Here is a 287430-nt window from a genome sequence, read left to right as displayed (position 1 = left end):
AGTCTGTAATGTGATGCAGTTGCTGAAAAGGCTAATATTAATCTGGGGTGTATTAAGAGATATATCATATGTAAGACACAGGAAGTACTTGTCCCACTCTGCTTGGCACTGGTGAGGCCTTAGCTGGAGCATTGTGTCCAATTCTGGATGCCATGTTTTAGGAAAGAAGTGTATAAATTGGAGAGGGTCTAGAGGGAGCAACAAAAATGATAAGAAGATTAGAAAACCTGACCTATGAGGAAAAGTTAAAAAAACTCGGCATGTTTCCTTTTGAGAAAAGAAGACAGATGGGGGACCTCACAACAATCTTCAAATAAGATAAGGGCTGTTATAAAGAGGACTATTGTTAATTGGTCTCCCTGTCCAATGAAGGTAGTACAAGTAATGGGGTTAATCTAAAGTAAGGAGGATTTAGATTAATATTAGGAAAAACTTACTAACTGTAAAGATAATTAAGCACTGAAACAGGCTTTCAAGGGAGGCTGTGTGGAATCTCCATCACTGGAGGTTTGAAACACCTTTCAAGAATAGTCTGGGCTTACTTAGTCCTACCTCAGTGCACTGGGTTGGACTTGATGACCTTTCAAAGTCCCACCAGCCCTACATTTCTGTGATTCTCATAGACTCATAGACTCTAGGACTCATAGACTCTAGGACTGGAAGGGACCTTGAGAGGTCATCGAGTCCAGTCCCCTGCCCTCATGGCAGGACCAAATACTGTCTAGACCATCCCTAATAGACATTTATCTAACCTACTCTTAAATATCTCCAGAGATGGAGATTCCGCAACCTCCCTAGGCAATTTATTCCAGTGTTTCACTACTCTGACAGTTAGGAACTTTTTCCTAATGTCCAACCTAAATCTCCCTTGCTGCAGTTTAAGCCCATTGCTTCTTGTTCTATCATTGGAGGCTAAGGTGAACAAGTTTTCTCCCTCCTCCTGATGTCACCCTTTTAGATACCTGAAAACTGCTATCATGTCCCCTCTCAGTCTTCTCCTTTCCAAACTAAACAAACCCAATTCCTTCAGCCTTCCTTCATAGGTCATGTTCTCAAGACCTTTAATCATTCTTGTTGCTCTTCTCTGGACCCTCTCCAATTTCTCCACATCTTTCTTGAAATGCAGTGCCCAGAACTGGACACAATACTCCAGTTGAGGCCTAACTAGCACAGAGTAAAGCGGAAGAATGACTTCTCGTGTCTTGTTTACAACACACCTGTTAATGCATCCCAGAATCAAGTTTGCTTTTTTTGCAACAGTATCACACTGGTGACTCATATTAAGCTTGTGGTCTACTATGACCCCTAGATCTCTTTCTGCCATACTCCTTCCTAGACAGTCTCTTCCCATTCTATATGTGTGAAACTGATTGTTCCTTCCTAAGTGGAGCACTTTGCATTTATCTTTATTGAACTTCATCCTGTTTACCTCAGACCATTTCTCCAATTTGTCCAGATCATTTTGAATTTTGACCCTGTCCTCCAAAGCAGTTGCAATCCCTCTCAGTTTGGTATCGTCCGCAAATTTAATAAGCGTACTTTCTATGCCAACATCTAAGTCGTTGATGAAGATATTGAACAGAGCCGGTCCCAAAACAGACCCCTGCGGAACCCCACTTGCTATACCTGTCCAGCAGGATTGGGAGCCATTAATAACTACTCTCTGAGTACGGTTATCCAGCCACTTATGCACCCACCTTATAGTAGCCCCATCTAAATTGTACTTTCCTAGTTTATCTATAAGAATATCATGCGAGACCGTATCAAATGCCTTACTAAAGTCTAGGTATATCACATCCACTGATTCTCCCTTATCCACAAAGCTCGTTATCCTATCAAAGAATCCTATCAGATTAGTTTGACACGATTTGTTCTTTACAAATCCATGCTGGCTATTCCCTATCACCTTACCACCTTCCAATCGTTTGCAGATGATTTCTTTAATTATCCGCTCCATCATCTTCCCTGGCACAGAAGTTAAACTAACTGGTCTGTAGTCTATGAATGTCTGGAAAGTACGGAGCACATCATGGTTGCTACCATAGACAAATACAATAATAATAAATAATAATTAGGAAGCCATCATGTTTATGCCATTCTGATGTAACAGTATAATAATGTTGATCTAACATCACAGAGTCAGTGACTTTCGCAACTTCATCCTAAGCCTTGCAATAAGTGTTTTTTTTTCATAAAGCCCCAGCTCTTGGAGTCCTGTGAGTGCATTTCTGAAAAAACAATAATTATGTAGCCCTCACGGATGCAGAGAAAAACTTGAAATGGGAGCTACTAAAGCTTACATACAGGCTTTGGACAAAAAAACAAAAAAAGACCAATCAATAAAACCATACTAGAGTTGCCAGGTGTCCGGTTTTCAACTGGAACATCCAGTAGAAAAGGGACCCTGGCGGCTCCGGTCAGTACTGCTGACTGGGCTGTTAAAAGTCTGCTTGGCGGGGCTGGCAGGCTTCCTATGTGGCTCCATGCAGCTCCTGGGAAGCGACGACATGTTCCTCTGGCTACAAAGTGTAGGGGTGGCTTCACGTGCTGCCCCCGCCATGGGAGCTGCATGGGTGGTACCTGTGGGCTGAGGCAGCAGGTACCACACAGAGCTGCCTGGCTGTACCTCTCTGTAGGAGCCAAGGGACACATCGCTTCTTTCAGGGAGCCCCCTGAGGTAAGCACGGCCTGGAGCCTGCTCCCCACACCCCAGCCCTGAGTCCCCTCTCTCAGCCAAATACCCTCCAAGAGCCCACACCCTGCACCCCTTCCCACACCTCAATCCCCTGCCCCAGCCCTGAACCCCCTCCCACAGCCAAACTCCCTCCTGGAACCTACACCTCACACCCTGTCCTGCACCCCTGCCCCAGCCTGGAGCCCCCTCCTGCATCCTGAACCCATCATTTCTCGCCCCACCCTGGAGCCCACATCCCCAGCAGGAGCCCGCACCCCAACCCTTTGCCTCAGAAGGGTGAAAATAGGTGAGTGAGGGTGGGGAAGAAAGAGAGACAGAGGGAGGGGGATGGAATGAGCGGGGATGGGCGCCCCAGAGAAATGGTGTAGCAGTGGCAGGCCTGGGGGGGAGGACAAGGGTGTTCAGTTTTGTGCAATTAGAAAGTTGGCAGCCCTAAGCCATACATGTATTTATTATTTTAAATCTCATCTCAGCCTCATGATTTTTGACAGCCAACAGGTCCCCTCCCCCACCGTTCCCCTGCAAAACTTCCAAGTTGCCCCTTCCTGTAAGAAAACTAATATGCCTAGGCCCTCATCTTTAAGATGGCGGCTAAACAAGTGGAGACTACAAGTCCCAGCAAGCCATTGGCCACTTTGGGAGATTGCCTAGCCCGCAGAAGGCGCATGGAATTCTGGGACTTATAGCCCCCCCCTGGGGCCAATAGGTACAAGGGAATAGTCTGCGAAGCGCCTCTTGCCGTAGTGCATGCTGGGTGTTGTGGTAGCTGGTGGACGCACTGCATGATGGGAAGGATGGAGCCTATGGGCAGGGTGGGACTGGGCGGCGATGGTTGCCGGGAAATTGTAGTACTTGGGGGTGCCGAAAGTCTGCGGCGCCTGCGCAGAGGAGCTCGGCCGGCGACCCCGTGCGTGGCAGGAAGCGGAAGGGGGCCCGAGGGCTCGAGCACTGACGTGTCTCTCGGAGTGAGCAGGCGTCTCCGCCCGGCCTCGGCTCCCTCTTCGGACAGCACAAGCGGCCGAGATGGGGAGTGAGTGTCGGGGCGCTCCGGGGCCTGGGAGCTGGGGGCGGTGGAGGGGTTCGTGAGGCGGGCTCAGGCCGGGGAACCTGCTGCGTGGTCAGTGCAGCGTCCGGGATCCTCTGAATGATCCCGAGCTGTGCCCTGGGATGGCAGCGCCCTGCCGCCTTTCCTGCCCCCCCCCAGCTGTGCCCTGGGATGGCAGCGCCCTGCCGCCTTTCCTGCCCCCCCCAGCTGTGCCCTGGGATGGCAGCGCCCTGCCGCCTTTCCTGCCCCCCCAGCTGTGCCCTGGGATGGCAGCGCCCTGCCGCCTTTCCTGCCCCCCCAGCTGTGCCCTGGGTTGGCAGCGCCCTGCCGCCCTTTCTCCCCGCCCCCCCCCAGCTGTGCCCTGGGATGGCAGCGCCCTGCCGCCTTTCCTGCCCCCCCCAGCTGTGCCCTGGGATGGCAGCGCCCTGCCGCCTTTCCTGCCCCCCCCAGCTGTGCCCTGGGATGGCAGCGCCCTGCCGCCTTTCCTGCCCCCCCCCAGCTGTGCCCTGGGTTGGCAGCGCCCTGCCGCCCTTCCTCCCCCCCAGCTGTGCCCTGGGATGGCAGCGCCCTGCCGCCTTTCCTGCCCCCCCCAGCTGTGCCCTGGGATGGCAGCGCCCTGCCGCCTTTCCTGCCCCCCCCTAGCTGTGCCCTGGGATGGCAGCGCCCTGCCGCCTTTCCTGCCCCCCCCAGCTGTGCCCTGGGATGGCAGCGCCCTGCCGCCTTTCCTGCCCCCCCCCAGCTGTGCCCTGGGTTGGCAGCGCCCTGCCGCCTTTCCTGCCCCCCCAGCTGTGCCCTGGGTTGGCAGCGCCCTGCCGCCCTTTCTCCCCGCCCCCCCCCCAGCTGTGCCCTGGGTTGGCAGCGCCCTGCCGCCCTTCCTCCCCACCCCCCCCAGCTGTGCCCTGGGTTGGCAGCGCCCTGCCGCCCTTCCTCCCCGCCCCCCCAGCTGTGCCCTGGGATGGCAGCGCCCTGCCGCCCGTCCTCCCTCCCAGCTGTGCCCTGGGATGGCAGCGCCCTGCCGCCTTTCCTGCCCCCTCCCAGCTGTGCCCTGGGATGGCAGCGCCCTGCCGCCCTTCCTGCCCTCCCCCCCCCAGCTGTGCCCTGGGATCGCAGTGCCCTGCCGCCCTTCCTGCCCTCCCCCCCCCAGCTGTGCCCTGGGATGGCAGCGCCCTGCCGCCTTTCCTGCCCCCCCCAGCTGTGCCCTGGGTTGGCAGCGCCCTGCCGCCTTTCCTGCCCCCCCCAGCTGTTCCCTGGGTTGGCAGTGTCCTGCTGCCCTTCTTCCCCTTCCTCCCCACCCCTCAAGCTGTGCCCTGGGTTGGCAGTGTACTCTTTGTGCAGGGGCCTTGAGGTACGATTGCTTCCGGAAATGTGCTGCCATCCCAGAGTCTGTCCAGGAGCCTTTTCTTCCCCACTAGCTTGTGTTTGGGGGTAGGCAACCTATGGCACACCTGCTGAAGGTGGCATGCAAACTGATTTTCAGTGGCACTCACGGTGCCTGGGTCCTGGCCACCAGTCTGGGGGGCTCTGCATTTTAATTTAATTTTAAATGAAGCTTCTTAAACATTTTAAAAACCTTATTTACTTTTCATACAACACTAGTTTAGTTATATATTATAGACTTATAGAAAGAGACCTTCTAAAAATGTTAAAATGTATCACTGGCACGCGAATCCTTAAATTATAGTGAATAAATGAAGACTCGGCACACCACTTTTGAAAGATTGCTGACCTCTGCTCTAGGCCCTATGGGGGGTATTGGAACGGTTACATTTCTGAGAGCCATGTTGGGCTCATAATGCTGTTTTTGACACATTATAGGTCTTATTCTTTTATCAAACTGTTAAAACAAGATTAGCTTCTTGTAATATGAATGTGCACACTGAGTGGTTGAACAGTTTTCCTCTTTTCCTTTCCTGTCTCTGCTGCCTTGTACGTTTGCTTGTATTAGAATCAGGGTTAGCTTTCTCATGTTGGCATCCATTCTACTCTTTCTTAGGCTTCTCTTATTAGCTGAGCATTCTAATTTTGGTCACATCAGGAAAGAAATTTTCAGCAGCATGCAAAGTAGCAAATATGAATTTTCTTATGGTAGAAAGGCTCTGTATGATGCCAGGAGGTTAGGCTAGATGACTTGACAGGAACTCTTGACTTCACTTGCCTGTGGATCACATAAAGGTCAGTAGGAGTGCCAGGGCGTCTGTTGCAGTGCTATAGTAAAATGAAACTGCAAGCTGATTGGGTCATGGTCAGTAGCCCTCAGCTAAAAATCAGTCATTCTTTCTGAATAACAGAAACCCAAAGCAATGAAAGATATTCATGTCTCTAGTTAATAGAATCTTCAGGTTAGTCTGTTTGAGGAGGAGGAACTGGTTAGGTTCTGGAAAAAAAATTTGGTTTCATTGTTGTAAAAGTAAAAGGTAGATGTGGTATTTGCAGAAAGTGAAAAACCACAGTCCAAGAAATTTCTGTTGGAAATTAATAGCTTAATATTTAGTAAACTGTTTTTGGTCTAGACTTAAACAAGGTACATTAATATGAATTTCATATTTCCACAGAGCTACTGAAAGTGATCGAGTTTCAGTGCTCTTGTGCTGTCTTTCATTAAATGGATATAAAGGAAGTAAATCCTACCACATAATTTCTGCAATCTGAGATTCGACTGTTGTCCTGAGAGAGTCAGCCTACCTCCCTCTGAATTTCCTTGGACCTAATGTTCCTGTCTTGGAAAAACAGTTTATTTCATAACTGTTAAAATCTGAAAGAAGAGTTCATAGTTCAGGCCTGTATTCTAGATATCTCCCCTTTCCTTAAATCTTAAGGCTCAGGTAACTTTCAGACCTCACTTGCTTTCTAATGGTAAACCTCCTCAGGCTTCTGAGCAGTTTCACACTAATCTTTTGGGATTGTTTGAGTAACTGTTTAACCAGTGCCTGTATGGGGTTCAATCATTCATCCCCAAAGTAGTTTCAACCTTCAACATAAATTCAGTTATTCACATTATGCCTCAAATAGCCACCATCAAATAGAAGTTGGAAGGATGCAGAAGAGTATATCTCTAGAAAACAAAATAAGTTGTGAAACTAACATTCTCTTCCTCATGATTCTCAAGAAAGTTACAAACTACCCAAATCAGCCATGTATAATAAGTTTGCCATTTGTTATCACATCCGTTCAAAGATGCAACTTGCCTTGTTAGCGCAGTTAGCCTGATGTGCCTAAGATAGATAAGGGTGAGGTGACCACCTAGTCCCTAGCCCTTGCAAATTTAGAAATTTCCTTTTTTTAAGATGTCAGTAACTAATAATCAGGATTGCTATAAGTTCTGTATCTGTATGTTCACTTTACGATCTAACGTTTTATTTTGTTTTACAGTTAAATTTCTTGAAGTAATCAAGCCCTTCTGTGTTATCTTGCCTGAAATTCAAAAGCCAGAAAGGAAGGTATGTTATTGAGATGTCCTTCAAGACTCTATTTGTAAGAGAGAAGATTTCTAAGCTTAAGGTGTGGTCTACACTCAGTTTTTGGACCAGTGTAACTGTCAGTAGTGCAGTTACTTTTAACTGAAATAGTTACACCATTGCAGTCCTTGTGTGAACAGTTATACCCAATATAAGTCATCTTTATACTGGCATGAGTGCATTCACGGTAGGTGTTGTACTGCTGTAATTATACCAGGACAGTTGAAGCAGTACAACTTGTGCCTGAGGTATACGATGGTATATATCTAAGGGCTTGTCTACATCAGAAAGTTGCAGCGCTGGTGAGGGAGTTACAGCGCTGCAACTTAGGAGGTGTACACATCTGCAGGGCACCACCAGCGCTGCAACTCTCTGTTTGCAGCGCTGGCCGTACTCCCGTTTTGTCTCGGGTGTAGAGGATCCAGCGCTGGTGATCCAGCGCTGGTAATCAAGTATAGACACTTACCAGCGCTTTTCTTGACCTCCGTGGAATAAGCAGGTATCCCAGCATACCTGAGGAAGCCTCTGGTAATCAAGCTGGTCTCCTTCCCCGGCTTGCTCTCGCATTCCCCGAACCCCGAGCAAGCAGGTCTCCTTCCCTGAGGTTTGCAGGGTGGTTCGGGGAACGCGAGAGCAAACCGCGGCGAAGCTGGTCTCCTTTCCCGGCTTGCTCTCTCGTTCCCCGAACCCCCGAGCAAGCAGGTCTCCTTCCCTGCGGTTTGCAGGGTGGTTCGGGGAACGCGAGAGCAAACCGCGGCGAAGCTGGTCTCCTTTCCCGGTTTGCTCTCTCGTTCCCCGAACCCCCGAGCAAGCAGGTCTCCTTCCCTGCGGTTTGCAGGGTGGTTCGGGGAACGCGAGAGCAAACCGCGGCGAAGCTGGTCTCCTTTCCCGGTTTGCTCTCGCGTTCCCCGAACCCCCCTTGAAGCCGCCCAACAGCGCTGCAGTGTGGCCACATCTAACACCACTTGCAGCGCTGGTTGCTGTAAGTGTGGCCACTCTGCAGCGCTGGCCCTATACAGCTGTACTAATACAGCTGTAACAACCAGCGCTGCAAAATTTTAGATGTAGACATGGCCTGAGAGAATTAATTTCAGAGTAGCTAAAAATGGTATCTTAAAATTAAAAATACTCTTTCTTTTTTCCCCCATCTCCCTTAAAAACAACTGATTTGAACAATAATAGATTGGCATTTTTGCTGAGAGCTTTTTTTTTTTTTTTTTGGGTAGGCCATTAAACTAAGAATCCATTTCAGTGGATCAGTACTGGGATTACCTTATACTGCTTGCATAAGATTGTTTGCTTGGATGAAAGTTTCTGTAAAGATTTACCATCTTTCCTTCTAGACTTCATATAGTGTAGATGGGATGAAAAGGGATTTAGTAATTTGCTTCTGTCTAGTGTTTTTCCATAAGTATGCAGTTACATTATAGAGTTTAGCTGACTTGCTTAATAGACCAGCTGTTGTGACCAGTGACAACCCATTCAGTTTAACTCTTGTCTTTCTCTTTTTCTTCAGATTCAATTTAAGGAAAAAGTGCTATGGACAGCTATCACACTTTTCATCTTCTTAGTATGCTGCCAGGTATGTTTGTAATAGTCTTTCATTTTCCTTTCAAATAAAAAGGAGAACAAAGTCAGTGCTTTAATTTAACCCCACTTCACTTTCATTGCTTGGAAATTCAGATTCCCCTGTTTGGTATCATGTCATCGGACTCAGCAGATCCTTTCTACTGGATGAGAGTGATTCTGGCTTCAAATAGGGGTAAGATCCTGCTTTAGGAAGCTCAGTTGCAAGCTCAGGGTTTTATACTTCCAGTGGCTGTGTAACTTGATTTGTTCAAACATTTGGGATTTTAGTCTTAGTTTATAGATTTTTTTTCTAATGAAGTAAACATCTGGATTGGAGCAATAAACACTGCATAATGAAAAATAAATGATAAATATGGGGATGGAATTGGCACAAATACATTCAAATTTTATATGGATAGACACATTATTAGTTGCATATATCCAAGTGGAGGGCAAATAGCCTTTGCAGAGAAAGTGGAAACAAGACAGCTCATAAATACCCATATATAATAGACGTTACAAAACTCCTGCAATACATTCCATGTATTCTGATGCACATTCCCAGCTATAAGATCTTTGTACTTTTTTTCTTACTGACACCTTTGGTCAGTCACACAGAGTAAAACCTATGCTGCTTGCTCAGTTGTCCAGTTGCTCATTGAAGCTTTTTTGTGCTAATATAAATCAGTTACAGTATCAATCACTTCAATCACACCATTTGATACTAGTTCAGGTGTGTATGTATATGTATCAGGTGATATCGATTTGATTATAGCATAATGGGAAGTGCAGAGATTTGCATGTCACTGAGAAACGTTGTTGCACAGCGACTGATTATACCAAAAAATACTTGAACGTTATCCTTCAAAGGAAGAGAGTGAACTTTACCATTTCTTCACCATCTTATATCTGATGTAGGTATGCCAGAAAGCAGTAACTTCATGTGATACTAAGGAGTGATTCATTGTCTAGCAAATTAATTTTCATCAAACTTCAGTTACCTTCTAAAGCTTTTCTTTTTAAACTGACTCAGAGAAGGAAGTGCCATGTGTCTCTTATTTTTCTATCTGCACCATGAGGAGGTGGGAGGAATGAAAAGTCAAACTTTGCACTTTTTATTTTGTGGGGGTCTAAAAATGGTAAACTGCAACAACTGTCATTCTGCATCTGACAGGAACATTGATGGAGCTGGGTATTTCACCCATTGTCACTTCTGGGCTCATCATGCAGCTCTTGGCTGGCGCCAAGATAATTGAGGTTGGGGACACTCCAAAAGACAGAGCTCTCTTCAATGGGGCGCAGAAATGTAAGTAGCAGCTGATATCCTAGAATATCAGGGTTGGAAGGGACCTCAAGAGGTCATCTAGTCCAATTCCCTGCTCAAAGCGGGACCAATCCCCAGACAGGTTTTTTGCCCCAGATCCCTAAATGGCCCCCTCGAGGATTGAACTCACAATCCTGGGCTTTAGCAGGCCAATGCTTAAACCACTGAGCTATCCCTCACCCATATCAAAGAGGTTCATCTAGAATGAGGCCTGACATTAACAATAGAAGTTGTGAACTTGATCCTCTGAAAAATCTTGGACTCTCAGGTGTAGGCCTCCCCAGATGTTAGTTTTCTTGAGTCTGAATTTGTCAGTATTTCAGTGCTCTTATTTATTGTCTGCTATTTCTTAGCCTATGTGAAATTATCTGGTGAGTTTCAGTTGAGTTCTTACTGGTTGTCACATGATGGTGTCCCTGCTGCAGTCTCAGCAGAGAGGCTAAATATTAAATGGACCATGGCGACCCAAATACTGCCCAGACCTCTAAATGTGATCAAGGCAATTTTGATGTGGAGGAAGGTGAGGCAATTCTGTGCTGCAGATGTCCCTCTTGCGTGAACCAACTTGAGACTCAAGTCCTTTTAAAGTTGGCTCTTTTCAGTAGTAAATGTTGCTATGCTCTCTCTGCAAGATACAGATTTCAATTAATTTTAGTCAGATCTTCTCTACAACTTGTTTCTATACAGGGAACAATTAAGTTTCAAAATCTGTTTACTGAAGAAAAATTCACCTAAACTGCTTACATATGAGCTTAATGCTTTACTTTGTATTTAAAAAAAATATTTCCTGCGAACAAAAGTGTTTAACACTGAGAATGTTGCTTCATCTGTTTTAGATAAGTTTTCTCTCTCATTGCTGCTGTGCAGTGTTTCTGTTGATCTTAGAGTTTCCAGTGACTGATTTCAGGGATCAAACTTCATTTTGACATTGCATTTAGTTGTCTATTTCATTAGTTATTGTGTACTCCTCTTCCCTGCTACCCTTTTTCACTGATCTGCAAATGTCATATAAACAGACAGTATTTTTTGTCTTCTTTTACAGTGTTTGGCATGATTATTACAATTGGTCAGTCTATCGTCTATGTAATGACGGGGATGTATGGAGACCCATCTGAGATGGGTGCTGGTATCTGTTTGCTTATCACAATTCAGGTAACTTTTATACCACACCCTCTACATCACTCCTCAGAACCATTCTTCCCTTTTATCGTAAAGGAGTCTAGAGGGTCCAGTTATACAGCCTCATGGAATGATGGGAAAGGAGTGAGGAGGACTGAAAGCACACGTGTCTGCCAACCAAACAGGATATCTGATATTCTCCTTGTCATCCTTAATGGAACAAAACATTTGTATCAAGTTAGCATTATTACAAAAAATAAAAGGGGATGATGCCTCCAGTAAATAATGCTATTTCTTTTCTTGCAGCTTTTTGTAGCTGGACTGATAGTTCTACTATTGGATGAGCTTCTACAGAAAGGGTATGGTCTTGGTTCTGGCATCTCTCTCTTCATTGCTACCAACATCTGTGAGACTATTGTATGGAAGGCATTCAGCCCCACCACTGTGAACACAGGCCGAGGTAACTCATACTCTGTGTTGTTTGGTTGCGTTAGGATTTAAGTATTCTGTAATACGAAAGATGACTAGATTATCGGAGTAGCTTCATGTGCGCTCCTCCACATTCTAAAGCTCCACTCATACATACCATTTTCTACAGTAACCTTCCAGAGCACAGAGAATTTCAGCAACAGAAAAGTTGTATTTCTATGCGCAAAAGAAAAAATTCAGAAAATTAAGTTAAATAGTAAATAAGTAGTGCTCCTGACCTTTCCACCCATGTAATTTTTATCAAGTGGAATCCTAATTAATTATAATAGAGATGTTTGTATGCAAGGTGCAAATGCATGTTTAATGCAAATACTGTGAGAGAAGACTTCCAGAGGTTTAAGATGAGTTGTATTTAGGCAGCATATTACCTTGCTTGAGTGAGGGAGTGCCTCCTACCACTCAGCAGCCACCCCTATTTTTGATTTGAGTGACACTTTTTCCAAAGACTAATCAAATCATCCTCAGTTGCAGGGATAGGGAATGAGATTCTGTAGGGGACACGAAGAACTGCAGGGAGAGAGGAGATGGAAGTATTGGGTGCTTACAGGAAGGCAACTAATTCCAGTTGTGCAAATAAGTTTTAACTATAATATAGGATGATCAAGTGTTCAGTCCACAGTGTTCTCCATTTACTTTGCATTGTCCATTGTAAGTCTGCAGAATACATCCACCAGACCTTTAGTGTTTCCTTAAAGGTATGCTTTAATCAGAATCTGGAATGAAGAATGGCAGTCTTAACAACATAAGAATAGTCATGCTGGCTCAGACCAATGGTCTGACTAGCTCAGTATCCTGTCTTCTGACATTGCCCAGTGCTGCATGCGTCAGAGGGAATGAACAGAACAGGATAGTTATTGATGATCCATCCCCTGTTGTCCAGTCTCAGCTTCTAGCAGTCAGAGGCTGAAGGACACCTAGAGCATGGGGTTGTGTCCCTGACCATCTTGGCTAATAGTCATTGATGGACCTATTGTCCATGAATTTGTCTAATTCTTTTATGAACCCAGTTACGCTTTTGGCCTTCACATCATCTTTGGCAACAAGTTCCACAGGTTGACTGCATTGTTTGAGGAAGTACTTCCTTATGTTTGTTTTTTAACCTGCTGCCTTTTAATTTCATTGGGTGACCTCTAGTGGTTGTGTTATTTACCCCTTCACATAACACTTCTTTATTTACTTTCTCTATACCGTTCATGATTTTTTAGATCTCTATCATATCCCTCCTCAGTCATCTCTTTTCCAAGCTAAACAGTCCCAATCTTTTTAATATCTCCTCATACGGAAGCTGTTCCATACTCCAATCATTTTTATTGCCATTCTTTGTACTTTTTTCCAATTCTAATATATCTTTTTTGAGATGAGGAAACCAAAACTGTATGCAGTATTCAAGGTGTGGGCATACCATGAATTTATGTGGTGGCATTATCTATCCCTTTCTTAATGGTTCCTAATCTTCAGAATTGGTTGCTGGGAGGCTTATGAGTTTGTCATTTCAAATGCCACTTTTATTCAAAGGGCAGTGGCTTTTTCCCACAGAATTCATAGTTATGGCAGAATCCAAGCTGCTGCTTGTTAAGAATCTTGGGTCCATAAATTTTGAACGCTCTTTTTTCTCTGTGATTTTTCAGCCGGACAGGAGAGTAAAAATTGCTTGCTTTGTGATAGTGAGTTCTCAAAGCACAGAACTTCAAAGTAGGAAAACAAAACAATGAATTTCTTTGAAATGTAACTCTGTCATAAAAAGTGATTACAACTATGTTTCCCTTTTAATCCCTTGCAGCTGTGTTTTGCGCTGTGTCTATTGCTGATAAGTACTCTGGAAAACCTAGCTTTCTAACAATAAATTTGTTCTCTTGTGCAGATTGCTAGAACTTTTTGAATAATTCGGTGTTTCATGATGCTTTGAATTCTGCAGATATAAAGTGCGCTGTTTACATCTCTCTTGTTCTGTGTTTCATAGAATCCTTGTTTTGTCTTCCAGTATGTTCTTTGGCACTGTCTAAAATAGTCAGTCATATGGTGTGGAATCCATACCTGTATGGCATTGGCAGATGTACCTTACGCTATGAAGACAGTTGCATTCTTCTTTATATTAACATGTTTCTTATAGAAGGAATTGCCTTTAGGGTGGGATTTTTCAAAAGTGCTCAGCATTGGCCTAACTGATCCAATAGAAATCAATGACTTTAGTGGGATCAGAGGCCAACAGCAAGAGCTTCTGATAATCCCACCCTAAATACGGTATTTCAGAAGCCTAGTTAATGCCTCAGTTCAGATATTAAGATACCTGAACTCATTGTCCTTCCTCTCTCCCTTTCTCATTTAAGGAATGGAGTTTGAAGGAGCCATTATTGCTCTGTTCCATCTGCTGGCTACTCGTACAGACAAAGTCAGAGCTCTCCGAGAGGCCTTCTACCGCCAGAACCTTCCTAACCTCATGAACCTGATTGCCACCATTTTTGTCTTTGCTGTTGTCATATACTTCCAGGTCAGTCAGAATCTAGAATAATGTTTAAAACTACTGCCGGTGGATATAGTAAAGTCATCTATTTCCTGGTACAAATGCAGTCTGATAAATTCTGAGTACAGATCCTGATAATACTTCCATAGAAAAGTTGACAATTGTGAAGATAAATATGAATTCAAGAAGCTGAAAATCTTAGGCTCGTTTGTGGCTTTTTAAATGAGAACTGACGTGGCTGGGGGTATTAAGAATGGATTTTTTTTTTCTGCAGCTTGAAGAGTTAAACTTCACCTTTTCAGTGCATACAGAATACTCCTAATGACTAGTAGGTTCAGCCAGGGCTTCGGTTACTTGATCTGAAAAGGCTGGAACTCCACCCTTGGCTTTCTGTGGCCCCCAAAAGGCTTGAGAACTATGGTAGGCTGAGAGAGATGATGGATGTGTACTAACAGACCTTGCCAAAAATGTCTCAACATTTTGCTGAAAATACCATGGGCCCATAAAAACCGGAGTCCATTTTGGAATGTATTGCAGCAAAATGGCCAATCAGTAGCAAATAAGGGGTCTTTTTATGTGTAGCTTTGAAATTTCCGCTTCTGGGCAGTATGCTGAGTTCTTCCTGCAACTTCAGACCCACCTTTGAATATTTTGGCTTTTCATAAATTCACATATGTAAGCTATCCTGTCCAACAGTCTGAGTTGGTCTGAGGTCTTGGCAGAAGGTTTTAAATAGAGAGCTGAGCTAGTAGAATATTTGACACTCACATGGTTCACAGCAAGATTTTTGTTGAGACGTTGTGTGGTGCCTCTGCTGTCTGCATGTTTTACTTCAGTTACAGTGGGGTTTTTACTTGACATTTTTCAGGGCTTCAGAGTGGACCTCCCCATCAAATCTGCCCGCTACCGTGGCCAGTACAACACTTACCCGATCAAGCTATTCTATACTTCCAATATACCCATCATTCTTCAGTCTGCCTTGGTATCTAATCTGTATGTGATCTCCCAGATGTTGTCTGCTCGCTTCAGTGGCAACTTGTTGGTCAGCCTGCTGGGCACCTGGTCTGTAAGTATCCACCTGTTTTCTGTAACCTGTTGTACACCATGCAGGAGCCCCACTAGAATGTCCAGCTTCGCACATGATCTCTGTAAACATATTGACACTTTCCCTGGCAAAATTATGTACGTTGAGACTAACAGCCCAACATATGATGTTTTCCCCTCATTAAAAAGCAACAAAGAGTCCCGTGGCACCTTAAAGACTAACAAATGTATTGGAGCATAATCTTTCATGGGTGAATACCCACTTCATCAGACACATGTGAAGGTGCCACGGGACTCTTTGTTGCTTTTAAAAGTTCCAGACTAACACGGCTACCCCTCTGATACTTTCCCTTCATTATTGACTGTGGAATACATGGTCTTCTGAATTTACCATGTATATTTAATCTGTGGCTTGCTATTATTTTTTCCTCCCTTGCAAACCCAGTATATTTTATTTTTTTATTTGTCCCTTGTGTTCCTATCTTTAATTTAGAAACTGCTCATAATCTGAAACTTGAATTCCCCTATGCAGCCCATGTGTATGCACAAGTTCGACCTATTAACGAACAGATTATGCATTTAACCAGGGTTAGTCTAACTGCTAACAAATAGGGACACAAACCTAAACAGTACAAACCTGTTTGTTTCTTTTCAGGATACTTCATCCGGAGGCCCTGCTCGCTCTTATCCAGTCGGTGGACTTTGCTATTATCTGTCACCCCCTGAGTCCTTTGGTTCGGTGTTAGAAGACCCTGTCCATGCAGTTGTTTATATTGTGTTTATGTTGGGCTCCTGTGCTTTCTTCTCCAAGACATGGATTGAAGTTTCTGGCTCCTCTGCCAAAGATGTAAGTTAAAGAAATAGGTTTACAGGATAAAACCAGGAGAATTATTCTACAGTAATTACTTCCTCAGCAGTAATATTGTGAAATGGTCAGTATAGCCAGACTTACCTCTTAGTAATATCACCACTTACATGGAGTGCCTTTTTGGCTGTGGATTGCAAAGCACTTAGAGCTGGGTAAGCATGTCTGTCCCCATTTTATAGAGGGGAAAACAGGGACACAGGTAGAACCCTGATCTCCTGATTCCCATTTGGTGCCCTATTCACTGGATCACATGGCCTCACCCAACCCCTCCCAAAAACCCCTAGGTGGGTGATAGAGATGTCTGAGATGCTTGATTATCACTTGAGTGGAAACAGAACAATATGAAAGAGAAATGTCTTCATAAGGAGCATAGTGGTCAGATGACAGCTGCACTGGGTGAGGGTGACTATCTCATTAAAACGTACACACAATATTTTAATACATCTATGCCTGGAAAAAACAAGCTCTCCAAGAAGGCCAACGGCATATCGGGCTGTATTAGTAGGAGCATTGCCAGCAGATCGATTATACCCCTCTGTTTGGCACTGGTGAGGCCACACCTGGAGTATTGTGTCCAGTTTTGGTCCCCTGCCCACTGCAGAAGGCATGTGGACAAATTGGAGAGAGTCCAGCGGAGGGCAAAAAAAATGATTGTGGGGCTGGGGCACATGACTTATGAGGAGACACTGGGAACTGGGGTTATTTAGTCTGCGGAAGAGAAGAGTGAGGCGGGATTTGATAACAGCCTTCAACTACCTGAAGAGGGGTTCCAAAGAGGATGGCTCTAGGCTGTTCTCAATGATGGCAGATGACAGAACAAGGAGTAATGGTCTCAATTTGCAGTGGGGGAGGTCCAGGTTGGATATTAGGAAACGCTGTTTCACTAGGAGGGTGATTAAGCACTGGAATGGGTTACCTAGGGAGGTGGTGGAATCTCCTTCCTTAGAGGTTTTTAAGGCCCGGCTTGACAAAGCCCTGGCTGGAATGATTTTGTTGGTGTTGGCCCTCATTTGAGCAGGGGGTTGAACTAGATGACCTCCTGAGGTCTCTTCTAACCCTAACTTTCTATGATCTTTATGGGGACTGATAACTGGAAGTAGTTGTTTCAGACTCGCTTAATTAGAGGTATGTTAAAAATAATTCAGCACATCTATATACCAGTAGCTGGCCTATGTAAGCTTCAGTCATTCAGATATGTAACACTCAAGAACAAAATAGTTCATTCTTAAATTGCATTGCTTGTAGCTATTGGAGATGGTAAAATGGCTGACACTATGGCAGGTTTTATTAAGAAGAAATAGCTTTTTGCATCATGAGGAGTAATTAAATAAATGGAATACACACAGTGAACGTTTTCATTTGGGATGGATCTGGCTGCTTGCTGCCAAATGAGGCTGATGTCCTTCCTGGAGCTCTGTACAGATCTTGGTTGGGTTTTGCTTGTGTGTCACACTATTAATCATGGCTTAGAATAGTGGAACAAGGCATGTTACACTTTAAACACAATAACTGGGAAAAGCTCCACTTTGTTTTTATTCTGTTTCTTGGAAGATGCCTGACCTGTAATCACAGAAGTGTCATGCTTTTGATTCTCGATAGCTAGGTGGTTCTGTGAAATTAACCTAAAAAAATGAAATTAAATTTCTTGGCTCAATACAGGTTGCCAAACAACTAAAAGAGCAACAGATGGTAATGAGGGGTCACAGAGAAACTTCCATGGTCCACGAACTAAACAGGTGAGCTACAAATATGTCAGTGGCTAAATGTACCAAGTGTGGAATATACTGCTGTTCATGTAATATCAGTGCTACAATAAGCATGGTCTTCAGAAGATTAGAACTTGGATGTTCTTTCAAGCTCAGTCTTAGGGTGATATGCTAGCCTACTGCATAAGGCCATGTCTCCTGTTGGAGGCTGGGCCTACAAATACTGCAGTCTACTGCTACCTCACAGCTGAAGGATTTAGCTCTGGTAGTAGATCTGTGTCTCTGGTGCTAAAGGTCCTGGGTTCAGTCCTTGCTGACAGCCGTGGTGTGAGCATGCAAATGTATGGTTCCTCGCACTGATGTAAAAGCTCTCACGCAAACAGGCTAGCAATCAGCTGGCCCAGTTACCTCCAAAAGTCCTCCATTGCAGGGTGATGGGTATGGAATTACCTAACTTTGTAAGCAATTATTCTAATTGGTCTTGAGCAGTGGCTCTCAAACTTTTGTACTGGTGACTGCTTTCACATGGCACACCTCTGAGTGCGACCCCCTCCTTAAAAATTAAGAACACTCCTATGTATTTAACACCATTATAAATGCTGGAGCAAAATGGGTTTTGGGGTGGAGGTTGACAGCTCGCGGCCCCTCTGCCCCCCCCCACCCCCCCCCGCTTGAGAACCCCAGGTCTTGAGTCTGCTGGTGGTTGTGAGGACTGCAAAAGCCTGAAAGATAAAACTTAAGAGATGTGGCTGCATACATGCAACAATTTTCATTCATTTTTACTACATCGTTAGTAGTATATTCAGCACTTTACATTTTCAAAGTGTTGCATAAACATTACTTTTTTTACAGTAAATTTTATTAATCATAGTTGCAGATGTCTCGGTTACATACCTCCTATGAGTAAGAGCTACGATGTTCTAAATGATTTTGTTTTGAATCCCAAACAAATATTGAATAAACTCCTTGGTGCAGAGGTGGGGCACAAAGTGACCCTTTTGAGTTCTGCGGTGCTTCCCGCTGCAGTTCTTCTCTCTAATATGGAGTGTAATATGTAGCAAGACTACAGGTCCCAGTCTGCTTTTTCCCCATCCCAATCCTAGCTATAAGCCACTTGAAATGAGATGGAGTATTTGCTGGGACCCAATTGCCATTGTGTTGAAAGATGTGACTGGTTGCAGTGCAGTCTATTCCATTCCATTCCCAGGCAGTTTGGCGATGTTTGTCCTCAGTTGGGCCATGCTTGGGCCCCCTTGCCTAGTATGTCGAGCCTACTGCATGTTCCTCCTCTTGGATTGCTGGACCAGGAAGGAAGAGGGCCTTTTGTTTTGTTACTGAGGGCCTTTGTTTTTATTTGTAATAGTTACCTTAAACTTCAGGGGAGCTGCTGAAAAAATATTTAAGGTGCCTAGTTGCATGACGTCTAGCTCCCTGTTCTTACTTTTAAAAGGATTGATTCTTCCCTCCATAGAAAACACTCACCTCTTTGATTCAGACTGTTCTGCCAACTAGGTGTATCCTACAGCAGAGGTCCCCAAAATGTGGGGCATGGCATCCTAGGGGGATGTGGAGGAACCCTTGGGGGGGGGCACAGTGGGGCCTATCTCACAGCACTGGAAGGGACCCTGAAAGGTTGAATCCAGCCCCCTGCCTTCTAGCAGGACCAAGTACTGATTTTGCCCCAGATCCCTAAGTGGCCCCCTCAAGGACTGAACTCACAACCCTGGGTTTAGCAGGCCAGTGCTCAAACCACTGAGCTATCCCTCCCCCTAAACTGGTGCTCTAGGTGAAGTTTGAACTCTCAATCTCAGCATCACTCCTCTATAAGTACTGTGTGCCAACCTATTAAACCACTGGAGCCCACTGGCTAGCCCCCATGGGGGTAGGGCGGGACACCAGCCAGCCCCTCACTGCCCCCAGCTCTGCTCTGGTCCCACCCCCAGCCACATCCACGGCTCCCAGCCCTGCACCTGGCCCTATCCCCAGCCTTGGCTTGCCTCCACTCCTGGCCCCGCGCCAGCCGCCAGCCTCAACCGCTGGTCATGGCTCCATTCCCAGCCCAGAGCTGAGGCTGGGGGCAAGGCCAGGAGCGGAGCCGCACCTGGCTGTGGGCCCATCACAACCTGGCTGCAACTTCGTTCCCTCCCCCAGCTTTGGCCCATGGCCCCAGCCTCGACCCCCCCACCCCGTTCCCTGTGGCCACATCTCAGGCTGCAGTGGGGGCATGGACAGGGCTACGGTATGGTGAGGCATGACCCTCAAGTTTGGGAACCACTGTCCTACAGGAATACCAGTTCCTGGTGCGAAAGGTAGCTTAATGTCTGACTGACTGTACTTTTCCTTTTACCATTGTATTTTACAGGTACATTCCCACAGCTGCTGCATTTGGTGGTCTCTGCATTGGTGCTCTCTCTGTCCTGGCAGACTTCCTTGGGGCAATTGGGTCTGGAACTGGAATCTTGCTAGCTGTTACTATCATTTACCAGTACTTTGAAATTTTTGTAAAGGAACAGAGTGAAGTTGGGAGCATGGGAGCTCTTCTTTTCTAAACCCAGCTTCTCATGGACCTGGGAAAGGGGAAGGCGTATTCTTGAATCATCCAGTCAGGTGAAAAGAAATAAAACAAACTCGGGCACATCATGCTATAGGAACATGTATTTTAATAATGTTTCCAAAGTGCATTTCCTTGTGTTCACTTTTAGCATATTGTTTGTGTTTTATAAATGTTGGAAAATGTGCAAAAACATTTTAAAGAAAATGGATTATTTTTAATTATTAGGAAAACCAGCTTCCTGAATTGATTTAGTCTGACAGTTCTTTAATTTTTCATCCCCTTGCAGGAATGATAGATCTGAAGCCTTTATAGGTTTCAATAACTAGACATAGGGGGAGGGCTATATATTGGAAGGGATGTTTTTTCCATATATTTTGTGTTTGCAACTCCTCTGCAGTGGATTAGGTGAGAAATCTCTCCGTCTGATGCTGGAGTTCATTAATTATGGTTGTAAGCACAAACAATGTTTAATGTGTTCAGTTTTGTATGTTTTTTGGAATATGGCATATTTGGTGAGGCATTTTCAGTGTATTTTTACAAAGGTGTCCTCTACTTACAGATGTCTTGTAACTAAGCTAGGTCTTGTCAAATGCTGACTGTTGGATTGAGACTGTTGCCTAGTTTCTGTAGAGGTTAGAAATGCTTTCCCTTCGATAAGCTGAAAACTCAGGTCAGTCTGTTTCTCCAGGGGGAAGCAATTACTGTGCCGAAGAGTTGTAACCTTAAAACTTGATAATGTGGAGAAGCCTTGTAAATGTTCTAACTACCATTGACCACAGTCATTTTTAGCTCTGGCACTGAAACTAGTTGGGAATTGCATGTCACAACCTTTTAGAGGCAAATCTTCTTTTGATAAACCCAGACTTCTCTCATTTAAAAATAAGTAATAGTCTAGCAGCAATGAGGTAATCATCATCTGACTGCTTGTTTCTAGTGAATTGTGTAGGGTTCATTGCTACAGAATGCCACAACTGTAATTTACATATGTCCCAAAGTACCTAATTTATGGTCCTGGACAGGAGATTAGTTTGATAACTTTGTCACTGCCCATGTAGAAAGTATCCTTTTGCCATCTCTGAAATACGCTTAAAAATATACCCTTGCTGACTTGAGTAGCATGTAGTGGAAACCCTTGCCTGGACACCTACTCCTATCAAAATGGAGAAGTCACCTTAAAAGGCTTAAAGGAAACTGGAAAAAAAAAAATCCTCAACTTCTAATTTTAATGTAGGTTGGTCCTAGGCACATTAAATATTGACAGATGCAAACATTTTGTGTACAAAAGAAACTGGCAAGTAAAGTTTGTTCCTCAAACAGTATTGGTCAACCTGGGAATCAGAATGGGAAGTGGTAATGTTGGAGTGTTTCTCTGTACTGCACAAATATAACTGTATTTTCTGCTGTTACTCTGAAAATGTAAAAGATGGTTTGTGCTTCAATGAATGACAGAATCATTTCTATCACATATTCCTGAGAAAAGTAGCGACAGGGCCAGAACTCATGTTGTATTTGCCACCAAGCTCTACCAAATGTGAGAATTTTGCAGGCTCTATATGCTGTGTACCTATCAATAGAAACTTAAACACTTAAAATGGGACAAGGACCTGAAGTGGGAAAAGGGCAAAAGTAATGGAATAAAGTAGCCATGAATAAATAAAATGTATAAAAGTCCACTTGTTAACTTCACACAACATTTGTTCTGTTTTTTTTATCCAGGGTCTGTTTTGAAATAGCAGCATGTGACAACAGAGTTTTTATACAAAATCTGAGATAGTTCAGAGGTGACTTTTGTTGGGAGTGTCTTTCAGAAAGACCAGTCAAGGACCTCACTTCTGGGCACACAGTTCTGGCTGGCCTGGAACTGTATTTGCGTTTTCAGTTAGAACTTTTTTCTTTGAACTGGCTGCAGTTTAGACCAACAGTTCTTGAGTTCCTGATGAATAGCACTTGTTCTGTGCATCTGTATATTGTTGCCTAGTGGTGGATCTTTATACATCTTCAAGTCGATATGTCCTGAAGGCAGGATCTGATGATCATACAGTGGACATTTAGAATAAAAACAAAGAGCTAATGCCTAACCAGTCTGCTTTATAATTAAATAAAGTACATCTTTGGAACTAACAGTTGACTTTTAGTGCTTTAAATACTGCTGCAAGTGCATGCCTAAAAGACTGAAAATGAATGTTAAGACTGATGGGTACTAAAGAGTGTACAAAGACAGTTCCTGCCCCAGAGAATTTAGCTATAAAACAGGATTCAGCAGGTGTCTAAGACATGCAAATGAGCATCACAACAGAGATTATGAGGTGAAAAAAACAGCAGTTTGATAACCGCTAAGTGTTGCCCAATATCTAAATGTTACTAAATGTGTCTCTATGAAAGTTCTTTGTAGCATGACCCTATTTAATTAAAAGAATCAAGGGGTGAGTGGTTTCAGACGATTTTCTGCCCTGTTCTCTAAGGTTGCAGGTTTCTGATGTGGTGGGGAAGGAAGACATTAATTTGCCTTTTAGGAGGCATTCTTTCCTTCCTCTGAAAATGCTTCTCACTCTGCTCTTGTGAAGTTCAACCTGGGCTGTCATTTGTAGTGCCACTGTAGAGCAGAGATTCTCAGCGGTGTGTGTAGCAGAATGGGGCTATGGTACTGTTCAATGCACTTTAGCAGCTTGGAAAAAAGGACATCTGAAATCATGTAAATACTTTCTATGTAAGCAATAGTTGTAGTTGCCATAGGGATATTTTGTGATCACAGATGGAAAGAAGTGGTCCACACAACTGTAGATATGAGGTGAGGCGTCCATAAGGTAATGGTTGTCTGCACCAAGGAAAATCTTAACCCCTGTTGTAGGCAATATTCTAAATGGATTGTGTAAAGAGGGGGCCAGTCCCTGGTGCAACTGTAGCTAGCACTATAGAGAATTTATTTGCAGTGGCAAAGCACTGTGCAACTAAACTATTGGTCATCTCTGTCACTGAGGCGTAAAACAAGATTGACTTGTACAATATGCTAGTTAGGACAAGTCTTCAATAAATGTGGAATCTTGACTCTACCCTCTGCTTTTCCCACTTGATCTCCCTTTCAATCAGTGTCGGGAAGCAGTGACATGTTTCAGGTGGCCTTCAGCTCCCTCCAGCCTCACAAAGTCCCCTGCAGCTTTTGTGCACTGCTGTTGCTTATTGACAGGGTATGACATAATTGACAGGTGCTCAGTCAGCTTTGTGGGTGCCTGGAATGCTAAGGCCATTTCCTGATGTCTCTCAGCACTCTGACTGAAGTTTATGCCCTTGGGAAGGGCACTATGGCCCAGTGGTTGTACTCACTGAAGGAGGAGGGGGCCTTCACAAAGATGTGTACACGGATATGGAGGAAGCTAACGAAATTTGAAGCTCTCTTATTTTGTATGCTGCTTGTACTGTCTATGTTTGGAGTTTTTCTGCCTTTCCTTTTGCCAGATTTCTGACATGAAATTCTAGCCTTTGCCTGCTTCCTGCCTAAAAAGGTTGCAGTTTGAACTTTGGCCAGCAAGGATCAACATCGCTGGCATCCTCCCAGCTGTCCAGGGACATCTGCAGGTGTTCAAACAATGACTGCTTGTTGAAACTTCTTTTGTTCCGCGAAAGAGGATCTTCCAGTTTATCCAAACATCCCTGAAGGACTCTCTTGAAATTGTAACAGCAGCTTTCCCACTGGGGGGTGCTGTTCTACTGCAGTTCAAGGCACTAGTTCCCTGATGTTGAAAAAGCAGTTAGACAACTACACCTGTGATGCATGTTTTTTGCTTTATTTTTTTTTTGTTCGATGTGTTGCACTAATATGTGGTACAGGGTAAAATTGTAGGGAACAGTGTTATCAAATATATTGGTATAGCCCTAGAATCCAAATTGAAGCCCCACTGCGGGGAGCTGTACAAATGCATAAAATTGTAGTCCTATTTTAGTGCTTATAATCTATGAAAGCATTTGGGCCACACAACCTGCGTCCCAGGGAGGCCGCAGCTGTCAGTGTCGCTTAATCTGCTGAACTTTACCACACAATCTGTGCAAAATTGACACTGTGGTTGGGACAATTTTTACAGGATCGAGAAGACACCATTACATGGAATTGCAGGGGGAAGAACAAACTTAAAACCAAAACAAATATATTCTATGTTGGGATCCTAATTAGTCAGAAAGACTTTAAGCTTCCATTTCACAATATGAGAACAGACTGGTCTACTAAAACAGGGCTGTGTTCTAGAGTCTAGTTTCTTGTTGAATCCCTGGCTATTACAAATATCATACTAGCCACGTTGGCCACACTTGGTAGAAAGGAAATACCAAAACAATTGGCATGTCTCTTGGCAGTTACCGGTGAGATGCTAGGGTAGGGGTAGGCAACCTATGGCACATGTGTTGAAGGCGGCACTCACGCTGCCCAGGTCCTGGCCACCAGTCCAGGGGGCTCTGCATTTTAATTTAATATTAAATGTAGCTTCTTTAAAAACCTTGTTTACTTTACATACAACAATAGTTTAGTTATATATTATAGACTTATAGAAAGAGACCTTCTAAAATGTTAAAATGTATCACTGGAATGCGAAAGCTTAAATTATAGTGAATAAATGAAGACTCTGCACACCACTTCTGAAAGGTTGCTGACCCTGGGCTAGGGACTGCAAAGGAACAGAGACTGCCATGCCTTGTCACTATGGAGTGGATGCTCACGGTCAGAAATCGGGGGATGCGGGGGATAAGGAAGCCTCTTCCAGGCATCAGGCCTGTTGATCTGAATGTACTAGAATTTTAAAAACAGAATACCATTGGACAAGCTATGATAGCTCAGTGGTTTGAGCGTTGGCCTGCTAAACCCAGGGTTGTGAGTTCAATCCTTGAGGGGGCCACTTAGGGACCTGGGGCAAAATCAGTACTTGGTCCTGCTAGTGAAGGCAGGGGGCTGGACTCAATGACCTTTCAAGATCCCTTCCAGTTCTAGGAGATAGCCTATCTCTATTAATTAACTAATTCAAATGCTTCAGCATTGCTTTAGTGAAATCAGAAGGATGATCTGTATGGATGCTATCCCAGACCCCCTGTCCTGTATGCTCTGGACAAGCTGCAGCTGGTAATTCCCACATATGAAGTGAGCACTGGTTCTCACTGAGGAAGACACTAGCCATCTGAAACCTGAAACATCCATTTTAAAATGTTGTTGTGCCTGTAGCCACTCATTGGTTTACAGATCTGGTAGCTGTGCTTTCTGGGGTATAGAGAAGACACCATGCAGGTTTTCCTAACAGAGTCTCGCTCCAGCTGGGTAAAGAAGAGTGAGACTCCAGTTTTTTTCTGATTTGTTCAGTGCTGTCCATTTCTGGAGCAGTCCAGGCTAGTGAAAGCAGGTCAGAATTTGTGATAAACTCTCTCTTAAATGATGAGGCCAATAAAGGTTTAATTATGGAGCATGGCCTGAGGCAACTGCCAGCAGTTGAGAAATATAAAAGTTTCTATTTTCATTCTGCTTCAAGCTCTTATGCTTGTTTTTATAATGGCTGCCTGGCTGTTTTGATGATCTCTTTTTGGACTAAGTTGACGAGGAGGTGGGGACAAACTCTTTATTTCTTGTGATGCATATTGCAGACAGCATTTTTAAGTCTGCGGGCAGAGGAGAGGTTAATTTGTCACTGGGAGGGACTGTGCCAATAAGTGATCAGAGTAAGAAGGGTTCCTTTTTCTAAAAAACAAACAAACCCACTTACCAGGCCTTATTAAAATCGATGCAGTCTTGCCACTGACTTCAGTGGGGCCAAGATTTCACCCTTTGTGGGTGAAGCTCTGAGATGCTCAGTTGCAAGATACTAGAAAAAGACAAAGGTGGGGAAGAGGATGGTTTTTAATAATTTACATATTTACACATTTTACAACTCAACATGGCTCCATATAAACTCTAATTTTAAAAATAATTTTCCTTTCTAATGAGCGCCTTGTGTTATATTACCTGGAAGCTCAGTTCAAGAGCATTTTATGGAAAAGAAGTTGTAGAATTAACCCTTTGGAGACCAGCAGGTGCATGTGTAAATAGGGCTTTTCTAGATGGTCCTGGCGTTGATTCTGTTTGTATGAGGGGAGAAGAGGGAGGGGTAAATATAAGGTGAAGAATTAGGATAAATATTCAGTTCCTTGATGTAGCTCGGGGGCATCTCAATTTTCCCCCTTGTTTTATGCATCTCCAAGCCAGGCTCCATGTTGTCTCTGTCATCCTCCCTGCTGAGGAGATTTCATCTGACTCTACTGTGAGCGCTGTAACTGGATGGAGTGGGATCCCTGCCTCCTGCAGAGAGTAAACCTGCTGCCTCCGTTGCTGGGCCCTGGAATAGGAAATTCTGTCCTGAGCCAGGTCTCCCTCATGACAGCGTAGAAAGCATGAGGCCATTGGTCATTTAGTCATTTTTTAATAAGCAAAAGGTGACTTTGAGCATTTCTTCATCTGGGTCCCTCTGTAGGTGCATGAGCCATATGCATACAAGGCTGGAATTGTTTAGCTAGCAGTGTCATTAGGTCTACATTTGCCTTGTAACACTCCTTACAACTGGGGTATATAAAGCAGAGCAGCCCTAGCTACTATTCAGTTCCTTCTCACCCTCCTTGGTAGCTAGTCAGAGCCGCAGTGTCCTGCTTACCCCATAGCTTAGATAGTGAGGCTCAGCAGTGGTTAGCCACCTTGAGGTGCAGCAATACATTTCTTATGATTTGAACTTAATAGACAGGAGACCATTGTATCAGGAGAGTGATCAGCTATATCTCTCCACCTCAACCCTAAGCTTGTTGCCTCTGCAGTGAACCCCAGACTGTTGGAAGCAAAGGGGGGTGTCAGAGAGTCCAAGGAGGGTAAGGGAAGAGTGCCGTCAGTGCCTCAGTGTAGTCATGTCTTTGTTCTCATGGCTGATTGTCTAATCACAGCCCTGTCTTGTTTTTTTTACCCATGCTGAACCTTCCCAGCAGCAGGGAGAGTGCCTCCTTTAATGAGTCCAGTAGGTGAGGAGCAGAGCCAGGAGAGTCGTCACACTTTCTATTTACTAAAGGAGAAGAGAAAAAATTAGCTTCTTGTGTCTTAAAATATATATTTTAGAAAGCCTCATCTTATGCTTGGAGTGAGGTGACAGAGGTGTGAACTGGCTACAAGGTTCTGCAAACAGAAACTGAAGGAATGAGGAGACCCCTCATTCGTGACCTCATAGGCTGCTAGCACTGGAGCATGCAGTGTTGTTAACACCCTCAGAGGGAGGAAAGGAAGGAAGGGGAGAAGCAGCTGCGGGGGGGGGGGGAGAGTTGTTTCAGGTTATAGATCCAGTGTCTCTATCAGTACGTGATTTTAGTGTCTAGCAGAGTTATGAATTTAAGCTTCCGGATGTCCTTCGAAAGTGTGCAGGTTTCCTTTGAGGATGAGGACTGATAGGTCAGATATAGATGAGCACTTTGTGAAAAGTGTTCGCCCAGAGGTGATGTGGTGTTTTTGTCTTTTATCATTTTCCTGTGTAACCTCATTCAAGAGCATAATGATTGTCTGGTTTCACCGATCTATTGTTATGCGGGGCATTCGGTGCACCAGATGAAGTAGACCATATTTTGTGATAGGCATGTGGAATTTCCAAGGTGTGTTGTGGGGCAGAGGCAGTGTTGATCATTGCTGTGTTATGTGTATGTATGGTGTACGTCTTCAGGTTTTGCATCTGTTTTTCCTGCGGGTCTGGTGCTGCTTTGAGTTGGTGTGTCTGGTCTGTGGGGGAGTTTGCTTCTGAGGATGAGCTTGAAGGAGGTTGGGGGGTTTGAAGGCCAGAAGAGGGGGGTCGAAGAAAGATTTCTTTCAGGATGGGGGTCCCCATGAGTGGGGTTTGTAGTTGTTTTGATGATATCCCTGTAATGGGTTCCAGTTATGGAGTGGTAGGTGACAACTGGGGTGAGAGCATCATATGATGAGTAGAATGAAGTAGAAGGGCTCTCTAGCAATAAGGAGAAATAGTTGTGTGGCAAGAGGTGAGCTTAGAACTTGGGGGACACCATCTCAGTGCTCTACTCTGCCACTTCCTCTGTGACATCAGGTGAGTTACTGAAACTCTCTCTACCCTTCGTTTTTTGATGATAACATGGGGATACTACCTCACAGGGATGTTGTGAAGATAAATACATCAAAGATGTGCTCAGATACTGTGGTTACAGGGGCCTTATAGTATGATAGATCTGGTTGGAGGTTCATTCTTTTGTGGCTTTGACACGTGTGTGTGTATGTGTGAGAGAGAGAGAGAGATTCTGCTAACACTCCCAGGTTTTTAGACACAGAAGTAGAGTGCGGGGTTTCATTCTCTTATGCCTCTTATGTGATGCCTTGTAATGGGGAAATCACTTGATAGCTCAGGAAACTGGACACATTTCACTCTCCATATAAAAATGAGGGGGAGATTTTCTAAGGCACTCATGATAGTTAGGGCCTCAGTGAGGCACTGAAAGTCAGTGGGAGTTTTGGTGCCTACCCTCTCACTTGTACCTTGGAAAATCTTCCCAAGTATGTCTAATGCTGGAGATACTGAGCTGAAATGGAATCTGTTTTGCATTCCCCAAGTTAACAGAAGGCAGTGTTCTCTGAGACTAAGACAGGGATCTGAGAGTCAGGGCACCAGGTTCTGTTTCTACCTTTGCTACAGATTCACTGTGATTGCTTGCAGGCAAGTCACTTAATCACTGCCTGCTTGTGAAATGGGGCTACTGCTGACCTCCCTCAAACCAGGATGTGAGGCTTCGTTCATGAGTGGTTATAAAGTGCTCTGAAACTTGCAGAGTGGAAAAACACGGATAAAAACAATGTGTTGTTATAATGAATGACTCAAATGGAGTCATTCCTCCTCCTACTGAGAATTTTCTTAAGTGGCCACTTTTCTTAAGTTGATCTTTTACTAAAGGCTGAACAACATTGTACTGGAAATTATACAGTTCTATAGTATTTGTATTACAGCAGTGTCAAGAGCCCTCCAGCCAGTCAAATCCCCACTGCACTAAGCATGAACTCTTACCATGAAGCATTTACAGTCTTAGAATAAAATTCTGAAAAGCTCCTAAGTCACATAGGAGCCTACGTCCCATTTTCAAAGTGACATAGGTGCCCAATTACCATTGACTTTCAGTGAGACTTAGGTGCCTATCTAAGTTGCTTTAGAAAATGGGATGTGTGCTCCTAAATCACTTAAGACAAGCTGCAATAAGTGACACAAACAAATGGGAGTGGGCAAGGGATAGCAGTGACATTGTGTGTGTAAGCCAATAGTATGCATATCTTTGCTATGTTAATGTAGACCAGTGGCTTTTCAACCATTTTTTCATTTGCAGACCTTCCAAAAAAATTTCCAATGGAGGTGCAGACCCCTTCGGAAATTTAGACATAGTCTGCAGATTTCCAGAGGTCTGTGGACCCCAGGTTGAAAACCATAGATGTAAACCAATAAGCAGATCAGGAATAGGGGTATTGAAGGAAGACGTGCAATCTAGGTAATCCTACATGATATAACCTCTGATCTCTCCAGTTTCTAATACACCCATCCCTGTATCTAGATGCTGGAGACAACAGTTAAAATGGTAGAGTGTATCCATAAAAGACATCAGGTTTTCCACCTTCCTTTTGATTTTAGCTGCTTGTGTTCCTGGGGGAGGTGATTTCTGTGTTTTTCTGCATTAGACACATCACAGGCCAATCTGCTGCCATCGTTGTTGGGCAGGTTTGTAGTAAAAGTTAGTGTAACACTGGAGACTCCAGTTGTCAGCGGGCAGGATCAAATCTGGGACCTAGTCTGGAGCTAAATGCATGAGCCTCTACTGCATGAGTTAAAAGCCACATGGCCCTTAGCTAAAGCTGTTGTAGACTTATTAATCTCTAAATGGACTCGGTGCCACTAGAGGAGGACACAGCACCACACCCAGGAGGAGGTGTGGGTTATATTGGGTCTTGCACTGTACCCTGAAGACAGAGGTTCCATTGATGAGGTCCTTCCTTGAGACTATCCTGCAAGTGATTCCCAAATCCCCCTCCTCCCTGGGGCTGTGTTGGCTCCAGGGAGGAGGGGGATTGGGAATAGAGCTGTTGCCAAGAACAGAGCAGGCCTGTGAAGGTTTAAATATGAGGACCTGGACAAGCCTCACTCCTATCGATCAGTGATCACCTGTGTGGCCAGAACTCTTCTGCAGGCCCCTCAAGGTGAGCGCTGCACATGCTGGCCCCCTCCTGCGATGTCCTTCAGTCTCAGCCCTGAGGGAGGGAGGACGTACGTGCAGTGTTGTTATTGCCGCCACAAAGTGGAGTTCTGACAGTTCAGCTTCTCTGCCTCTTGTAAATGGTTTGGCAAGCACGTAAGCCTCCTGCCAAACATCTCCTGAAAGTCTCAGGGGATTTAAGGGAGTGGAGATGAAGGACCCTGACAGGTGATCAATGGAGGGCAGAGTCAACATTTCTTCATCACGCAAGCAGACCTTTGCAACCCCGTACAAAATGGAGAGTACAATGTGCACTGGAAAGCACCAGGAGCTTCATCCTCTTAGCCAATGAGTCCTGGGAGAGACAGACACCCTAGTCCTGCAACTTAGCCTGACATGGCCTTCCCACTACCCCCACAACACAGCAATTGACTGAGTTAATTCTTTGTTTCTGTTCTGTCACATGCAGGTCTGAAACTCTCTGGGAGGTGCCTGGAGTTGTCCCCTCTATTTCTCCCCTTCCACCCTGCCCAGTGCTGACTCAAGGCACCAGCAAACCAAGCATCATGTGCTTGGGGCGGCACGTTTTCAAGGGCGGCATTCTGGCCATCTTTTTTTTTTTTTTTTTTTGCTTCCGGCAGCAAAAGCCTAGAGCCAGCCCTGGCGGCAGCAACGCGTCGTGTGCAGGGGGTGCCCTGGGGCTGCTGTGGTTTGCACTGCAGGAGAGCAGTGCTGCACCTTGTGGCTGGGCCAGGCGGGCTCTGAGCAAGGGACACTCGGGCTGGGGGCTCCCCCCACGGGGCGCATGGGGCCACCTGCAGGTGCCGCAGAGTGACAGCCCCCCAGCACCGCAGCCGGGGCTGGGCAAAGCGGCCTGAGCTGCCCAGGGACTGTGACAAGGCGGCAAGAAGCAGCAGCAGCAGCAGGGCCATAGAGGGCGGGGTGCTGCCATGGGGGGCCCACGTCCCCCTCTCCGGGGCTCCGCTCCCTCTGGGGCGACCCTGCCCCGTTTCCTCAGCCCCCTGCCAGGGTCGTCCCCCAGCTCTGCTCTCCTGGGTCCCGGACGGTCCTGGAGGCGGAATCCCTGGCTGGAGGGACCCTGACTGAGGTGCGGCCCGGGAGCCCTGCTGCTTACCCCGACCCTGCCAGCGCCAGACTGGCTGGAGGTATGGGGAGAGCGGGCGGAGTCATCACTGGTGGGGGGGGAGCCGAGGGCTGGGGCAGCAGGGGGTGCATTGAGGGGGGAGAGAGAGCCCAGGGCTGGAGCGGCAGGGGGTGCAGGTGGGGGGTAGGAGCCCAGAACTGGGGTTGGGGAACAGCCAACATTTGTTTTGCTTGGGGTGGCAAAAAACCTAGAGTTGTCCCTTCCTGTCATCCCCCCAAATCCTGTGTCTCTTATAAAATTGCCTCCTCTTCTGCCCCTCGGGGTAGCGGGGGCATTGTTCATGCTTTGATCCTGAGGCAGACTAGGGGGAGTGGGAGTTTCTAAAACTACAAGATTTAAAGCAACAACAGGGGCAGTGGGAGGAGGTGAGAAGATTCTGAATGTTCCTGGAAAGAGCCCTGCTGCATTCTGGACTGAGCAAAATAAATACAGCCCCTGAAAAATCTACCCAGCGGGCTAGGACTCGGCTGGAGTATTTAGTTCTCTCTCTCTCTCTCTCTAATCTCAGGTGCCTAACACCTTGAAATCCAAGTTAGTACGAGATAGAGGGCCAGACAGGGTGAATGCATTCAGTAAAGCTGCTCCTATAGTTCTTTATATTAATTCTGAGCCTTAGCATGTCCCTCCCAGTTCTAGAAGATAACCTACAGCTCTAAGAATCGTGCACAGTTGGGGATAGAGAAGGAAAGGACCCCAGGCACTGGCAATGGTGTAATCAGAGTCGCAATGAGCTGCCCATGACCCAGAATTTAGACATTCCTCTGTTCCTAGAGAACTGTCCTGTGGGCAGCATTTAGTGCTGCAGCTTCCAATAATGTCAACTAAACGTGTTGTGGATGGTTGCTGCTGGTGTTGCTTTTCATAAGGGATTGGACAAAAGAGCCATTGGTCAGGTGTTTATTATTGTTTCTATTCTAATGCTCCAGACCATGAGTGTGTGGCTTCAGTAGGGTGACCAGACAGCAAATGTGAAAAATAGGGACGGGGTGGGGGGAAATAGGAGCCTATATAAGAAAAAGACCACAAATCGGGACATCTGGTCACCCTAGATTTCAGTGACACTGCAAAGCAGCTTCCTCCAGGAATGAACTGCACTTAGCAGAAACTTTACTATAGTAGCATGTGTAGATGTACAGGAAACACCAGCATCACCTTTTTCTGTCCTTTGTGTGAATGTGGTGCAGGCCTGCTCCTGCTCTCATTGAAACTACTGGGAGAAAGACGGGGGGCTGTATACTGCAAGCTGTCAGCATCAAGTTTATAGATTACCTGTGGGATGAATTTGCCCCCAAGTTTTAGTTTTGCAGAGGATACTCTGATGACCCTGACTGCATGCTAAATTCCAGAGCTGCAAGGGTGATTGTGTCACAGACCCACCCTGGAGGTGGCCAAGTGCGAGGCTCAGCAGGTTCTGAGCTCCGCACTGACACCACAAATTTACCATGAAGTGCTTCCCTTCTCCACCTGGATGTAGGAGCTCAGGCTGCACACACCCAAGAAAGTTAAAAACCTTTAAGTGAGTATTTCAGGCTGAATCTGGGAAAATGCGAATTGTGGTTACATTAGCTGGGACCAAACCACTGTTCTGGATCCAAGCAACCCTGAGCTTCAGAGAGGATGTGAAATTTGGATGCAGGCTCTGTGACTTCGGTCCATGTCTAGCTTCTAGTGCATGGGACGGGAGAAAGGAAGAAGGGATTGAGGACCTTGTCCCTCTGTGATCTCTGCAGGCTGGTGTTCCCAACTAGCTCTCCTCGACCCCCTTATGTGTGGAATTCATTAATTCAAAATTGTCTTGTGCTCCCACTCCAGAAGGTGCTTAGTCTGATTATTTCCTCCGCATAGAGAACACATGCAGTGGTGGCTTTGCTCTGCTTCCTTTTGTTGGCCTGCTGGCTCCTTCCTCTTGTCTCTGTTCTCCTTTGCTCCACTGGACTCCTCTGTCATTTCTCATTTAAGCTCCTTTACATCTGTGCAGGCTTCAGGGTAGAGCACGGTCCCAGCTTGACGGCTGTTGCTGAGACTCTCTCATCGTTGGTATGTGAATCAGGAAGATCAAGGTGTTTTCTGACAATGGGGACATTATGCCAAGGTTTCTGTCTGTACTGCATGGTCTACAGAGTGAAGAGACCACCCCTCCCCCACATTGCCAGCTAGTGAGAGAGTCTTGTATCCCAGCAGCCTGGATTATGTGACTGATGTCACAGCCATGAATATAAAATGTAAAAGGAATTCAGAGTAACTGTCAGTGTTTTCACCAGGTAGGGTTATTACAGGATACAAAGCAGCTGAAGCCAACTGTAAAATGAGAGCGGAGAGTGCAGGGAATGGGGCCCTATGTGCACATTTGCAGAATGGTTTGGTAAGCATGTGTGTGTGAAGATCTGTAAAATGAATGTAGATCTAATCCATAGCTCCACGAACAGCCTCCGTCTGCCCTCTCTCTTGATTGTCTCCTATTCAAACACTTCACTGTGTTTTACAGGCCTCGAAGTTTCTAGGAAAGAATGTTGTCAGTGAAACCTGCCATGTCTTTCTTAGCAGTGTTGTTCCTTCTCTTGCCCTCTTCTCCATCCATCTTTCCTCTCCTTTACCTCCTGTCTCTCTTCCCCTCTTGGATTTCCTGTAATTTTCAATCACGTTTGAAATATTCCTGTTCCATTTTCTCTCCATGCTAGTTGCTTGCTCCTTTGTGCTATCATATTCAATACTCTGTCATTACTTCCCTTTGGTTTTCCTCCCTCTTCCCTTTTATTAACCTAGTTCCCTCCTCTCCCTCTTTCTTCTGTGTTCTCTAGATTTTATTTTCCCTTTCTTGTATTCTCTCCTTCCATCTGAATGTTCCTTCAACCCCTTCTTCCCCACCCATCTCTCCCTTTCTCATTAGCTACCTTCATTCTCTTACTCTACCCCTACAACTTAAATTCACTATTCTCTCTCTCCTTTCAGTTGTCTTCTTCCCAAGCCCTTCAGTCTCTCCTATATCTTCAGCACTATAGTAATGAAGTGAGGATAACTGAGGAAAGACAATAGGTGAGCAAACCCAGAATAACTTCCTTGTGTTTCTTCATTGTAGGTCTTTCTGCTTTAACTCCTTTGCAGCCATATTGAAGAGCAAGACTTGCTGCTCATGAACATGCTACTCACACAGTGCACAACACCCTGAGAGATGTGATGACTATCAGGATCTCAACAAGGACAGTCGGGACAAAGGATCAGCGCAAGGGCAAACCTGAGGCTGGGAGTAGCAGAGGAGTCTGTAGTCAGGGTCCAGGTCAGAGGGTCAGAATCAGAAGGTGAAGTCCAAATCAAGATAGGAATGGTCTTGGCAGCTATGAGAGATCCATATTGTTGCCTGGACAGCTCCTGGAATGCCCCTTAGTTTTATATAGGGTGGGGAGCCAATCAGGAGCCATGAGGCTGCTGCCTGTCAGACCCCTTAAGGTGGGACTTCCCATGGTCTGGTGGCCACAGCGAGGCAGGGCAGTGGAGTGCAGGCTGCTTACAGCTGCTGCTGGGTGGCAGCTCGGCAGGTCTGGGTTCTAGATACATGGGGCCTTACAATGAACCTTCCATTTTGAGAACCTCAGCACTTCTACCGGAATGCCGAGTCCACTGTCTCAGATGGTGCTCCTTTGTGGCAGCATGTAATCTCCAGTAACTGAGACATTGAGCAGAATGTATTTAGGCTTTGATTATTCTACAGGGCAAATCTTGTTGTGGGCTATCTCCTGAGCAACTCCCTGAAGTCGATGAGGCTGCATGGATGAAGAGACTGCGGAATCTAGGCCTGTGAGATCTGCAAAGAGCAATGTCCAGCTCATCTGATGGGAGGATTTCCTTGGGCTCACCTAGCAGAGCTGTTGCCTATGGATGAGTAGAGATCCACTGGGGTCTGTCTTGGCTGTGGTAACTTGTGGGATACACATGAGTTGAGTCTAGCCAGAGATTGAGAGAGTCTGCTAATTTTTGGCCAAGTTCACTCTGGCATTTTGCTACCAGCTAGTAGATACAGCATAAAGCACTGTGACAGTGGCATTCTGTCTCCAGGACTATGTCAATACAGGAGCTAGATTAGCGTGGACCCTGACCTGGGTACCACTGAACTGACAACTTGCTAGGTTCCTGAGAGCCACCCTAATTTTTTGGTTCTTGTGTCATCCTTGACAGCTGCACAGAAATAGCCTTTGACCATGCTAGGTCACCAGCAATACAATCTAATTGATCAGCTTTCTCCTCACTCTGGTTACTGGAAGAGGGTAGTTACTGGTCACATTTGGTAGCTCCTCAGTTCACATTTGACTATTCCTGGCCTAGAAGAAGCCGCTTTTAATGTTCTGAATGCCGGGCGTTGGAGTGGATAGAAGAGGTGTAGGTGGTTGCAGTCATTCCACCTTTGAGTGTGATGCCGTCAGATCTCATAAGCTAAACAGGTTTGGGTTTGGTCAACACTTGGAAAGGACACTTCCACCAAAGCTCTAGGTAAGTTATTTAATAAGGTGCACTCGTCCCTCTGCATCAGAACTGAACCAATGCCCAGCATGTTGGCAAGGGTACTATATTGCTGGAGGTGCCATCTTTCACCTAAGATACAAAACCAGGGCTCTGATCACTTGTCTGTTAAGTGCCCATGTCACTTGTTCTAAGAGGGTGGATGTTCTGCTGAAATTCCACTCTAGATCATTTCATTCTTCCTCCCTAAATCCCCCTGTGGTTTCAGATGGAGATAGGATAGTTTCTAAACTGTTGTGCAGCATTGCTGTGCCCTGTTAAACAGTTGCTGCATTCTGCTCCAGACGTAGCTACGTTTCCGTGGCAGTTGATGTGATCCCTGTGTCTAATGGAACAGTGCTGAGATGGAAGACGCTGTATGACTATAAAATATTATTAATTAAAAATAAATATTTTCAAATGATGCTGAGATTCTTTTCATCGGCCTCTTTTTCTGTTTCAGACCACTTTCACTATTTAATCAAATAATTTTGAATGCCTCTCTTTCCAGACCTTTTCATTCTAGTCCCACTCCCTGTGATTCTTACAGGGTGGTGGTGGTGTGAATGACAGAGTATAACGTGCTCAGCTCTTGCTCCGAGCCCAGTGGCAGGTGTCCCAGTGTCCCTATTGAATGCCACCATAGAAAAAAAATTATCAACAATCTTCCTTCAACAATGATTTATTATTGCCATAATTTGCCTTGGTACAATGAGCCGTAGCACATATTTCTGCACCCGGGGGTGACAGCAATTTGATGGCTCCAGGTTCATATTTTATTTAGTCTTGAGCCTAATATGATTTGGTTACACTTGCCCCCCCTCCTCCCCACCCAACCTTTCTCATTTTGTTTTGTTTTGTACGAGTGTGTGTTCGCATAACCCTGGGTGGCTGACAGCGCTTGTAAAAACCGAGAAGTCGATCTTGCAGTGGCTTTTCACCATTAACTCAAGCTGCCTGGAATTGGAAAGTACCACTGACAGCTTTATCTTGGAGAGAAGGAGGATGGCAGATGTATTTTATGGGTGGATGAGCCTTCACGACTTCTATTAGGCTGGGACTTCAGTGGTACAAGGTGGGTGGTTGCAAAAGCGGGGAGTGGGGGTGGGAAGGAGGAGGCGGAGGTGGGGGGAGCGGAGAAGCTGAGGAGCAGCCTATAGATAAATAGATCCGTCAGTCAGGCAATGTGGAGGTCTCTAGGCGGCCAGCCATTGTAGGTGACAGAAAGGCAATCAAAGACCAAAACAAATCAAAAGGTACATCTTATCAGCAGCAGGCCAGCTGGACTTCCACAGCACTCGGAGGCCCGCAGAGGGCAGGAGAAATTAATCGTGCTGTCGAGGCCAGAGAAATTGTCGCCGCTGAAGGTCCAAGTTCAGGCAAGCAGAGGTGGCCAACATTAAGGAGAGAGAGAGAAGGCAGAGAGGCGGGGGGTGAGGAGAAAAAGAGAGAGGAAAGCGACTGCTGCTGTCCCGCACCTCCCTCCCTCTCTCCCCCGGCTGCCTCGGTCTCCTGACAAGTGCATTCATCGTGTGATGATTAGCTCTGCACCTATGATTGGTACCTTAATAATATAGCCCTTGCTCAGCGTCACCCTGAAAGAACAATTTTTCCTCCCGCTTTCCTTGATGCAAAGATACATCCATAATGAGAAGTGTGACAGAAAGTGGGAGCACGGGGAGCCAAGGAAAGTTGGGAAGAACATTAATCAAAAAGTGAAGCTGGAGGTGAAGCTGGCTGCTCGGAAGTGACCGTGCCATCAATACATAGCCAGGAGAGGGTGTTGCTTTGGACTTAAATATCCTGTCATGTTTCTGACTCTTCAACATTTCCATGCACCATGGTGGGGCAGCTGGCGCCTCCTCCTGCCCCCCAAGGAGTATCAACTTTGGAAACCTGCTTCCTTCTGCACACTGAGAGAGGGTCATGTCCGGAGTGACTGGGAAACTCCCAACAGGAAACGGGCCAAATTTTGCTCTTACAGTGGGTGAAACCAGAGCAGCTCCACTGCACTCAATGGATTCACTACAGTGTAACTGCCTGGCAGAACCTGTACCTTTTTACCACTGTCCCAAGGAACTCTGGGGCTGTGAGCCCACAGATGATTTTCCCTTGTAGTGGAGATGACCATAACTGTCTGGATAGTAATTCTATCCTGCAGAGTAGCCAGAGTTAGTCTTCACCACTCTCCCTTTCTGAAAACGGTGTGTGTGGTGGCGCCATGTTTCACCAAGGAAGTGACTGCGTTCCAGCAGGACGGTGAGTGATCCAGGCCATCTCTGGTGGTTGGATGTATCTGCGGCCTGGTCTTTACTGCTACATTGGATCCTTGCGGGGAAAGGTATGTGGATTAGGCTACCATCTTGAAGCCTTACTCCACCATGCTTCCATTGAAGTAAGAACTGAATTAAGTCTTCAAGATTTGTCCTTATATGATTAACATCCATTTATCTTCTTGTGCTTAGACACCACACAGCATTGCTTAATCCTGGCCTGAGAGCTTTATGAAGTTCCTATAGCATGTGTTGTTTAGACTCTCCAGCACATCTACCTTATATCCTAAAGCAGCTAGGCATCCTTATAAAACTGGTTCACAATTATCCAGCCTGCCGCAGTGTCACTAGGTATATGACTGTCCCTCTGAATGGGGTGCAGGGAAGGTAAAGCAGGAAAGTTCAGATTCAGCATGTTCAAACTGAAGTCTAAAAGAAAAGGCAGAGTTCAGGTCTGCATGGGGACAGAGAAGGGACCAGGGAGAAACATCTCTGCCTTATTTTAGAAAGTGAATAAGTGACAGTACCCTGGCAGAGGATTCTTTCCTGTGGTTTTAGTAGCAGTCCACTGTACCCAGATCTGCTCATGTGTTAATAGTGCCCTCAAAAGAACCCCCTGGACTGGATTTCTTTAGCCTTATTGTATGGCAGCCTAATCCCTTATTCTATTCATTCTCGGTCTTGCACCTACTGCTGATTGTTCAACTGCATCTTTTGTTTTAAGCCCAACGAAAGAGGGGATTGCAAGTGGATCTGGATTAAGTAGGTTTGTCTGTAAAGGCTGAAGAAGCCAGACCTTCAGCTCATTGTCTTAAATACAGTAGGCTCATGAGGACAGAAGGGGTGTGTGATGGAGTATACAAATGCAACACAGGGTTAACAAGCTAAGGTGAGCTCAGGTGGCCCTGTTCCATCACACCTGTGAGTGATGTCAGATTTGGAGGGACGAGCTTAAGAGGGAGAAACCCAGCTTTGTTCATGGCAAACCAGGAAGGAGAGTTGGCCTTCAGCACCTGAAGAAAGGGCTGCTCCTTGGTTTGTTACTGCTTGATAGTTCCCTCCTGGGAGGGACGGAGGGTCTGATCCTGATTCACTTTGAGAGGGGACTGTTCCTCTCTACTACATGTGGATTCAATTTACAACCATAGACTGATGAGTGCTCTTCTGAGGGAGGAGAGTCTAACTCAACTTTGGGATGATTAATTTATGTTGATTCCCCTTTGTCTGTTTGCTGACCTTCAGGGAAGGGGTGGAGTACCTAGGGCCTAGCCAGAGGGCTGAGCCTCTTATGACTGGAAGTGGAACGGGAGAACCAAAAGCAGCCTGGGTGAGTGCTGGGCCCCTGCCTAGAGCTTACGGGGTGCCCTAGGAAAGAAGCTCTAATGACAGGAGGGTTACATAGAATATGCCTAGAAACTGTTCTGCTGTGTGCTATTTCCAAACATCAGAGAGGGGTTACTTTCATCCATCTCCTATGAACATACATAACTTCTGCAGACAGTAATGGGAGTTACATACACCATATATCAGGAGTAAGGGTTGGTGGAGAAGACACTCCTTAAAGAGCCACAGATACATATAGGAAAAAGGAGAAATAGGGGGGAATGACAAAGGCAGAGAAACGAAGATCCTGTTTCCATGCAAATATCCTTGGTAATTAAGCATAGAGAGAAGGAGTTGATAATCCTGGGAAATTCTCCAGTGCCTTCCATCTAGGCATTTCTGAGCATTTAATGAACATTAACGAATGAATCTTTACACACCAGTGTGAAGGCAATATATACCCATTTTGCTGATTAGATAGACTGTCTCTAACCTAATTTTAAGAGTAAAATGTTCAAGTGTCTAAGAGGTCAAACTCTCATTTTCAAAGTGACTTAAGCCTAGATCCTCAAAGGTATTTAGGTACCTAAGTCTCATTGAAACCAATGGGAGTTACTATGATGGGTGCATAAACCCCACATTGGTTAACAGAAGCTTCAGAGCTCAATTAGCCTACTTGGTTGCCCCTGGAGGATGTGTTAGGGCCAAGTAGTTATCAAAACCAGCTGGGGAGGAGCTGGGTCATCTTCATAAAGGAGTGAGGTCAGAAAGATAGGAAGAGACTCAGGAGAGAAGAAATTTAGGTTCCTCTCCTCTGTTGCTGGAAAAGGAACCATAAAGAAGCTCCAGAAGTAGAGTGAGTCCTGTGGTGGGCCCTGACATTAGGGGTGAGGCTCTGGGGAGATTCCTAAGGGCTAGTGTTGTGGAAGAGGAAAAGGAAGCTGGGGAGAACCCAGAAGGACTAAAAACTCAAGCCCAGAGTGGCTTCAGTTGTTTGGGCTGATTTGAGGGTTTTTTTTGAGTTCTGCTAGGGAGAAGCCTGGGCACCAGTTACCCTGAAAGAAGAGTGAGGTTGAAGAAGAACCCAGGAGAGGTGGAAGATGCTGTACTGGTGACTAGTATTGTGGTGGACATTGGGACACTAATCCCACTGACTACACGTGACTGGACTGAAGGGCTGAATCACTAAAAGAACCAGACCACTACAGGGGCTGAATGGCCATCAGAAGGCAGTGATTGAAGGGATGGTCCTGCAAGACTGTGCCCAGGCGTGATGGGTCTTGTCGGCTGGTGAGTCATTCTTTACAAGCACTTATATACCTGTTGAGGATCTCTGGCCCTTAAGCTCCTAATTTGCATTTAGTTTTTCAGGTTTCCATGACTTTCACGTGCCTCAGTTTAGGACAGCTTAAGGGCTTGACTTTTTTTTTTGGAGGTGCTGAGCTCAGTGGTTTGAGCATTGGCCTGCTAAACCCAGGGTTTTGGGTTCAATGCTTGAGGGGGCCACTTAGGGATCTGGGGCAAATCAGTACTTGGTCCTGCTAGTGAAGGCAGGGGGCTGGACTCGATGACCTTTTGGGGTCTCTTCCAGTTCTATGAGATAGGTATCTGTGTGTGTGTGTTATATACACAACTCTCAAGTCAAAGAGAACCCAGTATTTCTGAAAATCAGCCTTTGAGTGCTCCAGTGTAGTGCACGCTCATGAAAACTTTGGCCTGAGTGATGTACTTGTTCAAGACCACACTGCAAGTCCGTGGAAGAGCCAGGAATTTAATCTAGCAGTTCTGTCCTGATTCCTGGCCACTGGTTGTTACCCCTAGACCACACTCTTTGTAGCAGTACAGAGTATGTACAGGACAGGAACTCAAGTGCTTCCAGGCTAAACGTTTTATGGAAGCTTTTTTCATGAGGAATCATCAGATCTTTAGCATTAATATGTCCCAGGATGCCCCCCTGGTATATAGAAACGCCCAGGTGTTATGGCAGCTCCTAGGTGAGGTGGAAATGACTAGCAACAGAGCTCCATCAAGGGACTGTATCCCAGTTTGACTTTCCATTCAAACCAGGAGTAGCCCAGAAAGCAAGCACCTGACCCTCTCCAGCCCCCAAGCTTTTGTAACAAATTTCCATCATGTACGTCTGATTATCCACTGGGGGAGCTCGCTTGTCCCTGTCCCTGAGCTGGCAATGCCGGCTATGAATGCTTCATTACAGATGTAAAACTGGTCTGTTCCACTCTCCAGTTTTAATGCCTGTGCTTCAACTTCTTGAGCTAAAACCCCCCCTAGAATAATGTGAAATTAACATAGCACTCATTAAATGGATTAAAAGCTGGCTAACTGACGGGTGTCAAAATGTAATTGTAACTGACCAGTCGTCGTCAAGTGGGTGTGTTTCTAGTGGGTTCACACAGGGAGTGGTTCTTGGCTCTGATATTTAACAATTTTCTCAATGACCTGGAAGAAAACATAAAATCATCACTGATAAAGTTTGCAGATGACAAACAATTGGAGGAAAGGTAAATAATGAAGAGGGCAGGTACCTCAGAGAGAGAGAGATCTGGATTGCTTGGTAAGATGAGTGCAAGCAAACAATATCTGTTCTTATATATATATATATATATATATAATTATATATATATATATATATATATATATATATATATATATATATATATATATCTGAGGACAAAAGAATGTAGCCATAATTACAGGATGGGAGACTTGATCATAGGAAGCAGTGAGTCCAAAGAAGATTAGGGGATCATGGTGGATAATCAGTTGAAGATGAGCTCCAAGTGCAAGGCTGTGGCTGAAAGGACTAATGGGATCTTTGGATGCATAAATGGGAATCTTGAGTAGGAATAAAGAGGTTATTTTACCTCTGTTTGTGTCACGGGTGTGACTGCTGTGGCAATACCACATCCAGTGCTGGTGTCCACAATTCAAAAAGGATGTTGATAAATTGGAGATGGTTTAGAGAACAGCCATGAAAATATCAAAGGATTAGAAAACATGACTTACAGGATACACTGAGCTCCTTAAGTCTATTTAGTTTACCAAAGGGGGCTAAGGGGTGACTTGATTATAATCTATAATTACCTACATGGGGAAAAATATCTGATAATAGGCTTGTCAATCTAGCAGAGAGTGGTATAACATGAAGATGTAACTAGACCAATTCATACTGGAGATAAGCTATACATTTTTAACAGTGAGGGTAATTAACCATTGGAACAATTTACCCAGGGTTGTGGTGGATTCTTCATCACTGGCCATTTATAAAGCAAGATTGGATGTCTTTCTAACAGATCTGCTCTAGACATTTTGGTGGGGGGGGGGGAAGGTCTATGGCCTGTGCTATACAGGAGATTAGACTATCTTATCACAGTGGACTCTTCTGGTCTTGGCATCTACTAATAATCTCCATGCCATTAGACAGAGGGACCGGCCTCTAGATGGTCTCATCGAGCCTTTGAAACAGTTCAGAGCATCCTCTTGGATGACCTGCATTGAAAGAAGAGTGCCTGGCAGCTGAGGGGAATGTACAGGAAGGAAAGGAAGTTGCCGCCTTTTATATTTGAGTTGTGTCCCTCGTGGAAATTTGCACATCCCAGAAACCACTATTATGTTTGTCTTCTCAATGGCCTCAGAGGAATGATAGTGAAACCACACACCTCATGGGTGTAGTGTTCTGTCCCATCTAGCATGCATGATTTTGGTGTAATGTGCATGCATTTTGTTCCAAGTATGTTAAATCTTCATTCAGAAGCCTCCCTAACTTAGCAAACACACCTTTACCGTGCAATCTGAAGGGGAAAGGAGTGATAGCAATTTGCACTCCGTGAGCAACATGAAGCAATTCTGTTCAGGAGAAGCTAGGGCTGTTAAATGAAGATATATGGTCAGCAGGTCTATGTTTAGCCTGAAGCACCATTGGCGGACTCCTTGTGCTGTGATTACTGGGTACAACACTGTCTGTTACTACAGGAACTCCATGGTCATTACCATGGCCCTTTAACATGGGGCTGGGGCTTACATGCACAGTGTCTGGCTGGCACTGGTTTCCTTGGAAGAGGGAAACTCCTATCCTCAGTGAACATTGTTTCAAAAGCATGAGGATTTGAGTTGTGTGGGTTCGAACCTTTTAATAAAGGCAACGCTCTGGGCCTCCTACAGTGCAAGACTCAGTCCCCATATCACAAAAGTCTAACCTTAGACACAGAAGTTATGTCTACCCTGCAGCTGGAAGCACGCTTCCCAGCCTAGATAGTCATGCTGGCTTCCCTTGAGCTAGCACACTAAAAATAGCAGTGTAGCCACTCAAGCTTGAGCCTGGGGGGCAGACTTAGAGTGGGGCAGATAACCTGAGCACCAGTGGACATACTGCTATTTTTAGTGTGCTAGCCTGAGCAAAGTTAGTATGAGTTTGTCTACCTGGGCTAGGAGGCACAATTCCAGCTGCAGTGTAGACATACACATCCCACTTTCCCTGGGTATGTCTTGCCCATGATCACTTCTCATCTATCCTACAACTACAACTGTCTTAGGGCACAAAGGTGCTATAGTGCAGCTGGATTGATTGATTGATTGATTTTGCCAGCATAGATGGGACCAAATCACATTGTACTTATGTTAAAAGACATGTAATAGGGGGCAGAGCACCCTATTAGGAGTAGTGGGGACTGGGAACAGCCACTCCCTGTTCCCTGACGTGGCCCTTTTAAGGACACAGGCATTCAACAGAACAGCAGAAAGGCCAAGGGCTAGGGGGCCAGATGTTAATCAGATAGCTGCTGCCTGAACATGACAAAAACCAGCTGTTAGGTGACTGCCCAGAGGGGAGAGGGCAGATAGCTGGGAGAGGAGAATTTCAGGGGAGCACTGAGTATGAAGGAGGAGTACGTGGGAGGGGAACCCAGAACCAGAAAAGAGATTCGTGGGCTACAGAAGCCTTCCTGAATTACAGCCTGTCCCTAAGGAGGAGGGTTGTGGGACCCTGGAACCAAGTGGAAGAAATGTGTGAGTCTAAGGAGCAAGGGATGCTCCATGGAGCAGGGCTGGAACCCAGATACTAGTGAGCAGGGGCAGTCTGCCTGAATCACGGCACAACCCCATGAGGGAAGGCTGTGGAATCTCTTAACCAAGGTTGTGAGTCCAAGGATCAAGGCAGGAGGTGACCTGTGGGACAGATTCTCCAGAGAGGCCAAGGGCTGCAGTGGGACTGGCAAAGCTCCTTAGCTCAGGGAAAACTGGAGGGGAAGTGGAAAACTGAAGCCCTGGAAGAAGGGTGAATTGGAACTCACAAGAGGGAAGGGGAATGTTACTGTAAGTATTCTGGGCTGTGACTAAGTTACTAGAAGAACCAGAAAAGAAATTAAGACAGGTTGCCTGCAGGACCATCCCAGGCCAGGAAGGAGTTTGCTCTGGGATGGTGCCCTGCCACAGGAATTGTGTTGTAAGCCTGAAGGCTGGAACATCATTCCATTAACATGGTACTGTATAACTGACTTGGGCTGATTTCTCGGAGATTAAAACCTGTTATAAAACTGTGGGGGGGACTATGCAGCGTGACAGAATTTGCAGTGTAAACAAAACCTTAGGGGCATAGCTGGATATAGGACCTAGGAATCCTGACTCCAGTCCCCTGCTCTAGCCACCAGACTATATTCTTAATATATAAGCTGCTATGACATCTTAAAGAAAGCAACAAAGAGGCAAAATAACACCCCATGTGAAAACATCCTGTTACATGATTTCTCCCCCACAACCTGGACTGTTTTTGATTGCTGGAGCTGTCCACAAACACCGCAACTGCTGCACTGGCTGGCAGGCAGGCAGGCAGGGAGGGTGGATGGAGGATATAGATTGCATATCATCTATAAGCTTTGAAAACAGAACGCAGGAACTGTCCAAGGCTGCAGTTTAGAGACCTCAGTATATGTGGGATAACAGGTGGTTTCAAATCCTGGAAAAGGTAACTCCTAAGTCTTGTACCACACTTGGCACCAGGAACTAACTAACTAACTAACAGGAACCACACTCTGAAATTGCCATTAACCACTGAATTGTGCTGTGATACCTGCCCTCCATAGTTTTCATGAGACTGAAAAGGAAGCAGCTATATTCGATGCTTTCCTCCTGTGCTGTAGATGTCTGAGCTACCTCTACTAACAAGAAATTTGTGCCCAACTTTTAGTGCCACTGTAGCAGTTTACCAGATTAAAAACCTCACTGTACCTGTCCCCTGCCTGCCATTCCATGGGAGGTCAACTAACTTAGCATAGAGCTTAAACTGCTCCAACCCCCAAGGGTTCGTGTCAGAAGAGCCGCCCAAATGCCATCCTGGGTTAGAGCACATCTATATAAATATAAAGAGAGTGACTGACTGACTGACTGAGCAACCTTTAAAAAAAGCCTGAAGTATCAGTTCTGGGACATGCAGCTGGAGGCAGGGACGCTGGAACAATTTGTACAGTGGGGGTCCTGAGTTCCATTGAACCAGACTGTAAACCCTGTACCTGATGGAAACCACACCAAGCCAGAGGGTGCGGTAGCACCCCTACTTCCAGCACCTAGTCTCGGCGTTGGGGAAACATTGCTCTGTCTGAAAACTTGGGACCTAGATGCTTCAGACAACATAGCCTAAGTCAAAGATGGCTTTTAATTTTGCATCCCTTGGATTTTGAGTGCCCAACTTGGAACTGGAAGGTCAGGCCCAAGAAGTGCTAAGCACCCAGAACTCCAGCTGAAATCAGTAGGAACTGTCTTGGCTATTTAAACTGGAAATGCTTCAGGGCAAGAATTGTCTTCTGTTACATATGTGTCTAGTGCCTACCATAATGGGGCCCTAATCTTGATCAGGGCTCGGGGCTGATCGAGCTAGATAGAAACTATATTTTAATGATGAGTGCTTGGTACTGCTGAAAATCAGGCCCAAGATGGTTACCCAAAAATTGAGGCATACAAAACTAGTGGATAGTTTTGAAAATGCTGGCTTAAACACATTCAATTATCTTTATGTTCTTAAAGCTTTATGTTCTTAAAGCTTCTGGTTTTTTGACCCAGGGGAACTACAATGTCCTTACTTTCCCAAGTGAGTCTAGAATATTTTGTCATCTAATAACGTTAGACACCGTCTCAACCACTGTGTTGGATCCAGTCATGCTCCTGTGGAAGTCATTGATTTCTGTGGAAGCAGAATCACTTTTATTACATGTATTCAATAGAATCGAAAGAGAACATGTTAATTGATAACTGATGTTTGCCACCCCTTTTTAAAATATGGAACAATGAACACTGCAGAAAATGGGTCTGTCAGTCACGGCTGAGGTGCATCAGCAGAGATGTGTGGGGGTGAAACCTGCATTGTTCCAAGAGCTGCTAGCTGATGCTATTTGGGGAGGGGTGTGTCTTGCTTAATAACCTCATCCATCCTGGAAAGTTAGTGCTCCCTCTTTGCACTGGGCTAGTCATTTGCTTGGACATGCACAATTAAAACACGTAAAATAATACATAGACTCCCAAGCTATCAGTCAGCTAAGGCAATATGGATGATGCAGTGAGCCCAAAGTGTCTATTCATAGCCGACTCCCAGAACCACCATGGAGCCAACCTCATCCATTTGTTGCGCTTAAATGTATAGAAATATTACACACAGCCAGGAGAACATTTTGTTTGCTTGAAGCTCCCTCAGGCTAGATATGTGTGGTGCACAAGAGGATGTTTTGAATTGCCAGAAGTTACCAGGGCAAGGCAGATGCCTGTGGTCTTCATCAGCCTTCCTCTAGGCGGGCTAAGGATAACTATCAAGTTTATCACAGCAGGAAATGGGAGAGGCCTGGTTCTATATTTCTAAATGTTTCTCCTCCTATTAACTTCTCCAATAACAAAATATAAACTGTACCCACTGCCAACAGACTGTGAAGTTAATTAGTTTAGCCTCTGCTTTAATTAGCTAGAGTTGGCTTGAAGACATTGTTTCCAGTCTGTTCTTTCTGTAAACCTGGATTAATTTTTTCATTTTTGTGTTTGGGATTTCTTGACAAAGGGATGTAAATGCGCCTGGATATGTGGAAGGAGGGGAACATTTGAGAAATTCAACATAGAATGTGTGATTGTCAAACTGCCCACAGAGGCAAAGTCCTGCTTAAGTTTAAAATGAAATTAGCCATGGCTACTAATGGCTTTGAACTTAAGGAAAAATTTGTCGGAAGGTGGAAGAAATAACATCACCATCTTAACTCTTTTATAGAGTGGCTTTCATCCTGAAGGATCCCAATGAGCTTTGCACACTATGTACTGGGGTAACTGTAGATGCACATTTTCCAAAAGAAAGCAGTTTATTTTGCCAAGGCTGTGAGGACACAGCATGTCCTCAGCAGTGTAGCAGGTCCCTAAGGAAATGCTGTATACCTCATTATTTATATAGTGCCCTTCATACAAATATAATATTATCTTGACAGAGGACTGGTGTGTATGTGCATACAAGCAATGGGGACAGGTGTATTCCCCCCCTTCCTTTTTCAATATAACTTTTTCTTCTGTGTTCTCTAATGTTGTTGAGGAAAGAATGGTTTGAGGTGGTATATTTATGGGCAGCCCTTTATTTTGTGGTTTTTAATGTTTGGAATAGGTGCTCAAAGCAGAAGACATTTTAGAAAACTGAAATAAAACACATTTCACATAGGTCACATAAGAATGGCTAAACTGGGTCAGGACAATTGTCCATCTTGGCCAGTATCCTGCTGCCTATTAATTTCATTGGGTGACCCCTGGTTCAAATGTTATGTGAAGGGGTAAATAACGCTTCCTTATTTGCTTTCTCCACACCATTCCTGATTTTATAGACCTCTATCATATCTCCCCTAAGTTGTCTCTTGTCTGATAACATTCCCAGTCTTTTTAATCTCTTCTCCTATGGAAGCTATTCCATAGGCAACAAAATATGATTAGGCATTTCTCTGTAATTTTTCCAAGTCTAATATGTCTTTTTGTGAGATAAGGTGATCAGAATTGCATGTGTGGCTGCACCATGAATTTCTGTAGTGGCATTATAATGTTTTCTGTCTTATTATCTATCCCGTCCCTAATGGTTCCTAACATTATTAACTTTTTTGACCATTGTTACATATTGAGCAGATGTTTTCAGAGAACTATCCACAATGACTCCACGATCTCTTTCCTGAGTGGTAACAGCTAATTTAGACTCCATCCTTTTGTTTATATAATTGGGATTGTTTTTCCAATGTGCGTTACTTTGCATTTATCAACAAAATTATCACATCTGAGCATAGGGCTGTGAGTCAGGAACTCTTGAGTTCTAATTCTGTTTCTGATAGTGATTTACCTTACCAGAGTGAAGTGAAAATGAATTAATGTCCGTAAAGTGTTTTGAAGTGTGATTATTTTAAAATAATCATGTAGAAAAGATGGGTGGGATATGAGACTATTGTAATCTGTTCAAATTTTTGTAACGTGTTCTGTACCAAATAGGAAATATTGAGCAAAATTTGAGATTTTTTGTGTTGTTTTTTAAGGCACAAAAAAGCTTGGGAATAGGGAAAGCCTTTAAAAGGCTTTTTATTTAAAGTGGCTAAGAAAGCTCTCAGATGCTATTGACCTTGGGATGTGGGGGAAATAGGGGGAAGCAGGTAAATCTGAAGGAGGCTGATCTGACCTGGCCAGGGGAGCATTTACATTAAAGAAAATGTAAGACATGGGAAGAAGGCAATTTCAAAACTCAGTATGTGTAAGGAGGGGATCATCTTTCAAGTTCCCTCCCCAGTGACATACACATTGTGTCATTTGCATAGGAGGCACATATGCTGGATTTATGTATATTCACTTGCTCAGAGCAGGATCCCATTGTGGCACTATTCTGTGGCTGAAAGGAAATCACAGCTGCAGAGCTTATAATATTCAACAGGTTACTATAACCACCCCTCCCCCTATCCTAGGTTTAATATAGAACTATTTTTCACATTGAAACCGAAATAGGACAAAATATGGGCCTGCTGTAATTGTTGTTAGATTATGTGTCACCCTGATAAGATGTAACAATATTTTCCTACCCAGCAGGACCCGTTTCCCTGTGTGTAATGGATGGAGAAACTTCTCATAGTCTGCAGGCAATCGGTCGTAAAAACTTCGCTCGGAAGATTAATGCAGTAAGTGCAGCCCTTCTGGGAAATGGGAAGAATAGAATTAAAATAATGTTTTGTTTTTCCACATTTAATAACAAAACCCAACCTGCTGTGGGGGAGTAGTTTTTGCTAGATCATTCCTCCCTAATGCAAAACAGTCTTGTTTTGATTATCAATTTGTATTTTGTTAAACTCTTCAACAGCTTTGTATCTGCTACAATTATTCTTTCAACAAAACTATTTTTATTAGTAATACGAAGTCTTTTTCATGAGCAAAGCTTTGACACAAATAAGTCTGGTGGACATCACCTAATAAGCCAGACAAACGTTCACTTACCATTTAATGTGCAAAGATCTTCTCTTCTATCTCAGGCTTATGTTTTTCCCAAACACTTTCTGGCTAGAAGAGAGATGTCATTGTATGGAGATAACTTTCCAGAACTTGCGCATAGTAGAGAAAAGATACAGGCTTATTTGATGTCATTCTAATGTTTAATGTTATTATCAGATGCAGAATGTATCCAGGTTTTATTTGTAATTGAGGGACTTTACTGGCTGTGTAGCAATTGGTAGTAAGAGCTTTACGGAAAAGGTTTTGTAGGCAACCCCATAACTGTCCATTACAAGGATTCTTGCATCTTCTTCCTCTGAAGCATCTAGTCAGACAGGATACTGGACTACATAGATCACTTGTCAGGTCTGGTGATGATCTTGTGTGATACGGTAATGATTCCTATTTCTCCCAAAGCTGCTGCTTTCTTCTCCCACTTCCATATTTAAGGACATTTGCAAGAAAACAAGATCTTAAAGCTTTATTTGTGCCAATTTTTCACAGAGTCAATCACCAATGACATGTACTACCAGCAGTAGAAATCAGCTGTGCAGCTAAATTTCTCTGCTAGTACAACAGAGCCTGAAGCTGTTGGTTTTAGGGTGTGGTGCAAAGGTTTGTGTCTTTTCAGGGTTTTTGCCTGGTGTTTAAGGACTGGTGGACTATTAATTCAGGCTGAGAGGATGCCTGTTCTAAAAGTTGGAGTAAATAATTTTCCTTAACAGTTTTGCAGCTTGAATATTTTATAGTAAGGGGTGTTTTATAAGTTGTTAATGTCTGCAAGACATGGTGAATTCTGACCTGAGCTCTGTTTCCTAGAAATAGAACACAGGCAATGGTGTCAGTGTTCCCATTAGGCATCAACCTCCAACACATCCATGAGGCTAACCTTGATGTTGAGAGGACAGCAAAATCTATTAGTAAGTTCTGATCTGGATTTAGAACATCCTTGAAGTTCAGGGTTATTCAGGGCTGGTTTTAGCCAATCCTTGACCTGTTCCTACAAGGAAACATCAGATATTTCTACCACCACCTGTATTCCTACGGAATAGTTACTTTTACCACTGCCATAAAGAGGGACTTCCAAATCGGGGCAAACTGTCAGGTGTACTTTTGACCACAAGGTAGTTTAATTTGCTAGAAATTTCCCTAGGGCCTAAATTACAGGAAAATCATTAGTAAAACCCAGCTGCTTAAACCTGCAGCCAGGATAATCCTATGTTTTACATCCAAATTGTTGTGGAAGTTACCATGATGGCTGAGATGCGGCATTTTGCTGATTGCAGTAGAAGTCATTTCGAATTACTACTTTTTGGTTTACCGTAGAACACTCCCACCATCTTCCATTGCAAATCTCAGCCACTATCCTTTAGCTTTAGCTATAAAGGATTAAAGGCAGATTACTTACAGCACAAAATATTATTAGGGTTGTATGACAAAGTATTCTATTTTAAAGGATGGTATATGTCCCTCCATGGCATGTAAAGTAAAATGGGAATTTTTGTAGGAGGGCTTACAGGCCCTGAGAGAAATCTTAATTTGACAATATCTGTAGATGCATATACCCCTCATTTGTTAGAGGTATTAAATCCAAACCATTCAACCTCTATTCACCCTGAGCAACTTGTCTTCAGTAAATGCCTGTCCACTTTTTGTAGCAGAGACAGAACAGAATTCAAAGTCCTAGTCTTGAGCTGCAAAGCCCCTTTATAGATGGGGACATGACTCCGCCAAAGATTCTTCATCTTCCACAACAGTGCTTCACCACAGGGATGAGACTATAGGATGTAGCTTTAGACTATCAGGTGCTGGGGGCAGAGGCTCCCCCATGGCAGGAGGCTAGCTATGGAATTTCTTGTAAGAGGAGAGAAGAGTTAGGCAATGCCTGACTGGTTTTAAAGTGCAAGACAACTTCACAAGGAAACTTCTGAGCCTGCCCTGGCAACTGTAAGCTGTGAAACAAAATGCATACATGCACACATAGGGAAAAATGAAAAGAGGAACAGTAATTTGTCTCAACAAAATTGAAGTACCCGACTTTGATAACCATGGTAGGTTAACTTTTTGTTTAGAAACTAGTTTAAATCTCCTCAGTAATTGGCAGAGCACAATACCAGACTGTCACATATGGATAAGTTCTAATCCACGTAAAAGTTCCTATTACTCAGGGTGCTACTGAACTACTGTATGTATTATTAGTCTGTATGGGTTTGAACCGGGAACTCCAGCTGTTTGGAAGGCATTACTAATCTTAGGTTCTCCTGCAAGACCTAGAACACTTAAAATAGAAGAAATTCTCCAGGAAGCTAAACTAATGGCTTTTTTGTTTTGTCTTTTAAAAATAGGGCCTTGGAAATTGCCATTTTCAGGAAGAATCCCATTGGTATTCTATTTGACAATTGTACAGGGAAATCCTGACTTTCAGCAAAGGGTTAATGTAGGATTTATTAGTGGGTTATTTGTTGGATGGTAGGCAGTAAAACAATTTCTCACTTTCAGAACTGTGGGTTTAAGTTTGAATTAGATGAAATCTGAGAAGTCTGGTTGACTTGGCCTATTTTTTCCCCATTGTGAAACTGTTACATGTATAGCACAACTGGTAATCTCTGCTTAAAGGCTCAAATGAGGTGCAGTAGCAGAAGTTCTCTGCTGAGCAAGCTTCCTCTATGTCAGAGTAAACCACACATTTGAACAAATGCATGTGAAGTGGCAAAATCCATATTTTAAAGGGCAAACTTGCAAAAAAAAAATTACTGTTTTTGGCTTGCTTTAAAATTTTCTAAATTTTCCCCATTCTATTTATCTTAAGTACTTATCTGGCCTCCATTACTATAATACTTGAGAGCTTTTATCTTTACTGTATTTGCCCTCACAACACCCTTAAGTGTTATCTGCACTTTGCAGATAGGGAACTGAGGCACAGAGTCAGGGACTTGCCTATAATCAAGCACAGAGTTTAAGACCAGAGCAGAGAATTAAACACAGGTTCACTGAGTTTCAAGCTAGCACCCGAACCATTGATAATTCTTCCTCTTGGTTAGAAATTAGTGTCTTGTGTACCCTTATATTCCTCAGAGAAAATATGGTTGACTAGAGACCTAGTAGGAGGACACATCAGAATATTCCTTGGTAAGGGAAGTGATTTTTAATCAGGCCGTTTAAAAACAACTGAGTTACAACCAAAAAAACCCTTAACAACTGGAATAAGAGATCTTTTTGTTAGAGATTATACCTTGCCTCTTCACAGGATCCAGGATTTTGTTCAGGGCCAAGAGAACTTCCACTACGCATCTCTGGTTCCCCCAAAGCAGTGTCTAGAACTGCCTCACCCCAAAGACATTAGATTCCTGATAAACAATTATGTCACGAAGCAGCAAACAAGATATAAATTCCATTTTTCTTTCACTCATCCTTACCTTAAAGGTCAGAAGACATGAGAGGCCATTTCTTCAGGCAGACCAGCATACAGAAAGAAAGAGGCACAACAGGCATTACTTGAAATATTTATTAAAACGCACTTCAGAGAAACATCACTTCAAAATTATTAGCAGGAAGAACTCTTGTTCAAACAAATTAAAAAAAGTTCATAGAGAAAACAGACTGTTCTTAAGCATCGGCTTCAAATAATCAAGAGGCTTTTCCTGAGCCTAGAGCATTTTTGTAACCAAATCTAAAGGACAAGCAAAAAAAAATATCCATTTCATATACACTCAGTAGAAGGGACAATAAAATGTTACAGGCATCAAGGAGCATCTTATTGCTTGCCAGCAAAATAGGAAAAAATTGGGCTGTTAGGCTTCATGTCTTGAGTATCTTACCATTTAAATACTTTCCAGTCCCAATGGAGATTAACCATTAATATTTCTCTTGCCCATTTCTCTCAATAATTAAGCCAAACCTTGGAAGAGTTAAAAGTTACTCCAAAGCATACGATGTGCAACAAGCTGCTTTATTTCATGTACTTTTCTTGTTGATCAGCCAAGATTTTTGCAGATGATTTGGCATCATAGAAAAGTTCATTTATTTCTTCAATGTGCTCCTTCTCAATGCTGTCTTTCCCATTAATCTTGGCTAGTAGGTTAGCTGGTGTCAGTAACTGCACAGCATACCTGTGATCAAAGAGAACAGGTTGAATTAACTGTTACAATCCAGTACATCACCACAGACTCCTGAAAGGGTACAAGTAAACTTGTCAGATTCCTTCCCAACAGCTCTATACCAGAGGCACAAAAGAGCAGTGGGATTCCAGGAAGTGCCCAGTGCACCTCCCAGGAGGAGAAATGGGAGGATTATCACTTTTGGATAGTGTTAAAAGCCATTCCTAAGGGACTAGAGGCCACTGTCCAGGAACTAAGGCTCACTCTTCCCTGGGAAAGGTGTTGTGTACTATTCCAAAGTACTTGCACTCTGCAAGGATTGGATATGAGAGAAAATTCCGATGGGCTCCACTTACCTTAAGGTTGTCTTGTTACCAATTTCTCCTAAATGGTTTAGGGCTTCCTCACTAATATTAATTCCCTCTATCTGGGCTCGAAGTTTTATGATCTGTTGGGATATAAGGTGGAGAAGTGAAGCTGCAGCAGTCATGTAACAGTCTGGACAGCAGCAGATCCCATGCTTATTAATTTTTGTGTGTGTGTACACACACCCCTACACCCACACCCTGCACACAATGGCAGACAGGATATCCTGTTTAGAGATGAGACATGAAACAAAAATATGATTTTTGTTTCAAACATACACTGCATCCTTTAAAACAAAAAATACCTCCCTCCCACCCCCTGCAAAATCCTAAATCATCCTGAATACCTCTGGACATCATTAATCATCATTGTAAAGGGAAGGGGAGGGACTGCATGGGTTGGTAAAGTCACGATGATTTTGCAAGGCTGGTTAAGCCTATTCAGTAATTAGAAGCCTAGTATAAAGCTTTCAAAGGAAAATCACTACAACCACATAGTTATTGACAATGGAGTCCTGTGTACACAGAGGCACAGAGATGCCTCAAACTCAATCCCGCATACTCTAAGTCACTGCTATATAGCACACTTCTACAAACCCTCTGAAAAACCCTGCTTTCCCCTCAGCTGCTCACTCCACACCATACTTTTTATTTGCTTGATAAGTTAGATGGTAAATAAATCAAAAAGTTACTTTATAAGGTTCACCTGCCCCTCCCTAAAATCACTAAGAAGAATCTAATCTTTCAAGAACAGTCGCAAGCTTGTACCAGTTTGAAGATCTTTGTAAAGTTGGAGAGCAAGATATCACCAATAAGCCTGTGTATAAAGCTGTAACAAAAGTGGCACAAGTCTCCCAGCAGTCCGTATTACCAGCTGAGTGATAAGGGGCAGACTGGATAATGATGTTGTGTTGTAGTGCTGAGATAACTCTGGAACTGCGAGCCTCATATAATACAGGTATTTTTCACTTTGGCAGCTTTGTAAACAAGATATCAAGAAGCACTCGTTTAAATTAAAGCCATAAAATGCAGCAGGGGAGTCAGGAGTGGGGGAAGAGAGAGTGAGAAAGAGAGAGGGGTTTAACACAGCAGAAAGTTGCTCTAAAAACATTACATTTTGAAGCAGCTTTTAGAGTGTTACAAATTAATGTTAGATTTGAGATTTAAAAAAAAATTGTAAAAGCAACTTCACTTTTCCATGCTTCCAGCTATTGCTACACTGACCCTCTCCAGAAATAGTACACCTTGAAGGGTCAGTTAATGACATATTAAAAAGCAACTTTTATAACTTTTTAGCTTGTAAGAGGTGCTGCTCAGTGACAAGAACGTAAGATCAGGACACTAAACCCAGCAAATACATTTAAAACTGCTGTAAAATGGAAGAAGTGTTTGGGTGAGAGAGTTCAAGAACAGATGTCCCAGTTATGCAAGTACAGGTATGACTATGCATAAGAGTTTCATATTAAATGGAGGGGCTGATGTTTTATGGTAAAGCAAGTTTCTTCCACATCACTGCAGGATTAAGATATTTGGGATTCCTTTGCTCTCAGACTGAAGCTGGATAATGGAATTTGTATATGAAATACTAACTTACATCACTCAACAGAAATTTAAGAAGCATTTTACATCTACTATAAACTACCAAGGCACAAGTGAAAGTTTTGCACAGACTCATTTTTTGAATCAGTCAAAAGTGAAGTTCCAGAGTTTTCAAAATTATTTTTTTGAGTAATGAAAATTATCCTTAGAATGAGCTCAAAGTTCTCACGTGACCCCCCTGCAAGGGGAAAAAAATTTTTTCTTAAAAAAACCCACTGCCTCTAAAAACTGCTATTTCTTAGCAAGAAAAACAAAAAGGAGAGTACACCCATATAAAAATTCTTTTAAAAACAAAGTGATTTCCCTCCCACCCCCAACCATGGCTTGTACAATTTTTTTTTAAACTTAAACAGCTTTATCTGGTCATGAATGAAACTCAGTTGCTCCAACTCCCAACCACCTGAGGTGGAGGTCAGCCATTAAGGCAGAATGTCTAATTATGGACACATTAAACATTCAGTGCCATAGTTTATTGGGCATAATCAGCAAGACTCTGTGGGAACAGCACTATTGCGGTCTTTCCCCCACCCAAGCAGGTCATGGCAATCACACAGTTCCTGCTCTAGACTTTTGAGAGTGGACAGTTCATAAATTAGACCTTTAATAGGCTACAAGGACAGCTTGAGGGTGTCCCATATGACGGCACAGCATACACCAGTTTCTATTTTATCAAAGTCCAATATTAACATTTTAATATAGTTCAACTCAACAAAAGGCAAATCAGAATACACGCTGCCGCTACAGTAATACATCCTAAGACAATGTAAGCACCACAGGAGGAAATCCAGGACAGAGTGGCAACCCTCACTGAATCTCCAGGCTTTGAGAACAAGTCAGAACTTTAAAACTGGCTTTATAGACAGACAAAACCCAATTGTATTACTGTACCGGCTGGCCATTTCCATTGTAATCTGCACTACAGTGCTTCAGCTGTCCTTTCAGGTGCACAAAAACCATCCTGAGCATGCCTTGAAACAGCAATTTACAAAAGCCTCCTCACACCAAATGAAATGAGGTTTTGCTTTTACATTTATGTTCGATAAATGCCTTAGCTTCACTTTGGCACTTATCCAGCAGCATGAGCCCATTATCTTGTGACAACGCTCCCTGCCATTGACACTATCTCCTAAATAATACAAAGAATTGACATGATAAACTGTAATGGCTCCTGTATCATGTCAGTTCATGCTATTGAGACGCTAATGAGGAGGATCTTTGACACGATGCATCATAATGGCACCCAAGGATTATAATCGATATACAATACATTGTGTTGGCCCACAGGAAAGTCTTGAGGCAGTAAGTAATGTATCGCTACAACTCCTCCTGCATTCCAGAATTCCAACTAGGAGTGTGGGGGAAAAAAAGAGTACCCTGTGGTTTTGTGAAGTTTAGAGACAGAAGTAGGATAAAAAAAACAGAGTCCATCTAGGGCCGGAGTCGCAGAAGAGCAGCCTATAGAGTTCTGCAACACAACTGCCCTCATCTTTAACACAGGGGTGCAGCCTGCAGAGACCAAAGGTCCCAACCCATTATGCTCAATTTCATATTAAGCAAAAAAGCACTGCACATTGCAGCCTATAGATTGTGTAGACAGCACCTCCATATTAGAGATCAGGGCAACAGCAATCCACTCCTTTTCTTGCGAGATAAGGTTTGCCTTTCAAGCCCCAGCCAGTTTACCAATGAACTCCTTTGTGGGCAAAATTCAGACTACCACTCTAGTTCATCATACTGGTCAACTAATTTAAAAATAAAAACACAAAAAACCACCCACACACACCACACCAAAAAACCAACCCAGAGAGGCAAATTAGTCACCGTGTCCACAGGAAACTTCATGGCACAGAGATGGTTCTGGGAGTAAACCCTGCTGTTCGAGCAGAGATCAAATAGCTACAATATATCATCACACACAGGTAAGTTCTAGTTCTTACCTCTATAGGCTGGAATTCCAGAGACTTTTAAAGAAATATTTAATATAGGCCTTACCTGTTTCATTTCCTGAGGCGTATACAGCATGGTTCGAATAATCATCACCCTATCCAGAAGGTCCAGTGGTATTCCGTGAGGGGACACTATATCCTCTGTGCCTCTGGAAGAGATACACAAGAGGTCAGACTCCTCATTCAGAGTTCAATATGTGGGTTTGGTTTAGATATTGGCAACTGAGTCAGGCCATTATAAAAAAACCTGTGGACAAAAGGGTTTATTTTTCCACCAAACACTCACACAAGACACACTAACGGGAACTATGTACATGACAAGGGAGAACAGACTCCGGAGTTCATAAGCTAAACCTGGAACAGCCTAAAATGAAAATATTCTTTCCCCTGCACTCTTAATGACTTCACTAGGAATGCTGAGAGATGGGAATTAGCTGGTGTCAGCTTCTTTATAACTTGTTCTCATAGTGCTAGTCAGTCCCTAAAGAACATACATACTACACCTGTCTGATATTCCCAAGTATACTGTACATATTCCAGCAAGGAGCAAATTATTTTTGCTGTAGTGTTTAAGCAATAAAGTAGAAATTCTATGCAGTACTGAACACTGAGAGCATCTTCTTTGCTTAAACCAGCCATCACTGCTCAGTTTTCCATATACTTTATTCCCCTCACTTAGTATCGTAGTTGTTTATATTCCACATTAGTGATCCAGCAGACTGAGAGGTGCAACGGCAAGACTGTGCATTCAGCATACAGTGTAGTCCCTAGAACTCTTCTTTTAGCAGGGAAAAGTGACACCAAGGATTCTAGACCTACCAATTCTTTTGCTAACTATGATGACCTTCAATTTCCAAACTCAGTGCAGTATTTGAGTGCTTCGGGCTCTGCTCATGACCCGCCACAGGAAGCTATGCAAAGGGTCAACAAGAAAGTAAATTTTTGAAAACATCTCCCACTATGTTCTCCAGCAGATGGCACTCTGCTTTCATATGAAGCTATTCCTAGTCATACTAGGATACAGAGCCAATTGTATGATACAAATGACTAGATACACCTCTTATCCTGTTAAGGGCCATCTGCAGGCAGATATAAATGGGAAAGCAACTTAAAATACTTGGAGAGTCCTGTGGCACCTTATAGACTAACAGACATTTTGGAGCACGAGCTTTCCTGGGTAAATACCCACCTCGTCACATGCATCCAGCCAAGTGGGTATTCACCCACGAGGCTCATGCTCCAATATGTCTGTTAGTCTATAAGGTGCCACAGGACTCTTCGCTGCTTTTACAGATCCAGCTTAACACGGCTACCCCTCTGATACTTAAAATACTTGGGATAGTAGTATGATCTGTTAAACACTAAAGCCAATGGATTTTCAGGTATTGCGGCAGTAATCTATGACCTGTTTTTAAGGCAAGAAGAAAGGCATTCAGTTTGTGACCTCCCACTTCCCAAGTGATAGATCGTGGCACCAATGTACCCTACTACCAGGTTAATTATTTAGCAGTATCTTCAGCTGTGTCCTGTGCTTGGGAAGTTCAATCCTTTAAACAGGTCTTCTTTGTATTTTACAGGGTCCAAAGAAGATACAATACCAATCCTTACCTAATCCCTGGTGAGTGAAGCCATGCTAACCCTGTTAGTAACAACTGTTCAATCACCAAAAGCCATATGGTGGTACCATTTCTCTAGGTCTCCTGCTCCAGGGCTGCTGATCTTTGCAGTTTATTTTAATATTTGTAATACTGTAGTGTCCAGAGGTCAGTGTGCTAAGTTCTGAACATCACACAGAAAGATATGGTCCCTCTTCGAAAGAGCTTTCCAGTTGAAGTCCAGATGCATCAAGTGGGGGTACCAAACAGAGGGGACTGGGGAAGGGAGGACAAGGGTGAGATTATCTGATTACACAGAGTAGCTATGTACAGTGTTTGCAGGTTCAATGAATTAAAACAAAATCAGTATCAATCCCTACTGGCAACTTATCTAGAAATGATCAGCTAGAAATTTACCACAGGCAACATGGTAGAAGTGGAACTTGGAGGGATCTGAGGGAAAATACGATTTTACTGACTATTTCAGAGTGTGAGTGAGTATGCGATACATTAAAGGGAGCCAGGGCAGAAAGTGTGTGTGCGCTTGTGAGAGAGATGGACTGGCTGCCATTGTTGGAGGAGCACAAGAGGCCTTGTCAATGCAATAAGACAGAAAAGTGGAAAGTAGGGGAGGGAGTAAGCTGAGAAGGGTTTTAAAGGTGAGAACAAGAAGCTAATAGTTGTTGCAGTGGAGGAGCGAGAGCCAGAGAAAAAACTCAGAGGACAGGGGGAAATAAGGTCCAAGAAGATGATCTTAGCAGCAGTGTTTTGAATGTAGATGTGCCGGGAGGGACGCAGACAGGAGATGTGTATGTTAAAGGAAGCCAAAGAAGAGGGCAGTTACAGTAGAACAAGGAAACAAACCTGCCAGTGGCAGCTGCTGAAGGGATCCCTGGAAACACAAGATGAAGAAAATACTTCCTCCCAACTCTCTAACCCAGTCATCTTTCTTTCCCCAGGGTGCAGCCCTTGAGCATTGGATGTGGCTCATGATCCATCCAGATGATCATCAGAGGTGTCTCAGCACCAAAGATGAAAGCATTCAAAGATCATAGTTCTTGGTACGGAGACAGCTAATTCTAAGTCTTACGGACAGAAGTGAACCATGCAGAATTCAATTTTAAAAACTGTACCTGATAATGCAGTTTCCTCGGTTGGAAGCAAAGATGACGATGGGAGCAATAGAAGATTCTAGTGCTCGATGCAGGTATGTGAAACATTCAATATCCAGCATGTGAACCTCATCTACAAAGAGCACACCTGGGACCAGCTCTGCAATGCCTTGATCAATGTATTTATTCACCACCTTGTTTATCTCCCCTCGAAGCTTGTCTAAGAGACAGGAAAGAAAACCATTTTAGTTGTTCTGTTAGTGCTCTCTGCATCTATGTGAAGGACCCTAAGACGCTAAAGTGGGATGCCACTTTCCTAGCATCTTCATTCTAAACCAGGGGTAGACAAATTTTTGGCCTGAGGGTCACATCATGTATGGAGTGACAGTTAGGGGAGGCTGTCTCCCCTAAAACAGCCAGGCGTGGCCAAGTCCCCACCTCCTATCTGACCCCCCCCCCACTTCTCGCCCCCGACGGCTCCCTTATAACTCCTGCTTCATCCAACCCTCTTGTTCACTGATGGGGCCCCCCCTGGGATTCCTGCCCCATCCACCACTCCCTGCTCCCTGTCCCCTGACCACCCCTGGACCCCACACCCCGACTGCCCCATCCAACCCCCCTCATTCCTGACTGCCCCCAACCTGTCCCATCCAACTCCCCTGTTCCCAGCCCTCTGACCGCCCTGACCCCTATCCATACCCCCACCCCCTGACCACCACCCTGAACTCCCCTGCCCCCTTACGGCGCAGCACAGAGCACTGGTGGCTGGCAGCGTTACAGCTGCACCGCCCAGAGCACTGGGTCAGGCCGCAGCTCTGCAACTGTGCTGCCTAGCCACCCTAAGCATTGCACCAGTGGTGCGGCGCGCTGAGGCTGCAGGGGTGGGAGGACAGCATGGGAGAAGGGCTGGGAGCTAGCTTCCTGGGCCAGGAGCTTAAGGGCTGGGCAGGAGGGTCCCACGGGCCGGATGTGGGCCATGGTTTGCCCACCTCTGTTCTAAACTGATATCCTATCAGGAATGGGTGAGTCACTGTAATGCAGACTCTGTGGTACGAGAGTCCGATTGAGCCAAGGTTCCATGTTTTCTCATACGCATAAGAGAGAAATGAAAGTATGATGTAGGGCTCACATTCTGGGAGAGTTACTGTTTCTCACTTTCAGTTCTTGGAACTTGTATACAAAGCTGGCCATTTTGTACAACCTGTCATCAATGGTGTAAAAAGCAACTTGAAAAACAAAATTAAAACACAGCATGGAGTCTGCAACAGAAAATCATGTCCCACTAATCTTGCATGTCTTTTTCTCTATTGAAGGATTCTAGAACAGAAGTGACCACTGCGATCATCTAGTCTGCCCTCCTGCATACTGCACACCACAGAACTTCCCCAAAATAATTCCTGGAGCAGATTTTAGAAAAAAATTGATTTCAAAATTGTCAGTGATGGAGAATCCACCACAATCCCAGGTAAGTTGCTCCAATGATAAATTACTCTCACTGTTTTAAGAAATGCCTTATTTCTAGTCTCTATTTGTCTAGCTTCAACTTCCAGCTGTTGGATCTTGTTATATCTTTGTCTGCTAGACTGAAGGACCCATTATCAAGTATGTCTCCATGTCAGTACTATTGACTGTGTTCAAGTCACCACTCAATCTTCTCTTTGCTAAGCTAACCAGACTGAGCTCCTTGCGTCTATCATTATAAGGCATGTTTTCTAATCCTTTGACTGTTCCTATGACTCTTCTCTGAACCCTCTCCAATTTATCAATATTCTTCTTGATTTATAGGCACTAGAACTGGACACAATACTCCAGCAGCGGTGGTACCAGTTCTAAATACAGAGATAAAATAACCTCTCTACCACTACTTGAGATTCCAGTTTATGTATCCAAGGATCACATCAGCCCTTTTTGCCAGAGGGTCACACTAGGGTCTCAGGTTCAGCTGATTACCCACCATAAAGCCTTTGACATGATCCCACACAAGAGGCTACTAAAGAAGCCAATTAGCCGTGAGGTGACAGGCCAAGTATTGTCAAGAATCAAAAACTGGCTAGGACACACAAACCAAAGAATAAGGTTAAATGGTCAGTGTTCATCATGGCAAAAGGTTAAACTTTTGAACTAGGTATAGCATTTAAAATAATGATCTGGAGAGGGGGTGGTGAGTAACGAGGTAGCAAAATTTGCAGATGACAAAATCCAGAGGACTAGGAGGAATTTCTGAGGACCTAACCAAGCTACGAGACAGGACAACATGATTGTAAGAAAAATTCCATGTCCATAAATGCAAAGCAATGAACATTGTAGGGAAAAAACTGAACTACTTTATGCTTTAAAGTTTTTAAATTCACTTTTATCAACTCAGGAAAGGGACTTGGATGGTGTCATGGGCAGATCAAAGATCTCTGCCCAATCTTTAAACAAAACAAAACAAAACAAGATGTAGAATGCATAAGGGATGGGATGGAGAACAATACAGAAAATAGGTTAGACTAGATGAACATAATGGTCCATTCTGACCTTAAAGTCTATGAGTCTATTATATAAATCAATGCTACAGCCTCATCTGAAATAATGTGGAGTATTGGTCATCCTTTCTCAAAAAGGATATTGTAAAATTAAGATGGGTCAAAAGTGTGAGGAGAATAATTAAGGGCATGGAAATCTCATTTGAAGAGAGATTAAAAAGACTGATTAATTTCATTGACTGTCTTGTATTATAATACAGGTAGAACAAAAGTTCCCAGTCTAATGTCCCCTGTTGTTCATCTCTGTAGGTAAATCAATGGTGGCAAATTCAAAAATAATATACCATATCGCCACACAACACGCGATTAGGTTATGAAACTCATTGCCACATGAAGTTCTTGAGGCTAAGAATTTAGCAAGATTCAAAAAGGGCAGAACACGTACATAAATATAAAAAATACTGAGTTAAAATTAAGGCTACATTTTTAGAAGGAATATGAAATTTCATACTTCAGGGATTAAGCCTCTCTCTAACTGTAAGAGATCAGCAACGATAGGCTGGTCAGGGCAGATTATCCCACATCTGCCTACTACAGGATTCTTGCATTTTCCTCTGAAGCATCTGGTACTGGCCACTGTCAGACAGGATACTGGATGAGACTGACCTCAGGTCTGGTCCAGTATAAAATTGCTCTCTTCCCAATTTCAATGTTTCTACAATACCCATTGTTTTCTATCTTACATTTATACATTCCACAGTTAAAACACATGAACATAACACCCTGAGGCATCTAACTCTGAGAGTGAGAGAAGAATTCCGTTACTCATGTAAGTATAAGCATCATCATCTGCTTGAATGCCGAGTACTTAGTACTTTTGACTAGGATAATTCTCCTACTTGCACAGCTTGTGAGGAACTTTGACAATGTTTCCAGGCATAACTGGAAGGAAAGCTAAATACTGCTGGTTTATTTTAACATAATTCAAATACAAGCAAAAATAGAATTCTGTAGCTTATTGAACATATGGATCCCAAAGCTGTGCAAGATGCTACAGAGATACAGTCTGACTTTAGAATATGGACAGTGATCTCTGCAAGAGATGGAGTACTTCAAAAGAGCATCATTCAACTTTAGTATTGAAACAGATTTTGATCTGAATTTAAATAAGACACTTGTTGAAGCACCATTTCTTTCAAAGCAAAAAGGACAGAAGATTTTTACTGTAGGTATTTTTCCTTTTGTGATTTGTAGGTAAGAAGAGAATCAGTTCCACTTACAGCATCCATATTAAAGTCCTTCAGCTGTTGCTATAGGTGAGTCGATGCCACACAGAACCACTCAACAGTGATCTTTTCACAGCCATTTTGCAAAACTATTATACAGTTGCATAATATGAGAACAGGTAGCACACTCCAAGGTGAAAGAATAATTTAGTTCTGTAATTGTATTGGTTTTTTCCTTCATGGAATGTGTGGGTCCCCTACCATAGCCAGTGGCACCATTTTGAAAGAATAGGCAGCTAATCCTAGTATCGTGACTGACTTTCTCCCTCAATAAAATGGGCTCCAATGTCTTAAGCAACATATGGGATATTATTTGTATAATGGTGCTGCATTTGATTCCGGTCACTGCACTGCTGGCAGCTAACATGTTCCTTTCTGAAGTATTTTGAAATATATTCACTATTAGAGGTGCTACATAAATTCATTTCTTTCAACTCCTTGTCTAGTAGGCATATGTATAGCTTATGCTGAGGGTAAAGATGTGGTGCAAACAATTTTTATACCTGTGATTTCAGTTTTTTTAGGCTTCATCAATTGTCCCATCATGGAAAGAATGTCTTGCCCACCCTGGAAAAAGCAAAGTTAGAGATAAACAATTTCTCCTTCCTGTGCTGTTGCTCAGTGCACCTGGTTGATATGGACCAGGCTATTATAGAAGGTAGGGTACAAAAGTTGAATAATCATTCATTTATTTGGGATCCTTTGTAATATTTAGTTCTAACAATGGATGATTGTTTCTAACCCAACTGTCCGACCCATTATCACTTCACTGCCTTGGGATTCCAAATTTATCTTTTTTTAGCTAAAATAATGCCTCTTCACTCCTTTTAAGTCTGGACTTTAGAGAGAAAAGCGAGAGAGCTCAAAGTTTAACACTCTTTCCTATAGCACGGCCAATTTCACTCCTCACAAATGCAACTGAGAGCAGAAAGGCTGGAGCTGCCTGTTTGGACTGTGAGTGTTTAACTTTCCAAAAGATGGATAGTTATGTTGAGATTTTAAGACGTTTACATCCCTTATTTGTGTAGGCCAAGTCTGGTGGGGGGGGGGTTGGGGGGGTTCTGTTTACATTTTGAAAGTAGATTAAGGGGCTGGAGTGTCAAATTATGAGAGTGTCCCTTCACATACAGAACCTGTAAGTATTTGTATTTTTTTTTTTAAAAGTCACTGTCCATATACAACACCACTTGCCAAAGTAGTGACCTCCCAATACTGGGGAAAAAGGAAAAAACACTCCCTATATAAAAAGTTTGCTACTGTAGAATGCTTAAGGTGCTGCTGCAAGTAACTGGGGAGTATATTAATACTAAACATTTCTAAAGGATACAGGGCACGTACAGAAATCACACTGAAGTCAGACAAGCAAAGATCATTTATCAGCGTGTCGGCAGTTCCCATTTCATGGCCAATGAAACAATAAATACAGAGCAAAGGAAGTTAATCTGCATCCAGAACATTTCAATAAATAAAAACAATGCGGACCTGCTGCCTGCTGCCAGTTTATATCTTTAAGTATTGAGGATGGAAGGTAACCTACTCTTTACGTGGTGATGGGAACAGCTCCCTATAAAGACCTCCTATTAGCATCAGCCTGTAGGTTTTTTGGTTAGTTGGGGTTTTTCAGCATAAATTATGCTTTAGCTTCTAGCACAGTGGTTCCTCAATGTCTTTTGAGGAAGCCATCCTTGTGATGTATTGGGCTGGTACCCCCTTCTCCTGGTATTCCCTGGTACTATGCTCTGGCACCTTTTTCTCCAGTTGCTCATTCTTGCACTTCTTTTGCTGCTATTCTTTTTTCTTGCTGGTATTTGTTCATTTTCTCATCTTTTCTTGTTTTTTGTGCCCCCTGGCTATTCCCTCACTCACCAGAAAGCTACTTGCTGGATGGGATGAAGAGCATCTATCAATGTGTCTATGGTGCTGGGAAATGTACTCTTGCTGCCAAGAATTTCAGGAGCAGATATACAAAGGCTGAGCAAGCAAATTGCTCCCTGAACATTTATGGAGCTGGTTCTGTGGCCAGGAACTGCAGGGAAGGAGAGAGAAGATGGGTTTCAAGGTGCTACCTACTGTTTTTTCAATAGTGGCATGTTTTCAGTGGAGTGAGTGGATCCCACAGCCTGCAGCATTCCCTATCCTCACTGCTTCTCACCCTTTCCCCACATGCCATTGTGTTAGCCTGGTACCCATCCTCAGGCAAAGAAACAGTTTTTTGCACAGATTTAGTCTCTAGAGTCAAGTACCTGAGGTCTAGCATTGGCCACATCCAGGTCATGCAGGGTGACATCCAAGGGGACATACTCTTCAGCTTCAAGGTCAAATTCTGTGGCATAAGTATCACACCTGCCTTGCCTCTGTGGAAAAGGGTGTGTGTGGGGGGGAGGAGTGGAGGAGGAGAAAAAAGGCAGAGGGGGAAGAGAAACACACAGGTATATAGTTAGTTTCATTGCCAAGACTTTGAGTGACATACAGTTGATAAAGGGCTTGGTTCACAATTCCAGTCCTGACAAGCTTTGGTTGACACTTCAGAATATGCCCTGTTCCCCGCTTAGCAACATGCATATCCTATCTACTGATCAAGGCTCAAAAATCCTGTTAAAAAACACCAGATATTTTCCCACTGAGAATATTCCACCTCCCTCTGCTCTTCTTTTAACTGTATGCGATTTCTGCTAAAGGACAAATCCAGCAGATTAACTAGAGATTGGGAGAACTGTTCAAGACCTCTTTGTAGGTGGGTGATTTATTATATGATACGAAATATTATGCTCATCCATTAAACAGCAAGTATCACTGTACACTACATTTTAAATCAGATATAAAAAGAATGCTAACTAATGCAGTATTCCCTTCTACATGCATACATCTTGTGGAGAAATATCAGAGATAAAAGAAAGATTAAATACACTGCATATTTCAGTTTGAGAATGACTAAAGTTGTTTGTTTTTTTACCCTCTCTTTAGAAAAGATGCCTTGGTCTTAAAGGTTAAAGGAATGAAAGCTCATCCCAAGCAGCTGCAGAGACGGCTTCCTTGCCAAGATGACCTTAATTGTGAACTGGATGACCACCTTGTCTTGCGGCAGGAGGAATGTCTCCCTCCACAGTAGCAAAGTCCCAGACCTTTCTTTAACAGTCTTATCCAGCCTGTCCAAGCCAGATAAGGTTAATAGGTCACAGAGCCTTTGGCCGAGGGACACTGGAAGTTCTCTGAGTACACAAAGCAGGGTAAGAGTCAAATCATGTTTGGCTTTACCTTGACAGCTCCACTGTTTGCTTCAATGTAGATCACATCCCCAGCTTCCACTCGTTCCTTCTGTAAACTTTCAAAGATGCTGGGGTCCAACTGGAGACAAACAACATGGGGGATTAGACAGTTCTACTGTATTGCAGAATGAGCATGAAACGAGATTTAAACCAAAGCCTGTTAGACAGTCTGACAAAATGAGTTAAGATTTCACAAAGTTGGAAATTCTGAGGCTCAATTCAATGTTCAGGGCAAGACCTAGAACAGGATGCACAAAGAGTATTGTAAAATTTCTTTATTCACTTCCCCTGCTATTTGAGGAAGAGGCTTTGAGACTAAGTCATATTTACTGTTTTACTTAACTTTTCTTTATAGAGGGTATTTAAACTTTTCTTGCCTAATCTGTTTTTCTGATGAATTAATGTTACAATTTAAAGAACTGCATCATGCCAAGTTGTGAGGATGCTGGTATATATCAGGAAGAGGATGCCTTTACATTTCATACTGATATACCCTTTGTTCTCAGGGTGCAGTGCTTTTCTTGGCTGCCAGTCTACCCTTAAAAAGGGCTAGCTGTTGATTCTGGAACAGACAGCACCTGTTGACCACTCAATGTCTTTTTATGTTTATGGAGGGATGTGACCCTTTATAGTCAGAAGGGACCATTGCAATTATCTAGTCTGAGCTCCTTTTGTTCTCTTTCCTACATGCAGTTACTAAATGAGCAAGGTGGAAGCCAAAACATGGCATGTGCTTTTGTTTTTCTTGGGTGGATGGTGCATTTACTTCCAGTAATGATTCTCTTATTTTGCATCTTCAAAATGAACAAATAGAAGACAATATGTTCTAATCATCAGAGATGCTGCTGTAAATTCTCTTATCCCCATTTTATATACTGTATAGCGAAGGAAAACTGAGGTACAGATTAAGTGACTTGTCTACAGAAACAAAGGGAGTCAGGGTCTGACCTAGGAAAAAACCTGGGTTTTTGGCTCCCAGTCACATGTTCGGACCACCGGACCTTCCTCCTTAACATAAAAAGGAGGCAAGGAACATATGAAATAATTTACACTAATACAGGCAAGATTTCAAGAAACTATCTTCCAATATTCAGGTGAGTACTAGTTTTTAAAAGAAGTGCTTTCTTATGTATTTAATTGTTATGATAAATATGGAGCTGTAGTTGGGGTCAGGCTCAGCATCACATACAGCAAAATGTGCTGCCTTGGAGAGGCAGATCCATTTGGCTCCTGAGTTCAGTCCTTTGTTCCATCGGGCTGGTAATGCTATCAAAGTGACACGCTCAGGCATCTCTTGCAGTCTGAGCTATACTTAGAGCGGTCTGAAGGTGTGTGTGTGTTTGGTGCGGAAAGTTAGGGTGAAATGGCAGTTTTAGAGGACCTCTGGATCAACAAATTCCCCTGTAGCTGAACACAGAAGGTTACCTGAAGTTAAGTCTTTAAATTATTAGTAAGAGACCCAAGAGTCTAATATTTCTATATAATATGAACAGGTCAATTTGTTCACTACCAGTACACAGGTGACAGGGGGAAGAAATGGGCTCTTCTAAACTTTATTTGGTACCAGGCTAGAGATCACAAAATTAAGTAAGATGGGAACAAAGGTAAAAGGATGCATTTCTGGGACACTGAATGAAATGCTGGAGAATTTATCATATATACCTTCAGCTGCTTTGTTCCTTTTGCTGTTTTGAGTCCTATAATTACATGGCTAATGGTTTTGCCATATCCACCCATCGGGTTCTCAGTCTCACATGGAGTTAATTCTGTGACTTCACCTTCATAAACCTCCTTGGTCTCTTTTATCCTCAATCCTACAAGAAATAGTTTACATGAGTTGCACTGTATAAATAAATGGCCATTTACATTTAATTATTCTTGACTCTTATATTCACCATCCAGAAGTCATTCTGGCCAATGTCTATAAACTTGAGAGCATCAAGGGTGTTTACATACTACAATGTACGTCATGGTTATTCCCTATTTTGGAAAGTAAAAAATAAAATTAATACCCTGTTTTGTTTTTGTATTAGTAGGAGAGAAAATTGATCCCCAGGTCTCTTAATCAGAAAGCTAAGGACATTCATGCAATTTAAGCCAAAATCCTGACCCACAATGATGGTAATTAGGGACACTGAAATTTTAAAAACCAATGCCTTCATGTAACTTTAGAGATTCTAGTAACAAAGTTAAAGATAAAAATGTATGTTAACTAATTTATTTTAAAGGGATTCTGACAGAGGTTAAGGTTTAGTATTTAAAATGTGTGTTTGGTTTTTAAATGAATGTACTGTATTATAGCCAAAGCTGGACCAGATATAAATTAGAGACCTCTGGTGGTGTGCTAAATTCAAACTATTCCTGCATTTCTGACAGCAGAGCCCTTTAGAGATATGCAGACTTTTCTAGTCTAGGTACTTCTCTAGGACTCCCATTACCATAGTATCTATTATTCCTTCTATGACCATCTATAATTAAATCTTTAATTTATATGTTAGGTTTCTAAATATGGGGTAGAGAGAGTTTTATTCTTAGGATAATTTGACCATAAAATATCACCACCACAATTATGCAAAGGTTCCAACTACATGAAAGTTCAAAGAATCCACTCCTTAACAGGCACTGTAAAATAGATATGTTATGAGGTTCATACACCATCCCAAAAATAACAAGTGGACTGCACTGGGAACTCATTCTGTACAGGATTGGAGGTCACCAGAACCCTATAAAAGTTCCCTTGTTTTGTAGCTTTTCATTTTGCTTTGAAATAAATACATGGACCAGATACTTCATCAGTAATCTTGAGCTGCTGATTGGGTAGGGGGCAGGGGAATAATTTTGACAAAAATAATATGGGTCTGTCTCCTCCTACTGGTCTCGTATTAAGAATGGGATTTTTAAAGAAAGACACACATGTGAATTATAAATAAATACAGTTTGATAATTTTCGTGGAATTGTTAGTTTACCTTTGTTGTCGAATACTCTGCAATACACATCACATGGAATATAATTTCCATATAGTGTCTTGGGTGTGCCTTACAGAGAAATTAACAAGTCTATGCTTTGAACACATATTTTAAGTGGCATATCACGGAGGTTTACAGCTAATGGTGGTTGCTCTAGCCAATGGAATGAATTGTTTTATTGCTCCTTAGTTGTTAGAGATTTTAATTGGATGTAGTAGGAGCAAGGTTTATTTTAGGCAAGAGGCAAATTTGGAGTTTAGATATGAAGATCTAGATCAAAGAGTTCCTAGTACAGGCATTCCCTGTGGTTATATTTAGATGCATGATTCTAAAAAGGAACTTATGGGGTCCTATATTTATTGGCTTAATAGTACTAAGAGGAGTAAAATCTTGTTTGCCATGTAAGCAATCAGTTATAGGTTGGAGACATAAGGAATAATATACTGTTTAAGCAGTGGCTATTTTAAGAGAGATTTTTGAATGTAACTGTACTTTAACATTTTCTGTCAACATCTTTGCCAATTGCTAATAAGCTCTATACAGGATTAACATCCGTGCTACATTTCTTTTTTAAATCAGAGGACAGAATTGCCCTATAATCTTCTAGTCCCTGTACATCTTGTCTTTTATGTCTCTTATGAACCATAAGCTCTCCACAGCAGAGACTGCCTGTCTTGATGAGTCCTGAACACCACCAAGCACGTCAGACCCTGGTAATAAGTCTAGTATTAAAGAATCCTGACTATTAATAATTCTGACAGAGAGCACCTTCAATATGGCAAAGAAAACAATCTAAATGAGAGATGGGAACCACACTGGGTACATTGTTAGGACATGTGTCAATGAGCAGGGCCCAGAACAATTGGAGAATCTGATGCACTAGTGGTTGTCCATATGGGTACTGTCCCTAACACAGCTGTATCCAATAATAAGAAACCCTGTGAACGAGACTCAGGTATCTGACTATTAGTCAGAATCATTTCAATTTTAGCCACCTCAGTATTATTGAAAGTACTATGCATGAAATGTATAGCAGGTCACAATATGTGTGGCCTGTTATGTGAAGAATCACATGAAAACCCACACTGAAGCATCAGGACCACAGTGAGGCTTGATACAAGTTGCTTCTACACACAAGAAATGTTATCTTACAGTCATCACATGCCTTGCATTGGGGTTATTCCAATTAGAGAACAAAACCCTTTTCTGAAAACACACACTAGAAATTCCTTTTTATGACAATGAAAGTAAAACTTACAAAAATTAGATCTGAGCATGACTGGAAAGTGTTTACTTCATGTAAAACAGGGGCTCATTAATCCTTTAAAATATGTTTGGATTTTTTGTAATTGGTGTTAAAAGGAACAAATCTCCCCAAAGGAATGTTTTACAATAACCCGCATTAGGTAAATCTGACATGGAATTCAACAGAAGGGAATAGAAGAATCTGTCCTTCACTAGCACCACTCTGTTTAGAAGCATCCCTGTGCTGACCTTCAGGGAATGTGAAGCACCAACAATGTGGTCAGCTGTTAACTAGAAGGAGTTAAATTAGTGCAATCTCTAGGAATGACAATGTGGATGACACAGGTTTCATCTGCTGGTTCAAGTTTCCAAAGCTCTGACAAGGAATTTCATCACATCAAGGAAATATTGTAGCCTGCTCTCTCTAATCTCCGATCTCCCTCCTCGCAAGCTGTGCCAACCTAACGGTAACTTACAGATCAGACTACTGAAATCGCTTTCTTATAGAAATCAATGGGGCACTTTTGTCAGGTTGCAGGCTTGAGAGAGATTCTTCACCAAATACCTAGCTGAAATCCACAGTGAATCACTACAGAGAAGCCAGGGAAATTAACCGATACTGTGTTCACAGTGAAAACAATTAGGCTATCTTTTTGTAATCCAAGTGCATGCAAGGGCCATTTTTGACTTACTTCATCAGTTGTCAGACGCAATCATATAGAAGTAATACACGATTAATTTAAAGACTCAATGATCTTTTGTTGCAAATTTAACTTGGTTCTTTCAGATAAATGAACCCAGACAATTCAAGTTAATTTCCTCTTTAATTCTAGAATGCATTTACCACTTAATAAGCTACTCATCTTACTAGCATGGAACATTTTCTTGTGCTCACTTAGAAAAAAATGTCAGGCAAAGTACTGATATGTAGGAAACTTAGGTTTAAGTTTTTGGCTAGCAGGGACTGAGAATATTGTCGAGAGAGAGAGGTGCATTTCCCTCTCTACAAAACCCTCCAGACCCAAGACTCACGTTGACAGATTCTAAAGAGATTTTTTTTCTAACTTTGTCCAGCAACAATATGCAGGAACAGGAGAAGATCCTGGAGGACAAGGCAAGGGAATGGAAAAATTTCCCTCCTGCCACAGCCTTGGAAGGGAGTGAACTGGAATAACTGAGGTGACAAAGACATGAGCACTGCATTAAGTTTCATAGTGCAGAAAACCCATACTGACTCAGCTAATGAGGAAAAAATACCGAATAAAACAGGGCTAAAAAGAACATTGAAAACTGCAGCATGAAAACATGGCCCCTCACCAGAACTACTGGAAAAAGCTAGTGTTCTGTTGTTCACAATTTTTTTTCTCTTTTTTTAAAAACCCAAACCTAAGCATGTTACTCTTCTTCTATTTTAACACTTACCTATTGCTCTTCTGAAATTTTCCATCAGGACTTCTGTCTTCTTGATCTCAGTGGAGTATACCTCACTTCCAACCATAGGACAAAACGGAACCTTACTTCCCAACTCTTGAGCAATAGCAAGAGCCAAAGCAGTCTATAAAAATTCAAGAGACTGAACTATTACACACTTAAAAATTGTCATAAGAAATAAATGTATAATGACTACAAGATCTTGTGGAAAAAGAGGATTACCACTCCAGAAGGTTAAAACACTTTGCTCAATATGTCACCTTTTGTCCAAGAACCTGCAAGTGCTTAAAAAAATATTATTTTAAGCCTCACAGTGCTCCATTTTATAAACAGAGTACTACAAGTGGCTTCAATGAGACAATGGAAGAATGAGAGTGGAACCTAGGAAGCCTGACTCCCAGGTCCTATGTTCTTATCCATTCTACTTTCTCATATACAACTACAGCACTTTTCCCTAACATCATGGCTTTTATCCAAGGATTATAAAGCACTGCCAAGAAACACTTTTAAGCTAGTCATAAAACAGTTTAGTAGTATTGGGCAGTGTCTCTTACATCCAATATGAAAGATGTTAAGTCTTTTAAAGTGCAAGGAACAAAAGTAAAAATGCTTTTAAATCCCAAATTTATATGTTTAAGAAGACCTTTCTTTAAAAACCACATATTTCATATTACATTTTCATTCACTCGTGTACGCAGAATAGTTTTTACACGGTTGGCACTAGAATGAGATACTGCCACCGCATGCTCATAAGATGGCAAAATACAACTTGGAGCAGGGATCAATGCTGGCTCAACTCTAGCTCAAGTTTAAACTTAAAAAAAAGCTTCAGTTACTGGAGAAGGAACCTGCTGAAATTATTACTAGGAAATATTTGACACCATTATAATTAAGACAGAATGGCAGAGAACATCTTCAGCACTGAGAAGACAGACAATACCTTGCCAGTTCCAGGAGGTCCTGCCAACAGCACAGCTCTACCAGCCATTTTCTTGCTTTTGATCAATTCCACTATAACACCACAAGCCTATAATTAAAGAAATGAATTTAGATATTTATCAGAACACTTAAAGGTTAGACTGTTTGAGAATATTCCTTTAAAGGTAGACACAATAATACCTTTACACTGCCAGACCACTTTTCTTTCCAGAGGAACTCACAGTGCTTTATAAGAATTAGTACTCATAACACCATTGAGATTAAGTATGATCTCAATAATAGATGGGGAAACTCAGGCAGAGACACAAGAAGTGATTTCCCCAGATCACTGAAATCTGTGGCAGATGTACAAATAGAACGTAGGAGTTCTGACACTTTACTGTAAACACAAACTACTTACTATACCTATAAGTGTTTGAGAATGGAGTGGCTCTTAAACCTTAAACCAAAGACGGCAAGCAAACTGATTTTCAGTGGCACTCACACTCCCCGGGTCCTGACCACCAGTCCAGGGCGCTCTGCATTTTAATTTAATTTTAATGAGGTGTCTTAAAGTAAATAAGGTTTTAAAATGATTACATACAACAATAGTTTAGTTATATATTATAGAAAGAGAACTTCTAAAAACGTTAAAATGTTTACTGGCACACAAAACCTTAAATTAGAATGAATAAATGAAGACTCGGCACACCACTTCTGAAAGGTTGCTGACCCCTGCTTTAGTGTATTAAGAGTAATACATGAGAGTGTGGTCCAGTGGATAAGACACAGCCCTGAGAGTGACCAGCTCTGGGTTCCACCCAAGTTAATGAGCTGCTGTGCGACCTTGGGCGAGTTCACTTTGCTGCTCTGTGCCTCAGTTTCCCCACCATAAGAAACAGATGATGACACCAATGTTCTGCTGTAAAGTGCTTTGACATCTGTGGATGCGTGGTGCTGTAAGGGTGAGCTGCCATAGCTGAGGTTAGACTAAGGAGGCCCACAGGGCGCAGGTAACTGGAGTTTTACGAAAGGACCCACAGGAGACACAAAGATTTAAGCAGCTGGACTCCGGCCCCTCCAAGCGGCCGGGGGAGGGGGCAGAACAAGCAGTCCCGGCAGGGGGCCACGAAGCAGCTGGGCCGGATATTTCAGCTCGCAGGTGGCTGTTTTGGCGCCAGCTCGGTTAAGGGATGGAGCCCTCTGAGAGGGGGTGGGATGTGAAAACGGGCAGCAAAGGCCCCCCCCCGGCCTGGCGGCTCCCCACTGGGGCCTTTTTATGCCTTCTGGGCACCCCCCACCTCGGCCTCCCATGGGTCGGGGACCCTCACCTCTCGGGCGTTCTCCTGCCCCACCAGCCCGGCCCCCGCCGGCTTGGCCGCGCCGCTCTCATCCAGCCCCAGCCCCTTCACGTGGCTGTGCGCGGCGATGCGCTGCGTCTTCGAAGTGCTCTTCACCTCCTCGATCTTCATCCCGGCGGCTACGGGCTCGGGACTGCGGGGCAGACACCGGGCGGCAGCTCCCTCCTCTCCAGACAGGCACGGGTAACATGCGGCCCGCGCGTTACCAAGGCTCCCGGCGCCCGGGCAGCTAATCCCGCCCTCTACCTTGCCATTGGCCAGCGCCGCACGGTCCTCGCTGCTTATTGGAGAGGGCGTGTGTCTGTTAATGGGATGGCTTGAGAGCCCGCCCATCCACTTCCACTTATGCTCTGAGTAGAGGTTCCGGCTTCGCCCGCTTGCTCTGGAGCTGTTGGGCCGGGATAAGGCACCTGCAGTGGGACCCAAGCCAAGGGCTACAGAGGCCGGGGGAAGGAATTACGGGCTCCGCGTGGGGCCTGGGAGGAGGTGTGTCGGACCTGGGAAGGGATAATCATCACAGCCAGGGAGATTCCAATGCTTAGGCGAGGCCCCTCCCAGGTCAGGTGCCTGGGGAATCTCGGGCTGCTCAGGTTACAGCCTCATTTGCCTCTGGCAACTGGAGAGTGAGGGCTGCTTGTTTCTAATGAATGGAAATAACTAGATTTATTTCCCGAGACAGTGGCTGTGTCAAAATGCAAAGGGCACAAGCATTCGCTTGCTCTAGAGATCCCCCGAAGCATGCAGCCCTGTCTCGTTCATGGGCTGCCTCTGATTGAGACTGATTGTTTTGCTGGAACTGACTGGTAAAGAACTCTCTGTGCAGGTATGGGAGGGCATGGGGTCCCTTGCCTAGGGCTCAGTTGGCCCATTGATTTTGCACTGGTCTGGAAGAGGGTGTAAGTAACCATCAGTGAAATAATGATAACTTGAAGAAAACACTTCTTAAAAATCTATACTTTGGTCCCACTAATATTTCCCTTTTAGCTATCGCTTCCCTTTTATAGAAATAATGCTCTAAATACTTCTAATAGAGGTAGCAAAACAAACCTTTTATCTTCCAGCTGTCTTGCAATTTCCTTCATTAACGTTTTATAATGTTTTGTATTAGCTGTGTACATGGAACAGTAATTTCTCCATACAAAGTGTTTGTGTAAGCAGCTGACTTCTGATCTGGCTCTGAGCAATATACATGCTCTGTATATACATAAGCATATACCCTTTATGGGGTTTGGCATTATTCATAACCAAAATTAGATTCCCTCGACCTTGCATATGGCTGTTTTTGGAGTGTTCCTGGAATTTCCTCTAACTCACTTTGCTGTGCAGAGCTATATTCTATTCATGTTTTGTATTCTGGCTGTACCTAACAAGATGCACCTGTCACTCTAACTTTACAATAAGTATCCTGCATCTTTATGTAGGATGACTCAGCAAAATAACTTTGCATTCCTATGCAGGGTCCTAAAATGTAACTATCCTGTTATAATCTGCTACTTTTTATTGCAGTAGTTTTTGAGTATTTGGGTGACTATTTAAACTACATTTAAAATACTAGAAAAATGGGAAGACTTTATAATTAAATTACTATGATGTTCTGTATATTTAAAATACCAAACACTAGAGAATTGTAATATTTTAAATAGTATGATGATGTGCAGGGACATTACCTTGTAAATAAAGGGATAGCTCCAGTTCAGCTTTCCCCTCCCCTTTTACAAGTAATGCAATGGGGTCCAGGTGAAGGTGGTTGGAGCTCAGTGGGGGTATGGGGGAGGATCTGGATGTAGGGAGAGATAGAGTTCTGCATGGGCATCTGGGTGTGGGGAGTTCAGTGTAGGGGTCCAGATGCTAGGGGAGTGGGGCTTAGTGAGGTGGGGGATCCGAGGTACAGCTGGTTGGGGCTTGGTGGGCTGGGGATCTGGGTGACTTATCAGGGTGATCCAGGTGCAGAGAGAATGGGGCTTGTTGGGAGCGGGGCATTCTGGGTACAGGGGGGTGAGGTTTGGCAGGAGGGTCTGGGTCTGAGGGGGTCTGGATGCATGGGGGTTGGGTGGATGGGGAGCAGCTCCCTGTACAGTGATCCCTCTCCCTGCAGCTGAGGAGCAATTGGGGTGAGGGAGAGTTTGCAGAGCTTCCTCCAGCCTGGGGAGAAATCTGGGGGTGAGTCTGACCCAGCCCTGGATCCTGTTCAGGGGAAGAGGCAGTCCCATCCTCCCCGGCCCAGCCAGACTAGCAGCTGAGCTTGGCACAGGGTAGGAGCCACCAGCTAAGTCTTCTCCAGTCCTGCCCCCTGCCCCACAGTGATTTACCTCTCTGCCAACTGCCCTGGGCACCCAAAACATACTGCTGGAGAGGGTCGCATAACCACTCTTGTGGCTTCCCCCTGCTTCTCCCTCAGAAAATCATTTTTCTGCGAGGAGGCAATGAAATCTGTGGGGGACATAAATTCTGCACATGGGCAGTGGCACAGAATTCCCCCAGGAGTAAAATGATGTTAGCTGGTATAGTCCTGTTTCAAGCATCTTGCAGTTCTGGGAAAACAATCATCAAGTTCTCTAAGAGTTTTACAGACAATGACATAACTAACAGGAAGTCAAGGCTATGGGTAAAATATTATCAGTGGAGAAACCAGAAAGAACCAGTGAGTGAACCATATATCAATTTTTAGCTTGTATTAAAATCTGCCCAATCAACATATAAAACCTGACATCCTTTCTGAAACTGTAGGGGATAGTTTGAGTAATCTATTTTATCACACCTGACAAAATCACTTATTTCTCTGTGGTAGTACACAAACGTTTTTTGGGGAAAATCACCATTAATTTTTTAATATGGAGCCAGAGGGTGGATAGCAATATTCTATTTCTGTAGAATCTTGAAGCTCTTTAAACAATAATTAAGGTTCTCCACACGCCTGTGAGATAGGCATTATTATCTCTCTCTTGTATATGGACACACAGAGAGGTTAAATGGTTTGCCTAAGGCAATAGTGAGTCAATGGCAGATCTGAGAATAGAACACAGGAGTATTGGTTGCTATGCCCTACTGTGTTCAGTGGATAAAACTCCATCCTACACTGAGGATTGAATTTCAATGACTACCTATAGAGAGTACATTAATTAAATTAAAGTCATCTTGGTTTTTGCCATACGCAGTGAAATTTAGGTCAAGTGACCACCCCAATTTTTTGCTTGGTGTAGCACCTCTCGCTCATCTGAATAGACCTATGATTTCAACAGGATTACTCTCATCCACAAGATGAGAAGGGATTGGCCTGTCTTATTTCATTTTGTGTTGTCTTTGTTTGAGTATTGCACTGTACTTATTCTTTTTAAAATGGAGACAATTTATGAGGGGGAAAAACCCCAACCAAAGAGTCACAGCTCGTCAGACCACACAGGATTAATTGTATGTTCCCCAGAAAGGGCAGAGGAGAAGTGGTACTACAGTAAAGTCTTATGGCTGAACTTAAACAGCTTAGGGGATCTGTTGTAATTGATGTCTGATGTGAATGAGCATGTGTTGTTATGATACATCAACATGAGAAATACTGAGCTTGAACTTAACATGATTTTCTTGACCTTGGCTGGCCAAGGCATTTATTTTAGGAGAAAGTAAGGGAGGTTAAATCACTCTAGATGTTAAGCATGAGTCATTCATCTCTTTCCTCTATATCAGTGGTGTTTTTTAGCAGAATTTGAGATGGTTTTGAGACCTTGCGGTCCCTTTCACATTATAAACACTTAGAGCATAATCCAATATTTCACTAACCATTTAACCAGAAAAATAATACCTGCCGTTCACATAGTCTGAATTGTTATTCCCCAGGTTTAAGAAACTAATTTCACTTCAGTTTCTCTTCTGCCCTCCACCCGCAGCCCTCCTATAGGTCTCCTCTTTGGTACAGACGTCATGTGATACTTGAGGTGGGAGCTGGAGACTTCAGAGCTGTTTTCTTAGGCTAAATGTTTGAGGTTACAGGACCTGGCCTAGTTTCACATAAGTTTTCAAATTTCAGTGGGACATGCCAAATCCTGAAACTGTCAAATAGTGTATTATTTTTGGAAAGAAAGAATGTGTGTGTGTGTGTATGTGTGAGAGAGGAGAATGACCTTAAAATTTTTAGCCCTTACCAAAAGTCTGACTTCCTGCCCTCTCTCCCATGGGTTTTGGAAAACTTTAGCAAACAAAGTGAACACTTTTGAAGCAAGAATTCAGCATAGAAAAGGGGATATTATATTGAGGGGGGCAAAAATGAGTTTATGCCATCGTTTGTTTCTTTTATTGTGTAGAAAAGCCTGGAAGTTTATTTTCTTACCTTAGAAATATCAGAAATATAAAGTCTTGTGTACCATATTGCTAGAGGTCTCTTTTGGAGAGAATTGGATTGGGAGTTTCCTGAACCCTTCATCAAAGGAGGCTGTTGAATCTTTAACACTGGTATCTTTTCTTATTCTTTCTAAGGGATTTGAGGTAGTAAAACCAAATGCGGGAGGGAGAGACATTTTTTAAAATAATCTTTATAAAAATCATTCTGTCCTCAATTCACCAGGTTTCACATCCTTGGTATCTGTGACATCATAAATGTACTAGTTTTCTAGGAAAAACAGATTTTATTTTAGACCCTCATCCTGCAAACGGATCTACCTCTTTTTGAGGCACTTTATGGTCAAAGGCCCCAATTCTGCAAACTGTTTGAGGCAGGGACCTCATGCAATGTATAAGTATTGTGAGGCATTCAGCATAACTCTGAGCATTGTAGCATAATATCCTGATAACTTACATTTCTTATGTAAAAACAAATGGAAGAAAACAGTGCTCCCCTAACCAGGGCCGGCTCTAGACACCAGAGCTCAAAGCATGTGCTTGGGGCAGCACTGTCCAAGGGGCAGCGCTCCAGCTCTTTTTTTTTTTTTTTTTTTTTTTGCTTGGGGCTCAAAAAGCGGGGAGCTGGCTCTGAGCGGAGCTGAGCTGTGGCAGTGGGGGGCACGGGGAGGGCCGCAGGAAGTAACTGGGGGGCAGAGGAACCGCTCCCCCCCCCCAGCTCACCTCTGCTCCACTGTTGCCTGCTCCTCCGAGCGCACCGCCACCCTGCTACTTCCCCCTTCCTCCCAGGCTTGCTGCAAAACAGCTGATTCGCAGGGCAAGCCTGGGAGGGAGGGATAGGAGGGAAATGCAGTGCACCTGGGGAGGAGGCGGGCCGGGGATGTGGGGAAGGGGTTGGAATGGGTGGGGAAGGGGCAGAGTTGGGGCCGGAAAATTTTTTTGCTTGGGGGAGCAAAAAACTTGGAGCTGGCCCTACCCCAACAAACCAAACCAAACCAAACCCTTGGAAAGTTTCAAGCCTTGTTTATACAGCTCAAGGAAACAAAAGGGAGCACAAATCCATGTTTTTTCCTTTGCAGGTCATCTTTAAGATTATAAAATTGAAGAATTAACAGAAATGCATTTTTCTTGCATAATAAGTAAATTAAAATTGTAAATCCACAGTAGTCTTATCATTATACTAAAATGAATGATACAGTATGTTTATAATATGAATGGTGTGTTATACAGCCATATTCTTGTATCCTTATGGGAACAGATATACATTTGCAGTTAATTGTGTGTGTGTATGAATGTATGTATTGATTGGTTGAGGAGTTCAGGGTAGTAAAGTGTATGTGAGCTCTGAAGAATGATGATTTGACATAAAACAATTCAAAGCTTGGGCACTTGGTTAGAAATGTGACATATTATGCCTAATCCAGCTCCCTTGTCAAAACTCTCATTGATGGCAGGGGGAGCCAGAACCATTCCTTTGAGTATACTGAATAACCAGGCTAACTGCCTTTATTTTCTCTAGGGAGGCGATGGCCTCTCATAAATTGAACAGGGCACTGAGACCGTCTTCTATTCCTGACTCTGCCACTGAATCATTGTATGACCATGGCAAGTCACTTAAATTCTTTGTGCCCATAAAATAGAGATGATTTTTACCTAATTTTGTAAAGCATCATAACTTTGGATGAAAGGAAATATGTAAATTAAAAATATGAGGCAACGTGCTCTGGAAGAATATGCATACAGTTGTGAGTCAAAATTCTAAATCCAAATCTCAGTCTTGCCATATATGACCTTGGGCAAGTCACTTCACATACTTTCCAGTTTTCCAATCTGTAATACGGGCATAATGCTGTTGTAAGACTTAATTAATCAGTTAATGTTTTACATCACTTTGAACATATAAAGCACTATTAATTGCTAAGTATTATTATTAACAATGTGTATTATTGCATAAGGAAGTTTAAATGTAACTGATATTGCTTCTCTTGGAAAAAATGTGCAGAATATTGGAAAAATCCCTTAACACGCAGGTAATAGCAGTATATCATGTAAAGCCAATTTACTTAGAAACTTATGAGATGAGATGTCTTTGACATATAGTCCTACAGTTGACTGATTTATTCAATTTGTTGCCATCTTCCATCATTTCAAAACGTTAACATACTTCTAACTTTCAGTCATTACATGATTCAGATACACTGTCATCTGGAAATACACTTGTGGATCTTTTTTAATGTTAAACATGCTGGTACAACATGCCTTCTGTAACTCCTCTGAAGCCAAAGGACTTTTTGACAGTTCTCAGGATATCCGGTTCTGTGAGTCAGCTTGTTACCCCTTGTCTCCAGTGAGAGGGAGTTTTTGAGTGGTAGCTGGATGTCAGCTTCGTAACACTACCACCTGTTCAGCCATCCAGTCGCTCTTCTGTGGGTTGTGCAAGCCCTAACTTGGCCTTGCAGGTTAATAAGAGGTGCATCCCAATCCTCAACTCCCTTTGAATCGTTCTCCTGTGATATCCAGCCCCTGACAATGGCTGTTCACAGAGATTCCAGATCCTCTTCACCCAACAGTGCAGTGTACCCAGTTTTTCCTTAAACCATTGCTCCCATAAACCACAAAGCATTTATGAGCACATCAAATAGAACAAAAGAGAAAATAAAGATTTAACTAGGCATGAGAGAAAGTGGTGGAAACAACTGCTTATAAAGCATGCGTGTGGGTCCGCACTTATCAAGTTATCTTTCTGATATACTAAGATAGGCTTTCTCCCTCAATTCAGTCTGTTGCAAAGATGACTGATTTTACAAGAACCAGGATCCACACATTCATGAAAGCTCCTTGCTCCCAATGGGGTTTCTCAGTGAATGGATACAGAATACCTTTCGCTACATTCTTAGGGTACGTCTACACTACTCACCAGATCAGTGGATAGCGATTGATCTATCAGGGATCGATTTATTGCGTGTAGTGTACATGCGATAAATCGATCCCCGATCACTCAACCGTTGACTACTGAACTCCAGCTTGGCGAGAGGCAGAGGCAAAGTCAATGGGGAGTGGTGGCTGTCAGTCTTGCGCTGTGAGGACGCGAAGTAAGTGATCATAAGTTGATCTAAGATACATCGACTTCAGCTACACTATTCTCGTAGCTGAAGTTGTGTATCTGAGGGTTCGTCTACACTACAGGATTATTCCGATTTTACATAAACCGGTTTGTAAAACAGATTATATAAAGTCGAGTGCATGTGGCCACACAAAGCACAATAATTCGGCGGTGTGCGTCCATGTACCGAGGCTAGCATCGATTTCTGGAGCATTGCACTGTGGGTAGCTATCCCATAGTTCCTGCAGTCTCCCCCACCCATTGGAATTCTGGGTTGAGATACTAAAGCATGATGGTGCAAAAACAGTGTCGCGGGTGATTCTGGGTAAATGTCGTCACTCATTCCTTCCTCTGTGAAAGCAACGGCAGACAATCATTTTACGCCCTTTTTCCCTGGATTGCCGTGGCAGACGCCATAGCATGGCAACCATGGAGCCTGTTTTGCCTTTTGTCACTGTTACCGTATGTGCACTGGATGCTGCTGACAGAGGCGGTACTGCAGTGCTACACAGCAGCATTCATTTGCCTTTGTAAGGTAGCAGAGACGGTTACCAGTCATTCTGTACTGTCTGCTGTGCCATTGTAAATTGGCGATGAGATGATGGTTATCAGTCGTTCTATACCATCTGCTGCTGTCATGGGTGCTCCTGGCTGGCCTTCGCTTAGGTCGGCCGGGGGCGCAAAGACAAAAATGGGAATGATGCCCTGGGTCATTTCCCCCTTTATGTTTTATCTAAAAATAGTCAGTCCTGCCTAGAATATGGGGCAAGTGTACTAGAGAGCCAGTGTATCTGAGAACCAGAGAGCACAGCCGCTCCGTGTCAGATCCCGCAGAAATGATGAGCTGCATGCCATTCTAGGGGGTGCCCCGCAACAACCCCACCTGTTGCTTCCCTTCTCCCCCAACCTTCCTGGGCTACTGTGGCAGTGTCTCCCATTTGTGTGATGAAGTAATAAAGAATGCAGGAATAAGAAACACTGACTTTTTAGTGAGATAAAATGAGGGGGAGGCGCCTTTTTAGTGAGAGAAATGAGGGGGAGGCAGCCAGGCGGGACATTAAACGGTGGGAGGGAGAGGAGCCCAGCCTCCCGCTGCTATGATAGTCCAGGCAGTACAGAATCTTTTCTTTAGACATGAAAGCAGAGGGCTGATGGAGCTCAGCCCCCAGTTGCTATGATGAGGACGGTTACCAGCTGTTCTGTACCATCTGCCGGGAATAACCAGGAGTCATCCTATTTTACCCAGGCGCCCCTGGCCGACCTCACCTGAGGCCAGCCAGGAGCACTACGGGATGATGACGAGGACAGCTATCATTCCTTTTGTACTGTACCGTCTGCCACCGGGGAGGGGGGCGGAGGGGAGAGCATGCTGCTGTTTAGTGCCGCAGCACCGCATCTACCAGCAGCATGCAGCAGACATAGGGTGACATTGAAAAAAGTCAAGAAACGATTTTTTCCCTTTTCTTTCATGGGGAGGGGAGGGGGAGTAAATTGAAGATATACCCTGAACCATCCCAGACAACGTGTTTGACCCTACAGGCATTGGGAGCTCAGCCAAGAATGCAATACTTTTCAGAGACTGCGGGGACTGTGGGATAGCTGGAGTCCTCAGTCCCCTCTCCCTCCCTCCATGAGCATCCATTTGATTCTTTGGCTTTCTGTTATGCTTGTCACACAGCACTGTGCTGTGGACTCTGTATCATAGCCTGGAGATTTTTTTCAAATGCTTTGTCATTTTGTCTTCTGTAACGGAGCTCAGATAGAACAGATTTGTCTCCCCACACAGCGATCAGATCAGTATCTCCCGTACGGTCCATGCTGGAGCACTTTTTGGATTTGGGATTGCATCACCACCTGTGCTGATCAGAGCTCCACGCTGGGCAAACAGGAAATGCAATTCAAAAGTTTGTGGGGCTTTTCCTGTCTACCTGGCCAGTGCATCCGAGTTCAGATTGCTTTCCAGAGTGCTCACAATGGTGCATTGTGGGATACCGCCCATAGGCCAATACCGTCAATTTGTGGCCACACTAACCCTAATCTGACATCACAATACTGATTTCAGCGCTACTCCTCTCGTTGGGGAGGAGTACAGAAGCCGGTTTAAAGAGCCCTTTATATCGATATTAAGGGCCTTGTTGTGTGGATGGGTGCAGGGTTAAATCGGTTTAACGCTGCTAAATTTGGTTTAAACGCTTAGTGTAGACCAGCCACAGATATATCCCCTGCCCCCCGTGTTGACCAGGCCTTATACTGAAACAATCTTTTGTCTTTATTCATAGCCAGGGCGATCTCCTGCCTTCTATAACGTTCCTTTTCATCTCCAAGGCGTTGTGAGTGTTTGCAATTCTTTGATGGTTTTCCATTGACCGTTCTGGATTGTGGCAAGGGTAGACAATAGAACCTCACATTAACTCACCGCTGACTAGGGAGGGGTGACAACTCCTTGCTCCAATGGGTCATCCCTGAGTAGGGTGACCAGAGTCCCGATTTTATAAGGACAGTCCTGATATTTGGGGCTTTTTCTTATTAGACTCCTATTACCCCCCCACCCTCATCCCGATTTTTCACACTTGCTGTCTGGTCACCCTATCCCTGAGACATACTAAGTCTTGGTGGCTAATTTCTGCTCCAAGTCCTTAAAGCATACTTTCAGTATAAATCCAGTATTCCTTAAATTTACCCATATACACATCTTGCAATGATTGAGTCTTGACGAGTTGTGAGCTTTCCATAGATTCCTTACATGTTACTCTTTATGAATAAATATTCTGTATGAGGTGTTTGGTGTAGTGTGTTTGTTAGGGCTGAGGTGAGAAATGTTTGCAAAGAAGAACAGAGGAGCCCTTGCCAAGGGGTATCTCTATCATGGACTTACACAAGGGATAAATTTGTCTCTTCTCTTTGACATGCTGTATTTTGGATGTTTATCCAACCCTTTTCCTTCCTGCGGGAAGTTTATTTTCTCTTGTGAAGCGTTGTATGGACAACTTCTCATGACTGCTTACAGGTATGTTTCTAATCAGTTAAGTAAAATACATTCTATATAAATTATTTTCAATTAGGAACCTTTGTAAAAATCCAGAAATTAGTAATCCAGAATAAAAGGAGTCTGGTGAGATTGATTTGCTCAAAAATTGACTTTTTTTTTAAACATGGATTTTTTTTTCCAAAACAAATCTATCCATATTTATTCTAAAAAATCCCAACCAGCATTAAATGTCATCAGCCTGAGGCTCTTAGATACATCACAGTGAGATGTTCCTTAAAAATAGTTTAGATAGCAAACCAATGTGTGCAGCTTAGTACCCATCAACAGTCCTGTAGTAAAAAATGAGCATGGTGCACAATAAAATAAAATGTAAATGATGAAAGAATTTCAGCACCTAAGGGATTACTACAAATAATTCCCTGGAGGATTGGTAGCTGATATGTTTAACTTCCCTTCTGTACCTTAGCAATGAGTTTCTCTGATGGTCTTGGTACACTAGCATGACTCACTTCCCATTCAGTTTTATACATTCTAAAACGCTATAGTAGAGCTTGCTCCAAACTTTATGAATGCAACTCAGTCACCATGGCAGGTTAAAGCATGAACAATTCAGTGGGCAGGTAGTGGTACTATCTACTACAGAGAGAAACTGAATAAACTCGTACAGTTGCTTGTTATTAATAAGCATTTATATAATGATAGTGTCAAAGAGTCCAGCAGTGTGCTTGGTGCTGTAAAAACATGAAAAGACGATTCCTGCCCTAGAGGGCTAATAAGTCAAGAGACAAATATGAAAAGTTGATGATGGGGATTTAACATACCAAAAAATGAATGTAGTGACTATGGATGAGTCCTGGACCTTTTACTCTCTTTTTTTTTAAATCAAAGACGCATGTTTACACCAATAACCATAAGTCTGATTTTGTTCATTGTGGGCACCCTCCTAACATCCCTTCAGATTTGTACTATGCTGTGTGTATGCTGCTGTATGTATAGTGTGGATCTGTGTATATAGCAGCGCGTATTGTGTGCAATTTATACTGTGTGTCTACATGTAGTGGGTATGTATTTTGCACAGCTACGGAATAGGTGCTGTAGTGTAGTACTTACAGTATATCTGAGGTTCCCCATGAGTTCTTCTGGGAGTTGTTTGGTTTTGATTGCAAACTCTGTGAGGCAGCAGTCAGGTTTTCTGGGTCTGGTACAGAACACAGCCCACTGTTAGCTTTAGCAAAGAACAAGCACTGGGCCCCTCTGCGCGACATGTCCTCAACCACCCCGGCCTTGTTACGTGACTAATGTGGATGACACCCCACCCGCCCGGGTGCTGGACGTTCCCTTTCTCCCCAGAGAGGGCGGAACGCGGAGACAGCCGGAACGGTCGCCGCGGAAGCCGTGTTGCGCGGGGCACTATTGGGAGCGGGACCGGGGTGTGCGAAGGGAACAGTGTAGCCATGGCCGTTCCGCTGCTGTCGCTGCCCCGGGGCCCAGCGCCCCAGGAGGCATGTGAACGTGGGGGTCCATGGGCACATCGACAGCGGCAAGACGGGGCGCTGGGCCCTGCCCTCACACACCGGTTCCACCGCGCCGCCTTCGACCGGGCCCCGCAGAGCCGAGCTCGGGGCATCACCCTGGACCTGGGCTTCTCCTGCCTCCGCACCCCGCTGCCACCGCACCTGGGCCCCGGCCCCGGCGAGCTCCAGCTCACCCTGGTGGACTGTCCGGGACACGCCTCCCTCATCCGGACCATCATTGGCGGTAAGGGGCGGGGGGGCGACAGGTCCCTGAGAGAGATTGTGACTCTGGAGGGCGTGGGCTTCTCCCCCGCCCATGTCAGGGAAATGCTTTCAAGGGAGAAGTGAATCGGGGGTGTTTGGGGGTCTCACCTCCACTGGGTGCATGTGGGTATCATTTCCGAGGATGCAGAGAGCGGGCGGGGTGGGGGAGTTTGAAATATAAAGAAGGAAAGTTTGTCTTGTGTGTGGTGGGAGGGTTAAGAGCTGGAAGTTGCCCCCTCTCATGTTGACCCAAATCCTTCTAGTGGAGACATGAATTTATACAGTACCAGCAAATACCTTTTTTTTGTTATACTTCTGTACTAGGGCTTTTGCCAGTATAACAATGTCATGAAAAGTTACACCCCCACAACGTTACTGTGCTAGCAAAAGTGTAGCCTTGCCCTGTGTGGAGTCAAGAGAGCTTATTCCTGTAGTGGAAAAGGAGTAAGCTATGCTAAAGACGACCTCACACTGATATAACTACATCCACACCAGGGCTCATATTGATATAACTTTCAGCAAAAATTCACACCTGTCAACAAAATATTTTTATCGATAAAAAACTGTATGTGAACCAGTCAGTTTTGCGTGTGTTTTTTAAACATTTCTTTATTGATGGAGAGGATGTGACAATATTAATGGACATAGTTACAATTTCTCTCTCAAATTTCTTGAACTCTCCCTCATTTAAATTGTCAGAGGTTGGCAGTGCTGCTGCTGAAGTGTTCATATATACTTTCTAGAAATTAAGATGCAAAACTCCTACCTAGATTGAGATGTTCTTAACATTTGTCAGACTATAGCATTAGAAGTAGTGTATACATTTCAGTTCTTTTAAAATGTTTTCCTTGAAAGCAAATTTGAGGTAAGGGAGACTTCGACTTATTCCAGCAGCCCATTTTTAAATAAATTCACATTTGGAGTGGGGAGGCAGGGAGAAAATCTTCCACCCTGTGAACAGGTCTTAAATCATGTTTAGCATGTATAAAGATTTTTTTCCTGCTGTAAAACGGCATTGAGGCCTTCACGAGCAAATTATGCTTGAGCCTAAGAATTTCTGTTAATTTGCATAGATACTTACATAGTTTTAAAATTAAAAACTAAATGTGTCTGCATTATTGAAAACAGGTAGTGGTGTCAGCAGTCATTATGGTAACTTCTTCTAACCCAATCTTTTATATTATTTGGGGGACAGGCTTTAGGATGGAGACTTGAAGATGGTCAGAAAAGTGTTGGAAGGGGAACTTAGTCTGATGACGATGGAATTTTGACTTCAGCTCAAGTATCAGAGGGTAGCCGTGTTAGTCTGGATCTGTAAAAGCAGCAAAGAATCCTGTGGCACCTTATAGACTAACAGACGTTTTGGAGCATGAGCTTTCGTGGGTGAATACCCACTTCCTCAGATGCATGTGACATGCATCTGAGGAAGTGGGTATTCACCCACGAAAGCTCATGCTCCAAAACGTCTGTTAGTCTATAAGGTGCCACAGGATTCTTTGCGACTTCAGCTCAGTGTGTACTCTGAAGTGAAGGAATTTGAGATCACTGCATCTTCTAACCCTTGTAGAACTTTAGGTTTTCTTCAGTGTGCTTTTATGTCATTGATCTGGAAGTTTGTGGTTTAAATTGCTCAAAGGTCCATTGTTGTAAACCCAAACATTTATTAGTAAGTGCTGGAGAGAAGTTATTTTGAGATTTAGATTAGTATTAGGTTTATTTTTGCATGTATTATTTAAGTGTTTCCATGTTTTTCTTGTATATAGTTGTTCCTTTAATATTTGTAAATATTGGTGTATATAAATCTCTTGTTTCATGTTACCTAGATATGTAGCTTAAGTTGATGCTCCTTGAGACGCAAAACTTTAAAAGAAATTGGCACAGGAAAGAAATATTCTACCCTGAGGAATCATACATTTATGTGGCATGGTGATGCTAGCATATGAAAAAAACCCCCCTAAAAACAAATATACACACTTTAAAAAAGTGATTTAATTGCTCATGAAAGGTGCCAGCCCTGAAGACTGCTATTCTATGGATATAAGGTACAACATGAGCGGCCACAGTGATAGCTTATCTCACCGTGATCCAGTCAATGATTCTTATTGCTAACCTATAGGGACCTTTTTCAGAGGGGAGATTAGTACATTTCACAAGTACTCCTGGGTTCTTTCTGTCCTTACTCTCTTTTCAAATTGCCAGACAGAGAACCAGTTAGTGGGGCAGTTTTACGATGTCGTCACCTGTTTCCTGGGAGCTGGAATGGGAACCTTCTAACTGACTTCATAGATTCCACTGGAAAAACACTTTTTTAACAGATCTGCTACTTGCAAATGGTGCCAGTGATGCACACAACCATAATACCTACTTGTATGTGTATCATCCTGGATAGATTAATAGAAATTATGTATTGCTTGAGTTCATCACCAGTAAAATCCTCTGCAGTTCAGTTCATCTGTTTTGTTACTCTGCAGTTACAGGAAGAGGGCGACTATTAGCTGCATTTAGTCCACAGTTGTGCTTTGTTTCACAGCAAAGGTGACTGATAATTTACAGAAGTACTGATTATTGACTTTATAGGGAACTAAGTTTGTTCCTGTGAGCAGGACAGTTCTTGTTAAGGTCTCTGTGTAGAAACTTTCATTTAAGCTTTGCTCTCTGTGGGGAAACTACTAAGATCTGAGATAACCAGACTTTCTCTGGAACTGTTATCTCACGAGGAGTACTTAGGAGGTGACTAGAAGAAAATAGTTTTCATAATCTGTGCAGTGTTTAAAAATCACACTCCCTTACCTATTAATCGATAGCTTAGAGTTATCATTTTTCTTTTCTGTTGGTTTTTAAAAGAAACTGTGATTGTTTGCTCCCGACTGTCAATATTGGCCAAATATAACAATTACAATTTCTGTAATCTGACCTGTGCTAGTGGGCCTGTGCATAGCCCTAGTGGATCAGGGCCCAAATAACATCTGATTTATTTAGTAATTAATGTTTAAAATGGTTCAGTCCATAGGTACCAGTGTTGCCAATTCTAGCTGTTCAGAAATCCTCAGATTTAAAAAAACAAAAACATTTTTGATTGTTTTTATCTGCCTTCTATTTTTTGTGCCTTTAGTGTTCAATCTTTCAATCTTTTCCCTGCAACTATGGAGCATAGTGACTTTCTTATTTTTTTTTTTTAAATTAAAGCTGAGATTCTCTTGTAAGTGTGGAACTCCAGGCTTTAAGTAAAACAATGACTCTTGTGAGACATGTTATAAAATTATGATAGTTGGAAACACTAAGGTACTTTTGTGCGAGTGCTTTATAAAACATCATATACTTTAAAAATTGACCTCACTGTAGGATTAGGTAGCAGGAGAAAGACCAGTTTAAATGCAAATATCTTTAAATACCTCAGACATAGGACAGATGAATAGATATAGATATTGTTATACCCATTCTACAGACAATCTCACAAGGAGATTGTGAAGCTTAATGTTTGTAAACTACTTAGAGATTCCTAGGTGAAAGATGTTATATAGGCCCAAAGTATTATTTGTTTTATTATTTAATATATTCTGTTCGAAAGTTTTCTCTGGGTGGCAGCCGCTCTTTAAAGGGCTGATTGAAACAACACGACATGATTTTAAAGGATGAATCTCGCTAATTATTTGAAAGAGGGCTTTCATAGCTGAATCCTGTATTCTTGCCTATTCCTCCTGTTATGCAGGGCGTCATTGACCTTGCAAATACTTTTCATGACAACATAAAAGAAACGTCATTGGAGATGAAACCTTGGTTTAAATAAATGCAGAATATTTGAGCAGTAACCAAATAAAAAGAGAAATGGAAGATGGAAGTCATAATTCATTCTGTGTGGTTGCATCTTTCTTTTTATAGAGCTTGCCCTTGAGAGCAAAACATATCGAGTTTTAAATCAAAGAATATTTTACCTACATGCTAGGAATAGAAGACGTTAGTTCCAGCTATGATGCATTTTTCAGGTTTTAGTTGGAAGGTTATAGTCAAGGTTTTTCCAGTTAGACTTCTTAATTACTTTTTAGATCTTAATTTTACATTTCTATTCCTACATGCTAGGAATAGAAGACGTTAGTTCCAGCTATGATGCATTTTTCAGGTTTTAGTTGGAAGGTTATAGTCAAGGTTTTTCCAGTTAGACTTCTTAATTACTTTTAGATCTTAATTTTACTTATGCCTCAACAATATTAGTTCGTTCTCAGACCATAGACCCCAGCAGTGAAGTGGTAAGGCATTCTGAGTAACTGCATGCTGAGGAGTATACCATGGATTTCACTTACAGTTAGTTTATTTTCCTGTACAGTGTTGCTGCAATGGTTATAACTTATCTTCCAGTGCCCACTTGTATGCTAGGTGCCTCACATTATAAATAAGAAATAATCTCTGCACTGAAAAAAAATTACTGTCTAATTTCAGACAATGGTGGAACTAAAAGGCAACAAATACAATAGTTTGAGGATGTTGGGTGAGTTACAGCAATATGGGCATGATACTACTCTGAAAACTTATGCACTGGATTCAATCTGTATTAAAATGCACAGTTTAAATATATTTTAAAAATGTCTTTGACATGCTTCTTGTGGGTGTCATGATAAAAGTGGAACTTCACATCTATATTGCAACACACAGTTATATATGATAGAGATGAGAGACAAGTGATATGCTTGTCAGGGCTCCCTATGGGCAGTAAAATCTCAGACTGCCTTTCGGTTGTTGAGCACTGAACGGCTGCTGCTATTACTTCCTCAGGGCTTGTCTACATCAGAAAGTTGCAGCGCTGTGAGGGAGTTACAGCGCTGCAACTTTGAAGGTGTACACATCTGCAGGGCACCACCAGCGCTGCAACTCCCTGTTTGCAGCGCTGGCCGTACTCCCGTTTTGTCTCGGGTGTAGAGGATCCAGCGCTGGTGATCCAGCGCTGGTAATCCAATGTAGACAGTTACCAGCGCTTTTCTTGACCTCCGTGGAAGGAGAAGCCTCTGGTAATCAAGCTGGTTTCCTTTCCCGGTTTGCTCTCTCGGTCCCGGAGCCACCCAGCAAACCGCAGGGAAGGAGACCTGCTTGCTCGGGGTTCCGGGACCGAGAGAGCAAACCGGGAACGCCGCGGTTTGCTCTCTCGGTCCCGGAGCCAGCCAGCAAACCGCAGGGAAGGAGACCTGCTTGCTCGGGGTTCCGGGACCGAGAGAGCAAACCGGGAACGCCGCGGTTTGCTCTCGTCCCGGAGCCACCCAGCAAACCGCAGGGAAGGAGACCTGCTTGCTCGGGGTTCCGGGACCGAGAGAGCAAACCGGGAAAGGAAACCAGCTTCGCCGCGGTTTGCTCTCTCGGTCCCGGAACCCCGAGCAAGCAGGTCTCCTTCCCTGCGGTTTGCTGGGTGGCTCCGGGACCGAGAGAGCAAACCGCGGCGTTCCCGGTTTGCTCTCTCGGTCCCGGAACCCCGAGCAGAGGTCTCCTTCCCTGCGGTTTGCTGGCTGGCTCCGGGACCGAGAGAGCAAACCGCGGCGTTCCCGGTTTCTCTCGGTCCCGGAACCCCGAGCAAGCAGGTCTCCTTCCCTGCGGTTTGCTGGGTGGCTCCGGGAATGCGAGAGCAAACCGCGGCGAAGCTGGTTTCCTTTCCCGGTTTGCTCTCTCGTCCCGGAACCCCCCTTGAAGCCGCCCAACAGCGCTGCAGTGTGGCCACATCTAACACCACTTGCAGCGCTGGTTGCTGTAAGTGTGGCCACTCTGCAGCGCTGGCCCTATACAGCTGTACTAATACAGCTGTAACAACCAGCGCTGCAAAATTTTAGATGTAGACATGGCCTCAGTCATTGTACAAGCACTACTTAGCCTTTACTTTTGAAAATAGTACATGAACATGGTTAAAAGTGATTTTTGCATACAATAAGACTGATTTGTATAGTTCCCCTTTCTTTTCTGTAGTGGGAAGGTTGCTTGTCATATAACCAAGGCCACCACTGCTGTTTGGCCATTTAGTTGTAAAGATGCTTGATAATGGTCTCTTTATTATTCATGTAGCATTGGAAAAGCTGTAGGGTAATTTGCAATAGATGAAGGTTACTAAACAAAGAATCAAAGCCCTGAAGAACTCAGTCTTAAGGTGCATTCTTTAGCTTGTATCACAAACAGCAAAAAGCTCGTCACAAAATTACATGACTAAAATTCCATCTCACATAGGTAATCGAGCAACTCCCTGCCATTTTACACATTGTATGTTTCTCTCTACAATTGCAGCATCTATTTCCTTGCCAGGTTCACACATAGCAAAAGGGCCCTGTGACTGGAGTGAGAGGGCAATTCCAGGAGTAATTCACTCTCTCCTTGACCAGCTCATGCTTGTTTTCAATACTGAGGTCATGCCACTTGACAGACATGTGGTGGGGGTACAGAGTGTTTTTTGAATCTTGATAGACAAGTTTAGGCCATTGAGGGATTTTACTCAATGTGGGCGAGTCTGTCTAATGCTGCTGCTTGTCTTGTGGTTTTGTTTTGGTATTGACAATGAGCTTTATAGATTTTCATGAAGCTGTCATTATCTTCCTCAAAGGAGTGGGGCTCATACATGTGTGTGTTGTACTCTAAAAGGCCTATACATCCAGTAGGATGCTGAATGGTTTTTCGAATGAGTTCAGCAGTAGGGGAAACCTGCAGAGCGGTTATGGAAGTTAATCTTCTAGAAGAAATTCAATCCCCATATTTCATTTTAAGACCACTTTGCGTAGCAAAGTAGTTTAACCAGTAGCAGATTTCTTACTTGCTGTTGGTTAATTTCATGCCCTACAAAGGGTCAGCACACTAATACAGAAGAACATGATTACGTCACCCTAGCTGCCCTTCAACCTTGCATGCATACAGTGAGGAATAGTGAATTGTTTATTTTAGGTAAGTAGTTTTCAGATGCCCTTTATCTGCTTGATTTTGAACGAACTGAGATGACTTCTCAAAGAACATTTAAAGAATAGATTTTGTTGTTTTTTCCCCTCTGAAGTTCAAAGGACAGAGTAGTCTTATAGGGTTTTAATTGGAAAGTTACTGCTTGACCCTGGTTGTCTAAACCTGCAGGGGAAATTTTGGCAAACTTGTTTCATAATCCTTATGCCTGTCTGAACCTTTGACCTGTTTACTTCATAACCAGAGCTTCATTGTCACCATTTGTCCCAGCAGTTCCTTTCAAAGAAGGCTGGCTTGCAAGTGTCTGTTTCCACTTTGCTGCTGAGTTCTCTTAAGGAAGGGTATTAATTCATACCTGATACATTGAAGGGGCCAGGACTTTTGAACTCGCGCAAGAGCTTGGGGAGGGGGAAATGAGCATAGCAAAAGCATGTCTTGCAGATGCAAATGACTACAATGAAAACAGTCTAGGGAGATCAAGGGAAACATGGGCATAATACCAAGGTTCAGATTTGGTCAGCTAGAGATTATTTGTAAGATTAATACAGCAGTACTTTTGTTGTTGTTGTTACAAAATGTTTGTTTTGGTTAGTTTGTTGTAAGATATAGTTAATATCTATGCACATAAGCTTATAGGGCCCATCAGCCTTGCAAAATTGCAATGAAAATGTGCTGACTTTTTAGTACAAAACCTGCTTGCTCATCTTTGATGATAAAATTGATACGTATTTTACTGCAAATTAGTGGACAAGTAGAATTTTGCAAGACTGCTATCATCAGAGATTTGATCTCTGGTCCTACTGTTCTTACCATATGGGCTGCAAAGATAGCAAAAGATGCTCAGTCCCTATGGGGATGAGGACCAAGAAAGGAAGGCGAACCGTTGCTGCTCTACAGCATCCACTTTAGCAAACTGCTCTTTGGCAGAGTAAGGTGTGGCACTGGATGTATCCTGAAAGAGCCATCCAGTTGTACTTCCTCAAGATGATAGAGGAACAATTGGCCTTCAGTGGGAGTATTTTAGGAGGGAAAACATTTGGGTTCTTGTACCCCCATCAGGGGAACTAGAGCCTGCTTGGGAGGGAAAGATGTTCCTTTTAAGAATACATATTCAATGTTGTGTTTTAACTTTTTTTTTTAAATAATAGTAGTACAAATGTACATATAATAAGTTGTTATAATTACTGAGCAGGTTGTCGTAAATCTACTTGCAAGATGATAGAGGAACAATTGGCCTTCAGTGGGAGTATTTTAGGAGGGAAAACATTTGGGTTCTTGTACCCCCATCAGGGGAACTAGAGCCTGCTTGGGAGGGAAAGATGTTCCTTTTAAGAATACATATTCAATGTTGTGTTTTAACTTTTTTTTTTAAAATAATAGTAGTACAAATGTACATATAATAAGTTGTTATAATTACTGAGCAGGTTGTCGTAAATCTACTTGCATATGCTGCAATCCATCCACCATATTTTTTAACTCTGCCTATTGGGGAACAGTACTTAATTGTAACTCTCCACTGACTGTTATCATGAAATTGGATGTTTGAATACTGATACATAAAAGTCCAGTTAGTGAACAGGAAAAGTAGTTCTTTGTCACTGCCGTAAAAGCTTTCTCTTGTCTAAATGAGTGTTTCTGATTACATTTTCATATACATGTTACAAAGGGTGTTACTCCAGTAGCCTAATGGCAAAGTTCTCCCCAAGCCATGTGAGACACCTAAATTTGAACGTAGGCCTTTTGCTTCTTGGACTAGTAGAGGTTAATAATGCTATGGGGGCAGTGTGTTCTTCCTTGGTGAAAAGAGTGCCTTTCATTGCTCAATAGCAACCATTCTGGTCAGTTAAACAACCACTGCTGGTAAACTCTGGGAGGACCCTTGGCCACCCACCAGCTTGAGTTGAGGGTGGTCGTTGTAACGAGCCTAGTGGGTGGTGTGAACGTATAACATGGAGATTAAAAATGGAAGAGCTAGGACTCTGGGTGAGGAAGAGGTAATTTATTTTCTGAAGCTGCATAGTGGTTGGCACTTATGAAATATTCTACTTGTCTGAAAGGGTTCAAACATTTCTCTTAGTTGCTAGTACTTTAATTGTTTTCTAACATGCACACTAAGGTTCTTATATCCAGCATGCTTATAAATGGCTTACATGTGCAATAGTTGCACTTCTAAAACTGTCTAATAAACAATTTCAACTTTATTTTTAAACTGAATGCCTTCTCTCTCAAAATTAAAATTTAGAATAAAAAAAAATTTACAGTAGTCTGCTAGTGCCTAACATTTTGTATGGCAACTTGGAGGAATAACTTTACTGAATTTTTAAATAAAACAAAGTGTATGATTTTTGGTTTTGAGTACAGATATGAATGTATAAAGAAGAGGTAAAGGAGGTTGCTGGTATAAAACACGTTGCTTGCTTTTTTAAAAAGAAACAAAATGCAGCCTTTTCTACTGGACATTATAGTGCACAAGAGGGCAGTGTTTGCTTGCAAGGCAGGATCTTTATGATAAATGTATAGGGTCAGCCTAAATGTAGTGACCCCAATAATGAGACAGTGCATAGGGTCCATAGTCACTCAGAACTCAAACATGGCCTAACTCTTCTGCCCCTTCCTCCAATGTTTCATTCTTCCTTAGATGTCTTTGTAGACATTTTGTTGTCTACAGCCTTGATAGTGTTTGTACTTCTTAAACAGTAAGCAGTTTGCTCTGTTGTCTTGTACATTACATGGCAGAGACTAAGTAGCATCTGTAACTGAAGCAAAACAACTACTTTTCAATTAAAAGCAGTGTGTTTGTGAGGATTCTTCCCCCGCCCCATAAAAGGTCAAATGTTATGTGTGTTTTTTACGTTTGTAAATACTGTCTGACTTAACTTGTAAACTAATTAAAGATGTGGGAACCATGATACTGGGTATTAACATGCACGCACCTGCATTTTTACCTTAAGGTCATATAACAAATAAGCAAAAGCAAGGAAACTGCATGTTGTTACTCCTAAATCCATTCTAAACGCCTCCTGTGTTGCCTAGGAATTGCAACATAAAGGTCGGGGTAATCATGAGGTCTCTCTGTTACATAGGTATAGTGGGAGATTTTAAAAATAGAGCAGTGGCCTTGACATGGAATTTCCCTGGTGTTTTCATTTGTATCATAATTTCAGTGTTTGAACATAATTTTTATTATGCATTAGTTTCATTTTCATTATAATGTATGTATATAAAATATCTTGGTTTGACTGTATGACCAGTTTTTTGTGTGCACGCAGGTCTTCTGGTCTGAGGTCTTTGTTATCCTGTGCTCTCCCCCACCTTTTTTGTTGTTATTGCTGCTAGTTTATAGACTTGGAGTTTATGGTTTTCCTGCAGGGAGCTACAAATCCAACAAAATCCTAAACTCTGTGCTTTAACTTGGAATAATAGTAGAGAACAAATCCAGAAGATTTTTCCTTATTTTTTATGGGTTTATGGATATAAAGAAGGATAAGACCAGCAACTCTTGATCTTTGGAGTTATACTGTGTAATCACACGCTTTTCTGGGTATAGTTGGAACACTGTCAGAAATATGATTACTTGTGCAATGCTCATTCTATCTATCTATCTATCTATCTAGATGTGTGTGTATGTATGTCAATATACTGCACATTTTGATTCTAAAGTTGTGGTTTTTATTATCATTTAAGTACTTCTCCCTGCATCTTAAATGTAAATTCTAAACAAGATTGGTTTTATGTTTACATGTCAAATGTGCTACTACTAATCAGGAGCTGTTTTGTGTGTGTGTACGTAATTGCTGATGTACAGCAAAACTACACTTGGCTATTTGCTACAAAAATTCAAAACGTCTCAGGAAACATTTAATAACCAAGCACTGTAGACTTGCCAACTAAGTCTGCTGCTTGTTCATTCATTGTGGTGGGCTAAAAAACAAAATTTCTTTGTTCTGTCATGCTGTGTACTAGCATTCACTGAATAACTACATAATCTGTCACCCCTGCCCCTTTTGCTGCTCTGAAATTAGTTTGTAGGCAGTTTGGGGCAGTGATCAAGATTTTTATCTGTTAGGTGCTGTTAAGATAAACAACAATATAGTGATGTCTTATGTTAAGAGCTTGTTACTTTCTTAAAATGTAGTACATTTTATTTACAATATAAAATATTTTAATTAAAATTGCAGTTATCAAAACAAATTAACAAAGTACATTTTTCAAAGTAGCATTTTTGGTAGTGGTGAATGTGTTCATTTGCTAAATGGTACTATTTAGTAATTCACAATAGTCTCCCAGTCATCATTGTGAATTAGCAAGTTTCCGCTGTATTCATGCGCACACACATCCTGTAACTTGATTTGGAGACTGCCCTCAGTTAGAAGCTGCTAGATATAATTATATGCTATATGATACAGTACTTTTATTAGAAATAAGTTGGGATTCTATATACAAATGCAGCTAGTTTCACTTGAAGGCGGAATGGGCCTACTTTCCTGAGTGTTTCTTCTTTCCTCCTGTTTTTTTTACCTTACAGATACTCATGTATCCTTTGTTAGAAGTGCTTATTTTTTAAACAAGATCACAGATGGTAAAATAAAAGAATAGTTTTAAATAAGATATGCAACATGTCTTCCAAAAATGTCATCTAACAAAGAAAACACACTGAAGCTCCAAATTTCCATTGGCGTTAAAGCCCATAAATAGAATAAAAGTTTGTTTTTTTGTGTGGCAGCTAGTTATTTTCTATCTTGGATCCCTTAGGCAAGCCTGGCAAGCTGAAGAGCAAGGACAGATGTTCTTCAGTGGTAATTTCCAGCTGGATTCTTGAATGCATTATGTACTGTGGATCACAGCTTGTAATGGAGCAAAACTGAGTGAGAATTCCTGCAAAGAAAGATTTGAACAACCCATAGGATAGATATGATGGCAAAGATACTGTGCATTCTGTTAGAATATGTTTTCAGTGCTTTCTGTAAAATTCAGATTAAATAGCCATTTTGAAGTGTTCCCTTTAAACAGTTTGCTTCCATAAGCATTGCACACAGAGTAAATACCAATAATTCTTATTTCCCATCTTCTTATCAGTACTTCTACCAAAATGTTCTTGCACAGCCTATCTAATCTCTTCAAGTGAACATCAAATGATTATTGTCAGCTCCCAATTTGAATTATGATCTCTGTTTCAAACCCAACCTGACTAGTTCTGCATTAGATTGTAATTACCAGCATTGGGGTTGCTGTTACCAGGCAAACTAATATGTGTGTGTGAATGTGACAACACAAGAAGAGTGGGTGAATAATGAAGGAAAAGGAATGGATGAAAGAGGAAAGTTTTAAAAACAGTGCTGTTGAGCATGCTTTTGTATTTGGGGAGACGGGTTCCTCAGGGGTATGAGCATCAGATTTGAAATACTTGCGTTTTAATCTCAGTAGGGTCAACTTGTTCGTCAAATTTTTGTGAAAAAAGCTGAGTTTCCATCAGTTTACTGTTTGTGAGGTATGTTTTGTTTTTGTACAAAACTTATTTATTTTTTTCTTTTATCCACTTCTTCTCATTGTGGAAAAAGTCCAAGTTATTCCTTCCTATGGACTTCCTGGCACATCCAGGCTTCTTTTTTGTAGATGGTAGGCTTTTCAGTCGAAAGACTGCCTTCATTTTATGTGTTCAGTGCCCAGAACATGTTTTGCAATTAACAAATAAAAGTGAGATTGTGTCTGCTTTGTGTGGACCTTGTGGCACAGGAGTTTACCTTGATTTGTTGCTTAAAGTTTCTCCTTCTCCCAGTGCCATGCAATGTGTTGTGCACCAGGTGGCCATATTTCAATAGTGAAGTGATTCTTGCATGTATAAAATTTGAAAAATGCTTTGAGAACTTTTGAGATGAAAGCAGCTATGGAAATGTAAGAGATTGATGGTTTTAATAAAACAATCTAATTTAATTTGAGCTGGGTGGGCAGGGGAGAAATGACTTTTGTCCCAGATACGTATTCATTCTTAAAGTCTACTTTTGTTATAAAAAGCTCTCTCCCCCTCCCTTCCTACTACTGCAATCAGCATTATTGCGCTGGAAAGAAAGTTTCTAAAGTATGTAAAAGCTGTTTTGCAAAGAAAGAAACAAAATTATTGTATTTTTTTTGTAATTAAGAAGAGGGGGCAGGGAAAATGGATTCCTTGTACTTGGCTTTTATGCCGGACAGAAGACAAAGCCCAGTCTCTCTTGTTGACTAATGTCATCATTGGTGGGTTTTTTTTCCCCTCCAGAGCAATTTTGTCTCTATTGAGACCCCCACAGCCATTGGCAAATCTATCCCCCGAGATTAAATCTCATGCTTGGGTGAAGTTCTAATAACTGTAATTGTTTCCTCTTTTAAAGTCTGTGGTCCTGTCATCAAAAACCAGTACGGAAATTATGCATTTATGTTGTAAAAATGAGATCACGATTACCTGAACCTGTGGTTGACTTTAGGGGATTCTGTGTGGTGTTCTGGCAGTGGTTATCCACCTTCACATTCTAGTATGTTGAAATGAGTTAAAATGTGGCTTAAAAAAATTGTATATAAAGTAATAGTGGCATGCCTCAGTCTGCTTTGAGGTTTCCATGCTGTTATAAGCTGTAAACCGTTACTGGATTATTGATTCCATAATAATCACTGATAGAGGTGATGACAGTAAATGATCAGAGCACAGTCTGAGTAAAAGTGGAGGAAGAAGCAAGTGGATGTGGACCAGGATAGTTTTGTTGTGAATGGAGTGTGGAAAGAGTAATGTCCCAAGGTGGTACAGTTATGTAATGGGGTATTTAACAGGTATCAATGTGGTATTGCAAGAAAGTGCCCAGAGCAAGGGCCTGATAACTGCAAAGTGCTAAGTACTTCTTGTGAAATGTGAGTACTGTCAACTCTTTGTTTTCAGTATTCACTGGAGTTCCTTAGTATCTTGCAAGATTGTACCAGAGTGACAGTGCCTCTGTTGGAGGCAGCAGTTGTGGAGTAAAGAAAATATGTAAATGAAAACATGGCATAACTTTACTGTTTTGAATGTGTATATTAATGTTAAACTATAGATACAAAAATCTCTGCATTGTTACAGAAGAATATAAACAGTTGTCAGAAATTAAAAGTTTTGCTTCCTACAGCAACTATAATTTGGTTGTTTTAAGCACACACAGTATGGGATTTTGTAGAATTAATTAGCCCAACGAATTGAAGGTTCTCATCTCCTTGTGGGATAAGATCCTGAATTAGACTATATTTCTGCTTTAATGTATGTATACTGTATCATTAAGTAACAGTTACTTTGGGAACTTTATTTTTTAATTTTCTAACTTTTTTTTGTTTTTAAACTACAAATGAGATTAACTTTCTGCATTGATTTTTCTTGTTTTTATGACAGTATGGGGTGAAAGTGTGATTACACACAGAACAGTGTAACACTTATTTTATTTTGTGAATTGCGATTCAGATAAACACTGCATTTTTAAAACTAGCTTTATCACATTCAACATATTGGTAATGCATTGCTAACTATGTCTCTCTTGTTATATGCATACTCTGAAAAGTTACTGGGAAATCATATACTATGCATGAATAGTATATCATTTTTTAAATTATTTCTAGATCATGTCAGAGGATTTTGAATGACAGATATCACTAGGGATTAAGGCGGGGGGCAACCTATGGCACACGTGCCGAAGGCGGCACGAGAGCTTTTTTCAGTGGCACTCACACTGCCCGGGTCCTGGCCACCGGTCCGGGGGGCTCTGCATTTTAATTGAATTTTAAATGAAGCTTCTTAAACATTTTTAAAACCTTGTTTACTTTACATACAACAATAGTTTAGTTGTATATTATAGACTTATAGAAAGAGACCTTCTAAAAACATTAAAATATATTACTGGCACGCGAAACTTTAAATTAGAGTGAATAAATGAAGACTTGGCACAGCACTTCTGAAAGGTTGCTGACCCCTGGATTAAGGTATAAACGTCCAAATTTTGGCTACTTAAAACTAAGTACTCACCTCTGTATTTAGACACTTAATTAAGTGACTCGATATTTTTTCCCAAAGGCACTGAGCTCCAGTATCTTCCATTGATTTCAGTGGGAGTGACAAGTGCTTAACATTTCTGAAAATAATACCGCTTATTTAGGTGATTAATTTTAGGCACTCAAGTTTGGCCAGTGTCCGACAATATTGTAGTTTTTTGGATTTATTAGACTGTCCCCTCCTCCACTGCCACCAAGTAGCTGAAAAAAACCCCTCTCCCGATAATACAACATAATTACAATGATCATGATATACGTATACGTACCCGAGTATCTGCATAACTGTGATTTTTGCCAGTGCCAAACATTCAATAATCATGAGTCGGGCTCCACAAAATTAGAAGTTTAAAAAAAATGTTTTGGATTTTTTGTCTGCCATTTGGTTTTTGAGTCTTTATAGTACACGAGGGTTGCATTTTCATGCTTTTCTCTACAGCCATGAGGACTAGAAACTTGTTTTTTAAATAAAAGCTGAGATTTGCTTATATACGCGTCTCTAGGAACTGGGGCATTATTACAAGACTTATAGTAAAATGATGAATTATCAACACTTTAACCGTATATCTGTAATTGTGCTTACCCTTTCCTTTATCTGGTCAGTTTGTAACTTCGAAGTTTTACCGTATTTTCAAAAGTGTAGCGCTTGACTCTTTTAAAAAACCCAAGCATACTGTTGTTCCTGGGTAAAACTTAGAATATGGAGATTCAGCTTTAATTTTCCTTTGAAATTAAATATCCACTCCCCACCTCCCAACAAAATAAATACAACCCTTACTTGCTTTTAAAGGAGCACTGTTCTCTTCAAATCTAGTCAACTTAAAAAAATAGTTGTAAAAGTTGTTTTGGTTACTGCACCTGTCCCCTTCTGTTCCTAACTTCTGTTATTTTTCAGTCACGTTAAGACCAATACAAACCAGGGAAGCTGGCTGACTGTGTAGGGGAAACTGATCTAATGTATAAAGTTCTGTGAAATTCATGAAATAAATGGAACAAACACAACTATTTTTTCTCTAATTTTTCAATAAGTGTAATCTTAGGATTGTTACAGTTAACGTTTAGGTTAAAAAAATTCAGACACTGATTTTTAAAAAGTGGACAGTATCCTTTTAAAGTCTGCATATATAGCAATAAGTCTTTTTGTAGACTCTTTTTGGATTTATGCAGTGGCATTTTGAAAAATGAAATTTAGGAAATGATTGTCATTAGTCCATAATATAGTGTTGCTGTTTTTATTTATTTATTATATTATTGTAGTGTCTAGGATGTACTGAACTTAAAAGAAAAAAAAGCAAAACACCTTTTCTCCTCCCCCACCCCTTAGTTGAAAACAATTTCATAGAATGTGTGCTGCCAATGTATGTGTTCACAGATTGGGCTATAACAATTCCCAGGATTCCTAAACGGATGGAATTGACAGCCTTTAACTCTTATATGTTTTGGATTTGATTTTTTTGAGGGGTGGTGACTGGAGGAAACTCTGCGCTATTTAAAAAAAAGAACACCCAAAAAAACCTGAATAGAATTTATTTCTGACCCAGTCCCTGCTAAACTTTCCATATGCCTAGTTTCCACTTAAAAGTAGACAAAATGTGTTCAGTGAATGAGAAATGTGAGATGCTGTGTTGGGGGAGGAGGTAAGAGTAGGGGTGGTGTTTGCAAAAGTACTTAAACTAAATTTTAGGGGTCAAATGCAGAGCACTGCATGTGCGCACGCGTGCACACATAAAGCAGCCAAGGTAATTCAGCTGAAATAGCACAACCATAAGAATTTGTCATATGATATAGAACATTATATGTAAACCATCCTGGTGAAATCTCAGGAGCTAATATAGTAAAAGATAGGTGGCAAACATTACTTGCTTCACAGCAGATAAAATAATCATCTGACTAATTTTCCAAAAGTAAATAAATTCAGAAACTTGTCTGTTTTGCTGCTGTATGGAGATAGTGTATTTATTCTGAAATACTTTAAATGTCTGAGCTGTAACATCTCTCTCTCTCTCCTCTGCAACCCCCTAACTCCCAGCTACCAAAAAACTGAGCTTAACCACTGCTTGGTCTTTCATCTTCAGGGTTGTGTGCTCATTCGGTTGCTTCAGCATTTCATTAAAAAGTGATCAGTACTCTTCAATTATACATACGTTTATCTCAGTGAAGAATTTGCAGTTAGGGAATGTTGTTGGTTTATTGAATTTGGCCCATGCTTAGCAATTTCAGCAGATCTCTCTGTCTGAAATCTATTATTATGCCAGAATATTCAGGTAAATGGGGGAGGAAAAGCATTGCCTTGTCAGTGGTTTTTTAATCAAAATCTCACCTGTTCCTTTGGAGAGAATCTAAAATGTACCAGACTTATTCTAGAAGGAGCTTTTGAAAAACCTTGAGGTCAGTATCTTGAACTTTTTACTTTGATCAGGTAAACATTATGGACATACAATACACTTTCCTCCGCCAGTGCAAGAAAACTGTATGGCAGGCTGGTGATGAAGTTTACAAGTTGTTGGAAGTTTGTGGCCAGTCCAGTGTATTCCCATGTTCACAAAGCAAGTATGGTAGTTTCATGGTCTTGAATAATGATCCTTTTTTTGTGGGAGATGGGACATACTTTTGCTTCCTTAAATTTTAAATAGCCAAGCTGCTTACAAGTTTAACCACTCAAAAACTTGTTTTCTGGGCCTCCTGATTTATTCTGTTTCAGTGATGTTACTAGGTTCTTTGCCTGCCAGATGCTGGCACAGAGGGGATAGATTTCTTTTACTAAATTTGTGAGAAGTGGAAATTCCTATGCTGTCATTTTGCTGGTAAAACCCTTGCTAAAATTTCTCTTCCCAGACTTCCTATAGGGTGCTGTGCTTCAATTTCACTTGACCCAGCAGAATCTCTAATGCCAGCCCTTAAGGAGAAAAATGAATCTTCCTGTTGTACATATAACTTTCTTTGTGGTTATTTTTCTCAGCTTCAAAGAGTATGATTTTTTAAAAACAAATTAGTTACCAACTGAACAGGCTTGTGACAGTGCGGGTTTTTTCTTTTTGGTTAACATTTTTTTTCTTAATGAATCTGTCAGATATATTTTTAAAAATCCTAACCTTTTGCTGACACCACTATGTTAAATGTGGAAAAAATAGAAATCTAATTTAGGTAATTATGACGAAGTGGGAATGTTGTTAATGTTTTCTCTGAATACTGTGTGGGTTCCTCAGTTTCCCCTATCCAGTTCTCAAATATCTTGGTTGTGGGATAAGGGTGTGTGACTGTTGCAGAGCCCTAGAGGGCCAATGTGATGGTGTCTGCACAGAGAATGTCTGACACCCTGTCTCCTGGCAACTGATGGGCTGGGCCCCCCCTCTGCAAAGGTGCCAACTGAAGGTGTTGGAGAACAAAGAGATCAGGTGGCTTCCTGACCCAGGAAAGAGACACAGGCCAGAGGAGTGGCTGGAGGGGGTTTCATTTTGAAGCTGGCTGGGGAAGGAGAGAGGCCCAGACTCGGGGGCTGGCCTCCCTGGCCCCAAGATGGACCTGACTTAGGTGTCCAGTTTCTGTACCTACAAGCTCTGTTTTGGACTGTGTTCCTGTCATCTAATAAACCTTCTGTTTTACTGGCTGGCTGAGAGTCATGTCTGACTGTGGAGTTGGGGTGCAGAGCCCTCTGGCTTCCCCACGAGCCCCACCAGGCGGACTTGCTGTGGGAAGTGCACGGTGGGGCAGGGGATGCTGAATGATCCGAGGTCAGACCCAGGAAGGTAGAAGCTGTGTAAGTTTCTTGCCCTGGAGACAGTCTGCTCAGAGAGAGGAGGCTCCCCAGGAGTCCTGACTGGCTTCATATGGAGTAGTTCCAGAGCATTGCCCGGTGACTCCGTGACAATAATACCTGTCTAATTTTTGTACATCCACTAGCTTTGGCCAGTAATGTTAGTTTCACTTTCACTTTCTAGACTATTTTGTTTTCTTTTTATACACCAGGGATCGGCAACCTATGGCACGCGTGCCAAAGATGGCACGCGAGCCAATTTTTAATGGCACGCTGGAGGCTGCCGGGACTCCAGCATGCCATTAAAAATCCTGCCCAGCCCGGCCCGCTCTCCTCTGCCCTCTGCTCCCCCGCGGGGGCAGGGAGCAGAAGCATAGCTGTGCGCACGGGGTGGGCAAATGGCCCTACTCTCCCTGCACGCCAAGCTGCGGGGTCCGCACTCCTGGACTGGAGCGCTGGCTGAGCGCAGCAAGCTGTCGGCCCCTTCCCCGCCTTCTCCCCTGGAGCCCTGCTGCCGCGTGCAACGTTCTGGGGATTGAGGATGCTGCAGGGCAGCGTTCGCCTCTGAGGGGAGGCAGACACGCTGCCCCTTCCCCTGGAGCCATGCTGCCCTGCGCGCTCCCGCGGGGCAGCTTTTGGCTCCGCGGGGAGGCAGGCACACTCCCTGCTCAACTGGAGGGGTGGGGCTGTGTGCTCCCACGGAGCAGCGTATCTAGCTCTGTGTGGAGCCTCATGGTAAGGGGCCCAGGGCTGGGGGGATTGGATAAGGGGTGGGGGCAATCAGGGGACAGGGAGCGGGGTGGGATCCCGGGGGGGCGGTTAGGGGTGGTGGGGGTTGGAATGGGAATGGGAGTCCTGGGGTTTGTCAGGGCAGTCAGGGGACTGGGAGCAAGGAGGGTCCTGGGGGGGGGGCAGTTAGGGTGGAGGGGTTTCTGGAGGGGGTGGTCAGGGGACAAGGAGCTGTGGGGGTTGTATTAGTTGGGAGTTCTGGGGGTCCTGTCAGGAGGCAGGGGTGTGAAGAGGGATTGGGGCAGGCATGGAGCGGGGGGCGGTTGGATGGGTCGGGAGTTCTGGGGGGTCCTGTCAGGGTGGGGAGTGGTTGGGTAGGCATGGGAGTCCCAAGGGTCTGGCTGGGGATGGGGGTGTGGATAAGGGTCGAGGCAGTCAGGGGACAGGTAGGGGGTAGGATCCAGTCTGGGGACAAGGAACAGGGAGGTTTAGATAGGGAATGGGGTACTGGGGGGCAGTTGGAGGCAGGGGTCCCAGGAGGGGGTAGTCAGGCGACAAGGAGCAGGGGGTTGGGAGTTCTTAGGGAGGCAGTCACCCAGCCCTCTCCCCTGAGCCCTGGCCCTCCCCACACATCACGCCCTCTGTCCTGAGCCCCGCACACAACCCAGACCCCTGCCCTGAGCCCTGTACTCCCTCATACACACCTAGCCCTCTGCTTGACTACTTCACCCCTCTGCCAACAACCCTAGCCCTGACTCTGGCACCCCTACCCATACCCAGCCCCCAGCCCTGACTCTAGCCCTCTGGGTCCTGGCCGCCGGCCCCACACAGCCCGCTGCTGGTCTGGGGTTCTGGCTGATGGACCCTTGCCAGCCGGGGTCCTGGCCGCAGGCCTTGCTCAGCCTGCTGCCGGCCTAGGTGAACAGAACCTCAGACCAGCAGCGGGCTGAGTGGCCGGCAGCGTAAGATCGACATTTTAATTGATTTTAATGAAGCTTCTTAAACATTTTGAAAACCTTGTTTATTTTACAATACAACACTAGTTTAGTATATAATATATAGACTTATAAAGAAAGACCTTCTAAAAAACATTAAAATGTATTACCAGCACACGAAAACTTAAATTAGAGTGAATAAATGAAGACTCTGCACACCGCTTCTGAAAGGTTGCCAACCCCTGTTATACACTATAGCAGGGGTAGGCAACCTATTGCATGCGTGTCAAAGGTGGCATGCAAGCAGATTTTCAGTGGCACTCACACTGCCCGGGTTCTGGTCACTGGTCTGGGGGCTCTGCATTTTAATTGAATTTTAAATGAAGCTTCTTAAACATTTTAAAAACCTTATTTACTTTACATACAACCATAGTTTAGTTATATTTATAGACTTATAGAAAGAGACCTTCTAAAAATGTTAAAATGTATTACTGGCACATGAAACCTTAAATTAGAGTGAATAAATGAAGATTCGGCACAGCACTTCTGAAAGGTTGCTGACCCCTACACATAGTCTAATGGTGTTCTGTTTAATAGTATATGGGAATTTTCGTCTGTTCTCTATATACCTAACCAAACCAGCCTCAACTGAAATGTTTTAAAAATCATTCATGAAAAGTTATATCAAAGTTTTTGAAAGTTTCTATTTTAACAAAAAAATAATTTCGGTGCCTCAAATAAGTTTCCTGTCTGTCTTCAATTTCAGAATTTCCCCAGTGTAGTTCTGTTACATTATTATTGTTACATGGATTATTCTTTAACTCATTGCCAGTGGACTCCATCACGTGGTGGCCTAATCAGATCTTTTAGGTATTAAAACAAAAAAAAGTGTTAATTTGAAATGAAATTTATATTCTATGAAAAAATCCTTCCATCTGTTGGGCTAATATTTTAGTCGTTTAGCCTCAAAACTTGTTTAATTTAGAATCTCATTGTTCTCTGTAAATCTGAGATTTTGTAAAAGGGGAAAATAATGAAATATGAAAAATGACAGTTAAAGATATGCAAATATATTGCAGAAATAAAGTGTCTGTGAGTGGGCTCTTATAAAGAATGAAGTATGTATCCTCTGGGAATTCTTGGTGTAGTTTTGATTCTTATTTATACCTGTCCTGTTTTCGAGGACACTTTTTCTCTTCAAATTCACCTGAGGAATAATATCTTGAGGGTCACTTTAGCCTGTTTAAGTGTGTTTTCTGAATAACTGGTTGGGTTTTGGGTGCTTTACTTCCAGTTCTGATATTTAAGATTCATAGATTGGGGGTCTGAATGTGCGCACTGTTAGTGCGTTCTCCAAGTCTTGAAACATCCTGGTGTTTCATTGTTACTCAGTTTTAAACACTGAAGTTCTGAATTTAAAGTATAAAATACTTTGCATAATGAGTATTGTTTGTTTATACTCTGTATTATTTCCCTGCTTATCTAGTACTCTTCGGTTTGCCTATATACTGTTTTCCCATCAAATAACTTGAGCAATGCCAGCATTCCTCAGAGTCAATCACTTGTGCTTGGCGAAACAGTGTGTATTTTGAGTAGACTTTGTCTTCTGTGCAGTTTTTCAGTTCTCTGGGGATGTTGCCAACCTCTGTTTTAGTGCCCAAATTTAGATTTGAGGGAGAAGTATCCTTGATTATAAACTAAAAGTACAACTTCTAGAAGACAGTAGGCGGGGAGAGAGATGAAAGTCTTGAAATACTTTCTCCTTTTAAAGATCTTTCTTAGTCAAAGCCACAATTCTGACCTTGTTGAGGATTTTGATCGATATTTTGTATAACCAATAGATAATGCTAGTCACAACCAGACTGGCACAAATAAATTAGGACTGGGACCTGAACCATGTAAAACACCCTTCTCCCCCCGCAGCCTCTTTAGAATTGCACTTCAGTAACTTCCTCTAATTTTGTTCAAAGTTGTCATACACATATTATGGAAAAACGTTATAAAATTTAACAAGCATAAAATGGAGTTCTATAGAAATTATTCTAAAAACCTGTAGAATTTAGTAGTGAACGAGATAGTTTCTATAGGGTTTTTGATTTGTGGAGTAGGGATTTAATAAACTATTAAATTTTATAGGTCAAGTCACCACTTCACATTATTTTCTGTTTAACTTTTTTGTTAAGGATATGTATGAAAAATGTTCTTTTTTCTTATTGAAGGATTCTTTTATGTTGACCTTGAGTGGTCTGTGTTTCCCAGCATATATAACTTGAAGCAATAAATTCAGCTGACGGTTCTGGGATGAAAGCCTTTTCATTATCATATGAGGTAATCAGTCTAAATTTAGCCTGTGGGCGGGGCCCTTGTTTCACATTTATCTAGGAGGTGCTGTTCACACTATAGAAATAAATAATCTAGCATCCAGTCTTGCAGGTCTTACCTATTCGTGGATGGATGCGGATCCAAATTTTATATGTAGAGCCCTGCAAATCTGCAGACATCTGCTTTTTCTGCGGATATCCACATTCACAGCTGTGGATATCTGCAGACCGTGTTTGCAGATCGCGGATCAGATGCGGATATACATTTTGTATCCGTGCAGGGCTCTACCTATTCACACTAGTGGCACTATATTAAAAAAAAGAGTCCTGAGTGAATAACTGTCACCTCTTGCATTTGAGCATGGATCCTATTAGCATTTTTTTCTGAAAATTAATACTTATGGCAACACAACTACCTTACTAGACTGCTGATCCCACTGGCAAATTGTCCTTAGTAAGACTTGACTTTTTTAGTTTTTAGACAGTTATGCCTTTTTCAGCCCTTCCCCTGCTATAGAAAGCTGCTGCTTCCTCTCTCCTATTAATGCCTTTTAAAATATTTATTCAGTGTTACAACTAACTGTCCCTTAATCACCTTTTTTCTGGACTATATATCATTAAATTGAAATTCCAACCCTTCTAATGTTGACAAGTATTGTAATATAGCTTTATTCAGTAATCAGCTCTGCATCAATTTCCTCCTTTACGATGAACCTCATCCTTTCTGTTACATTTGGGCTTTTATTAATTATGAGGACACTATATTGTGAAACACAAATACTGTACAGCTTACGATACCAGGATGTTGGCAATGTAGATAGTGTGTGCAGCATTATATAGTTTCTTTTGTCCTGAAATACTGGAATATGAAATTTACATGACTATTAACCCCTTGTAATTGTTCTGAAATGAGATGTGTATCTCAGGAGGCAATCCTAGTCAGCAAAAATTTAAATAAAAATAAATGCACTGTCAAACCTTCATATTTGGCCTTGCAGAAAGTCTGAAATACTGCTATATAGTTAATATATGGAAATATACCTATCTCATAGAACTGGAAGGTCATAGAGTCCAGCCCCCTGCCTTTACTAGCAGGACCAAATACTGATTTTGCCCCAGATCCCTAAGTACTCCTCCCTCCCGAACTCTCAACCCTGAGTTTAGCAGGCGAATACTCAAACCACTGAGCTATCCCTCCCCCCAGTAATGATTTCTTTGGAGAAGATTCTCTGACACAGTGTAATGTCTTAGTGAAGTGATAAAATATGTAGGATGATTATTTTTTATGATTTACTACTAAATACCGTAAGTAGGACCTTGTGTCTGCCACGGCCCTAGGGCTTTAGAAGTGATTATAAAATTCAGGTCTTGCTACAGAATTTGGGTGGTGAATGCAGTCTTTCTTTTCAGTTAAATCACATTTCTAGCCTTCCTGTGTGCAAAGAAAACCTTATAAAAGTGAAAAGAGTTCAAATCTGTATGTTGATGTCCCTTTACGTTTGCAAATGGAGAACTTGAAAGAATGGTTTTGAGAGATGTAAACTGCCTGTGGGGGTGGACATGTTCATTCTAAAATGTTGCACTTTCAGTTTACAGAAACTTGCAGCTAGTGTATCTTTTTTTTTTTTAATGCAGTGTTTGATATGGGGGATGGGGGAGTAGGGACAGCAACTAAGGTGATTGGGCAAGGCAATAAAAGTTCAAGCCCTCAAAAATGGTCACCTTGGCCCAGACCCCATCTACACAATCTAGGGAGTGAGAGAAGAAGTATCCTCTCCCAAGTGCCAGTAATCTTAGTGTTCTGAGATCTATATGAGATACCACCTCTTTTCCCAGGCCATACTTCTGCAGTGGTATGACAGGAAAGATACTTGGATTGGACTTTAAAGAAGAGAGGACTGCTTGCAAGGCATCTTCTCAGAGGGCAATGTAATTTTGTAACTTTTTTCCTCCTTGGTCTGAATCTGTTGGTGCTTTGAGCATGTTGTAAGGCCCTTCTCCTCTCCTTGGCATTTGCGCGGGAGGGCGGGGGGAAGATTTCTGAGTCCTGTGTTAATCTGTGTGGTTAAAAATATTGATGATTGCTTGCTGTTGTTGGGCTGTTGGGTGAGGGGAGAATTCCAAAAGTTTATTTTATAATTGTATTCTCATATAATTGTCAGGGCATCTGGAGTTAGGGATAGGAGCTCCTTTTTACTGGTTATGCATAAATTTAAAGGAAAAAAATCCACCTACTGGGTGTCAATAATCCAAGCTGTCCTCCATGCTTTTCTGAATGCCAAGAGATCCAACTGCCTTTTACACAGCTGGCACAACTTTAGGCTTCTTCTGTTACCGTTTCCTGCTCCTGAAACAACTTCTGCAATGTATTTATATGATATCAGTGCTAAATTCTACAGCACGCTGATAATTTGTGGACTGCATGAAATTGAAAAAAATCCCAAGTTAAACTGAATTGAACATCAAAACAGAGAACAAGAAATAACATAACTATTTTAATTTTCACGTTTAATAATAAACTCTTATGTATTTGAAACTGCTGCAAAAACATCAATGTGCTGCAGAATTCTGCATCACTCTGCCACAGGAATTAGAAGGGCTTTCATCAAAATGTAGGTTTATCATGCTGCAGAGTATATGAGATTGTGTACAACATGGAACATATTTAACTTGCTATAATTGCTTTTCTTCTTATCTAGCTGTCTCTTAACTGAACTGGTTGTTCTTGCTTAGTTGTTCTTCTAGGTTGTCGTTACACATGGCAAAGAGTAGAAGTGAAGCTGTAACCAAGTGTACAAGTTTAATTCTACCATAGCAGGAATGCTTTATTCACCAATATTTCTTGTAAATATCTCCTTCCTTGTTTGTGATTCTTCAGCTCAATCAGGTTGTGTCCTCCTTTGGCTGAGAGAGATTTGTTCAGTACCATCTTCAGCCAGAACATCCCATGCACACAGATGAAGACTGAGCATATTGTATTTGGATTTGTAGTTTTCATATGCCACTCCTCCATATTAAAGAAGTGGGTGGCTCAATCTGCAGATTAGATTTGGTGTTCAGCTTCCTGGCAAGTTGCCGATATGGCTCTTGGGCAAAGACAGCGTTGCCAGTGTATTAGAAGCTGTTGATCTTGTGTACTGGAGGTTGACAGACTCTGTCTTGTAGAATAACTCTTGTATCCATTATTTGGAATGCGTATCTAATGTGTTCCACTTGGGCCTTGAATCTCATTCCTCAATGTTACATTTAATTGACTGTTTCTAAACTTTCATGTACACTTTGGTTGTACAAAGTAAATTTTCACATTTTCTCAGAGTAAGAAACAACAGAGTCCTGACTTTGTGCTTCCCCCTCCCTGTCTGTTGCTGAGTTGCCCTTGAGCTCTTTTTAAAGACAGTGGAGTTAGCTAAGGTTTCTGTCTTAGGGAGTGACTTTTCTACTCGTTGTTTTACCTCTTGAAGACTGTTTTGATCTAGACATTGATTTGGAGCTTCAGTCCTGACTTGTGAATTTCAGATTTGTTAAAAAGAATTTGTATTTTTGGCCCATGAGATCTCTCTAACTTCCAATAACCATTGCCTTCCTCTACTGGCTATGATTAGATTTTCTACCGCATCCTCCAAACATAATTGAAGGGGTTTTTATGTTTGTATAGTTTAGTTTGTGCAGGATTGTTAAATTCTGGCTAATATATGGTGCTTGGGTTATGTATGCTCATGTGATCCTTGACGAGGAAGGTTTATCCCCAGGTGTACGGATATTCTTGATTACATTCGTATTGATATATTTTAGCTTAAAAATATAAACATTTAAGTGCTCCCCTCCTAGAAATATTAATCGCCTCACACAGCCACTGACTTCTTTAAATTATGCACACATAAAACCTGCAGGATTTCTTCTCTCTACACAAGAATATTTTCACATTTTGCTTCTGAGATGGCTAATTGATAATTAGGACTATGTTCATTGCTGAATTTCCATAATCTCTAGCTAGGACAAAGTGATAATCTCTGTCACAATATAGATTTCACTCACACTTTAATATTAGATTTCAGAGTCAGCAAATATTATTTTTGGGAAGGGGGGGCATAGTATATTATGTACGTTAGAGCCATTCGTTGTACTACATAGAGAATCGATTTTGATGCCCAATTGCAATACAGGGATGAGTCTCTTCATATTTGGTTTGAACAAAATAAAACAAAGCCTGTATTTATCCTCTCACGAGCTCATGTTTCAGTTTTTCCTTTCTCCTCTGTTCTGCTATGGACTATTTTTCCTTCATCAAACAGATGGGGCCTCTACAGAGTATTTTTAATCTAAGCAAGACCTCCAGTGGCCCATGATGAGCCAGTGTTGCATCAACAGAGGAAGGGGGAAAAGGCTTTCCTCATAGCCAGAGGATTTCCAGGTCTGACCTTCTTGGCCAAAGTACCACATATTGTGGCCACTGGTTCTTCCCCTGCACAGCATGCTTGCCTAGGAGACTACATTCCATAGCGTCCCGGTGTGTCTTCTCTGTTCCCCCTCACTCCATTGCAGGCATTCTCAAGAAGTTATGACTGAGAGTCTCACGATTTTAGATGAAAGAGCTTGTTGTCTCATTAAATTATCTCTTTCCCTACTGTTTCTTAAGTGACACTGGTAATTTAAAAATCATATACACACCTCTATCCCGATATAACGTGACCCAATGTAACATGAATTTGTTTATAACGCGGTAAAACAGTGCTCCGGAGAGGCGGGGCTGTGCACTCCGGCGGATTAAAGCAAGTTTGATATAACGTGGTTTCACCTATAACGCGGTAAGATGTTTTGGCGCCTGCGGACAGCATTATATCGGGGTAGAGGTGTAAATTTTAAAAACCTAGTTTTCTTAGCACTTTAATAAAACTGAAGGAATTATAAGAAGCTAAATTACTGTTTGTTTACCTGTTGCATGACCAGTTGTTCAGTTGGACAATGGAATCATCCCCTGGTTTTCAAAGGCTATTTAAATCCAGACACAGAACATAAAAATATTTTCATTGAAATAAGTCATGAAAATATCTGTATTCTTAGATTTTGCAAAACCTTTTTTAATATACAGTATATTTGTTGTCCTTTATAATAATTGTAAGTAGGGACATAAGACATGGCTCTACAGTTGAATGTTGTGAAAACCAGTTACGTTTCAAAACAAATGTGTGCTCCACTGCAGTGCTTCAAATCCAAACATCCTAACACTAAAAATTCAAATTGAAAATTACTTTAAACAAAAGGGAAATGGACTTTGATTGTCATTGTCCAAGCTGAGAACATAAATACTAAGTAATTTTTAAAATGTTTGTCACTTCTAAAAATGTAAGATGTGAATAATAAACTAGGTTTAGACATTTATTTAGAACATGTAACTTAAGTTGTTAGTGTTCTCTAGTAGAGTTGTGTGTGTATAGTAAAATATATAATTAATTTTTATTCATGAAAATGTGCTTATAAAAAAATCATTCAGGTATGTGTGTTCATATATGCGTATGTATTAGTATTGTATGCAAGTACATCGATGGGCATGTATATACGGCATGTGTGATATTTAAAATGTTATGCAAGTTGGTGTATGAATATATTAATATTATATTCTCCATAACATACAGCCCTGAAAGCCCTCCTCATTTGTGTGTTATGCTGTCAAAATCAAGAATAGCTCTTCTATAACAAGTTTCCTCAACTTTATGAAAGGGGAGGTGGGGTAACTTGTTGATAACTACCTGACTGCATCATTAAACATTACAAGAGGGGAAATTAGGTTATTGGGCTGGTGTCTTTTTCTTTTCATAAGTCTTATTTTTGATGGAAAGGCAGCTCTGTCGCCAGCCAGTCCTGCATGCGTAGACGCTCCTTCCCGCCATAAAACAATGAGCACATTCAGGCACAACTCGTGTTTTCAGTTATTAAAAAACGGAGCCGTCTGTCTCTGCCTGTGACTTTAATCTTTAAGCCTTTATTCCCTGTATCCCACCCCCTCATTCTTCCCCCAACCTTTTGTTTGTGAAGTGCAGAGCTACAGGATATGTGGGCCTGGAGTTTCTGAAAGTATTGTACATTCCCCTGGCAATTACAGATGTTTATAACCCTGACTGATGTTTTTTCAGTGTTGTGGATGGTGGGGAGAAAAATAGAGAATGCTTTTCTCTTTGCCTCTAGCAATCATTTTGGTTTTTTAAAAAATCTTTATTTTTACATAAACTCTTTAATTATTTTTGGTCTTTTGAAATCCATTTCAACTGCCCTCTGATCAAAAAGATCTGTGAGCACTATATGTGGATCTTCCAGTGGCCTCTCATGACTGTTCCTTGGGGACGATATATTTTTTGTGGTTTTAAAAAGATGCATAGCTGTGGACTTTAATACAAAGCAGGGCTTCCCAATTTGGGGACCATGGCCCTGGGGCTGGTCTGTTCCAAAGACAGATACTAGGTGGCCCGTGAATTCTGTGCTGATGCTTAAGAGGTGAATTGAACAAATGTTTGATATTTCCGGCATTTACATAGAAACTGAGACTTCAGTTGAGGAAATGTTGTGAATTCAGATTCACATTCAGATTCAGATTCAGATTCAGAATCTCTTTTGTGTAGAAGATGTTTGCCTCTGATGACTACCTTGTAAAGTTCTCTAGGATAATTCATTTTTGACAGCCCAGTGAAAATACTCCACATTACCCTGTATGAAATTTGAATTCAGTTCCTTGTTCATTTTTCCTTTTCCCTGAACTAATAAGGGCTGGAAATGATGTGTAGTCAATGTGCTCGAACCCATGTGGGGCTAGAGAGGAGAGGGCCTCAACAATGAATCCTTTGGATTAACAAATTATGTTCATATTTTTCTGTAAAAGTCCCAGCATTCCTCAATATCAAGGTGGTTGGCCTGGATTATGGTGGTATAAAGTATATGCAAAAGGAGAAAAGGTAAGGGTCCAGTAGAGACATGGAGATAGATTTCAAGTCTCTTTTAAACAGATTCCTTAAGATACTTTTAAAAGTGTGTACCTGTTCATATTTTCATACTGTATGCAAATTACTATTTAAAAGTAGTATTGTGAGACTTGTGCTTTTAAATACACTGTAATACAGTATCTTTCATTCATGTAGCTAATGCTGTGTCACTAACTTTAAGTCCAAATGTTGACTGCCTGAAACTTATTTATGAGGTGTACTTTTCGGGAGGTGGGGGAAGAATGAGCCAAAAGCCACTTTCAGTTTCTGCTGCCAGTTTGCTGGCCATTCTCTCGGTGATGTGGAACTTTGCACCAGTTACCATATGCTGAGAACTTGAGGATGTTCTAACTCGAAAGCTATAAAAAGAGTCTACTTGTCATTTAATATACAAGTCACTTTCAGTTTACTTTACATATTTACAAACTTTTTTTTTTAAAGTTTGCTTAACCACTTGGAGGGAGGTCGTAGATGATATGTAATAGCACTATTTGAATCCACAGCAACAAGTCAGTTAATCTTTAGGCACAATAAATTTCATCTTAAGATATTTGGGGATTTAAGTTATGAATAATTTTGTATGGTAGGACATTTAGGAAGTTTGGCACTACTTTCTGTGGTCAAATCAATTGCTCAAGCATTGAGTTGATCAACTCTCTGTATGACACAATATAATTTAAAATCTGCTTGTAAACTTCACTTTAGAAGTTCCTGTAAAAATAGAGACAAAGCATATGAAATATGTTGGTGGAGGATGCTATGTCCTGAACCTCTTTACTTGGGTAAAACATGTGCCTGTCCCTTCCCCTCCCAGAGTCCACATAGTGGAATTATATGGATTCATAATAGTTGGTTTAAATGAATATAGAAATATGCACATTTAAAAAAAAATCTTGGATTGGGGAAAGCCTCTGTTACACTTATGCTGGTCATGAAAATCACACAATGTTAAGTAGAAACAGCCAAAATTACAAGTCACTAGCAGAGAAAATTAACTACTGATTTGAGAGAAGATGTATGCATGCAAACACAAGCTGTCCAGTTGACATACCACTCCCTTCTTTCCCTAAAATGACCTAAGAAACAATATCAGTAGTGATGGGCCCATTATTTCACTTACCTTAAAAGCTCCTTGTGATGGGTTGGATCACAGAAACCCCTTGGGAGCTGCCGCCTGATGTTCCCAGACTACCTTTGCTCCTGTTTTCCCTGCCAGCTCAAGACTTCAGCACCCTGTCTTGCTGAGCCAGACACTTCTGTCTGCTCCAAGAAAGACCCAGGATCTGAATTACTTGCTCCAAAGCTGCAGGTTTACCTGAAAGCAGCTCACAGAAGTGTGCTTGTCTTTAGCACCCAGATGCCAAGTCCCAGTGGGGTCTAAATCCAAATAAATCCATTTTACTCTTTATAAAGCTTATGCAGAATAAACTCATAAATTGTTTGCCCTCTATAACACTGATAGAGAGAGATGCACAGCTGTTTGCTGCCCCCCCCCAATATTAATACATACTCTGGGTTAATTAATAAGTAACAAGTGATTTTATTAAATACTGAAACTAGGATTTAAGTGGTTTTAAGTGGTAACAGACAGAACAAAGTAAGTCACCAAGCAGAATAAAATAAAATATGCAAATCTATGATTAATTAAACTGCTTACAGATAATTTAACCAGTTCCAGAATGCTCCCTTTTACAGACTAATCTCCTTTTAGCCTGGGTCCCACAATCACTCACACTCCTTGCAGTCTCTGTCCCTCCAGTTTTTTCAGTGTCCTGGGGTGGGGGGTGGAGAGGCTCGCTCTTTAGTCAGCTGAAGACAACATGGAAGGGTGTCCCAGGGGTTTAAATAGACTTTCCCTTCTGGGTAGACACCCCTCCCTCCCCCTGTGTAGAATCCAGTCACAAAATGGAAATTTGGAATCACATGGGCAAGTCACATGCTCATGTATGACTCAGGACTTGCAGATAGCAGCCATAACCCACATGCTACTAAGGAAAAAATTTACTGAAGCATCTCTGAGGGTGAGATTATCTGTATTCAGTTTGATTAGACATAGATTTGGGCATTTTATTTTATTTTGTTTGGTGACTTACTTTGTCTCTTACTACTTCAAACCACTTAAATCCTACTTTCTATATTTAACAAAACCACTTTTTACTTATTAATTAACTCAGAGTATGTATTAAACCTGGGGGAGCAAACAATTGTGCATCTCTCACTATCAGTGTTATAGAGGGCGAATAATTTGAGACTACCCTGCATAGGCTTTATACAGGGTAAAACGATTTTATTTGGGTTTAGACCCCGTTGGGAATTGAAACTGAGTGCTAAAGACAAGCACATTTCTGTGAGCTGTTTTCAGGTAAACCTGCAGCTTTAGGGCAAGTAATTCAGACCCTGGGTCTTTGTTGGAGTAGATGAGACTGTCTGGCTCAGCAGGACAAGGTGCTGGAGTCCTGAGCTGACAGGGAAAACAGGAGCAGAGAGAGTCTTGGCACATCAGTTGGCAGCTCCTGGGGTGGTTCTGTGATCCAACCTGTCACACTCCTCTTTTCTCTCTCTCGTTTTTAATGGTTATAGTTCTTTATGAAGTACAAGTTCATTCTTTGAGTTGCAGCCCTGAGATCCTAGCTTCTCAGAAAGGTAACTTACCAACAGCAAAACCAAGACCTTGCTGGAGGGGGTTGAGGTTGGGGTTGGGTTATGGTTGTAGCTGTATTCAGGGGCTTTTTATTGTCTCTCTCTATATAGACTTTTCTGTGGTGCTGCTCATATTATTAGCCGAGCACCTCAGAAACGTTAACTTAATTTATTCTTACAACATCTCTGTGAGGTAGGGGGAAGTATTATCTCCATTTTATAGATGATGAACTGAGTCGTGGAGATCATGTGTGACCTCGGGTTAACTGCTGGAAGTCTGTAGAAGAGCTGGGAAAGGAACCTTGTTCTCATGCATGCCAGTATAGTGCCTTAAATTCAAGACCATTGTTTCTCACATTTCTTTTGGATGCTGATCTCTATTGTTGGTAACTCTTGTGTTCTCCCTGTTTCTTAGGCTTAGCACCGTGGTGTCATTGGTAACTCCTCTTTTTTTCCTCCCTTCCACATTAATGCCATTGTGAAATCTCTCTTTATTTTCTTCCAAAATCCATCTATCCATCCTTATCTATTTCTGCTATGAAAACACATGCCTAGGTCCTGATTATCTCTGGCCTGCTTATTTATATAGTCTGTACATTGTAATCAATTTGGTACATGGACTTTATTTTTGTGTCTCTCTGTAAAGCATCTTAACACTCGGATGGTATACAGATAATAACTTACCTTTTTTGCCCTGTGCAAACTCATGCAGAAAGCTGATATAATTCAAGACTATAAAGTTTCTCAAATCTAGTCTTTCCAACCTGTTTCATTTCAGGGCTTAAAAAAAAACCAAAATTCAAGTGAAGAGGGAGGCAAATCTATTGCAAATCCCCACCTCCCCACAGATGGTTTGTCTCAGGTCAAACTGCACAAAGAATTGTAGACAATTTTTCAAGCCTTGAATGTGAATCTAGACATTGAAGATAAATAATTAACAAACTTTTATCAATTATTTACATTGCACTAGCTAGGGTGACCAGATGTCCCGATTTTATAGGGACAGTCATGATATTTGGGGCTTTTTCTTATATAGGCACCTATATAGGGTGGTTAAACACTGGAATAAATTGCCTAGGGAGGTAGTGGAATCTCCATCTCTGGAGATATTTAAGAGTAGGTTAGGTAAATGTCTATCAGGGATGGTCTAGACAGTATTTGAGCCTGCCAGGAGGGCAGGGGACTGGACTCGATGACCTTTCTAGTCCCTTCCAGCCCTAGAATCTATGAATTACCCCCACCCTCTGTCCCGATTTTTCACACTTGATATCTGGTCACCCTAGCACTAGTACCTAGGAGCCCCTTGGAGTATCTCATTGGAATTGGAATACTAGATCAAACTAATGATTTTTTTAGTTCAGTATCTTGTCTCTGGCAGGGGCCAAAATCACATGCCTCTGAGGAAGGTGCAAGTAACCCAATAATGGACAACTGTAGAATAACCAACCATAGTGTAGGTTTCCTCCTAATCCCCACCAGTTAGTGTTTAGTTTATGCCCTGAAGTATGAGTGGTTTTATCCTGTCTAAAAAGTTTTATCCTGCTTAATTTAACTGTGAATGTTTCTATTATTCTTATAAATATCTGACCCATTTCACTAAATTATTGGCCTCCATGTCTAGTGGGAATAAGTTCCACAGTTGAGGATGTACCATTTATTTAATACTTCCAATATTTTCTTTCTCACCACTCATACGTTCTAACATTTTGTTTGATTTTTGGACTGCTGCTGAACATTGTGCAGGGTTTTTTATTGAACTGTCCACAGTGATTTTATTGAACTGTCCCTAGTGAGTACAGTTAATTTAGAAACCAGTGTGCACAAATAGTTTACATTATTTTTTCCAGTGTACATTACCTTGACAATACTGAATTTCATTTGCCATCACGTTGCCCCGTCACTCATCTCTCTTAGGTCCCTCTGAAGTTCCTCATAATCCTCCCTTGCCTTTACTAATCTAAATAATTTTATATTCTTTGCATGTTTTGCCATCTGACTGTTTACTACCTTTTTCTGGATAATTGGTTAAGAAGCAACTATTATACAACAGCAAAAAATTAGGGTATGTGACTTCACCATGACTTAAAATATCTAGGTAGAAATGTCTTCCAGTCTAAGTATGCAGTGTTTTTGTAGGGTGTGTTGATCCCAGGATATTAGAGAGATAAATTGGGCGAAGTAATATCTTTTTTTGGACCAACTTCTGTTAGTGAGAGAGACAAGTTTTCAAGCTACCCAAAGCTGAAATGCCTTTTTTCACTAAATCCCCCATTCCAACAATTGGAGTGGAGAAAAAAAAGTCACTACCTTGGTCTGAGACACTTTAAAAAAAAATACGTATTGCTCTAATACACAGCAATACGTTAACTAAGGAATGCTGTTTTCTTAGCTTTGCATATTGCTGTTCCCCTCATTAGTGACACTCTTGCACAAGCAGAAGTAAACAAAAGCAGTTGCACTTAGCTTCTATCCCATTAGAAAAATAAGATGGAGGAAGAATATCTTTAAGTAGACAAGACAAAGCCAACAAAGAAATTATTCTTGACCTTCTAAGTGGGTATTGCAAATAATGTATTGCAGACAAATTAGCAATATGAACAGATAGTTTAAGAAAATCTAGTGGTTCCTGACTTAATTCATATTCACAAGAACATTTTAAACTAAAAGTTATTCACATTACAATCATCCTGAGTAGTGATACAGGGATTGGGCCTGAGTGTGCAGTGCTTACTGTAGTGAGTTTTGCCTGATAAGGCAGTGAGCCTTTCTACAGGATTTGACCCATAGACAGAATACAATTCCACTGGAAATGAGAAATATTATGCCATGTATTATTTTGACAGTGTTGAGAAAAAAACAATAGGTTATATATCGTTTTTGATAAATTTACGTGGACACCAGACATAACTTGGAAACATTGAGTGTTAATTGCTTTTAGCAAGCATGTAAGGTTGGTCTCAAGGGCCACCAAATATGTCTTTATAAAATGTAATGATCTGTGAACATCCAATTTGTAGTATTCAGTGTTTGATTTGTTCCTGTAAATTTGACCCCTCTTCTTCATCATGAGCTCAGTTAATCAGAATTCCAGATGTGCTTTGTCTTTTGGTGGTGGCTTGTTTTGTTTTCTAAAACTATTTCTGCTGTAATTTAAAATTTTTGTTTTGAAAAACACTTATTCCCTACTTCACCTTCAAAAAATCAAAACAGATTTGATTCATGACTCATGATACACAGACTGAGGCACTATGAACAGCGATTTGTGCATGGAATTGAAGGAGTAGGGTGAGGGTGGGAAGGAAAGTCCACTGCAGCCAACAAGTACAAGTCTACTTTGGCTTATCTTCAAGCTTCAAACTCACCTTCTTGCATTTTTCAAAACAGAACTAGAAGAACTGCTACTGTATCACATTTAGTAAAGTTCAGAGTTTCTTGGCATGCTGGTTTTGGGGCAGCTGTTTTCAGTGCCACTACATGGTGGAATTATTTCCTGTTGCTTTTGAACTGAAATGTGACCTGCTCTATATCCTTCAACCTCTCTCTCTCTCTCTCTCTCCCCCCCCCCTACCCAGAAAAACGTCTGATTGTATCCTGAGGTCATTTACATGACTTGCCTCAGTGGCCTTAGTTGGAAGCTTATTCAGTATGCTAATTTTACTCTTTTCATGAAGGAATTCTGCTGAGTTTACATTTAGTTTTCTCTCATTTTTTAGATGTTGACTTCTTTTTGGGAGCCTTTCATGAGTGTGAATATCTTTCCTGGTTCTCCTTCCATTCATAATTTTTACCACATTTATGATCTATGAGTCTCTTCAGATGATCAGAATGCCAGCTTCCTGAACCTTGCCAGGTAGCTTTAGATTTCAGACTCTACAATACATCCTCTTTACAGCAAGACTCCCTTCTCTATAATAAGGAGATGAAATAATACTAAGCATTATGATAAAAAGTAAGATAAAGCACTAACTTGCAGAATCTAAATAAAATAGATGTCAGCCTTTCTGATTACAGAAACCGTTTTTTCTCTTACTAGATGATGCTTTGCATTTTTGTTGGAGACCTGATTATGGTCCTGTTCCTTCCTTTATTCTTCCCCTTAGGCTATAGAACTTGGACTGTGAAACTCACTCCTACAGGACTTAAAATTGACTGTGGACCTTACTTACAAATGCAAAATTTTATTCTGCAATTTAGCTTTCCTTCATAAGTTCTTCACATGCAAACAGACATAAACAAGAAAATCCTACAAAATAAATAAGCTATTGCTCATACAGGTTGAGAAGGAAGATATACAATATATATTTTTAATACTTAGAGTAGGGGTCAGCAACCTTTCAGAAGTGGTGTGCCAAGTCTTCATTTATTCACTTTAATTTAAGGTTTTGCATGCCGGTAATACAGTTAAATGTTTTTTAGAAGGTCTCTCTCCATAAGTCTATATACTATATAACTAAACTATTGTTTTATTGTAAAATAAACAAGGTTTTCAAAATGTTTAAGAAGCTTCATTTAAAATTAAATTAAAATGTTGATCTTACGCTTCTGGCCTGCTCAGCCGGCTGCTGGCTGGGGGTTCTGTTCGCCTAGGCTGGCAGCGGGCTGAGCAGGGCCTGTGGCCGGGACCCAGCTGGTAAAGAGTCTGGCAGCCAGAACCCCAGACTGGCAGCGGGCTGTACGGGGCTAGTAGCTGGGACCCCAGATGGGCAGTGGGCTCAGCCCTCTGCCACTCAGGGGTTCCATCCGCTGGCTTCTGCCAGATGGGATCCTGGCTGCCAGACCTGCTCAGCTCCCTGCTGGTCTGGGTCCCAGCCCTGCCCACATACAGTGAGTACCTACCTGGTCCTGGCCCATTCTCTTCCTCTCTCTGCACTGAGATGATGGTGGGAGTGCATTGAGCACAGGGCTGGGGGTCTGGGCCAGGAGCTAGAATGAGGGAGGGGGCTTAGCGTTGGAGCAGGAGGTTGGGATGTGGGGCACTTACCTGGCAGCTCCCATTTGGTGCGAGGGGTGCAGGTGGGAACGTTGGGGAGGGGGTGTAGGAGCTACCATTTGGTGCTCAGGGGGGGGTGGGGATGTGGGGGGTGCAAGAGTCAGGATGTGGGTAGTGCATGGGATGTGAGGGGGTGCAAGAGTTAGGGCAGAGGGCTGGGGGCATGCGAGGGGGGTGCAGGTGTCAGGGCGGGGGTGGGGAGGGGCTATGTATGTGTGAGGGTGCCAGAGTCAGGGCTGAGGTTGTGGGGGGGTGGTGAAGGAGTCAAGCAGAGGGCTGGGTGTGTATGAAGGGGGTAGAAGGCTCAGGGCAGGGGCCTATGATGTGTGTGGGGCACAGGACTCAGGGCATGGGACTGGGCGGTGTACGGGGCTCAGGGCAGAGGGCTGTGTGTGTATGTCAAGGCAGAGGGCTGTTTGGGAGGAGTTGGGTCGTGAGGTGTGGTTGTGTGGGGGGGCAGGGCAGGGGGCTGAGGGTTGTATGTGGGGGTCAGGGCAGGGGGCTGGAGGGGATATGCCCCTCTTCTCCCCCCCCTTCCCCAAGGCCCTGCCCCCGCTTCTTCTCTGCCTCCACCGGGAGCAGCGAGCACGCTGACTCTGCTCCTTCCTGTCGTCCCCTCCTTCACAAGGGCCATCAGCTGATCGGCCAGCAGGGAGGTCAAGGTGGAGGAGGAACAGGAACCTAGCACACTACGGGGAGAGGGGGGGAGCCGGCAGGACCAAGCTTCTGCCCCTGGGGAGGGAGCGAGGGAGCAGAGGGGGAGAAGAGCGGGCCGGGCCAGGCTGGACAGGATTTTTAATGGCACACTGCTGCGTGCCAGGACTCCGGCAGACAGTAGCATGCCATTAAAAATCAGCTTGCGTGCCTTCTTTGGCATGTGTGCCATAGATTGCCGACCCCTGACTTAGAGGGTATTTGGATACTTTAGTGTTAGAGCCTAGATAGGTTTGCATGTGCAATTGATTTTGCAGATCAAAAGATATCAGGACTGGGAATCTTAACAGCTTTTCTAACCGCCATCACTGGGTTACCTGTCTGGGCTCTGAATGCTTTTTTGACTGCTGCTCATCACTTAGGCTTCTAAAGCAGGGGTTCTCAAACTTCATTGTACTGCAACCCCCTTCTGACAACAACAATTACTATGCAACCCCAGAAGGGAGGACCGAAGCCTAAGCCTGCCCAAGCTGGCCATAGCTGAAACCCAACGTGTTGTTTATTTTGCAGTAGGAGCAAAGCATTTAAAGAGAATTTAAAAAAACAAATTGCATGTGGTCTGTTACCTGAAGGCCTACCATTCCCTGATGGTATCCTACGCAGGCCTAAGTTCTTCAGACAACCCCAGCAGGTGTCTTTGTCTATCTGGTTCCATCAAACTACCACTCCTTCTCTCAAGAGAGAGTCCCTTTTAAAACCCCATTATATAGTTCCCTTGCTCTCTTGTGTTCCTGGGTCATTTTCTTTCCTGGCATTGTCTCTTAACAGCCCTCAAGTGTTTGTGGTTAAGTGCTTATCATGAGCCATTCTTTCCGTTCCTGCTTGTTTTTCCATACAGCCCTCCTGTTAAACTAAACTAATGTATCCATACAGCAAACATGCCAATAGCCAGGTCAGCATACATTATTAATGAATTATTAAAGGACAGCTTCAAATCCATCACCTTGGCGCTTTTGGAGTTTCCATTACAGTGCTGTTCATGCTGCTTCTGACTGGCCAATTGGTGTCACCATTGAGCAGTGTAACGGTAATCCTCCTCTGTGGCGCTAAACACATGACCTTTTATAGTTTGTGCAGACCATGCTGGCTTAGAAAATGAGACTCCAGTTCTGTGGTTCATACCTATAACCCTTGATTAGTAGTGGATAGTATAGCTTTTGTGCCCCTGAAATGACCCTTCAGGCCTGAACTCTTTCAAAAACAATCTTTCTGTCTTATAAGGTTAGTTACTATGACAAGACAACCGTAGGCTTGAAGTCAGCCACCAGAACTGAAAAATGATCTTATAAAAAACATGTACAGTTATTTAAAAATTCCTGCAGGTGCTTTTGCAAAAGCAATAGCAACCCCTCAGGAGATCTGTTCTGTTCCTTACAAGCATCTGTGCAAAGCCCAGAATCTACCCAGTGCCATATGCCTTCAGCTGCTGACATTTACTGCTGACATTTACTATGTGCGTGTTTAAACAAGTAGGGCTTTGGATAATTTTATAATAAGACATAATGCATTCACAAAGGGTCCCACGTTAGTCTCTATTTTTGTTTTTAGAGCAGAAGTGCACATTGTACAGCCTGCGAAGCCCTCAAATATGTGCCAGCTCTTGGTTCTGTTTTGTGAAGCCTTCTGCAAAATAATATATGCAGCACTCTGGCTAGCTCTCTCACCACCTATGAACAGATCCTCCCAGCTCCTTACTTGAAATTCCTTTTGGCTGTAGCAACTATACCCTTTGTTACACCTATTTCTGATATGCATTGGCTTCTGGAAACCTCTCTACTTGGATCAGGACGACAGAAACTGGTCCCAGAGTAAACCAGGAACATGGATGGGTAACCGGAGGACAGCACTCTATTTGGTGGGTCACATGTGGATTCCTTGGAAGTGCGGGGACTTAAGACGACTACTGCCCTCTCTTTATAGCTGTAGGGGTAGGAAAGAGCTTATCCAACCAAAAGTTTTTTGGTGGTAAATTCAGGCAACAAACAATCACTCTTTGTTGATCAAGGATGATTGTATTATATTCTGTAAGTTTTAATACATCTTTAGAGAAATTTGGGACAACCTTCAGTGTATTGGCAATGTGACCCTATGTTTTGCAAAGTTGAGCGGTCCCTGGGTACCTAAAAACTTCATATAAATCACTTTCTGAGTGTAAGGCTCTCAGGCAGTTCCCTGTTTGTGACTTCCAGCTGATAAACCATCTGGACTGGCATCCCTGGAAAACAGTGGTGGGATCCTTGAACTGTAGTGAGAGTTCCTGTACTTTTCAAAGTGTTGTCTAACCAAAGCTCTGGTATCCGTTTTGGTACATGATTTGAATTGCTTTACAGAGGGTTTCTTCATGAGTAATTCATGACCAGTCCCCCTCTCCCTTAACATTGGCTTCTGAAAGATTCCATATCCAGCAAAACATCTTCCTCACCAACCCCACCACCTCCCCCCAAGGTACCTACCAAAATCCTGTATAACTCATGGCATCTCTCCAGGTGTTACTGTATATGAAAACAGAGACTCATATAGTGTTTTTGAAGAAGGATTCTTAAAAAAAAAAAAAAAGAGGGTGGGTTGGTGAGGGGGAAGTTTCATACTCGCTGCATGAAATAGACAATATTTCCTGAAACAGGAGATACTAACCTCAAAGAATTTAAAATAAAACATTCATTTATTATTTTTTAAAAAGGGGGAAAAGGGGAGAAAAATAGTAGAATAGTCAGTCTTTTTATTCTAAGGGCAGATGAAATTGATTAAACCTTAAAAACTCGCCTCAGTCCACCCGGTTTATTAATTGAAGAATTTCCTCTTCCCCAGAATGGGAAGTGCACATTAAAATAGAGCTTTGCCCTGAGTAGCAATGATACTTGAGAACGGCACATTTTCTGCAATCCTATTTTCTCTTCTGTGCTAGAGGAAATCCTAACATGGTAAAAAGCATATTTAAAAAAATATGTTTAAGGAAGTCCGCTTTCATTTCCTTGTAAGCATGAAATCAAATTATAGCCCATGGCCTACAATTATTTTATTTCGGCATTTCAAATTCCATTTTCTGCTTCCTTTCGCTGCCTGTGAACAGGAGTTGTACTGTTTGCTCAAAGTCAGCTAAAAAGATTACCACAAACAGAAAAAAGGATACAGTAGCTTAAAGAAGCAAGGAGTCAGAATCCATACTTATGCTCTGTGCAAAATCTCTTCACTAGTTCACATTCGGACCCAGCCCCTTTTCCTTTTTCCTCCCTCCCCAGGAGATTAGTGCAGACAAGTGACATTTTTACTATGTTTGGGGCCAAGTCATCTGCAGCTTTACATTGATAGAGATTGTAGCAAAAATCTGATTTGGCACCATATTAAGTTGCCTGCCAAAATAAAATAAAATCTCTAATTTTCTTGTTTTTCACCTATTTGAGGGGAAAAAAAGAAAAAGAAAAAAGCTCCAGATTTTCCCTGTTAGTAGCTGGAAATACTTTTTGTTTCACCTATACTAAAATTGCAAGTCAGGTTAGTGTCTAGAGTTTATAAGCCAATTGTTCTAAAAATGTGTACTGTGTATGTAATCAAATGGTAATCAACTCTTGGAACTGAGAGGTTAAAAAGAGAGGCCTAAATCAGTAAAAAGAACAGGAGTACTTGTGTCACCTTAAGAGACTAACAAATTTATTTGAGCATAAGTTTTCATGGGCTACAGCCCACTTCTTCGGATGCATGGAATGGAACATATATTGAGGAGATATGTTCTTCTTGCTGATACTCTGAAGCCTAAATCAGTGGTTCTCAAACTTTTATACTGGTGCCCCCTTTCACATAGCAAGGCTCTGAGTGTGACACCCCCCCCTTATAAATTAAAAACACCTTTTAAATATATTTAACACCATTATAAATGCTGGAGGTGAAGTGGGATTTGGGATGGAGGCTGGCAGCTCGCAACCCCTCATGTAATAACCTCACTACCCCCTGAAGGGTCCTGATCCCCAGTTTGAGATCCCCCGGCCTAAATGATTTTTCTAGACATACCTCTGCCCTTGCTACCCTATTTAGAATGACATACAACTGATGTGCAATGGAGAGAATTGACTTTCTTAGGAGCTGATCCCACAATTAGTTGTGCATGAGTGAAGAGCTGTGTCTTTACAGAACCCCACTGATTTCATTGGGGTCTTTGAGCAGGCACTATCAGCACGCAGCAAACTGTATGAGCAGAGCCTTAATCTGTGAGTTTGTTTATATGGAGATCCATAATAGCATTTGTGGTCAAAACCTGGATGGATTTGCTTCTTCTGAGAGATGGGCTGTTCTCTCGGTATTGCAATAGAAGTCATAAAGACTGATCCATGGGTTGTGTGCATATAACAGAGCACGTTTACCATAGACTGGATCTTTGCTGCCTTCTACAACAAATGTGTATTTAAGAAATTTAGTTTTATTTCTGCTCTAGCACCTTTGCCTAGGAATGCAAGGCACCAGCATACAGGAGTTGTAGGGACAAGACTTCAGCGTTTCACTTTATTTACACTACAGTACAAAAAATTAAAATACATTGTTTAGTTATAGTAGGATTGGTATCAAGTCCAGTGTATTATTTTAAAACTTACTTAATTAGTTTAAAAACATGTTTTATTGGGGATGGAGTCTGCTGGCTACCAGGTTAAATTACTATTTAATTCTATTTCTTTTCTGGTCTCTTGTGTTTAGAACCCTGAATGGGATTTCCTTTTTATTCATAGTGTATATGCAAAGAAATTACAATAAACAAAATAAATTAATAGAGAAACAAAAAGAGAGAAATTCAGTTTGGTTTTTAAGGTCACTAATCTTTTTAAAAAAAAATCTAAAAAACACAATGAAGATTTTTTGGAGACAATGTCATTTTTAAAAGTAGGTCATATATTTGGCTTACTAATCTTGACATTGTCCCGTTAAGAGACATACATGACATAGAGTTGCTTTTGTCTGATATGGGCTAAGCACGTCTCCTACCAGCTCAATTTGTGGAAATTTTATTGTGGTTTACCAGTAATGCTGCTGCCTATAGATCATTGTGAGGATGTCTTCCTGGTAAGACATTGAAATATTGTCATAATGGACAATATATAAGAACTAGACAGATGGGAGTCTTAGCTTGGGTAATGTGTGGGATGCGCAAATAAATGAAGTTATTAGATAAAGGTCTCTGCCGACTTGTGGAGTCCACTCTACTATTTGGTCACTAGTTCACTGAACACACACTGTGGCTTCAGGGTCTCCCTGGCTCATATCTTTGGCTAAGTACTCATTCTACAAGCTCCAAGCAATGGCAATCATAAATTATTACTTTTTTTTTTTGCCAGCTAATCAGGTTTCCTCAAAGTTCTAAAGTAACTTTACTTTGCTCAGGATGTCTTGGACCTGGGTTTTTAAAGTGGAGATCAGATAATTTTTATCCCTAACTGAAGTCCTCATTTTAAGTGCATCTTTAAATAGTCAGTCTCCTGTCAATCTGCTGATTATAGATGAATGCTGCTGCCTCCAAATTTAGCTTCCACTATTTTACTATTTTTCCTCTCTGATACTTTGTTGCTAGCCTAGTTGCTTTTTCTCATTTCTGGCTGTCATCAGAGAGACTTTTTTCACTAGTTATCTTCATTGTCATTTATTTTTCCTGATTTAGTAAATGTCTGCTGCTTTATTTTATTGTTCTCGTTTGTTCGGTTTCTTATCTTGCAACATAATTCCCATCTTTCGCCACTTCCACTGCCCCCCATGTGTTTAGGTGATAACTAGCTTCTGTTTCATTTCTCTTATTAGAGGGCCATGTCTTTGAGCGGTGTGTCGTCACCAGAAGGATACACTCTAATAAACTATTTTCCCATTTTCAGGCTAAGTGGGAAATTACTTCAGAAAGCCTTTTTGGTATCTTTCTGAATGTGCTTCAACATTTCTTTCAGAAAGTAATGGATGAAACAGTAAATGGAAGGCTGCATACTTGTTCTGGAGGGGATCTCTTCATTTCCTTGGCTTAATTTTATAATGGATACCCTCAGTATAGATGTAATAGTCACTGCTGCTTCCATATATGCGTCTTGGTCTTCTGCATGTATCTGCTTCATTCAGATTCGTTTCAAGTCCCATTTGCCTGCATATAGGGCCGACTTTAGGCCGACTTCTCCTGATTCCTCCAAATCGGGCCCCATGCCTAAGAGGGCCCTGCGCCCTAAGGAAGAGCACCTAACTTTTTAATTTTTACTCACCTGGTGGTGGTCCGGGTCTTCGGCAGCATTTTGGAGGCGAGTCCTTCAGCGCCGCGGATGCCCCGGAGTGAGTGAAGGATTCGTCGCCAAAGACCCAGATTGCTGCCGGGTATTCGCATCAGGCCTCTCATTTCCTAAAGCCGGCCCTGCCTGCATATGTGGTTTTGAAAAACTCTCTGATCTCTTTTAGATCACTTCTTTGTGTAGGACAATATCCTCTGAAAAGCCAAAGCAGTTCAGCTACTCTTTATTCCTTTTCCCTACAGAGCCTGTGGAAGATGTTCTCTCAGCAAATCATGCATGTTTTGGGCACGGTGGATTTGATTTAAATCAAAATGATTTAAATCATGCTTTAAATCACTAGTCAGGCAGACTTGATTTAATCATGGATTTCTACGTAAAAGTGCATTCTTGTTAGTTGTTATGACCTTAATACATATTCTTCACAACTCAGAGATAGATGTATGTTTCATTTTTAGAAGGTACACACTATACATTTTTAAAGTGATTTATTTTGAAAACTTTTCAGATTAGTTTTACAGCTCTATCAGAAAATGAATGATTGGTTATTTCATTTACCAAAGGTAATTGAAGCAGATATTCATGAAGTCATTGAGAGGTGAACTATCTCCAGTTCAACAGGTTAGTCATTAATATTTGGAGGATTTTCTTGCCATGCTGTATTAGGAGGAGAACATCACCAGACATTTAAATGGTTTTATTTAACTAAAACAACAACGTTATATATTCTGGATTTTTTTCTTCAACAGCAAACATATAATATTTTATCAAAACAAGTATATGAATTTTTGAATTTAGTTAAACATTCACGTTTTTTTAAAACCAGGTTGTGTTTTGTTAAAATTGTTTTAACTGAAATAGTTAAACGAAATATTAAAAAAAAACCCCACAAAAATTAAATTGACTGTCAACCAGGTCAGCATGAGAAACTTCAAATATTGGCTTCTGCAGCTAACTCAGTTGTCTTCACCTTTATTTTCCTGTTTGTTCATAATCTGAAAAAGAAAAAGAAGCTTTCCTGCTTTTTCAGGTCCCAAACGATTTCTCAATTTGGAATGAATGGAGTCCAAAAGGGAGAAAATCTTTCTACATGGGCAGAAGAAGCTTCTGCTGTTAAAAGTGAGATTATTGCTTCAACAGTCTCTGAATCCAAGTACTTAAGTGACTTCTACTAGTTCACTGGGTGTCTTTCTTTAAAACATCATCAGCAAACATTTTCTCTGAATAGTTTACCCTTAGCTCTGAAATGTATTATAGTTGGCATTATGGAGGGATGGTTGCTGGATGTCCATGTCATAGCCAACTCCTATTCTTCGATAGTTAAAGTTTGACCCTGGGAGAGAGAGTTGAGAATATTTGCAAGAAAAATGAGCTGGAGATGGGGCTTGTCCATTCGGTTTTTTGAATGCTTGTAATTTAACTGTCTTGCATATTTCTTTTTTAAGATCTCACTCAGTTTCTTCCAAATTTCAACAGCATCAGCAATAAAACAGCTATTTCCCTACATTTTTGTTCAAGGCTACAGAAATAGGCTTCAGGGTACTCAGCATGTTTTCAACATTTCTCTTAAGCCCAGTGTTGAGAACTTTGGCTGTGACAGTGCCATCTGTTTCTAAACAATTTTGTTCACAAACTGTTATCAGATTAGGCCAGTTATTGAATATAGTGCTCAAAACATTCCACTAGTGAGTCCTGTCACATGTCTTGTGGGAAAGTTAGCTTGGTTCCTCCCACTTTTTTCACAGCAGCTGCTGCAAAGTGGTTGTTATGGAACTGTTTTGCCAATTTCAACAACATTAGCCTTTTTATTTCTGGAACACTGAAGTCTTGGCTAGGAGGTGCATCAAATGAGCACTGCAACCATATCTTATTAGCTTGAGACTCTCTTCTAATAATTTTTCTCTCATTCTTGGCTATATTTAAAGCATTGTCCTGTGACCAAAGCTGCGTACCAGACATTTAATTTTTTCCCCCCCACAGCTGTTATAGTTTTTACTGCTGCTATTGTAAGTATTCTGCTGTTGTTGCATTTCCTGATGTATCAATTGTTTCTATAAGAAACACATTCCCTTCTTCTGTTGTCATACAAGCACATACAACTGGATCATTGTGAACATTGCTCCACCCCAACATTGCTCCCTCAGGTTCAGGGCCGGCACTACCATTTAGGCTACTAGGCAATGGCCTAGGACGCAGAATTTGGGGGGGGGGCGCTATTTTGCCGGGGGTGCGGCCACGCCGTCTGTGGACCTACCACAGCCCGTGCCGGCGGACGGTCCGCTGCTGGAAAGGGTCCCGGTGAGCTGCCGCAGTCATTTCGGCGGACGGTACGCTGGTCTAAAGGCTCTAGCGGACCTACCGCAGTCATGCCTGCGGCAGGTCCACCGGACCCTTTAGACCAGTGGACCGCCCGCCGACATCACTGCGGCAGCTCCACTGGAGCCTTTCCAGCAGCGGACCGTCCGCTGGCATGACTGCGGTAGGTCCACCAGAGCCACAGGGGGTGCGGAAATGGCCGTTCGCCTAGGGCATCAGGAACCCTGGCGCCGCTCCTGCTCAGGTTAACAATTTTACCCTCTAGACCTTTTACACACTGCTCAGTTTTTCTTTCATACGCTTTATCCAGCAGTTCGCTTGGGACATCTGCTCTGTTGGTTGGATTGTATCCTGGACTTAATATCTGAACAATGTTAATGAAGTGTGGGGTCTCAATCATATGGAAAGGAGAGTTTGTTGCATAAACAAACTGAGCAATTTTTTCATCAATTACCTCTATCTGTAATCTGGTCCATATCACAAATCTATGGTTGTTCCTGGATGATGGAGATGTTTTTGTTTTTTGCTACTGGTGATAACACTGTGGCTATGTGACATACATGATGTGTCTGAAACACTATAGAATATTAGGGTTGGAAGGGACCTCAGGAGATCATCTAATCCAACCCCCTGCTCAAAGCAGGACCAATTCCCAGTTAAATCATCCACCAATTTTTGCCCCATATCCCTACATGACCCCCTCAAAGTTGAAACTCACAACCCTGGTTTAGCAGGCCAATGCTCAAACCACTGAGCTATTCCCCCTGCCATAGGCAGATAAATCTGAAGCTGTAGAAAATGGTGGTGATTTTGAAGATGAATAGTCTTCAGAATCCTGTATGTTGAGGATGGAGTCTCCTAAACAAAATAAGTCCATGCAGTTATTTAATTATTACCATACTGCTAATTTAGTATTACTCATTGCATTCACTGGCATTCAATACTACTTTAAAGGTGAAATTATAAAAGGAAGATTTGCCTATTTCAGCTGTTTTTTTTTATCACAACTGCATCTAAAATGATAGTACCATAGAGTAACAACTATATTTTTTGCTCAAACATGAGAATTCAAGAATAGTCCAGAAGGAAGACAAGCAGTCCTTAAGAAAGAAGTACGAAAAGTTTACCAACCTGAAGATCCTGCATGTTCAGACATGTTCCTTTCATCATCTTCAACTCAGCTTCCTCCTGAGAGGGAACACTTCTCATGATGTCGTTTCATTGGGGCAACCAGGCCTTGCATTCTTTGTTTCACCATTGCATTTTGCATGCTTGCCTGTCTCACCCACAGGTAGAGGAACTACATTAAATATTCCCAAACTGGGTCTCTTTTTATGGCCTGCTGCCATTATAAGTCTTCCTTCTAGTGCAAGAATGGTATGGTAAATCTCAGACCAGTGAAGGCTACACTCAGAAAGACCTCAAGACTTCTGGAATGTGCTGCTCAAACCTTTTCACTTTTGTTTCTGCTGCCTGTCCCTCCATTCTCACATTTATCTCCAGACTTCTTCTCCTGGTCCAGATCTATTCTGCCCCCAGCAATCTTCTACTCATTGAACTTTTTGAAACTTTGCACTTTTAGAAAGAGGTAAGGGATTGACTGCGTGTACACAAATTTGCAGAGGGACAATAGGGCTGGGATCTGTTATTTCTCACCTCTGTATATTATTTACTTAAAAACATTTTTGCTGTTAACAAGCATGTTATCCCTGGAGAGACAAATCCACAGTTTGAGAACTGCAAAACAGAACATCTCTGATGGTATCTTCTATACTGAGCACTGAGTCCAATTGGGTAGATAGAAAGATTAACCTAAATAATCTATACAGAAGCCCCTAGAACCTCATAAAATTGGGTCTCTAATCCGTGAACTATTGGAACTCATTTACAAAACTTTTCTTAAACATTACATGAATATATTGTCTCATACTACAGAATTAGATTTTATAATCCCTATTCTGTGATGAGATATCTTTGAGCTATAATGTAGTTTTAATTAAGATATCTTTAGATAGGATATTTCCTCAAAGAGCATTTTATCCAAAAAATCCGATTTAAATAAAAAAATCTGATTTTTTAAAAAATCATTTGTTTTTATCCACCCTGGTTTTGGGCCAGAGATCATCACCTTGTTTATTCCTGTAATTGTTTTTGATGTCCTTACTGCTGTGGCAGTGATAATGTTTTCAGTACCTGAATTAAAAGCTTTCTTCAAGTGAGATTATATACACAGTAGAACATTTATGTAGGTTTATCCTTTCTTGTGGTTTCCCTGTTCCTGAAGTCCTGAGATATAGTAGAAAATAACATATAAATGTTTCAGTTCTTTTTGTTGACTGAAATTCAACATTGTGGTGAGTTGGTTGCTTGGTGTTTTGAAGACTATTTAACCTGTAAACATGAGGCTGTTAGTTTCTCACATCTCCTTTATTACCTGTAAGATATTTTTAAAACAATACTGAAATTGCCTCTTTCCAGTATATGCAGTTAGTAGCTTTGCCATTTTTGCTCCAAGTGAGCTTCTGATTTTCATGAGGAGAAGTCTGGCTATTATATTCACCTCCTGTGCATCTTAGCTGACTTTTCCTGATTACTCTACTCCAGTAGCTCTACAGCTATGATCCATGGATTGCAAATGGTCTAAGTAGCCCTTCTACAGAATGAAACCAAATTTGAGAATTAAGAGGACGACGACTAGGGAATAGAGAAGAGAGAGAGGTCAGTGAGAAGATCTGTCCCTTTTGAAGTCATCCAAAGGGTGGGGAAAACTGGAAAACTACTACTGTTGCTGCTATTATTATTTCATTAGTTATAATATGATAGTGCCCAATGGGCCCGTCAGCTTTAGAAACCACATTGTGTTAAGGACTGTAGAAAGACATATTAAGACATGGTCAATGCCTTGAGGAATCTGCAGTCTACATAATTGGAGCAGTCTTCATCTTCCTTTTTGTTCCATGATTGCAATGAAGATGTTTCTGGGGATTTATCCTGCTTTGAGCAGGGGGCTGGACTAGATGATCTCCTGAGGTCCCTTCCAACCCTGATATTCTATGATGTTCTATTTTGATTCTTGCCATTCTATCTAGATACTCTACCAAAATGTGTGATCTGTCCTTTGTTCACGGGATACCTTCTGTTATACATTATTATTATTATTATGTAACATTATTTTTTTATTTTATTAATTGAGCCCAGTCAGCATGCTAAGCACTGTATAGAACATAGAGAAGGTAAGGTCCCTGCCCCCGAGAGCTTACAGTATAATGAGACTAACAAATCTTTACTGTGTGTGTATAATTATGTTTTTATCAGGCAGTCTTGGATCAATGTGTCGTTTCTTGGATACCCTATAAGAGCTGTCTCCTTGGGTTTTTCACTTATCCCTCATCTCTCCTCTCTCTCTGTGTTTGTCTTCTCTTTTCCTTTAAGTTGTTCCTGGTAGACATTCTGCAACTGCTCTCCTTATCTGGACTGCTCTTGTCAATCATTTCATTATTATTATTGTTTGTTACTTGTATTATTGTAGTATCTAGGCATCCCAATCAGGGCTGTATTGTGCTAGGTGCTGCTCATGTATGCAATGAAAAGACAGTTCCTGTCCTAAAGAGCTTTATTGTGGCCACCTCCAGGATAAAGCTTAGATATCAAGAAGTTAAAGTGCTGTTTATACTTACAGCATTCTCTAAACAAACAGAAAAAAAGTGTGCATTTATCTCTGATTAAAATCTTATATAAAAATATCCTATACAGGTGTGGCCTTTGGACTCCTGGTTAGTTGCCTTTTGACCTTCTGTGATGCAAAGCTTGTGTAAAAGGGACCTAATAAATTTAATCATTTAGATTTTTCCCAATAGTCAACCTAAACAGTTCTTCTTGTACCTTGGTGTTTACACCCTTCAGCTGTCATCTGGCCAATGTTTACATATTTATTTTTCTTACTCCTTCCCATGAAAGTTGTTGGTTTATATTTGATGCAATTATTTTTATTTAATAATTTCATATTTTGACTATGGTGCTGATGTTGGTTTCTTAAATAAACCTCAGCAGAAACCCTAGTGAGCCTTACATTTTAAGGGCTTCATATGTTTAAAAAAATTATCTAGAGGTGCTAAGAGATGCATAAGTATCACAGTTAGTGGCATATGTAATGTTTGCTTGCTTACAAAGTTTTTGAAAGAAACTGCAATAAAATGCCATTAAGACTGCAACAGAAATTAGCAATTGTATAGACACTGCACATGAAGGCTGCAGTACAATCTTTATCTTTTGTCAGTGGGCTTAGATATTGTAGAACATATGGTGTCAGATTAGCCACCATTCTCAAAGGCAAGATTCTGATCTCAGTTACCCTGGTTTAAATCTGGACTAACTGAGATCAAAATTTGGCCGAGAGTGTCTCTAGAGATCCATATTTACCTTGGAAGAGGATGAGCTAAAGCATACGGTGCGTCCACCATTACTTTAATGGTTATATGTCTTAAATATAATGATTGCTAATAATGTTAAAATCAGCCAAGAAGTTAAGGCTAATGGTTCATTCACATTCATTTGAACAGGTATCAGCAATGTAGGAAGAGTATGTGTGCAATAAAGCTTAGTACAAAACATCCTTTCATTACAGTTGTAAAAACAAACCAACCTCCCCCCTGCTGTGTGTGCTTAGAACTAGTGTTTTTTATTATTCAAATATTAACTAATTTAAAATATTTTTACCTCACTTAAAGTACTGAGACGTGTTCACATTCAGAACTATCTATCTGCATAATTTTTCTTATTATTAAATTTAAGCCATTTTGGTATGGAGTTTAGTGCCTCCAAGCCCCCTCCTGTTCCCTCAAAAATGTGGTTTAATGCTATTTTATACTGTAAGTAAAAACTGCCTAAAGGAGTAAAACAATTTCTCCAATAACAAAAACAGAAAATGCATTTGGAGGGATAACATATGCTAAGCATGCCTCATGCCATTTTTAAAATGATTGAGATACTGCATGAGAAAATGCTGTGCTAACTACACTGCTATGATAATGATCCTGCTGTAGCTTAAAAGGAGTCTTCATGCAGTATTACAAGATGAAAAGCTTTGATAGGTTGAAAGTAGTCATTTATAACTGTTAATTTTTGCTGCTGCAATTCCCACCCACTCACTCACCCATGAATGATTTCCTATCCTGAGTTCATGGGAATTATAAACAAGGCTGTCTGTTTCCATGTGATGGCCTATGGTTAAGATTAAGCAAAAAAGTGGGGGTGAGAGGAGGAGAGAGAAAAGGAACAATTATGTCAATTTCTTATTCTTAATAAAAGTTTCAGGAAAATATTAGAAGCACTAGAAACTGGAATCCTGGGTACTGTAAATAATGATGCTAGATTTGTCACCTTAGTTTCTTTTAGCATTTTGTTATTCTTGAAAGACGTTTTGTAGATCACTGCAACTCTCTACTAGTTCAGCTTTCGACCTTTACCTTTTTAGATCGAGCTTTGCTATATTAAGGTCCATTGCACATGGCTTTCTAGTGCTTCATTTACATCATGCTCCTCTGAAACAGCTTCTGAGTATGAAAGTGGCACTGATGCACATCTTTGTCTGTTTGCTGATCAGTTATGTGTATCGATATCCTAGCAGGAAAGAGATAGAAGGGTCCTGAATGTGTGCGTGGTATGGTCCAGAGCTGTCCAGCCTTCAGAACCCTTTCTGAAAACCAGTTTAGTCAATAATGGGAATCTTCACTTAGTAATATTATCACAAGTTCTAAATATCATTAATAAAAATTGGAGGAAAAATGAGGCCATAAGAACTCTAGATAAATTTAAACTCAAAGTGAATTACATTCCTCTTAGTGAAGGAGTGGGGATGTGGGAAATCTGCCTGTATTTGTTCAGCTGTTGGAGAGATCTGAAGTGCACGTACTGTACATGCTTTAATTCAAGGCAGAATGACAATACACTGTGGTGTTTTAATCAATTCCCTCAGCGTCAGAAAAGTCTATAAATCACGTGACTTTAAAAAATTGTTTTAATGTATTTAGAATGGATTAAAATGACCATTTGGCAGTTTGAATGTTAATATTCTTGGAAAAGCACTTCCTTCTATGCCAAGTTTTGGACACCAGCAGAAGAGGACGACGAAGCTCAGCTCTCACTGATTAAAGAGCAGAGTGTTTCCTAAATCTCCCTCTTGTTTTGAAGTATCCTGTTAATTCAGATATTCCTGCACACCAGTCAAAAACTATTATCCAGTGTTGTTATAGAGCACCGAAAATTATGTAACCATAATGTTTGTCAAATCATGTCACTCATTCAGCTTCCCTTCCTCTGGTTTTTTGCTTCTTAACATCCAAACACAAAACTGTTATTGTCAGCTTGTGGAAGAGGGAACGAAGAGGATTACTGTTCCAGCAGGAGTTATTTCTTCATCATCTTTTCATTCTTTTATGTTTTTTCAGTGAATCCTGCGCACCCCTCTTTTGGCTGATGCTTCCCAGAATGTTTATCCATAAAGCTCCAAAGGAGATCTTGAAAAGGGAAAATTAACCTCTTTGAAGGATCCCAGTTTATCCCTGTCACAGTTGTAATAGTTTTTGGCCATCACTGATAGAATATTTTCACTGGTTTATTTGCTGGTGTTCTCCCTTCACACTTGCATTGAGCTTCTTTTACTCATTTTATAAACTAAGACAAAAAATTTCAAACCTGGGTATCTAAAGTTAGGCTTCTAAATCCATACTTAATTACCTATATAAAAATGGTTTGATTTTCAAAGGTGCTGAGCGCACGTGCAGCTCCCTTGATATCACTCTTTAAATGTCCCAAGCCAGTATTTTTATTTCAAACCTTTAAAGATGTCATGAGGGGAAGGTGGTAGATATTTTTTCTGTTCTTTTAAATGAGTACGGTCAAGTATTTCTGAACTTTCCATTTGTTTGTGCACACTTAGGAGCGTGAAACATTTCTTTCCTTAGTGATTTTGTTCTGTGATGTTTAAATTTAATTTTACTACTTTGTTTTTACTGTGATTCTTATGGAGTCTAGACCATTGTGACTTCATTTTCTTCTTTATGCAACAGCACCCTTAAAAATGTTAATATAGCTCTGCAAAGAGAGTTTCAGCTCTTTGGTTTTGTCTTCAAACAAATAATGAAACATAGATTACAATCGAAAGAGGATACTGAGAAGTAATCATGTTAGTAATTATGGAAAGATCTAATGAAGACTCAGTATTAATATTCCTGCAGTAAAATGTGTTTACCTTTGCAAAAACATGAAATGTCTAACCCTGTTGCCCTCACTGTGGTGCGTGACCCAATGTAAACAGTGTATATATGATCTCATTGTAGCATATTAATCTCAGTTTACAGTGTGTTACTGAATTAGTTGAGATGTGTCTTATGTTTGTGCTACAGCAACAATCAGTTCTATAATAAATATATTGCCCAAGTCCTTAATGTGAGACTGTCACTATGGAGCAAAAGATAAACTTTTTAGTCCAACAGCCTTGGATTTCTTTGTGTAGCTATTTTTTGTGTAATTATACTGTATCTTGCAATTCCTTGAGTTTTCAAATGGCATTGAACAAAAACATGCTTTCTGTTTTCACCTTGCCTTCATGTTTTATTTGTGTGAGTGTATGTATCCATTCATTATGGACAATGTTTACAGAAACACACTTTAGAAAGAGGGTCTCTAACTCTTTCATACTGACATTGACTTCTCTTCCAGGTGCCCAGATTATTGATTTGATGATGCTCGTCATAGATGTGACAAAAGGGATGCAGACTCAGTCAGCAGAGTGCTTGGTGATTGGACAGATCGCCTGCCAGAAGATGGTAGTAGTTCTGAACAAAATAGACCTTCTTCCAGAGGGGAAGAGACAAGCTGCCATTGAGAAGATGACGAAGAAAATGCAGAAGACTCTGGAAAATACAAAGTAAGTTAACAAAGATGTTGTTCTAATGTAAGAAAACTTATTGTACATCCACATACTTCTCAAAGATGCTTTGACATACACCTTGGTTGGATCAGACATAGGCATAAAGAGATCTCTTGTATGGGTGCATAGAAAAGGATAGCGGTGTGTGTGTGTCCCCGCTCCCGCCCCCCCCCAAAAGAAATTAAAACCCTATCTTAAATTTTGCATCTGACCCCTGAGCAAGATTTTTAAAAGTGACTTTTGGTTGCTGTGATTTTTGGTGCCCAGTTTGAGACAACTCCAGAGGGTGGTTGCTCAGGTGCCTAGCATTAAAAATATATCAACTAGCTATGATCAAATACAACTGTTTCTATCTACACTAGGTGCTTAGAGATATTTTAAAATGTGCCATTTAACATGTGTTAGTTGACACACCTCAGTTTTTCAGTGTAGACAAGAACTTTGTGAGTTCTGTGCTGTTCTTTTGGGTTAATTTGCTGCACTTCCCCTGCTGTGTGCTCCAGCTGCTCACTGTGGTCATTAAAGATCTCATGGTGGCTGCTTTGTTCTTAAGGCCATGTCAACAATAAGGGGACTATAGCAGCATAGCTAATGTGCTGTAGCTATGCTGGCCTAACCCCATAGTGTCTACACTGCCACTTTCAGCACTAAAACTTTAGTTGTTTAAGGGTGTGAAAAAAAACACACCTCCCTGAGCAGCAAAAGTTTTAGCGCTGAAAAGCACCTGTATAGACAGTGTTTTATCTCTGGGAGCCATGCCTCCGGTGATAAAGCTACCACCCCTTTTAAGATGGTTATATTTTTGTCACTGGGAGAGCTCTCCCTTGGCGATAAAGCATGACTACACTGCCCACATCACAGCACTGCTGCGGCTGTGCTGTAATGTGAGCAGTGTAGACATACCCTTAGACTACAATGACAAAAGGGATTTTTCTGTTGCTGTAGGAACACAACCTTTGAGCAGACATGCCAAACTCAGAAAAAAGCACAGAAATTGGGCTTGTTTTTGGCTTAATTGACTTGCGAGTTGCTTGTAGGCTAGTTTTTGCTTTGTAGTTTGTTGCTTGTTGTAGCTTGTTGCATCTTTTTTTTATTGGCTCCCGGCAAGCAGGGGCAAGGTGGGGAGAGAGCTGGGGGTGCACAGTGGGCCCACCCAAAGTCCCAGACTGCACGCCAGGGGGGTGTAGTCACAGAATGTTGGAGTTCTTAGAGATTGGCTTGTTTTGACCTTTTTTTGAAATGAGTTTAGCTTGATTTTTGGTTTATTGTGAAAGTGGGGGTGCCTATTTAGCGCGTGAAAGTTGGCAACAATGCCTTTGAGTGATGGTAGCTATATTGATGGACGCATTCATCTGTTGACCTAGTTGCATCTACAGTGGGGTCAGGTCGGCATAACTACGTTGCTCAGATGTGTGGATTTTTCACACCCCTGAGCACCATAAACTACCTTGCCCTAAATTTTAATTGTAGAGTTGTCTTCAGTGTAATGCTGTAAGAAACAAACCAGAATTAAGATAGTTAATCAGTTTAAAGGCTCTCTTTGAATTCAGCTCAGATAAAACAACAAAGGTAAAATCTCCTGGTTTAAAAAAAAGATCTGCCTTTTGGCTTATGGGGTTGTAACACCTTCTGCACTCCAGGGAATCTTGTCAGCTGCAGAGAGAGGGAGGAGACGTTAGGGTCTTTCCTGACTTGAAGGTGAGAAGTGTGATTGGTCTTAATGGGAAAAGAACTGTGTGATGGATGGCTTAAATGAGAATATGGAAGAATATGTGTTTGAGATTGGGATTATCAATTTGGTACAATAAAAATAATACTTTTGAATTAAGTAATATGTGCTGAGTGTTTTGAGCTCCTCGAATACCAGTGTAGCCTCTCAACTCTCCTAGGGGCAAGGCTGCAAGGTACTATCTCCTTTTTATAGATAAGGAAATTGAAGCACAGATGGGTGAAGTGTTTTGTCCAAAGTCATGCTATGGAAAGAATTCTGACTCATACTTACCTAGCTGCTAAATCACATTTGTTCCCTATGGCAAGCGTAAGAGCAGAAGTAGATTGAGCATTTGAAGGTGAGGATTTTACCAGTGCTAGAGGAGCCAGCAGATCTTGGTTGTGTAAGTCATCTCATATTTAACTTATTTTTGATGGTAGGATAGTGTCCCCGCTCATCTGAGCAATCTGAAAATCTTACTTTTTATCAACTTCTCTGTTTTTTAGTCTGTTTCCTTTTGATCAGTACAGCATAGATGTCACTAGAGTGAAGTTTCCTTTTGTGTACATAGTACAGAGACAAAATTCTGCAACTTGTGACTCTCCTTCATAGAGAGGAAACGAATATAAAGCAGCTTGTTTTCCCCTTCATGTAGATTGAGAAACTTTCCATTTTTATTACTTTTTATGGGTGCAGGTACCTGTAACTTGGTCTGAGATTGCTTAGCACTTTTCTAATCCTCATCTCTGATCACACCAAATATATGTGAGGTTTTCTTAGCTGTGCCTTTTTGTTAATAAAATTAATTGATCAGATAAAATGATCACACTTGCATGGCTGTTGCATAAGAATTCAGATTTGTTATTCACAGCTAAAGTGGCCATCAGACTGCAAAAATGAACAACTTAAACGTAAAGGTTTAATTTTATCTCATAGTTTTTCTACAATATTATTTACTTGCTAGAAAGGTTGACCCACTGCACATCTCTTATCTTGAAACAGAAATGAAAATAATATTTCAATTTTTACATATTTCTTATCTGAGAAACAGTTCTATTTGGTACAAATAAGTTAAATTTTGAGAAAGTAATGATTTATAATAGTTTATCTTTGCAAACTAATCAAATGCTAGCAAAATGACTAAATAAAGATTCATTTTATTTTCCTGAATGGAGATCATTACTCCTGCATGGCACTCTGATCATAGGTTAAAGTTTGAGAACATACTGCAAATAAAGAGGAAAAAATACTTTTCTAGTATGAGGGTCAACACCTAATTGTCTGTGGAGTTTGACTGTGGTCAAACCTATATTCAGAAAGCGAAAATTATAAATATATTGAAAGAAACTAGAGTGTCTTCTCACAGTACTTCCCTGTACTGCACGTATACCCTCTTAACCCAATCCTTTCTTAAGAGCTAGGGAACACAAATAGGCCTTGCAGAGCATACTCTGAAAGTTGGCTGATTTTATCAAACTAAGGGGGGACTGGGTTTTAGAGTGAAACTTCTTACCTGCAAATGCTGTCTCTCCATCCCCTTGCTATTTAAGAAAAGGTTTTCTCAGCTGATCTCAACTGCTTTGGTTCCCCGTGGATATAGGTGGTCTTTCATAATGTTTTAGTTGAAATCATTTGAACTACAGATCCCAGGGATGCTCATATATCAGATGTTTGTTGTCTTCCCCATGCATGCACAAAAAGATTCAATGTTCAGACATCAGATCTTTTGTTTGTGACCTGGGCTTGTCTTAAAGTGCCAGCCCCACTGTGCAGCAGACATACTTTATTTCCTGACAGCCTCTTTCCTATCATCAACTCTGTGCTATCAAACACAGGCAATTTAAGCTGGTTTTGTGTTTCCAAATGACTCCTATTTATGGGATACTGCCGAGACCATTTGGCAGCCTGCCTTCTACCTCATGTACTCATCTGTAGTTCCTGAGGGAAACCTCAGTTACTAAAATATTGGTTCTGTCCATGCTATGGGTGAAGCCGTGTATCAACAACCAAATATAAAGTGTGGTTGCTAGTATGGTTGCAACTGTAGAGGGGACAGTGCTATAGACCCTAACAACAACATATTACAGCTCCTGCCACGTGACTTCAGTGCAATGAAGAAAGAGAATAGGGATGGTAAGACTAGCTCTATCATCCTTCTGCAGGTTTGGTGCTTTCAGAATTTGGCCCCATTTACAGTTGACAGTTTTGCAGATTGGCACCTAAAATCAATCAAAGCAAAAATATTTCACATCAGAAAATCAAAATCAGTGTTCTTTTTTTGCCTGGGTTCCTTGTCCACACAAGCCTTTCTCTTTGTTTGATGGAGACTAAAACACCTCTTGCAATAAGTTATTTGTGGTGGAGTAAAGTAGTTCTAATAGGGTCCCCTTATGTTTGAATGTATTTCTAAAAGCAACATGCGACGCCTCTGGCTTATGTTACATGCGGTTTGTGTGGAAGGAATGAGACACCTGGTTCAGCATTAATTTGTTTATTGCCCAAAAGTGTTTGAATAAATATAATTGAATTTCCGAAAGCTTTATGGTTAATGGCTGGAATTCTCAGTGCACATTTTTTTCATCCTTTGTCCCTGGAAGCCTCAGGCTTGTGGCACATAAACAGAGAAAATACCTTGTGTACTGGATTAGTGTTTGATAACTTCTGCTGAGGGAGCACATTTAGTGATCATTCTGTCTTTATCAGTGAGCTGTCATTCCCCCCTTAGTTCTTGCCTTTTGATATGAAAATCTGAAAGTTTAAGTTGGGAGAGGAGTAGAGCAAAAGGAATCCGTTACACTCTGATTTTGTGACCTGTCTCTGTTGTACAGTAATTAAGTATTTATGAGAACTGAACACTTAGAAGATTTGAAGGTTTTTTCCTGCTTTTATCATCTTATTTTACTGGCCATTGTGACTGCGTAGGGGTTGTTATGGCTTTTTAAAAAGACTCTAGACTATTTAAGGTCCTAGTCCTTACAAAGGCAGGTTTTCATTTTGTTTCCTTTCAGAAGTTTTAAAAAAAATTCATTGTCAAAATGAGTTATTAGATGAGATAAACCAATAGTTTGCATCTCACAAAAGATGTAATCTTACAGATTCTTTCAGCTGCTTAAAAAAAGACTATATAGTACAGGGCTGAAGAATAAAATTGGTTACAAAAGGAAGTCTTAAACTCCAGGATTGAATTGGATGACGTAGTGGTATTCTCTTACGTTTTTCTCACTGGAGATGCCTAAACAAGGTGCCTGTTAAACAACCATTCACCTCTTCTTTCTAATATGTTTTGATCACCCGTTAAATTGTTAACACTGTTGACATTTACATTATAAACATTAGGCTTCAGAGTTCACATCCCCTGATATGAGTAGAGGCAAATTACAACACTGTGGTTTCAGGGTGTCTATAGACTCAGTCAGACATCACATCACTGTTTTATATCTGATTTCACATTTTGAAGGTTGTCCTTGCAGTTATGACAGCTAGAGGATTTTTTTTTTAAATGAAAGTTTACAGTCTGGAGCACAAGATGGAAACCCTCCAGAAAAAAGGGTCCAGCTTACTGAGCCCTCTACAAGCTGGCCCAGTTGGACCCCTGCTTAAACTATAGCCTTCTGAGGCAAGCTGTAATCTTATTATTTATTCCCCAGGGAAGTCAGACCAGAAACTACAACAAAGAAAAATTAACAGTGTTAAAGGTTCAGTAGTAAATTCAGAGGCACAAATAGTACATTCTCAGAAGATGTCAATAATTCATTACTGTAGAACTAGATATATCAATATCCAAGGTAATTTCCTCATATGGATTGTCAGATGAGCTTTTATTACCATGTTCTACTTGTATGTGCAGCAGACGTGTGGTCTTATGGTGGGACGCTCTTTTTCTCTTTTAGGTTCCAAGGGTGTCCTATTGCTGCTGTTGCAGCTAAGCCAGGTGGACCAGAAGCCCCAGAGACTGTGAATCCACTAGGTGTTTCTGAACTAATTGAGGTACATGTAATGAAAAAGGAAAACACCGTAAAATATGGCCCAGTTTCTCAAGTTCTTTGGTGTTTCTGTAATAATATTTCATTCTAATGAATTCATGTGATATTAATGTGTGGAGTTCTAAGCACTTCTTTAGGAATCCATTCTAATTGAACAGACAAGTCAAGGCTGCTTGACCCAAAAGGTGAATTATTGTATCAGATTTTTTCAGCAGCCCAGTGCCCATGAGTGAAGAACTGCCGTAAAGAACTAATATGCTCAGTCCCGGTGGCAATAACTAGCCACATACTAAGAAACTAGTACCTGTTCAGTGGTGGAAGATTTTTGTTGTGGGTAAGCAAAGAAGTTTCTTGTAAAATTGTGAGGGATTGTTATGAGTAGTGAGTAAAATTAGTTTTAAAATTCTGCCAAATCCATGGAGAGTATCTTTTTATAATTACAGAAACAACTAAATTGAAAAAAAAACCCATTAAGGTTGTAAACGCAATCATTCAAAAGTTAGGAAATTTGGACAATCTTAGTTTGGCTCCCTTCTGTGGATGACTACCTGCTGTACAGCCAAAATGCTTCTGAAATAAATGTAGTCCAACTTTACTAATTCTGGGTCACTGAGAACGAAAATGATGCTTAAAATTGTTGATTGTCTCTAGTTTTCAAGATATGCTATTGGGTCAGTATATATGACCCTTGACTTGGGAATGACGGAGGATAAATGAGTTATAAAGGGAAGGGATCTCAGTTTAAACCAGAAATGACTAAAATACATCTTTGACTGGATCTATGAATAAATCTATGACTGGGTTTGGACAGTACTTGCTTTTTAGGCAAAACAATGAATGATGCAATCTGAAGCTGGTATTGCGTCATACATGATATGAATTGCATCATGTTATTCCTAGAAGTCATGGATGATGCAATCATAACGAAGCTTACATCAGTCTGCTGAACAAATTGCCCTATATCAGCTCTAGAAATCATACAGTGTCGTGCTCTTATTTGTCAGTGTTTGGTTTTGCAAAGGGACACTTTTCTGTTTAGCCAAAGTGAGCAGAGATGCCTCGTACTTGTGTGAACAATGCAGATAACTTCTGCTGTGTTTGTGGTGAAGTGACTTTTGCATCACAAAAGCGCAGTATAACCACTGTGGTTAAGAAAGCCTATCACCTTTATTTTGGCTGCAAAATTGGAGATCAGGACAAGAGGTGGGCCCCACACATAATACTGCAACACTTGTACAACAAATCTTCGCCAGTGGTTGAACAGGAAAAGGAAATCTGTGCCTTTTGCAGTGCCAATGGTTTGGAGAGAGCCAACAGATCATACCAGCAATTGTTACTTCTGCATGGTGCCTCCAGTTGGGAAAGGTGTGTCAAAGAAGAAAAAGTGGACTGTGCATTATCCAAACATTCCATCAGCTATACGCCCAGTACCCTACGGAGAAGGACTGCCGGTTCCTGATGCACCAGAATCATTCTCACTTGAGTCAGACGAGGAAGAGGATGAAACTTGTGGTTCTGAACCATCAATGTCACAGGACCCACATTTTCTCCCATCCTCCTCCTCTGAACCACACCTCATAATACAAGGTGAACTGAATGACCTTGTCGGGGATTTGGAACTACCCAAGAGGAAGGCAGAGCTGTTGGGCTCCAGACTATAGCAGTGGAATCTCCTGGCAGGCTATCAGGGCAAATGGAGCCCATCAATGCTTGCAGACTATTGCTGGACAGTGACAAGAGATGCTCCATTTAATGAATACAAGAGACAAGTCAAGAAGCGCCGAGTAGACACTGAATAGGGCTAAACGATGTACATAATAGTTTTTTGTCTTTTGTTTCATAATAAATTTTATTTATATAACCCTTTTGCTGATTTTTAAAGTGTTACATAAACAGGACAGGTGAAATATTATCATGTAAAGCAACCATAAACACATGAAAAGACCTAGGTTTACAATTTATGATTAAAACTCTACTATCTATACAATATACATAGACATAAAATGTAAAAACTTAAATATCTTAGAAACAGTAGCCAATCAGTTGTTTTAATTGTCATATTTGAATTCAGCACATCAAAATACATAATAAATATCACATTTTATCTCTGAAGCAGACGACTTCTCAAAAATTGTAGACCAGTGTTACATGATCAATTTTTTTTCCCACATGAGCACTGCCTCGTTCAGTGTGCAGGATGGATGGTACTCAGGTAATGAGCAGTATTTGAATACTTTATTTTCTCGTCATTGTTCAATGTGTGGCGTCTTATTTACTGGGCATTATTCAAACTTTGTTCTGACTACAGAATTATTCATTTCCTCATGAACTTTTCAAGGGCACTCATCGCTACAGCATTTCAGTGCTTCACACACATTAATGATTTCATTTTCACAACACCCTTGTGAGATGAGGGGGTAGTATTATTTCCATGATATGTATGAGGAGTTGAGGTTCAGAGAGATTAATTGTCTGCTGATTTTGGGTGCCCAATTTGAGATGCCTGTAACTGATTTTTCATAGTACTTAGCATTATATATAATTTCATATGTTCATAGCATTCCACTGAGTAGAGTTGCAGCTGTGAGTGTTCAGTACTTCTGCAAATCAGACCACTTTCCAACTTCTGCAACAAATGAGGTTGGGGTCAACAGCCTCCTTCACTATACCATGCTAATCATTCCCACAGCATGGTTCTTCCTATGGCACTGACTTGAGGCAGGGGTCCTGTTATAAAAATAGTTGATCATGCAATTAAAGACTATATATAATGGATATGCAGAAGGGAGCTGAATTAAAGCTGCACAGAAAACCTTAGTTTTGTCATTTCCTAACTTTTGAGTGCTCGACTTTGCAACCTTAATAACATTTTTTAACATTACTTTTTGTGAACTTGCCCAGGTTTTAAAAAAAGGAAACTAAAAAACCCAAATTCCATTATATGGCGTCATATTGTCATCTACATAGGTCATCAGCAGTGTTTGGACCCCTTTGATCTGTCTCGCAGATCTCTGCCACTTGAGCTAATGGAGTGACTGATAGCAATAATAATAGGTTGTCATCATCTTATGTGGACCAGCCCTGTGGAAATAAGGCACCCACTTTGCCAGTGGGTTTCCTGGCAATTTGCTGACAGCAGCAGGAATAGTGAGCCTTGGGAATCTTGAGTTCCTCCAACCCCTTTAACTTGTTCCTGTTTCTATCCTAGTCCTGTCTCTTCCTTTCCCCTTGCTCATTCCAGTCGTGTTCTCTTTGTGTTCCCAGGCTTAATTCCTCAGGCATGTCATCCTAGTTCCGGTCTCCTTGCCCAATTAGTCTTGGTCTCCCCCGCCAGGCTCTCTACAGAGAGTCCCAATCTCATCCTTCCCCAGTTTCTCTCTGGGTACGTCTACACTACGGGATTAGTCCAATTTTACATGAACTGGTTTTGTAAAAAAGATTGTATAAAGTGGAGTGCACGCGGCCACACTAAGCACATTAATTCGGCGGTGTGCGTCCATGGTCCAAGGCTAGCGTCGATTTCCGGAGCATTGCACTGTGGGTAGCTATTCCGTAGCTATCCCATAGTTCCCACAGTCTCCCCCGCCCCTTGGAATTCTGGGTTGAGATCCCAGTGGCTGATGGGGCAAAAATCATTGTCGTGGGTGGTTCTGGGTAAATGTCGTCACTCATTCCTTCCTCCGGGAAAGCAACGGCAGACATTCATTTTGCGCCGTTTTTCCCTGGATTGCCCTGGCAGACGCCATAGCACGGCAACCATGGAGCCCATTGAGCTTTTTTTTTTTTTTTTTTTTTTTACTGTCACCGTTTGTGTACTGGATGCCGCTGACAGAGGCGTTACTGCAGCACAACACAGCAGCATTCGTTTGCTTTTACATGATAGCAGAGACGGTTATCAGTCGTTCTGTACCATCTGCTGCCATTGTAAATTGGCAATAAGATGACGGTTATCTGTCGTTCTGTACTGTCTGCAGCTATCATGGGTGCCCCTGGCTGAGGTCGGCTGGAGGCACAAAGGCAAAAATGGGAATGACTCCCCTAGTCAATCCCTCCTTTATGGTTTCTAAAAAGAGAGTCAGTCCTGCCTAGAATATGGGGCAAGTGTACTAGAGAACCAGTGTATCAGAGAGCACAGCCTCTCCGTTTCAGATCCCGCAGAAATGATGAGCTGCATGCCATTCACGGGGGGTGCCTCTGCAACAACCCCACTCGTTGCTTCCCTCCTCCCCCAACCTTCCTGGGCTACCATGGCAGTGTCCCCCCATTTGTGTCATGAAGTTATAAAGAGTGCATGAATAAGAAACAGTAACTTGTTAGTGAGATTAAATGAGGAGGAGGCAGCCTCCCGCTGCTATGACAGTCCAGGCAGGACATTAAGCAGTGCGGGGGAGAGGAGCCTAGCATCCTGCTGCTATGATAGTCCAGGCAGTACAGAATCTTTTCTTTACACATGAAAGGAAGGGGGCTGATGGAGCTGAGCCCCCAATTGCTATGATGAGGACAGTTACCAGCCGTTCTGTCCCATCTACTGGGAATGACCAGGAATCATTCCTATTTTTACCCAGGCGCCCCCGCCAGCCTCACCTGAGGCCAGCCAGGAGCACTCACGGGCTGATGGTGATGACGGATAGCAGTCATATTGTACTGTCTGCCACCGGGGAAGGGAGAAGAGCAGATACTGCTCTTCGGTGCTGCAGCATCGCGTCTACCACCAGCATTCAGTAGACATAGGGTGACATTGAAAAAAGTCAAGAAACGATTTCTTTCCTTTTTCTTTCACGTGGTGGGGGAAGGGAGTAAATTGACGAGCTATACCCTGAACCATGCCGGACAATGTGTTTGAACCTACAGGCACTGGGAGCTCAGCCAAGAATGCAAATACTTTTCAGAGACTGCTGTGGACTGTGGGATAGCTGGAGTCCTCAGTATCCCCTTCTTCCCTTCATGAGCGTCCATTTGATTCTTTGGCTTCCCGTTACGCTTGTCATGCAGCACTGTGTAGCCTGGAGATTTTTTTCAAACGCTTTGTCATTTCATCTTCTGTAACGGAGCTCTGATAGAACAGATTTGTCTCCCCATACAGCGATGAGATCCAATATCTCCCGTACGGTCCATGCTGGAGCTCTTTTTGGATGTGGGACTGCATCGCCACCCGTGCTGATCCGAGCTCCACGCTAGGCAAACAGGAAATGTAATTCAAAAGTTTGCGGGGCTTTTCCTGTTTACCTGGCCACTGCATCCGAGTTCAGATTGCTGTCTAGAGCAGTCACAGTGGTGCACTGTGGGATACCGCCCGGAGGCCAATACCGTTGATTTGCGGCCACACTAACCCTAATCCGATATGGTAATATCGATTTTAGCGCTACTCCTCTCGTCGAGGAGGAGTACAGAAACTGATTTAAAGAGCCCTTTATATCGTTATAAAGGGCCTCGTAGTGTGGACGGGTGTGCCGTTAAATCGGTTTAACGCTGCTAAAATCGGTTTAAACGCATAGTGTAGACCAGGCCTCTGTCCCAGTCTTTTTTCTCAGCCAAGCCCAGTTCTCCCTAACCCTCTTGCTCCATGTCATAACTGTCTCCTCTTCCTTACTCTTCTGCCCCATTCCCTCTCTCACTGGTTCACAATCCCAGTCTGTTTACCCAGTATGTCCTAATGCCCCCTAACCCTTTCAGTTCTAGTCTCATTAGGTTCCGTGTCCCAATCTATTTTTCCTCTCCCCATCCCCGTTTTTGTCCCCTCTATGTTTGGATCAGGTGATTTTCTCCTCCATGCTGGCTGTGTGCCAGGGGGGCGTTATTAATAGTACAGAAAAGACAGGCGTCCTTCTGTCAGTTCTGGTGCCTGCCTGCACCTTAGCAGGGAGTTGCAATTACAGGAGAGTCCAGCTTTGCCCCTGTAGGCCTAGGCTTGAGCATGCTCATTTACAATGTGGGGATGACAAATGCGCAGTCTAGGCACATGTAGGAGCTGTGAGGGGAAGAGTCATTTTAACTGCTAAACTCTAAATATCTAAAGATATTTTCAGAGCTTATACCTTGACCAAATATGAATGGATTTTCACATGGACAACAAAAGGCACATCCCTCGCTTATAGGCTACCCCCTGCCAAATTATAAGTCCTTGCTCCCAAGTGGGGAATGTTAAAACTTTTCAAAGAAAATGTTACCAGGATTTTTTTAAATGGCAAAACAGTATAGTTTTTCCTAACCTAATTCTTTGAAATGGCTGAACTGTTTTAGCTGAAACTTTCCAAAGAAATTCAGCCTGAGGCATGTAAAATTTCAGCCCAAACAGTTAATTTGACAAAGTTGTAAGCAACTGAACACATCATGTTATAATGGGAAGTGTCGGACAAGCTTTATAGGTACTTCTACCACCCCTATCTACAATAAACTGGACTGTTATTTTAGCGTGTTACTAGATTCGTATCATGTCAGAGTGTGGGGTGTGCAGTGCATTGGGTTGCTCACGGTGGATATCTGGGTTCAGATACTGGGTAACAAGAGATACTGGGTTTGATGTTAAATCCTTGTTGCTAGGAGACATATCTACTTGTCAAAACAACTGTATAATTTAGCACAACTTTCAGTTTCTGCTCAAGGGAATCTCAGTACTGTAAAAGCACACCAGTTCTGTGCAAACACTGCCATTCTTCCTTAGTATTTCATCCCTGCTATTTTAGTTCTTGACCTATCTCCCATTCTTCTACCAGAGCATCTCAGTCTTGACCCGCTGTTCCTGTCCTATGCCTTTTTCTGAGCAGATACTAACAGTTGTATTACCATAATTCTCACGATTGGGACTAGGATTGAGATGTGAACCAGGTCCCTGAACCATCACTGACCATACTACTGCAGCCCACAATAATTAAGGTTTTTTCATCTTGCTGTTGTATTTTAACAAACGTTTTGGTAGTAAAATGCAATGAAATCCTAGCCTTGGTAAGCTTATCCTGAGCTTAATGAAGATGGCGCTTTTGAGAGAGAAAGAGAGCACTATGGAAATAGTTTATTCCTCCAAGAAATGTCCACATAAATCCTAAATCAGTCTGATTTAAATTCTCTTGTCTTATTCCAATACAGTATTTCTTACGGGATAGAGGCAGGGATGAGTTTTCTGAGGCATTTTAAGATTACATATATAGCAAACTCTCCTTCAAATCTGAGAAGCTGTAGTGGTAAAATGCACTTTAAAATGGCACTGGCAATTATTTTTAAGCTAAGGAGTGCAGGGTTTTTCATTCTCTTTTGCCACAGTGTTTCTGTTTAGTTTCATAGGAGTTTTATCTGTAGCATAGTTTTGCTAACCAAGCTGAATGTGCAGCACCAAATCTTTCTGTGGCAGAAAATCAATCCCTCCTGCTGCTGCTAAGTGTACATCTCTTCTGTAACGTGCACAGTTTATTTGACATTGGTCTATTTCAAGCTTGTTGTGAGACTCCTGAAGTCAGTAAAACTACAAGTTTATTGAATCAATCATCTCTTTTTGCATCATGCCTGTCATGACATTTCACCAAGACATGGTACGTCTTTTGTCTATCTTTCAGGTCCTGAAGTCTCAGGCTTACCTGCCAACAAGAGATCCCATGGGACCCTTCCTTATGGCCATCGACCATTGTTTCTCCATCAAGGGTCAAGGCACAGTGATGACAGGGACTGTTCTTTCTGGCTCCGTTAGCCTAGGTGATAATGTGGAGATTCCTGCCCTGAAGGTGAGTGTCTCTGTCCCCCAGCTCCACCAGACTGAGAGAGACTCAACAGGGAGCAACATGTTATTTTCTGTTTCTTAGTTTGTTGATTTATTTGTTAATTTCTTTATGTTTCCGTTGTGCTGCTTTAGCCCAGGCTGAGCAGGCAAGAATGGTAGAAACTCAGTCATTTGGGATATAGTATAACTTGTAACATGGCATTGTCCAGTGGCTTACAGAATCTAATTTGCAAGGGAAATGGAAGCTTGAAGGTGAGATTTAAAGAGAAGGGGCCCTGGAAAGAGAAGTTTTAAACAAACTAGGCAGCCAAAAAGAGTGGAGCCCCCCCCCCGCCCCTTCTACTTGCTCAACTTTACTGTCATGTGGAAGAGAGAGAGAGAAGGCCAAGGTTAGTGCATTAGCTATACAATGTCAAATGGGCAAATTTGAATCTGATTTCCTAGATATGAAATGCCTAAGGACTCAGCAGTGTCCTCCACCCCTTCTTTGAGAGCCTTGCATTCTAGATATCAGCTAGCATAATGATTGGGGCTGTATAAGAATCTGGGTAGATTTCCTGAGGTACGAGGAAACTAGGAAAATAAGAAAATGACAGTAAGAGGGCATGAAAGTGTTTGACATACATATCTCTGCATGTACCAGGGATTTCTTGGATGTCAGCATATTCTGAGCGGGCTGCTGGGTGACAGGATGTGGCTTGCTGCAGTTTGACATTTTACAGACTCTCGAGAAAGTCAAAAGGCCTTCCAAAAAAACCCCTTTAAATTTCTGTGATTTCTGTGTCATCTGAGCTTTTTATTGCCATTTTTTTCTTTGAAATATATCATCCATTAAAGGAGACTGGGCACCCCTGATGTGTCTGGTGGGGGAAGGTCCAATTCACAGGTGTTGGTTAGAATGCTCTGCCTCTGGTCTTATAGTTAACTAAGAGAAGTGAGCCAGGACTTAAGAAACATTCTGCAGCTGCTGATTTAAATGGACCCATCTAGTTGCACACTAACAACCACCTTCCTTTGGCTGAAGAAACCTGGATGGGACTCCTTTTGGAGGTCATCAACATAACTCCTCGGTTAGAGGATGTCACTGCAGAAGTGTTATGAGGAGCTCAGACCCACACAGACTGAGCATGCTGCTTCCTCAGCTCTCCCCAGGCATTCTGGTCCAGTGAGGGACTGGGCAAGGGGTTCTGATCTTTAGTGATAGACCAGAGCACTGTTTTAAATAGTATCTTTCCTACAAACTGTCTCTGCTAACAGAGTTATGCAATAGAATTATAGGGTTATAGTAAAGAACACAGAGAGTGTGAATTATTAAGAGGGGGAGCTGAATGAGCAGTGTGAGGAAATAATTCCACAAATTATTTCTTCATGTTCAGAAATGAATCTTAATTTGTTAGCGACTCTTTCACATTTCCTTTGCATATTTTACTGCACAATCTTTTTCTAGTACAAATGCCTGCTAAGAATGAATACATAGCTTGGCTATTTGTCAAAAATATAATGTTGAATTGTATATTTTTTGTAAAATTTGCAATTTGTGCTGTGCTGATTGAAGAACAGTTCAAATTACAAATTTTAAAATTGAATATACACTGATGTATTTGATTGTAAGACTTGCAGTTTGGATGAACTACAGGCCAAGAATTATTGTCTCAAGGATCTTCATAAAAATTTTGGATGAATGCATTTGAGAATGACGTGCTCTGTTTGTGATAATATGTAAACAAAAAAAGGCAAAGTGTGTTGAGTAATTTATGTATTACAGATTATTTTCCTCAGATTTATTAGGTGAAATAGGTAAGAGAGAATTTAAAATGAAATTTGGAAAGAGATGAAGTCTGTTAGGCAGCAATGTGTGTGTGGGGCGGGGAGAGGGGTGGCGGGAGGGAGAGGATCTTTTCCACACATGAAAGAGCTGCAGGGGAGATGGCTTTTGCACCAGCTGTGGTGAGATTGTGGGGAGGAATGACGTTAGGGAAGGAGAAGACAAAACACTTTGCATTTACAGCATATAGCAACTTGCATATTAGGCTTTCTTAGCACTTTACAAACACTGATGAATTAATCCTCTTGCTAGCTTGCTTAGGCAAAGCTCCATGAAGGCAGAACCTGTCTCTTCTTAGTTCTGTAAAGTAATGCGTGGTGTTGGAACTCATATTTTACCATTGACAGCTTATGAGGTAAGTCAGTGACATTCCCATTTTACAGAGAGGGGAACTGAGGCACAGAAAAGAGAGGCGACTCATCCTATGCCTTGCTTGTCCCACACAGAGTTGGGCTAGTATACCTACTAAAGGTGAAACCTTTCTCAGGCCTACAAGGTAATGGAGGAAGCACATTTCATAGCACACTGTGTTTCATGACTCTTACTGACCTTTCTTTGCCCCGACCCTGGGATAACTGAGATTGACAGCTGGTGCCCACTGGGCATTTGGGGACATTGCAAACCAGCTGTTTTTTTAAATTTGAGGAACCCTCTCACCAAATAAAGTGGTATCACTTTCTAATTCTACTAATGGACTTCGACATCTCTGACCGCTTGAACTTGCACAAAGGAGGGACACAGCAATTAAAAATAAACAGTGACATTCTCGAACGCCCAGTGCTTTCTCTGATTGAGGCTGAGAATGCCAACAGCGTACGGATTCCTTTACCTACTAAAGTGCCTATGTAAATTGCCATCTGGGGTTGATTATACAGCAAAGAGAAAAATTATATGTATGTGTTTGGCAAAAAGCTTTGACACAGCAAACTATTCTCTATCCAGACAATTTAGTACCATTTGTTTGATAGCGTTTGATTCACTTTGAAGAGCATAAACCTAGGATTTCTACTATGAAAACATAATATTGGCAGAATTCTGATTCTGAATCCTTTGGAATTACTCCAATGGTCTTTAAATCTCCACCTCCTCCCAGTTTACAAACTGCATTTGTTTATATAATGTGACATTTCTGCTACTACCTTTATAAAAACAAGTTCCGGGGCTGGGTAGTGAGGTTCTTATTTGTAATTATCCATTCATTTTAGGACTGATGTTAGTTAGTAAAACATATGTTAGGTTAAAGCAAAGAGATGGTTTAAAAATTCAGGATTTCAATACTACTAATACTTAGGGCTTGTGTACAGCAGTGGTTTTCAAACTGCAGGTCACAAACCAGTACTTGGTTGCGGAATGCACGGCACTTGGTCGCGGTGGCTCTGATCAGCACCGCCGACCAAGCCATTAAAAGTCCTGTCAGTGGTGCTGCCTAGCTAAAGCAGGCTAGTCCCTACCTGTTCCAGCACCGCACTGCGCCCTGGAAGTGGCCAGCAGCAGGTCTCGCTCCTAGGCAGGTGGGCCATGAGGCTCTGCACCCTGCCCCTGCTCCGAGCACTGGCTCTGCATGGTGCCTGTGGGTGAGAGTCACACGGAGCCACTTGCATACCTCTGCCTAGGAGCCGGACCTGCTGCTGACTGCTTTCAGGGCACAGCCCATCTCAGAGCCCTGACTCCCTCCCACACCCTAACCCCCTTCCCCAGTCCAGAGCTTCCTCCCAAACCCTGAACCCCTCATTCCTGGCCCCACCCTGCAGCCATCACCCCCTCACCTCAACCCTCTGGCTCAGCCTTTGAGCCCTTCCCACACCCGAAAGCCCTCATTCACGGCTGTGTTGGGTCATGGGCATCAACAGTTTTCTTCAACTGGTTCGCCAGAAAAAAAGTTTGAAAACCACTGGTGTGCAGGCCCATTTCATTTAGCTTGCAGCAAGCTGGTGTGTGACTCTACCCTCCAGTAGCCCGCTAGATGCAACCTAAATGTTGATGTAGAGAAGTCCTTAGTCTTTGTTTAGCCCATTTTAATTAATAAATTGTAAAGTGCTTTTAGAAAGGTGAGTGAGTATCCTTAGCCTAACTGCACTGATAGGAAAACTGAGGCATGCTGTGGTTGTTACTTGCCCAGGGTCAAATGTGAGTAAGAGCAGACCCAGCAAAAGAACTCGCATCTGTTTTTTTTTCCGTCTCTGGGCCTAGGATCTCAACTGTCTCCAGCAGTCTTTTGAAAGAACACTGTCAAGTAGTTTAGGCCCAACTTTTAGCTTTGTATTTCATAATTCTTTAAATTGAATAGAATTTTTTTTTTTGAAGGGGATTTAAACTTCCCAATGTAGCAGTGGGTTAGTTCAGGAGAATTAGAAAGTGAAAATAACTATGAGCAGTCTGAACTATAAAGCACTGATGAGTCTAATTTCAATGTCTAAGCTAAACTAAATGCAAAAAGAAAACAGAAAAATTGTGCAAAGTATATTGTTTTTTAATTTTTTTCAATTTTGTTAATCTTAAGGCTTTTGCTTAGATTCAACAGTTATAGGCTCAATGGAAAACATGCTAAGAAAGTAACATAGATAAGTAATTTGTCAAGATAAGGAAGGTACTGTTTTATTATCCTTTTTAAAGTGAAGTTGGTTGGAGGCAGGGAGGTGTTACAGATAAAGCATTGTGAGCCACTTTCTCTCCCTTTGTCCCTAAGTTGTGAAGAGCCCCCACAAAGGGCCAGAAAGGAGGACAAGTCAGGAGTGCAGTAGGTAGACAAAGGAGTGTACAGGAAGTGGATACAAGGTCAGAGAGCTCCAAGATAAATTCATGGAGAGTTTTAATCTCAAGCAAAGCGAGTTTGGTCTCAAACAATCAGTAACATTTATGCTCCTTGTGAAATCACAGCATGTATTTTCTCAGCCCATAGTGAGGTCCTGCTAAATGTCTGCTTTGCTAAACCACTGCCACTTTATGTGGTTATTGGTGACTATCCAAGGAATGTAAATACAAATTGAATACCTGAGATCTTAGTGCCTCCATTAGAGTATATGTATTAAATTTATAATACTTTGCCATTCTGTAGTGTTTTTCATCTCTGGATCTCGAAATGCTTTGAAATGTTAATTAATTGATCAACTTAATTATTTACCAATAAACTGATGCTTGTACACCAGTATGAGAACATTTTATTTTCTGTTTGTGAAACCTCAACAATGTGCCTGGTATGAAGTACTAGAAAGTCTGGAGTCTCTCTCTCTCTTTTTTTTTTTTATTTTTTTTTTTTTTATTTTTATTTTATTTATTTTTTTTTTAAGGCCTCCAGAAGATAGGGCACACTGAGAAAACCAGATTGGGAGGGGGGGGGGGGTAACCATGTAAAAAAGTATGTTATGGGTTTAAATAGTGAGAGCTGCTTTTACGAGAAATGCAAGTGAGGAAGAAATGTCCCAGACTCCTCTCTTAAGAGAGGTGTGCACTCAGCAAGACATTACATATTCTTGCTGACAATAGACTGGTGCTTTTCTTTTCTTTATTACTTTACTTAGTCCTTGTATAACTCTTCTTATAAGCACTGAGTAAACCCTTGCTACCTGAGTAGTTCCATTTGATGAGAAGGCTCTTGTACCAACAGCAGTGAGATAATGCAGAAGAACACACATGAGGCCAGAACTAGGATCTTGATTCAGAAAAGCATTTAAGCATGTACTTAATTGTAAGCATGTTCTTGAGTCCCCTTGACAGCTTTTGGGAGCAGTTGGGACAAGGGGCCTGGAAATGGTAGGGAGATTGTCAGAGATTGGACAGGGAGGTTGGATGGATGAGCGGGGCAAGTTTGCGGAGATTGGAACTGGCTGGGCAAAATCACTGGGACTGGGACGGGAGATGAGAAGCTGGGCGGAATGGTGTGTAAGAGTCAGCACTGGGACAGATTGAAGTGGACAGGAGCAGAAGGATCTGTGATCACTAGAACACATTCCCTTTCAGAACCTAGAATGGAAACCAAGGTTCTTCAGTCTTGCCATTCCTCTGCTTTTAGCAAATAGCTGTGAAACCCACTAGCAAAGTGCGTGTCTCATCCCCCTCTCATGGCTGGGCCACATGAAAGTTGACTATTGCTGTTATTTACTACTTTAGTTCACGTGGCAGAGGTCTTGGTAATGGATCTAAAAGATTCCAACCCTTCTCATGATCCACGTGGGTGTTCAGTAAGATTCCACATGACTGGATTTCTGTTTTCAGTTGGCTTTAAAAAACAAACAAACATACTCCCCCGGCCCCAGTAAAGAATTGCATCCAAAAAACTATGTTAAAAGATGTTATGATTGCAAAGCGAAGCACTTAGAAATTAGGAAATGCCAACATAAAGTTCCCTGTGCAGCCGTAATTTGTTCCCTTGTACATAATCATTATATTACAATCTTTAATTACATGATCATATGCTATTTTTCTACAGGACTCCTGCCTCATTCAGTGCACAGGATGGACAGTACTCACTGAATGAGTAGCTGTTTGATATTTTGTTCTGTCCTCCATGGATCAATGTGTGGCTGTAAGTCTTATTTAACTGGATATTATTCAGACCCTTCTCTGAAATGATGAATTTCCTCGTGGGCTTTTCTGTGGTGCTCATCAGTATAGTATCTGACTGCTTCATAAACATTAATCACAGAATCACAGAAATGTGGGTCTGGAAGGGAGCTTGATAGGTCATCTAGTCCAGTCTACTGCACTGAGGCAGGAGTAAGTATTAACTAGACTGTCCCTGACAGGTACCTGTCCAACCTGTTCTTTAAAACCTCCAATGATGGAGAGTCCACAACCTCCATAGGCAGTTTGTTCCGGTGCTTAAGTATCCTTACAGGTAGGAAGTTTGTCCTAATGTCTGACCTAAATCTCCCTTGCTGCAGTTTAAGCCCATTACTTCTTATCCTGTCCTCAGTGGTTAAGAACAGCAAATTATCACCCTCCTCTCTGATAACAATCCTTTATGTACTGAAGACTGTTATCATGTTCCCCCTCAGTCGTCTCTTCTCCAGACTAAACAAACCCAGTTTGTTCAACCTTTCCTCATAGGTCTTGTTTTCTAAACCTTTAATTGCTTTTGTTGCTCTCCTTTGGACTTTCTCTAGTTTGTCCACTTCTTTCCCAAAAACTGGACACACTACTCCAGTTGAGTCCTTAAATGTGCTGATTAGAGTACCCCTCGTGTCTTGCTAACAACACTATTGCTAGTACATCCCAGAATGATTTTCATTTGTTTTGAAACAGTATTACATTGATGACTCCTATTTAGTTTGAGATCCACTATAACCCCCAAATTCTTGCTGCAGTATTCCTTCCTAGGCAGTCATTTCCCATTTTGTATTTGTGCAGTTGATTATTCTTTCCTAAGTGTAGTACTTCGCATTTATCCTTATTGAATTGCATCATAGACCTCTACCTCGATATAACACTGTCCTCGAGAGCCAAACCACGTGAAACTAGGTGAAACTGCGTTATATCGAATTTGCTTTGATCCACGGGGGGTGCGCAGCCTCTCTCTCCTCTCCCTCCCCCCGAGCACCTCTTTACCACGTTATATCCGAATTTGTGTTCTATCGGGTCGCGTTTTATCGGGGTAAAGGTGTATTTATTTGCAGACCATTTTTCTAGTTTGTCAAGATCATTTTGAATTTTAATCCTTTCTGCCAAAGTGCAGGCAATCTTAATTCTGGCATTTCCTGTCTTTTGAGTGCTTGACTTTGCAACCTTAATGTTCTCTTAGCCTAGATTTTATAATTTTATGTTTATACTACCATAGTTGCTAGAGAGCCAGATCAAGATTATATTACCATAGTTGCTAGAGAGCCTGATCAGGATCATCAATGTGATAGGTGCGTTTGAAGATCAAAACTAGACCTGCTCCCAGCCCCAACGGGCTTACAGTCATAAGAAAAGCTATTTAACCTGTTGTAAAAATGAAATTATTAATAAAAAATTAAAGTATAATTAGTCTGAGATGTCCTATTTAGAGGGTAAATGATGTTTTCTTGATATGCCTTGTTTGTAGAGCCTGCTGGGTTCCTTTTTTCTTTTAAGTTTTGCTATAACACATCATTACAACATTGTAATGTAAATTTCATTCAGCTTTGTTTTTTTTATTTGAAATGCTATAAAACAGAAATAGGATAATTCAGAAAAATCTAAAAAAAAAAATAGTGAAGTGAATTTAGTAGATGAATGTAATTATGTCTTGGTGACCATCCTGCTCATATAATTATTATTTTTAAAAAAATCTTTAAATCCTAGATCAGTAACTCAAACATATACTTTAAAATTACAAATACACTTAAGCTTAAATATTTCTGTTGGTCACTTACTGAGGTAGGGTTTCTGAGAGTTTTCCTTCTCTCCGTTTCCAAAAAGAATTGCTCACATATGGTCATATCCTGCTTGCTTTACATGTGCTGGGGGGTTACTTATATAAGTAAACTGTGTATGATTTGGCCTGTGATAGTAAATATTCTACTTCAGATGCTTAGGATACCATCAGTTGTTGAATGTGAAAAGGGCTTATGAGTTCTATTTTGAGTGGTTAAGTAGTGAAGTAAGGACCTGAACATAAGACCTTCAAATGACACTTCAGATATATTTGGCATGATCTTTCAAAAGGGCTGAGCACCCACAAATCATATTCAGCAGGTGCTCAGCTTCTTTAGAAATCAGTTCCACTATTTTTTACATGTATTTAATGTTACTGAATCTGAATCTTAATATCTCAGACGTTTCAGTTCATTTTTTTCAGGCTTAACTTAGTTGCCATTCCTATAGTCTCTCTTTAATTTTTGAAAGAACAATTTTAAATTAATGCCTTGGACTTTGAATAGGCACTGGAAAACCTCTATATTTTTGCCTGCTCTCTGCAACATCTGTACCTAATAACTAATGTACGGCATTTCTGTTCCTATTGGCAGTGGTTTGTATGAAGTGTTCTTACAGAACAGGTGTGATTTGGATAGGTTAGGGCTCTGATTTTTAGGGTTCATTTTATTCAGGACCAGGGAAAAGACACAGAAGAGAGAGAGCTAGATGTATATTAGAATGTTCATTCCTCCTCCTCCCCCCCCACCCCCCTTCGCTTGGTAGAGGAGAAGGGAAGAAAGCCAGAGGGAGAGCAGCCAACCTGAGCATTGCTAATACAAACCATACGTTACATATTTGGAGCTTGTATGTGTTTAATGTGATCCTTTATGAGGGGAAAGTGCTTGCCTAGTGCCATTTAATTAACTCCTCAAATGCTAAATTTGAAAACTCAGTTTGTACTTTTTTTAGGTGATACATATTCTCGGTACCTAGTTCCAGCCAGGGAAGACTGGACATAAACTCCTTCAAAGCCCCTTGGCCAGAAAGGGTTATTCAGAAGATGTGAATTCCTTCCTTACCGCCAGTTTAAGTGCCTCATCTTGGCAATGCTTCTATCCTCTTAGAGTATAATAAAAGAATTATTCATGTTCCAGTTGAAAATGAAAAATGGGATCATCTAAACTTAATCTCTGGTGGACATTTTTTTATGTTGATGAGACCAGTGTGCAACTTGAAACAATTTGGCAGTATGTTGGTCTCTGCTTGGGAAAGGTATAAGAGACCTGGTATATTAGGAGATGTCAAGTTGAACATGGAATAAAACCCCTAGGCATGCAATGTTTCAGATGAGACTGGAGTTACTTTAGGAGAGTTGTTTGTATATGTGTGTGAGCGAGAAAGGGCCAAGGATGGTGATACTGCGTCTTGCCTGAAATACACCTAGCTCTGCTAGTATTGTGGAACTTGTTCTGACATTGTAGTCTGCAGCTGGAGTTGTTGGTAAGTGATGTATAGGATTTTCTGGTCAGGTAGTTCATAGACCTTCTGTCTCCAGTTGTCTAGAATCTGTTTTCAGAGGATTCAAAACGTCCTTTCTGTGGGACTGCTCTCCATTTCCATGTATATATAACTATCTATTGGACGATCTAACATGCCCGTTGTCCCTTGGCAAATGTATGGTTTGGGCCCACTCTGCTGCTGCTCCTAGGCCATCAAGGAAGGAACCAACTGAATTTATTTAATGGATTTTTCCCCACTCAAAGGGGAGATTGAACTTGTTGTCTGGGGAAATGAGTAAGTGTCATTTTCTTGGGACTGGGGAAACCACAATCCAGCATTAGATTGAAACCATGTTAGTTATCAACTGTTGGGCACTGTTACAAGAGCTGCAAGCTTCTATCAAAGTGCCTTCAATTTAAACTTCATGGTAACTAGAAAGCAAAAGATATGTTTTCTGTTTGCAAAGCTTGTTTGCTTAAGTATTACTGCTGCCAGTTCATTAGCTTTTTAAAAAAAAAAAATTTTTGCTTTCCAAATGTTATTTTTGATCTGCTTTTTATTTATCAGGTACAATTGTTCTCCGTATAATTCAATTGAGAGCAGACCCACATGCACGTACACATAACATTTGAGCAGAAACCCTATTTAAATGGTTAAATGGTAATCGGAAAGGTAACCTATATGCTAAATGAATCTTTCACAGTACATTCTTGCTGTGGCTGTAACATTAATACAAATGAGTTTGGTAGGGCAATGAGCTACTATCACGTTTTTAATATGTAAAGCTCAACTGCTGAAGGCATTGGTAACATTTCAGTAACCAGAATAAGGGAAGAGAATGTCACTTTTGTTCTTCCTTGGTCATCCATATAGAAATCTTCATTTGATCATGCTGTTAAAAATCAAAGCAATACAGACAGCATTTTGCTTGGTTGACCCTTGATCCTGCATAGTGTAAAGCTCTTCTCACATCTGGGAATTGGTGAAAAGTATATCATCAAAATGCTGAGGCTTCTACTTGCTCAGACAGAGCTATTAAGATGAATTTTAGTATTTGACCATAAGAGTGGGGCATATATACTTTATTCTTTCTTGTGACTGCTAGGTAAATTTGCATGAAAACTAGCTTTGTTTCCAAAGTCTCCTCCAGCTCATCACATGAATGTCATCTTCTGTCTGTGACAGTGACATGTATTGTCAGAATAATATGCAAGATTAATTTATTCACCTCAGCATTTTTGTAACATTACTGTATTAATAATTATTAGTACCTCCTTGTGATGTAAGGAAAGAAGCAGCAATACTAGAGTGCCTGTGTTTAGAATACCCATTGGCATAATATGCAAGTTCGCCCAGATAACACAGAGATGAACATTATATAAAATGCCTAGATAGAGATTTTCCATTACAACTGACCGAAATTGAAACTCCCAACTCCCAAGCTCTTCACAGTCACAACAATTAGCGTAGAAACATATACCACAAAAGAAAGTTAGATTTTCTTTCTTACCCCAATGAAAGGGATGTCACAGGAATAAATGCCTAACACTTTATATGGCCAACTAGCCTTTATCCAGGACAAAATATGTTAGTTACTTTATTTTGTAATATAAATTTAGTGAATTTTGCAGACTTGGTAGTAGCCCCACCTTTGATTTTATATTTATATTTAATGATGGACCAAAGTGGGCCCATTTTTAGAATCTGGGTCCACCTGATTTTTTTTATATCTTCTGAATACAGGATATGCAATAGATAATGCAAGAGAATGGTATAAGAGACGACCTTTCTGCTTGCTGTGCATGCATGGTGAAAATCAACAACAGGAACAAATTATCTCTTTGAAAACGAAGATTCTGTTTACAAGCAGATGTCAGGAGTACTTATTTTTCAATGGGGAAGACAGATACAGAAAAATGAAATAGAAATAGGATGGTCTCTAAACAAATTTTTCACAAGGCATTGGGACCTCTAATTTTTTTACTATGGTGCCTGATATTTGTTTAACTATGTCTAGGGCCCAATTTCACGGTCATAGGATTTTTAAAATTGTAAATTTCATAATTTCAGCTATTTAAACATGACATTTTATGGTGGTGTAATTGTAGGGGTCCTGACCCAAAAAGGAATTGTGGGTGGGTCGCATGGTTATTGTAGGGGGGGTTACGGTACTGCTACCCTTACTTCTGCACTACTGCTGGTGACAGCGCTGCCTTCAGAGCTGAGCAGCTGGAGAGTGGCAGCTGCTGGCTGGGAGCCCAGCTCTGAAGACAGAACCACTGCCTGCAGCAGTGCAGAAGTAAGGATGGTATGGTATGGTATTGCCACCCTTACTTCTGCGCTGCTGCCTGCATTGCTGGGCACTCAGTCAGCAGCCACCACTCTCTGGCCACTCAGCTCTCTAGGCAGCAGAGCAGAAGTAAGAATGGCATGGTATAGTATTGCCACCCGTACTTCTATGCTGCTGCTGGTGAGGCGCCGCCTTCAGAGATGGTGCCTGGCAACAGCTGCCATTATGTGGCCATCCAGATTCTGAGGGTAGTGCAGAAGTAAGGGTGGCAATACTGCAAATACCCTAAAATAACCTTGTGACCCCCTCTGCAACTCCCTTTTGGGTCAGGACCCCCAATTTGAGAAATGCTGGTCTCCTCTGTGAAATCCTGTACAATAAGGGTAAAAGCACACAAAAGACCAGATTTCACGATCCATGATGTGTTTTTCATGGCTGTGAATTTGGTAGGGCTCAAACTATGTCCCTGCTGATTCTTCACTCTAGTAGTTGTGGTTTTTTGATGTTCTTTTGAGAGCCCAGTGAGTTGTGTGTGTGATATACCTGGTGTAATGAGCAACACTGGAAGTGGATTTTTGTCCTGATGTACGATATGTACTTAGTACATGAGACAAGAACAGATTACTTAAGTAGTGATATGGGAAAAGAAAATATACTGTTACAAATCAATCAAATTTTATTCTATGAAGCTCTCAGTAGACAGTAAGGGGAGAGTCTTTTCCAGTTGAGATTGGTCCTTGTAGAGAGTAGCAGTCAATAAATTAAAGTCTTTAGAACACAGGGAATCTGCAAATATACCACAACCACTCAAAAAGAAACCATAGGAATGAAGAGTGTAAAGGAAAATAGAAAGAAGATGGTATTTTACCAGGACCAGAAGAAATAACCAATTGTTCCTGTGAAACAACACTCCTGTCACAAGGCAACACTAGAGACTTTAATGTAAACGGATTGGAGTCTGAGTTTTGTGTAAAAAAAATTTCTAGTGAATATCCTGGAGCATGGCACAGAACAGTGCCAGGGAGAAGAAACCTTAAAGAGAACCATGTGCCTTCAGATATGTCAGAACGTGTATCTCATGTCTTTCCTCCCTTTAGTGCTATGTTCTTGTCTGAGGAGGTACCAGTGATTTTGTATGTATACAAAAATTTAGGTTGGCCTGGGGTCTCACACTAACATGCCATTCCAGGGTTGTCAAAAACTGCTCAGTACCAGAAACTGTTGATGGGATTCCAGATGTCCCATTAGTACCCTATTCTATTTTTGATATTAAGTTACTTTTAGAAGGAAATGAATTTGCTGAGGAGATGAGGACTTCTGATCGTGTTGAGGTAGCAGCAGATAAACCCAGACAAATAAATTGAATATAAAATACTTTCCTGATGCCAGACCACGGACATTTTAGTAATATACTGTGCTAAATACCAGGGTGTTGGATGCAAGTAGAAACACTAAGAGAAGGACAAAGTACATGTTAGTTTTTAATTCATTTTTTGAAAAGAAGAGAAAAGCCCATTCAGAAGTGAGTAAAAAGGAAAAAATAGAAGTGAGGTTTTTTGGAGGGGGTTCAGGTTGTGTTGCTATTAACACTTAATTCGCACACATGCTGTCTCTGGTCTCTCTCTTCTAGTCCATACCATAAAACATCCAGGATATGCATTATGTCTGATATAACATTGCTTTTAGAACCACAGTGTTAAAATCCTGTGGCATTTTGCGTATTTATCTGCTCTGTCTTAACATTAGGTTATTGCTTTTTGGTTTTGTTTTTCAAAATCATGCTCCCTTACAGCCTAGATTCTTTCTGCTCCAATCTGCAGTGAAGTTTTAACTCCCTATTTGATGTCATTCCAGTGGTTATGATGTCACGAACATCTGCTTTTTAACTTCACTGGACTAGATAGACTCTGACAGAGAATACATTTGTGCCCTAGAAGTAATAGTCAAAAGTGTGCATGATGCATTAAAGTATGCATGTTTATTTTTGTGAATTTTTTTTGTATTTGTGAAAATTACATTAAAGATTATTAAATTGGTTTGTGTGATTATATTTTAAGGTTTTCGCTGATGTAAAAGTTTGTTTAAATCCAAAATCAGATTATAATGGAAATTTTCTCCAAGTGAAACTTTGCATAAATGTGTTTCTGAACCCATTTGATCTGAGAACATTTTCACTCATAAATATTTTAAGGGCATGTCCCATTTAAGAGAAATAACACAGATTAGTTTCTTTGGATTTTATGCACAGCTAGCAACGTCTTGTGAACCTCTTTGCAGAATTTATATTATTTCATATTTTATTTAAATTATTTCACCTGTTTATAAAAAACACAAGCAATTATCTAGCATGACAAGTGGATTATAAAACCTTTATGGATTTTTGTAAGAAATGTGTAGAAAATTACAATCCAGTGCCTTTGTATATGTGCCAGAAAGTAAAATATGCATTTTATGTAATGTTACTTATAAGAGATTTTATGTATTTTACTTTCAAAAGCGCTTTTCTGTCAAATCTGTAATGAGCTTTACGGTTATTTTGTGATAAGAAAGGGAGAACGTTAAGGTCTGGATCAGATGCTGTTTAATCTTAGTTATCCCCCACCCCCAACAAAAACCCAACTCCTCTTGGTCCCCAGGGGGACCTGTGCCAAGGAAACCACTCTTTTAAGACTTTTGCAGCCCAATGTAGAAGTCATTCATGATGCTTGTTGAATAGGGATCCCTCATATCTTAACAATTCCTGCATAGATGATTCAGTATAAGTGTTCTTGTGTGTGCGTGTGTCCTCAAAGATTATCATGGGAGTGTGTTTTCAGAGTGCACAGATATAAGGTGCAGAAAGACTTAAAATGTATGGTCAAAATTTACCAACTTGGGTGCATAAAATTAGTCTCCTTAAATGAAAGTGGCCTGATTTTGAGAGCTGCTGATTGCCCCATTCAAGTCACTGGCAGTCGTGAGAGCTCAGCACCTTGACAATCAGGCCACTTCTATTTAATATTAGTTTCAGTTGCCTTACTTCAGGCATCAAAGTTAGAAAATGTTGGTCTGTATTATACTGAAGTTCTGTTTCTTACTTATACTGTAAAAATAGTTCACAAACTTTCCCTTTCAGGTTTGTGAAAGCACCTAAAGTAAAGTTTGGGTCAGAGGCTTCTCCCTTATTATATGTATGGGCACATTAAATGTATTTCTTGTGTAGTACTTTTTCTTTGGAAATACTATCTAGTTTGAGTTCCTACCACTCTGATAATGATCAGAAATCTGTGGGAATGAAAAATATATTGCACTGCTGGAGAAGACAAATATTAGGGCTTCTGAGCCCCTAAAGCAATTTGTACAACTTTGTCTTCAATAAATATAGTTAAGTTGTAGTTTTCATGAAGCAGAGAGCTTGCGAAAAATGGCCAAAGCTGAACCCAGTGTTGGCAGGTGTTGAGTAAAGTACCCTCCATCAAGCCCTGCCAGTGCACTGCAGTATGGATCTGTGGCTCCTATTATAATTCCAGTCCTGTTGCCATTTGCACTCAATTGTGGGGTGATTCTGTGAATTAAATTGAGCCAGTAAGAAACCAGTTACTTAAGCCAGATTTCAACCATCTTTCCAAGTATGGTCCATTTACCCACTATTCTTCCCTAAACTTCCTCAAATACCTCCCTTTTAAAACTGTTTGTTTCACTGTTGTTTCAACCCTTCAGCCCTTTTTTGACAGTTATTAGACCACACACTCGGTGTGTTAAGTTGTTTTACTTTGTGAAAATCACTTAGAAAAATATGGAAGATGTAAAAAAAAAAAGTTTGATGTGTTCCAAAAACTATTAATGTTTTGAGCCCTTGTCAATTATTTCTAATGTTAAAAGTCAGCAGATGGAGCCAAAGACTTGTAGAAACAAGGCTTGTGCTGAATGTGTACTATACCACAAAGATCATTAGGTTAGCTGAGAGAATTTGTGCTGAAATTCTTAAGAGCCAGGAAATTCAAATATAATGCTAAGCTCCATTATGGCATTCTTAATTGAAAGGTGCAGAATGACTTTTTCACCCCTTGATGTATTGAAGACCCCCAGCAAAACTGAGAGTAACAAAGCTTGAGCTTAAACTCTGAATTTTTTTCACCTTATGGGTTCAAGTTAGAACATCAAAAAAATGAAATGTGTGACTGGATTTATATCTGTCTGGTTCATTTTTTTTTGTAGTGCTGATCACCATGATATCAGAAAAGAATGTTCTTTTATGACCAGTAACATCTGTAGTTATGCTAAGGTAAGAGCAATAGGATCCCATTCTTCAGGGATGCAATTTGAATATCAGAGCTACCACACCATTTACATTGTTGCACAATTGCTCAAGTATATTAGTGGGGTGTTGTATCTTCCTCTGAAGCAACAGGTATTGACCTTTGCCTTAGGCAGCATGCCAGACATAATGGTTTAGTTGAGTTTTGCAAATCCTATGTTTTGGCTAAATGTGTTAACATCTTTTGGGTTATCTGACAGTAATAAATGTTTTTAAAAGGAGAAAATATGAAGGGTTTATTTCCGAACTGTGTATTGTTTATGCCAGTTTAATAAAAAACCCTGAAGGCAATAAGTAGTATCTACATTTTTCAGGAAGAAAAACAGGTATCAACTCTTGTTTGCATTCCCTTTGGATGTAATATTTGATGACTGTATGAACAGAACATGGAACATCCAGTCACACACAACTGTCTTTTGCCTTTGAGTAAGATTGGAGAATAACTTGTAAGGTGACTAACAGCAGGTATTTTAGTTAATTAAACTCTGACAAAGTTGTATTAATTCTCCCTCCCCAGTTGAACTCATTAAGTCCTGTGAGGAAAAGAGTATATACACTAGTTCCTTTTCTTCCATACTTTTATCTGTCTTTTAATCCTGATGGGGCTTGAAGTTAGATCTCCTTATTTGTATGAGCAACTGACTACTTGGGCAGGCTGTGGAGACATGGCTTTCTGGCCAAATCAAAAGTCATTCTTAATTGTCTGTTTGTCTAAGGCCTAGTCTGCACTTACAATTTTTGACAGTGTAGCTGTGCCAGCAAAACCCTTCTAGTTTAGACGCAACTGTACTAGCCAAAAAATGCTTTCGAAGGTATAGTTTATACTGGTTTGGTGAGTAAAGTAGCTATACTGGCGAGAGCACTTCTGTGCTTGTATGACTTTGCCACACTACGGCTTTTGCTGGTATAGAAGTTTCACCAAAAATTACTTCTCTAATCAACTGTGCTATGCCAGCAAAAGTTCCTCGTGTAGACCTGGCCTAAGTCTTGATTTAAAAAAAATATATATAAAAATTTTTTTTGAGTGAGCCACATTCACTCTTGACTTCCTTGTGAGTGTCTCCAATAATATAATACTTTTTCCCAAATGACATTGCCAAGTCCCCTATATTAAAACTGTTCCTCATTTCAAGCCATGCAAGTGTACCCAGATATTACTGTGATTATATAGTAATAGTAATAGCCTTAATAGTAATACTTATCAAACTCTAGTTGGGTTATTCAGTGGTCTTGCTACTGCATGTAAAGGCTACTTTTGGATGGGCAGTCTGTCTTCAGAATTGGTTTGCACTGAGATAAGCCCCACTATCAAAGACTAGAGCAAATGCTATTTTGGTTGTTGAGAAGAGAACTGTTTCAACTAATGAGGAAAAGTTCAGAGATATGATGGCTGCTGCAGTGGGATCTGTTATATGTAGCTACTGTAAGAGAGAGACACTAATAATTCATTAGTTCTGTAGTGTTGCAAGCTTTCAATTGCTTGCTGTTGCCTTTTGTCATTGCTATCTTTTTTTTGTAAAGGCACTTTCTCATATTATGTTTCCTTCAGTGTAATTGTCAGAGTGAGCAAAGCTAGTTGGATGTCTTTGGTATTGTACCTCATCTTACATAGATATGCCTGCCTTTGTAGGATGTTTGTTGTGCCAGACATTTTTTCTGAATAATTTTCATAAAACAAGGTACATAAAATTATAACACATGTAATGTATCAAAAGACAAATGTTCATGCATTTTGCATCATTTTTCAAGTACATAAACCAGACAAATTTATAAGCAAAGGGAGAGGAGCTGTTTAGGATTGTAATAGCTATTGACAATGGGAGAAAACTGAAAAACTTCTTGGCAATTAGTTCTTTTTGATCATGGAATGATACCTTAAAAGGTATGGTGGAAGCTCCATCACTTTTATCCAGGGTAGTTTTAAACATCCAAGGGATTAGAAAGTGTACTGAGTAAGGAACAGTTCTGTATTGGTTAGGTGATGGATGTCCTGAGAACTGGATTCAGCATACGTGATATATTTTAGTGGCCTACATGGCATATTTGGATTCTGCACAATCTTAGCTTTCATTGAAAAAAAGAGAAGTCACTGGTTGTGAAGCTATAACTGATGTGATGTTGTAGGTCTGAGTCTGCGGACAGCTTGAAGCAATGTTTCTGGGAGATGTCAGGTCTCCCTCCCACAATCTCTTTGGAATGTTAACACAGAAGCCTAATTATAATACTTGAAATGTCAATGTTAGCAATTTCAATCCTAATCATTGAATGCTGCAAAAGGGAATGGTTGTGAAGCCTACTGGATGGGGAAAGTTGGGAACTGCTGCAAGGAAATACAAAGGGAAGAATAGTGGAGATATTGGTAGGGAAAGGAGAGAAACAAGTGGCAAAAAAAATATTCTTGTTATAACAAGGGACGGAATGTTAGAATCTACATAAACCAACTTTAAAACTCTACCTAATACTGCCACTCCTACCTATTGTTCCTTGTCATGTTTGGTGCTGCTCTCCACGCTGTCAGTGCTCTCAACTTCATCCACGCATTGTCATACTTCCACACAATGATCTTCATGACTTCTTCAGGGTAGCCCCTGAACAATGGTATGATCTCCCTGAGTCTATTTGCACATCCTTACCCGGTCTGCCTGTAAGTCCCTCTTAAAGGCCCACTTCTGTTGTTCTGTTATTTATTCTGTTAAAGACACACTTCTGCTATTTATAATGAATCAAGTTGATTTGTATGCACATTTTATCTAAATTGCCTACTGTTTTTCCCCTTTTTCCAGGTCTCTTTCTTCTGCTTCGTCCTCAGAACTCTTTGGAGTAGGGGCCAACCTTAAGCATTTGGAAAGCGCCTAGCGCATAGTGGTTACTATTGTGCACAACACCCCCACCCCCATATTTTGGCCATATTCTGCTCTTGATCTTTTTGCAAACCTCTCTCTGCCCTCAGTGAGAGTTCTGCTGTGAAGTATGGAGTCCTAAATAAATACCTTGGTCCACCAATCATAATTCAAAATGGAATTTGACTCCCTCTTCAGAATGAGGCGGTGTAATAGGTGTTTTCCATCTCTGATTTGTTTTGATTCTATGACACATTGTATTCTCTGGTCAGTTTAATTCTAAATACCCTCTGTCCATCATTGTAACATGAAAAAGTGGGAAGAAGGATTTTAATTCAATTTAAAACATTTTGTTCATATTGGAAAACAGGACAGATTTTGTTTTAAATAAGAAAGCAACATGCTGTCTTGCACAGAACATTGAGTATACTGAAGCAGGTGGGCCAGAGCTCTGATTTGTTTGAATCTTGGTCAGATTGAGGCTTTAAAAATTAAATCAACAGGATTACAAAAAAAGATGAGGATGGAAGAATTTGTTATTCTGATGACTGTTTAGAGATTTAGGCAAGTAGAGGATGTGTTAAGATACTAGTGTAAAGCTACATATCTAGCGTTTGTATGTTGCTCCTGTAATGGGCAGAATGTACATGCTGTGCAACATAGCATGAACTATTTATTTTACACTCAAACTAATTTTTAAGTTTTTAAGGACGCTTTCTACCCACTATATGATATAACTTTGGATGCAATGAAGTCACAGCTCACTGGAGAGAGGGGGGATGGAGGGACAGGGAGAGGGATGACCATTTTAGTGGATTAATCAAAAAAGCCTATGCAAACAACTGAGGGGATTTTTTCTTCCAAGCAAGTCAATACAGTTACACAGCCTGACATTGTTAGGTGACCCTTTATGATCTCATAGGCTACTGTAGGTTTTTGTGTGTTAGACCTCTCTCAGTAAAAGTGTGGACCCTGTCTACACAAATTCATAGCAGCTGTCACAGTTTAATTGTGGTGCAGTTTGGTCAAGACCCCCTGAACTTTTTATTTTGGGATAATCCAGTGTAGTGTGATCAGTGTATGCATCTCCAGCTTTTAGGTCCGTTAATTACGTGGCAAGTGTTGGGTCGGTTGGTATCAGGCTGTATAAAACAAACACAGAAGAGACAACAACTGGGGAGGTGAAGTGTTTATCGTTGGGTACATGAAAGCCATCATTTTAAACAGTTCCCTTCCTATCTTTAGAAGTCCCTGGGAGAACTCTAGTGGCTTTCTTTTTGTCTGTCATGTAAACCTGGCAGAATAAAAACGTTTCACAAAAATAATTCAGCTAAAAAATGTTTGGTTCAGCATTGCTATATTTTCTAAAAGAGCCAACAGTACTAATAAACTTTGTGCATGTGTAACTCCTTGTCCATCTGTTCATAGAATAATTAAAATAAAAATACTTATTGATAAGGGCAATAATTACGTACTGTGGGTTGTTTAAGAGGACAGAAAACCTGTCTAGTTTTTTTTCTAATCCTTTAGTGTAAAAAGAAATCATTTTCTCCCAGCACTTTTCCATAGCTTCATTCATTCTAACTCATGTTTGTAATGACATTTTGAGAGATTGTCAGTTTTGGGGGATGCGGAACCAAAGCAAAAGGTCTTTGAGTCAGGGGAAGAAATCTTGTGAGTTTATGAATTTCCCCCTCTTTAATTCTCTATCATCAATGGGAAAGGTAAAAATGTAGAATTATGTTCCAGCTTTCATACATTTTGGTGCCTTTATTTTAGTCTTCCAGTGACAGAAAGTGCTGGGGAGTTGTGAGCAGTTTATTTCATCTCCTTTGAAGAAAAAGTTAAATTTATAATCCCAGATCAGACCTTTCCTATAACTCATGCAACTCATCCTGTTAACTGTTTTAATATATGGCACCACTATTTCATTAAACAACATCCAGGAATAATTAGTTCAGCAACGATGCCTCGGAACAAAAGCCCTTGATTTTGTTTAACTTTATAAGTTGGTCTCTTTTGATCTGCAAGAGCACATCTGGGGCCTTTAAGAAAGCAGAAAGAAAAATATTAAACGTTTACTAAGGCTGCTGTTGAGGGTTTTCAAAGCACAGTAACCCTTTGGTACCAGGATGTAAGTCGCAGGCAAAAAAGTGTGAATTTGTTGTATTTCGTAAGATATCACATTCTGCCTCCCCCTGGTAAATGCTGTTTTTGTTAGCAGATGAATATTACATTTTCACTTTCAGCTGTTTCCAGCGTTTTTATAGATTGCAGCTTATTATTTCTTCTTTACCCAGAATATGTTGCTTTCTTCCCCGCACCTCCATGTGCGTGCAATCACGCAAAATTACTACTGTAAGCCTGACTATTTTTTCCACCAGGTGTGTGTGCGTTTGTAAATTGTTTTTGTTGCTATGTCAAACTTTGTTCCAGTTCTTCCATGCACTTTCTACAGTTAAGTATTTGCAGTGATGGTAGGGGATAAATTCATTTGTTCTTTACTCCATGCTCTGCTGCCTAGATTTTAAAGATGGCTAATTTACACCATCTGCATTATATGATCTCCTAATCGTGAACATCACTACTTACTCAGATGAAAAATTTACTTTCCAATCCAATTCTTCAAAGTTTGCCACTTGAAAAAAAAATCACTCAGAAGCAAACAGCTATAAAGGAAGATTTTGTATACCAATTGTTTTTACTTCCATAAACTAGCAGTGTTTATTGCGCAAAGTATACATTTCCATAAATAGTTCTTGATGCCTTTTTCCAGTACTTTAAGTTAGCAAAGACCTAGCATTTGGTTTAGCTGGAATTAGCAGAAAGAATATAACAGATGTAACACTGTATAATCTGATATGTATTGATGTCTACCTGTATGCATAGTAATTTATATTGTATTTGATGCTGCATCGTATTGTAATGCTGTGTAGTATTTATATTTTCAATATTTTGTTAAATTGCATACAAAATGCCACTGATAAATGTTAACATTTGTCACAGCTACAGAAGCCAACCTGATTGCTCTGTAATTATTCAGAATTTTTTTCTTTTTAATGTATATAAAGCTTTTAATAGCAAGTTTATTTTAAAGAAAGAATAGAGGAATTTGGCCCAGGAAGAAGAAATGAGCACAAGAACCTTGACCTGTCAAAATAGAAGTGAAAAGACCTGAAAATATTATTTTTCATTATAGATTTTATTTTTAAATGCAGCTTTATGTTCCCTCTGTGTTTGTTTTTCCTTGGTGAGCCTTTAACTCCAAGGTTGTGACCTAATAATGACCTCCTCTCTCCACTCTCAATTGGTTCTGACCTACTCCATTAAGTAAAAAGAAATAACCTAACAGAAGGGTAACCAGATCACTGCTACCACACCAAGGAAACAGGCAGGCTTTGGGATGCTCTTCTTTAATCTCTCTATCCACACAGCCCTCATTTTAATTTGCAAAATTGAACCCAGATCGAGAGCAGTAAAGCCTGAATATGGTAAATATTCATGCCTCAGTGATCTAGAGTGGCTCCATTACATTTCAGAGATTGGGAGAATTACCTTTTGGATTATGTATATTCATGGGCTGATTTTTATTTGAGATATAATATTACTCACGTTGGGCTACATGTCACATATCCTACCTAAACCATCTTTTTTACAAAGCTCCAAATGTTGCTTACACATAAAAGTTTTACCGCTTTAGCTTGTAGTTTCTCCCTTTGATTCTTTTCAAAAACTGGTAGTAAACAAAAATCTTCTTTAAAGAGGAAGGAGGAAAAAATCCATGTTGAAGAGTTCTTCTTTATAAACCTTTCAACCCTGTGTTTGCTGTGATATATTCTTTTGTACATCACTTTGAAGTCTTCAGATGAAAGTCCTGTTATTGTTCCAAAACAATATCCAGTTGAAAAAGAGGAATTCTGTTTATTTCATTCGAAGAGCAAAATTCCACGGTCATTGTTTTCTACTCATCCATTCTGCACTGGCTTTGTGTTGTTTTGGAAGGACATTTTGAAATATGTGCTTGAAAACCAATTTTGATAAATTGAGGTTTAATTGGTATTAAATGTTAAGCTTATTTATAATACAGCTCTAATAAATACAGAGTACGAGACACTCTCCATATTGATCACTCATTAAATACAATGGATTTATATACATTACTTTAAAAAATACTATTCTCAGCTGCTTTTACTGATGTTGTAGATTATCAAAACAAAGCATTCTATTACAAAGAAATTATAGTGGTGAAAGTAGCACTGCTTATATTTAAGGTTGCCTGACATTTTCTATTATAAGACTCTGGGCTGAAATTTTCCATGCTGGGTGTGTGTGTCAGAGTGAATTTTTTTCACCTGAAATGGTTTAGCTGTTCAATAACAATTTAAGGGAAAATGTTTAATCCATTTTAAAAAGCATTTTTACAGTCATTTAGTTGAGAAATTCTAGTGCTTCTGTGCTTTAGAACAATGATGAGGAATTTGACAGATGGGGAAGATCTTACTGTCAGGGATGTGCCTTTTGCTGTCCCCATGAAAATCTGCCTAAATTTGGCCAACCAACAAGGCTCTGAAAAATCTCACTTCACATGTGATCAGCGGAGAGTTAAAGTTTGAGAGAGAAATTCTACAAAGATTCTGTCTGCACTGAGTATGCATCATCCCTTCCCAACTTCTGTGTACTGATCAGACTTTGCACACCCTGTCCCCACAGAGCAATGGTACAGGCTTCAGCATGGTTCTGCTAGACGTTGCTTTGTCACCAGGCACCAGAACTGAGAGCAGGGACACTTACTCTCCTATGTTCTCAGTACCTCCCCTGCAGATGCCCAGGCAACATGGAGAAGGAAGAGAAGGAAACAGAGGATGTGAGGAAAAGAGAATGCAGGGGATGAGTAGGAACTGGGGAGGGAAGAGGGTACAGGAGCAGGATTTAGAAGATGGGGACGTGGATCAGAGCAAGAGAGGTATGAGAGGCTGGAGCAGTGAGAGAAGGCAGAAGCCAGGTTGGGGAGCAGAGGGGCAGGAGTCAGGTGGGGAGGATGCCAGCAGCAGGTGGGGAGTGGAAGATAGGAGTAGAACGGGGCAAGAGAAGAAGAATCTGTAACCATTAGAACACGCTTACCTATAGAACTTGGAATGGAATTCATTATTCCTAGGTGTCAGCATTCAGTTGCTGTCTACCAAATAGTTTTGACACCCACTGGCAAAGTATTTGTTTCCATCCCTCTTTAGTGGCAAGTCCACATAGAAGATAACATCCTTCTACTGCTAACAGTTACTCTTAGCTCAAGTGGTAGAGTACTATGCTGTTGGATCTAAAGATCCGAACCCTGCTGATGACCTATGTGGGTGGTTAGTTCCATAGGTTGGCTTTTTTTTCCAATTGGTTTTGAAAAAAAGTAGGAAATTAGATTTAAAAAAAAAAAGAGTTGGAACGTATATAATGAATGAGGGGATTGGTGGAAGAGAGAGGATGACCTCAGGACTGAGGCAGTTAAATACTTGTCTGGAGAACTGGATTCTCCAGTTAGGCAAGATAATTTGGTTTAACTGAATGTTCCTCATTTTATGGATATCCATTCAGAGACATCTAGGATCTCATTTGCAGAAGTGCTGAGCATTCTCAACTGCAGCTGAGGTCAGTGGGAGCTCTGCTGTGAACATGTAAAATGGTATGTACTCTGAAAATCAGGCTTTAGGCTTCTCAGATGGGGAGCCCAATATTAATTGATACTTTTGACAATTTTGCCTGTACTCTCTGTGCCTCAGTTCCCCATGTATAAAATGGGGATAATATCACCTCACTTCACAGTGGTGTTGGGAAGGCTAATTCATTAGAGATTGTAAAGAACTAAGTATAATAAGAGCATCCTAGAAAAGCCCATGAGGAAATTAATAATTCAGTATAGGGTTTTGAATGATGTGCAGTAAATAATGAATGGGTCCACACATTGATTACTGAAAATAAAAGTAAATATTTAGTAGCTGCCCGTTCAATGAACACCATCCATCTGGTGTACTGGAGGAGGCAGGGGTTCTATTGGAAAATTACGTGATTGTGTAATTAAAGACTGTATCATAATGTCTGCACACAATGGGTGAATTAAAGTTGGTTGGGCAACCGTAATTCTGGCATTTTCTAATTTTTGAGTGTTTGACTTTGTGACCTGAATGTTTTTTATGTAGTTTTTATGAAATACCCCTCTACCTCGATATAAAGCGACCCGATATAACACAAATTTGGATATAACACGGTAAAGCAGCGCTCCGGGGGGGTGGAGCTGCGCACTCCGGTGGATCAAAGCAAGTTCAATATAACGCGGGTTCACCTGTAACTCGGTATGATTTTTTGGCTCTCAAGGCAGCATTATATCAAGGTAGAGGTATATGTATTTATACTTGTGTAGCACTGTATGTACGATGATATGGTGTGTATGAATACAGCATATGCAGACATTAAACAGAAACTACACCTTTAAAGCAGAGCAGCATTAAAGTGAGATCAGTGACATGCATTTAGCTTATTGGACAGATTGCTTTCTTTCTTTTTTTTTTAAAGATGATTCTGTGCTGGTGATAAGGGAATTTTAGCTAACTCCTTTAATGCTGTGCAGTCTGTCAGCTGTTTTATCCCACTATTGCAATGTGGGCTGTCAGGATCTGAAACATCTGATCAAAAGAGGGGAGTTCCCTAAAAGATTTTATGGTATAGGATTACACTGACAGCACTGCAATCATAATGTGACACTACTGAACGCTAGAAACTCTTCCCTTCTTATTTCTGCCCGTTTACCTGTAGTTCACAATGGACAGACAACAGTTTATCCACAATTATATTCTCTACCCCACTCCACATACGTGGTAGCTGAAGACAAAGTAAGTGTTATCGAGGCACATCAGCACAATCATAACCTCTCCAATGTGTAGTAGGTCCCATCTGCCATTTTGTCCTTGATTATCTGAGAAGAGATGGCCTTCTCTGATCTAGGTTCTGGGGAAAGAGATTATATCACATCGTGGTTGTATTATAAATAGTCTTATCAACTCTTGTGATTTTATTGCAAGTTGTGTACTTTTCTTAAATCGCTAATCAGGTGAATTGTGTGGTTGTAAGAATCTCACCTTTTGGGAGGGGCCGTTGTTGTTTTTTGTTTCATTTTTTTGAAAATGTGAACCTGAAAAGCTCAAAAATGGAAGGTAAATAAAAGCCCAATTTTCATTTTTTTTAAAAATAGCTCACATTTTTAAGCCAACTTAATGATTTTTTGGATGGCCTGACTGACTCACCCATGAATTTATGCTCCAGGTGTCCCTTGATGCCTTCAACCAGGAACTGTTTGTCTTTGTTGCTAAATGGCATCATCATTTGTGGATCTGTAGAAATTTTCTCTGATATCCATAAATTATCATGTCTAGTCCCAAAGGAGAGAAACTCAGATATCTTAGGTTTAGAGAAGGATTGAGGAAATGATCTGGTTAAAGGTAGATACAGTTCTGGATTTGGTTAAGTGATCAGAGTTTAAATTAGATGCGGTATTTGAAATTAGACAAGAGTTCACAGGAAAATAGAAATTACCAGATCACACAAGTGGTTCATCTAGTCTGGCAATCTGTGTCCACTAGTGACCCATTCCACATGCTTCAGAGGAAGGCCATAGAGACTACACAATGGAAATTTCCTACCCAAAGGGGAAATTTTATCCTAATTCCTGTCAGTTAGTGGTTGGTTTATGCCCTAACGCATGAATATTTACATTCGTTATAAAATGTTAAACCCATAATGGTGGATGTTTTCCTATCTTTTAATTGTCAAACCATTTTTAACTTTTTAAACTCTTGTCAGTGAGTTCAACAGGCTAAGTATGCATTGTGTGGGTTTTTAAATGTCCCTTTTCACATTACTTTTGAGAACGTTATCTACATTTAGTCTAGTTTTTGCTATTTATGTTGAATATTCAGCATGTACAGTGCGGTCATGAATGCTGCTCCTGTTACAGAGCTTGTGATGAGGTCTGACGACAGGTTGATGGCAGAAGCTTTTTCCTGCATCTGCCCTACTTGGGATGGTGGTGGCAGAGGGCCCCTCCTCTTCCAAAGAGGCAATGGTAGTGGGATCCTCTGGGACTTACCCCAACAACTGGCGTGGATGTGCTTGGTTGAAGGGTCTTCATGCATTCCTCTCCTCCATCCACACATGCAATCCTCTGCAGGGATGGTGTTGTCAGTGTCCCCCACAGCAGAGATTCTTGGTTTAAACACCCATTGAGATGCATAGCACAATTTTCACTTCTCAAGGATATTGTTTCAGATTGTCTGTAGATTCAGGCAGACATTGTTTCTTGTCACATTTTCAAACTTTTTCTTCGTCACCATGAGGACTATGAATTTAGGGTCAGATTTTTAAAGGTCTCTAGAACCCTAACTCCCATGGAGTTAAGTGCCGAAAATCTTCAAAATTTTCCTCCTCCCCTCATTTAAAAAACAAAACAAAACTCAGATTTGCATGTAAACCGATAGCTCCAGGAGCTGCTGCTGCTCTAGGCACGGGTCTTTAGTGCCTGTTCCTTACTCCACCCTTGGTTGGAGCCCAGGGCTTTAAATTGGTATCTTCTTTCTGTAGTTTTTAACTCTTATACATAGGAACTTTAGGTATTTTTATAACCCAGCGATTTTTATCTGATGTATTAGTATTTATTATTTACTGTATCTTCTGTGGTTCCACCAGTGTTACAGGAGGGTTGGGTTGCTATATCTGTAGTATCAGTAAGATGCAGTCACAGCACTGGGAGATAGCAGGATGCTGTGGTTCTTATCTAGAGAAGCTAAGAGCTATGACATATGGAACACTGATAACTTAATGAAAGTTGGATAAATAAAGGAAAAGAAGCTCTGACATCAGGGGAAAAAGTCATTAGTGGATTTTTTTTTTATCCTGTTTCCTATTAGTCTCTAGTTAAACTACTTTGAGAATCTTAGTGGGCTTTTCCTTTGGTCTTCAAATAACAGGTTCTTTTCTTATATTGAACACATTTGTTTATCTTAAGGGCTGAACAGTCTGGGTGCTTTTAATGTTTCTCTGCCTTGGGTTTTTTATTTATATGTTTCATGGGTTTCCTCCAATCCCCTTTTTTAACCCCCTTTATAAACCTGTACATAACGCTTTAGGAATGTTAATGGGATAATCTAAATTAAAAAAAAAAAAATCTCCATTCTTTGTAAGGGATGTAAAATTTCAATACATGTGTGTTAATTTACAAAGTGAGAGATACAATCAGTCCCTCTGTGCCACCATTTAGAAACAAAATGTGAATGACCTTGTGAGCTAAGTTTGTAGTAACAATTATAATGGTATCCAAGTTAACCATGTTTACAGATATTGTTTGCATGCAGCAAAGGCTAACTTTAAAGTTACACCCAATATTGTTCCTTTTCTTGATGTTTCTACAGATCTAGAATTCCAGGGGAGACTATTAAAATAACTTTCCACTTATTGGACCTATTGAACTGTCCTTTTCCCCCAACTTCTCTTCTCTCTGATTTTGTCATGAAGATCATGAGGCTGAAGTTTCTTAAAAACATATCATGCTTTTTGTAAAGATTTAAAGTTGAGAATAGAAAAAACAAATAAAATCCCAAACAAATTCCATTGATTTTTGCAAGAAGTTGGCTGCAATTTATGATTCAAAGTTCTATTGCTCAGGACTTTAAAACCACTGGAGGCTGGATAAAATACTCCAAAATGTATGATGCAATCTCCTTTGTCGAAAGGTGGACTGGAAGCTCTAATAGATCTTTTCTTTTCATAATTTCTGTGGTAATAAACCCCAGCACAATATGTAAAAGTTTAGAGCTATATTATAATTTCTGGAGATCCGTTGTGTAGGGAAACTGAATATATGTTAGGAAAACAAAATCCCAATCTTAAGTGCCTGTCAGGTCCTTTCCAGGTTTGTATTTTAAGGGCCAGACAAAACAGAGAGGTGAGATTTAGCCACTCACTGCGATCCCTGAACAAAACAATGTTAGAGTATTTTTAAGCTACCGAAGAATGTGTCTGTCAGTCCATGTCAGAGTGAGATGCCATCTCTTGGCGGCAATGACTGGGGACCAGTGCTTTAAGGTACACCTTAATGGCCAGATCAGTAGACCAAGAACTCTTAACTCAGGCATCCTTTACGGCACTGTCCTGGCTCCAGTACTTTTTAATCTATACACTGTAGATATACCAGCAGTGGAGTCAAAGAAATCCATGTATGCGGATGATATTGTCCTAGCTGTTCAGCATACAAGCCTCCATACCATCAGCTGCAACCTAACGTGGGATCTAGCACAATGGCTGATTATTTCCAGTGTTGGAAACTTAGGCCTAATCCAAAAAAACCCAATGCTAACTGCTTTCCATGTAAACAATAAAATGTCTAATATCAAACTCGATGTGCAGTTCTGTGGTGAGAGCATCAGCAACGAAGCTAATCCAGAGTATTTTGGCCTTAACCCTGGACTGCAGTTTGACCTCTTGACAATACCTCAAGAACACCTGTGATAAGGTCAGGTCTTGTGTCATGCTTTTTAGAAGATTGGCCGAAACATCATGGGGCTTTCTTACGAATCACATGTTGCTTTCTTAATCATGTCAATGCAAATATGAGAATCCCACTGCACCATGACCTGCAGAACCCACCAAAGACAAGATTAAAATCCTGCAGCTCTCTATGGAACCGTATCAAGATCCTTACACCCAACTTTGATGCTGAGACTCAGTGGAGAATCACATGGAACACTCTGACTGCTCAAAACAAGCAGCTCATTGTTGATCCTATTGAGGAACCACCGGGTTTTGGTTTATGTCAGAAAGACTGGTGCAGATTGAATTGCATTAGGACATCTCATGGGAGATGTGGACAAATCCTCTTTAAATGGATAATAAGGCAAACACCTGTATGTGGCTGTAATCACCAGGCACAAACCATAGAGCACATCATATCTGAATGTCCCATTCATTCTTTTGCTGGCAGCTTGAAGGACATTCATCCGCTCACTCCTGCGGCAATGTGCTGGCTATCAAATTTAGATATAAATTTGTAATTTTTGCTGCCTACCCAAGCTAAATGGAAGAAGAGTGAGATAGAGCAAAATACTTTATTGATATTTATGCTCTGCCCAGGCAACAGGAAATAATGATTTAAAGCTCCTTTGCCTTGTTACTTGATCCAGATCAACTTACTGATTCACTTTTCTCCCAGTTTCTCTATCTGACCTTTAGAATGAGATGTAATTCTAGTTCTCCTCATCACTAAACAGAAACCATTTTTTGCGAGAAACCATTCCCCATGTGCTCTGTTCTTTCACTGTTGGAGCCCAGCTGACAGAGATGCTATGCTCAGTTAAGGTTCTCCCCTTTATGATCCATTTACTGTGTACCCCATACCAACAAGAAGAGAACTTTAGGAGGTAAAGCTACGGACACAGTTTTAGGCGTGCGATATCATTGACTTAACTGTTGGCCTCAGGTACACAAATAAGAACCTTGTATGTGAGAGTAGATAAATGGAGAAAATGTAAGGGTAAGTACCAAGCACATGGAGGGGTGTGATGGCTTAAACCACCTACCAGACTACTCTACATACCTGGTCTATCAATGTGAGATGCTAACTTTCCAATAAAATAATATTTCCATTATAGCACAGAAACCAGAGAAGAGGACAAGCAGCAAATGGATTAATGGGAGCCATACTGTTAAAACTTCTGGGAACAGTTTGAAAATTACTCCATTGTATATAATCTAATGCAGAGATTCTCAAACATAGTTATAGCAATTACAGCAATTGCTTAAATTGAAAAGTACCAGTAAGTATTTAATGTAATTTTAGCTTTTTAATCTAATGTAACATTTGGAAATAGAGAGGAGGAGCCAGGGCTATATGACTAGCCAATTCACTGCAGACCAGAATTTGAGAACTGCTGATCTAATGGAAAATAATTTGAAAATATTATATATATCTCATAAAAGAAGAATTACAAAAACCTCTTTCTTCTGCTTCTTTTAATGAAATACTTATTTTTCTGAATGTCAGGCATTTTACGCCTAAGCATTTAAGTTTATTTGGGGTGTATGTATAATATATAGAGTATGTGTGTTAATACATATTGTGATAGACCCAGGCCAGTTGGGTACAACAAAGTAGTAATAGGCAGATATACTGGCCACTGGATTAGCAGTTTTCTGGTCCCTGACTGACCAGAGCAGGGGCTGCTCCAAGCTAATGAGAACACCTGACTCCAGTTAACCTGCAAAGAGTCAAGTGAGGCCATTAAGATAATGTGAACACCTGACTCTAATTAAGGCCCTTTTTGATACTATAAAAGGGCTCACTCCAGTCAGGCTGAAGAGAGCCAGGGAGCCAAAGGAGACAAAGTGAGACTGAAGGGCTGGTTAATGAAGACACCCTCAAGACCTAAGGTAAGGGTGAAGAAGAGAGAAGCTAGAGAGCTATGAGGAAGTGGCCCCTGGAAATGTAGCAACTCTGGCAGTGAAAGGTCGGCTGCCAGCAGCTGCTGCCATTAGGGTCCCTGGTCCGGAACCCGGAGTAGAGGGCGGGCCCAGGTTCCCCCAACCTGCCGCTACAGAAACACCTCCTGGGAGGGGAAGTCAGGCCCTGTTAGGACGGGAGGCTAAATTGTTGTGAAATAAGCCTCTAGGGACAACAGAGACTGTGAGAGTTTTCTCACCAACCTCCTTGCTGGCTTATAATGAAAGGGGCTCAGTAGACTGTAACCCTGGCCCTAGAGAGAGAAGGGCTACATGGAGGGTTGCAGTGAGCCACTGAGGCTAGCATATTCCACCTAGAAGCGTGGGACCCACGGGGACAAGGTCGGAGCTCTGTCTCAATATATATATCTAATCTAAAGTTAATATAGTTTACGTACACAGAGGCAAATAGTAATCTTTTCCCACTCCTGCAATTTTTATTCTATATTTTTTCTGTGCTACTTGGAATCCCCTGCAAGATGCTTCTGATGATGAACTTGTAAGAGTTTTACAAAGACTGAAAAAAATACACAAAAAGTCCTAGTCAATGTCCTTTTAAATGCTTAAGTTTTTTTTTTAAAGATGGGATATTTAAAATCTGAATGTTCTTCATAAAACAATGAAGAAGATTCTAATGTATCATGACTTCAGTGCATACATTTGTGCAGTTATGATTCTCTTTACAAGCTTCAGTTGCTATTTTTGTGTCGAGGAACATAGGAAATGAAAGGGATAGAAGAATACCAGGTTAGCTCTTTTAAGTCCATTCTCTCTGTCCACTGCTGTAAAAGACAGTAAGCCTTCTAAATGTGCTGCCACATGAGAGATTGAAGGACTTTTTCTTTCCAAGGTAGTATGAATTGGTAACATGAGGTGCTATTTTCAAATTCTGTGATGTGGACTCGTTGCTCTGAACTTACATCTTCAAAAACCATTTTGTGTTTTAACTGACAGTAACTGTATACATTGCTGCCCATCTTTCCCACCATTACTTGTCCTTGGCATTTGTGCTGTAAATAGGATTGTGGTGGAAACAAGAGGGAGATGGTGGGTAAGGGAAAAAGGAGGGTACAGATAGCAGCCAGGAATGATGGGGGATTGGTGAAAGCTTATCAAGGGTATAAGTGAAGGATATAGAAGATAATTGCTAGGTCTTCTCCTGTTAGCCCAGCTAGATAGATAGCATTGTCTGGGGTGCTTGGCTGAAGGGATACTATGCACGACTTGTGCAAAAAATGTTTGAAAGCAAAATAGTGGGTTGAGCTTAGCATGGGCTTTGATATCACTACTTACAGTGTTTCCAGCAAACAGCAGTTAAGATCATTAGCCTTTTTAATGAAGGGGTTTCTCACTTATATTTGTACTCTGATCTCTCTTCCCTGTCACATCCTTTGTAGTACAGTGAAACACACAGGCATATATATGACATTTGATTTGAAAAGGGCTGCAACAATGACGTTTCCTACTCTGAAAAGGGCTGTTACTTTTGTTTTTGATTAGAAGCCAGGCATCCAGTGCACCCAAACAATATTAATCTTCATGCAGCTTGCAAATGGCCTTTCTGTGTATGAATATGTCTCCAACCAAGAGTGAGATGATACATAATTTAGGTGGTTCCCAATAGCTTGTCTGCTATATTTTTTTCTGTTTTTGCTTTGTTTAAAAAGGAATAGTATCCTAATATTTCTTTTTTTCATTCATGACTGACCTATTTTAAGAGGATCATTATTTCCCAGCAGCTGAAGATTTTGACCAAACAAAATTAGGGCCGTAGGACTTGCATCTTTTCCATTATTTTGGTCTGAGTTTCTACAGTTCCCCTTTTCCTCTATGTGAGTCATTCTTCCTTCTCTTCTGCCATGCCCGCAGCCCTCTTTATTCTACTCAGCACTTTCCAATAGAAGTAAACAATTAATAAGGACACCAGACAAGATTAGCTGCCAGTCTAAGATTGAGATTGAAACCCAGCCTATGGACTGGGACTTAGAAGGACTGGGTTTGCTCAGTTCACTTTGCTAACTGATGAGGTCTTGGTGTGATGGGGAATTGTTTCTATTTTCCTTTTGGTTTTGAAAAATCTTCTCACTCTTAGCATTGCCTGTTCACTCAACTGAAAAAAAAAAGTAACTTTTTTTGTTGTTGTATGGAGCAGTATAGATGACCCATAAGAATGATTGATTGCTTCTGATAGTGGCTAGACAGATACTTTGTATAGATTTCAAATGTAGGAATGGATTCTCGTTGTCACTGCACAGTCTGGTACGCTGTCTGGAAGATTTTTGCTCTTTGAGTGGTTTTATGGAAGTAGCTTTCACCTGTTGCACTCTTGCAATACAGACTGTTAGACACATTTGCAGAAGTGACCTCTCTTTTAGGCACTTTGGAGTTTGTGCTAAGTACTAGACATTAAATGAAATCCACTGAACATTGTCTGAGTGTCCACTCCTGTCGGTCAATCTTAAAACCAGAAAAAAAAAGAAGCTACCTCTGAGACATAGGTGGCAGTGGTTCAGTGGCTCATTAGCAGTGGAGGACATCAGTAACAACTAAAACATAAAGGGATATAGTGTCCTCTAACAGACGTTTTGGAGCATAGCTTTCGTGAGTGAATACCCACTTTCTCAGATGCATGCATCCAACGAAGTGGGTATTCACCCACAAAAGCTCATGCTCCAAAACGTCTGTTAGTCTATAAGGTGCCACAGGATTCTTTGCTGCTTTTACAGATCCAGACTAACACAGCTACCCCTCTGATACTAGTGTCCTCTAATAATTTCAGGGAAAACCCTCAGTGAGTGGGATAGCCCCTTTGTGTGTGAATGTCAGTGAGTACGATGGTGTTATCAGCTGAGTAAAGGGGAACACCCCCAGCGGTAGATGACTTGAAATATGTTTTTAATAAAACTAACTCCACCGTTTATTTCTCAGAAATGTTTCTAGGGATGTCTTCTTTAATGTGAGGGCTAAAGCTGTAGACTCAAGAAACTCTTAGCTGCAGCGTTTAATCTGGAACTTCCAGCACCTTTTTGCATTAAACTCTTGGAGTGAGCATCTTCATATATTTGTTGAAGAAACATTTATTTCCAAATACACCTCTACCCTGATATAACGCTGTCCTCGGGATCCAAAAAGCTTACCGCGTTATAGGTGAAACTGCATTATATCGAACTTGCTTTGATCCACCAGAGTGCACAGCTCCCCCCCCCCAGCACTGTTTTACTGCGTTATATCCAAATTTGTGTTATATCGGGGTAGAGGTGCATAGTCTAATCTTTGTCTCACTGCCTTCTTTTGTAGCTTTTCATTGTGGATTTGGGGAAAACTTGAACAATGTTAAAAATACTAAATATGATATATTAATATGCATATACATGTGTGTGTTAATATAAAAGTAAAATATACCATAATCAAGTATGGAAATTTGAGGACCTTAGAGAGATAGTATTGTGAAGTGCTTGGTTCATGGGATGGAATCAGAACAAGTGAATGGTTTTCCAAACGCTAATAAGGTCCATAGTGACTTGTGTTCCATTTTGGATTCTGCCATTGGCCTGTCATGACCTTCGGCAAATCATGTAACCTCTCTGTGCCGCAGTTTCCCCAGCTGTCAAATCGACGTAATAATACTTCACACAGGCTGTGAAGAATGATGAACCTTTACTAAAGCGGGCGTGCGCGCGCACACAAAAACTTGGATAGAAGATAATATGATTGCTGCTATTATAATTTATTTATTTATTACATGACTAAATCTGGTTAGAGAGTTTGGATGTGGATATTCTATAATTAAGTTGAGAGTGATTCCAGTTAACCTTCAGAGGTTATTTAAAGGGGCCTGTCTTCAAGTGCTACCCGTATGTGTTAATATAAGATTCTCTTGCAAACTGCCTTACCTGCACAGCGTTCTAGAGCAGTCCATGTGCATGTTAGAATAAATGTTAATATTTAAAACTAGAGCTATGGCTTACATTAATTGTTTTGCAGTTAGTCCGGTTGAATGTATATTTTTATTTCAAACTGATTTGGAGCTTTGTACACTGGTATGCATGAATGTGTGCATTAATATTTATTATTAGATAAATGCAGACGATTGCCTGGCAGTGTGCTTTTATTGTTTGTATTGTTCTGGAACCTTCTACGACCTCACTGTGTTCGACTCTGTGCAAATACATATTAAGAGAGGGCCCCTGGCCCCGAATGATTTAATATGATACAATAAATAAGTGCGTGAAACAAGAGGTGGGTAAGGGAAAAAGAGAGTAATGAAAATAAAATTATGTAGTTACATAGGTGGCTGTTACTCATCTTGATGATATCTTAGATTACCACTTTCTTATAATAAATGGAAATGGAATAGCTGATTTTTCATCTGACTTATGCATTACCAAATTTTCATTGGTTTTCTGATTTCTGGTAGCCATATCTGCAGAGTTGGCACACACATCAAGATAGTCCGAGCATTGATGACTTTACATTCTAGAAGATGAAAATAAAACTCTTTGGGAGAATCATATCAGGGTTCCTTTTAGATAATTTTGTGAATATATTCTTAATTTGATTGCTTTCCATTTTTTAAATTTCAGTCTCTTCTGGACAATGTGAATCTTTAACAGAGAGCCAGGGTTAGATACACTGTGATTTGGCACTCATTGCATGCAGGTAAATACAAATACAGTTACTTTTCTTATTCTTGTTTCCTCCTAAACAGGTGACCAAGAAAGTCAAATCTATGCAGATGTTCCATACTCCTGTAACGTATGCCATGCAGGGTGACAGAGTAGGCGTCTGTGTGACCCAGTTTGATCCCAAGCTGCTAGAACGAGGTCTGATCTGTACTCCAGAATCTCTCCAGACCATACATGCTGCTGTCATCTCCTTGAAGAAAATCCAGTATTTCCGTGGTGCTCTTCAGACCAAAGCCAAGTTTCACATCACAGTTGGTCATGAAACAGTCATGGGAAAAGTGATGTTTTTCAGCCCAGCCCCTGCTTACTTCAGCAAAGAACCCCTGGAGAATGCTTTTGATTTTGAAAAGGAATATCTTTATCAAGAGGAATACTTATCCAAGGGCTCAAAATCTTCGGAGGAAAACAAGGAAAATGACCAAACAGGAGAAGGGCAGCTTCCGAGGCAACAATGGGCTTTACTGGAGTTTGAAAAGCCTGTCACTTGTCCTAAATTTTGCCTTGTGATTGGCTCCAAGCTGGATACTGATATTCATGCAAACACCTGCAGATTGGCGTTCCATGGGATATTGCTTCAAGGGATGGAAGACAAGAACTACGTTGAGACTTTTCTTCCAAAACTGAAAATGTACAAACTGAAGCATAAGGAAGGACAAGTGGAAAGGGTAAGCTATATTTCTTAGTACTTTATGCTGCTAAAGTAAAATTAGTCTGTGTTGTGATCTGGATCCCAAGTATACCACGGTACTGTGGAATTTTCCACCAAATTATGCTCCATAATTCCTGCTTCTGTTTTTTAAAAATTTAGTTTTGTAGGCCTTTTATTTGCAAAGAAAACCCGTGAAAGATTGTACATAGCTGATCCAGTATTTCTTGTCTGAGCTTGAGGTCATTCAAAAACCGTCGCCTTTACAAAGGGTATTAACAGCACTATCCCTTTGTGGTGGGGATGTAAGTTAGAAATTTAATGGTCTCAATTTCATTGTCAACATTAACGGTTTCACAATTTATCATTTTAACAATTTAGCTGGTGTGTTTGTCCGCAAACTCGAACGGCCTCCCACACTTTCTCAGGAGCCCTAACTCTCCTCTACCTAGCTGCCAAAACCTCTGCTTCCTCTAGCATGTATAGTACAGTTATTCTATAGTTTCAGTCCAAAATTGTGCAGTACATTGAATATTAAAAATGTAGAGGCAGCGTAAAATAGACATTAATGTCACGTTAAAGAACACTATTGATTGTGTTATTAATTTTCATATTAAATTAAATAAAAACCTCAGTGATTAAAATTTATCTCAACATGCCACAGAATCTCCTGTTGTCTGCACTGGTGTGCTACAATATACAGAAATATTGCCACAGGACTTAGATCAAGCCTGTCACTGAGTACATGGTGCCTTGAATATTATATATTATGCACGTCATATACTCCATATGGTAAGCTATGTCACGGTGCAAACACAACCCATCATTAAAGAATACCTGGGACTTCTTGCAAGAGTAAAGAAATTTGTCCTGACAAAGATTTAATTTGGGTAATTACATTGTGACTATTTTTACAGACCCTTCAGTTTGTTGTTTTTCTTCACTTTCTGTATTACACTATTGTTGTATTGCTTCGGTGGTCTACCTCAGTTGTGACTGCATTTCAGTAATGTGTGGATAACCATTTGTGTGTAGGGCCTGTAATACACTTTGGAATTCTTTGTAGTGAAAGGCGCTCTAGAAATGTAATTATATACATTTTTAATCAGTTACCCTTTTATTAACAATATTAATGTAAATGTTAACCAGTAGTGTTTACATAGTGCTTTGAAAATGTAAAAGGTGATATAATTGCTCAGCATTATTGTATTGTTAACTTATACTATAGCAGAGAATTGTTAATTTTTATTCTCATAATACAAAAACCTGATCATTCTAACAAAACAATCTGTAGCAGCCTCAGCCCCGTTTCTTAGCACACTGCTGTAGTGAGATGCTGTACAATACATTTTTATATTAAGAACTAAACACTTATGAAAATAAATGTCACAGTACATTTTGTGGTACAGAATTTTTTTTATTTGTTTACTTTGTAATCTGCAACAGGTGCATATTAATGAGGTTCTTCTCTAAAGCACTGACTATTAATTACATCCAAACAAGCAATTAGTTGTTACTCATCTGTAATGCTCTCCTCCCCTTTTTTTTCTGAGGACTAGTCTATGGTACCATGCTACAGCTGCACTGATGCAGCTGTGCCGCTGTAGTGTGTCTGGTGAAGACATGTTATGCCAACGGGAGATTGCTCTCCTGTAGGCATAATTACTCCAACTTAACCAAGCAGCAGAAGCTATGCTCTCCCACCAATTTAGTGCTGGTGTGGATGGTGCTTAGGTCGATGTAACTTTCATTGCTTGGGGGGGGTGGCTTTTTCACACCCCTGAGTGACATGAGCTTACATCAGCTTAAGCAGGAGTGTAGACAAGCCCTGAGACATCAAATATCTCTGTAAAAGTAAGTATTTTGTAGTATTTTCCTTGTTGTAGCTGCTGCTTTCCAGGGACACTTTGCTTCTCCCCCATACTTTCGTTACTAAATCTGGAGATCAGGATTTTCAAAAACGACTAGTGATTTTTTGGATGCCTCAGTTTTTGGGTGCTCAACTTGATATTCCTTGAAGAAGTGTAGGTTTCAGAGAATATAGTTTTCAGCACTTTCTGAAAATCAGGTCCTTTTTGAGCCATCTCAAGTTGGGAACCCCAAATCAGTAGTCACTATTCAAAATCTTGACCTGGATGTCGATGTGCATTTCATTCCTCTCAAATAGCTAGTCTTCCTTGCCAGTAGATAGTGGCAGTCCCAAACTAGAGCACCCTACCTGCCCAACTTTGGGGAAATTTAGATTTGCTATACTGTGTCTGTCTCATCTGTACATTTTAATACCAGTTTTTCAGTTCTGTCTTGTTCCATTTATACTCTGTTGACTCTCTGGCACCTTTTCTCAGCTCTAAAAATTACTTCCTTCACTTCTACTAGAACTTTCAATTTATGAAAAGCTCCTACTGCTGCTAGCATTGGTAACTGCCAGAGAAACCTGGCTTGTCTGTGACTTTTCTGCTTGAATGTGGATATTAGCAAGATTAATGAGAACAAGAGTTGGTGCAAACTAGGGCAGTCCATACTTTGTTGTTGTTTTTTTAAACTGAAATGATCTGGATTCAGATTAACTTTCTTTGCTCAGTATTTATTATTTCCCTTACGTTACAGAGGGAATTGTGGGTACTTTGGTAAATAGTTTGAACAATTATGTAATACTCACAGAAGCTACAGTGAATATCTGTGGTACGCTTTGACTAACTCAGGCGTTCTCAGACTTTTGTACCGGTGACTGCTATCACACAGCAAGCCTCTAAGTGCAACCCCCCTTATATATTAAAAACACTTTTTATATATTTAACACTATTATAAATGCTAGAGGCAAAACGGGGTTTGGAGTGGAGGCTGACAGCTCACAACCACCATGTAATAACCTTGCAACCCCCTGAGGAGTCCTTACCCCCAGTTTGAGAACCCCTGGACTAACTGGTATCTCACAATTTTCAGTGCTGGTCATACAATTTTTATTAATAATTTTATTAAATTTTGTCTCATTAGTTGTAAAATTATTACCATATATTCCACTATCCAGCCAGTTCTGTAAATAATTGAATCATATGAATCAATAACAGACAAGTGACTACTTTTTAAAAATTATTTGACCAGCTTAGTAATCTCTGAATCTAATATCTTTAGTGAATTGTAGCAGATATCCCTGTAACTTTTTAAAAACAGCACTACTGTGGGCTAGAATGGGTGGCAGATGTCTTACCTTTTTCCAGTCGTGGAACTGTCACAAAAGCTGTAGAAAATGGGGGCATTAATCACTCTCTTTACTAACACCAATTGGTTTTACAAGTGAGGAGCTACTGTAAAATCATCAACTCATCATCTGTGTTAGGCCTGTATATACTAAATGGCATATAGATAAAAAAAATCATTCTGATCCTGGTTACTGTAGAACAGTGTTTCATTCAGAGTTAGTATTTTTCCCCAGTATATGCCAAAAAAATAGGCAGAACATGTTACTATAGTATAGGCTGAGTGTAAAGATAGAGGAGTACATCAGGCCTTTGGAGGGTTGATGGGAAGAGGACGGTGCCAATTACCATGGGTCTGCTGGGGAAGTACTTAGGGCTTCATATTGAGGGAATAGAATGAAATGGATCATTTTGGTGAGTGGAGAGCAGCAGGAATCAATTGGTGGTGCAGTGCCTTTTTTTGTATGCTAAAAAAAAAAAAAAGGTCTCTAGTTAATAGAAATTCTGAATCAGTTGGTCCCACCCTGCTGCTGATGGATAGCCAGAGATTAGGATCATTGAATTTAGGGTGTCTATTCTTGGCATTGATGCAGGAAAATCTCATTTTCTCTGCTAAAGCAAGGAAATTGGTGACCCCCCTCCTCACCTTCTCTGGGGAGGCACAAAAATAATAATTTTACCTTTATGGGAAGTTAACTTTCCCTCCTGAGAATACTGTTAGGGAAAATTGGCTTCATAACTTCCTGAAGGGCTGAGAATGAGAGAGGAAGGCTGGGGTATGTAGTGTTTGGCTTTCCTGTTTCAGTGGGGAAAAACCAATTCCTGTAACCAGACTGTAGTGAAATTCGGTGGTATCCACTTATAAAATGTTGCACTCATGTAATCTAGTGTGGATGCTCCCTAGCCCCCTGCTTGCTGTTGGAATTAAAATAAATCCCCCAACAGTTTAATGACCAGTTAACCCAGGAGGAATCAGGTATTTATGCTTTTGCTCTTTGTTTCTACTGATTAATTTCAGAACACTTTTATGAAATAGTAAGAACTGTAAATTAATTAAGTCTCCAGCATCCTCAGACTTATTTTTAATGGATTTAGCTTGAATGATACAGTGGCATTTCGTCATAGCTTTTAAGCTATCTGGCAAAGAGGAGAGGCATTCTGGCCACTTCAAAAAGGGTGGAATCATCAAATGAGAGAACACTGTGTTAAAACAAAACAACAAACCCTCCACCCCCCCACACCCCCCCAGTGCTCTCTGAATTAGCTTGTGCACTGTTTCTTTAAATCCCTGCATAATGTTACTGGCTCTGCTGAACTGCTTCAGGGTTGTGAATATTGCATATGCATCTGGGTATTGAATGTTCTTGTTGTGCTGCTCAGTGTACTGGCTACATTATCTATCATTTGGTATCGTGTCAATTTAATGCTACAAGCAGGAGGAACATAGCAAGTACAGTGGAGCTCTGGCAGTGAAAGGGTTAAAGACTTTCTATTGTGATCAGTGAATGAACTATAAATGTTACATGTCTGAAATGTGTCCTCAACTGTTCTTTCCCCCACTCTTAGTAATTTATTTATATCTAGGGTCTGTACTGCACTTACCACAGTAGTATCTTATAGCTAGTTCAGAGGAACATTTTGGTAACTTCTTTTCTAAAAGGCCACCTCCTGTCTGAGTCAGTGGTGTTTTGATGTTCAGATGAGTGGGCGATGGGTGTCCGAGAGACTTGTGGCTATAGTGGAGAATTTTCAGTTAATCAGCAATGAGATAATGGCCTTGCCCAGACCTTCTCTACATCAGAAAATTGCACCACGTTAACTTTATGGTGTGGTTTTAATCTGATTTTCTTAAATTGATGCAAAAGGGCATGTGGACACTCTTATTTTGGTTTAAACCAGGTTTTTTTCTGGTTTAATTTAAATATTGATTAGAAATCTGTTTAACATAAACCAGCTAAACTACTCTTAAACTAAAATAAGTGTGTCTAGACTTGGGGTTGGCTGTACTTGTTGAACTTAATCAGTTGTGAAAAGATGTCTTGTTCAGTTTCTATGATCGGTGTCTTTTTCTGCAGGACTACATATAAGGAGGGACAATGACCCTTCTGTTGGAGGATCTGCTGTTGCTATACATGTTAAAATGTCCAACTGTTCTTTCAGACAAAGGCATTTTTAGCAGGCAAAAGAGCTGTGTTGGCAACAACAAAGTGAATTATATAAACAAAAAGGTAGGAGCAGGAGCTGAAAATCTTGCCACAGTTACTGCCAGGGTCATTTGATATGAAGAAAGATGCAGGAACCTGTAATGAAACAATAGGGAATGAAACCATGGCTTTAGTGCTAGCTCAGGGAGAGATTGGTACCTCTGTATTGGATTCCTTATTTTCATAATCTGTGATGACCAGTGCCTAATGGAATATTTGGATGAACATGAATTTACTATAATGGATCAGACAGTTCGTCCATCAAGTCTGATATATTTGAGGCATCAAGATTGGCAGTGACGGTCATCAATTATCTGATACTTCAGATGACATCCCCTCTCCTAATGCCAGCTGTGCAGGTCATAGTGTGAGGAAACTGGCATACATTTTTGCAACCTTCCTGTGAGGTAGGAAAGTAGTAATCCCCTTTCACAAATGTGGAAACTGAAGGATAGAGAGGTGATTTACTCAATCTCCCACAGTGACAGTGACCGAGCCAACCCCCGAGTCCAACTGTCTTCCCATTCAGTCATATAACTGCTAGTCATACTTGCTATAATTTTGTCAGTTTTGTCCATGGCATCTGCTTGCTGTAATATCACCCACTTGGAGAGACTGGCAAACTGTACAGAGTCCCAGTATCGGACTATCTTTCTACTGGGATTCCCCCCTACCCCTAAAGTCATTATAGCCAATTCCAATTTGATGCATGAAACAGTTACTCCTTGAGATAAAAGTCTCACATTCTTTGCTTTATGGGTTTCCATGGACGTAGGTGCTTATTGCAATGAGTTTTGAGTTAAAGGTGAACTGTAGAAGCAAGTTATGATTTCCTGCATGACTCAGATATGCTGTCTGTTCTGAAAATGTTTTCACAAACAGGATTTATCCCGTGGTGATGGTTGCTGGGTCCATTGTGGAGGACGCTCATAAATCAGTAACTCAGTGGAAGAAACAAAAGGGGAAAACCCTCCATCTTGTTTGCAAAGCACAAGCTGCACCTCTTGCTGTTTCAGACTTGTTTAGTGAAAATAAACACATACCTCAGCAGAGATATTTTCCTGATGTAACCATAATATAAAGTCCTTTGTATGAGAAGATACTCACCCTGCCTACACAGCCTCAAAGGTGCTAGGTAGTCATTACTTTTCTGTAGTCCTCTAAAACCAAAAGGAGAATTCATTCTCTAGTGTGCATTTTCCGTTCTTATCCTTAAATTTCGTCCTGATTATTTGTGTCTGTTTTAGACATGGTTCGCATTGAGTGGCATTTGCTTCTTGCAGCCTTTTATGTATCGTTATAGTCATGGAAGATTCCAATTTTATTCATTATGTGTGCTGCTCCTGAGTTCGGCTGGTTGCTGACTGGCTAATGCTTTGTACTTTCATACTGCTGGGGGCTTGAGGGGATCATGTAGATAACATGCTCAGTCCCTGGAAGAAGGAGAAAGCAGAACCTTTTTTTGAGGGGGGGAAGGGTTGTGTTGGTTTTTTATTTTATTCATTTTGGAGGTTTGAGTGGTGTTGACATGATTTGAAACAGTCCCCAGCCAGAAAAAATATGATCTTTGAGGATGGATGAAGGCAGAGCAGAAGATGAAGGAATTCTTAAGACTTCATCAGAAATTCAGTGCACTTCATTGGGGTCTGGATGGAGCAGGAAACAATGATTTTTAACAGCTTCTCTCCCCACAGTGGTACAGCAGCAACTCAAACTGCTGCTGTGCCAGCACCCATACAATGGAGTCTCACTCTCTGAATAGGCATGTCCTCAAAATGACATTTGGATCCCTGGAAGGCGTCTATGTGCATCCCTTATTTAACAGCTTTTGAGGGCCTTTCCAATAGGTGGTGCTCAGATAATATGGTGATTAATAGGATCCAGTGTAAAGGCTTAAGAAGCACAGAAGACAGAAATGGGGAAATATTATAATTTATTTGTTGAATACCAACAGTGTACAATATAGGAAGGGATAGTTCCTCCTATAAGAAGTCTATTCTTGACCAGGTATTTTGAAATGCAAAAATCATGCATATGACAGTTTGTGTTTTCTGATTGAAACTTGATTCATGGGTATTAATTTTCATACAAACTGTCCCATGTAAATGTTTACATTTTTAAATTGATAAAAATAGCAACATTTAATTGACAGTGGATGTTTCAAATTTACAGTATTTAAGCCACATGCTTCAGCAGGGAGCCTGCTGGAAATATGAAGAACTGGATGTGAGCAAAGGAAAATGAATTTACCCACGAATGACTGGGTAACATCCAGTGTTGCCTACTCAGCCCTGATGCCCAGCATGCTGAAGTACTTGGCTTAGTTTGAAGGCACCATTAGTCAGTATGGAAAGAAAGTAGCTGAGCTGTCTGGAATGAGTGGACATTCATGAGAGAGCAGCTTGACACAGCACCATTTTCTGCACTGAGCATACAGAGTATTGCCCACAGCAGTGGTGTTCCCAAAATAATCTTTTGCAGGGAAGCGATTCAAGGGAGTGGTGTCCTCAAGAATCGTGGGAAGTATGCTTTGGAGGTGTCCTCTGAATATTCCCACATCTTGCCTATTCCTAATTAAGGATTTTTTATGGTCTTGTTAAGGCTAATGTCCAGGATGCAATATTCCTTTTGGAGATCAACTAGAACACAGTTGAGCAATAGATTCAAATGTGGGCATCAGTCTGGTAGTGATGCTCTTCGGAGACTAAATCCAGGTGACTAATATGGCATGAAGACAGGATATACACAGAGTAAGTAATGAGAACAAAGCGTATGGTGATGAATAATTGGTGTGTGATGTCTGCAAGCGCAGCAGTGACCTGAGCTGTCTGCAGAACCTTCTGTGACTCTTGCTGGGAGAACTGGTAGACGTCACTCCATCTACTGTAAACATGCAGACGCCACAATTAATGTTTCACCTGCTTTGAAGTCTGAACATGGAGTTGTTTGGTTCTGCTTGGCTGCTGATGGTATGCTAAATACAGTAATAACACAGAGATGAAGGCAATCAGGTGAATAAAAAATGCATAGTGCATTCAGTGGTAAAAATGCACCATAAAATGTAAATATAAAAAATGTGTTTATTTGTTGGCTCTTTTTCTGTTTTTGAGCAGGAGGAGTTGTGTGAAGTTTGGGCAAGTGGTGGTAATAAACTTCTAAACTGAAAAGCCGTCTTTGTTAAATAATGCCAGAGAGGAAAATGGTGGTGATGATCACTGATAAAGGGGAAGAATGATGTTTTACAATACATAGATTAACACAGCCTTAGTAAATTTTTGAGACAAATTTACCATCAGAGGCACAAAATCAACTCACTGGCTCTTATGAAAAAACTGATAATTTACTCATGCAACAAAAATTATATGCTCCATATGACAGGGCAGTAGAACCTTACAAGGTTTGTGTAGCACCTATGGTTATTTTTTATAATAAATTTAAAATACAGATGTGTTTTGGGGTCTTACGAGGGTATAGACAGCTGCACTTGAATTTTGAGATTGTGTCAGAGTTGCGTGTGGGGATGAATTAATTTGAGAGTAAAGCATTTGATAAGGCATTTTATTCATTGAATATAAAAGCATTTACAAAAACATTATTTAAGTTGCAAATTAAAGCCCTTGAAAGTTAGGAAATGGCAGAATTAGTGTCCCATGAAATCTTAAATGTCCATGTGCTTAATAAGACAGGCAACCTGTGGAGAAAATAGTATGTGATCATGTAATTAAAGAATGTATCATAGGGCATATCCAGCAGGAGGTTAAAATTAAGCTTGCATGGACATGTAACATTTCTTAACTTTTGAGTGTTAGATTTGCAACCTAAATAACATACTTTTAACCTTTTAAAATGTAATTTTCTCAATCTTTTTTTAAAGTAAAACAGTCAAATTCTATTGTTCAGCTGTAACTGCTACAGCCACCTGTATCCTATAGCATCACCAGGATCTTCAGCATTGTAGCACAGACTGCTACCACTTGAAGTACAGGACAAATTACATTAGCTAACAGCAGAAGAAATTCATTATCCCAGAGAGGTGATAGAACATTGGGTTTGGGGTGGTCATCATGAGAGGGCCCAGTAAAGCCTAGCTCTCTTCCCATCTCCACTCCCCCGCCCATAGTTGAAGGACCTCCAGTCCCATCAGATGCACCCAGATGGTGAGGGTACAGGCAATTGGCCCCAGGTGCTGAGGCCGAGAAGGCTTAAGGGAAGGGGTAAATAGGCTTGATTCCTGCTCCACATGCGGGGAGCATGGGCCACTGGTGCCAAGTGTTAGATTAAGGGAGCCCAGCTCTCTTTTTGTGCCCAGTCCCAATGGCATCTGCTTTGGCAGCTTCTTAGTGTTCAGTTCACTACCAGCTCTCCCTATAAAGATAAGAATGAAAAGTGTAATAGCAATTCTCTTTTAACTACATAGGATTAAGACAGGCTGATGTTCAGATTTGAAGGCAGAACCAGAGAGAGTTGACATGGGGCTGGCGTTGAGAGTACATCACAGCACCAGAGATGATAATACATGGCAAAGACCTCTTATAGTAAATTGAGTGTATAAAATGTTCTGTGTGTGTAAAATGAGCTAGAATCCATAGCTGTGTGAAACATTATTAATTTAAATCTTTGTTAGAGAATCCTATTGTCTAAGATGACTGCTGTGGTCAGTGGTACCTGTATGTATGGTAGTTACTATTCAGTGGCTCTAAATGACGCAGAGAGTCCAGAGAAGTTTGAGGAATAACTATAAAATGCTTTAAAAGCTTCCAGAATTTCGAAGTATCTTTCTAGAACAGCATGTGGTGTGCTGTACAAACAAACCCATCCCTCAGTGCGGCAATGCTAGGGGCTGATGGAAATTGACCTGGATAGTGTCCTCTTCTTGCCTTGGAAATAGAGATTGTCACCTCATGTTCACAACTGACCCAGAAAGCAAGTGAAAAGTTGCCAACATCAGTGCAGAAATCAGGTTTCTTTTATGATGACAATAAGCTGCCAGCCAAGCCACTGAGACAGTTAACAGGCGCTGCTGTTGGGATAGCCTTGCCTATGACAGGGAGCCCTTCCAAGCCAGCTCGGCCTCGACACTGGGGCAAGGAACAGCACATACTGTTATCTCCGTCTGATCCCATCCCTTCACCACCACTGGGGACTGCTGTTGGTGAGGCCCCATTTATGATGGCGGAGTGTCTTCACAGCCAGCTCAGCCTTAGGGCCGGGCGCATACTTTTTAAATCTTTTGTGGGAGATCTTTGGTAAACTTGTCCATCTGCTGCTCACCCGTGGCTCTTAGACATCTCTCTCCTGCATCAAAACATCTCTTCTCTTCCTCCTCCCTTCACCCCATTTACCTTTCCTGGTTATCCTCATCTCTCTGCATTTCCCACCACCTCTGCCTGCTCCTCTTCTTCTTCCCAATCTCCCATCCCACCCTCCAGCAAAAATCTAGGTCCCTCATCCACATCGCCCTTAATCCTGGTGATATTTGCCCCACCCTGGCCTTCTTTCTGTTTCCTGCCTTCTCCTTCTCTTAAACCTGCCCCTGCCACTACCTCTGTGTACCACCACCTATTCCTTTCCCTCCCAGTGGCCATACTGGGATCCGTGGGCAGTCCACAGGCCCCCTATTTCTTGGGCATCGAGTACCTCTCATAGGAGATCCACTAGACATCCCCTAATGGCTTTGGTGTTCAGGGCCCCAGAACCAGAGGAAGAAATTTTCAAGGAGCAGGAGGCCAGACTAGAGGTGCAAACTACCCCACCAGCAAAATTCTCCACCTTCTCACCAGACGAAGTGGTGGTGTCCCCTCCTCCATCACTGGCTGATGACTTTAAGCTATTCCAAGAACTTAATAAGAGTGTGTTGGTTTTGCTACCAATTCTCCCTAAGGAGGTGAAAGGCTCACATCATTACACACTGCGTCTTTACTCACTTGTGCAGTACAACGATTCTTCAGATGCGTCCTTATAGGTGCTCCGTAACCTGCCCTCCTCACCTCTGCTTTGGAGTTCTCGACAAGGGGCTCTGCAGTAGAGAAGGAACTGAGGGTGTTTCGCCTGCACAGCGCTAGATAGCCTTGAGGCAGACCACATGGGAGGGAGACCACGTGTGCAGGCTGAACAGACACTGCTACCTAAAATCTCCTATAAGAGGTACAGGGGCACAGATCCACCTACAGTGGAGCACCCATAGGGACACATCTGCAGCATGGGGCATGAGTCACTTGTTGGTTTGAACTAGAGTAAATGGTGAATTTCCTGTAACTTGAAGTCTTTAAATCAAGATTTGAGGAGTTCCATAACTCAGCCAGATGTTCTGGGCTTATTCCAGGAGTGGGTGGGTTCTGTGTCCTGTGATGTGCATGAGGTCAGACTAGGTGATAATGATGGTCTCTTCTGGCCTTAAAGTTTATTAACTCAGACTGATGTCATGGCAAGGTGCTTGTCCTAGGAGGAAGTGCCCAGTAGCACTCAGCCCCTCGGGCTGGTTTAGGTAACAAATGGAATCCTGTTCAACTTTACTGGGACAGAGTCAGGAGGATGGATGTCATGATGCTAGTCCTCTCAAGGGTGTGGAATGCAAAGAATAGGATGTGAAAAATATGCCTGAGATTGGGATCTTCTCAGAGTTACAAGGGAGACACCTGAAAACACAATTTTTATGTGTTGTTCTTTTTACTAAAACAACTGTGGCAGGGTACAAGGGGACTGGAGAGGTTAAATTGTCTGTCTGTTTGGGAGACAGAGTTGGGAGAATACTTTTGCAAAGGTTGGTCTCCAAACAAATTGCTCAGAGAACAGGTTAGAATCCTTAAGCAGTGAGTTTTGTTTCCTTTTCTGCCTATGTTAACTTATTTTTGATTCCTTGTTATAGACATTAACTAATGAGGAAAAGACCGTGCTGACTGAAAAACTTTTTTTCTTCTGAGTAATTCCTCTGGTTCACAATAATAAAACCAAAACCATATTTTGGGAATAAAAAAATTAGACTCTGTCTGGAAATCCCTGTCAATTCCTATCTCCTCAATCCTCTCAAGGGCCAGTGTAGGATTATTTCCTCTAATACATGTGTATCAACTTTTTAAAAAAAGAAAAGGAGGAGGATCTGTAGCATCCATAGAGGGTCACTTGCTGTGGGGAGCATCTTCCCTGTCCTTTTTCCACTCCAGAGTTGGGAACATGTTCTGAAACTTTTTGGAAAAAATAGCCAAACTGCCACTTACTTCAAGATTACAATGTTGTCTAAAGTGAACTTTCTGTAAAATAACAAATGTGCTCTAATCATAAATCTTTCCACTTTTAGTGCCTCATTTCGTTTTTTTTCTCCATTTTTCCTAACTTGTCAGTGTATCCCTTCTTCAGTCTTTTCCCAGGATCTGTGAAACCCTCAGACTAATTTTATATCACATTTTCAATCATGTTAGGCTAAATCAGAAAAGAAAAATATCTGTCTCCTTCTAGCTATCTGAACCTTCAATGTTTTCAGTCTCTTGCTTTCTCTTGGTCCCAACTTTTCTCTCATTATTTCCTGCCCCTCATTCCAACAACCCCTTTTGTTCTTTCTTCCATCCATTTCTGTCCTGCTCCCCTTGGTTCTTTAGGGATAGGGGATAAGAGCATGGGCTGTGTTTGCCCTCCAAATGTCCATGATGAGTTGTTTCAGAGGATGCTCAGCTGACAGTGAATTTGTTTGTGTCACCCTATAAATGAAGATGATTTGACAGTGTAGTTACCAGATTCCCCTCTTGAGAGGAACTAGCAATTATTTTTCCTGGAGTTAAATTATGGGTTTGCACTGAATGCCTGCACACATAACCTTAACTACAGAGTTGCAGATATAATATTGTAGTGTTTAGATCAAGGAGTGTGTGTGTGTATACACTTGGTATTAGAGAGAGAGCGCGCGTGTGTGTGGGAGAGATATACACACACACACTCTTCACCTATGATGATAAAGTACTATTTACTTCTTTCTGCAAACACAAAAACCAAGAAGAAGGAGGGGATATTTCATAAAATCAATGCTATTGTGTCCTCTGGACTAAGCCATAAAACAAGAGTAAAAGAGACGTTCCCTTTGAACGTGAAATCCCTTTCTAAGCTGCTGATCTAACTGAAGTAAGAGAGGGAGAATATAGCAGCCAGAAACACTTCTGGTCTCTCTCTCTCTTTTTTTCCCCCTTTTCTTTTCCCTTTTTTTTTTTTAAGTCCTTAAGTGAGTTTGATGCTGCACCTCTGCCCATAAATTTAAAAAAAATATTATCGTAATGTAGGTCAGTGAACTGAAACGCCACTGTACACTATGGGGGATTAAAGTGAGAGAGGCAGCCCTCACCCACTCCCACTAGGTCATATGACAATATAAACAAGAAATGCAAGGAGCCTTCAGCTTTTTCTTGCCCTAATCCTTTGTTTATGCAGCACTTAAACTGACTTTTGGGGTCGTCTCTGTCTGGCATTAAAGCCCTAAAGCTTTTTGAAGTTTCGCTGAAGTTAATAAAATTAGTCTGCCCTCATTGCTAGGCCCCTTGCTGCTGCTTCAGAACAGACCACATATCCCTTACTGTCTTTGTAGCATTCGGCTTTTTAAGTTAATATTTCATAAAAAAGCGAGAGAGATCTCTCAAAAGGCTATTCAGCTAATAGGCAAAGTGATTGCATAGTAGATATTCCGAGAACTCAAAGGGGATTACTGTGAAATCTAGTGATTGGAGCTAAATTGCTGTTAAAGTAATTGGAAGTGTTGAGTTTCAGTGGGAGAGAACATGTATTTCTGTAGCTTCTTAAGGTAAAAAAGGCTGTAAAATAGTCTTAATTTTTTTCTTTTATTTTTACCAAAATTTTTCCAGGGCTTGAAAAATGATTGTTCATTTTTAAGTAAATATCTTTCAAAAACTGATGTGTTATTTTCCTCATCTATTTTATTTGATTGTGCGATCAGCATTCTTTTCACCTTGAGGCTGGGCATCCTCTCAGAAGTCTGTCTGTCTGTCTTCAAGGATAAATCAGTGAGAAGTTAATTTCTTCTAATTTCAGTCTAATGGTTAGTGTGGAGGACTGAGAGTCAGGACCTTAGGTGGTACTGTTCCACATTTTGCCACTGATGCGATTTTAAGCTAATTGCTGACCCACTCTATGCCTCATTCTCCTATTTGTAAAAGGAGGGTATTTCTTTCCCATCTCAGAGAGATGTTGTGGTACTTAGTTTTTTGTAAAGTGCTTTAGGGACCTCTCATAAAAGGTGTTTGCTATCTGCAGAATTTTTGCAATAACTAGAAGAGGAGGATGAGTATTAAATATTGTTGCTCAGCACTGTAAATATCTGGAAAACTGAGTCCTTGCCCCAGTGCTTACAATTTGAAGATTCTGTCTTGCAAACTTATCCACTCCAAGAATGGGATTTGAGTAGACTTATTTTGAAAGGATAAGTATATTTCAAGACAATTGTAATAAGTGAATGCTACACTTTCAGAATTGTTAGTGTTTTTTCCAACACCCATATATTAATTATAGGTTATCACTCCATTCCCTTTAGCAGAACTATATAATAGTGCTTCTAAGGCCTGCTCTACGCTATGCGTTTAAACTGAATTTAGCAGCATTAAACTGAATTAACCCTGCACCCGACCACACAACGAAGTGCTTTATGTTGATATAAAGGGCTCTTTAAATCGATTTCTCTACTCCTCCCCGACAAGGGGAGTAATGCTGAAATTGGTATTGCCATGTCGGATTAGGGTTAGTGTGGCCGCAATTCGACCATCGTGACTGCTCTGGAAAGCAATCTGAACTCAGATGCACTAGCGAGGTAGACAGGAAAAGCCCCGTGAACTTTTGAATTTCATTTCCTGTTTGCCCAGCGTGGAGCTCTGATCAGCATGGGTGGCGATGCAGTCCCACATCCAAAAAGAGCTCCAGCATGGACCGTACGGGAGATACTGGATCTGATCGCTGTGTGGGGAGACAAATATGTTCTATCAGAGCTTCATTGTAGAAGACGAACTGATAAAGCATTTGAAAAAATCTCCAGGCTGTGATAGACAGAGGCCACAGCAAGGACTCAGCACAGTGCTGCGTGAGAAGCATAACAGAAAGCCAAAGAATCAAATGGACGCTCATGGAGGGAGGGAGGGGGTACTGAGGACTCCAGCTATCCCACAGTCTCCGAAAAGCATTTGCATTCTTGGCTGAGCTCCCAATGCCTGAATGGTCAAAAACATTTTCCCAGGTGTTTCAGGGTGTATGTCCTCAATTTACACCCTTCCCCACCCCCAAAAGAAAAGGGAAAAAAAATCGTTTCTTTCCTTTTTTCAGTGTCACCCTATGTCAACCGCATGCCGCCTGTAGACAAGGTGCTGCAGTGCTGAACACCAGCTTCCCCTTCCCGGTGGCAGACGGTGCAGAATGACTGGTAGCCATCATCATCATCAGCCCGTGAGTGCTCCTGGCTGCCTCGGTGAGGTCGGCCGGGGGTGCTTGGGTAAAAATGGGAATGGCTCCTGGTCATTCCTGGCAGATGGTACAAAATGTTGGTAACCGTCCTCATCATAGCAGCTGGAGGCTCAGCCCCCCCTTTCATGTCTAAAAAAAAGATTCTGTACTGCCTGGACTATCATAGCAGCGGGAGGCTGCGCTCCTCTCCCTCCCACCCTTTAATGTCCTGCCTGGATTATCATAGCTGGAGGCTGCCTCCCCCTCATTTTATCTCACTAAAAAGTCAGTGTTTCTTATTCCTGCATTCTTTATTACTTCATCACACAAATGGGGGGACACTGCCACGGTAGCCCAGGAGGGTTGGGGGAGGAGGGAAGCAGCGGGTGTGGTTGTTGCAGGGGCACCCCCTAGAATGGCATGCAGTTCATCATTTCTGCGGAATCTCTGGGGCTGTGACCCGGAGCAGCTGTGCTCTCTGGTTCTCTAGTACATTTGCCCCATATTCTAGACAGGACTGACTCTGTTTTTAGACAAAACATAAAGAAGGGAATAACCCGGGGAGTCATTCTCATTTTTGTCCATGCGCCCCAGCCGACCTCAGCGAGGCCAGCCAGGAGCACCCATGACAGCAGCTGACGGTACAAAAGGATTGATAACCGTCATCGCCAATTTCCAAATGCAAACGGTGCAAAATGACTGATAACCATCATCTCATCGCCAGTTTACAATGGCAGACGGTTTAATAGGGACGGTAATTGTCTCTGCTACCTTGCAAAGGCAAATGAATGCTGCTGTGTAGCACTGCAGTACCGCGTCTGTCAGCAGCATCCAGTTCACATACGGTGACAGTGACAAAAGGCAAAACAGGCTCCATGGTTGCCATGCTATGGCGTCTGCCAGGGCGATCCAGGGAAAAAGGGTGTGAAAGGATTGTCTGCTGTTGCTTTCACGGAGGAAGGATTGAGTGGCGACATTTACCCAGAATCACCCGCGACACTGTTTTTGCCCCATCATGCATTGGGATCTCAACCCAGAATTCCAATGGGCGGGGGAGACTGCGGGAACTATGGGATAGCTACAGGATAGCTACCCACAGTGCAACGCTCCGGAAATCGACGCTAGCCTTGGTACGTGGATGCACACCGCCAAATTAATGTGCTTAGTGTGGTCACGTGCACTCGACTTTATACAATCTGTTTTAAAAAACTAGTTTCTGTGAAATTGGAATAATCCCATAGTGTAGACATACCCTCACAGTTGTTCACATAGAGGAATTACGCTGAGCGGTTCTGACAGCCCTGCCAGATTGAATGAATCAAAACGAAGCCACACTAGCACGATGTTCACACTGTAAATCAATTATGTAAATAATTAAATGAAATGTAACTTTAGAACATTTTTAAAATGCATTAAAATAATCATTTTACATTTTTTAAAAGTTGATCTCCCTTCCCCTTTACAGGCAATTACAATGAAACAGTTGGTATATGGAAGCCTCCACACTGGGGCCCAAGAGACCCTCTGTATTCAAAATGAAAGGGTGAGAAGTGCTGAGGTAGCATTGTGGTGGTCACCTTTTGAAATGCCTACCTCAGAAATTTCATTCACTCCACTGAAGTGGTTCTCAAGTACTTCACATACCATTTTAAAAGCTAAGAGCTACAGTATTGAAGAACTCTAGATTTTTTTTCCGCTCGGATAGTCTATTGATCTTGCTCATTTTTGTCTTTAAAAATTTAGATTGCTTAACTAGACACCTGAGAAATGTCAGGAACTAGAGTGGTGTATTTTTTTTTAAAGCATCTTAATTTAAAAACATGAAAAGAACATTGGTGGCCTGTAATTCCACAGGGCTCGGCAAATGTCTGCCCATGGAACAGAAGTTTCTAAGAAATTGGAGTAGCTTGTAACTGATGGGTCATAATGCTATGGAGTATCAAACTGTGGACTGAGGGAATATTCAGATTAATTTGTGGCTCTCAAAACATTTTTCTGAATAGCTTGGCTAAAATGACCACTCAGGTGCAATGAAGAAACAGTTGCTGAAGCCAGCTGCAACTTCCAATGTAATAAAGGAACAAAGCGGTGCTTCCTAATTCCTTCCCACAAATAAAGACTCTTGTTACTGCAATGAGGGAGGTACAATAACTCCAGGGGTTAGTAGCATCCAAAGATATTCACACCTTGGGGATTAGGCTCAGTTGGCTGCACCTTATGCTTCATAATGCCTTAGGGAGGGTTGTTTATCTCACCCTATCCACCAAGCTTGCTAGTTCTTGTGCCTGATCACTTAATTAAGAATCCAAACTTGGAATGGTTCCTCCTACTTGGTTACAAACCTTGACATTAAAATTCAGTACAACTATCATATGAGTCTTTTGGTTTAACAAATCAACATGATTAAAAATTCACTTCTACGTATAGTATTTAAAGGGTTGTATTGAGGAATTTTGAGTAATCACCTGCTTGACTGAAACCAAGGTGACATGAGTACAGAACTGATGTTGAGGGAAGTGGAGTATCTATTGAAGTGATGTTGGGATAAGTGATGGAATAAACTGTTTTGTGGTGAGGGTCTTTAATAACAAACAACTGCACTTCTCCATTGCCTTTCATGGGAAGATTTCAAAGCACTTAATAGATGCTAACTAATTAATCTTCACATCACTTATGTGTGGCACATGAGTATTATTCCCCCTCTTTTTATAGTAGGTGACTCTGAGGCACAGGAAATGACTTCTAGATAGACGTTCCCTTGCAGTTTTGGAAGAGAGTTGGGATTAGAATCAGTAGTTCCTGGCTATCAGTCCTGTGCTCACTTAGAATAAGTATTTATATACATACTGTGCCATTTGAGAGTTGTGGCCATCCCAAATTCATGCTGATGAAAGCTTTAAAGTACACCACATTATAATGTGTTCCATATGTGTATAATTGTTATTGTTATTCTATGATTTAGGCTCACGTGTGTGTGTGTGTGTGTGTGTGTGTGTGTGTGTATATATATATATATATATATATATAATATATATATTTTTTTCTTTTCTTTTGCAGGTGCTGGATGATTATAGTGTGATTGGTCGTTCATTGTTTAAGAAGGAGACCAACATCCAGATTTTTGTGGGGCTAAAAGTCAAACTATCTACAGGAGAGGAAGGAGTAATAGAGGGCGGCTTTGGGCAGAGTGGCAAATTTAAAATCCGAATTCCAAGTAAGTTCTCATTCCTTTGGCTAACAGAAATCTTAAATGTAGAAGATATTGAAACTTTGTCCAAATGAGGGCTGATCTTAATTGTCACAAAAGGGAGCAAGTTGCAGCATCAGTTCAGATCCAGATGTATCAACAGTTAGTGGGTCCTTTATTCTCAGTGGGCTGCTCATCCTGTAATTAGGTGGCAGAGGCCATGACATTATGTTATCAAACTCTATGGGATCTAGCCACCCCTGCTATCTATCAACATACTCAGGGCTTGAAGTCCCTTCCCCTTTAGTGCTCAGCAACATGGAACGTACTTTTGGGGCGTGTGGATTTCATTGTAAAGTTTCCGGCAGCATCGCATTGAGCAAAAGATTAGTGCTGTGGAATTAAAACAAGGTAGCGAGAAAGTATGTCTCCTCGTTCATTTTTATTTGTAGTTTTTATCAAATGCAACAAATTCAGGATATAGTTTCCTTAACAATACTCCATATAATGGGTGGTATTATCTAACCTGCCTTGAAATACAAACGGCAATCTCTTTGATAAGTGGATTGTAGAGTTCTTCTTCGAGTGATTGCTCACATCCATTCCAGTTAGGTGTGCGCGCCGCGCGTGCACGTTCGTCGGAAACTTTTTTACCCTAGCAACTCCAGTGGGCCGGCAGGTCGCCCCCTAGAGTGGCGCCGCCATGGCGCTCTATATATACCCCTGCCGGCCCGCCCGCTCCTCAGTTCCTTCTTACCGCCGTGTCGGTCGTTGGAACTGTGGAGCGCGGCTTAGCTGTCCTCCACGTCCCTAGCTCTCCTAGTTTTCAATCGCTTATCTCTAGTTCTATATAGTGTTAATTAGTGTTGTTAAGTAAATAGTTTAGTCAATAGTTGTTAAATAGTTCTTGGCCGGGGGCTTAGCCCTTCCCGGCACCCGGCGCCAGGCTCATGCCTGTTTCGCCGGGCTTCAAGCAGTGTGCGGCCTGCAAGAAGCCCATGCCCATCAGCGATCCCCACGAAGCGTGCCTGAAGTGCCTCGGGGAATCGCACAGGTCTGACAAGTGCCGCATCTGTAAGGCTTTCAAGCCGAGGACAAAAAAGGAGAGAGATCAGAGGCTCCGAACTCTCCTAATGGAGGCGGCACTTGACCCGTCGACTTCGCGGACCGTGGTCTCGGCACCGGCACCGGATCGCTCCGGCACCGAGAAGACTCCTCGGCACCGACCTTCTCCGGCACCGGAATCACAGCCTAGGCCGTCGAAGTCTGCTACTCCGGCCAGGCAGACCCGGCTTGAGCGCCCGGCCTCGACATCGGCCGCGGCACCGCCGGCACCGTCAGCACCGTTGACTCCGGGCCTGGCGGGTCCGTTGAGTCCGGTGCCGCCGAGCTCCCCCATGAGATCTGGGGTTGAGATAGTGGTCCCATCAACACCGGAGACCTTCGCCTCGGCTCGGGACCTTATTGCCCTGACGGAGCCCACTCGGCTGCCACCCCCGGTACCTCCGGTGCGGGTCGTGTCCAGGGGCAAGCCCATGATGTCGGCGCCGCCCAGAGACAGTCCTTCGCCATCTAGGTCCCGACGTCTTGGGCGCTCCAGATCCCGACGCCGCTCGCAGTCCCGGCACCGCTCCCCTCAGCGGCACCGGTCGCACTCGCGGCAACGGTCGACCTCCGGACGGTCGCGGTCAAGCTCCAGTCGGCGTCACCGGCACCGCGACTCCAGGAGCAGGTCCCATCGCTACTCGCCGCACCGGTCGACCTCCCGGCACCGAGCTGGTGGCAGGTCCCGGTCTCGGTCGACCTCCCGGCGCCGAGCCGGTGGTAGGTCCCGGTCGACCTCCCGGCACCGAGATGGTGGCAGGTCCCGGTCTCGGTCGACCTCCCGGCGCCGAGCCGGTGGTAGGTCCCGGTCGACCTCCCGGCACCGAGCCGGTGGCAGGTCCCGCTACCGAAGCGACACCCGGTACCGCTCAGGATCCCGGCACCGTGACAGATCCAGGTCCCGGTCCCGATCCCGGCACCGATACGACTCCCGGCACCGGTCCCCGGCACCGAGACGATCCTCCGTGCCGACCCGCGCCGGCCCGTACCATCCGGGGTCGGCCCCGCCGTGGCCCTCGAGACAGCCGTCCATATCTTCACAGGCGGACAGTGCGTATGCGCTCGGCACCGACCGGCAGGCGGCGCTCTTCGGGGATCCGCCGCTGGAAGACCAAGGCCCACCACAGTGGGGATTCTGGACACCCTGGGCATACCATCAGGCCCAGGGCCCCCAGCAGCTCCCTCCCATACCGGCGAATGCGGAGCGTAGGGCCCCTGAAGCCTCCTTGTCTCGCCCCCCTCCCTCCCCGGAGGCGGAGGAAGGGTCCAAACGGCAGGACTCCGCTGTGGCTCCGGAGGTAGAGGCGAGGGCTGAGGAAGACCCTCAGTTGGACACTATCGTGCCTGGGGTCTCCTCATCCTCCTCCCCGGATGAGGCGGTGGCGGGTACCTCCTCCAACAGTCCCCCCCCGCTGGATCTCAGGGCGCACCAGGACCTCCTCAGGCGGTTGGCCCAAAACCTGAGTCTGCAGGCAGAGGAGGTCTCGGAGATAGAGGACCCGATTGTTACCATCCTCTCTTCGGATGCTCCCACCAGGGTCGCCCTGCCCTTTGTACGGACCATTCAGGCCAATGCCAATACTATCTGGCAGTCCCCGGCCTCCATCCCTCCGACAGCGAAAGGAGTCGAGAGAAAGTACATGGCCCCTTCCAAGGGGTATGAATACTTGCACGTTCACCCGACTCCCGGTTCACTGGTGGTGCAGTCGGTGAACGATAGGGAGCGTCACGGCCAGGAGGCTCCGGCCCCCAAATCCAGAGAGGCCAGGCGGATGGACCTCCTTGGCCGTAAGGTATATTCGGCTGGGGCCCTGCAGCTCAGGGTCTCTAATCAGCAGGCCCTGCTGAGCAGGTACGCTTTTAACTCCTGGGTGGCAGTGGACAAATTTAAAGAGCTGCTGCCACAGGATGCTCGCCAGGAGTTTACGGCCATCCTGGACGAGGGCAAAAAGGTCGCGCGCACGGCCTTACAAGCATCCTTGGACGCTGCGGACTCGGCTGCCCGTACCCTCGCGTCGGGAGTTACGATGCGTCGCATCTCCTGGCTGCAGGTTTCCGGCCTTCCGCCAGAGCTCCAGCACACGATACAGGACCTTCCTTTCGAAGGCCAGGGCCTGTTTTCCGAAAAGACAGACCCCAGACTCAAGAGTCTGAAGGACAACCGGGTCATTGCGCGGTCCCTCGGGATGCACACCCCCGTGACGCAGCGTAGACCCTTTAGGCCACAGCAGCAGCCGTACCGTAGGCCGTTTTCCCAGTTCCGCCAGCGGCAGGACCCTTACAGGCGCCGCGGCAGGAACGGCAGGCGCAGGCAGTCTGGAAACCAAGGGGGGCAGAACCAAGGCTCCTCGAAACCCCCGCCTGGTCCTAAGCCTTCATTTTGAAGGTGCGCCCGAGGGCGCTGTAGCAGTTTCCCCTATGGATCCTTTCCCCCCGTTTTCAAACCGCCTTTCGTTTTTCCTCCCGGCGTGGTCCCAAATAACATCGGACCGCTGGGTCTTAAACCTGGTGCAGACGGGATACCGCCTGCAGTTTGTTTCGTTTCCTCCTTCCCGCCCTCCTTCCTCGTCCCTCTTCAGGGACCCCTCTCACGAGCAATTCCTTCGACAGGAGGTGCAGACGCTCCTCAGCAAAGGAGCCATAGAGGCGGTTCCGGAAAACGAGAAAGGCAAGGGGTTTTATTCCCGCTACTTTTTGATCCCCAAGGCCAAGGGGGGCCTCAGGCCTATCCTCGACCTGCGAGAACTCAACAAATACCTCGTGAAGTTGAAGTTCCGCATGGTATCCCTGGGGACCATTATTCCATCCCTGGATCCGGGAGACTGGTACGCCGCCCTCGACATGCAGGACGCGTATTTTCATATTGCCATTTGGCCGCGCCACAGACGCTTTCTCCGCTTCGTTGTGGGGGCTCTTCATTATCAGTTTGCAGTCCTCCCTTTCGGCCTGTCCACGGCCCCAAGGGTGTTTACAAAATGCATGGCAGTTGTCGTGGCGCATCTTCGACGCAACCGTGTCCACGTGTTCCCTTATCTGGACGACTGGTTGATTCGGGGCACGTCGGAGCAGCAGGTCAGCAGCCATGTCCGCCTGATCACCGCCGTATTTGCAAGTCTGGGCCTCTTGATAAACACAGACAAATCCACTCTGAGGCCCACGCAAAAGGTGGAATTTATCGGGGCGGTCTTGGACGCCACGATGGGCAGGGCCTCGCTGCCTCTGCAACGGTTCCAGACCATGGCGGCGATCGTTCAGCGTTTGCGGTCAGCCCCGTTGACGTCAGTAAGGACATGTCTAACCCTGTTAGGCCACATGGCAGCGTGCACTTTTGTGACCGGCTACGCTCGGCTCCACATGAGGCCTCTCCAGCTGTGGCTTATCAGCCGTTACAGGCCGCAAAGGCAACCTTTAGACATGTTAGTCACAATCCCCCAGAAGGTCTTGGACTCTCTCGGCTGGTGGTTGGACCAGTCCGTGTTATGTGCGGGTCTTCCCTTTCACCCCTCTCAGCCATCGGTATCCCTGACAACGGATGCCTCAGATCTGGGCTGGGGGGCCCACCTGGGGACCCTGCGGACACAGGGCCTGTGGTCCCAGGAGGAGGTGGGGCTCCACATCAACATACGGGAGTTGAGAGCGGTCCGCCTTGCTTGTCAAGCGTTTGTCATCAGCTTCAGGGTCGTTGTGTCGCCGTGTTTACGGACAACACGACGACGATGTACTATATCAACAAGCAGGGCGGCACCAGGTCCTCCTCCCTGTGCCACGAGGCGATACGTCTCTGGGACTTTTGCGTAGCCCACTCCGTTCACCTCAGGGCTTCCTTCCTCCCTGGAGTACGGAACACTCTGGCAGATCGACTGAGCAGATCCTTCCTGTCGCACGAGTGGTCCCTTCGCCCGGATGTCGCTCTCTCCATTTTCCGGAGGTGGGGTTATCCCCGGGTGGACCTCTTTGCGTCCAGGGGGAACAGGAAGTGCCCAGCATCCTGCTCCTTTCAGGGCAGGGAACCGGGGTCGATAGGGGACGCCTTCCTCATCCGGTGGTCGACCCACCTGTACTATGCATTTCCCCCGTTCCCTCTAGTCCACAAGGTCCTCCTGAAGGTGCGCAGGGACAAGGCGCTCGTGATCATGGTAGCCCCGGCGTGGCCCAGGCAGCACTGGTACACCATGCTGCTGGACTTGGCCATAGCCGACCCAGTTCCCCTGCCCCTTCATCCGGACCTGATTACCCAGGACCACGGGACCCTTTGTCACCCAGACCTGCAGTCGCTGCACCTAGCGGCGTGGCTCCTGCGTGGCTGACTGGCCCAGAGCTGCGATGCTCCACGCCTGTGAGAGAGGTGCTCTTGAGCAGCAGGAAACCGTCCACAAGAGCCACGTATTCAGCGAAATGGAAGCGCTTCTCCTGTTGGTGCGTAGAGAGAAATCTCCGCCCTATGGAAGTTTCGGTTTCCGAAATATTAGACTACGTTTTGTCCCTCAAAGGGCAAGGTCTGGCCTTATCGTCGTTGCGAGTCCACCTAGCTGCTATCTCCACCTTTCACCCGGGTGCGGACGGTCGCTCCGTTTTTTCTCACCCGACGGTGTCGAGATTCCTTAAAGGGCTGGAACGTTTATTCCCTAACGTCCGTCCCCCTGCTCCCACCTGGGATCTTAACCTGGTGTTGTCCCGACTCATGGGGCCCCCCTTTGAGCCGTTAGCTACTTGCTCCCTGCTCTACCTCTCTTGGAAAACTGCCTTTCTAGTGGCTGTCACCTCAGCTAGACGGGTGTCGGAGCTCCGAGCTCTTGTGGTAGACCCCCCATATACGGTCTTCCACAAGGACAAGGTGCAGCTGAGACCACACCCTGCTTTTCTGCCCAAGGTGGTCTCAGCCTTCCATGTCAACCAAGAGATTTTCCTTCCGGTTTTTTTCCCAAAACCTCACTCCTCAGGCAGGGAGCAGCAGCTCCACTCGCTGGATGTCCGTAGGGCTCTCGCGTTCTACATAGACAGGACTAAGCCCTTCCGAAAATCCCCCCAGCTTTTCGTGGCGGTAGCAGATCGTATGAAAGGTCTTCCTATCTCCTCCCAGAGGATATCCTCTTGGGTTACGTCCTGTATCAGGACTTGTTATGACTTGGCCCATGTCCCTGCGGGCCGTGTGACTGCGCATTCTACCAGGGCGCAGGCGTCATCGCTGGCTTTCCTAGCCCGTGTGCCCATCCAGGAAATCTGTCGGGCAGCGACCTGGTCATCGGTCCACACTTTTGCTTCCCACTACGCCCTGGTCCAGCAGTCGAGGGAGGATGCGGCCTTCGGAACTGCGGTGCTCCGGGCCGCGACTTCTCACTCCGACCCCACCGCCTAGGTATGGCTTGGGAGTCACCTAACTGGAATGGATGTGAGCAATCACTCGAAGAAGAAAAGACGGTTACTCACCTTTGTAACTGTTGTTCTTCGAGATGTGTTGCTCACATCCATTCCACACCCGCCCTCCTTCCCCACTGTCGGAGTAGCCGGCAAGAAGGAACTGAGGAGCGGGCGGGCCGGCAGGGGTATATATAGAGCGCCATGGCGGCGCCACTCTAGGGGGCGACCTGCCGGCCCACTGGAGTTGCTAGGGTAAAAAAGTTTCCGACGAACGTGCACGCGCGGCGCGCACACCTAACTGGAATGGATGTGAGCAACACATCTCGAAGAACAACAGTTACAAAGGTGAGTAACCGTCTTTTTTTGAGTGTATATGTACCTTCTGTAATTGCTTTTGCATCTTCTACTTCTATAATATTTTAAGCTACAGTAGTTTTAATCCTTGGTGAATCACAACAAAGGTTTTTTTGGCTTTAATATCACAGAACATTGGATGGTGGGCATTATGGCTTATTATGATTTATTTGTGTTGTCACTGTGATTTTTGCTTCCCAAATTTGGAAGCATACTACTTACTATGACAAAAGTTGATCTGGATCATGATACCAATAAGAGCTGTGTTTAAAATTCAAATAGTAAAATAAGAGTAATTTAATAATAGTAATACTTTGCATTTCTCTAGTGTTTTCAATCCAAAGTTCTATGAGTATTTTGCAAATGTTAACTATTTAATTCTCACTACCCCCGATGAGGTAAATGTTGCTTGCTTCTGTTATACAAATGGGGAAACCAACGTGAAGTTAAGTGACATTGCCACAAGGACACAGCAACTCATTGACAGATCTGGAAAAGACTTGAAGTCTCCTGATTTCCAGTCCCTCTTTCAAGACTGACCACTCCCCCACTCAACTTACAGCTAAAGCCAGTTTAGTGCAGCTCCTATTTGGTTAGACCAGTGTTTCTCAAACTGGGATTGCCGCTTGTATAGGGCAAGCCCCTGGCGGGCCGGACCAGTTTGTTTACCTGCCCCATCCGCAGAGCCCAGCTGATCGCGGCTCCCACTGGCCATGATTTGCTGCTCCAGGCCAATGGGAGCTGCTGGAAGTGGCGTGGGCTGAGGAACTTACTGGCCGCCGCTTCCAGCAGTCCCTATTGGCCTGCAGCGGTGAACCACAGCCTGTGGCAGCTGCAATTGGCCGGACCTGCGGATGGGGCAAGCAAACAAAGCGGCGACCCCAGTATGAGAAACACTGGGTTAGATTGTGGGAGGCTCTGTCCTTTTGGCTTACCTGGTAAATGTGGTAACTTGACTAAAAGGCTCCCCATTTGTATCTTGAGTGGGGTCATGTGTTGGACATTTACAATTCCAGTTTTGCCACCAGTTGGGAAACTCTGCCAATCGGTCTGAGATGCTAGTTGGCAGACACATGGAGACTTAAAAATGGTTTGCCGTGGAGGTAGATGAATTTACTTTGCCCTTTTTTGAGCTTGAAACCCTGCTAACACACAAAGGATTGGGTTGTTGGCAAAAATAGGCCGCAAACATAGGTTTGCTTAAGGTAGGAGGTGAAAAAAATGTGTGAATAGGTTTTTCCAAACAGCTCTAGAGGAAAACCGAGGCAAAGTATTTGTAAATAACACTGTTCTGATGCCTTCTTTCAATAGCCTTTTTTTGGATCAAAGGGTGGCCTGAGTGATGGACAGATCAGCTGCTCACATGGGAATGAGTCCAGTAATCAACCTCTTTGATAAAAATACTGATGCAGATGGAAATTTAGAGATGAATTCAGGCATTAAAATGTAGTGAGCATTGTTAAGTGCTGTCAGTGGTGATTACCGTTTATCAAATAACAGAAAAATTGTGTGTATAATTTGATCAAGCTCTTGATAGAAAAAATGAGACCCATATGGGACAGGATGGAGTCTGTTAGATTCCCTTTGCCAAATGAGCCTGTGCCATCCTTTAGGAAGTAAGAGTGTGAGAAATGACTACCACCCTAGGTTCCCCATTTCTGCAAACGTTATAATTATTTATTGTGTATTAACAGAGTGCTGAGTTCTGAACAAAAGTAGGAAGAAATAGTCTCTGCTCCAAGGTGCTTATAATCTACTCATGCTGGTATTTTCTGAAGTTGAACAGTAGATCAGATCAGAGAACAGAGAATCCTCTCGGTTCCTGTTCTTCTTCCAGTGCATCTTTGTGTTCCAGTCGTATTAGAATTTGATATTTTTACAAGACAAAAGAGAATATTATAGCTATTTTCTTTATCCTGAAGCAAGTTTGGGAGCTTTGCCAACCAGAAAGAAGGGGCAGTGGCCAAAGCAAGACAGTCTCATAGGTGAAAAGTATATGTAGTGAAAAGTAGATGGTTTGGAAATTTTTAAATAACTTGGTTCCTTTAAGAGTTCCCAAGATTTGTGTATGTAGGGAGGGCTGATGGGTATGATGCTGTTTAAGTCAACTACAGTTCACATTCTTTTGTTAGGTCAATGTTGCTTTTTTAATGTGTCTGCATCCTGTTTATGGGTTTTCCAAGTTTTTTTTTTTAAATTAAATTTAACTGGTCAGATTCTTCTTCCCCTCAGCCTTCAGCCTAGCTTTCCCTTACAGACTTTTCCTCCTATAGATTCCTTCCATAAAGAATTATTCTCAACCTTTCTGAAGTTCTTGAGTTAGTTTATTGAGGATTCCTTAACAAAGACATCCAAACCAAAAACAAACGAGCAACCTTTACAAGGTGAAAACTGCTTCAACCTAACATGCGCAACAGTTACTTTTGTATCACTTAAAACCAGTCTTGACTGCTGGAATGGAATTTCGTGGAAATGAGCAGATTGGTTGACTAGTTAACTTATGATAGTTTTGGATTGGTTTTGTTGTGCAGGGATTTGTTGTTAAGTCTCAGATACAGCTAGCAAAGGTTGGTTGCTCAACTAGCTGGGAGAAGATTGAGGGCGATAAGGGCAGTTGTTGTCTGTTGGATTCACTAGGTCATTGGGAATTAGGACACCTGTTCTTCTGATTCTGCCACTGACTTTATGTGCAACACTGGGGAAGATACTTCCTTTTTCTGTACCTCAGTTTCCTCCTTTGTAAAATGCAGATACTAATTATCTACTGAGGTAAATCATTTTGGGGGCTGTGGATTAACATCACTATGTAAGTACAAAGAGGATTTAATTCCTTCCTCTAGATAAGAGCACACCTAGAATACTGCATGTAGTTGTGAGTGGCTCAGTTCTGGAAAGCTGTCAGTAAATTGGATGGAATTCACAAACGAGCAACAAAAACAATTAAGGGTCTGGAGGGATTGATTTACGAGTGAAAGAGATGAAAAGAAATACATACAACTTGGCTAAATGCTGACTAAGTGGGAGAGATGATTAGCTACAAATATTTGAAGAGCATAAACACTGAAGATGGAGAGGAATCTTTTCCGGGTGGTCCAAGGAGGTAGGACTAAAAATAATAGTATGAAATGAAGCAAAGGAAAATGAAGCTTGACTATCAGTAAAAGTTTCTTAACATAGATTTATGGGACTGTAGAATCATCCCTGCAGATGAAGCAGTGGATGTTCGATCACTTAAGTTATTCAAATATAGATTAGACCAAACATTTGTGTATGCTCTTTAAGGAAAAAACAGTGTGGTGGGAGGTATAAGAACAAGACACTCTTAACAAGACACATTTTTGCATCTCTGATTTCTGTGAGTATATCAAGACAAGATTTATTCCCAGAATGGCAAGATATGGCATCCTTGCTTGGTGGTATTGGCATTTCAAGCAAAAATAGATATTCATTTGCTGACGGATTTTTTTTTATTCTGTGCGGATGGATTTTGCAGCAAGTAAATGTAATGGTTTAACTGTGGAAGACATAGGAGATACTAATATACAGGGTGGCACTTATATTTTTTCCAAACCATCCTGCTGTGTCCTTCAAATGCATAAAATGTGTACTATGTACAGTGCTTTTCTATAAGATACATTTAGTGGGCTTCTGAAAAATAAGCAACGTTATAAATGCAAAGTTATCCCAGAGTGCTTTGCAAACTATATACTTTGTGTGGTGAGAATTGGCACTGGAATGCATCTATTAAGGGAGTGACACATGGCAACTGTTGTAACAGTGCTTAGTAACACTACATTTCAGTTAGGGGAAAGGAAGTGAAGAATTCTGTATTTGTTTCAGAGTGGTAGCTGTGTTAGTCTTTATCAACAAAAACAATGAGGAGTCCTTGTGGCACCTTAGAGACTAACAAATTTATTTGGGCATAAGCTTTCGTGGGCTAGAACCCACTTCATCAGATGCTGTTTTGTTGAAACTTATGAACAAATTTAGCAGAAAGCATTTAACCAATTGCCCATCTTTAGCAAAGTGTCATTGAATCTTTAATGACCTCATGTTCATGTTTTCTGGAAGACAGTAATTCCAACAATACAGACCTAGGTGGGTCATGGAATCAATAAGCAACTCAAAGGAATGTGAATCCCCTGCCCTTTGGGGTTTGTTTTGTTTTGTTTTTCAGAGGTTTCTCATCCGCATACTGACTGACCCTGTCAGACTCAGTTGGTGAGATCATAATGTGGGTTGGTGTGGCTCAGGTCATCAGTCAGTAGATTAACTATAAATAATCCCATTCCATTGTTTCTGGCTTGGTATAAAGTTATTGTCACATGTAATGGACTTAAAACTTGGCTTTTTTTATCCAATTTGAGCACACTTGATATCACAGGCATAGTTCATTCTCATTTCTGAGCTAATTGTTGGGAAAGGATTTATCCTTTCTCTTGCTCTGTGGCACATTTGACTGCAGTTCTTCTCTTCTCATTACAGTAGAACTTACTGTACATGTGTTGTTAAAACGCTACATTGTTTCTTAATGCAAAAGTGCATATTCAGTAAATTCACAAGAGTTTATATGAGTCAAGTGGATTTAAATAAATAAAATGCATACTTTTCATAGGAAGACACAAACAAGCAAATGGAAATACCAGGCTTTTTTCTTTGATATTACTTGTACCAATTTAGGGTGATTGTGTTCCTCTTTTCTAACAGCTAATGAAGACAAGACCATATTTATTTGTGGGCATGCCTTCTGTTCCCAAGGGTTTTTTTTTTTCTTTTATCTCCCAGTTCCAAGTATTGGAACATATGAATGAGCTAATATATTCCACATCTGCAGCCAGAACGTTAGTAGAAGGGGTAAACCACCTAGAAGTTAGCATAAAAAGTTAAAGATCTAACTTATACCCACACTATTGACTAATGCTCTGTGCTTGCTCTTTGGCTAAGAGGACAGAATGTATGTTTTCCTAGAATGCTGTCTGCCATACTGTTGTATTGGTAGAGGATGATGTGGAAGAGTGATAAGAACTAGCTAATGTTCTTTGTCCTAGAGATCTTACATTCTAGTGTGCAAAGCTAGATGTTGCAGGATTCCTGGTCTCATTCTGCCCTGGTCTCTTGCATATCAGAAATGTTATCTTCCCATTGTGACACTTCTGTAGCCACCTGTGATAGCAGAGGGTGCCACACATTCATTGAATAGACCTCCCACGCTGATTCATAAAATTGCCTGCCAAGTAGAGAGAAGTCATTGATGTGACTAAGGATGGGCACAACCATATTTTGCCTAATATCAGTCCCATATTAACATTGTGTGTTTGAAAGTTGGACACCCATCAGTTGTTTAATTGACATTCTTCTTAGGAGACAGGGGGATCAGAGTGGAAAGAGTTTAAATAATAATAATAGAGACTAGAATAATGTAAAGTTAGAAAAATTATAATGGAAATATAGTCTGTCTACCATACAGATTCACCCTGGATCCTTACTGAAATCTAGACTACTCTATGCTATGCCTACTTAGAATATCAGGAGGTTTCTTTACGGGTCTCCCAGACTCCTATACACTATTAATGTTAGTACTTTTGGAGTACTTGCATTTAGTTGTTTTGGCAATTGCAGCCTGACTGAATGTTACAGTTATGAAATTATTTGTTGACGTACACCATGCACTAGTTACAAGTGACAGGTTCTTTATTCAGATGGATACTTAAAGTTGATTAAGATGATATTGGTGAAACATGCACAAACTTTATGAGCTTTAATTAAATAGAGACAATTATAATTGAAATCATGGAAAAATCAATATACATTAGTATAAGAAAAAGAAAAGATCAGTACAGTAAAGTGGTTTCCTGCATTGTTTATACTTAATCTTACATTGTGCATATTTACATATTTACAACCTTATGAAGGCCATTAGAAACAAAGATGAAAGAAAAGTAAGTGGCGAGCACCCCAAGGTGCTGAGCCAGGCTTCCTTCTAGGTTGTCCAATGTTGTCGTCCTGGTATCCCAACAAGAAGTTGGATATCCACATTTTGTATAGACCTTTTCCTATTCCACCCCCACATATCTGGTACCATGAGAACATGTAAGTATAGCTTTAGAGAGCCTTTAAACTAGCCAGTATGCTTACTTTTTGTGGGGGATCACACCCTTTGGAATCCTTTTTTTGTGTTTTATATGAAAATAGGATAATCTTCCTCTCTAAGCCAAACGGAATTCAAGCACTTTTTATGTCCGTGCCTGCCCAGTCTGGTCCCCTTTTATTAAAATAAAATAAAATAAATTGCAAGCCACTAAGCCTCATGGGTTACCTTCACTGTCAGCATCAGGTGCGGCTGAGTAGCTTTTCAGTTGAGAGGAGAACACAAAAACCCAAAGGCAAGAAATCTGTGTAAGTTACATTTTATTTAAAAGCTGAAGATTAGTTCTGCTTGTTCTTTCAAAGTCCTCCTTCCCCTACCCTCTAAAACAAACAAAACCTAAAATCCTTAAGGGATACTTCAAGCATAAATCTCCTTTCCTCTTTGTGAAAGTTGGCTAGTGTAGTATGGACAGAGGCTGAGAGAGGATCGTTGCCAGGGAAGCATCACTTCCCTTTATGATCCTCTCTTGAGCGGATTAAACTGTGGCAATGTAAAAGTCCTGTTGACCACAAAGGAGCTAGAAGTCTGGATTGCATTTACATGGAGAAGCTGGCCAGAAAGAGTCTAGCCTACCTTGTAAGCACACATTGACCTTTGAAGAGCTGAATATCCAGATTTATTGACCTTGGAGAGTATTGTTGGCTGAGACAAAGCCAGGATTTATACACTTTCCTCTTGATTGAAAACAGAAGTCAAATATATGTAATTTTTTATCTGGTGCTCCTCCTCTTCTGTGCTAGTATCTGGAACATCTTACCTCTTGACAGTAATGAGTGAAGTGCAGTAGGTTCTCTCGAAACTTGGAGCACTGAAGAGTGATATATTGATTTTAAAGATTGGCTTGACAGGCAGCTGGTCATTGTGGGCTAGCATTAATAGGGTTTGTGTGGATTCTAGGACCATTATTCAAGTATTGGATTGTAATTAGAACATTTGTTTAGCAGTTTGCTGTTCTAGGACTGAGCGAACACTGAGGGTGGAAATATAAAGCACCAGGAGACACATAGTATTCACTGAGTGCATACCTGTGCTTCTGAAAAGTATGCCTAACAACCGAACTCCTAGGTAGGCCCACAAGCTGGGTACTGTGTAGACTAGTGTGTGCTACAGAATGCCTGCTGCTTTTTCTGCAGGTGAACAGACATTTCTTTGAACAGTTGTACAGAATTAGATAAAGCCACCTTCCTTTCTCCCCTTATGCTCCTTTTTGTGGGAAAGGAACCCTGACATCACAGTGTTAGCCACCTCCAGCAAAAACATATAAATCATCCCAATAAAGATAATCACCTTCCTAGAAAAAAGAGTTAGCCAGTCTAACTGGAGGCTCTATAGATTTCCTCTCGCTGCTGGTCCTGGGTCATCTTGTACAATTCTTACCCTTCTCTCCAACTCTCCCCTATATATCCATGGTGATCAGTATACTCAGCTTGGACTTACGAATCTGAGTGGTCTCTGGAAAAAAAATTGCTGCTCCATCAACAGCCATTAGGTGGTGCTAAAGAGCAAAACACGCTGAACCCTTTTTTCCTGGAGAGAGTGGAAAGCATCCTATTGGTACAAGCTAAAATATGCATGTACTCATCCTCGAACCAAATTTTAAGATTTATAGCACAGACTTCTGCTATTTGAACTAACAGAATAACTTCCAAGTAGGCTTCTTGTCCAATCTAAGTGTTCTTCCCCCCCTTTTGCTCCCTGCCTCTGTCCAGTGAGTCCCAATTTGTCTTCCTGACTCCGGCCAGCTTCCAGTCCCCCAGGGCTCCTTGTCCCAATGTACTCCCTCTGTGGCTGCCATCTCTTCTCTTTTCCCTCAGACCTGACACCAGCAGGTGGAGTCCAGAGGGCACAGAGAGACAGTATCCTTTCTCTTAGTTCCGATGCCCAGAAGCCTGCAGCAGCTGGGAAGAACAATTACAGGAAAAGTCCATTCAGCCCAAGGCTAGAGCATACCCAGAGCTGATGTAATCTTCAGGGAATTTAGCTTCCAAAATCTTAAGTCTCTACTGAAAATATGTAAACTGATATTATTCAAAGGCTTGTAGCTTGCCCAAATTTTGGTGGATTTTAACGGGGACAGCAAAGGACATATCCCTGACACAAAGGCCACCCCCTTGCTGTATGGGAAGTGCTTGCTCCAAAGCACTAGAGCTTCCCCACAAAATGGTTGTAAGATCTTTTTGATATGGGCAAAACTGTATATTTTCCCCTCATCTCATTTTCAGAAACAGTTGAACCATTTTTGCTGTGCCTCAGGGTGTGAGGAGGCCCAGAGCTGGGCTGTGATGCACTGAGGTGTGCAACTCCTTTTGGGTTCTTCCACTCACTTGCACAGCGGAACCACCGATTTTGCTGCAAGAGGTTCCTCCGCGCTTGTGGAGGCTATGGGGGACTGGGTTGTCCCCAAGAAGATAATTCTCAGTGCCATGGAAACTGCATTTTATCTAACAGCAAAGCCATTCTGAACAAATACCAGAGGATGGAATAAACTCATTGATAGAGATTGTATATGACAATTTTATTCATTTGACAAGTTTCTGCAGGTAACAGTTTAGTGAACTGCTTTCAGAATGCAGGATGGTTGCATTAAACTGGGCAAGGCTCGAAGAGAGAGAAAAACTTAAGACAGTAAAGATCAGCTGAATTTAGAAATATGAAGTGAGGCAGCAGCCTTTTTTAGACATGTTGCAGTGTGAGTCTAGCTTTGGCTTTCCAGCTACACTTATTTGATATGGTGACAAACTATTGTGATTAGAGTAGGAGACTCAGTAAAGACTCCTGGGTTTTTTAATCTACCTATTTAGGCACTTATAACCCACATCATCATAGTACCATAGCAGCTCTGAAAAGCAAAAATAGCATCAATGAATTCTTCCTTCCTTCTTGGTTGGCAAAGGGCAGGGTTGGGGTGGGGGGTATTTAGATATGAAAATGGGAGTGTGATCGTGAGAGTAAAACACTATCAAAGGAAAGCTTGGGAGAAGCAATTTTGCATTTAGCTCAAACAGGTAAGGTAAGTGGGCATTCTTATTTCAACTATATATCTTGTGCACTAAAGAACAAATTCCGCACATAATTATTGGATTTATCTTGGATTTACACTGCTGTAATTACAAACAGAGTTTGAACTAGAATGTGATACGGATCTACAAAACCTTTCTTTAATTCACTGCGTTGTTGTTGTTATTATTTATTATTTACTATTTTATTCATAGAAATAATTTTATGTAATTAAAGCCATGTAATAACACACATGCACAAGAGCAGACAGAGTTGCACATGCAACCTTGCCTTTGGCATTTCCTGACTTTCAGGTGTTTCACTTTGCAAATTTAACACTCTTCTGTAGTTTCTTGTGTGGAATTTACTATTTTAGAGAAAAAGGGTATACAGCGGTGTCTTCATTTTTTGCCTAGACAGTTTGCCTAGATTGTGTGAAAAAACCAAAATTGTTTCTGTGCCTCTTACAATATCCAATTGAAAGAAAAGGAATTTTCATACTTTAGATACTGTCTCACAGAAACGTCTCATAAACAAACTAGAGAAATACAACCTAGATGGAGCTGCTATAAGGTGGGTGCATAACTGGTTGGAAAACCGTTCCCAGAAAATAGTTATCAGTGGTTCTCAGTCAAGCTGGAAGGGCATAACGAGTGGGGTCTGCCAGGGATCAGTTCTGTGTCCAGTTCTGTTCAATATCTTCATCAGTGATTTAGATAATGGCATAGAGAGTACACTTATAAAGTTTGCGGACTATACCAAGCTGGGAGAGGCTGCAAGTGCTTTGGAGGATAGGATTAAAATTCAAAATGATCTGGACAAACTGGAGACATGGTCTGAAGTAAATCAGATGAAATTCAAGAAGGACAAATGCAAAGTACTTCACTTAGAAAGGAACAATCAGTTACACACATACAAAATGGAAAATGAGTGCCTAGGAAGGAGGACTGCAGAAAGGGATCCGAGGATCATAAGGTAAATATGAGTCAACAGTGTAACGCTATTGCCAAAAAAAAAAAAGGCAAACTTTCTGGGATATGTTAGCAGGAGTGTTATAAGCAAGACACGAGAAGTAATTCTTCCGCTCTACTCAGCACTGATTAGGCCTCAACTGGAGTCTTGTATCCAGTTCTGGGGGCCACATTTCAGAAAAGAGGTAGATAAAAAGAAAATCCAGAGAAGAGCAACAAAAATGATGAAGGGTCTAGAAAACATGACCTATGAGAGAAGATTGAAAAAATTTGGTTTGTTTAGTCTGGAGATGAGAAGACTGAGAGTGGACATAATAACAGTTTTCAAGTACATAAAAGGTTGTTACAAGGAGGAGGGAGAAAACATCTCCTCCTCGACCTCTGAGGATAGGACAAGAAGCAAGGGGCTTAAATTGCAGCAAGGACAGTTTCGGTTGGACAGTAGGAAAAACTTCCTAACTGTCAGGGTGGTTAAGTGCTGGAATAAATTGCCTAGGCCTCGTCCAGACTAGGGGAGGAAAATCGATCTTAGATACGCAACTTCAGCTACGTGAATAACGTAGCTGAAGTCGAATATCTAAGATCGAATTACTCACCCGTCCAGACGGTGTGGGATCGATGTCCGCGGCTCTCCGTGTCGATTCCGGAACTCCGTTCTGGTTGATGGAGTTCCAGAATCGATGTAAGTGCGCTCGGGGATCGATATATCGTGTCTAGACTAGACGCGATATATCGATCCCCGAGCAATCGATTTTAACCCGCCGATACGGCGGGTTAGTCTGGACGTGGGCCTAGGGAGGTTGTGGAATCTCCATCATTAGAGGTTTTTAAAAATAAGTTAGACAAATGCCTGTCAGAGATGATCTAGATAATACTTAGTCCTGCCATGAGTGCTGGGGATTGGACTAGATGACCTCTCAAGGTCGCTTCCAGTCCTATGATTCTATGATATTCTGTGATACTCAGTATAATTCAGCATCAGATCCTATATAATTTATACTATATTTAACTCATTCAGTGCTCCTTAAAAGATCATGATAGGGCAAAGGATTCTACAAAAATTTAACAATACATATTTTTCTCATAAAACTAATCTTTATTATAAAAATTATAACTTATCTTAAACAGCCTTAAAAATCTTCAGCATCTCTCATTTGTATAAACGCTGCATAGTTTGGAAGGAAGGACCCTTGTGGCTGCATAGGGCCTCATTGGCTTCAATGGGACTACACATGTGTGCAAGGGTCAACTTATGTGGATCCAATTGCTGGACTGGGGCCTAGGTTAGATGATGGCCAAGAAGGAACTTTCTTTAGTAACGTTCAGTAATTAAAAAAAACAATTCCCTGTGACTTACACACATGCACAAGTAGGAATGGTGATTATAAAATGTTTAAATAGAAGCTTAGAAATATAGATATTGCATTCAGAATTTAAATGCCATAAGGATAGGCCTGGTGAGCAATGGAAATTAAACATTTCTACTTCCTATAAAGAAGTCTTTTGTGATCCCTTGGCTTTGATAGTTCCCCCATTTCACCTTCCCTTCCCACTAACATTTATTCTGATGTCTTTTTAAAGTCTGGGCACATTTTAGAGGTGTATGTCATTAGGACTTCCTTGGGGCACATTTCTTTGTGGTTTTTTAATTGTAAGCTGTTTGGAACATTGACTGTAACAGTAATGGCTGCTTCATGGGCGTTGACCCCTGTCATGCGACAGGGATACTAACCTTTGGAACCTTGACCCAGGCTATGTGTATAGGACCAGGAAATAGTTTGTTTCCTAACAGTACTCTTGTGTGTCAGGTCTATATTACAAAGATTGTGTCTTATACAAAACTCATCATGGTTTCAGTGCTTAACAAAGAATAGATCATAAACAGAGCTTCTATAGACCTGTACTGATGCCTCTCTGTTACAGTATATCTTCTGTTACTATATTGTACATCAGTAACTAAAGCATTTCCTGTATATAAATGCAGCATAACAGTTGTGATTAATAGCCAAACTTCAGCTATAAAAATGGCTGCCGGAAGCATAGCCCATATTTCTATGGAATAACGGTTATTGTCAAAAAGGCAAAACCAAACCATCTTGATATTAAATTATTTTCTTAATATAATGGCTGAGTTTATAATTTTGGTCATAGGATTTCTAGTCCTAGGCGAGTACTTATTGCACATAGAAATGTGCTGTGGATTCTAATATAATGTGGTTTTTTGCCTATTTTGAGTTTATTATTCCCCTTTTTAATCTGTTCTGGAATTGGTTGTCAAGAAGCGCTGCTGGACAGTAACATTTTAGGTAATTTCAGGAATCTGCTTTCACTCTTTGCCACCTTTCAGTTACTCAACTTCATTCTCCCTGTGCATTACGCTTCCATCTCTCTTCATCTTCCACCTTCACACTTCCGTCTCTCACCTTTCTTAGTCCCACAGTTTTGTGGACTATAAGGTGGATAGAAATCTGGCAAGATCGTTGGGATCAACGGGTAGTGATCAGTGGCTCCATGTCTAGTTGGCAGCCGATATCAAGCGGGGTGCCCCAAGGGTCAGTCCTGGGGCCAGTTTTGTTCAATATTTTTATTAATGATCTGGAGGATGGTGTGGATTGCACCCTCAGCAAGTTTGCAGATGACACTAAACTGGGAGGAGTGGTAGATACACTGGAGGGTAGGGATAGGATACAGAGGGACCTAGACAAATTAAAGGATCGGGCCAAAAGAAATCTGATGAGGTTCAACAAGGACAAGTGCAGAGTCCTGCACTTAGGACGGAAGAATCCCACGCACTGCTACAGACTAGGGACCGAATGGCTAGGCAGCAGTTCTGCAGAAAAGAACCTAGGGGTTACAGTGGACGAGAAGCTGGATATGAGTCGACAGTGTACCCTTGTTGCCAAGAAGGCTAATGGCATTTTGGGCTGTCTAAGATGGGGCATTGCCAGCAGATCGAGGGACGTGATCATTCCCCTCTATTCGGCATTGGTGAGGCCTCATCTGGAATACTGTGTCCAGTTTTGGGCCGCACACTACAAGAAGAATGTGGAGAATGGCGGGGGAGGAATTTGGTAGCTGCTTTCAACTACTTGAAGGGGGATTCCGAAGAGGATGGAGCTAGACTGTTCTTAGTGGCAGCAGATGACAGAACAAAGAGTAATGGTCTCAAGTTGCATTGGGGGAGGTTTAGGTTGGATATTAGGAAAAACTTTTTCACTGGAAGGGTGATGAAACACTGGAATGGGTTACCTAGGGCAGTGGTGGAAACTCCTTCCTTAGAAGCTTTTAAGGTCAGGCTCGAGGAAGCCCTGGCTGGGATGATTTAGTTGGGGATTGGCCATGCTTTGAGCAGGGGGTTGGACTAGATGACCTCCTGAGTTCTCTTCCAACCCTGATATTCTATGATCCCTTTCTGTGTCAATCATTCTTGCTTGCTTCAAATCCTGTCCTCAGCTCCAAACAATTGCTTTTAGTAAAGTAAATAAAAATAATATTAAATACTTGAACAAATGAGCTGGATGCCTACCATCCCCTTCATCACTTTGCCTGTTGCCGCATCTTTCATCTGGTTTGGTCTTTTTAGAATGTAAATGAAGGAGGAATGGTCTTGTGGTTGAGGCTGATGTTGTGAAGGCCAAGACTATAACAGGGTTCAAGAAAGAACTAGATAAATTCATGGAGTATATGTCAATCAGTGGCTATTAGCTAGGATGGGCAGGGATCGTGTCTCCAGCCTCTGTTTGCCAGAAGCTGGGAATGGGCTCAGGAAATGGATCACCTGATGATTACCTGTTCTATTCATTCCCTCTGGGGCACCTGGCATTGGCCACTGTCGGAAGAGAGGATACTGAACTAAATTGACCTTTGGTCTGAGCCAGTGTGGCCATTCTTATGTTCTAGGGATTTTCATTTAATTCCTGGCTCTACCACAGATTTCTTATATATTTTGAGTAAATCAGTTAATCTGTTATTGCCTTAGTTCTCCAGCTATACATTAAGGAAAAGAATACTTCCTTTGTCTTATCTATTTAGAGCGTAAACTCTTTGCGGTATGGATTCTCTTCCTATTAGTACAGCACCCAGCACATTATGGTTGCTACTATAATAAAAATATTACCAGAAAAAATACAAATTTGGTCTTTGTTGTTGTGAAGCCTTGATCCTGTCCCTCTAGTCATAATCATTGTGATTAGGAATAATTAATTATCTCTTACCCTAGCATAATGGTGATACAGCCTATGCAAAGAGAGAGAGAAATGTGGAGAAGTTAGAATGGATGCAGGGTAACCCTATTAGTGCAGGGGAGAGGACGTTTTTAAAGAACTGGAAAAGTGCCAAAGCACAAAAGTTTCTGTTGACAGAAGGGAGCTGGATATCATGAAGTGTGGATTTTCTTTTTCATGTCTCATTGCTGTTAAGTGTTCTAACAAGTTTCTCCTCTGAAGATGTACATTGAACTCCAGAAGTACTATAATCTAATGGGAACTGGCTCTGTTTTTTAGGTCAGTAATTCCCCAATTTGGGACTTTTCCCCCCCACTAGAAATACTGGTTTGCTTGATACATGGTTTTCTCCCTGGGCTGTAAACAAATCACTTGCAGAAACTTTCTGCAAAGGCGGAATTGAATTATGTTGAAATGTTTTGTTTCTTTTGCTGCCATACTATGGAATTATACCAACATAGCTATGCTGGTATAGTCTCCATAATGTAGATCAGGGATCGGCAACCTTTGGCACATGGCTCGCCAGGGTAAGCACCAGGATGGTTTGTTTACCTGCCAGGTGCTGGCCGCTGCTTCCCGCCACCCCCATTGGCCTGGAGCGGTGAACCGCAGCCAGTGGGAGCCAGGATCGGCTGAACCTATGGACATGGCAGGTAAACAAACCGACCCGACCCTGGTGAACCGTGTGCCAAAGGTTGCCGATCCCTGCTGTAGATGTAGCCTCCATCTCTCTGAATTTAAAACTGTATGCATGCAGGTTATGTAGGCGTGTTTCTGTTTTTTTGATACAGCTCTACTATATTTACACTGCTGATGGAGGGAAGTTTTGGGTTCCCTGCTAGTTTCATTTTACCAGGTACTTAGAGCTGACTTGGAATGGAAAAGGGAAAAAACCCACTAAGTGAACTTATATAGGGCACTTCAGTCTACCCTCCGCCTGTGGCTTCTAACTGGAGCTGTCTCAGCCTGTCTTAATACAATTTAGCTATTGCATGCCAGAAGGCTTTTATTTATGGGACAGGGCCCGTCAGAACTTCTTTCAGCCCCTGAGAAGCTGTGAATATGAGAGAGTTGCTCGAGCAGGCATGCCGAGCTAGTGTATGCATTTCTTTAATAAGGCAGGGATTGATGTCTTTTGCAGTTCAGGGGTTAGGTAAACAGCAGTCCCTCAGTTCAAGGCTCTCCATGTTCAGTTGTTTGTTTATATGGATCTCACAAGGTTAGGTTAGCCTTCTTGACATCTCAAGGGAGCTTTCCTGACCATAGTGTAACCTCATCTCCTCCAAAGTTGTGCAGGACATGTAGCATCCCTTTTCAGAAAAGGTACCACAAGAATGGGGATGCCCGGAACTCTCTGACCAGTCTTCACTCTCTAAGGAATGTGGATATAGTTTAAGTGGACAATTACTTTAAGGGACTAACTTTAGTTAGCAAATATTTGGGTAGAGGATATCGGTCTATTTATGTGTGTGGTGGTTTTGTTTTTGTTTTGTAATGGAACAGATGCTAACAATGCTCAAATTGATTACCTCCATATTCATAAACCAATGTACTTGATGTCAGCACAGTACTGGGAATAAATCTGATGAACTTGCATCCCTCTGCAGCCTTGGTGTGGCACAGCAATAAACATAATACAATAGGTCCTACAAAAATAGGTGGCAGCATTAATAGCTCTTTTAAAAAGTGGTGATTGTCATGGATTTAAACAGACAGTATTAAAATCCAAAGATAATGTACCTCAACAGATAATTTTTAAAAATTTGTGATGTTTTGCACATACTATTCAACAGAGTTTTCAGAGAAAGAACAGTAAAAAGAATGGGATATTTAAATACCACAGTGAAGGATGTAATATAAGAACTGGAATAGAATAAGTTGTGTGTGAAGTTTAAGTATTACTTGTTTCCTTCCTCAACCACCTGCTTGGCAGCTAGTTTTCACAGGCAGTTGTAACTGAAGAGACACATTTTTCTAGTAATTTTTTAATTTATCTTTGAACGGTGAATTTTCTCCATAACTGTTCTCTCCCACCCTGTTCCTCTCCGATCAGGTATTGGCTGGTACACTTGACATATTAACTTACTGATGATTTCTTGAAAATTTCTTCTGAGTTTTCCTTGGAGTAGGGCATGTTTCATTATTTTTAGGAATTTGAAGATGGCTTATTTTCCTTTCAGTGCTATGATAAAATCATGTCCTTCTCATGAGATATTACTGGAGTCTTTCCCCCTCTCCTTAAAAAATGTAGCCCATTAAAAAAAATAGCTTGAATCCTAAAACTTGTTGAATGAGTTTTGCTTATTTGATGATACTTGGAGATACAATGTGAAGCACCTTATAGGCATTAATTAATTGGCCTCACGACCCCACTTTGACATAGGTATTATCTTTTTCAGATAGGGAAACTGAGTCACAAAGAAATATTGTGATTTCCCCAAGTGCCCACAGGAAGTTCCTGACAGAGCCAAGGATTGACCTTAAACTTCCCTGCTACTTGAATTATAATGGTATGACAACAGGATCACTCTCCTAATGTAGGGGCTGTATCAACTCCACAGCTATTTCAGGAAACCTCTGATGTCCTGTGATCCCACATAGGACAGCTCCAACAAAGCAGGATTGCCCTGTGAAAATCAATATGAGTGGCATCCAAACACAAAGGAGAGTTTTTCCAGTGAGGACCACATTCCATGTAGATTAGCATGTGCAAGTCCAAATTCATGGGATTTTGTCCCTTTTAAGTAATGCATGCGGTCTGTCTTAAACATTGGGTTTCATGTTTAATCAGTATTAATATGATAACAGGAGTGAGACAACTGAAGCGAACACAAAGAGATTATCTCTTCTTAGCCAAGTGCATCCATTAGCTAGGAAATATAGGTTTCTGTTAAATGAAACAGACAGATGGGCCTTTGGAGGTGGCTGGGAATGGGAGGAGGGAGAGAGAGGGGGGTTAGGGGTGAAAGTTGAGGTTTGGAAAATCTCTATAAAAATAAAAACAAACCATCCATCTTGATGGTTGGCGTTTTAGCCTCCCAGTGCACTTTAGGGATGCTGCTCTGATTCCTATTGAGAACATTATGCTGAAACTTAATCCAGCAGAGCACTTACTCCTGCCAAACTCTGGCTCAGAGGTTGCTGTGCTCCCCCAGAAGTAAGTGGCTGGCGGACCTTCAGGCCCAGGACAGAGCTGTGTCATCCTCTGGAAGATTGATTCTTTGAGATCCCCAATGAAAAACAAACTTGATCTGCTCAACATTACCTTAAAATTTTCCTTTTGGGAGGTGTGTGTGTGAGAGCAAGAAACCCCTGTCGAAACATTTCAAATAATTATTTTATTCTTGAGCGCGCACGCACACAGACAAATAAATAAATAAAACCCCCATTTAGGAACTGTTGCAACAATGTTTATAACTAGTGTTTGAAACCAAGACAATGATACTATAAATAATTGTAGATGATGAAGATAGTAGAGAGAAAATAACATAATTAAAAGAATTTTACAAGACGGGCAATTCACTAAGATGGATGGAGTAACACAATATGTTAAAAATATCTGTTATTTAACACAAACATGACATAGCTGATGGGAAACATCTGTCTTTCCAGCAATCCACTGTAATAGCTCCGTAATACTACTTCACCAGAGCTGAGGGAGGAGTCACGTTTAAGCTGTGTTACATCATTGAATGTCAGTTGCTCAGTCACAGGAGTGGGTGGTGCTTTTCCACCCAGAGGATCTTTTAAAAGAAATCCAACATCCATTTTCCTTGATGCAGCATGAGAAGAATCATTTAGGGAGGCAATACCTAGGAGTAATAGGATGATCTTAAACAAATTAAAGTTTGGATTAATTTTCTGGAAATGTTTCCCAATGGTCAGACCTGATAGAGCCTGGAAAAGAATCTAAAGGGAATTGATGGAAGCCTGGTTGGTTAGATCATTTAAAAATGATTGATGAAGTACTGCAGACATCACTGTAGCAAACAATCTCACACTGGCTGGAGGCTGATAAAGTGCTGGGTCTTTTCCATCCCTAACTAGTTTGATTTTACCATATTGTGATTATTCCCCATTCAGAAGGGGTTCCCCTTCCTTTGCTCTATTGTTTTGGGGTGAGATTTGAGAGTCGGGGAGGAGATTGATGGGGAAGACATAGTGGCATGGATGGAGGATGAAGTAGCAGCCATCTTACCTTTTTGAATTTCCAGATTTCTCTCAGTGTGTAATGAAAGGAATAAATATCCCTTTAATGTAACTGAAATGTTTGTATTTCTTTGAATTTTTTAAAGTAGAAGGCCCTAAAATGTTTTACCAGACATGAGAATCATGAAGATTAAAGATGAAAAGGTGTAACTCCTTACACTTGGGTCACATTGTCCACCACTAAACTATGCGGGATTGTTTGGGTGGGTTTGTCCATAGAAGGTGAAAAGTAATGAATGAGCTATTATATTGGTAAAATGGGGATAATGTCTTTATCATCTTCTTCTGTCTTCTTCTGCATCTCCATTACTGGAGATTTGCAACTTGGGTAGCCCATTCTGTGTGATCCTCTGCTAATCTCATGGTGGATGAATAGTCCTTATGATCCACCCAGGATACCATGTTGTCCATCCAAAAGCTTCTTTTTCTGCTTTGTGTTCTCCTGCCATCAACTTCATCTTCAAGTGCCCGTAAACATCAGTGCTGAACATCTTAAAATGTCCCCTGCAAATCTAATATTTCTTTTCATAAGATCTATCTTTATTGTTAAGTTCCAGTCACCCCTAGTACTTGTGCATGTAAATCTTCTCCCAAACAGGTAGGAGAGCTTAATGGGCAGGAGAAGGAGACCTGGCAAAAAGTAAAATAGTGGAGGCAGGTGATATCTTATAGAGATTTACATTTCCTTTTTTAAGGCTGAAAGCTGCGGCCATTGCCCTCTCTCCCTGCCTATACATAACACACAGTGGGAGTGGGATCAAAGGAATGCGCATTCTGCTGGCTTTTACGAGAGGGAGAGGGAGAGATTTAGTTCCATTTTCCAAACAGTCTTGTCATTCCCACTTTGGAACCTGACACAATGGGCAAGGTTTTTTGCATGTGTTGTTTTTTAGAAGGGGCGGGAGGTGACTGAGTGGCCAGCCTCTTGACAGGGCAGTTGTAAAACATTCATAAAACTTTTATTGGGCTGCCACCCTTCCAGATAAATATTTTCTGACTTTATGGGCTTGTTTTAGAGTTTGAATCTTAATAGCAGCTTTGTAGCTTTTTTATAGTCTTTTGGCAAAATCCACCTCTGGAGGCTGCCATGCTTTCTAGGTCCTTGGAGTTTCTTCATTACTAAACTATTGCCCTTTAACCCTCCTTCACTCTTGAAACAATAATGGAACCAACTGTTAAATAGTCCTCTCTCCGCCCCAGCTCTTGTTCAGAGTTGTAAGTTGACCCAGTGTTGCATGTCTGGTTATCATGGTGGGGAAAAAAAGATAAAGATGAGTATAATTTTATTCCAGTTTCCATTATCATATGAGACAGTGTCATTTATTAGCATCTTAATTGTGTGCATATACACATTTTTACTGTTAAAATATCTAGTTAAAAATCGTATTATAAATTGGTGCCACTTTGGGCTTGTCCTGGGGCAATTTCCATGCTATGTCTCAGTGTATTCCTACAAACATAAAATCAAGACAGTGTGTCTCTGCAATCAGTGGTGAGACCAGTGGGCTTGCAGCCAGGGTGATACAAAGGAATGCTGTTTGTAAAACTCAGAGTCGAATGGGAGCAACAGTTCGAACATCCACTCTTTTTCATCTCATCTTTTTGCAACTGATGTGATTTCATTAATTTCATCATCGGCTTTCTCTCCCCTGGCTATTGCGTGGGCCAAGAGGGTGGGTACAGTCTGGCTGCCCTGAGGGAGCAACTTGGGGTATTTAGTGGGTCCAAGAGTTGGATGTAGAGTTTTTTCCCCTACCGATCAATGTTTTGTGCCACTTATTCCCCATATCCTAGTTTCCACACACTCTTCTTGTCGTGGTGATTTTAGGGGCTAGAAGGAATGTATAGTGTTTTTCTCTCTCTCTCTCTCTCTCTCTCTCTCTCTCTCACACACACACACACACACACACACACACACACACACACACACACACACACACACACACACACACACACACCTCTGTATATCATAAGATTATTTTTGATTCCACGTTTCCCCAGCAGTAGTCTATTGTCACATTGGAGTGTCTATGGAAACCATTGTCATTCCTACATCTTTTGGGGAAGAGGAGGCTTTTTCTGCAGAATGAATAGAGCAGCTGTTTCCAACCAGGAAGTGAAACTGGTGGCTTGGTACTCTGCAGTTCTGAGCTTCTGCCTAGTGCTGAGTCACTGAGCTACTTGTAGTATTTTATAGGCTGGGGCTTAGCTGGAGTGAGCCAATTACTGGACTTCAGACTTTTCCAGTTGAATGGAATAACCTACCTGTGGCAGATGGAGAATTATTTTGTGTGTCAACTGGAGTCACTCTTGAATATCCACAAGTTCATCCTTGTCCCATGAGATGCTTCTGTCCACTTCATTTGAAGTGCATCTGATATGGGCCAATGTGTATCATTCAGCCCCTTTTCAACACAGCATGGCCTACTCAACTCAGCTGACCTTGTCTGTGCTAGTGGACCATGTTTGTTGTGGCTGAACATTCCAGTGTAGACACCACTTTGGAGTGACAACATATAGTTTCCTAGGTGAGTCAAGCCTTGCCCTCTTTCCTAATTACCAGCAAATAGGCCAAATTTAGTGTTATTTCCAGTCACTTTTGTGGGTACCCTGGTGATCTGGCATCTCCCTACCAGGAGCTGAATTATGATGCTTGACTCACTTCTCATAGGCTACTGAACAACTCTGTCAGAAAGACTTGGTCATTACTGATTTGGTTAAATCTTAACCAGTGACGTAGTTCTTAGGTTCTGGATCTGTGGAGCTGGAGCCTGAAGTTCTCTCTCATGCACAGAACAGCAATAATAACAAAAGTAGCAGTAGATATTATGAAACCTGTTGCCAAAGGTAGAGTTTTGTCACAATCGTCATAAGTCCTGGATTTCTTTTATGACTTTCACATTTTTAAAGAATAGCCAGGATTTTTGGCCTGATGGTATTTCTGTGAGCGTGTGGATGTGTGATGGGAAACTGTTCACCAGACTTCATTGACAGCTCCAAAGTGAAAACAAACCTAGACTGCATGGGTGGCTAATGCAGTACAGGAGCTTTAGGACAACACAACAAACCAGAACAGACAGTAGGAGCTTTAATTCCCCAAAGGGTCATGAGGTTCCACCTCTATTTTTAAAAAACAAAACAAACAAGCAACCCATCTTTTTAAAAAAACATTTGGGTGAGATTGACAAGTCAGCTGCAGTCTGGGACCTCTTCTTCTAAACTGCTCACTGTTCAATAGCATGTGCACTGTTCTTCTTGTTTGTGCTAGAAAGAGAAAAATTGTGGTTACTTTGGATACCAAATATTGCCAGAGACTTTTGTTTTCTGCATTTCCAAGACTTCTACCTTGTACACCAGCACCTTAGGGACTTGACCTAAAAATAGTTGTGACATAATTGTAGCCCTACCCATTCTCAGTCCTCAATCATCTAGTTCTCTATGTATAATTGTATTATTCTATTACAGTTTAGATGGAGAAGTTATTTTCTTTTGCAAAAGCTGTTTTTCTATAAATGTATTAATGGTGATAAAATTGTATCACATCTGATACATTGGCATGAATTAGAAGTAGATTTAAGCGTAGTTTTTAAAATTGTAAATAGTTTAGGCTAGTGTTTGACCATCGCACTATAGAGGTCTGAGTAGTTGAGAGGCTGGGCTTATGCTCAGTGCATCTGGAATTCTGTATATTATGTAATTGATGTTAGGTGTTATATGCCATTTTTGTTAGGAATTTTTTTAAAATTAAGATTAAAAAAAACAAAAACAAAGCTAGTGGCAAGATTTCAGCCTCTTCCTTAAAATCTCTGGGGGAAAATACAAAATTTTACAGCAATGCAAATACCAGAGTTTCTTTCAGCATGTTTCCCAGAATAGCAAACCTGAAACAGACTGGTAAATTTCTCTCAGAGTGAGGCACAGAGAGGTTGAATAACTTGCCCAAGGCTGCAGAAAGAGTCAATGTCTAAGCCAGGATTAGAACTCAGGAGAAAAAGTTGATGATAGATAAATAATTTTCATTTTTCTTGATAATATCAAGAATATAGAAAGTTAAGTAAGCTGGTGAAACAATTCTGAATTACTTTTAGGGAACAGAGTTCAGGTAAATTGAGAAAGTTGTACAAACCCCAAACACTGATGAATACAGTAGACCTTTGAACTCTATATGTTTAAACTTTCTTTGATATGTAGCCTGAATTTGGCCTTGACCATAGGCTAAGGCATCTGAAGGACATAATAAACCTTTCAACTTGAAAAAAATGTGTTTGTAGTGGTGATGGGGATTCTGATCAAGCATCATTTTCTGTTTGGAACATGGGAACTGCAGACATGAACTCATATTGTGGAAGCGTAAATGGAAGTGAAACAATGAACAAATATTGCTCTAGGGGAGAGAATGTACTTCTCACATTTTGTTCTAAAATAATTGGCCTTCTGTGGTAGACATGGAGGTCGTGGAAAGAGGACAGGAGCTCCTTAATTGCCTGTGATTTGACTTAAAAGTTTGTTGTGACCTTAAGCAATGTTCCTGTTCAACAGCACTTAACAAAAGCATATTTGATGAAACATTAAACTCCCAAATCCCATTCTCCTCCAAGAAAATGCTAAGTAGTTTTTAAATTAGCAAAATCAGAAATTAATCCAGATCACTCTTTATGTTTGCTGTTGATGTGTTTAAATATAAAAATAAAAAATGCACTGCAGAGACACATGTTCCTGCCCTAGCCATGACACTTTACACATTTAAAAATGGATTTGTAATAGTAATGTAGTATACTCCTATTTATCTGAAACCCTATTATCTGAACTACAAAATCCCGCCCTTGTTGGAATCCCTTCATTGTCCTCCATATGTCTCATGCTAGGGGAAAAGCTCCAGATCTTCAACGGCAATTCAGCAGTGGGGGGTCCTTCCGCTCTGGGACCCGCCGCCGAAGTACCTTGAAGACCCGCGGCAGGGGGTCCTTCTGCCCCGGGACCCGCTGCCTAAGTGCCGAGTCTTTGGCCACAGTTCAGCAGCGGGAGGGCCCCCAGGCCTCCTGAATCCTCTGGGTGGCCCTGTTCCTATTTTCTGTTAACCCTCGACAGAAACTGATGGAATCACCTGCACACTGCTTTCAGCCCAGTGGCCTCTCTGAAGTGTGAGGACTCAATGTTATCTTCTTGTCTGGGTACCACCCAAAAAGCATCATGACCATCTCTCTTCCTCCCCATTAGGCCAGCGTCATCTTTGTTCTTCAGAGAATGCTTAAAAGCCACTGGGTAGCATTGAAACTGCTTGTTGGCTGGTACTATGCTAACAATTCTAGAAATGCTTCCTCCAGCTATAGTATTGGGCATTGCAATTATTACATTGCCACCAAGCCACATAATTCTGGTTTTTGGATTACTCTGATTCCACCATTCTAAAGCTACATTTGTTTTCAGCTTTCAGAAATGGCATAAACACAATCCTGTTTGGTTTTTTGTTTTGTTTTTTCAAGTGTTCCAACTCTTGAGAGTTCAGATTGGAAGATAATATAAAAAGTAAAACATTTCCTCTGGGAAACTCTTGCACTTAGCTAGGACTTTTGGGTTTGAAATACACAATGGCTATGACTGATAACTTCACTTTGTATCCCTGAGACTTTTGAAGAGTGAGACTCTCATATTTTGGTATTGGTCAAGTAGTCTGGTCTTCATAGATTTGCCTTCTGTAATGTCTTTGTGCAGAATGTTCCCCCAGGGCAGTGAGCTGTGTTTCAACTCCCATTTTCAATAGCTAATGTATGGGCTGTTCTGTTAAACAACTTTTCTACACCATTATATCTGTGCAATGTCTACATGTGGTGTTTGATTTGCCTTGTGTTCTCAGTGTCCCCATCCCCCTGCCCTTTCTTGTTATGTTTGAAACCCCTGAATAATAATGCATTTCTGTATAACTCTGTGAGTGAAGTGGTACAAATTTACCAATGACAGAATATGCTTGTTTCATTCACAAATTTTTTTTACTAGTCCCAATGAGATTTGAGTCCTAGTTCCCTTTCTCCATTATTCCATCACCCTCTGTTTATTCATTATATGTGCTGTGTGTTTTTTACTACACCACGATTATACTTACAGCATGTTACAAATTATTAAAAGTTCAATGTTATTTAAAACCTTCAGTGTTACAAATGGAAAATGGAAAGCTTTTGTAATCAAACTGCTTCAGATTCCAAATCACACAATTGTTATACAAGTCAAAGAAAGAAAGAACAAAATAATTGGAAATTGGTTGGTTCTTTGATTACTTTCCAAGGCCTGAATTCAGGATACTAGGCTTCTTGTCCAAGAGCTTAAGGTATCACTAATGCCTTAAAGCACTACAAGAAAATGATTTGCTGGGAGTGTTGATGGCAACATCAACATTTACAAAGGAGTTGCAAGATCTGACTCTTTTGCCAGGTCTGTGACTGCTAACTTTCTCACTCATGCTGTAAGTAAAACTACTGCTCTCTGAGCCTGCGAGATTCCCTGATCCCTACCTAGTCCTCCCTGAACCATGCCCTACTTAGTACCTTACATCACCCAGCCCCCCTGCATCTACAATGCCACTTTAATTAGCTATTATATCTATAGTACTTGTATTTGCATCTCTCTGAATCTGTCGGTCTAAGGTGCTCAGATAACGTGCATGTTGTAAATAACTTGATAGATTGATAGATCTGTTGCTAATTCATACATCATTATGGTATATTTAAAGTAGACATGGATATGATGCTAGTCTAGTCAGCTACAGACATTGTACTGGCATACTTTCCAGGAAATATGTAATTAGCAGCATATGCTGACTAAAAAGTGACTGCAAATAAATGCAGACTCTAGTGACTTACTGAACTCTAAAATGCAACCTTTCCTTGGCTGGCTGTGTGTTGAATGCCTACACAATGCATGGTATGTGCCTGATGTATATTGGATAATATATACGTTAAAGCATTTTTAATACACAAAGTGTCCTGCATGCACATATGCACACACAGTGTATCTTGTGGCTGCCTATCCTCAGCTTGTGTGGTATGATGTATACACTCATGTGCACTCCCACACACTAAACCCTTGCAGGTCAAAAAGTGAGGATAAACTTTTGAACCCAGCTGTTTCCAAATTAAGTGCATGTGCAGGGACCACCAGAGCTGGGGTTACCATACTCCAGAAAAGTGCAGACATTGACACCCACATATTATACTGCAGGAGACTTCTTGTTCTTCCTTTAGTTCTTGAGGGTGATGCTTTGAAAATATTCTGTCCTCTTTGCCCTTTCTTTGTCACCAGAAAGGACAGGCGCAGCAGTTCAGTGACCTCCCTTCGTTATGGAAATGGGACTGATACAGTAATCAGGATGCTACATATGGAGCTTTTTAAATTACTGCTCTTCAGTCTTTTGTTAGCCTTCATTATTCTTGAAGTTTTTTTCTCAACTCATAAGAATGGCATTTTTAATATGCAGAATTAAAAAAGGCAATATGAAGAATAGCGTTTTTTGTCAATAAGCTTTTACCTTTTAAACCAGCTATCTTCGTTTCTGCTCTAGGTATTTTAATTGAAGATTAACTACTGTTAAAGAGTATACAAATTTAGGTAGTATATATTTGGAGTATTAAAATAGGACTCATTAAAAGATGGGAATAGTGCAGTCTGACCATTATAATTTTAGATTGCAGAGCACAGAGCACAAACTAACCTTCATTAAAAGTCAGCAAAGCTGACCTATAGGTTCTTCTAATGTTAAGGGGGTTGTTTTTGTACAGATGAAATTAGAATACTTAGTGATTCGCAAGTTCAGCATGAATCTTACAAGTGTTCCTCATATGAAATCTGTTGCCTGTTTTGTAAAATATATACAGTGGTTCAACGAATAGTTGCTGTAAACATGAAACATATATAAAACTCACATTTGCTACATACCTCTTGCGTGAATTACTTATTACAGAAACAATCTTAGATATTTATTATGTGCCAAATATAGTAATTAAAAGAACCATTCATTGCTGTCTATGAACTGATTTGTATTCTTACACCCATTGAAGAAGTCAAATTACCGTATTTGTTTCGGACGCAAGTATTTAGGAGATGGGGACCATTTTTAATTTTTGAGGCAAGGAATTTAAGACAATCTTTTTTCATTTCCCCCTCTCCCTTTAATAGTTAAACTAATCTCTTGCTTGCCTTCTTCATTTCCCACAGTTCAGCCCAACCCTTACACACATTCTTTCCTCAAGAAAATGTTCTCAGACAATACTGTTTAGGCCTGTTTCTCCAGTTCTTTTCAGCTTACAGGTAAGGGAGCGTATTTTGTGGTCTCTGTATCTTGTAACGATCCAGGCTCTCATTGCTGTTCTTAGTGTCATGTTTTTCTAGAAATACAATTTTAACAATGTAGATTTTAATAAAATAATTGAAAGTTGTTCCAGGACCAATAGCTTTGTAGAATTCCACTCACCCAAAGTGAGAATTATATTTTTTAACGAACAGAAGTTTATGTATATTTTCTCATCATCGTTATGGTATGGAGCAGTGAGTGCGTCTTGTGCCTTCATGATAATCTTGGAAGGCTAAAATAGGATTCTTTTCATGCTTTAGATAAACTAAGGCTGAGACCTTCCATGTTGATGGGCTTTGAGTATAAGTTACCCCTGGAATTTTTTTTAAAGTCTTAGAGTCCACCATTTCCTCTGGCTTTATGGCTATTCAAGTCACCTGTCACCTTTCTGCTTAGGAGAGGTGATTGGTGCCCTACTTTAGAGCCATTGCCTCTCCACCAGCTGCAGGAGTCACTGATGAGTGCTATGAAGCAGTACCTTCCCCCAGAGTCTAAGTGCACTCCTGCAATCCCTTGCATTTTAGGGAAGAAGAAGAAGCTGGAGGACAACAGTTGAATTCAGGTACCTTTGCATGGCAGTGTAGTAGGCTGTTGATGTTCTGCCATATTACTACACCAATGCAAATAAACTTTGGCTCTTTCACTTCTCGTTGCCAAATATCAGCTAAGGAAGATTTTTTGGGCTGGGATTGGATGTATTCCACTGGATTAAAGGTTGTTTCAAAAAGAATATCAAGAATATCCAGCGGTATCATAATTAATGACTATAACAATTTTGGAAGAGATATTAAACTTCATGCTTCAGGGCTTAAGCCAATCTCTAACTCCTATAGATCAAGATCAGACCTAATGTGAGGGGTAGATTATTTCACGTCTGTCTAGCGTAGGGTTCTTACACCTTCCTTTCAAAACATTTGGTACTGGCCAGTGCAAGAGACAAGATCCAAGAGTAGATGAACCTCAGGTCTGCTCAAATATAGCAGTTCCTTTGTTGTTGCATCTGCTGGGGGAAAGCTCTTTATCAATTGAGGCTGTGTCAGTAGCCACTCTCCTCCCTTTTGCTTTCCTTTACAGAAGAGTGGATGGAGGAAGAGTGCACTTCAAATGCACAAAATTTCCAGGGTTCTGCTACAAAATCAGCAACAGCTGCTGGACTTGTAAGTCACTCCTTGGTTGAGTTTGGAGGCAGAGGAGCCTGCAATTGATCAGCCCTGCCCTCAACAATAAATGGAGATATCAGGACAACTAAGCCAAACCGGGGGTGAGGGAATTACAACCCTACGGCAGGGATCTAAATGGAGGACACAGCCCCAAACTGATATTTGAAGGGACATTGTGTTTTTTTAGTGGTAGTGTTTTAGGTGATTTTATGGAGTATAAATGTGACTGAAGCGCTATCATTGAGTGAATGAGAGAAGCCAAAAAAGAGGAAAACGTGGAGTAGGTTTTTAAAAAATTAATTTGAATGAGAACATTGCTTAAGCCAGGAATCTTCACTTTTCTCCTTCATTTCCTTCCCTTCCTCAGAAGTCCAATATCCTGACAAAACTCAACCAAGAATATGTGGGAACGGGTGTGCCCCATTCCTTTCTTGGGCCAGTTGAAGGGAAATGCTTATAAGTAATGTAACTTCTCTCTCAACCTCTGCCCCTGTGAACACATTCCCTCTGCAGCATTCCCAATGAAAGATAAATGACCAAGTAGGAAAGACATGTGTTACTTTGCTGAAGTGTTTGATTCTGTTGCAATGGAAACTATTTTCGTCCCGTTGATGATTCTCCTCTCCTGAAAGTGCAAGACCTCCATTTTTTTCACTGAATTAAGAACAGCTTTCAAGATTTTGTTTGGAACTTTCTTTTCTTTCCAAAAGGTAGAAACTCAGCCGCTGCCAAATAGTTTCCCTACACTTAATGGCAGGGGCTAATTGTCAGATGAGGAATGTGTGATGTCAGGTATGACTGACCGATAGGTTGGGAGTTTCTGGGTAATATATTGGACTGTATTCATCTGTTGACTTTGAATAGGCTAGAGTGCCACAACCACTGAAGTGCTAGCACAAGATAAATGTTAGAGAATTATCCAGCAAGAAAATAAATCTTAAGACATTGGAACCCTTGCTCGTGAAGTGGATCATAGTAGGACCCAAACTTAATCAAATAAACAAAGATTTAAATGATTGGAGTGAGAGCCATGTGAGATGTTGCCCTTGTGGTTTTGGTAATGAGACTAATTTATTTTTAAAATGTTTGTATATTTTGGCTGGTCATGTTACGTCCTCCATAATCTAATTTTCTCTCTCCTTCAGTGCTACCTTCAGCTAAACTCACTCAAAATACCTGTCTAATTTGTGTCTTTTGCAATGCCATTCTGACTGAGCTTGTGTTTTGGAACTGCTCAGAGACTCTCTCAATCCAAGTGAGGTTCAGAAGGTCACTAATTTATTCATTAGAACTTGACGGTGCCATTGCATTAGCCTTTACATTGTTCCTCTAATTAACAAATGGGGGTTTAAATCCACAGACCTCCCATTCAGGGAACTTTCATTGACATGAGTTATGGAAATCTTGCAGGAGTGGGTCCTTTATTGTGCATGGACCTCTCATACCCGGTACCATAACGCTAGAAACTTGAATAGTTGACAGTCAGTTAGTGCTCCCAAATTATGCACACTACAGACATTGTGTTTCTTAAAGTATTTTGGAACTTGGAAACTTCAGAAAGTGAAAGATCATTTGGCTTTGGGAACAATGCTTAGTGGAAGTTGTCCTTGGAGAACATGACCAATCTTCTGCGAATTCAGTGTGCAATAAAGGAGATTGTACTGTATTCTCTGATGTTGTACTTAACTAATTGTGGAATCATCAGTGGCTCCAGGAGCCAGGAACCATGTGGTAAGGGAAGGAGGCACAGCCTTTAGTGTTGCTGTCTCTTGAGATTTTATCAAGAATTTCACAATATAAGGTGATTTTTCCTTAAAGCCCCAACTATTGGAGTCATGTTACTCTGTGAGAATCTCACCTTTGATTAAAAGAAAAAAAAAAAAGGTGAATTTCTACCCTCATATGAAGAAAAGGTTGAAAAAGTGAACTCTAGGGCTCCAAAAGCAGAAGGCAAAGAAGAACCCAACATTTATTATGTCTTTTAAGTCTCATGATTTTTGGACATTTTAAATTGGCAATACTGAACCAGCATTGTGGGAAAGGTTTTCAAGCAATCAATGGGCCAATTTTGCACACTTCCATAGCCTTTTGCGGATTCTTTCTTCTTAGAACACTGGCTGTAATATTGATTGAACTAATACAGGGGTAGACAACCTATGGCATGCATGCCCAAGGCGGCACGCGAGCTGATTTTCAGTGGCACTCATACTGCCTGGGTCCTGGCCACTGGTCCCGGAGCCTCTGCATTTTAATTTAATTTTAAATGAAGCTTCTTAAATATTTTAAAAACCTTATTTACTTTACATACAACAATAGTTTAGTTATATATTATAGACTTATAGAAAGAGACCTTCTTCTTCGAGTGATTGCTCATATCCATTCCAGTTAGGTGTACACGCCGCGCGTGCACATTCGTCGGAAAACTTTTACCCTAGCAACTCAGTGGGCCGGCAGGTCGCCCCCTAGAGTGGCGCCACCATGGCGCTCCATATATACTCCTGCCGGCCCACCCGCTCCTCAGTTCCTTCTTACCGCCCGTGTCGGTCGTTGGAACAGTGGAGCGCAGCTTAGCTGACCTCCACTTCCCTAGCTACTCGTTTTCTCGTATATAATTATGCAGTTATAACACTTTTATATATATATTTGTATGGTTATACGTGTTTTCTTTGCTAACATGGTTAGTTTAGTTAGCGGGGTTCAGGAAGTAGCCCCTTCCATGAGCCCAGTGCCGGAGCCATGCATGGCTCACCGGGTTTTAAAAAGGGGCCCGGCTTGCCAGAAGCCGCGGCCGAAGAGAGATCTACATGACTCCTGTTTGAAGTGCCTCAGGGAATCACACTTGACAGATAAGTGCCCCATTTGCAAGGCTTTTAAGCCGAGAACAAAAAGGTGCGGGACTTTCACTTGCCCCTCCACCTTGGGCGCGGAGCGATGTTCAAGCGGCGGGCAGAAGCACCTCCTCGGCACCGGACCCCGCCGGTACCACCAAGGCCTTTCGGCACCGACCGTCGCCGGCACCGATGTCGACTCGGCACCGCTCCCTTCTTCCGAGGTCGAGAGAGTCTACGATTCCAGCTGGTGCCTGGCGGCTCCCCGGCACGCGCCGTGGTTGAGCCCCCTGCTCCCGCTACTTCCGTGCCACCTGCATCGCAGCCAGAGAGCTCGCCTCAGTTGCGTTATCCGGCACCGTCACCTGCAGAGGCACCGATGACTTCGGCTCCGTCGATTCCAGTCCCCCAGGACCAGGGAATCCGGTGCCTGGCAGCTCCCCGGCTCGCGCCGTGGTAGAGCTTACTGCTCCTGCTGCTTCTGTGCCAGCTGCACCACAGCTAGACAGCTCGTCTAAGATGGCTCGCCCGGCACCGACGACGTCGGCACCGTCGATCCCGGTCCCACGAGGGCCGTAGAATCCGGTGCCTGACGGCTCCCCGGCACGCGCCGTGGTTGAGCGTATTGCTCCTGCTGCTTCCGTGCCAGCGGCACCGCACCAGAGAGCTCGTCTAGTCGGATCGCCTGGCGCTGACACCTGCTACGGCACCGATGACGTCGTCACCGTCGATCCCGGTCCCATAAGGGCCGTAGAACCCGGTGCCTGACGGCTCCCCGGCACGCGCCGTGGTTGAGCGTATTGCTCCTGCTGCTTCCGTGCCAGCGGCACCGCAGCCAGAGAGCTCGTCTAGTCGGATCGCCCGGCGCCGACGCCTCCTACGGCACCGATGACGTCGTCACCGTCGATCCCGGTCCCACAAGGGCCGTAGAATCCGGTGCCTGACGGCTCCCCGGCACGCGCCGTGGTTGAGCGTATTGCTCCTGCTGCTTCCGTGCCAGCGGCACCGCAGCCAGAGGGCTCGTCTGCGTCGGATCGCCCGGCACCGACACCTGCTGCGGCACCGATGGCGTCGGCACCGTCGATCCCGGTCCCACACGGGCCGTAGAATCCGGTGCCTGACGGCTCCCCGGCACGCGCCGTGGTTGAGCGTATTGCTCCTGCTGCTTCCGTGCCAACGGCACCGCAGCCAGAGAGCTCGTCTACGTCGGATCGCCCGGCACCGACACCTGCTGCGGCACCGATGACGTCGGCACCGTCGATCCCGGGCCCGCAAGGGCCGTAGTATCCGGTGCCTGACGGCTCCCCGGCACGCGCCGTGGTCGAGCTAATGCTCCGGCTGCTTCCGTGCCAACGGCACCGCGGCCAGAGGGCTAGTCTAAGTCGGATCGCCCGGCATCGACACCTGCTGCGGCACCGATGACGTCGGCACCGTCGATCCCGGTCCCGCAAGGGCCGTAGAATCCGGTGCCTGACGGCTCCCCGGCACGCGCCGTGGTTGAGCTCCTGTTCCGGCTGCTTCCATGCCAACCAAAGCCTCTGAGGCACCGACAACATCGGCACCGTCGATTCCAGTCCCACAAGGGCTATCGAATCCGGTGCCCGACGGCTCCCCGGCACGCGCCGTGGTTGAGCGTATTACTCCCGCTGCTTCAGTGCTGACGGCACCCCAGCCAGACGGCTTATCTAACTCGGTTCTCCCGGCACCGGCACCTACCGAAGCTCTGATGACCTCGGTACCGTGGATCCCGGCCCCACGAGGGCCGTCGAATCCGGTGCCTGACAGCTCCCCAGTACGCACTGTGGTTGAGCCTGCTGTTCCCTGCACGCCGGAGATGTTACCAACGGCGAGGGCTCTCAGTGCCATGACAGAGTCAGTGCTGCCTGACCCGGGCACCGCCGGTACGGGTAATACAGTCTCTTCAAGGGACTGTCCCCTGTCAGTACAGCAGAGCGGCACCGTCCATGATCACGGTCCCGCAGACACTCCAAATCCTGTCGGCACGCCGGACACCACTGGCAGTCCCGGTACTGTTTTCCTCGGTACTGGTCACACTCGCTGCACCGGTCGGTATCCCGTTCGCCGACCCGCTATCGGCACCGTTCCGACATCTGGCACCGGGGCAGGTACCTTGACTCCTGTAGCTCTTCTCCGAGCCTCGAGATCTCGGTCGACCTCCCGACACCGTTCTGGTTGCGGGTCTGGATCTCGTTCCAGGTACCGATACGCCTCCCGATGCCGGTCCCCGGTGCCGAGTTGGGCAAGGTCCGAGTGAGTCAGAGACTCGGCCCGTGCCTTCTTTTAGTACCTCCATGGCCGTCCGGACACGCATCCGTGTCATCCCATATGCGCAGATTTTATGCTCAGGACCACGATCCTGATATGATGGCCAGCGGGCGTCAGCCCCGAAGCAGAAAGAGCCTTGGCGAATGCAAGGTGTACTCTGCAAGGGCCCTGCGCCTCTGGGTAGCAAAGCAACAAGCCTTGCTTAGCTGCAATAATTATAGCACCTGGGTGGAGGAGTTTCTCCCTCGAACCTCCCACCTAGAGTTCGCTACCGTCTTGGAGGACGGGGGAAAGAATTTACCCTTTGTTGGTAAAGGCATCTTCGCGGCAGAGACAGCCCCAGACTGCGAAGCCTGCTGGACAATAGGGTCCTAATGCGTTTCAGCATGTATACGCCTGCGACCAAACGCAGGCCTTTATGGCCCCAGCCGCCATACTCTGTGCCTAGCCAGAGGCAGAACTCTGGAAAACGGCAAGGCCAAGGTGGTCGCAGACAAACGTCAGGCCCCCTAAAAAGCCAAAGTCAAGGTCCCTCGCAATTACCACTGGGACCAAAGACGGACCTTCCAAGGTTCGCCGGAGGGCGGTGTACCAGTCGCAGGACGGGATCCTGATCCCGCTTTCTCCTGGCATGGCCCCAGTTACTTTTAGATCGCTGGGTCCTGCGCACGATGGAGCATAGGTACCACCTTTAAATTGCTCCAGCCTTGTACCCCCTTCAGCGGACGAAAGGGGCTAGGGGTTTTACTCCCGTTATGCCCTAGTCCCCCACTCGAACACAGGTCTCAGACCTCCCTGGTCCTGCATGGACTCAACCGGTTTGGGATAAGGTTGAAGTTCTGCATGGTATCCCTGGGAACCATTTTTCCATCCTTGCCTCCTGGGGGCTACTATGCCGCCCTGGATAGGAAGGACGCGTACTTTCGCAATGCCATCTTCCCTCCGCACGGGAGATGCCTCCGCTTTATCGCCAGCGGTGAATACTCCCGGTTTACGGCCATAGTCGCCGCCTACCGTAGCTATGTCGGATATGCGTTTTTCCGTATTGGGACGATTCGCTTATCCGAGGAGACTCGGACACACAAACCACTCAGCCCGTGGGCATCGTCACGGTCTTATTCACAGATCAAGGCCTGATGATTACTATAGAGCAATCCACTCTGGTTCCCACGCAGAGGTTGGGCTTCCTAGGGGCTATCTTGGTCTCCTACCTAGCCGGAGCCTGCTTATCACAACTGCGGTTTTAGGCGATGGCATCAATCATCTGAGGTCTGAAGGCTTTCCCAACGACCTCAGCTCGTTCTTGTCTCAGTCTCCTGGGTCCATGGTTGCCCGCAAGTTTGTAACCAAACACGCCAAGCTCCGCCTCCGTCCTCTCCAAGTCCGGCCCACCTCGGCGTACCGCTTGGACAGGGAGCCAATGGTCATGGTAGTCACCGTTCCCTCGAACGCCTTAGGCTCCCTAGAGTGGTGGCTAACTCCCTCCTTGGTGTGGACAGGATGCGGTTTCATCCGCCCCAGCCCTCACTGCCCCTGACGGCGGACGCATCATCTCTCTGCTCGAGTGCTCATGGTCACCTCCGAGCTTAAGGCCTTCGGTCTTCTAGGGAGCTGGCATTCCTCATTAATGCCCCAAAAATGAGAGTAGTCCGCCTGGCATGCCAGGGGTTCCAGCGGCAGCTGCGAGGCCGTTGTATCTCGGTGTTTACAGCCAACACAATGGCCAGGTGCTTCATAAGCATTCAGGGGGGACATAGTCCTCCCCCCTTTTTTGTCAGGAGGCCATCCATTTCCGGGTCTTTTGCATGGCCCACTCGATGGAGCTGGCGACGTCCTTTCTCCCAGGCGTTCGGAACGTCTTATCTCTTTGACTCAGCAGGTCTTTCCTGTCTTACGAGTCATCACTCTGCCCCATGTGAGGCGTCCCGCTTTCCGGAAGTGGAAATGGTTCCTCACACAGACCTGTTCGCTCACCGCGAGTGCAGGAAATGCCAGGTGTTCTGCTCCTTCCAAGGTCTCTCCTCAGAATCGATCTTGGACGCATTCCTGATGCCGTGGAACGGCCACCTGCATTATGCCTTCCCGCTGTTCCCGCTGGTTCGTTACGTCCTGCTCAAATTCCGCAGGGGCGGAGCGTGCATCATCATGGTCACTCCAGAGTGGTCCAGGCAGCACTGACATACCAAGTTGCTCGGCCTGTCAGCCCAGACCTCATCACTCAGGGCAATGACAGGCTTCGTCACTCGGACCTGCAGCCTCTTCGCCTCACGGTGGCTCCTGCGTACCTGAGTCGGGGTGACAGGCAGCCTTCCACCTGGTCAACGTACCGAGCCAGGTGGAAGCGTTTCCTTTACAGCTGCAGTACGCTCGATCTTGCTCCTGCTGAGGTCTCGATCCCCTCTATTTGGCCTGCCTCTGGCCTTCAGCGGCAGGATCTGGCGGTATCATCGCTGAGGATACTCTCAGCAGCCATCCCTACCTTCCAGCAGGTTAAGATGGACGTTCAGTGTCCCACGCTCTATGGGTTCGAGGTCCCTCAAGGGCTTGGAGCGCTTGCACCCTCGGGTGCGCCGCCCAGCCCCGCCCTGGGGCCTCAACCTCGTCTTGGCCAGACGGGTCTCTGAGATCAGAGCTCTTACGAAGGTTCCACAAAGACAAGGTGCAGTTATGACCGCACCCGGCTTTCCTCCCTAAGGTGTTTTGGCCTTTCATGTTACCCACAGCTCAACGCAATGGGCATAACCGTTGCACTCCTTGGACATCTGTGGAGTGCTCGCATTATATTGTGCTGACAGATTCATTTCCTAAGGTGCCCCAGCTCTGCCCCGGTAGCGGGCCAAAGGGAGGGCTTGCTTGTTTTCCTCTCAGAGGATCTCATCTTGGGTGATGGCGGACATCCCCACTTGTTATGATTTGGCTCATATTTCCCCAAGCCACATCACCGTGCATTCTACCAGGGCTCAGGCTTCATCTGCCGCCTTGCTGGCTCGTGTTTCTACCCACGAAACCTGTCGCGAAGCTCCATTGGTCCTCGGTCCTTACCTTTGCTTCGCAGTATGCCCTGGTTCAGCAGTCAAGAGAGGCTGTAGCCTCTGGCTCGGCAGTTTTATTCTGCCACATTTCACTCCGACCCCACCGCCTTTGTAAGGCTTGGGATTCACCTAACTGGAATGGATATGAGCAATCACTCGAAGAAGAAAAGACGGTTACTCACCTTTGTAACTGTTGTTCTTCGAGATGTGTTGCTCATATCCATTCCGCACCCGCCCTCCTTCCCCACTGTCGGAGTAGCCGGCAAGAAGGAACTGAGGAGCGGGTGGGCCGGCAGGAGTATATATGGAGCGCCATGGTGGCGCCACTCTAGGGGGCGACCTGCCGGCCCACTGAGTTGCTAGGGTAAAAGTTTTCCGACGAATGTGCACGCGCGGCGCGTACACCTAACTGGAATGGATATGAGCAACACATCTCGAAGAACAACAGTTACAAAGGTGAGTAACCGTCTTTTCTAAAAATGTTAAAATGTATTACTGGTACGCGACACCTTAAATTAGAGTGAATAAATGAAGACTCAGCACACCACTTCTGAAAGGTTGCCGACCCTTGAACTAATATTTGCTGGGTATGCAAAGAGAATTAAGCAAAAATGAAGAAAGGATTCTTGGGTAGCTGGTGAGTGCTGGAAGGGTGGAGCAGAGCGTCTGACTTTTTGAAAATACAGTGCAGGAAAATTAGATATTGAAAAATACCACACAGCCATAGTAAAATCTGTGGACCATTATGATGCCTGTGGACTTCTGGGTTTTAAATGATCAGAGATGCAAATAGAGCAAATTCCTTGATCTTTCAATGACTTATTGAATCAGTTTCCTGGAATGAGTTTCTTAAACAAAATTCCTTTTTAAAAATTCATGCATCACTGATACTTATAGGCCGAAACTTCCATAATTGAATGCAACCAGTTAAGATTTCTAACTAGTTGATTACGTGCACACTTACTATGATTGGTTTTAGAGTAGTAGCCGTGTTAGTCTGTATCAGCAAAAAGAATAGGAGTACTTGTGGCACCTTAGAGACTAACAAATGTATTGTAGCATAAGCTTTCGTGGGCAACAGCTCACTCCGATGAAGTGAACTGTAGCCCACGAAAGCTTAGAGACTAAAAAATGTATTGTAGCATAAGGTGCCGCCAGTACTCCTATTCTTACTATGATTGTGCATGCAAATTATGCGTTTACACAATAATGAAAAATTTGGCAGATATATACTGTAGGCTTCATTGGTTCAAAACTGATTGTTGTACTTGAACACCTTTTTGCTTTAATAATGCACTCTCTTTCTCTCTCCTCTCTACTGTCTCCTGAAAAAACAGAGATTAGGATTGCCAGACAAATGTGGAGCAGACAGGGTACCAGGGTAGGAGTTCGCCTGTGGCACCTTCTCTGGCTGAAAAGCTATTTTGTGCCTTCTCGTAAACACTCACTCTGACTGGCTGTAAGTTTTGCTGCAATGGACCACATATAGCCCTGGACCGTGAGTTTGATGCTACTGTACTTGCATGTGTCTGATTCAGTTTAGGAAGGGGCGATGTGTCATTTTACTCCAGACAGTACACAGATTGCATGGCACAATCCCACTTTATTGGATTAAGGTCAGTATTGTTTAACTTTAAAATTGCAAAAACATACAGTGTACACATTTTTAAATCTACCCAGTTTTGTTTTCATTACTGTGACCAGTTGACTGCTGTAGCAGCTCAGTGAGCTTTTTCACAAGCACTCAATAAGTGGGGGAAGCTTTGTCATAAGGTTTTAATTTTAGTTTTCCTTGAAGCTAACCTAAAAGTGTAACTCATGCAAGGGAGGTGAGCTATCAGTGAATGTCAACAGAAAATTACAAATCCCTGTTCCTTTTCAAACATGCTTCTTTCACAGGGATTTCTAGGGTGATTTGATGCACTTCAGGGGTAGGGAGTATTTTGGAAGTTCGTCTCTCCTACTGTATTTCTAATGCACCAAATCAGTGTAGTGCAATATCTAAGTATTGTGTTGGCTTATAATAGGACAATACTATGAATTGTTTGCTTGCTTGTTTGTTTCAAGAGGTTTCTTTGTGGAGTGGGAGCAATGAATAGGCTGGTGTGTGTGTGTGTGTATGTGCGTGTGTGTGTGTATATATATATATATACACACACACACACATATATACACGCGTGTGCACACACATACAAACACATATATTTGTAGTTATCAACAAATACTGAAAAAAAGAGCTAAATTGAGATTATGCCACCCTAATGGTTTCTTGCTAGAAACATATGGACTATGATGGATTGCTGCTGTAAAGATTTTTTTTTTTAAATTATTGGGCTCCTGTGGGGTAAGACTTACAGCATGGGGCAAATAATCAATGTTGTAGGCTAAGCAATTTTAGAATGTTTCTTTAACTCTAATTGGAAAATATACAGTACAGGCAAGAACAAATCCACCGAGTCTTGTCCTTCAGGTGGCCTGTTTTAGTTCCATGTTTACTACATTATCCTTGCTTTTCTCATAAACCTGGTCTCCTATCTGACTGAGATCCACCTGTGAATGACAACTCACTCTGTGAAACTTTACCCAGGCAGCCGCGAAACTGTTGCGTATGTTGGCATTTCAAGGCATTATTAAGAAGTCCACCAATTAAATGTGCATTGTTGGTTTTGGCCCTCTGTAAAAGATAGAAATAGATGAAAATATATTGTGGAAATTTAAAGTTTAAAAGCCATTTTAGGAAATAAGACTGTGAATAATGGGGAGAGGGAGGAATGGCAAACATTCAAATTTGTTCTGTGTAAAACAAAAATGCAAAGGTTTCCGGAGTCCTTTTTTACAGAAAGTGATAGAGAAGGAATTTATAGGATATTAAAGGACTGAAAACTTTATAGTAACAAAACATTGTTATAGTTTCCTCCATTTCACACCCCCTCAACCATTTTCTTTTCCTTGTAATAATTAGTTTGAACTTTCATCTAGTTCTGTGAATCAAGTCATTTTCATACAACTTTCAGGATTTTTTTGTGTATGCTTTAAATCTTTCTTCTAAATATATTTTTGTAACAAAAAAAAGCTGTGAATACATTATAATTGCAATTTTCATGATGTGTGAAAGATTTCTGTACTAGGTCTTCATTGTTTTTGAAGAATTCATCATCCTAGTTAAGAAGCTTAATATAAATTAAAGAAGGTATTAAGGAACATTAAGACATCAAAATGTGGAGCGTTCTTTTCCTTTCGATTGCTCCAAACGCAAACAAGTTGAATAAAATGCAATCAAAGGGCCTGTTTAGAGAACATTGAGTGGCTTTTCAGCTGTGCTGTGGAAAACCTCTGGTAAGAGCATAATTCAAATAAAAAGGCCTTTCTTTCCACTTCCTAATTCTCTTTGTTGTGGTGACAACAGAGTACAAGCCTGATAAAAATTTAATCACCTTATCTTTTTAACGCAAATTGCATATTTGTTTACACACAATATACATAACATAAAAAAGAAAAAGCTGCTACCCTATCCTCCTCCCTTTGCTAATCGCATTAAAGGCCTTTGCCTAGAAGTTTTTTTTAAAAATAACTGTTTTAGTCTTTATTCTGAAGTCCCATTGTTCAGGATTGCTTTAAAAAGGCAGCCCATGGGAAGAAGAATATCGCACAACTTAAACTCTGGGCAAGCACCAAGTAGCAGATGCCCAGTATAAGTTAGTTGAGTTGGGTCAGCTTAACTAGCTTCTGTGGTGCTTACTCCACATCAGGAGTTGCAAGCAAGATAGGAGGATTATGGGTCCACAGATCTAGCACTTTGATTTGAAGCAGCTTTGTAATGAATTGCCTTTGGTTCTGTGTCAGATCTGCTAACTTAAACTTTTTCTGCCTCGTATGCATTTCTGACAGGCTGGTGTAAGATTGTGTATTTGTACTTTTTTGTTTTTCATTAGGCTTCCCTGATGAAATTTTAGCTCCTTGTGTTGAATTCAAACCAGATTTCCTGTTATACTGCTGGTCATCCTAGTGCAGACCAGAGGTATTGATTTCTTTATGGTATTGGGGTTGACCTTATGTCAACTGAGGCATCTGTTGGCCCATACCAGTGTGTGCTTTAGCTTCAAAACATCCACATAGGAGATAAAGATGGTCCCAACTCAGTGCAACTAAGGATTTAGAATTATGAACTCTCACAGATAAAGTCCCCATGCACTGGAATGGAATTATACTGTATCCCTTAATCAGCATGGAAATTTGAGTTATGCTCTTCAGAACATGGGAGGCAACTGCTTCCCTACAGGTATGAGAGTTTAAACATTAAAGACCCTAGTGTAGTGAAACCTATGCAAGAGTCCTTCGTTATTAAGTAAACCTCCTGTTTTAAGAGACTGTCCCAAATATCCCTGACCATACTGAATTCAGTTTGCCTACACACTCATTAGAGAGTAGATTTTAGTTTATGCAAGAGAGGCTCTTAGAGATGGTTTGAGATCCAGTGGCAAAGATATGCCTGGTCCCAGGGCTAGGAATAGTAGTGGAAGTTAAGGGACAAGAATGAGGGACGTTGACAGAGCTGTGTGTGCAGCATAGAACTGGAGGAGTGTTGCCAGTCAGGACTGATGTGTATTGGCAGAACTGGAATTGAGTGATAAACTTGTCCTCCTGCCTAAACTGTGCTTGGTGTTCTGGCCAGAAATTGCTCTTCCTTGTATTCATAAGAACAGTTCAACCAGAAAGAATGTTTTCTGGCTCTTGTTCACTTTTCGTTTTCTTGAACGAAGGCAAGTAATGGAACTGTGACGATATGGGAGGCAGAACTTGTGCAGGGGGTGGGCATGAGGCGGAGGGGAGACTTTTAGCTCCACGGTCCTTAAGTAGCATGGATTTTCAAGTTGCAAAACCAGTTCCAGCACCAGAGCCATCACAAGAGTGCACAAAATCTGTTAGATTGCAGAAAGACTGTGCTGGATAGTTAAGCAAATAGCAAAGTTCAAGTTGTGGCTCACTGTCATTGTTTTACTATCAATATTTATCTTGCTAATTAAATCCTTTTGGCTAGAGATATGAGACAGCAATGATCTTGGATTAAAGGAAACCAACGCAAGGTCGACCTTACTTTAGCAGGAGTGCTCTGATCACCAAGCAGGCCCATGGAGAGTGGGAACAAATGCACATCAGCGGTTGAAATAATAGTGACCAATTGCTTCTGAAAAATATTTTTTTTAAAATACTATGTTCCCAGGCTGGCTGTTTTTAATAACTTGGGATGTTTCCCAGTATGATCGTGAAGCTGGAGCTGGTCAACCAATAATTTCTCTACTGTCAAACTCTAGCAAGAGTCCCTGTAAACATCAAGCTGCAGCTTCACCCTTCACATTAATAGTATTGTCCTCGTTATTTTATTTATTCCAGTAATGCTCAACATGTGCAAACACTCAAGACGAATGGCTCTTGCTCTGAGGAGCTTACAGTAAAAGAATAGACAAGTAAACAGTGCATGGTCAATGGGCCAGATATAAAACATCATAAACTCTCCTCTTTGCCTCTCCATGTCCCCAAAAGTTAACCTGGCCTACTTCTGGAACAAGAAGATCCAAGCTGTATCCCACTGTCAACAAACAGGCACATTGTGCAGCACACGTAGAGTTGTGGACTATGAGATGGCCATGGAATTTTTAGTGTATAAAAAACATGACCCTGTTTTGTACTCTGAAAGCGTGTGCTAATCTGTCTGACTAACTGTCTGAGAAATATGGAAGAGCTCTGACTTGTTGCTTCAGACCGGGGGTCTCAGTTTGGGCTGGAGAAGATGCTGGGTGGGTGCTGAGGATAAGGCTGCCCTTTGGAATATATTTTGGCAGCCACAGAGGGCCTTGTAGAGAGCGTTTAGATTGTCTCACTGTCAGTGGATAACATGTGGCTTGTTCAAGTGGTTTATGTAGGGTTTAAGGAGCAAAATTACAATGCACAATGGAGCAGATAGATGGAAAAACCTGTCCCATCTCAGTGCTTCTGGCAGCAGACTCCACATGCTTACACGGGTCACCAGAATGTAAACATCCTTCTAGACAAATCACATTTTGATGCTGGATCTTGGCATTTATATTGGATTTTGATGATCGGCATCATGATGATGCTACACTGATTTTGGAAATTTGAGTTGCACACATTGATCATCCTGCAGATTCAGCTTGCTGACTATGGGGTGGACCAGTAAACCTGTGGATGAGTGGCACACTGAATGCATACTTGATACATTCTGTTTGATCTAGGTGGTAAATTAAGGACTCTTTTAGGACAGGGGGAAAGAGCAGCCAGAAATCATGGAGGTGTTAGTAAATACTGTAAATGTTTCTGGTCTGGGGCTTGCAGTACTAGGGTCTGAGTTCCATTTAGCAGTATGAATCAAAATGCTGACTTTATGCAGAGGGGATGCTGAGCTAATTAAAGAAATAATCCTACTGCGTACAATTGAGCCCATAAAACTCTTCTTGACCTTGAGAAGACCCCCAGCAAGCTGTGGGAACCTTCAAATTGTCCCCTCTGAACTTTTTTGTGTTGTCATTTAAATATAGTAACTGCTTTTTAATTAAAAAAGAAAAATTAGATGGCATTTCAAATTGTGTCCATGGTGCCTTAGGGACCTATTACAGTACAAATTACCCTATATTATTTAGTGAGGCCTTGTTACCACTGTGTGAACCAAGAGTTACCTCTGTAGGGGTGTATGACAAGAAGGGCCCTTCTTTGAAAGTCTGGTTCTGAACATGAAAGTGACTCCAGCAATTGGAAGCAATTTGTGGAATTGTTTGATTATGTTAATTATGGCACCAGCAAACAGTGCTTGGGAAACAGTTTTGTTTTCTTGAATTCTTTCTTGATTGCTAGCAGTGAAAGCCAAGATACAGAATGTGCCTTTAAGGACCGCCGGAGGGTGCAGTTCAAGCCATTGTGCAGAATTGGCACTGTGCATGAAAGGGTTGTGTCCAGCTTTATGTGAGAGTTTTCCAAATACAGCTTTGGCCTGAACTTCACCTAGGTCATTCTCCAGAATTAAAACAGCTTCTTTCTTCCTCATCAAGAAAGAGCAGCTCTTTCCTAATAATCAGAAGACCATAATGAAATCCAGTTGGTAATTCCAGTTCCAGTATAACAACTCTTATAATAATGCCTTTCATTCCAGATGCCTGCACACAAGCTCTCAGTTCACTCACCACTGAAATGCAGCATGCTCAGGGGTGGAACACAGCAGCTGTTCAGCAGTGCATAGCAAAACTGTACAGTAGTTGGGAACATGTAGTGATACTGTATCCAGTTGGAACTTCAGGAGTAATTTAGCTGCTGCAGGCAGAATATAATTACCCAAATCATGATTTGGTGAGGACACTGGGGCAGCCTAGTCTTCTGAAAAGTGCTGTGAGATTTTTCATCACTGCAGCCAGTTAGTACCTTGGTTTTATGTTTCCAAAAGACAGGTCCTGCCTAGCAGCATGTAGACCCTAGTACTGTACTGTGGCATTCATTCAAGACTGATTCAGAGGAAAGATTGCCACTCACTAAATTACCAGGATGCCTTTCTGCAGCTCCTGTGCTTTCCTTGAAGGTCTCCCATCCAAGGGCTTTTCTTGCCCTATCTTGTTTAGTTTGTCAGATCTATGGGGCCACAGTACCAGGTGATATTGGAAATTTGCAGATGCTAGCAACAAATCAAGGATAGGCTCTAACACTGATAAATACACCTACACCAGAATAAGTAATACCCATATTCCAGTAACGCTAGTAATGGTGCAGATGCACTAGTATTAAGCCATTAGTGTAGACAGGGCTCTGGCTTAGAGCAGACCTCCATGACATGGTGGTAAAAACACCTGGGGCATATCTACAGTACTACTTGCACCGCTGCTATTACTTGTGCAGTTGCAACATTAGTAGTAGTTCCTATAGAGAAATCAGTTACCACATTAAAGTAGACTATTGTAATGTGTGCAGGTATTTGATTAGATTTAAAATTCCCATGAAACATAAATGTAAACATTTGCCCTTGTCTCTTTGGTTCAAATTTCACGCTCTTCAACCCCACCCAGTTGTAGAGCCTGCTGGCTGTCCACCCTGTTGCATGTCAATCCAGAGGCAGCTCTGTTCCAGTAATGCAGATTACTGAAACTGAAGTATTTATGGGACCCCAATAACTGTAATTGGCAGTATGCAGTATATAAAGCATGTTGGGATCTTTAAGCATGAAAGAAACTATTGAAATTTGTGATATCATGTCTAGGTGTCATTGCAATTGTCATTGCAGTAAAGAATTGGAACTGTTATTAAAGCAGGGGGCACCCAGGCCTATTTCAGGGAGGGGGGTTTGAAGTTCAGCTGTATACATTTTTCTCTCTTTTGCCTGGGTTAGAGGGCATGCCCCATATGTATATCATTCCACCTGTTCACAATATTGTGATTAGTCAGTGCCTTGGTTGTTACTTCCTTCTCTGGCTAGGCACATAGGAGTTATTCCATTTTTTTACTACTTTCCCCAAAGTGTGTAGCATTCAGCCGTTTACAGTTTTCCAATCACTCAGCAGTTCTTTAGTCTTCTAAAGGAGACGAGCCATTCCTGGAGGTAAAGGAGACCTCTGAGATTGGAGTAGGAATGAGAAGGCAGAGGAAACCTGGAAAGGAAAGAGGGAAAGCTGGAGCAGGGAGTGGGGTAAAGAGAAATGGCTAGGTGGAAAGAGAACAGAAAGCAGAGGAGAGCTGGAGGGGGAAGGGGTTCTCAACCTTTTTTCATTTGAAGACCCATAAAAATTTTGAATGGTGGAGCGGACCCCTTTGGAAGTCTTAGACCACAGGTTGAGAATCACTGGGTTAGACTTCAGGAGAAATAGCCAAGTCCACCTTAGCAGACCTTTTCAGGGTCAGAAAAAATGGTGAGGAGCAGCAGACAGCGAAACAAAAGGAGGAGTGGAGCAATGAATGGGCTAAAGGATTATTTGAAGCTGTGGACTGGGATCCACAAGAACAAGAAGGAGCAAGGCTGCTTCTTCGAGTGCTTGCTCATCTCCATTCTATATTAGGTGTGTGTGCTCACCACATGCACCGGTGCTGGAAGTTTTTCCCTTAGTGGTATCTGTAGGGGGCCGGCTCTGGCCCCCCACCCTCAGTTCCTCCTTGCAGCCAGTGACGGTGCTGGAACATCTGCTGCTTCAGCTAGCCTTTTTTCGCTTTGTTCAGTATTTTGAACTTTTCTTGTAAAACAGTTGTATGTAGTTAACAGTTTCCCTTAGTGTGTTAGTGTTTTTACTTGGTGGGCCCCTAACAGGACTTAGCCTAGGGATGGAGCATGCCCTGATCCCCAAGCTTTAAGCCATGCGATCGCTGCAAGAAATCAATGCCCGTTAGCGATCTGCATAATAGTTGTTGAAGGTGTCTCTGCAAGTTGCATATAAGTGACAAGTGCCGTATCTGCAAGTCATTCAAACCTTGGACTAAGGAGGAGAGGGACTTTAATCTCAAGGCACTCCTAGTGGAGTCAGTGCTAAGTCTGGCACTGGAGCAATCAAGGTTTGAATCTGCCCCGTGTACCACAGCATCAGTATGCAGCACCCCACTGTCAACAGACCGGTGCCAATCCCCCTCCCTGGCACCTGCCAGGCGGCTAAAGAAGACTGGGAGAGGAAGATCTCCTACATCCCGCAAGGGGAAGGAGAGGGCAGGAGGGGAGCCAAGGCCTGAGGAGGACAGCTCGATACTTCCTTCCAGAAGTTGGGCACGAGCTCAGGTCAAGTGGTTGAGCCCACCCCGACCCATGCCTGCCACACCAGACAGTGACTGGGGCCTTTGCCAACTAGAGGTCCCGTGAACACCTGAGGCCATGCAGCCAGTGCAGGATATCCTGCTGCTACCGGTGTCACCCACACTGGCTACGGCAGTACCCCGGTCTAGGGGTAAACACACCTTGAGTCCTTTAAATAGGTCCCTGTCTCAGCGGCATTGCTCCCCATTGTAGGGGACGTCCTACCAGCACTCACCCTCAGGGAGCCACCAGGCTTCAAAAGCAGAGAGGCAGGCTTGGTGAAGCCCTCGCTGGTCTCCGGACTCAGGGCACTACTCGCAGGACTCGAGGCGTGCCTCGCTGGTGACCTGGCACAGGCCTGCAGAGATCCACCCTTCCCAACATTAACAGCACTGGGACCTGCCCAGTGCTTCACCCATAGCTTGTCACCTGTCGTGAGCCCAGGACGGTCTGTCTCAGGAATGGAGTCATCAGTCCACAGCTCCTCGGTACACCTTGCCATGTAATGGATCCCCAAGATTGGAGAGAGAGTCTTCCTGGTGACCGACCCACTCCAAATCCTGGTACCAGTCAAGCAGCGTGAGGCGTGGATCATTTTAACGCCGTCGCTGAACACTGCTGATTTCCGAGGACCTGCAGAAGGGACTCATCCCGAGTGTCCAGGTGCAACAATCGGCACTGCAGCGATCAGGATAGCTGATCTACTCACTCGTGGTCGCCTGAGAGCAACTACTTGGGTTCGAGTTCCAGCATTGGACAGGAGTCATTGCCGGTGGACCAAAACCCAGCACTGGCGGTACCCTTGGTGTTGGCAGTATCGCCATCTAACCCATGGCACCAGGGCCACTGACCAGCTGCCTGGTACCCATGGAGTTTTACTCAGCCTTCTCAAGGGCTCGGGTCGGTGGTGGGAGCCTCAGACAAGCCATCAGCCTCAGTATCCCCCGTGCCCCCAGAGCAACCTACCTGGCCAAATGGACAAGGTTCTCCCACTGGGCGTCTGAGCATAGCATCCCTCCGTCACACTCCACCTTACAATCTATCTTAGATTACCTGCTTCATCTTAAGAACCAGCGGCTGGCCCTCTCTTCCATCAGGGTGCACCTTGCGGCCATCTCCGCTTTCCACCCGCCTATCCAAGGTCAGACAGTTTTTTCGCATGACACGTCGAGCAGATTCCTGAGAGGCTTTTCTCACCAGTCTGGGCTCCTGTCCCACAATGGGACCTTAACTTGGTTCTTTCTAGGCTCACGGGCCTGTCCTTTGAGCCTATGGGCTCCTGCTCTCTTTCCCACTTGTCATGGAAGGTCGCTTTCCTTGTGGCGATCCCATCAGCGAGACGAGTGTTGAAGATTAAAGCCCTGAAGTCGGAGCCACTGTATATGGTGTTCTACAAGGACAAAGTTCAACTGCGACCCCCTCTGGCCTTTCTGCCAAAAGTGGTGTCTTCCTTCCATGTCAATCAGGACATCTTCCTCCTGGTGTTTTGTCCCAAGCTACACACTGTTCTCGAGGAAAGGAGGCTGCAAGCCTTGGACGTCAGACATGTCCTGGCGTTTTACCTGGAGCGTACCAAGCCCTTTCACAGGTCAACCCAGCTCTTCATCATGACAGCGGACAGGATGAAGGGCCTTCCGGTGTCCTCACAGAGGATTTCCAACTGGATCACCTCCTGAATCGGGACCTGTTACAAGCTGCCACAGGTCCCACCACTGCCGAATGCGAGGGCTCATTCGACTAGAGCCCAGGCGTCCTTGGCAGCCTTCCTGGAGCACATTCCCATCCGGGATATTTGCAGAGCCGTGACACGGTCTTCGGTTCACATGTTCACAGCGCATTACGCCATCACACAGGAGGCCAGAGATGACACTCGGTTTGGCAGAGCTGTGTTGCAATCTACACATCCATGAACTCCTACTTGCCTCGGTTGGTACTGCTTGGGAGTCATCTAATATGGAATGGACATGAGCAAGCACTCGAATTTGTGTTTTTCGAGATGTGTTGTTCATGTTCATTCCATGATCCCCCTCTTTCCCCGCTGTCGGAGTTTCTGGAAGAAGGAACTGAGGGTGGAGGGAGCCAGCGGTGCCCTGTATACCATGGCATGTGCGCACCACTTGAGGGCGCCAGAGCCAGTCCCCTACGGATACCGCTGAGGGGAAAACTTCCAGCACCGGTGCATGTGGTGAGAACGCACACCTAATATGGAATGGATGTGAGCAACACATCTCGAACAACACCAGTTATGGAACAAGTAACTGTCTTTTACACGTAGTAGGTTCAAATATATACAGCAGTGAGGAGAGGAGATAGAGTGAATACACTCAAGTGGAAGTGAAGGAATTGATTTGAGTTAGGCAGTGGATCAAGCTGGAGAGAGGATCTGATGAGGTAGAGGGAGGATCACTTGCATGGAGGAATCGGCATTCACTCCTCACATATCTTCTCAGCATGTGATTTCTGGAAGGCATTTACCACCTGTTTGACCCATATTAGCCAGCACCTAAATCATAAATGAACATATGCAGAATCGTTCATGAACTCTTGCGTGCAGCAGAGGATTACTTTTGCTTTGTTTTTACTTAATGATATTTCTGTGTGAACTCAAAGAAGAGGGAAAACTGACGGATTTCTGTTTTTCCAGCACCTCTTAATTGGTCCTTTTGCAGAGCAGTATTGGGGGAAATGCTCATCTACTATCCTGGCTACTGACTAGGAGCAGTGAAGTCATCTCTTCCCTATAGGCCTGATCCAAAGACCATGGAAGATAATGAGAAAAGGTCCATTGATGTGACTAGGCTTTGGATCAGACCCTATTAGAGGGATCAGGTTGGTATGAAGAAGAAAATGATCATGCCATGATGAAGCATCAAGGGAACCTTAAAACTCCATTTGGCACAGCCTTTGAATTATTGCCGGATATGACTGGGTAGATACGAAGTATCAGGTATTTGATAGGAGAAGAGGAAGAAGAAATACAAGCACAGAATTTCTTTGCATGTTATCGGGGTACCAAATTGTTGTGATTGCATGTTTTCTGCAATTAGACAAGAATTTTTGCCTGTGCAATTGTGAAAATCTGGGTTATAATGTTTTATAAACTAAAACTAATATAACACAAATTAAGGCAAAACCTATTTTATTGTTGAAAATATAAAACTGTTCCAAAAATCTTTATTTTTCTGCTGTATGAAGCCATTCTGAGGCTTTGAAATTAATTTTCCTGGTGGGATTTTTTTTTTATTTGCATGCAAAGTTTGCATTTTCTGGAATTGTGAAATATACAGTCTGGGGTGAATCCTTTAGTCCTTGCTAAAATAGAAGAATCCTATAGTTAGTTTGAGAGTCTTGATATGGTATTTACAACAGAGTAATAACAGGAGCTATTGTATATTCACATTTCCTTCTCTAACCTAAGTTAGTCTAAAGTATAAATACATTTTAAATAAGGTCTGGCTGCGAGAGTTATGTTATATACTTAGCAATGAAAGCAGGTTGATGGGTGGGAATGAATTTGCTAAGCTTTCAGCTATCTACTATGCCTCTGAGGACTGTCCATTAATAATATTAATATGTAGGTATTTCCCAGCAATGTGGGCAAGGTGCATGTTAGAACTTTGAAGCTAAAGTCTTTTTTAACACACAGACCTTTTAAATTTAATCCATTAGCAACTTGGCAAAATAAAGTAATTGTCCAACAGAGGAAGGAAAAAAATCTATTAACATTTTCTACAAATCCTAGTACAGGCAGCATTTAATTAATGGAACAGATTTCTCACTATGTATTCAAGCTAACATAGTCATTGTTCAGGAGAGATTAGACCTCTAATGTAAGTAAGTTAAACTAGAGTTTCATCTAAAAATATCTGTCATTTCAGCTATTAAAGGGCTGATGTCTTCTTCGGTGACAGATATATTTCCCTTCATTTCCTGGGTTTTGTAAAATGTAAAGTATGCATTGTGTGTAACGCGAGAAATCCACGGAGGTAGATGAAGCCTAGATTGTGCCTCTCTGCCTGTCTCCCTCTGCTTGCTCCTTTGTGCTGCTCTGTATCATAGAGCCTCTTCAGTCATAGACCTCCTGGCACCAGAGTGAAAAAAACAGCAACTTCCATTTGTCAGGGTATGATGCCAGCCACCTAATCTATTTGCAAAATGAGGGCCATGGGATCTGATTAAGTAATTTAGATACTTTGCAAGTTTAATAATACCTGAGCTGCATTTGGCTGGCAGCCCATGATTTCGCTTGTAGGAACTGCCACATTCTTCCATCTCTCCTGCTAACTCTTCTTGCACATAATGCCTTGTTTGAATCTGAATGGGTGTGGAGCCTGCAGACAAGGTAAAGTTTGGCCTCTCTTTCATTTTAAATTTTTTTTTGTTGGATTGGAGAGGAGGTTGCTTTAAACAAACAAACAAGCCTCCTTCTCTCCCCCACCCCCCACAGTTCTTTACACTTTGTGTGGCTCCATTTTAATTTTTTCATCATTTTTACTTAAAATCAAAATTTTCAAGTGTGGGTGCTTAAATTTAGGAAGTGGCCTGTATGAGTGGCCTGACTTTCAAAGGCACTGAGCACCCCAGGCTCTCAGTGGCTTCTGTGGGAGTTATGGATGCTCTGCTCGTTTGGAACTGTGATTGTACTGCACCTCTGGAACTCAAGCCAGTTACCTATTCCTGTTGTCAAGAGGAAGGGTTCCTGAGAATGGAATTAGGTAGCTAGCTTCTGACACTCAAGATAGAAAATGTCGGCCATTGTTGTCAAGTTTTAACCCCCCAAATTAGATATTTTTTTTAATTAAAATGTGTCTTGCACAACCTAGTAATATGACTTGAAATATTTCATGATCTTTTGTTGTTAATGAAAATGGGCCTTTCTGAGACAATTTGGATTTAAACATCTTCCTAATAGCAGCAGTGTTCCAGCAGCAGCAACATAATACTAGTGATGAGACCAAGAAAGAGAAACTGACTAGTAACTGAAGTGAAACTAAACCGCATATCTTCCTTGTCTAAACTGAGTGAAGTCTGAAAAGTAATCAGTCTCCCTGGAGGAGTACAGGAGGCCCTGTAAGTTAGGGACATTTGCAATGATATCGGTCAAAAGAGTGGAAATGTACAATAGGGAACGAATCCTGCACAGGCAGGGACCTACACTGGATCAGCTAATAGTTTTTTTTCCATTTCTATTATTATTACTGTTGTTTCCAGCATTCAAAATGTGCTAGATACTTTCCAAATGTAAAAAAAGGTACTTTCTATGAAATGATTAAATTCTTTCATTTTTAATGATGAAAGGTGGTCGTAATGCAAGTAAGAACTTTGTAAAATAGGTTTTATGTGGACAGCACTTGGGTTTGGGTTTTCTAAAAATCAGCAACAACAGAAACAATTGTATGGTGTAGTGGAGGCATATAGTATGTGTTTGAGGTCAGGTTTTACTGTATTAACTAACTTGATTAATTGTATCTCCCACATGCAAGGATAATTATCATCAAACTTCTCAGCCACTGGGGAGAAACTAACCTAGTCACTTTTACATGAAATAAATGTTGCTTTTTATATCCCAATATCTGAAGATAAAAGAAGAAAACTTTTTACTGGTCATTCATATACATTTCAGGAGGTCTTGTAGAAAGTATGCAAAGTTAATGCTGCCTGACATTTGACTTCCCCAACCCTAGGCCATGTATTTTTTAAATTATGTACCTATATAACATGTTCCTTTTCTCCCATACTCCCACGTCCCTTTGTGTTTGGAGATGGCACCTGACTGTCCTCACTTCCCCACAACATGGAGCATTTGAGTGGTCTGCATGTCAGAGCGCTATGTATTGAGGATTTGGCAGTGTTTTCAGAACCCTCCTTACAGGAATTAAAGGGGGATAGTTGACAGTCTAATGCAGGGGTAGGCAACCTATGGCACGCGTGCTGATTTTCAGTGGCACTCACACTGCCTGCATCCTGCCAACCGGTCTGGGGGGCTCTGCATCTTAATTTAATTTTAAATGAAGCTTCTTAAACATTTTTAAAACCTTATTTACTTTACATACAACAATATTTTATTTATATATTATAGACTTATAGAAAGACACCTTCTAAAAACATTAAAATGTATGACTGGCACGCGAAACCTTAAATCAGAGTGAATAAATAAAGACTCAGCACAGAACTTCTGAAAGGTTGCTGACCCCTGGGGTAATGTTTTTGCTGCAGCACCTGCTTATTTCCTATTCTCTTGCTGTTGTGATTCCTTTCCCCCCCCCCCGCCCCAACGTCTGCAGCACATTGTGAGTGCCTCTTGGAGCAATTTACTATCTGACATAGCAAGAAGAGAAGGTGGCTCTGGTGCTGAGTTCCTGCAATCAGCTTTAATATCCACTAGATGTGTCTGTAATGGAGCAAATCACGTGTGTTTGTAGACCTCCTGTCTCCAGTAAATCATAAGCATCTCAATCTTTTTGTCAAGCCATGATACGAGACTCCGTCTCTGAATTTCAGAATGAGGTGGGAGAAGCTGATTAAGTGTTTGAGATAAGGTTAGGTGACACCACAGGTTAAAAACACCTGAACTGAAACTGGCCAAATGCCTGAGAGCTCCATTTTGGAGTATGCAGATAGGTGGCATTGAATATGCTTCAGAGGTTCTCTGTCATCTGCTTTAAGAAAGAAAAGGCTTCAAGAGCAGTCTCCAAGGAGCAGTATCTCCCCTGTTTTGCAGCATTTATTTGGACTTGGCTACCTTGTATCTCTTATCTGAAATATCACTAATGTGACCAGTTAAAATAACGTAAAAATGGTAAATAAAACCCCTGCTGCTTAGGTAGAAAAGGGTAGGTATTCCTGTTTGAACATAGAAGATTTAAATCCTTTTTGAGATTAGTATTTAAACTTCCGGTCGTGCTCCCCCAAATTCTGATCCTCTTAAGGATTGGCCATGTAAAAAAAAATTGTAACCGGTTAACATATATGATGCTTTAGTCAGAAACAACACTGCTTTCCTTGTGGTGTATTGAGCAGTGTACTTTTGGCCAGTCTAGGTAATGGACCAAAGGTATTCAAGACCTCTAGTGCCTATGGAGCTACACTTTTCAGGATTTTAATCTTTGATTTGTCACTTGTGTTCTTTTTAGATTTCTATATGAATTTTTTTGGGCAAGTTGGTTTTGTTTCTCAGAAATAGAGCAAGGTTACATGTGACTCTTATTGAGTTTTAAAAAATGCTAGGCCCCAAATCCACTCACAAGAAAGAAGAGGTTGCTGGAAAGCAACCATGCAGGATAAAGAGGGAAGTCTGTAGAGTTTTAAAGGCCTAGATCAGACAATTTGATCTGATCTGTTAAAAATCCCTTACTATTTATCTCCTCAGAACTTTGGAAGGAGGTGGCTTGGGGGGTAGCTGTATTAGAGCTTGCAAAGAACTTGGATCTGGGAATGAGGATGCAGGAGACTATATTGGATTGCAAGGAATAACTGTTCTGCACTGCACTTTTGGAGGATTGTCATAATTTTAGTTTTAGCCAATAAATCCTTGAAATGAGATATATTGCAATGATAAACTCACGTATTCATTATTTTCAGATGTATACTTGTAATATTGAAATGCTGACAGGCAGTTTTTTGTCATGTATGTTCTTGATTTTTTCAGATGGACTCAAGCCAGATACAAAGGTGTTTCTCACTGTCCCCTCCAAGAAGAAATCCAAGGCAGGGAAGGGAGATACAGCCAAAGAGGATGAAAGCAGCAAGGTTGACTCAGCCCAGCCTGTTACTGTCAGCCTTCTCTTTAAAAGATACGTCTTTGACACACAGAAGAAAATGATTCAATCTTGAGAAGGCGGAAGAGGCCTTCTAGCTGAGGTCTGAAGTGTCCTTAAAAGGCTTACACACCAAAATGAATTCAGGTGGAACTTATTTCTTATCTGAAAACCTTGGACTTTGAAAGGCTTTTTATCTCAGTAACATCCTATAAGGGCTCCTTCTACCTGGACTGAAGCTGGAAAGTCCTCCTATTCTCATGACTATGCTTGGCCTCCAGAATCTATTTGTTCTGATTTTGCTGTTTGAATCTCCCTGCTGTCCCTCTTGGCAAGAGTCACCTGCCAATTTGTACAGTTGTTTTACAGTTGATAGAAATGTTTTCGTGAAATATTTTAAGATTCTTTTAATTTAAGCATTCTGCAGCAAGGTGGGAAATACAAACCCAGTAGCATTTGGGAAATGTTATGAAAACCAGTAAATGAAACTAACCAGTCTATTTCACGCCCCAGGCTGAGTGAGGGGCAAAAAACACCCAATGTAAATGGTGAAAATTAAAATAGATGTTTTGGATTCTTTCAGATCTAATAATGTGAGTTGCTGTCTGAGAGACAGGTATGGAAGTTTATATAAGTGATTTATATCTTGACAGTCTGCAGTGTTAGAACATCATCGTAAGCAAATAATTTCAGGGTCTGTATTGTTATGTTTCCTAGTCTGGCAGTTCAGAACTGCTTTTCTACAATATTTCACACAGCTTTTGTGAGTCTTCTGGCTATTTATTTGATTCTTCAGGAAATTGGGAGGCTAAGCTATTCTGAATCTTTGCTAAGAAAATATGTGCTGGAACTGCTTTAATTTTTGTAACCAAAGTGCATGTTTTGTGAGAATGAAACAAAAAGTTGCCTGTGGAAATAGTGACTGGCTTTATTTCATTAAATTAAGATACCGTGTTGCAGTTATAAGGGCTTCTAAACTGAAGATCTCTAAGGCGCTTTAGAAACTATTAGCTGTTTAGAAGGCTCTCATAGGTGGTACTTCTGATTTTTTGCCCCAACCTCATAAAAGCTGGGGATAACAGTTCTCCAGTGTCCCTTATTTGTTTCCTCTAGAGCATAAGCCACCCTAACACTGATATTAACAATGGTTGTACACATTCAGATGCTGCACTCTTGAGCAGGGATTGAACTAAGGATTTACAACACCAAAACATTCACCCCTGTCATTTGATCAAAAGGAGTAACGCTGTTCAGCATCAGTAAGTGGTGTGGTTGCTGGGACCAGCTATGAGAATGAGATGGGGCCAAATGCACCACGCCAGTATATTTCTTTAGATCACATAGAATGCTAATCAAATAACCATAATAGATCATTTACTCGCTTGCGAAAGCGTTATTGATCAGCCATCCAATAATGGGAATAGGGATTGTTCGTTAGTTTGTGCCCTTTCTGCTGGCTTGGGTGGCTTTTTTTCAGCAGAGCAAAATATTGTAGGATTTATTTATTTGGTGACAAGGATGAACTGGAAGGAGCAAAAAACTTAATATCCAGAGAACATTTCCTACTAAACATTCTTGAGGCAGGGCAAATTTGGTGCCTAAACTAGCTTGACACATTGTCCCTTTAAATCAGATCAGAGGAAGTGCTTTGTGGAATAAACCCAAACAGTTTCTGCTGAGTGAGTGAGTCCCAGCCAAAGCTTTAGCACATCGTTTAAGATGATGGGGTATGCTTTCAGTGTGATCCATGAGGAATTAGGCAGGCAACTCCAGTTACCGCTTAATATGGCTTGTGCTGCCTGCCCCTCTGGAAAATGTGTCCTCTCTCCCATCCTCCTCTCTCATATCCCCCCACGACAATCTTTCATAGAATATTTATTCTTCTTCGAGTGATTGCTCATATCCATTCCAGTTAGGTGTACGCGCCGCGCGTGCACATTCGTCGGAAAACTTTTACCCTAGCAACTCAGTGGGCCGGCAGGTCGCCCCCTAGAGTGGCGCCACCATGGCGCTCCATATATACTCCTGCCGGCCCACCCGCTCCTCAGTTCCTTCTTACCGCCCGTGTCGGTCGTTGGAACAGTGGAGCGCGGCTTAGCTGACCTCCACTTCCCTAGCTACTCGTTTTCTCGTATATAATTATGCAGTTATAACACTTTTATATATATATTTGTATGGTTAGTTTAGTTAGCGGGGTTCAGGAAGTAGCCCCTTCCATGAGCCCAGTGCCGGAGCCATGCATGGCTCACCGGGTTTTAAAAAGGGGCCCGGCTTGCCAGAAGCCGCGGCCGAAGAGAGATCTACATGACTCCTGTTGAAGTGCCTCAGGGAATCACACTTGACAGATAAGTGCCCCATTTGCAAGGCTTTTAAGCCGAGAACAAAAAGGTGCGGGACTTTCACTTGCCCCTCCACCTTGGGCGCGGAGCGATGTTCAAGCGGCGGGCAGAAGCGCCTCCTCGGCACCGGACCCCGCCGGTACCACCAAGGCCTTTCGGCACCGACCGTCGCCGGCACCGATGTCGACTCGGCACCGCTCCCTTCTTCCGAGGTCGAGAGAGTCTACGATTCCTGCTGGTGCCTGGCGGCTCCCCGGCACGCGCCGTGGTTGAGCCCCCTGCTCCCGCTACTTCCGTGCCACCTGCATCGCAGCCAGAGAGCTCGCCTCAGTTGCGTTATCCGGCACCGTCACCTGCAGAGGCACCGATGACTTCGGCTCCGTCGATTCCAGTCCCCCAGGACCAGGGAATCCGCTGCCTGGCAGCTCCCCGGCTCGCGCCGTGGTAGAGCTTACTGCTCCTGCTGCTTCTGTGCCAGCTGCACCACAGCTAGACAGCTCGTCTAAGATGGCTCGCCCGGCACCGACGACGTCGGCACCGTCGATCCCGGTCCCACGAGGGCCGTAGAATCCGGTGCCTGACGGCTCCCCGGCACGCGCCGTGGTTGAGCGTATTGCTCCTGCTGCTTCCGTGCCAGCGGCACCGCAGCCAGAGAGCTCGTCTACTCGGATCGCCCGGCGCTGACACCTGCTACGACACCGATGACGTCGTCACCGTCGATCCCGGTCCCATAAGGGCCGTAGAATCCGGTGCCTGACGGCTCCCCGGCACGCGCCGTGGTTGAGCGTATTGCTCCTGCTGCTTCCGTGCCAGCGGCACCGCAGCCAGAGAGCTCGTCTAGTCGGATCGCCCGGCGCTGACACCTGCTACGGCACCGATGACGTCGTCACCGTCGATCCCGGTCCCACAAGGGCCGTAGAATCCGGTGCCTGACGGCTCCCCGGCACGCGCCGTGGTTGAGCGTATTGCTCCTGCTGCTTCCGTGCCAGCGGCACCGCAGCCAGAGGGCTCGCCTACGTCGGATCGCCCGGCACCGACACCTGCTGCGGCACCGATGGCGTCGGCACCGTCGATCCCGGTCCCACACGGGCCGTAGAATCCGGTGCCTGACGGCTCCCCGGCACGCGCCGTGGTTGAGCGTATTGCTCCTGCTGCTTCCGTGCCAGCGGCACCGCAGCCAGAGGGCTCGTCTACGTCGGATCGCCCGGCACCGACACCTGCTGCGGCACCGATGGCGTCGGCACCGTCGATCCCGGTCCCACACGGGCCGTAGAATCCGGTGCCTGACGGCTCCCCGGCACGCGCCGTGGTTGAGCGTATTGCTCCTGCTGCTTCCGTGCCAACGGCACCGCAGCCAGAGAGCTCGTCTACGTCGGATCGCCCGGCACCGACACCTGCTGCGGCACCGATGACGTCGGCACCGTCGATCCCGGTCCCGCAAGGGCCGTAGTATCCGGTGCCTGACGGCTCCCCGGCACGCGCCGTGGTCGAGCTAATGCTCCGGCTGCTTCCGTGCCAACGGCACCGCGGTCAGAGAGCTAGTCTAAGTCGGATCGCCCGGCACCGACACCTGCTGCGGCACCGATGACGTCGGCACCGTCGATCCCGGTCCCGCAAGGGCCGTAGAATCCGGTGCCTGACGGCTCCCAGGCACGCGCCGTGGTTGAGCTCCTGTTCCGGCTGCTTCTATCGGCACCGTCGATTCCAGTCCCACAAGGGCTATCGAATCCGGTGCCCGACGGCTCCCCGGCACGCGCCGTGGTTGAGCGTATTACTCCCGCTGCTTCAGTGCTGACGGCACCGCAGCCAGACAGCTTATCTAACTCGGTTCGCCCGGCACCGGCACCTACCGAAGCTCTGATGACCTCGGTACCGTGGATCCCGGCCCCACGAGGGCCGTCGAATCCGGTGCCTGACAGCTCCCCAGTACGCACTGTGGTTGAGCCTGCTGTTCCCTGCACGCCGGAGATGTTACCAACGGCGAGGGCTCTCAGTGCCATGACAGAGTCAGTGCTGCCTGACCCGGGCACCGCCGGTACGGGTAATACAGTCTCTTCAAGGGACTGTCCCCTGTCAGTACAGCAGAGCGGCACCGTCCATGATCACGGTCCCGCAGACACTCCAAGTCCTGTCGGCACGCCGGACACCACTGGCAGTCCCGGTACTGTTTTCCTCGGTACTGGTCACACTCGCTGCACCGGTCGGTATCCCGTTCGCCGACCCGCTATCGGCACCGTTCCGACATCTGGCACCGGGGCAGGTACCTTGACTCCTGTAGCTCTTCTCCGAGCCTCGAGATCTCGGTCGACCTCCCGACACCGTTCTGGTTGCGGGTCTGGATCTCGTTCCAGGTACCGATACGCCTCCCGATGCCGGTCCCCGGTGCCGAGTTGGGCAAGGTCCGAGTGAGTCAGAGACTCGGCCCGTGCCTTCTTTTAGTACCTCCATGGCCATCCGGACACGCATCCGTGTCATCCCATATGCGCAGATTTTATGCTCAGGACCACGATCCTGATATCATGGCCAGCGGGCGCCAGCCCCGAAGCAGAAAGAGCCTTGGCGAATGCAAGGTGTACTCTGCAGGGGCCCTGCGCCTCTGGGTAGCAAAGCAACAAGCCTTGCTTAGCTGCGATAATTATAGCACCTGGGTGGAGGAGTTTCTCCCTCGAACCTCCCACCTAGAGTTCGCTGCCGTCTTGGAGGACGGGGGAAAGAATTTACCCTTTGTTGGTAAAGGCATCTTCGCGGCAGAGACAGCCCCAGACTGCGAAGCCTGCTGGACAATAGGGTCCTAATGCGTCTCAGCGTGTATACGCTTGCGACCAAACGCAGGCCTTTATGGCCCCAGCCGCCATACTCTGTGCCTAGCCAGAGGCAGAACTCTGGAAAACGGCAAGGCCAAGGTGGTCGCAGACAAACGTCAGGCCCCCTAAAAAGCCAGAGTCGAGGTCCCTCGCAATTACCACTGGGACCAAAGACGGACCTTCCAAGGTTCGTCGGAGGGCGGTGTACCAGTCGCAGGACGGGATCCTGATCCCGCTTTCTCCTGGCATGGCCCCAGTTACTTTTAGATCGCTGGGTCCTGCGCACGATGGAGCATAGGTACCACCTTTAAATTGCTCCAGCCCTGTCCCCCTTCAGCGGACGAAAGGGGCTAGGGGTTTTACTCCCGTTATGCCCTAGTTCCCCACTCGAACACAGGTCTCAGACCTCCCTGGTCCTGCATGGACTCAACCGGTTTGGGATAAGGTTGAAGTTCTGCATGGTATCCCTGGGAACCATTATTCCATCCTTGCCTCCTGGGGGCTACTATGCCGCCCTGGATAGGAAGGACGCGTACTTTCGCAATGCCATCTTCCCTCCGCACGGGAGATGCCTCCACTTTATAGCCAGCGGTGAATACTCCCGGTTTACGGCCATAGTCGCCGCCTACCGTAGCTATGTCGGATATGCGTTTTTCCGTATTGGGACGATTCGCTTATCCGAGGAGACTCTGACACACAACCCACTCAGCCGTGGGCATCGTCACGGTCTTATTCACAGATCAAGGCCTGATGATTACTATAGAGCAATCCACTCTGGTTCCCACGCAGAGGTTGGGCTTCCTAGGGGCTATCTTGGTCTCCTACCTAGCCGGAGCCTGCTTATCGCAACTGCGGTTTTAGGCGATGGCATCAATCATCTGAGGTCTGAAGGCTTTCCCAACGACCTCAGCTCGTTCTTGTCTCAGTCTCCTGGGTCCATGGTTGCCCGCAAGTTTGTAACCAAACACGCCAAGCTCCGCCTCCGTCCTCTCCAAGTCCGGCCCACCTCGGCGTACCGCTTGGACAGGGAGCCAATGGTCATGGTAGTCACCGTTCCCTCGAACGCCTTAGGCTCCCTAGAGTGGTGGCTAACCCCCTCCTTGGTGTGGACAGGATGCGGTTTCATCCGCCCCAGCCCTCACTGCCCCTGACGGCGGACGCATCATCTCTCTGCTCGAGTGCTCATGGTCACCTCCGAGCTTAAGGCCTTCGGTCTTCTAGGGAGCTGGCATTCCTCATTAATGCCCCAAAAATCAGAGTAGTCCGCCTGGCATGCCAGGGGTTCCAGCGGCAGCTGCGAGGCCGTTGTATCTCGGTGTTTACAGCCAACACAATGGCCAGGTGCTTCATAAGCATTCAGGGGGGACATAGTCCTCCCCCCTTTTTTGTCAGGAGGCCATCCATTTCCGGGTCTTTTGCATGGCCCGCTCGATGGAGCTGGCGACGTCCTTTCTCCCAGGCGTTCGGAACGTCTTATCTCTTTGACTCAGCAGGTCTTTCCTGTCTTACGAGTCATCACTCTGCCCCATGTGAGGCGTCCCGCTTTCCGGAAGTGGAAATGGTTCCTCACACAGACCTGTTCGCTCACCGCGAGTGCAGGAAATGCCAGGTGTTCTGCTCCTTCCAAGGTCTCTCCTCGGAATCGATCTTGGACGCATTCCTGATACCGTGGAACGGCCAACTGCATTATGCCTTCCCGCTGTTCCCACTGGTTCGTTACGTCCTGCTCAAATTCCGCAGGGGCGGAGCGTGCGTCATCATGATCACTCCAGAGTGGTCCAGGCAGCACTGACATACCACGTTGCTCGGCCTGTCAGCCCAGACCTCATCACTCAGGGCAATGACAGGCTTCGTCACTCGGACCTGCAGCCTCTTCGCCTCACGGTGGCTCCTGCGTACCTGAGTTGGGGTGACAGGCAGCCTTCCACCTGGTCAACGTACCGAGCCAGGTGGAAGCGTTTCCTTTACAGCTGCAGTACGCTCGATCTTGCTCCTGCTGAGGTCTCGATCCCCTCTATTTGGCCTGCCTCTGGCCTTCAGCGGCAGGATCTGGCGGTATCATCGCTGAGGATACTCTCAGCAGCCGTCCCTACCTTCCAGCAGGCTAAGATGGACGTTCAGTGTCCCACGCTCTATGGGTTCGAGGTCCCTCAAGGGCTTGGAGCGCTTGCACCCTCGGGTGCGCCGCCCAGCCCCGCCCTGGGGCCTCAACCTAGTCTTGGCCAGACGGGTCTCTGAGATCAGAGCTCTTACGAAGGTTCCACAAAGACAAGGTGCAGTTGTGACCGCACCCGGCTTTCCTCCCTAAGGTGTTTTGGCCTTTCATGTTACCCACAGCTCAACGCAATGGGCATAACCGTTGCACTCCTTGGACATCTGTGGAGTGCTCGCATTATGTTGTGCTGACAGAATCATTTCCTAAGGTGCCCCAGCTCTGCCCCGGTAGCGGGCCAAAGGGAGGGCTTGCTTGTTTTCCTCTCAGAGGATCTCATCTTGGGTGATGGCGGACATCCCCACTTGTTCTGATTTGGCTCATATTTCCCCAAGCCACATCACCGTGCATTCTACCAGGGCTCAGGCTTCATCTGCCGCCTTGCTGGCTCGTGTTTCTACCCACGAGACCTGTCGCGAAGCTCCATTGGTCCTCGGTCCTTACCTTTGCTTCGCAGTATGCCCTGGTTCAGCAGTCAAGAGAGGCTGTAGCCTCTGGCTCGGCAGTTTTATTCTGCCACATTTCACTCCGACCCCACCGCCTTTGTAAGGCTTGGGATTCACCTAACTGGAATGGATATGAGCAATCACTCGAAGAAGAAAAGACGGTTACTCACCTTTGTAACTGTTGTTCTTCGAGATGTGTTGCTCATATCCATTCCGCACCCGCCCTCCTTCCCCACTGTCGGAGTAGCCGGCAAGAAGGAACTGAGGAGCGGGTGGGCCGGCAGGAGTATATATGGAGCGCCATGGTGGCGCCACTCTAGGGGGCGACCTGCCGGCCCACTGAGTTGCTAGGGTAAAAGTTTTCCGACGAATGTGCACGCGCGGCGCGTACACCTAACTGGAATGGATATGAGCAACACATCTCGAAGAACAACAGTTACAAAGGTGAGTAACCGTCTTTTGCATTCTCTTTCTGTTAAGTTGTTATCAAATCCCATATTGCATCCTTTACTCAATGCTGCACTCCTGTTTAGCACTTAGATACAATGGGTGTTATAGAAAACTGTTAAATAGATGACACAAAGGGAATGCCTGTGTATTATATCAGTTTAATTTAAGAATTATTGATTTAATTTTGGGAAAACTCAAAAGTGAAGTTTTGATCGCTTGCAATTACTAAAGAATTTGTACTATGTTTAAGAAGAATGTTTTTGTTTGGGTTTTTTTGTTCTGTTTACAAGTGTAGAGGTTTTGGCTCTGGTGTCCTCAACAAATACCAAACTGGGTTATTAACTGCTAGTCCTAAAATACCTGTGTGAGTTTCAGTAGGACATGATAGTCTTTGTGTTTTATCCTAAACTGCTATGTACTAATGTTGTTGGCTGGTGCATTCCACACCAGAGATGGTAGCATTTTAGTGATGGGTAAGTGATTCTTGACTGTACAGTTTTGTAAAGGACTTTTTGATACTTCTGGATGGAAGGCAGCCAATCAGTGCAAGGTATGTATTGTTACATAGCATTTTCTATTGAACTTTCTGAATTCCTTCTCTGTTTCCCCCCAGTTCTCTTTGCATTCTTCAAGGCAGTCTGAATGGACCGATCAGTTGTTCTGGAACTTGATCCATCTGAAAACATACAGATTAGGAATACTTACTGAGTCAATATAACTCTCTCTTTGGTTGAACAGCATTCTAGTGCTTCATAATTCTGTATTATAAACCCCTTTTGAAGAGTGTGTTGTCCTTTCATTCTGCTCGTCTAGCAGAGCACAGTATTTTATAGGACCAAGAGTTGGTGGTATATGCTGAGAACTGGGTTTTTTCCCTGATGTAACTTTAAGAGGAAAACTTAAGTGTGCCTTGGAACTTTGGTTATAATGTGCTATTACTGCAGATCTCTGGCTGCTGTCCTGAGGCTGTTGGATACACATTTAGAAAAGGGTGAAATGGTGGAACAAAATGATTATGGGAAAATCAAAGCATTTAAAGGCATTTGTAGGATGAACAGATGTTCAAACGTTCTTTTATTTGGTCTCCAGACATATGCCTAGACTTTGCTTTCATCCTGGTAATCAGTGCATTATGCTGTAATTTGTAAAAATGGCATTAAAATTTTTTTAACAGGGTCATATTGTGATCTACTGACTTTGTGTCATTAAGCTGTGAAGCTAATGAATGACAACTGGGAAAAGGGGTTAAATGTTGCAGAATGTACCATAGTAGTTCACATTATTGGAGACAGTGTGCTATAACTAACGCAAAAATCAAATACAAAATAAAGGGAGGTTTTAAGAAATTGCTGAGATTGTGATAGAGGCTGAGAAGATCAAGAAAATATTACATTCATGGGTATAGGTTTTTTTCTTTACCCATTGCCTGTGGTGTTAATTTAGTGCAGCTAGGTGACTGCAGGAAAAAAGAAATATCCATATTGATGCGGCATGGAGACCCTTTGAACAATGTTTGTTCATTTATTAGCACTAAGCACATTACGTGCACATTAGTGTAGTAACATTGAGTAATCACAGGGTGGCAGACTAAAAGTGAAAACTTAGCATTACAGGAATTTGTAAGGACGCTGCATTGCCCTACAATAGCCATGTTCCACTCCAGAGATGGCTGCATTTCAGTGATGGAAGTTTAGTTCCTATATTTACATTATGTAAAGAAATGTGGGATCTTGTGAAATGAAGGATGAAAGACAGCAGAGAAACTGATTTTTATTAATAGTATTTTAAGGTATTTTTATCTCCTTTTTTGTTTGTTTTTAAATAAAAAGCCTTTCAGTTCCCTGTTAATGTTAAATGAGTTTAAGATCTGAAATCATTAAGACTCAAATTTTCAAATAAATATAAACACAATATTCTAAGCTATTGAACCTGGAAGAGGGAAAGTAGAGACTCCACTATGGGAAAAATCTATGTAAATATTAGTCTGTGTGGAGCCAAGACCCAGAATAAATTTTAAAACAAAATATTGGAAAATCAGCTCTTTGACTAATGGCCACATGTATGCCACTTCTGGTGTGCACATACCCATGTGTGTGAGATTGGATTTTTTTGAAAAGCTGTGTCCATTTGGGCTGCACCTGCTCCCCTGATGCCCCCATGCCATCCCACCCATGGGCATCACGGGTGGAGTGTGACTAGCCATCCTTCAGTTGTTCCCAGTGTCAGAGCTTTTTTGGGATGGTGGAACCAAGTTTCCAGTATTAAATCCTTTTCCTCCTGTGAGGCAGCTATTCTTATCTATGATGGTCACTCTAAGTACTACTACTGGTGCAGCACATATGCCAGATCTGTGCTCGATATATTGTGCTTTTTCTTGGAGGTCACAAAAAGTGAGGGAATGCAACCTTAAAATATTCCTCTTGGAAAGCTCCATAAGTCCTCCTCTGAGTCTGAGGGAAAGAAGACTACCAAACTGGATCAGACTATCTCCACAAGTGCTCTAGTACGCCGCAGGGCTGCCCCTTGCTACAAGGCTTGCTCTTTCTGAAGGAAGGTACATTCTTCAACTACCAAGTCAGGAGGAGCATCTAAGCTCACCTCTGCCCAATCTGTGGAGAAAGGCTTAGGAGAGCATCTTTCTCAAGGTGACAGCAGACACAAGTCTGTTTCCTTGAGACCTGGTAAATAAAAGCAGAGATCTTACCATATATATGCTCCAACTCATGTTTCTTAACCAAGAGGCAATTCAAGGCACAGATCAAGTTCTGCTGATGCCTTGACCTTAGCTGGTCACTGAACAACCACAGATCCATCTAAGGACATTGTCCATACCTCTACCAGTACCAACACATTGGCACTGCAGCATTCACAACCGGTAGTACCGACCACTCTGCAGTTGATGTGCTGAAGATTCTTCTGGCTCTGACCTTTTCAGTACTGAAGAGATTTATCATACCAAGTGATTTAATGATAATCCAACAACCGGCTTCACATTGCTCTCTAATGTTAAGAAGCACCTAGCCTCAGTACTACCTGCAACTATGACGTTGGTACCAGTGGAGAATATTTCAGGGGTCCCAAGAACATATGAAAAAGTGACTTCACCTATGGAAGAAATATACACCTTTTCTTCATCTGCTTCTGACAAAGCAGGGAGCTATCACTTATCTGTTGTCGTGCTCCCCTCCCTGTGAGCCAAGTTGATCTGTCAGGGAATTCCAGGGACATTTCTATAAATGGAGGCATTGGGACTCTTCAGACAAACATCCCCTCTGGTCACCTCCTCCATGGCCTGCAATCCCATATCCATATAAATTGCAATCATGGCCATTCCGAGCTCCCTGTGGCATGCAGCCCAGCAGGAAGACTTCTTCCATTACTCCTGCCTCAGAGTCAAGTCTCTCTCCTCATAAGTCATCTCAAGAGGGTCAGCTTCTGCAACACATTTTACAGCAACAGGAGCAAGACATTAAGCAAGATGTCTGCAAGAAGCAGAGGATCAGCTCATTCCAGCAGCAATATGCTCCTATTCACCCAGTGAATCTGTCGCCCCTGCTATTCCAGCCCAACCAGCTGACTACCGTGTCTTCTAGGAGCTACGATGGTGAATGGCCAAAATCCTGGAAATCTCATTAGAAAGAGTGTAAGAAGAGTGCCATAAACTATTAAAGATTCTGCATTCCTCTGTTCCTGGGAGAATGGCAGTACCAATAAATGAGCCAGCTAAAGACCTGTGGCAGAGTCCATCCTGAATGTTACCCACATCAGAATAGGGAGACAGGTGCTGCTAGGTTCCCGCGAAGGAGTTCTAGTGTTTCTATAATCGACCCTGGGATTTGCGGTTGTGGTAGTTCATGAGAAGTCTAGGCAGGAGGGACCAAAATGACACTACAGAACAAGGATGCGAAGAAGCCTATTCCTCTAGTAGGTTGCAGATGTACTTATCAAACTACAATAGATACCTTGATAAATACAACTTCCTAAACTGGGACAGGGTATTAGTCTGTAGAAAAGCTTCTTCAGGAGCACAGAGAGAAAGCTAGTGGCCCATACCTCCCTGCAAGCTGATCTGCACACCTCAGACATAGCAGCGTGTTCCATGGCAACCTCAATCATGATGTGAAGAGCTTCATAGTTGCAGTCTTCTGTAATCCCAAAAGAGGTCCAAATGATCATCAAGGAGCCTGTGAAGGCTATGACCTTTTTAGTACAAGTATTGATGAAGCCCTGCACACTTTAAAGGACTCAGGAGCTGACTCTGCACTGTTTGGGGTTATATACACTGCCCCAAGGAGAAAGCAGTGTATAAGCTGCCTCTCTCTAGGGTAGTTTTCAGGTCTTTCTCCCACTACTATAGCCAGAAGAGATCATCAGACTCTCTGAGGAAGAGACACAGATTCCAGAGAAAGAGACCTTCCTGCCACACACTTTTCATCGACCTTGTGTCAGCAGGTCTGATGCCACAGTCAAGAGCCATCTAGAAATGCTGGATCTAGCCTCCTCTTCCCCCCTTTTGGCAACTGCCTTTTGTGGATTTTGGGGGGGTATGGATTTGGATAACCTTGGAGTTGATGCATCCTGGAGATTATAGACAAGGAGTAATCTACCTAGTTCCAGTCCCTCCCTACCCTCCATCCCCCTTCCCTGTGTCCGTTCAGGGACACCTCTCTCAAGATACTGCTAAGGAAAGAGAGAGAGATTCCCTTCTGCAACTTGGAGCAATGAAAGAAGTGCCTGTGAAGTTCTGGGGCAGGAGGCATAGTCTAATTATTTCCTAATTCCAAAGAAGAAAAGGCAGTTGACACCCCATCCTGAACCTTTGACATCTCAACAAATTCTTCCATTGTTTTGAGTTCACGATGGTGACCCTAGCTTTCATAATCCCCATATTTGATACTCAAGACTGATTTGCAACTTTCAGTTTTCAGGATGTCTGTTTCCATATGGCAGTTCACCCAGCCCAAAGAAAATAACTCAAATTCCTGGTGGAAAAGTAACTGTATGAATATGGCATGCTTCCCTTAGATCTCTCCACAGCTCCAAGAGTGTTCACCAAGTGTTTAGTGGTTTTGGCAGTTCACTTAAGGAGACAAGGATATATATCTACCCGTACCTTGATGACTGACTAACTCAGGGACAATCACCTCAACAAATGAACAATTCCTTCCAAGTAACTGGGACGCTTTCCTTCACTTAGTCTCAGAGTCAACAGAGAGAAATCCAATCTCACTCCTATTCAAAGTTTGTAGGAACAGTGCTGGATTCCACAGCATCAAGAATTTACTTCCCACAGGGTAGGCCCCACACTATATTGACCCTTATCAGTCAACTCAAGTTTTACCCAAAAACACATCAGTCAGAGCCTCACTCAGGCTTTAGGGGCACAATCAATTCCACCCCTCCAGGAATCAACCAATCTATTGGACTGGTGCATTCATCGTCATACTAGTGCCTCTGCATCTTCCAAGCATGTAGAACACCCTAGTGGGTCGGCTCAATAGACAGTACTCAGACAATCACAAGTGGTTTGTCACGGACTCAGTTCTGCAGAGCATCTTCTGCAAGAGGAAATATTCAAGAACAGAGCTGTTTTGCTGTAGACCAGAACTAGACGAGCCAGTTGTTTTACTCCAGAGGGGGATCAAGTCCAGGCTGTCTGTCAGACACCTTCCTCATCCCTTGAATACTAGTACTTATGTATGTTTACCCATCTGTTGAGCTGATGCCAGTGGGCCTGAGGAAACTTGGGCAGAAGGCAGCCTCAGCATGATCCAGACAGTTCTTGTATTCAGTTCTGATGAACCTGTCAACACTGACCTCCTATCACGTTTCCAGGTCACTCAGAATGAGCGAGAGATCCTGCTCCTGGGCCCATTATTATTGCACTTGGCAGCCTGGAAGCTGGCTGGCTAACCTGCACAGACAGATCCTGCTCTGCTGAAGTCTGTAACATTTAGGCTTGTAGCAGGTAAGAATCCACTAGAGTAACTTGTGGAGTAAAATGGAAATAGTTCTTTATTTGGGCTCTACAAAAACACATGCCTCTCTTAGAAACCTCTCTAGCAGCTATCCTGGAATCCCTGTTAGCCCTAAAACACTCTGAGCTATCCATGAGCTTGATAAGAGTCCAATTATCTGCTCCTCTCCCTCCTGTCACAGGTCAGAGTCTTCTCATACCCAATAGTTGCTGGATTTCTCAGGCACTCATTCATGACTTTCCTCGGTCAGAAACACCGCACTCTTTTGTGACTTCAGTGCTATGTTATCATGGTTATTGGGTCCCCCTTCGAACATCTAGGAACCTTTACTCTGTACCATGTTATGACACATCCTCTGGGTATCCAGATCTATGGGTGATGTTGCTGCTTTAGCAAGAGGGAGATTTGTTGATGTTAAACTGAGTGATAGCTCCCTGTCATCCCAGTTCGATAGCCACCCAACTCCCTAGGAATCTGCCAGCCTTCTTTGCCTTGCAGGTAATGCTTAATTCTCCATAGTCCCCAAACCTCCTGGAAGACCATTCTTCTTCAGTATTGAGTCCCTGTCACTGGACATTCATAGAAATTACCAAGTCTGCTGTCTCCAAAGAGAAAGTATACAGCAGTGAATTCACACTTTACATATCGCACTGGGATGAACTTACAGTAAAACCAAGAATAAGTTTATTAATAAAAGACAGAGATGTAAGTGATACTAAACAAAGATAA

At 42.6% G+C, this 287430-nt stretch overlaps 3 protein-coding genes across 4 annotated transcripts; 2 read left to right on the top strand and 1 right to left on the bottom strand.

Moving 5' to 3' along the window:
* The first annotated feature begins 3507 nt into the window (after positions 1-3507).
* On the top strand, positions 3508-36597 carry SEC61A1 (SEC61 translocon alpha 1 subunit). 2 transcript variants are annotated; one of them, XR_004001146.1, is made up of 13 exons: positions 3508-3725; positions 7110-7177; positions 8712-8777; positions 8879-8957; positions 9939-10070; positions 11131-11240; positions 11514-11667; positions 14024-14184; positions 15026-15223; positions 15857-16048; positions 17729-17805; positions 20138-20382; positions 34780-36597. XR_004001146.1 is itself a non-coding variant. In XM_030568237.1 (12 exons), the coding sequence occupies exons 1-12, from the start codon at positions 3719-3721 to the stop codon at positions 20322-20324; spliced, it is 1431 nt and encodes a 476-aa protein (XP_030424097.1). In that variant the 5' UTR covers positions 3508-3718; the 3' UTR covers positions 20325-22015. The 2 variants fall into 2 exon arrangements, 1 of the variants encoding a protein (XP_030424097.1); XM_030568237.1 differs by lacking the exon at positions 34780-36597 and having other exon boundaries at positions 20138-22015.
* Positions 36598-53756: 17159 nt separating this feature from the next.
* On the bottom strand, positions 53757-76155 carry RUVBL1 (RuvB like AAA ATPase 1). Its single transcript, XM_030568238.1, has 11 exons — positions 75893-76155; positions 74584-74670; positions 73635-73767; positions 69663-69814; positions 67990-68079; positions 66978-67088; positions 65238-65301; positions 61002-61200; positions 58320-58422; positions 54720-54811; positions 53757-54375 (listed from the first exon to the last, which is right to left on the bottom strand). The coding sequence occupies exons 1-11, from the start codon at positions 76031-76033 to the stop codon at positions 54216-54218; spliced, it is 1332 nt and encodes a 443-aa protein (XP_030424098.1). The 5' UTR covers positions 76034-76155; the 3' UTR covers positions 53757-54215.
* An 11623-nt stretch (positions 76156-87778) lies between these two features.
* Positions 87779-273340, top strand: EEFSEC (eukaryotic elongation factor, selenocysteine-tRNA specific). Its single transcript, XM_030568824.1, has 7 exons — positions 87779-88098; positions 142390-142597; positions 148202-148298; positions 155842-156006; positions 192306-192947; positions 211809-211965; positions 272364-273340. The coding sequence occupies exons 1-7, from the start codon at positions 87795-87797 to the stop codon at positions 272546-272548; spliced, it is 1758 nt and encodes a 585-aa protein (XP_030424684.1). The 5' UTR covers positions 87779-87794; the 3' UTR covers positions 272549-273340.
* Positions 273341-287430: the final 14090 nt, after the last annotated feature.

The sequence above is a fragment of the Gopherus evgoodei genome, chromosome 7 (assembly GCF_007399415.2).
Source record: "Gopherus evgoodei ecotype Sinaloan lineage chromosome 7, rGopEvg1_v1.p, whole genome shotgun sequence".
Lineage (NCBI taxonomy): Eukaryota > Metazoa > Chordata > Testudines > Testudinidae > Gopherus > Gopherus evgoodei.
This window is presented reverse-complemented; position numbering and strand designations above follow the sequence as displayed.

Bases quoted from the DNA above. Each gene is read 5' to 3' on its own strand.
- SEC61A1 (XM_030568237.1), top strand. The intron at 7,178-8,711 runs GTATGTTATTGA...CTTTTTCTTCAG, and splicing joins TTCAAAAGCCAGAAAGGAAG to ATTCAATTTAAGGAAAAAGT. The intron at 14,185-15,025 runs GTCAGTCAGAAT...GACATTTTTCAG, and splicing joins CTGTTGTCATATACTTCCAG to GGCTTCAGAGTGGACCTCCC.
- RUVBL1 (XM_030568238.1), bottom strand. From the start codon at position 76,033: ATGAAGATCGAGGAGGTGAAGAGCACTTCGAAGACGCAGCGCATCGCC. The intron at 68,080-69,662 runs GTATATATGATA...GTTTGTCTCCAG, and splicing joins AAGGAACAAAGCAGCTGAAG to TTGGACCCCAGCATCTTTGA. The intron at 58,423-61,001 runs GTACAGTTTTTA...TATCTCTTCCAG, and splicing joins CGAGGAAACTGCATTATCAG to AGGCACAGAGGATATAGTGT.
- EEFSEC (XM_030568824.1), top strand. From the start codon at position 87,795: ATGGCCGTTCCGCTGCTGTCGCTGCCCCGGGGCCCAGCGCCCCAGGAG. The intron at 142,598-148,201 runs GTAAGTTAACAA...TTTCTCTTTTAG, and splicing joins AAGACTCTGGAAAATACAAA to GTTCCAAGGGTGTCCTATTG. The intron at 156,007-192,305 runs GTGAGTGTCTCT...CCTCCTAAACAG, and splicing joins TGGAGATTCCTGCCCTGAAG to GTGACCAAGAAAGTCAAATC.